The sequence below is a fragment of the Diceros bicornis genome, chromosome 17 (assembly GCF_020826845.1).
Source record: "Diceros bicornis minor isolate mBicDic1 chromosome 17, mDicBic1.mat.cur, whole genome shotgun sequence".
Taxonomy (NCBI): domain Eukaryota; kingdom Metazoa; phylum Chordata; class Mammalia; order Perissodactyla; family Rhinocerotidae; genus Diceros; species Diceros bicornis.
In genome coordinates, this window is record NC_080756.1 from 32,117,979 (window position 1) to 32,381,254 (window position 263,276).

A 263,276-nucleotide genomic window follows, 5' to 3' on the forward strand; every position below is an offset into this window, starting at 1 on the left:
ACTCTTAGAGGGAGGCGTTGATTAAACAGGGGGTGCAGGTGGGCTGAGGATTTAGTCAAACAGGACTGTGAGCCACTGCTCTCAATGACACCATAGTGTCTGCAGAGGATTCCGGCACAGGAGCGGGAGAGGACAGCCGGGGTGTGCTGTTCTGCCCCTGCATCTTGGATGGAGTACTCTGGCTTCACCTTCCCCACTCTCAGTGCCTGACTCAGGCTGGAACAGGTGGCCCAGCCTAAGCCAGTCAGCACATCCTCGTCCCCCAGGCCACTGTGACTGGTTCAAAAATGGGCACAAGCCCCAAGATGGTCCAGTCGTTGAATCCCAGGACTCACGCTGCAGCTCCCCGGAAGAATCTCTCTCTTCCTCTCATTGAATTTGAACCTAAGAGGCTGTGAGGCTGGAGCTGCCACTTCAACCAAGTACTCAGAGCCTGAGAACAGAACCAGCACACAGAGGAGAGCAGAGTCAGCCAAGAATCAGAGAAGTCTGTTTCTCCTTCACGTTGTATGAGCCCTGAGTCAGGCCACTTCTGAAACCAGTCCTCAATTCCAGGTGCCATTAAATAAGCCCATGTGCCTCAATCCAATTTGAGTTAGTGTCTATCACCGGATACTTAGAGTTCTACGTGAGAGAACTTAACACACTATAGGTGCTCAGAAAGGTTTTGGAATGAATTTATGAATCAAGTATGAGTTTATCCTTAATGTACCATGCAGGCATCCACGCACACTTCAGCCATTCTTGGTAGCTTTCTTCAAGTAAGTTTAAAGAGCTTCATGTGGGGCCGGCCTGGTGGCTTAGCAGGTAAGTGCATGCGCTCCTCTACTGGCAGCCCGGGTTCGGATCCTGGGCGTGCACCCACGCACGCTTCTCCGGCCATGCTGAGGCCGCGTCCCGCATACAGCAACTAGAAGGATGTGCAACTATGACGTACAACTATCTACTGGGGTTTTGGGGAAGAAAAAAGGAGGAGGATTGGCAATAGATGTTAGCTCAGAGCCGGTCTTCCTCAGCAAAAAGAGGAGGATTAGCACAGATGTTAGCTCAGGGCTGATCTCCTTCACACACACACACAAAAAAATAGCTTCATGTGTTTAAATTCAAAGTAGATGAATGGTAGGTATTATTTTTGTTTGAAGATGAGCAGAGCTTGAAGGAGGGGGAACAAGAAAGAAGAAGGAAGCAAACTAGAGATGATGAGGATAAGAAAACTGGTAGAGGACTTCCAAATGAGAGGTCACATTCTCAGAAGGGAGGCCAAAGTGAAATCCCCTCCAAAGGTAGATGCTATTGCTCTGCCTGCAATGAAGAAACTCAGAAATAGTACAGATAACAGGGCCCTTCTAAGGCTTGCTCCTTACAAAACATAGACTTTTTAAGACACTGCAAATTGTATAAACTGGTTCAATCCTGTTAGAAATGCTTTTGCCAGCATTTGGGGAAAAAGTTTTTATCTTTTGACCTATGTTTCAAATACCTATTCCTAGGTAACTAACTACTGCAAAACTTAGTGGCTACTGCAACCATTGATTTTGCATGCGGTTTTGTGGGTAAGGAATTTGGGAAGGGCTCTGATGGGTGGTTTGTCCGCCTGGCTTCCTGTGGGGCAGCAAGGTCTGGATGATGCACTTCCAAGGTGGCTTCTTTGCGTACATGTCTGATGTTCCTGGGCTTTTCTTGCTCAGACCCCAGGGCTCCGTCATGTGGCTTGGGCTTCTCATAGTATGGTGGTCTCAGGATAGTTGCTCTTTCTAGAGGCAGGAAATAGGTGTTACCAGGCCAATTAAAGGCCACACCTAAAACAGGTGTAGCATCACTATAGCCATCTTCTATTGGTCCACCAGAAAACAAAAAAAAAACTTTTAGAAGTAATAAACGAATATGGTAAAGTTACAGGATACAAAATCAACATACAAAAATCAGTTGCATTTCTATACACTAACAACGAAGTAGCAGAAAGAGAAATTAAGAATACCATCCCATTTACAATTACAACAAAAAGAATAAAATACCTAGGAATAAACTTAACCAAAGAGGTGAAAGATCTGTACACCGAAAACTATAAAACATTGCTGAAAGAAATTGAAGAAGACACAAAGAAATGGAAAGATATTCCGCGCTCTTGGATTGGAAGAATTAACATAGTTAAGATGTCCATACTTCCTAAAGCCATCTATAGATTCAATGCAATCCCTATCAAAGCTCCAACAACATTTTTCACAGAAATAGAACAAAGAATCCTAAAATTTATATGGAACAACAAAAGACCCCGAATAGCTAAAGGAATCCTGAGAAAAAAGAACAAAGCTGGAGGTATCATACTCCCTGATTTCAAAATATACTACAAAGCTATAGTAACCAAAACAGCATGGTACTGGCACAAAAACAGACACACAGATCAATGGAATAGAATCGAAAGCCCAGAAATAAACCCACACATCTATGGACAGCTAATCTTGACAAAGGAGCCAAGAACATACAATGGAGAAAAGAAAGTCTCTTCAACAAATGGTGTTGGGAACACTTGATAGCCACATGCAAAAAAATGAAAGTAGACCCTTACCTTACACCATACACAAAAAGTAACTCCAAATGGATTAAAGACTTGAATGTAAGACCTGAAACTATGAAACTTCTAGAAGAAAACATAGGCAGTACACTCTTCAACATTGGTCTTAGCAACATATTTTCAAGCACCATGTCTGACCGGGCAAGAGAAACAATAGAAAAAATAAACAAATGGGACTACATCAAACTAAAAAGCTTCTGCACAGCAAAGGAAACCATCAACAAAACGAAAAGACAACCTAACAATTGGGAGAAGATATTTGCAAACCATACATCTGATAAGGGCTTAATCTCCAAAATATATAAAGAACTCATGCATCTCAACAACAATAAACTACCAACCCAATTAAAAAATGGGCAAAAGACCTGAACAGACATTTCTCCAAAGAAGATATACAGATGGCCAACAGACACATGAAAATATGTTCAAAATCATTAACTATCAGGGAAATGCAAATCAAAACTACAATGAGATATCACTTCATGCCCGTCAGAATGGCTATAATTAACAAGACAGGAAACAACATGTTTGGAGAGGATGTGGAGAGAAGGGGACTCTCATACACTGCTGGTGGGAATGTAAACTGGTGCAGCCACTATGGAAAACAGTATGGAGATTCCTCAAAAAATCAAAGATAGAACTACCATATGATCCAGCTATTCCACTGCTGGGTATTTATCCAAAGAACTTGAAAACACCAATGCATAAAGATACATGCACCCCTGTGTTCATTGCAGCATTATTCACAGTAGCCAAGACTTGGAAGCAACCTAAGTGCCCATCAAGGGACGACGAATGGATAAAGAAGATGTGGTATATATACACAATGGAATACTACTCAGCCATAAGAAATGATGAAATCCAGGCATTTGTGACAACATGGATGGGCATTGAGGGTATTATGCAAAGTGAAATAAGTCAGAGGGAGAAGGTCAAATACCGTATGATTTCCTTCATCAAGTAGTAGATAATAACAGCAATAAACACATAGAGACAGAGATTGGATTGGTGGTTAGCAGAGGGGAAGGGGGGAGGGAAGAGGGCGAAAGGGATAATTCGGCACATGTGTGTGGTGACAGGTTGTAATCAGTATTTGGGTGGTGAACATGATGTAATCTATGCAGAAATAGAAGTATAATGATGTACACCTGAAATTTATACAATGTTATAAACCAATGTTACTGCAATAAACAAAAAATTAAAAAAATAAATAAAAAATAAAATAAAAAAAGAACTGGAAAAAAGGAAAAAAAAAAAAAGCAATCAGAGCCAGCCCAAGTTCAAGGGGGCGTGTCAAGGTCATGTTGCAGAACAATAGGGCTGGGAGATATTGTTGTGGCCATCTTGAGAACATTTAGTCTGCCACAACATAATCTTTTTCTTAGGAATTTATTGCATGGAAAAAATGCCAAAGGAGGTATAAGAACGGAGAAGTTCACCACAACTTTTGTAGCAAAAAAAAAAAAAGTGGAAACAACCTACACGTAGACTAATAGATAAATGACTAAGTAAGTGATCACACACCAACGAACAGGAATGTGAAGCCATAATAATTAGGATTACGAAACATGAACAAATGTTTCTATAAAAGGAGGAAAAGTAAAATTAAAAAGCATGGTATGATGATAATTATGTGAAAACCTGCATGCATCTGGATAAAGTCTGGAAGGAGATGTGTAGAAATGAAGATAATTGCATTGAGGTGGTAAGATTAAGCGTGCCTTCCATTTTCCCCTTTATTGTTATAGCTTCACAAAAAATGGAAATTAGAAGAAGAGAAGAGAATTAAAGCTTTAATTGTCAGTGCTCAGTACTTGGCAGGTACGTGTACTGAAGAAGCACAGGGAAGACAAAGGGAACCCACAGTCCTCCCCATAATTCACTCAGAGTCAGACAAACTGCCAGGTCAGAGGATCCACAGATACTCTCATTTATAATTAACCTGCTGCTTTGACCTTTCATCTTCGGAATGCTGATTGTCATAGAAGCAATAATTATTATATTATTCTCGCTATGTTCCGACGGCTGTTCATGGTAGAGCACTGAAAACACTTTAAAAAGCTACTATGACACATAAACATACGGTGATATTTTAATCTTTTTCATAATGAATCCATCTTTTCCAGGGTTTTTAAAATTGTCAGTAGCAATCTGGTCTGGGAATTTATCCTGGAATGCTCTGGTGAGAACTGGATTAACTCTAGGCCCCCCGTTCACAAACTGTTTGCCTGGGGACTCTGTGTTTTGTAGATGAAGAGGCTATGGAGTCTGGAATAGTCCTATGCCAATCAAACTGCAAGAGAAATTCCTGGATTGGCCCTGAATTTAACCTGAGTCCCAGACACCAGCTCTCCTAGGACTATGACACCCACAGCTATGGGTGACCTTCAACCCTTTACAATCAAACCGACATTGCTTTCAATATTATCTTAACTTGCCTGTCATTACTGTGTCTTTTAAAGGACTTGTTAAAAGAGTTATTAAGTAAAGTGAAAGAAAGTGCGATAAAGTTCAAAGTCTTAAGAAATTCTGATTAAATAATTGCAAAAACAAATTTTAAAAAAGAACTATCTGATTAGTCAGAATGATCACTAGTTGTGTTTATATAGTTAATGATTGGAGAAAACCTGGAGGAGAGAAGGGTTTAGTTTAGGTCCCGGTGAATTTTATCATGATTTAGTTCAACTGCCTCTTGGCAAGTTAAAAAAAAAAAAGCCTATCTACTGGTCGATAAATGCAATTACTGATGCTGTTAGAATTAACATTTCAGTATTCTTTTTTTCCTGCAATTGGTGCTTTATTTAACAAAGGCTTACCTACCAATCACTATGTGGCATTATCCTGTACTTTACAGATATTAACTAACTTAGTTCTCAATAATTCATAATGTAGGTACCATTATCACCATTCTCATTCCACAGATGAGGAGACTGAGACACGAAGAGGTTAAGAAACTTGTGCAAGATCACCAGCTAGTAAGCAGTCCAGCCAGGACTAGAACCCAGGCAGTCAGGCTCCAGAGCCCTGTACTTAACTACCATGCTATGCTGCCCGGGTCAGAATTCCATTTTAACAAATATAGCTGCAAAGAGTCTATAATAAAATTTTTCTATATCTAGGTGTATGCTTTTTGATCAAGTTGCAGCAAAGACTTCTATACTCAAAATAATTAATAAGTTTTCTCTTACTCCTGTTCATACAACTCTACATTAGGAAAGATGCTATAATTTGCAATACAGACGAAACCTTTAGAGAATTTCCTCCCTCTCCAGCTACCAAATAGTCATAATAACAATAGATAAAACAACAGAGCCTTTGCATGGTGTGCTTGTCAATTTCATTGGTTACCTCCCCACCCACTCCCATGTAACACTCCTCTTGATATTCATGATTCTGTGTAGTCCCAAGCTGGCCTTGTTGGCTCTATTACCCAACAGAATTTGGCAGAAGTGATGCTATGCTAGTTCCAGCCTTAAGTCTTGAAAGGACAATAGTTTCTACTTTTTGCTTTTGGGAGCCCTGAGTTGCCATGTGAGAAATCTGACTCTCTTGCTGTAGAAACCACAGGCAGAGGCCATGTGAGAGAGAGGGGGAGGCCCAGCTGAGCCCAGCCCCTAGTCAATCTGCCAGCTGATTGCAGCTACACAAGTGACCACGGGCAAGACCAACAGAAAAATCAGTCAGCTGAGCCCAGCCAAGCTAAAATGTTGTTGTTTTAAATCACTGAGTTTGGGGATAGTTTGTTACGCAGCAACAGATAACTGAAACACTAGGTGCCTTTGCCTTTTCTTATGCACTCATTCCCAAATATTTATTGAATCTCTGCTGTGTGCCCATTCTTACCAGTAAGTAAATGATGTAAGTACTCTGAATAAAATACAGCCAGATAAAGGGGTAAAGAGCAATTGGTGGGAGTGGTGATATTAGACGGGGACGTCAAGGAAGGCCCTTCTAAGAAGGTTAATTTCAAGTAGAGATCTGAATGATTAGAAGGATCAACCACACAAAGATTAGGAGGAAGCAAGTTCCAGACACAGGGCACAAGTTAAAGGGCTCTGAGGTGGGAGGGGCTTGGCGTGCTTGAAAAGCAGAAGGCCAGGACTAGACCATAGTGAGTGAGGGGTAGCGTGGTGAGGAGACGCAGTCAAAGATGTAGGCAGGGACTAGACCATGTTTGGGTGGAGTCTGGAGTTTATTCTATGTGCAATGGGAAACCGTCGGAGGGTTTTACACAATGGAGTGAGATGCTCTAATGTGAGCTCTTAAAAAGATGGCTCTGGCAGCTGTGTGGAATAAAAACCACAGGGAACCGGGGCGGATCAGGGAAATCCCTTAGGCAACTCTCAAAATAGTCCAGACAGTCAGTGAGAGTGGTTCAGACAAGGGAAGTGGTTCTCAAAGTGTGGTCTTGACGGTTTGGTGGTTCCTCAAAAATTAAACATCGAGTTGCTGTATGATCTAGCAGTTCTCCTCCTAGGTATATACCTAAGAGAGTTGAAAACATATGTCCACACAAAAACTTGTACACTACTGTTCATAGCAGCATTATTGATAGTAGCCAAAAAGTGGAAACAACCCAAATGTCCAGTGCCTGATGAAAACATAAAATGTGATATATCCATACAATGGAATATTATTCAGCCGTAAACTAATGAAGTATGGATATATGCTACAAGATGAACATTGAAAATATTATGCTAAGTAAAAGAAGCCAGACAGAAAAGACTATATATCACATGATTCAGTTTTTATGAAGCATCCAGAATTGGCAAATCCATAGAATAAGAAAGTAGATTAGTGGTTACCGGGTGCTGGTATGAGGGGGAATGGGTAATGACTGCTAATGGAATGATGAAATGTTCTGGAATTAGATAATGGTGATTGTTGCACAACTTTGTGAATATACTGAAAACCATCAAACTGTATATCTTTAAAAAATGAAGTTTACGGGATGTAAATTTTATCTCAATTCTAAAAATTTGTTAAAAAGCGTGTTCTGGGGACCCCTGGGGAATCCCTGAGACATACTAGTGCATCTGCAAGGTCAAAACTATTTTCATAATAACACCAAGACATTATTTGCTTTTCTTATTCTCATTCTTTCATGATTATACAGCAGGGTTTTCCAGAGGCTCCATGACACGCGATATTGCAGTAGATTGAATGCAGAAGCAGATATGAAAATCCAACCTTTTTTTTTTTTAAGCCAGATGTTAAAGAGATTGGAAAAAAAACAAAAGTAAAGCAATGCTACTCTTCTCACTAAATTTTTTGGGAAGATATGGCTACTTTAATATATATATATATATATAATTTATATTAACATTTTTGAACTTATTGTTTTTTAAAGAATAAATAAATATTTTAAACTTGTTTCAGTTCTGATTTCTAACACTAATGATAAATATTAATATAACTCACATAAACAAAGGTCTTTGGAGCCCACAATAGTTCCCAAGAGTGTAAAGGGATCCTTAAACCAGAGTTTGAGGACGGCTGATCTAGGATGATAGTGATGGAGGTGGCACAAAGTGGTTGGATTTAAGATATGTTTGAAGGTAGACCCCATTGTTGGGGGTTAGATGTTAGTGGTAAGAGAAGCAAAAGAATCAAGAATGACTTCTGGTTTCGGGCCTAAGCAAATGTGAATGGTGGTGCTGTGAGCGGAAACGGGGAGAACTCTGTGAGGAGGAGATTTGGTAGAGAAAATCGAGATCTGTAGTGGAAATTTAGACATTTGGACATTGAAGCCTGATCTCGTTTAATCCTCCCACCAATCTGATGAATTAGATATTATTATCATTATCTCCATTTTACAGATGAAGACGATGTGACTTAGAGTTTGCCCAGAATGCAGGAGATGGATCCTGATCTGGACCAGGTCTGACTCTGAAGTCCACACTTATCTCAGTAGCCCTAGTTAAATTCACCTAAACTCCAAACAAGAGGAAATAATGAAGGGACTTGGGTAAAAGTGATACTTAAAATATGTAACGACCAGTTTGATACCCTGTGGTGGCCACAGCTCCCACAAGTAGCCACAGAAGGTTCTCTGTGGAATGGCAGGCTGGCAGACCAGGGTGAGGGAGACCAAATGGGCAGTAAGCATCACCCACTAGGGTGCCAGCAGAGCTGCCTACCAGAGCCCAGGCCTGCTCTAACGCAGGGCCAGAGAAGCCAGGGATGGGGTTGAGGGGAGAAAGGAGGGTGGACGTGCTAGAGTAGTAGTTCTCACCTTTTAAGAAAAATTTTAATATTTTAATACTGAGTGCAATAGTAGCAGCATAGACCAGCTGAAAGTCAGCCATGGCGTTAGGCAAGAGGATGCCAAAATATTTCTCCTTCCATTCTGGACTCGGAGAAATTATGTTTAAAAGTGGAGAGGTGGGATTTCAGTTTTGTTCTCTTTCTTGTCTGCAAACAGTCGACTTGCTCCATTTCTAGTCCTTGGGTAAAATCAATCAACCAACCAATCTGTCAAATATAGGAATGAGATTTATAAGATATATTCATTTTAACATAGTTTCAGCCCCACAAAACAATACATGGAAATACTTAAACTCAAAAATTCAGATTCCTGTAAAGTTCAATCTGAAAAAGTTTTATGTTACTACTAAATGGTATGTAAACTAGGTGACTATCAGTAAGATTTTTAATGTTGCTGACTGTATATTATTTGATATTAAGGTGTTCATTTTTTTAAGTTTGAAAATGGCATTATAATTGTGGTTTTAAAAAAATAGCCTTGGGGCTGGCCCCATGGCCTAGTGGTTAAGTTTGGCATGCTCTGCTTCAGCGGCCTGGGTCGGTTCCTGGGCGTGGACTTACACCACTCCTCAGCAGCCATGTTGTGGCAGCGACCCACATACAAAATGGAGGAAGATTGGCAACAGATGTTAGCTCAGGGCAAATCTCTTTCAGCAAAAAAAAAAAAAAAAAGAGTCTTAATCTCTTAGATATATATACTACAGTATTTTCTGGTGAAATGATATCAGACAGTTGATTTTAAATAACCTAGTGTGGTGGGGGTGGGGGACAGTAGGGTTATAAATGAAACAAGATTGGCCATATGTTGATAAATGTTGAATCCCAGTACTAGATACATGGGAACTCATCGTTCTATTTTTTCTACTTTGTGTGTGTTTGGAAATTTCCATAACAAAATTTTAAGAAAAGAGTTCAACATTTATCCAATATTTGAAGACTATGGCTCTGTTCAAAAAGGGACACACAGTGTACAAGACTGTAAATTGTTTTCTATATTTCGCTTGCTATAGGGTTATTTTTTCTTTTTTTTTAACAATGTATTTTGTTATTTGCCCATTTTATTTTACTATTATGTCTATAACTAAAGACATATATTCGTTGGATATAACTAAGGTCCTTTGCAAATCTAAATCGTGAGCTGAGAGAGTATATATGAGGTATTTTTTTCCAGTTTTATTGAGATATAATTGACATTCATCACTATAAGTTTAAGGTGTACAGCATAATGGTTTGACATACGTATATTGTGAAATGATAACTGCAATGAGTTTAGTTAGCATCCATCATCTCATATAGGTACAATAAAAAGAAAAAGGAAAAAAAATTTTTTTCCTTGTGATGAGAACTCTTAGGATTTACTCAACAATTTTCCTGTGTATCATACAGCAATGTTAACTATAGTCGTCGTGTCGTACATTACATCCCTGGTACTATTTATCTTGTAACTGGAGGTTTGTACGTTTTGACCATCTTCCTCCTATTTCTCCTCCCCTCCCCACACCCCTCCTCTAGTAACCACAAATCTGATCTCTTTTCCTGAGTTTAGATTTTTTTTTTCAGATTCCACTATAAGTGAGATCATACAGTATTTGTCTTTCTCTGTCTGACTTATTTCACTTAGCATAATGCCCTCAAGATCCATCCACGTTGTTACAAATAGCAGGATTTCCTCCTTTTTAATGGCTAAATAATATTACATTGTGTGTGTATGTATGTGTGTGTGTGTATATGTATATATTATATATATATTACAACTTCTTCATCCATTTATCCATCAATGGATGCTTAGGTTGTTTCCACTTCTTCACTATTGTAAATAATGCTGCTATGAACATGGAGGTGCAGATATCTTTCTGAGTTCGTGTTTTTGTTTCCTGTGGATATATTCCCAGAAGTGGAATTGCTGGATCATATGGTAGTTCTATTTTTAATTTTTTTTTTTTGTGAGGAAGATTAGCCCTCAGCTGACATCTGTTGCCAATCCTCCTCTTTTTGCTGAGGAAGATTGGCCCTGGGCTAACATCCATGCCCATCTTCCTCTACTTTATATGGGACGCCACCATAGCATGGCTTGATAAGTGGTACGTAGGTCTGTGCCTGGGATTCAAACCTAGGAGCCCTGGGCAGCCGAAGCGGGGCATGTGAACTTAACCACTTCGCCACTGGGCCGGCCCCTATTTTTAATTTTTTGCAAATTCTCCATACTGTTTTCCATAGTGGCTGCACCAATTTACATTCACACCGACAGTGTATGAGTGTTCCCTTTTCTGCACATCCTCACCAACATGTGTTATATCTTGTCTTTTTGGTAATGGCCATTCTTACAGGTGTGAGGTGATACCTCATTGTGGTTTTGATTGGTTTTAGTTTGCATTTCCCTAATGACTAGTGATGTTGAGCATCTTTTCATGTACCTGTTGGCCATTTGTATATCTTCTTTGGAAAAATTCTATTCAGGTCATTTGCCCATTTTTTAACTGGATTATTTTTAACTGGATATTCACATGTAAAAGAATGAAACTAGACCCTTATCAGATATATGGTTTGCAGAGTTTTTTCCCCATTCTGTAGGTTGTCTTTTCATTTTGTTGATAGTTTTTTTTTTTTTTTCGTGAGGAGATCAGCCCTGAGCTAACATCCGCCAATCCTCCTGTTTTTTTTTTTGCTGAGGAAGACGGCCCTGGGCTAACATCGGTGGCCATCTTCCTCCACTTTACATGGGACGCCGCCACAGCATGGCTTACCAAGCAGTGCGTCGGTGCGCGACCGGGATCCGAACCAGAGAACCCCGGGCCGCCGCAGCGGAGCACGCGCACCCGACCGCCAGTTTCTTTTGTTGTGCAGAAGCTTTTTAGTTTGATGTAGTCCCACATGTTTCTTTTTGCTTTTGTTGCTTGTGCTCTTTCTCATATCCAAAAAATCATTGCCAAGACCCATGTCAAGGAGCTTTTTCCTCATGTTTTCTCCTAGAAGTTTCACGGTCTCAGATCCTATATTTAAGTCTTTAATCCATTTTAAGTTAATTTTTGTGAATGGTGTGAGATAAGGGTCTAGTTTCATTCTTTTACATGTGAATATCCAATTTTCCCAGCACCATTTATTGAAGAGACTGTCTTTTCTCCATTGAGTACTCTTGGCTCCCTTGTCAAATATTAGTTGACCCTATACTCTTGGGTCTATTTCTGGGTTCTCAATTCTGTTCCGTTTATCTCTTTGTCTGTTTTTACGCCAGGACTATACTGTTTTCATTACTATAGCTTTACAGGATAGCTTGAAATTAGGAAATGTGATGCCTCCCACTTTGTTCTTTCTCAGGGTTGCTGTGGCTTGTTGGGGTCTTTGTGGTTTCATATAAATTTTAGGATTGTTTTTTCCACTTCTGTAAAAAGTGCCATTGGAATCTTGATAGAGATTGCATTGAATCTATAGATGGCTTTTGGTAGTGTTGACATTTTAACAATATTAATTCTTCTAATCCATGAACACGGGATATCGTTCCATTTATTTGAGTCTTCTTTGATTTCTTTCATCAATGTCTTGTAGTTTTCAGAATAGAGATCTTTCACCTCCTTGGTTAAGTTTTTTCCTCAGTATTTCTTTGTTTTTGATGGTATTATAAATGGGATCATTTTCTTTATTTCTTTTTCAGATAATTGGTTGTTAGGGTTGTTTTTTCTTGAAAGGATTTTGTGAAATTGTACATTTCAAGATGAATATAAAAAGTAGTGTGTATTTATCTATAACCCCTTTATAGTAGCTTCTGGGTGCCTCCCATACACTTCCAATTATAGCAATAAGAGTAAATAATTCCCCCTAATTTGGTCTCAACGCTCAACTGCTGTCATATTAATTGCTACCTTCGCGTAGCTACTGCCTGCCTGAAGCCAGTGATAACATTTTAAAATACTACATTACCAGACAAGACAGACGTTTTAGTGTCTAAATTCAGATATTAACTTAGCAAGCTTTCTATTTTTCAGTAAATATTTTTAGGGTTAAAAATTTTTAATTCTGTTGTTGACTTAGTTCTTTAATATAAACTGGCCATACCTATTATAAACTTTGCCTTAGAGGAGTCTTCAGAACTCACTTTTTACCCAACAATGTTGAAAAGGTGGCTTCACAATATTTTAACATTTCTAGCTATAAATTATATGGTGTGTGTGATATATATATATTCCTAAATAAGATATTCTTAACTCTTTTCACTGTTTCCCCTTCCCCCATGTGAGGACATAGGAATGTGGCTGTCTGTAAACCAGGAAAAGGGCTTTCAGCAGACACCCAATCTGTTGGCACCTTGATCGTGGACTTCCCAGCCTTTAGAACTGTGAGAAATAAATTTCTATTGTTTAAGCCACCAAGTCTATGGTAATTTGTTATAGCAGCCCGAACTAAGACAAATAGTTTGATGTTTTATAAGCCTAGATAGTCAACAATTTTGTGAAGTGATAAAGAGTTAAGCAAAGTTTAGTCTACTAAACTTAAGGACAGAGCGGCTAAATATAGTGAGTTGAAGTTATTTTATCCATCTCAACCCTTGAAGAAATGGGAGTATAAATTTGAAATGCTTGTTTCATGCTCCTAGCTCTTCACTACTAGATAATGCTCTTTCCTACTCTTAGTTAATAACTTGCATATCTAAAATTAAGCCTCTGTGTTGCCTTGGATTCTGTTACTTTAAATAGGCACCCACCAGATTATAATTTTTACTTGTTTGAAGATTGTTGGAGTCTGATATTAATTTTTTTCCTGCCAAAAAAATCACAATGGGCAAGCTGGAAGTCAGAAACAATAATCCGGGATAGTACAATTAAATTGGCTTTTCTCCCGGCATCTTTCTTGCTGCCTTTAATTATTGTTGGAGTCTGAAGTTCAAGGAAATAGTCATAGAAGAAGAATTCTTAAAAACAGAGAGACAGAGAGAGACTCCATGGTTTTCCTAAAACAGAATAGGTACTTTCCACATTGTATTCCAAAAACTATTATGTAAGCTAAAATTGCTCCCTAGAAATGATGCCTATGGAGGGGCTATAAGCTTAGAGGATGACAGTTGCTTAGAAGCAAGCTAAGGTGAATAAACATCCTGAAATTTCTCCCTAAGATCTCAAGCCTAATTCAATGATGGGATTATGTCTGAATTGCTAAGCTTAAAATAATTGCCTCATGAATAGTCGTATTGATTATGACTGAAAAGCACAGAGGATCTGCATTCTATTTTTAGTTTAAATGAACGTTCTTTGTTGAGGAAGATGAGGGATGCATTTAGTCAATCAATTTTCTGAAAGAATAAACTGTGTGATGTGTGGATGTGAGGAAAGAAAAAATAGTTCCTGACCTCCAGAATCTCTCAGCTGCACAAATTGGAAAGAAAAGATTTATATACCTGAATTAATTAATATTACAGTACTAAATTGTGTGGGACTAACTACAAATGCCTCTGAACTCCGAGTGGGAGAGAATAGATGAGTGCGATTTCTGTGATATAAAGGAGGCGTTAGAAATTGTATGTGAAGTCTGAAACTGAGAACTCAGGTTCAAATTCCAGCAGATGCTAAGAGTCTAAGATGCTGAGTCCAAAATATACCCAGATCAAGATTGGTAGTTTTATTTAGTTGGCTATCCAATTCAGTGCTTTCAACCATAAGGTTTATAGATGAAATTGAGAAAGATTACAAATTTATAACATGAAATCGAGTTCATCACTGAATATCCAAATTAAATGTTTTTTGTTTTTATTTTTTTTATTTTTATTTTTTTGCTGGGAAAGATTCGCCCTGAGCTAACATCTATTGCCAATCTTCCTTTCTCTTTTTTTTTTTTTCCCTCCACAAAGCTCCAGTACATACTTGTATATTCTAGTTGTAAGTCCTTCTAGTTCCTCTATGTGAGCCGCCACCACAGCACGGCTACTGACAGATGGGTGGTGTGGTTCCACACCCGGGAACCCAATACTGCCAAAGTGGAGCACACAAAACTTTAATCACTAGGCAATGGGGCTGCTTTCAAATGAAATGTTGTTGATGATTAAAAATTATGCATACATAAACATATACATTTTGCTTCATTTCAATATTTATAGTTACTTATATTCTTGAGACTATTTTGGATTTATATACGTGCGGCACAATATATCTGTAGGACTTTTACTTGTTGACTTATTCCTAGAACACTGCCTGGCATATAGCAGGCACACAATAAGAATTGTTGAGTAATAAATGATCATGCATGCATATATACATATATGTAGATATGAATATATATATAGTCATTTGAATTAGTCTCAAGAATGTCAATACAGTCTCAAGAGTCAATAAAATAGTTACAAGTTTGATTATTTATGTAAGAATAACCATGACTCACAATGTTGACAATCTTTTCTCACAGAAAAATATACATACTTAAAAAAGAAAGGTTTTGAACTACAAAAAGCAATAGATGCCTGTTGTAAAAATTTTCAACAGTACAGAAATAGGAAAGATGATAAGTGGGAGCCTTTCATATTTTTTTAAGCACAAACATATGTGTATGGTTTATTTTTAACACAAACAATAGAGCCACACCATATATTTTTCTTTCTTGATTTTTCCATTCAACCACATATTAGATAATTTTTTTCCATCAGTGCAGCCTCCTTCTTAGCATTACATTGTACAGATATACGAGAATTTATATAACCACTTCCTCTTGGTAGAAATAGATTGTCTCCACTTTTTTAATACCATGAACAATGTTTCAGGGAACATCATTGTACATGTATCCTTTGCTTGTGTATTACTGTAGGAGAGATTCTGAGAAGCAGAACTGATGAATCAAAAGGTACAAGTGTTCTAAATTTTGATAGAAAATCTGCATTTTAATCGCTATTCTTATATTCTGATTTTGGTTTAGTGAGAAGGAGCCCAGCCAATCAAGGAAAATGTTTTCTGTAGAAGACTGCTAAGATTTCTTTCTCATCCTATGGGGTCTGATTCCCAGAGGGGAGGCTACCTTAGCTACCTGAGGCTCTAGTGGCATATCACTGTCACCGCCTTAAGAAGAGATAGCTCTGGGATTTTTTCCAGAATAGGGAATTATATATTTCTTTCCTTTTAGATTTAGGATCTAATTTTTTTTTGTTTTTTTTGCTGAGGAAGATTTTCTTAAGCTAACATGTGTGCCAACCTTCCTCTATTTTGTATGTGGGTTGTCCCCACAGCGTGGCAACTGACAGATGAATGGTTTAGGTCTGTACCTGGGAACTGAACGTGGACCACCGATGCCGAGCACGCCGAACTTAACCACTAGGCCACAGGGCTGGCCCCAAGATATAGTGTTTTTTAAGTGGAAGGGATTTTAGAGATCAACTCCTTTATTTTTGAGGGTATACTTTTAGTTGCAAGTAAAAGAAAATAACTCAAACTGGCTGAAACAATAAAAGGAATGTATTGGCTCCCATTGACTGACAAATGGCAGATATTGGGCAGGCTTCCTGAGTGATTTGATCCAGAGGTCATAATGTAATTTGCTTTTCAGAGCTTTTCTTGGCTCTGCCCCATTCTGTATACTGCCTTCATTCTTGGCCTGGCTTTCCCTATAGGGCTACCAGCAATTCTCAGGTCTGTATACTTCCTTATTTACATCCAAGATGAAAGAGGGTGTTTCTTTCTCCAACTATCAAACAGAAGTCCTGAACCTCACACTGATTAGACCAGCTTAGGACAGTTGTCGATCCCTGAATCATTAACTCTTACAAGGGATATATGTTCACAAAGCCTCACTCTAGAGCTAGGAGTAAGGCCAATCCCACCCCAACAATATGAATGCTACACAACGAAGGAGCAAGGGAATGGATTCTGATTAAATAAACACCTCTTAGGGAGGAACTTCCTTTTCTCTTGCCTTATGTTTCCTTACAGAGAGAATTCTACTACTGTAACTCTCTTGGCCCCTCCTTTTTTTTTTTTTTGTGAGGAAGATCAGCCCTGAGCTAACATCCATACCAATCCTCCTCTTTTTGCTGAGGAAGATTGGCCCTGGGCTAACATCCATGCCCATCTTCCTCCCTTTTATATGGGACGCCGCCACAGCATGGTCTAACAAGTGGTGCATCAGTGCTCGCTCGGGATCTGAACCCGGGGCTGCCAGCAGCAGAGCGCCAGCACTTATGCCACGGAGCTGGCCCCCTCTTGGGCCCTCCTTCACCACTTGCTTACTCCTCCCCTGACTGAGGGATAGTAAAGTCTGACATTCATGGTTCTCGTTTCTCCACTGGATGGAGCTAATCTAACCAAAGGTTTCAAGCATCAGAGATTCAGTTGTTTTCTTTCCACCTGGAGCTTATACGGAACAGCAGTACTAGGATAAATGTAGATGCTCTGCAGGCTCAAATACCCCCTCTGTGTGCTGTGCCAGGGTCTGTCCTGGGGAAGAGGAGGTTGGAGGGACAGGGAGTAATGCAGCAAATCTTTTTGTCCACAGATCTAAATTTCTCTCTTCTAATTAGCTTTATCAGTAATAGAGTCCGTATTTTGTTCACCACCTCTCGGTGTCCTATGTCTTCTCAACTGGTTCTGATCTTGGGGGAGAAAGATGTTTATTGACCTTTTAAAACCCAACACTGCACTGTTTTAGGTTCTGGCCTCTTTTGGGCTTTTCCTTCAGATTGATGGAAACACTTGAATATGATTTTCAGGCGTATTCTTGCCCCATTTTCTGCTTCAAATCTAGACGTTCTACCAAATCTTGTCCCTGATTTTTCCTTTTTTTTTTAAATTTTAATATATATATATATATATGTATATATATATATTTTGCTGAGGAAGAATACCCTGAGCTAACAACTGTGCCCACCTTCCTCTATTTTGTATGTGGGATGCTGCCACAGCATGGCTTGATGAGCGGTGCATAGGTCCGCGCCCGGGATCCAGACCTGGGCCACCAAAGCAGACTGTGTGAACTTAACCAGTATGCTGCCGGGCAGGCCCCATCCCTACATTTTCTATTTAGAATTTGTCATTGTGCCGAGGTTATTGGAATTGGGCTCCTATCTTATATGCAAACATCATTCTTCCTCCATGAGCTCTAAATCCTATGTTATCTTGGGTCCAACTTTGGTAAACTACCTAGGTTCCTTTTTCAGACTGGGTCCTTGCCGGTTCCCCTCCATGTTAGTTTCCTTGGGCGGCTGAAACAAATTACCTTGCTGGCTTAAAAGAACAGAAATTTGTTTTTTTAGCTCTGGAGGCCAGAAGGCCAAAATCAAGGTATCGGCAGGGTTGGTTCCTTCTGGAGGCTGTGAGGGAGAATTCATTCCATGGCTCACTCTTACCTTCTGCTGTCTGCAGGTAACTCTTGGCATTTCTTGGCTTGTGGCAACATCACTCCAATATCAGCCTCTATCTTCACATTGCCTTCCCCTCTGTGTGTCACTGAACCTCAAATCTCCCTTTCTCTTATAAGGACACAGCAGTTATTGGATTTGGGGCTCACCCTAAATCCAGAGGATGTCATCTTGAGATCCTTAACTTAATTACTTCTACAGAGACCCTGTTTCCAAATAAGGTTACATTCACAAGTACCAGGGATTAGAACTTGAACATATCTTTTTGGGGGACACAATTCAACACACTACACCTTCTTTACTTCTTAATCCAATTGGAGAAGCTATGACTTGATAGACTTCCTGAGGCTGACTGCTTGGCCAGACTTCTGAATACTACTTGCATTGGATCCTCCCTTCTGCCACCTTTTGCCACAACTAAACCTTATGACCCATTTTGCTGACTGTCTAGACACCGTCTAGAGATTGTAGCCTGCCTAGGATGCCAAGTTTGACTGCCAGACTCAGCCTCGGTTGTTAGCACCAGCATAGACTCAGCTCCCGCCCACCCAACCCAGGGTTTATCATACCTCATTGAGTGGGTCCAGGGCTAGGGTCTGGCATATCCCCACTGGCTCTGTCTGATTATAGTTGGTCATATCCTGCTGTATTCTGAGGGGCTACCAAAAAGCACTGGATCTTGGAATTTTCATTAAGTATTTCAAATATTTGTAATAATATCCAAGCACTGGTTTTCCAATCCCATAACTTCTGCTAAAGGCCAAATAATGAGATATTGTATGTCAAAATATTTAGCTCAATGCCTGGCACTTAGAAACAATACCTTATATGGATTCTATGCTTTCTGTGTGCCAGGCACTCTGATAAGTACTCTATATGTGTTATCTCCTTTGAACTTCACAACAACCCTCTTTTGATCCTTATTGTACAAAAAAGAAAATTAAAGCTTAGTAACATTAAGCAAATTGTTTATAGGTTCTAAAGGAAGAAGTGAGATTTGAACCCAGGCAGTATGACTCTGCAGGCTGTCCCCTTTGCCAGCACGCCAAACTTCCTTAAAATATGCTAGCTCAAAAAATGAATATTGAACAAGACTTTTTGTAAGAATTTGAATCAGTTCTTGTCAATCAACAAAAATGAGTTGAACTTTAGGAACTATGAAGTTTTGAAAAATAGAATGCAATTAAAAATTGATGTATCAACAACAAAAAAACTAACAACCCAATTAAAAAATGGGCAAAAGACCTGAACAGACATTTCTCCAAAGAAGATATACAGATGGCCAACAGGCACATGAAAAGATGTTCAAAATCATTAAGTATCAGGGAAAAAAAAATGTGTGGTGATGGGTTGTAATTAGTATTTGGGTGGTGAACATGATGTAATCTATGCAGAAATAGAAGTATAATGATGTACACCTGAAATTTATACACTGTTATAAACCAATGTTACTGCAATAAACAAAAAATTTAAAAAAAAAGAAAAAAAAAGAAATTGATGTAAATCTTTTGGCTTTTTTTCTTCGTAAATAGATTTTATTGAGGTATAATTTATACATATTAAAATGCACCCATTTTTAAGAGCACAGTTCAATGGTTTTTTAATTGATATAATTGACATATTAATTCAATGGGTTTTGACAAATGTATGCACCTGTGAAATCACCACTACAATCAAGATATAAAATGTTTTCATACTCCAGAAAGTACCCTTGAGCTCTTTTGCAGTCAGTTCCCCACCTCACCCCACCCCTGGACCCAGGCTGCCACTGATCTGCTTTCTGCCCATTCTAGAACTTCATATAAATGGAATAATAAACTGTGGACTCTTTTGCATCTGGCATCTTTTACTCAGCATATTTTTGACAGTCATCACCTTGTTGCATGTATCAGTAGTTCATTCCTCTTTACTGCTGAGTAGTATTCCATGGTGCAAGTACACAATTTATTTATCCACTCAGCTGGTGATGGACATCTAAGTTACATATCACTCGGGAGACAGAAACCAGTCATTTGAACAGGAAAATTAACATAATTGTTAACTAGTCAAAGGGGGTTAACAACTTAAAGGGGTAAAAGAAGACTCTATGGGATCTAGAAGCAGCAAGTAGAAGGAGAGAGAGTGGAATCTGAAGGAACCAAGCATTAGGAGAGGATGCCCCGCCCCTCACAGGGTTTGATTCAGACCTCTTTGAAGAGTGTAGCCACCACAGGATTGCACAGCCTGCTTGTCAGTGATGAAGAGACTTGCCAAAGGACACAGGCTGGCCCACAGGGGGCCTGCAGTTTCCAGATGATGTCAGCGGCTTGGAGCTGGACTGCAGTACAGCCTGATAGTGGGAAGAATAAGGCCTGAGAGTGGCTGAAACTGGCCAGTGAGGGCTATAGAGGTGAGTGCTACCAGCTGTTAGCACCTGTACTGAATAAAAATATTGGAGGAGGACCAGAACCTAGAAGGGAAGTGCTTTTGTGCTGATATCATCTTCTGGTGTCCCTCCACAATGACAAAGCCGAACATTGTGCCAGCTGGCAGGGGAGAAGTGTTTACAGATTCCAGATCTGCTATCACAAAGTAGGGCAAAGAAGGGTGGATTCAAACCTGAGAGACAATAAATTGATAATTAGTAAGGTTATTTCTTGTTTCGGACTATTATGAATAAAGCTGCTATGAACATTTGTGGGAACAAGTCTTTTCATGGTCATATGTTTCTATTTCTCTTGGGAAATATATAGGAGTAGAATTTGTCTGGACATATGGTCAGTGTATATTTAACTTTATAAGAAACTACCAAACTCTTTTCCAAGTTGTATCATTTTGCATTCCCACCAGCAAATATATACACCTTTCCCAACACTTGGTATTGTCAATCTTTTAAATTTTAGCCATTCTATTGTATATGAAGCAATATTTTTTCATGGTTTTGTCATCCTTGATCCTTTCCATCTCTACCTGTTGAAATAGTGATGTTGGGCATCTTTTCCTGTGCTTATTGGTCATTCATATATTTTCTTTTGTGAAGTGTTTTTTCAACTTTCAAGTGTTTTTAAATTTTGGCCATTTAAAAAATGCGATTGTCTTATTATTGAGTTGTAAGAATTCTTTAAATATTCTGGATAAAAGACCTTTGTCAGACATATGTATTGCAAACATCATAACATTAAGATTTTTTTTTTCTGAGGAAGATTCACCCTGAGCTAACATCTATTGCCAATCTTCTTTTTTTTTTTTTTTTGCTGAGGAAGATTCACCCCTGCTAACATCTGTGCCAATCTTCCTTTATTTTGTATGTGGGTTGCTGCCACAGCATGGCTGACAAGTGGTGTAGGTCCATGCCCAGGATCTGAACCCACAAACCTGGGCCGCCAAAGCAGAGTGTGCTGAACTTAACCACTACGCCACAGGGCTGGCCCCAACATTAAGATTTTTTTGTGTGTGTGAGGAAGATTAGCCCTGAGCTGACATCCAATGCCAATCCTCTTCTTTTTTTTGCTGAGGAAGATTGGCCCTGGGCTAACATCTGTGCCCATCTTCCTCTACTTTATATGGGATGCCGCCACAGCATGGCCTGACAAGTGGTACATTGGTGTGCACCCGGGATCCAAAACTGTGAACCTCGGGCCGCCGCAGTGGAGCGCACACTTAACTGCTATGCCACCAGGCTGGCCCCTCAACATTAAGATTTTTGAACACAAAATATAGTCTATCAACAGTTAAAAAAATAAGTTTATGATATTGTTAATATAGTTTTACAATTGTTTCAATAAGTAGACAGATAAGGTACAATTAGTTTTCATAAGGTTTACATATTTATATTTGTACAGAGACCTTGAAAACACACAGAATTACAGCTTCCCTTCAAGTCTGTGGAATTTAGAATTGGGGGGATGTTTAGAGTGGTCTTTATACCTTTTGGCCAAGGGTAGCCTGAAGGCTTTGCTGATTCTTCCCATTGACATCTCCAGGCCAAATCATACTTACATATATGCTCTTTTGGCTGCATGTGCCAGAATCTCAATTTAAATTAGCTTAAGCAAAAAAGTCAAATTCATGATAACAAGAGAAGATGCTTGCTCCATTTGTCTTCTCTGTTCTGAGTGTCAGGCTCATTCTTCTCTCTCACTGCAGACCATCTTTCTTCACAGAATAGAAACGTGACCGCTGATATCTCCTGCGATTTTCAGCTTGCGACATCGGCCACCTGCAGGGAGACCCCCTCAACTCTCTGGGCCTTAAGTCCAAAACTGCTGGGAAATCGCTCACTGGCCTAGCTTGGGCTGCAAGCCTTCTTCTAGACCAATCCACTGTGTTGGGAGGAGGGAGAGATGTGTGAGTAAAGTTGTATCATACCATCATAGCTCCTGAAAGAACAACTTGGGTGGAATAAGGGGAGGGGATTCTCAGAAGAGGGCAGTCCTGAGAAAACAGTTACATATGAATCTACTATAGTATTACTGAAAAAAAGAGTGAAAGAACAGGACCAGGTGAATAGAAACTAATGTCAGACATTTTATGTGAGGTAAAGGGAGAAAAGAAGGTCTGGAGATTTCATTGAGAAGGTAAAGAAACATTCATGTGAAACTGTAGATACGACAAACTGAGACAATCAGAGTGCTGACAAATGTTATTATGCCTCATTTACTTTCAAACACTTGAGTAAAAAAGAAATAGATGAAATAAAAACGGCAAAATGTTAATATTAAAACAAGGTGATGGGTATACATGTGTTCGTTATTCTGGTCTTTCTGTATATTTGAAAATTTTTCATTATAAGAAGAATAAAATAATCAAATTCCAAAGTGGATCTCTGAAAAGAAGCTGTAAGCAACTTATAGGGGAAGACGAGTCAACTCAAGTAAAGAGATTTCATAGACTTACAGACATTAGAACTAAGAGGGCCTTTAAGATATCGTACAGTCCAGTATTTTAGGCTTTGCTCCTGGTTCTGCCACTAACAATGTGTATTTGGGTACGTCACCAAAATTCTGTGAGAATTAGATTTTTTTTTTTTTTTTGGTGAGGAAGATTCACCCTGAGCTAACATCAGTTACCAATCTTCTTGTATTTTGTATGTGAGCTGCCGTCACAGCATGGCCACTGATAGACAAGTGGTGTAGGTCTGCACCCGGGAACTGAACCCGGGCCGCCAAAGCAGAGCATGCCAAACTTAACCACTAGGCCACCAGGGCTGGCCTGAGACTCAGGTATTTTTATTTGTAAAATGAGGGGGTTGGTTTAGCTGACCTCAAATATTCTGTGTTAAACTCACTCAAAGCTAGCTAAAACTAGCTTTCAGGTATCAGCAAGGTAGATATAAGAGTATAAGAAACTGAGTCAACCCCACTTTCCTGGCATTCAAGGCTTTTCATGTTCTGGTTCCAACTGAACTACTGTCCGCTACACACTTTTTATATCTGGGGCATTTCTTCTGGAAACGTTTTCTTTCCCATCTCTACCTGATGAATCGCTATTCCTCTTGTAAGGCCCATCTCAAATATTACCACTTCTTTCATACTATCTTACTGGAATTCTTTTTTTTTTTTTTTTTTCGGTAAGGAAGATCAGCCCTGAGCTAACATCCATGCCAATCTTCCTCTTTTTGCCGAGGAACACTGGCCCTGGGCTAACATCTGTGCCCACCTTCCTCCACTTTATATGGGATGCCGCCATAGCATGGCCCTACAAGCAGTGCATTGGTGCACGCCCGGGATCTGAACCCGGGCTGCCAGCTGCAGAGCGCGTGCACTTAACCGCTACGCCACAGGGCTGGTCCCCTTACTGGAATTCTTAATAAGATTTGACCTCTCTCACTAAATCCATATCCCTTTTTGAATTTGTCATATGGAATATACCACATTTTACTTTTAATCTATTTTTCATATTTTAATTATTTTGAAAAATATTTTCCTTCCTACTAGACTATAAACTCCTGAAGAACAGGGATCATGTCTTATTTAGTTTCATAGTCTCAAAGCATTAGCACAGTGACTTACATAAAGGAAATTCTTGATAATCTTGGACTCATTGAATAAGGGATAAACAGATTTATGCAAATTGTGAGTCAATTGTTTTTGCTACCAAACTCTTATTGGCATAAACTAACCCTTTTTCTGAAACTATGATGAGGGAATATGATTATTGATTTTCTAAATAACCTTTTGTTGTAATAAAATTTTCCCAGAAAGCTAAAACCCTGGCAGAAGAAAATGTCACTCAAGATTTCCTTTTGTTGGAATTGTGATTACTTGGCATATTTTGTGCTATTTAGAGGTGAAAGTTGGGATTATTGTTCTTAATTCAGGCAGCAAATGCACAAGGAACAACAGCATGGAAGGCAGAACGGAAGGCAATACTCTAAGTACCTGAGCAATGAGCTGCTACCTCTGAAGGACTCGCTGGTAAAACCTCAAATGGAGAGCATGACTTATGCTTGGAGTAGCTGAGCCCTGCCAGGTCTGCCGCCTGTGTGAAGCAGAATAGTGAGGAATTGACTGAGCACTACGAACGTGGTGGCATACGGTGACTCTGACCACTAGTAAAATGTGGTCCAACAAGCGTCTTGGGCTCTGGATAGTTACTTTAACAATCCCTTCTTTCTTGGTCGTGTGTCTGTGTGGATAGCACGGTAGAGGTAAAGAATGGTGTTGATAAGGGTTGTCTTAGCATGGGCAGAGGTATATGATCTCTCTCCTCCTTAAAACAATTTAAATATTTTGGAAGATTTATTTCAAGTCATTTTTGTCCACTAAGCTAATTTATTTCTGTCATTATTTTAGAGGAAAACATGTATGCAATGATATATAGTTAATTCTCGATTATCCTTTCAACTTTGCTTCATTGCAAGCTGAAAGCAGAATATACCTACACAGTGTCATTCTGAAGTGATAATTAGGAACGCGTACCCAGGTATTTTCAAATTAGTGTTTAATTTTGTAATGTGTGACTGTTCTCTTGAAAGCTTTAGGGAAGATTTGAGAGATTTTGTCTATTTTGATGAGATTTACATATCATAATTGAACGCATTCTGTTTGTTTGGGCTTCTTTCTGTTTTTTCACCTAAAAAACATTAATGCAGGGCTTACAAGCTCATAAATCAGTTACTTTTCAAATGAACAAAATGTGACATGTCTCTTGGCAAGCGCAAACTGTAAATTAGTTTTCTATTGTGCTTTGTTTAAATAGTCTAGAATCTAATAAACATTCTGTAAGACGCTACCACCAAAGATAGTCAGGAGAAACACATACCCATACCCTCCTTATTAGTGAAATTATTTTACATATTTCAGTACTCTCTATATAAGGAAAAGCAATAATTGTATAACAGTAAATTAGCATATGTTCGTAAATATGTTACAGATAGTAAAGTTTGTGTACTTTCCTAGTAGCATCAACAACTTACTACTACCTAGAGAACCACTCTTTCATTCATTCAACAAATATAAATTGAGGGGCTAGGTGGGACCAGACTTCTGCTAGATACTAGAAATATGATGAATCAGAGAGCACGACTTCCGCTCTGTGGAGCTTACAATCCAGCTAAGACAGACACAGGAAAAGTCATTATAAGTGTTTTGAAGGAACAGTGCAGGGTGCAATACAAGCTAAACATCAATTACCCAGGCTGTGGCTCATCCTGATTTCTTGATTCTTCTTATATTTCAAAATTGAGGGCCGGCCCTGTGGCTTAGCGGTTAAGTGCTCGCGCTCCGCTACTGGCGGCCCGGGTTCGGATCCCGGGCGGGCACCGATGCACTGCTTCTCTGGCCATGCTGAGGCCATGTCCCACATACAGCAACTAGAAGGATGTGCAACTATGACATACAACTATCTACTGGGGCTTTAGGCGGAGAAAAACAGGAGGAGGATTGGCAATAGATGTTAGCTCAGAGCCGGTCTTCCTCAGCAAAAAGAGGATTAGCATGGATGTTAGCTCAGGGCTGATCTTCCCCACAAAAAAAAAAAAAAACACAAAATTGAAGAGAGAGACAAAGTGAGGATACAAGCTACAGTAAATGATGGTATGCACGCATACATATCTTCCAGGAAGAACACTATTCAGTCAAATAATTGAGGTTCATTCTCCCAGTCCACCTCCCTGTAAGGTTTGCTTGTGTGTCTACTAGTGGTGTTCACCATGCAACCCCCCCCCCCCCCCCCCCCCCCCGCATCCCTTATACCCAAATCGCAAAAGAAGAGAGTAGAGCGTGATGTGGAAGGGATGACAACGTGGAGATGGGATCTCTCCTTTTTCACCTTTCAAAAGAATACGAACTGGTTGGTGATCTTCTTGGAAAGAAGGGAAAATCAGAGGAAAGAGCAGAGTAAGAAAGCCATGGCTTGTGAGCAGCAGAGTTCAGGGTCTAATTCCTGATGCTTTATCAGCCTCCGATTGTACGTGCAGGGAGAGCTGATAATATGAAAAGAGTACACGTCTGGGGAACTGGAGTGCTTTGGCTACTTTACACTGACCTGGAAAATGTCAGGATAAATTACGGAATTGGGGGGTGGTGGTGGGGGTGGAGTGGGGGTGGCGATTGGCAATTGCAGTCCTTTTAGAAGTCTCAACGCTTGTGGATATCGTTTTGTTCCCCCTCACTGTTGAGTTGTCACTGATTCACTGAGGAAGAATGGCTTGTGAATGGGGGTAGGGCTGGGGCAAGGATTCAAGGACCAGGATCTTAAAATCAGATAGGTATCTGCACATGTCACGGTTTAAAAGATGTTGATGGTCCTAACCGTTGTGGGAAATGATCTTAGAGCGAGTGTTAACCTTCCCCAAAGCTATTTTTTTTTTTTTTTTTTTTAAATTAGGATAGGTAGCATCCTCTTTGGAACACAGAAGCCGGCTCTGCAGCTAACCCTCTGGGTGGTTGGCCGAGGCCTGGAGGCGTGTGCGGGGTCGCCCCCGGCGGGCACCGCAGCCCGGGCTGCCGGCCACGAATCCCGCCCGCGCCGGGCGCTCCCTCAGAGCCCGCTGGGCGCGCGCGCGCACGGCTGAGACGCGCGCCCCCGCCACACGCGAGCGCGCGCCCCCGCGCCGGGCCTCGGCGCCCCCGCCCTCCCCGCGCTCCCACAGCCCGAGCGGCGCTCAGCTGACCGGCGGGCGCCAGCCGCGGCGGCGCGGGCCTCTCACGCCGACACTCCCCCTGCGCGCCCCTCCCCCTCCGGGGCCCGGGAGCGGGCCGCACTGGGCGCGAGCCCGCGGCCGCTTCCCTGGCGCCGAGCTCGGAGCGAGGCTGCGGTGACGAGCGGCGGCTGCGCGGCCATGGGCGCGCCGGTGTCGCCCTAGGACGGGCGCGCAGAGACCGCAGCTGGAGCGGCCGCCTCGGCAGCGAGCCTTCTCGAGCGGCGGCCGCGGCGGGAGCAGCGCGGCCGGGATGAGCGGGAGCGGCGCGGCGCCCGGCCCGGGCTCGGGCTCCTCCCCGGCCGCCTGCCGCTTCGCGCACTACTTCGTGCTGTGCGGCATCGATGCGGACAGCGGGCTGGAGCCCGACGAGCTGGCGGGTAAGGCCGGGCTTCGGGGCGCGCGGGGGGCGCGCGGGAGGCAGGGTGCGGGCTCCAGACAGAGTCGGCTCCCGGCGGCGCCCGCTGCCCGGCCGGACGGGCGCTCGGGCGGCGATTTAATGACATTGTTATTTATTCCGCGTGCAGGGTGCGCTGCTGAGCCCGGGCGCCACGCCTCGGCTGGCGCCTGCCGGGGGCTCTCGGCTCCCCGGCGCGGGGTTATTAATAACGGGCGCGGGGGTAGGGGCGGGGGCGGCCCCGAGGGCACGGCCCGCCGGCCCCCTCGCCTGCAGCTGCACGCAGAGGCGGCCCGTGAGTCACTGGCCGCATGGACTCCCGGCCTCGCTGCGAGCCCGTGTGTCCCACCCCCCACCCTCCGCGCCCGGCTGCGAAGTTTAGCCCCGGCACGTGACGCGGCGCTCGGGCCCCCTCCGGGACCCCGGGGCTGCGGGTTCGCGCCCACCGAGGCGGTGGTGGCCCCGCGGGCGAGCGCAGGGCGGGAGGCTAGTTGGACTTCATCCTTGACTGTGCCGCCTCCCGCCTCGGGCGCTGCTATGACGGTCGGGTCACCTTTTGGAATCTGGTCGATTTGGCAGTGTCACGGGAGCTGGCGGGGACCTTAGATCAAGCTCGGGACCCGGCACGACGCTTTGTGGACACTACCTCCACTGTTTCCGAGTTGAAGGAGTTGGATATTTTCCCCTACGTTGGGCGCACCTGGTGTTACTGCCTGGGTCTTCCTGGAGGGGCACCGGTCCCGCCTCTTGACTCCTTTGATGGCGCAGTGCAGGGCCGAGCTGGGGAACCGACGCTGGGAATAGGGGCCGTTAAAGGATGATGGGTGGGGGGAGATGAGTGCGCAGTGTCGAGAGGAGGCGGGGGGAGAAACGACTGGTTGCATTTTTCACGCCTGTCTCTTTCTGCTTGCCTTGGGATCTGAATCTTGATTTTTTTTTTAAGTGAGTGAGACAAGTGACATCTACTGCCTGAACTTTATCTGTGTCAGTGTTAAACACTTAGGTCATAGCCTTTCAGAACAGCTTCTTTTGGACATAGCATTCCTTATTGATTGCACCAATGTGGATTTTTTTTTCTTTTCCGTTTGGGAGGGGGACTAGGAAGAATATATTAAATAATAAATAGTAAACAGAACTGTTCAGCCTTAAATACAGTACCCATCAACCCATGTCTTAGCTAAGTGAGTATCTTTTTATTAAGTCAGTTTCACGGTAAAAAAAACAAACTATAAGTCTAGTTTTAGTTAAAATTTTTTTGGAAAAGAGGAATGAGTACCAGACTTTTCTGTATGTGTTATTATGTAATCATGTTTCTTCAACTAAGATTTCATGTACATATTAAGAATGGCTTTGTTAAGGAATATGAAGTTGAAAACATGTCTGCAGAGGGATTTGGAGAGATTCCTCTTTTGGGATTGGTGGAGGGATTATTTTATTTTTCTAGAATCCCTTCTTCCCTTAACATCCTAAGCATTTGTGGCACCTGGTCACCTGGAGGCCTTCTGTTAGTGGTGACTGATGAAGGAAAAAGGCTGTATTTTTCTCTTCTCCATCTCAAGTCTGTATGCCTAGTAAAGCTAAAACAACACCTATAGGTGTGCCCTGGGACTCTTTAGGCGCAGTGCAAATGCCTTTAACAAAATTAAACAGTAAAAAATTAATTTTTAATGCGTTTTCTGGAAACAAACTGGCTTCTCTTTTTTTTTTTTTTTTTTTTTTTTTTGTGAGGAGATCAGCCCTGAGCTAACATCCGCCAATCCTCCTCTTTTTTCGCTGAGGAAGACGGCCCTGGGCTAACATCTGTGCCTATCTTCCTCCACTTTATATGGGACGCCGCCACAGCATGGCTCACCAAGCAGTGCGTCGGTGCGCGCCCGGGATCCGAACCAGCGAACCCCGGGCCGCCGCAGCGGAGCGCGCGCACTTAACCGCTTGCGCCACCAGGCCGGCCCCCTGGCTTCTCTTTTTGCAATGCTGTGTGAGTATGGGTAATTATTTGAGATTTCTGCTCTTCGTAGTACTTGGTGTCTTGAGGTAACAACCAATTTTGCCTGTTAATATTTTGGTATCATTCATTCATTCAACGGCTTTGAAAGTCTCTGTGGGTTGCAAAGACCTGAGGCAGGAGAGTGCCTAGTTTGTGCAGGTAACAGCAAGGAGGCCACTGTGGCTGGAGCGGAGTTAGGGGGAGAGTAGTAGACATGCTCATAGAGAAAGAGTGGGGGAGATTGTGTAGGGCCTCATAGACAATTGTTAGGCTTTTACTCTGAGATGGGAAACCACTGGACGGTTTCAAGCATTGTAATCAGGAGATCTGATGTACCTTCTAAAATGATCGCTGTGGCTGTGATGTTGATTAGACTATATCAGGGGCAAGGATAGAGCAGACCAGTTAGGAGCCTCTTCCACTATTTGAGGTGAGAGATGTTGGTGGCTTGGACCAAGGCAGTAGCAGTGAAGTGGTGAGAAGCTGGATATATGTATATATTTTTTTGCTTGAGGAAGATTAGCCCTGAGCTAACATCTGTGCTCATCTTCCTCTATTTTGTTTGTGGGACGCTGCCACAGCATGGTTTGATGAGCGGTGTGTAGGTCCGTGCTGGGAATCTGAACTCGTGAACCCTGGGCCGAGGAAGCAGATCCTGGGAACTTAACCACGATGCCGGGCCGGCCCCTGTGATATATTTTGAAGGTAGAGCTAGCAGGACTTGCTGATGAATTAGATATGGTATTCATAGTCAAAGAAAGTGATCAACGATGACTCTTAAGATTTTTGGCCTAAACAATTATAAGCTTCTCTATTTACTGAAATAGGATGACTGATGGAGAAGCAGGCTGGAGAAGATTAGTTCAGTTTTGGACATGTTAAGTTTGAGGTGCCCATTAGACATTCAAATGGAGGTATCAGGTAGGCAGGACATCTCTCAGAGGTCTAAATTTATATTTAGTTATAAATTTACAGTGATGAAATTGGGTGACATTACCCAGAGAGTGAGTGTAGATAGAAAAGAGAAGAGGCTCAAGGATTGAGTCCTGGAGATACTCCAACATTCAGAGGTGGGAGGATGAGGAGGAAACAAGCAAGGAGATTGAGAAGTGTGGCCGGGGAGATGAGAGGAAGGCAAGAGAAGGTAATATCATGTTCCCAACTAACAATCTGCTTGACTGTTTCCGTAGAGGTACATTTGGGGGTCAGGAAACAAGGCCGGTGAGTTAGGCAAATTAGTCAGAAGGTTGTTTCTCTTTTGCTGCATTAATTTCAAAGTTAATGATAGTTAAGTTTCTATTTTACTTTTCTGGAACTGATTTATTTTTATCACACTGTTTCTTAGCAAGTTCTCACCCTGCTTGTAGAAGGTCTTAGTTGACTTCTATTAAACATAAATTCTACCACTTGCTTTATAGACTTGTTCTTACCATATGCGTGTTCGTAGAATTCACACTTTGCAGGTGGTGGGACATTGAAATCAAATTAAGGACACAAACCATATGATGCAGTAACAATTAAATAGACTTAAGACCTTACGATAAAGTTATCAAGCCTTTGGGTTGTTTTTTAGACACTTCTCCCAGTAAAGCCCAGCTTTACCAACAATGGGAAAGACTTCTTTCATCTCAAATAGGTTGTTTAACAGCTGAACATAGTTTAAATATGAATAAAAACATATTTAAAAATGAAAGACCTAGCAATTTTACAGACACACACAGACACAGAGATGTACTGGTATTACCTGTTGTCCTTTCTCTACCACATCTCAGCTGTTGTGCTCTCCTACTCACGTGTATTTTCAATGGCACTTTATCCATAAACAAAAATGTCCTTTAAATGTTAAAGCAGAAATGTTTAAATTTCCTTTAAATGTTAAAGATAAGAAAAAGATTTCCAATTGGATTTTTTATTGCATAAAGAAGAAAGAAGGTGTAAATAGAAGTAAGTTGTTGGAATGAGTTGATGTGAAGGAAGGCAGACATCTTTTTGAACTTTTCTTTTATAGCTCTCATTTCCTCTAAGACCTAGTTGTAGGAACTTAACGTGCCTTGATTTACAGCAATAAATCTCTTAGGCAATGGAATAATGAAGGACATAATTAGACCTTTATTTAAGTAACGAAAATTTGCGAGCCCCTAAGAGGAAAGGATCTTTGCCTCTCTCTTTCATACTACCTTATACATTGTGCACAGTGTTTAATAAGTGAATGAATATAAAATTTACATTTACATAAGTCTACGTAGTATGTGATGACCAGAATATTCTTAAAGCGTTCCCATGGTAGCCTAGATTCAGTCCCGCTGATAGCTGCTCAAGTCTGATGGGTGAGATCCTGCCGCAGGCCTTTGTTTAGATCTCTTCCTTGGTGCCTCTAGCTATTTTTAGCTTTGGTTGTCTTGAGTGTGGTTTCCAGAAGAGCTTAGAGGCAGTGGAGACCATGGTCTAAATTCACATGTAAAATTTAGTGGAGACTGACAAGAGTATTCTGGAAGGGACCTTAGACACCATTTACAGTGAAGAAACCAAGGCCGAGAGATCAAGTGCCCTCTTAGAGATCACGTCTGAGCAGCAGCAGATGCCAGACTCAAGAGCCTGGTTGTTCTAGTACACTGTGCCCCATAGTTACTTTATTTAAGCTCAGAAAACAGCTGAGCTTGACTTGAGTTCAGCAAGCATTTCAGGCTTGCCCTTATTCCAGATGGGATGTCACTGTCAAGACTGTGCTAAAGTATGTCCTTTAGAAACAATGGCCAGGTGTACAGGCTTGGGTGGAGTGGGAGCCGCCCATCTGACCACCATTGGTAGTGCCTCAGTTGTTAGCTTTGTTGACATTCTTGGCCCACAGTAGATTACAGTTGGGAGTTGGGAAGGTCTGGCCTGATAACTGGGGGGCTGGGGAAGGAGTAGTGCAAGGATTAGCTTCCATTCTAATGAGGCCAAAGAAGATTCAAGGTCTAGTTGCTGTGATTTAGTGATAACTTGATTTTAAAATCCCCTGGGAGTCAAACTCTTTATAGTACAAGTGGCCCGATAGTGAGTGCAGCTCGGCTCCTGTGATAACCCCGGAGCTCAGGCTGCTGCTCCGTTTGTTAATGCAGCACATCCAGCGTAGGGAACTCAGAAGACCAGAGAAGGTGAGATGGGAAGGGAGAGGGGAGCAGGGAGGGACATAAGTGTCTTTGAAGGAGGAGAAAATATTAAGAGAAAGGGGAAGAAAGGGGACGGGGAGAGATCCAGGAAGCTGGAGGAGTGCAAGTCATATCTGCTGCTGAGGGTGAGACAGACTGTTCTGAAATTCCTGAGTGTATCCTATGCTGGTCACAGCCGCTCTTGGAGTAATAAAAGTAAATGTTTAGAATACAGTGCGTCGTTTGTCATAATTTCCATGAAGTTCCATATGGAAGAAAACATTTTCCCCTTCTATATTTTACTGAAGGGTAGAGATAGTTCCTACATAAGGTGCTTTAGGAAACAAGTGCCATTTATCCAGATTCTTAACATTTTTGGTTGATAATGACCTAAATTTTGTTTTTGCAGAGCAATAACTCACCATCATACTTTGGATTAATTATTTAATGTTAAATGCTTCTGGTGTGCCAGGTTGTAGAGTATATAGGTGACAGTAACCATTCTGTAAGAATCTACAATGAAATAGTAATAATAAAATAACTAACATTTATTCAGCGCTTTCCACATACCAAGCACTGTGCTTAATGCTTCAGAGTCATTACCTCGTTTAATCCTGATGACAACCTTAGGAGGTGGCACTGTTTTCTCTGTTTTACAGATGAGGCAACTGAGGCTAGATAGTTTAAGTATTTCACCTAGGTTCATCTAAGTGAGACATCTGGATCGAAAGTCTGTCTGACATGACCCATCCATGCCCATAACCACTGCATTTGCTGCCTCCTTAATAACATAATCATACAGATTGTAAAGTCTCCCAGTATACACACCCCACATGGATAACCTTACAATCAAATGAGATTAGATTATAGAAGAGATTTAACTCTTCTATATAGGAAAGATATTAAGAGGGAGACTGCTAATCTTTATCGCCTTTATGATGTGACCTAGCTTGTCTCTTCTTCTGGCCAGCATTGGTAATGTCTCTTGCATACATTCCTTCATTCATTTATAAAAAAATTAGAAGAGCATATATGTGATGTTACTTTTGTTTTTATTAATGGATGTTTATAAATATATTACTATATAAATATAAGGCATTTACTATGTAATTAAAAATACCACTTTCAACTTTTTTAACCTCTTTGCTCTTCTTAGTGGGTTTTATCACCTGTCTTTTCTTAGCATAAATTGTTGCTTGTCCTTAGGTGAGTTGATAGTTTTAAAAGAAGTTCATCCTAAATGATATATAGAACGTGAGGACTGATAAATACCACATATGCATGACCGATAAATACCACACATGAGGACCGATTGAGTAACTATAATTTCAGCCACAAGGAAAGGGAAAAAAATCAATTAGTCTGTGCAGTTCCCTCTACAGGAAAGGTGCAGTTTTTAATAAGCCTTTTGAAATGTTAGTATCAGTTCATGGACTCTCAATTATTATCTATAGGAACTCTCAGGGTCCCCTGTTTGAAATTACTGTATTAGATAATCTCTAGACGTCTGTATTCTAGCAGTATGGATGACACTGCCAGTTCTCCACAAAATAGCCAATGGGATCTTGGAATAATTTTTTTCCACTTAAAATTCTTCAATAGCTTCCTTTGTATTAAGATTCACACTTGTTGCCCTATATTTTAGTTTGTTCGGGCTGCTATAACAGAAGACCATGGAGTAGGTGTCTTATAAACAACAGAAATTTATTTCTCACTGTTCTGGAGGCTGGGAAGTGTAAGATCAAGGTGCTGGCGGGTGTCTGGGGAGGGCCCTCTTCCTGGTTCGTAGATGGCTGTCTTATGTGGGAGTGGTGAGGGTGTTCTCTGGGATCTCTTTTATAAGGGCGCGAATCCCATTCATGAGGGCTTCACCCTCTTAACCTAATCACCCCCCAAAGGGTGAATGACCTCACCCATTGAGGTCTCTGCACAAGTGTTAGCTCCTTAGAGAGGCCTTCTCAGGCCTACCTCCAAATGCCATCACATTGTGGATTAAATTTCAACATGTGAATTTTGGGGAGGACACAGATGTGCAGTCTGTAGCACCCTGGGTTGCAAAGCTCTTCATGATCTGGTCTCTGCCTACCTTTCCAACCTTTTCTGACTGGATCACTCTTTCCAGCTACTTTGGTTTTCTTGCAAGTCCTTAAATACAGCAGGCTTCTTCTTGTCTAATGGGCTGTTCATCTTCTTTTCTCTCCCTGGAATCCTCTCTGCTAGACCAGCATCATCCATTATAAATATAATGTGAGACACATTTGTAATTTTAAATTTTCTAGTAGCCACATTTAAAAAGGTAAAAAGAAACAGGTGATATTCATTTTAATGATATATTTTACTTATGTATCTAGGATATTATTTGAATATATAATCAACATAAAAATTATTACTGAGATATTTAACATTCTTTTTTTCTTACCAAATCTTCAAAATCCAGTGTGTTTTACACTTATAGCACATCTCAGTTTGGACTATCCACATTTCAAATGTTCAGTAGCCACATGTGGCTAGTGGCTACCCTGTTGGAAAGTACAGTCCTACATCTTTGTGAGATTGGCTTCTTCTCATCATTGAGGTCTCTGCACAAGTGTTAGCTCCTTAGAGAGGCCTTCTCAGACCATCCTGTATAAAATCGCGTCCTTCCTACCCCTACCTGCCCCACTCTTGCCAGTCACCTGCTTTATTTTCCTGATAACATTTATTAGTACCTGACAATATACCGTAAATGCATTTGTTTACTTTTATTTTTTAATATCAGTCTTCCCCATTAGATTGTTGGCTCCTAGAAGGCAGGACCTTTGTCTCTAAAGTAGCGATTAAAACAGTGCCTGGGCCATAATAGGGACTCAGATAGGTTGTTTGAGTAAATGAATGAGATAATTTGAAATGGACAAAAATATAACTTTTCCTTTTGTTATGGATAATAAAAGTTAGTATATTTGATTTATGTGTTGGTTTTTAACCTCTAAAATGGAAGCTGGAGTTTTTTTTTTTTTTTTAATGAGAACCTTGAGACTGATGAAAAAGCAAGGAAGTGGATGAATGATTAGATTTTTAAAAAGGTATATATCAGCTTTGTGGAGAGATAGTAAAATTTCTTCTGTCTAGAATATTTGTTAGCCTATTCCTCCCTCTTGAAATAAGCTATGATAAATAAAATTAATACCTTTTTTTTTTTTTTTACACCAGCTTTATGCAAGCAAGTAGGCAGGTACCAGCAAGGCTTTGATTTTTTTTTTTTAAGCAAACAACATGTCATATTGATTTATACAGTAGTGCCAAGTGATGAGCACATAAATGGTGGGTAGTGTTTATGAAGTTTCAGGAAGTGGTTGTACTAGGAGCACTTGTAGCTTCCATTGTGATTTTAGAGGAATGTCTTAGGAAACTGCATTCACAGTTTCCTTCTTCCAGGGTATCCTCATTGGTTTGGAGGCACGGTCAGCCAGGACAGTTCTCTTTGTTTCTATAATTTAGTCCTTTATATATATTTTTTCCATTTATGCCTTGTATAGTGTTCTGTTCCTCCTAAGGCTTGACTTTTAAGATGGCACCATCTAATGACCTTTTAGCCAGAGATTCCCCAAATTTTCAGTATGAGACTCTTTTCCACATTACTTTTCAAACAAAATGCAGAGGTTGTTGGCTGAGTATAAGGAGGTAAGAACTGAGAATTCTAGGAATAAAAGTGAAAGTATTTTATATGCTGCTGAGACAGCACATCATGAGGATAGAACATGGAACAGTTGCTCTCTCAGACATCCCTGTACTTTTCCCAGGAATCCATGACTTTTACTAACTTTAGTCTAAATCAAATATTGTAACTGTTTTAATTAACAAGGACTTCTTGAGTTAATACCCTTTATTTTTCTTTTATAAACTTGTATATATCCCTGGTACAGAAAGCTATTTTTGAAATAATGCTTTCTTTAAATGACTTTCAAAGATGTGCTAGCATCGTTAAGTCAGAAGTAGCTCCGTGAAACCACCTGTATGCGATGAGCTATGAAAGTAGCTAACATTTACTGGGTCATGAACTGTAGTTGGTGATTTACAAACATTGTCTTGAATCCTCACAATAACTTGAAGGTATTACTTTCATCACTTAACAGGTGAGGAGGCTGAGGTTCGGTGAATTGTTGCCCAAAGTCACAGGGACAGTAAAGGCCAAAGCTGGGGTTGCATCCCAGGCTGTCTGACTCCAAAGCGTAGTCTCTTCCGCTGTGCCCTGCTGCCCCTCCAGGTCCTCCAGACCACCTGTCCTCAACTGCTGGGTGGTTGGTCACTCATTAGCGAGCCTGCCATTTGTGAGCTGGGTCACAAGTAATTATTAACAATAGTTGAAATACTGAGGTTGTAAATGATAGAAGCGGAATGGATTCAAGGTCTTCCCTTTAATGATGTCATCTCACTCAGTTCCATTCCTCTGGGCTTTTCCTGCACGGAAGAGAAAGAAGTGGCATTATGTGTCCCATACCAGTAGTTGTGGATCTTGTTAATCTACTGTTACTGAGGAACTGTGAACAGTTTTCATGTATTCATATTCCCTTAGGAATACCACTGCAAAAGTAGTCTATTTGCTTCCCTTCCCTGTAGATTTTTAAAAAGTTTTGTTCCTTAATCTGAGGACACCCATGGGAATATGTTTCTCAGCACTTATACTGATCTAGATTGTTTCTAGATACTTTTCTAGATTATAAAATGTGATGTTGTCTTGCAAAGAGCTTTTAAACTATAGAGTGTAATAAAAATATGAGGCAGAATTACAATTTTAGAGTTGTAGAGTCTTTTTAAGTTCAGCCCTTCTGTGAGGACTGGTGTGCCGAATCCTTAGATACAGCTTGTGGACCTCTAGGTTTTAAACAGTGAAACCAGTTTCAAGATAATTTTAAGTAGTCTGTTTTCTAGATCCCACAAGGCACAGAGGCCTTGTGATGTAAATCCACCTGCTTTGCATCATTTTCTCCTGCCCACGCCAGGAGAGGCCAGGTTTCTTGCCCTTCCCTGTCTTCCTATTTTCTAGTACAACACACTCTTACTGTCGTGTAGTTAACACAAAAAAATATTCTATAGTTTGAGGAACCATTCGTGTAGAAGTGATACATAAATTAAGTTTCCAGTAGTCTTTAGTCCTCAGTACAGCTTGGCACAAGTTTGCTCGTAGACCAGGCTTTTGTACTTTTTTTTTCCTAATCCCTTCTTCCAAGATCACTCCTATTTTCACCTTAGTCCTCGTGAAGCTATCTCCTATTGCTCTTTCCGTTTCTCTTATCTATAAAAACTTGTGGAAAACGAATATTCTTTTAGCAAAAATTTCCAAAAACCTCAGAGTGAAGAAATTCTGATGTCTAACTAAATCCTCCAGTTACCTTCATCCCCAGCAGAAACTGGGAAGAGTTTCTTATTTCCCACAGCCTTTCAGGTTTAATACTTTCTGTTTCTAATATCCCTTCAGTTTCCTTCCTTTTCCTTCTCTCCTGGTCCTTTGAGAAAACAGGGACAAGCTGCAGATCAGCAATATTCTTTCTGTATATTAAATTTATATCTTTTTTCTTCTCTTTTTGCTGTAGATCAGGACTAAAATAGCAAGGAGGTATTGTTTCCCCCCTGGGCAGATGAGACATGAATTGTTTTGAGGGAGAGTGAGCATGTCCTACTCTGGTACAGTTCCCTGACATAAAAGTCCTTCCTGTCAGAAGAATCAGCACCAGCATATCAACTGGAATTCCTTGAGGATGAGATACTGACTTGAATAAGAATTGTTCGAGCAGTAGGAATTTAGGACCCATTCGTTCTAAGTTTAAAGCTTATGGATGATTCACTTTTAGGACCACAGTGTTTTGTTTTATTTTCTAGGTTAATTTCGCTTCACTTTAAAGTTTAACCCTAACCTTTAAGGAAATTTAAGTGGCTAGGGTAACAAGATAACAGATTGTTTAAAAACGTTGCCAGTGTCCTGTCTCAAGTGTATTCTTTTTCTTAATAAATAAACTTTGTCTGGATTTCAAAATATTCTGGCTCAGCTCCAGGAAAAGGAGCTTTCGTACTTGACTTCATTTGCTTTGTGCCATTGTTCACGAGAACAGTGACTGTGATTTCACAGTTTATTAAAACACAAGCATTGGTACCACTGGGGTGATTATGCCAAAATAGGTTATTTTGTTTAGTTGTTCTCACTCCTGTCTGGCAGTGCTTATTTTTCCATTGGCAGCCCTAGTCACAATTTGATTTAAAATAAATACATGAAAACTCTGTGCGCTCAAATGTAAAATCTTGTGTATTCCTCATAGTGGAGGACCGACAGGTCTCATTTGCTGTGAACCACTTCTAAACCCTCTTGCCCCTAGTGGAAGGGGCCAGTGGGGAGAGAGTTAAAGTAGGTGTGTATGGAGGGTGGAAGTTGGTGGAAAACAAAAAATTAAAACCACATCTGTTATTCAAAATCCTCTTTTCCTGATCTCATCCATCTCTCTCTCACACTCTCTTCTACGTGGATCACAGATTTTATGATAAGAGTGTGAGAAATGGTACAGAGATGTCCAGACAATGCCCTAGACTCTGGATCCGCCACAGATGTAATTGCCTGCCAGCGGAGTCATTGTAGTCTCCGCACATATGTTGTGCCTACTGAAAGTTTAACAAAATCGCGTTCACTCTTCCTGGAATGAAATCTTTTCTAAGCAGGAGTAAAAATTTAGCGTTTTCTGAATGTGGCCATAAGGCTAAGAAGTAGACATACTTTTTGAATCATTAGGGGGCAGAGGCCTTGATGTGAAATGTCTGTTGACATGTATGCACATTTAATATTTATTTCTTTGCCCCATTGAACTCTGTTGAATAGACCAGGTGACAGCTTTTATCTGAAAATCAGTCTTTGAGGGACAGCTGAAGTATTGGTGTATGTGTGGGAGAGAGATTGGTGTGTTTTTCAAATATAGGGGAAAGAAAGAGGTAACTTCTTAAATTCCTTGCTCTTAAAAATAAGAAATTCTTTTGTAAAATTCAGATTTGCCTTGGGACTTAAAGGAGAGTGTAAGTAGTTGTATCATTTTAGTAAAGACAACTGAATAGTTTTTAATGTCTTCTGAAATAATGAGATATAGTCTTCTCTCAAGTGTGGGAACTATTTTGCACCCTGTTACCCGACCTCTGCCTTTTGACCCTGCCGCTTTGTGATGAGCTTATGGGCCTGTGAGCTTCTCCTCAGTCAACCCAGGTTTCCTTACACAGCAACAGAAAGCTTTAAGCTTCCTTAAAAGATGTTCTTAGAATTGAGAACATTCAGATTAGTTATGGGCATAAGTTTTGTAAATGTTTTTTTCTTTAAAAAGTCTGGTTTTTCTTAATACTGTCCAAAGTATCTATATATTTTCTAATAGGAACTTTAAAGTTTTGTGGGTGTGTGTATGACTAAATATGTTTGTTTCTTTGGAGTAAAATATCGTGAAGTAATGTTGCTTATTTAGGGAGAGGCTGAAAATTAGACCTTTCCAAGATTAGGGAACTCCAGCGAGACCCAACTGTTTACTCCCTGTTGTTGTCTCTTTAGGTATGAGAAGTTAAAATCTGGATTCAGAGGGTGTCTTGCAAGAGCAGCAAATTGAATATTTTTAGAGAGAATCAATGCTTTAACCTATTTATCTTATGATAAACACTTTCTAGACACCTTACCAGATGCCTAAAATAGAGTAGGAAGAGAATCAGGGACAGACACAAGGAGATGCACTCATTTCGTTTTGCTGCTTGTTAGTTTGTGTAAGAGTTTTTTTGGGGAAAGAGGGTAAAATTAGTTTCAATAAAGGTTTGGGGGTTATCTGTGTATTTTATTGTTGTTTTACACAGTATCTTCAAGTTTATCCAGAACACTGAGCCTTTGCTCTGCTTCAGACATTTTAGTAGGATTTTCTGAGGAATGTCTGTTTTACACACTGGCGGAAGGATTTATACTAATGAAGCTTTAGGGCTTTGGTTTACACGGCACTTCCTGCAACTGAATGTTCCACGAGCAGTGAGGGTAAATACAATTGGTTTGAAATAATAAAAAGCAGTAAGTGCTTTTTAAAAAATTGTGGCTTTTAAATTATAAAAGTAATACATGCTCAGTTTACAAACTGGAGAATACAGGATTGCATTAAAGAAAACAACAATCACCTGTTATCCCAAAGGGGTGGAATTTAAAATAAAAATAGAAGCGCTGATTTCTAGTCACTAATTAGAAGCCAGAGTGACCATTTTCCTGAGATGTTGTGGTTAAATGAGCTGAGCAATAATCCCAGAAGCACAATAGGGTTTATTTTTTTGTCCAAGTCATTGCCACTGATTTAGTGTATGACATCTGTAAAGGCCTCTGTACATAATTATTGATTGAAAGAGTGAATGGGGCGGGGCCGGCCCGGTGGCTTAGTGGTTAAGTGCGCGCGCTCCGCTACTGGCGGCCCGGGTTCGGATTCTGGGCGCGCACCGAGGCACCGCTTCTCCGGCCATGCTGAGGCTGCATCCCACACACAGCAACTAGAAGGATGTGCAACTATGACATACAACTATCTACTGGGGCTTTGGGGAAAAAAAAGGAGGAGGATTGGCAATAGATGTTAGCTCAGAGCCGGTCTTCCTCAGCAAAAAGAGGAGGATTAGCACAGATGTTAGCTCAGGGCTGATCTTCCTCACAAAAAAAGAAAAAAAGAAAGAATGAATGAATAACTAAAATGGCGTTGTCTACCTCAGGTGTTTACTTTGAGGGATAAAAATTAAATCCTTAAAATCCTCAGTACTTGCAACACTTTTTTTTTTTTAACCAAAATCTTCTGTACTATCAGTAATTAAGAGGAAATGAAAGAGTAGCTTTGAATTTCAGGCGTTTAGTGCTAAAATAATCTATTAAATTTTTTTTTCCCCATTATGGAAAAGGAAGAGGAAAGCACTGGTGACAAATGTGATGGGAAGACAGAGGAAAGAGAAGCTAGTAAGCAAAAGAGGTAGTTTAGTAACAAATAAGATAAACTCTTGGTCTCTGTCTTATTGGGAATCCGATTTATTCATAGTCACATAGCAGAAGGGAAGTATGTTTAGATGTATAAGAAACCTTGGATGGAAAATCTGGTTGTCTCTCTTCAGGTTGCTGAGAGAGAATAATATTTTAGGGATGCTGAATCCAGAAACAGCAGCAGCCTGGACACTTGGCCCTCACAGCTCTCTTCCTGTCCCCCATGCAGGGGCCGTGTAAACATGTCATGGCCAGTGCTGGCACTAGCTGCAGAGAATGCAGAGAATGCCCGCAGTTTTCCTTTTCACGTAGTAGAATGTTAAGAACAGGGACAATCTTTTGATCGTCTTGCAGTGTTTTTGCTGTTGGTGCCTTTAGATCCCTTCTATAAATGACTTTCCTCCTAAAACAGACTTACCATAAGTTTCATGTGTTTAAACCAACCAACCAACCAAAGACCTTAAGATACCAAAGAAGGGATATTTGTCATAGTAATTGGAAAAACTTACACAAGGAAAGATGTGCTTCTCTCATTTTCTTTGAACCTGTCAATTTACTGACGTGGATATGACTTTTGTTAGTAATAACAGTGCATTCTAAAATTTTTTTGAGTAAAGAAACGAAACTACTCCTCCACAAAAAAAAATTTTTTGAGAGAGAAAGAGAACTCTAGGCAGTTCTTATCTGGAGAGGTGTTATTTGCATTTTTGTTTCTGTTTAGTTATTTTTTAGGATGGGCTGAATTGAGGTGAATTTTAGTTGCTGTAAGTACTGTGACTGGCATAAGTTTTTGGAGAATGTAACACAATCACAAAATTAAGTAGAAGGGCAAACTGTGGGGGAGTGGGGGGTTGATTTATGCCCAGATCTCTGCTCCTACTTTTTGTTTCTAGAACAAGATGTACACATCACACGCTTACAAGAGATATGTAGACTAGCCTTGTTAAGCATTTCATGGAGTGGGAGATGAGTTGGGAAGAGAGGTTGAATCTAGCTTTTGGAGGATTTTTCTGTCAGTTAGAATGCTTATGGTTATAGGTCAAAGAGGACCTGAGAAAAAAGGAATTTGGCTAGTTCACCCAACACGTTTTTCTGGGGGGGTGGTAGTGTTCAGGTGTAATTTGAGCAGAGCTCTAGCTCCATTTCACTGCGGTTCTTTATGCTCCCTCTATCCCCAGTGCCAGCTTCCTCTTCAGGGCCGCTTCCTTCATGGTAATAAAATGGCGGCAGTAGTTTAGCCTTCGCGTTTGCTTGTTACACCTTCCCTAGAAGAGGTTTAACTTTTCTCCTCTGCTCCTCACTCATGTCCTGAAACAAAAGTGTGGATCTGTGCTGTGATTAGACCACTTTAGGTCACACTTCCCTGAGGCCCGTCCTCAAACCATCAGTGTGGCGAGGAAGATGGGATTAAACTGGCTATGTAGAGACCAGTTTGGGGTGGGAACTGCAGGGCTGTTTCACAGTGGAAGAGGGAGGGAAGTGGCTGCTGGGAGACAACCCACTTGATAGCTAGACTATGTAGAGGGCCCTTTGAAAGACAGAAAAGACTCCCTCTAAGGTTTTGAATAAGGGAATGGCATGCTCGGAGCTATGCTTTAGGAATATCACTCTGGATGAGGGGTGTAGAACGGAACTGGGAAGAGACTAGAAGTGGGGAAACCAAGTAGGAGGTTGTTCTATAAAACAAACTAGAGGGGAAAGGCCCGAATTAGGACAGTGGGAGTAGAGAAGAGAGGACAGCCATAAGAGATAGGATAGACATTAGATGAGTTGAATTGGGTACCTTTATTTTATGTGAGGTTAAAGGAGAGATGAGATGCTCATGACAGATTTTGGGCCCAGGCAACAGGGCTATGATACTGTCATTCATAGAAGGAAGGAACATAAGAGGAGGTAAGTTTCCGAGGATGGATGGTGAGGTCAATTTTGACTTTGTGGTAGTGATGGTACTGGTATGACTTTATTTTCCTTTAGAGCAAGGAGGATTAATACCGCTTTCTCCACATCTTATCATGATAGTAGTGATTAACTATGTTAAAGGATGTGTGTACAAGCAAGTTAGTGGAGCTAAAACTTGAATTCAGAGCTTCAGACCCAGAGTTGTACGTTCTTTCCATAATGTCACACTTACCTCTATTTATAGACATAACCTCTATTTATAGACGTAACTCATGCATTCTTTCTCCCCCTTTCTCCTCCCTCCCTTCCTTTCTTCTTCTTTTAAAGGAACCAAGAATGTGTGCGTGTTAATTTGAATCTGTGTTTTTAAGCATAAAGTATAAAAATACCATAATGAAGAAAAATATAGAAACTGCCCACAATACAAGCTGAAACTTATCTTAGAGGTAGGATAATTCGTTGGGCGTTAATTAGTAAATAATTTACCGTTTTTCTGCAATGCTTCAGTTTGTAGTTAAAATGAACTGTTGTTTTATGGCAGGCTTTAGTAGTGCATTCCGAATGCATCTGCATTCTTCAGTCACGAGGCAGGGAACCATATGCTCTAACATTTTGGAGCTTGTACAGCGAACAGCTATCTAACCAGTGTGGATGTCTGCAGATGCTTGCACTGGGTTCTAGGTATTTCCACCTAGAATGTTCAGGTCATCTGATACTTCTCTAGAACTGTCTATACCAATTGGCTGATAATGTATGCTTAGTGCTTACCATAGAGCCTGGTGGGTTGTAATTGTTCAATAAACATTAGGTATTATCCTCATTAACATAGTTGATTGGATTAAGCCTCGGGCACTTTGATGAGATTTGAGCTGTTGCTGGAACTCGAGTTTAGACATTCAAAGACAGTCCCTGTGATTGTGTCCTTTTTTTTATTGACAGCTAATTTTATCCATTAATTTTTAAATAGATAACACATTCATTTGGTATCATTTTCAGAAAATACAAAAAGATTATGTTAAAAAATATGTCTCGGGGCCGACCTGGTGGGGTAGCGGTTAAGTTCTCTCGCTTTGCTGCAGCTGCCCGGGGTTTGCAGGTTTGGACCCCGGGCGCGGACTGACGCATGGCTTGTCAAGCCATGCTGTGGCGGTGTCCCACATAAAGTAGAGGAAGATGGGCACGGATTTTAGCCCAGGGCCAGTCTTCCTCAGCAAAAAGAGGAGGATTGGCAACAGATGTTAGCTCAGGGCTAATCTTCCCCTCAAAAAAAAAAAAATATATATGTGTCTCATCCCTTTACCCAGCCATCCAGTTCCTTTCCCCAGACAACCATAGTCATCATTTCTTGTGTACCCTTCAAGAGATATTCTCTGTGTTCCATGACATGTTTCTTATTAATCCTAGAATATACTCTTACCTGTTGACTTTGATATATTTCTCTTACCCGTGTTATTGCCTTTTTATCTCACTTTAATAACATTAATAGTAAAGGTATTGCTCAAGTTATATTTTTTATTGTTTATAGCAAGTCAAACACAATCCCTAGTTTGCAGTTGGCAGTCATGTACAGAGATGCTAAATGAATTGCCTAAATTTGCATTGCTAGTGGCAGAATTAGAATCACAAGGAAGGTTCTTTTGGGTCCAAATCCAGGCCCCTTTCACTACAGAGAACTTAACCATTCTCATGTGTAAAAGAGCCCACCTCTTTAATTCGACGGAAAGCAGGGCACTTATACTTAAAAAAGAACAGTAATAAACCCATTGTATGTTAAGTTAAATCACATTCTGACTGAAAACAGGACCAACTTTGGGCTGCTTTACAAATGAGAATTGCAGATTTTGTTGGTTACCCATCTGTTATCTACATGTAATTAACCAAAGGCACCCATATAAGCAAGACATATAAATTGGTCAGAAGGGCTCAACAACATAAATTTAAAAGGACTCAATAGATATAATCCTTTTTTTGATAGATAGTTGACAGACATCCACAAGTGTAACTGCACATGTTGCATTAATAAAAGTTTTACTTAAAAAAGCAAAACTTTATTATCCAAAGAAGTACAGAACACATGTTTTGGTTTAATTAACCTTTTTCTTTGGTAAGATACAGTTCTTCAAATTATGTGACATCACTTTGATTTTATGGAGTCTTGCTATGCTGAGTGGAAGTTTAGATGGATTATGGTGGTAGAGTAGGAAATTATTCAGTGTAGAGTATGTTTTGTCTGCTTAGAAGATTAAAAAAAAAAACAAAACTTTAGTATGGAAAATTTCAAACATACTCAAAAACAGAGAGAATGGTATAGTGAACCCTCATGTGCCCATTAACTAATTTATCAACTCATTCCCGATACTTTTTCATCTTCATCCTCCTCACTCCTTACTCCTTACCTACCACTACAAAATTATTTTGAAAGAAGTTCCAGATTTCATGTCACTTCATCCGTAATATTTTAGAATGTGTCTCTAAAGATAAGGACTTTTATGTACACTTCTAAAAAGTGAGATTTTCTGTTTAATCTTCAGATCCCAGTTACAAACAATTTTTGTATTGAATAAACAATATGACGTCTTAGTCTCATTAACCAAATGCAACAGTTAAATCAAGAACTAAATCTTATGTGTGCTTAACCTTTTTGAAGTTATATTGACATAGATTTTGAGAAAGTAACTAATTATTAAAAGCATCAGTGTTATCCCAGCTTAGAAATTTAGAAATCTTAGAAGGCTCTTTCTTTTAACGCTTTTGTTTATAACTAAGCTTGTCAGTAGGGCTGCTTGATTGTATTAGTTAACTATTGCTGCGGAACAAATTATCCTAAAATTTAGCACTGAAAACAAGTGTTTATTATCTTGCGTGCTTTCTGGGGGTCAAGAATCCAGGAGCAGCTTAGCTGGATGGTTCTGGCTCAGAGTCTCTCTCTCATAAGGTTGCAGTCAAGCTGTTGGCGGGGGGCTGCTGCTGTCCTCTCAGGGCCCAGCCCATCTCTGCTGGAGAATCTGATTCTAAACTCATTTATGTGGTTGTTAGCCGGCTTCTGTTCCTCACCACTTGGGCCTCTCCATAGGCTGCCTCTATGTCCTAATGATGTGGCTGCTGGCTTCCCTCAGAGCAGGTGATCACAGGGAGAGAGTCGGGAGCGGGGAAGGGAGGGGTTGCTGTGATGGAAGCCACAGCTTTCTATAACCTAATCTCAGAAGTGGCATGCCATCATTTCTCCTTTATGCTGTTGGTCACACAGACCAACCCTGGTACGCTGTGAGAGGGAACTCCACAAGGCTCTGAATACCAGGAGGCAGGGATCATTGAGAGCCTTCTTGGAGCCGGGCTACCACACTGACTTTGGCAATCTTTAAGCTTTTAGACTTCAGATTTAGGGTTTATAATCTTCAGCAATGATTTTAAATATAGTATAGCAAAGCTGTAGTAGTGTGCAGGATTTTGAAGCAATCTGTGTTTGAAAGAAATAATACAGATCTACTATTTTAGAGAGGCAGTATTGCAGAGTTTGAGTGTGGCCTCTGAAACCAGACTGCTTTGGGCAGATTACTTAAATTCTCTTTACCTAATAATAGTCTCTAACTCCTCTTGGGATTTGCTGGTCAGATACTTAGAACAGTGCCTGGCACATAGTAGGTGCTCAAATGTTATTTATTATTATTTTTATTGTTGAAAGAACTGGAGAATACAAGTGAACTCAGCTGCTTTTGTATCTGAAATAGAGGGTAGAATATTGGAAGATGGATCTGGAGTGGCAGGCAGGGACCAGTGTCTGGAAAGGATGAGTCTTCACCTCTGACAGCTCAGCAGAGTTGATTTATGTTTATGCTGTTGCTAACCCTTGGCAATTAGTGTTTATTTTAAACTACTTTGTTTAAAAAAGGGTGGTTAGGCTTTTGTAGCACTTCCTTTGTTTCATTTTTGCTTCAGTAATAACACCTGGATTCATGCTTCAGGCTGAAGTACAGGGCAGACAGGTGTTCTTTTGTTTTAAAAAAATTTTTTTAGTAGTCTTACTTTGAAAGAGAAGTGATGGTGCTATTGCTCTTTAAAAAACAAAAGAAAAAGGGAGATGGAAAAAAAAAAGAATGAAAAGGGTGGTGGTGGAAGGGAATTGAAAAGTGCTTGATAAATTATGTAAGGAAGCATTTGGCTTTGGTCAGAAATTTAGTAGTTAGCCAGCTGCAGGCAAACCCATCTGGCACACTTTCTCATTATTCTTCTGAAATATTCATGGGCTCCAACAGTTCCTGCCTTGTTTCCATTAGATCCTCACATATTCTCATCATCTGGTAGCCAATCTGGAGTTGCCCCTGTTTTGTTTCCTTGTGGCTGTGGATGTAATCAATAAAGAATAGACACTCAAAGTTTGTGTATACTCACATTCTCTTGCAAAAGAAGCTGTGGAGCAAATTAAGTAATGTAGAATCTGAGAACAAACAATGGCTAAGGTTATGACCACAGTTCATTATGCTTTAAAGTATCATAGGTCTCTGAATTACGAATCTCTTCTGATCATTAAGCAGTAGCCTTCATTTTCATTAAAGAAATTTTATTTTTGGTGTAGAGAGCATATGGTTAGTAAAGTAAACTTAAAAATTTTATTTCTTAAAGACGTTGGCGTGTTTCCTCGTAATTTCCCAGAGATCTTTTGAAATGATTTAGGACGTAGATCAAGAGAGATCATAAATAATCCTTTTATATTTGAAAATTAACTTTTTTTTTTTTTACCTCAGATCATAGGTACTAGGATTATTAACATTCAAAAAAGAAGTTCTGAAAATTGGTCTTATAAATTCTTCTCAAAGCTCATGAGACTGCTTTGTTATTGAATAGTAACTTGAGATTCACCTAGTTATTCCTACTTTTTTTTTTTTAATCTCAAACTCATTGATATGGGTTCTAATGGAGGGACATCCTGACACTTGGGAGGGGATGTTGATGTCTTAAAAGGGCTGTCTTGTGAGGAGATTGAGAAGCTTAAAGAGCCCACTTACCCAAGTGGCTTTTTTTTTTTTTAATTTTTGTTGTTTTTTTAATTAAATTTTTTTTTTTTACCTTTTGACTTTCTTCACCCATTTCTCCCACCCCCACCCCCTGCCTCTGGCAACCACCAATCTGTTCTCTCTATCTGTGAGCTTGTTGCTTTTTTTTTTTTTAGGTTCCACATATGAGACAGATCATGTGATATTTGTCTTTCTCTGTCTGACTTATTTCATTTAGCATAATGCCCTCGAGGTCCCTTCATGTTACAAATGGCAAGATTTCTTTTTTTTTTTTAATGGCTCAATAATATTCCATTGTATATATGCATACCCTATTTTCTTTATCCATTCATCCAATCAGTGGACACTTAGGTTGTTTCCATATCTTGGCTGTTGCAAATAATGCAGCAGTGAACTTGGGGGTGCGTATATCTTTTCAAGTTAGTGTTTTCATTTTCTTCCGATAAATACCCGGAAGTGGGATTGCTGGTTCATATGGTAGTTCCATTTTTAATTTTTTGAGGAACCTCCATGCGGTTTTTCGAGATGGTTGCACCAATTTACATTCCCACCAGCAGTGCACAAGGGTTCCCTTTTCTCCACATCCTTACCAACACTTATTTCTTGTCTTTTTGACAATAGCTTTTCTAATAGGTGTGAAGTGATAGCTTATTGTGGTTTTGAGTTGCATTTCCCTGATGATTAATGATGTTAAGTGTCTTTTCCTGTACCTTTTGGCCATCTGTATATCTTCTTTGGAAAAATGTCTGTTCAGATCTTCTGCCCATTTTTTAATTGGATTGTTTGTGTTTTTTTTGCCGTTGAGTTGTATGAGTTCTTTATATGTTTTGGATAGTAACCCCTAATCAGATAAATGATTTACAAATATTTTCTCCCATTCAGTAGGTTTCCTTTTCATTTTATTGATGGTTTCCTTTGCTGTGCACAAACTTTTTAGTATGATGTAGTCCCACTTGTTTATTTTTGCTTTTGCTGCTTTTGCTCTTGGTGTCAGATTAAAAAAATCATCGCCAAGACCTATTTCAAGGAGTTTACTGCCTCTGTTTTCTTCTAGGAGTTTTATGGTTTCAGGTCTTACATCCAAGTCTTTAATCCGTTTGAGTTAATTTTTGTGTATGGTGTAAGATAGTGGCTGGTCAGCCATGTGGCTGACCAGTTTTCCCAACACCATTTATTGAAGTGACTGTCCTTTCCCCATTGTATATTCTTGGCTCCTTTGTTGTAAATTAATTGACCATATAAGCATGGATTCATTTCTGGGCTCTCTGTTCTGTTCCATTGATCTATGTGTCTGTTTTTATGCCAGTACTATGCTGCTTTGATTACTATAGCTTTGTAGTATACCTTGAAATTAGGGACTGTGATGCCTCCAGCTTTGTTTCTCAAGATTGCTTTGGCTATTCAGGGTTTTTTCTGGTTTCATACAAATTTTAGGATTATTTGTTCTATTTCTTTGTAAATGCCATTGGAATTTTGATAGGGATTGCATTGAATCTGTAGATTGCTTTGGGTAGTATGCACATTTTAATGGTCTTGATTCTTCCAAACCATGGCACAGAATATCTTTCCATTTATTTGTGTCTTTTTCAATTTCTGTCGTTAATGTCTTATAGTTTTCAATATACAAGTCTTTCACTTCCTTGATTAAATTTATTTCTAGGTATTTTATTCTTTTTGATGTAATTATGAATGGGATTGTTTTCTTAATTTCATTTTCTGATAGTTCATTGTTGTTGTATAGAAACAGAACTGATTTTTGTATATTGATCTTGTATCCTTCAACTTTACTGAATTCATTTATTAGTTCTAACAGTTTTTTGCCAGAGTCTTTAGGTTTTCTATTTATACCTACTTCTTTCAGAAGAAACTTTGCCACTGTTTAGGAATGTCTCCAACGTTCAAATATGATTTTCTTCCGTTATCTCCTTGTTTTTACATGGGAAGAGAACCCTCATATTTTTTTTTAAAGGAGGTTGGCAGTTTGTGTTGATACCAACTGCTGAGATTTTACCTAGTTGAGTGATTAAGATTTTAAGAACAGAGTGGGGTCAGTCTTTCCGTGTTTGTAGGTTAATGTTGTAACAACGGTGTTGAAAAATACGGGCTGTTTTGTGTCACAGATTTGTATGATATGGATTTTACTGTTTAAGTCTAATCTTCCTTTGGTTTCTCTTCTTTTAGCTTTGGCTCCTTTGTCTGCTCTGGTCTTGCAAGATGAGGAAACATAATGGCTTTATTGGGGTCAGTGCTTCCCAGAAACCTGGCTGACTTTAATGGTCAGTAGGACCCATTTGCCACCTTTTAAACAAAGGATTTGAAGGCCTTGCAGGCTGCCCATCTGTCTTAGGAAGCTTTGTGCAGCTAATGTGCAAAAAGAAGTTTTACTTAGAGGCAGAAGGAAGCCTTTTCTATATAAGTATTTAGAATTTGTAAAAAGAAGTTTCTAGGTAAATACTTAAAGTGGTATTTAATTTTGTGCTATATTATGAGTCACCTGATTTTGTTTCCATGTGTTAGGAAGAGATGAGTTGGACAGAATTGGAAGTCTTGTCACTGAAGTAATTAAATTGAAGTTATTACAGAGTGGCTTTTTGAGAGTAGAAAGGAAGAAGCTGAAAATTAGTCAACTAGTTGCTTTTATCTATTACTTTCATTTATTTTATTTTGCTTGTAAAATTGATATCATTACCTAAGTCATATACAGCTACAAGCCATTTATTTAAAATTAAAGTTGTCCTTTAGGGAGTGATTCTGTAGTATAAAATGTGTGTACTCTTTACCTGTGGGTATGCAATTTGCCATTTTTATTTGTCAGGTAGACTTTTGGGCACTAAAGAGGTGGGGCTGGCCATGTGTGTTAACGTTATTTCTATGCGTATCTTTCTGCCCTCTAGACTTGAAGCTACTTGAGCGAAACAGATTAGCATAGCAGTTGTAAAGAGCATGGGTTCTGGAGGTTAAAGTGCCTGAGGTTACATCCCAGCTCTGCTGCTTGCTGGTTTTGCCTCTTAAATTCTCTAAGCATTAGTTTATCATCTCTAAAACAGGGATGTATTTAACTCATAAAGTTTCTGTGTTGATAAATGAGATATTATAGTGTCTGGGGTACATAGGAAACATTCAGTATAACGTCTTACCTCTATGACCCCACAGCACCTAGTACAGTGCCATGCACATAATAGAAGCTCATTGGCCAGCTGTTGAATGGGAAAACTTCCGGAGTATGTAGCCATGGACAATGTAATTGATAAATATATTGAAAAGAAGAAAAAAATGCTCCTGTGTTTGATATTTGTATCTCATTTTGATGCGATCACTACGCTCTTGAGGCCATATCAGCTCATATCGTGGGTCTGACAAATGTTGGGTTCCATACATGTTGGAATAAATTGTTGATTTTTCATTCCCCCTTGAAATGGCAAGTTTTTCTCTTTGTCACTCTAGATTATGTCACTCTACGTCCCTCTGCTAAACAGATTGGAGTTTCAGGTATCCTTTTTAAAAACTGAAACTTTAAATTCAGGAAGTCAGAGGTTGGCTAATCAAATTTCAAAATGATGATGTGATTTTTTTTTTTTAAGCTGAACATCAAGTCTGAGGTAAGCCTCTTTTCTTAGAGACAAAGTGTATATGGAACAGAAATTATTTATTTGCATATACCTGGAATTGGGATATATTTCCTTACTGTTTCTATTTTGCCATGTGTGGATAAGGAAATGCTTTGCGGTGCTTTAAACTGTGTTTTGTTTTGTTTTCCCATGGGACTCTTAGATTAGTGTGTAACAGCCGTATGCTTGTGTGCCTCAGGCCCTCTGAGTGTAGATCCATTCTGGTAACTGATCTCTTTGCTTCATCCTTTGCATATGGAGTTCTCTTTTCAAATCCCTAAATGTGGCTGGGCCCTTGATAAAAGGTTCTAGCTAATCTCTTATTTCATTTTCTCATGGGAATATATTCCCTCTGGATCTAGTACTTTCTTCCACAAAGTCTTTGCTAGGTGAGATAAATTCACCAAGGGTAAGGTTTTTTTTTTTTGGTGGGGAGGGGGCTGGTTGTAATATTAAATAGAGTGGACAGGTTAGGCCCCACTGAAAAGTGATCTTTGAACAAAGACTTGAAGGAAGTTAAGGGAGTTAGTCAGGAGGATATTTGGGATAAGTGCCTTCCAGGCTAAGAGAACAGCAAGAGCAAAGGCCCTCAGTGGGGCCTTGGTGATTGGTGACTTAAAGGAACCCTAAGGAGCCTGGAGGGGTGAACAGGGAGAACAACAGGAGGAGAAGGCAGAAGGGTAACTGAAAGCTAGATTGTGAAGGGTCTTGTATCATTAAAAGGACTTTGGTTTTAACTCTAAGGGAGATGAGGAGTCATTGTAGATTTTGAACAGAGGAGAAGCCTCTGACTTGATTTTAAAAGGATCATTCTGGCAGCTGTATGAAGACTAAATTGTAGGAGTACAAGGGCAGAAACAGGGAGATGTGTTAGAAAGCTTTCAGTAATTTAGGTAAGAGATGATGGCTGCTCAGAACAGATGGTGAAACATGATCAGTTTCTGGATATATTTGGAAGATTGAAGCAATAGGATTTCCCTACCAAATGGTGGGGTGTGAGAGAAAGGGAGGGATCAAGGACGACTCCAAAGGTTTTGACTTGAGCAACTTGAAATATGAAAAATGAGGTTGCTTCAACTTAAATGGGAAGACTGTGGGTTGCACAAGTTGGAGGAGGGGTGGTGTAGATCAGGAATTCACTTTTGGACATGCTGAGTTTGAGATGCCTATTAGATATCTTGGTCGAGTCTGCGGTTAGATGTATGCAGTTAGAAAAGACTGAGCTGGAATTATAAATTATGCATATATTTAAATCTTTGAGACTGGATTAGATCACCAAGGGAGAGAACGTCGAGAGAGAAGGGGAAAAGGGCCAATGATAGCTCATGGAAACTCTAACATTAAGACAGTCATCAGTAAGCACATTTGAAACATTTTAGGGAAAAAATTATGAGTACTTTTACAGGATAGAATAGTAAATAAAGAAGGATGACAGCAGCACTCGGAGTATTTTTCTTCCCCCTTTTCCTTCCCTTATAAAATTCTTTAAAGTTTCCATTTGGTAGTAAACTCAAGATCAGAGTGAACACACACTGACCCCTTTCCTGGTGGATTAACATCTTGTGATTTTGTTCCTGTCAATACTTCCTTGATTAAACTTCAAGTATACAGTTGCCAAACAGATATTAATAAATGCGCTCAGATTCTTGTGTTTCCATTATACTTTCCTTAAACTGAACAATGAAACAAAATATAGGCAGAATATCCTTACTGCTAATAATGTATTAGTACTATAAATTTTGAAAATGACCAGCTATTGGACATAGTAGGGTTTTAACATTTTTTTCTTATGTTTTTACTCCTTGCCTGAGATAATTCTGAAATATTTGTGTTTTATCAACTTTATGGGATGAAGCAGTACATCATAATGAATAATAGGAGGTAGCTGATGTAGCCTATGGAAAAACCTTGCTCATACTTTCAATTAGATTAATGGAGCTGATTCTGACCTATAATATGGCTTAGGAGACCGTGTTCTCCTTTCTTCTCTCTTCTTCCCTTCTGTGTTCCCATTTCTTACGCTTGTCTTTGAATTTGATTTGTTAAGGAAAAGGAACTTATGGAGAGTACCTTGATTTGCCATCAGTTCATTTCCTGTACTAATGGAAGGGTTCAACTAAAAAAGGTTGGAGGATGATTATTTTCCTTTCCCTTAGTAATAAGGATTATCGACCAATACTAGATAGTAGAAAGTTTGCTTTTCATTTTTCACCTTTTTTGTTGCAAATGACATATTTACCATTGAATTAAAGGATATTTGGTGATCAAATAACTGATATTTGAAGGGACAAGTATACTTTTTTTTTCTCTATACAGGTAATGCTTCAACAATGCTGAATAAATTGGCAGTCAAAAGAGGCTTAAATCTCTCCTAATGAGGGATGAAATTGTGTTAGTTGCATTTGTTAATAAAAAATCAATATCAGACTATATTCATGAGGTTTCTAGTTTGAAGAACCACAGAGTTTCAGATACTAAAATAAACTTTCAGTTGCTAAGTGGATGCATAGTCAATTCCTAGTCATTAGATTGATTCGTGTTTGGGTTTTACTACTGTAATTAAGCCAGTCCTTTAGGGGGAGGGAGCAAAGGGGAGTTGATCTAGAGTAGTGTGCAAAATGTGTTTTTCTCCATCAGTGTGAGTATTTTTCTTGTATTATTCATGGAGTAATGGGTTCAGAGAAGTTTTAATAAAATGCCCAGTTTTATTTGCAAGGTCAGAATAAACCTTGTAAATAAAAGCTTGTGACACTTGGGTACAAACTAAAAGACTAGGAAAGGGAGTTATTTGGATCTCCCATCTAAGTTTTAGGAATTCCTGGGGAGACTTTCTCTTGCACCCAGGAGGTCTATACATCTCCATAGATCGAAGAGCTGGGGTTCAGTGTTCTTATTTTGCTGTTTTTTCGGTTTCACTGCAATGATCTTTGATGGGAAAACTGAGAGCTCGTGTCACTTTGAAGCATCACCAGTGCGACTGCCTTTTGTTCCAAGCCCAAGAAAAAGAAAAAAAGGAGGGCGGGGAAGCTCTGTTGCATATTGGTACATCACATATAAGGAAATTTAGAACTGCCCTTGATGAGGAATTACTGAACAGAACAGTGAAACTTTGTGGTCTGTGATATACTTCCATATGACTTTAGAATTGGCTCTTTGTCTGAGTTTGGCGAGAGCTAGATTATCACGAATAGTGAGCTCTTAAGATGACTAGTCTGTGTGGTTGGTTTTGTTTAGGAGTTGGTAGACTTAAGAGCAGCTTCCCCCTGCACTGTTTTTTTTTTTTTGAGGAAGATCAGCCCTGAGCTAACATCCATGCTAATCCTCCTCTTGTTGTTGAGGAAGACTGGCTCTGAGCTAACATCTATTGCCAATCCTCCTCCTTTTTTTTTTTCCCCCCAAAGCCCCAGCAGACAGCTGCATGTCACAGTTGCACATCCTTCCAGTTGCTGTATATGGGACGCGGCCTCAGCATGGCCAGAGAAGCAGTGCGTCGGTGCGCCCAGGATCCGAACCCGGGCCGCCAGCAGCGGAGTGTGCGCACTCAACCGCTAAGCCACGGGGCCAGCCCTACATTATCTTCCCAATAGTAGAACACCACGTACTTTATGATGCACTCTTATTTATTTATTGACTTTCTGTAGGTTCTTCGGTTGTTTTGAATTTTTTATTATAAACAGTATTGCACAGACTTCCTAGTAGGAAAATTTTTGCAGACAATTTTAATTCTTTCTTTTTTTTTTTTAATGTTTTATTTGTTTATTTTTTTCCCCCAAAGCCCCAGTAGAAATCTGTATGTCATAGATGCAAATCCTTCTAGTTGCTGTACGTCGCACGCGGCCTCAGCATGGCCTGAGAAGCGGTGCGCCGGTGCGCGCCCGGGATCGGAACCCGGGCCGCCAGCAGCGGAGCGAGTGCACCCAACCGCTAAGCCACGGGTCCGGCCCTTAATTATTTCTTTAGGTCACATTCCTAAGGGGGAACTACTGGGTCAAGTGGCATGCATGTTTTATTTTTTAATGCATATTGCCAAACTGCCCTCCATAAAGGCTGTACCAGTTTACTCTTTTACCAGTATTCTTAAAGGAATATTATTGGTTTTGACATTTTTTCACCCTCCACTGTTAAGAAAACACATTTTTGTTAAGAATTTTGTTAAGAAAACACACCCCACTGAAAGATGCAGAAACTCTTTATTCTGTAAACAATGGCTTTCTTAATAGTGTTCTGCAAAGCCTCTGAAATTTCAGGTGTCGTAAAGTTCTCTTCTGAAAATTGAGAATGGCCTCTTATGGAAGCCCATAGGACAAAAAAAAATAATTTTGTAAAAACAATTTAGATGCTATAATTAAAGTAATATTTGCCTCTTAAAATAATTTTAATAATCTTAGGTTTCATTCACAATTTTCCTTAAAAAGATCGTAATTTATTTTCTTAGAATTAAGAAAAAAAGGCAGTGCCTTTTTAGTGTAACAAGAAGACTTGGTTATCATTGCTGATGGTACATTTTAACTCATTTCTAAACTGTCTTACTGAAGCCAATTAGAAAATGAGCTTGGCTTTCTGTGCTGTTTATCGATCCTATGCTAAAAGGCCCAAGTTTTCAGCTGCACCCAATAATATATTCTCTGCATAAGGAGACTATAGTACTGACCTTTGAAAAAATACATCACCATTAATTAATTAAATTGGTCCCCTTGAAGGCACTCGTGCTGAAAATGTCTGTCCTTTTTCCGAAAGAAGGAAGAAGTTTGATTAATTTACAGATTTTGCTCCAGCATATAATATAGTATTTGGGAAAATGTCAGCCTCTCTCATGAATTAAAAAACATTATCATATAGTAAATTCTCTTATTTGTTAATTGAATTTTCAGAAGGATGTGAAAGTCCAAAAGGGTCTTGTGATGGGAATCAGGTTTGCTGAGAGGCAGTGTGTCACGTAAGGAAAAAACCTGGTCTCAGAATCAGATCCTCTGGGTTTTACTCCTGTTCGAAGAGTCACTTAACCTCTCTAGGCTTCAGGTTTCTCAACTGGGTGGAGTAGAGTCAGCCATGCTTCGCAGGCTTTAATGAGCAGGCCGGTCACTTGGGGATTTTGTTAAGCTGCAGTCTGGTTCAGTATGTCTGTGCTGGGCCTGAGGTTCTGCATTTTTTTTTTTTTTTTTTTGTGAGGAGGACCAGCCCTGAGCTAACATCCAATGCCAATCCTCCTCTTTTTCCTGAGGAAGACTGGCCCTGGGCTAACATCCATGCCCATCTTCCTCTACTTTATGTGGGACGCTGCCACAGCATGGCTTAACAAGCGGTGCGTCGGTGCCCGCCCGGGATCCGAACCAGTGAACCCCGGGCTGCCGCAGCAGAGCACGGGCACTTAACCGCTTGTGCCACCGGGCCGGCCCCGAGGTTCTGCATTTTTAACAAGCTTCTGGGTAATGCCAGTGCTGCTGGCCCAACTATCACAATTTGAATAGCAAGGAATTAGATGATATCTGTGTTTCCTTCCACCTCTAAAAGTCTGATTCTAACTTAAGCTATTCTAGACATTAATATCTTAACATGTTAAATATTTTTAATATTGCAAGCTTTAAATGAAAGAAGACAAGTATCTTTACAACTTTCAAGTTTGCTAGTGAGAAATTTTTTTCTGATCATGTCTAAGATTTGTTTTCAAATACTGCAGGGGCCAGCCTGGTGGCATAGTGATTAAGTTTGTGCTCTCCCCTTTGGCGGCCCAGGGTTCACGGGTTTGGATCCCTGGTGTGGACCTACACACTGCTCGACAAGCCAAGCTGTGGCGGCATCTTGCATACAAAATAGGAAGATTGGCAACAGATGTTAGCTCAGGGCCAATCATCTTCACCAAAAAGAAAAAAAAAAACAACTCCAGCCCTCCCTTCCTTAAAAAATTGGGAGAGGAGTAGATGAAACAAGAATGACAAAATATTGATAATTGTTGGAGCTAAGTGAAGAGTCCATAGGGATTATTTATACTTTTCCCTTATTCTCTGTCCTTAGTGTATGTTTGAAAATATATTGAAAAAGAAGAAAGGGGCTGGCCCGGTGGTGTAGCGTTAAGTGCGTGCGCTCCACTGCGGCGGCCCGGGGTTTGGATCCCGAGCGCGCATCGATGCACCGCTTGTCAAGCCATGCTGTGGCGGCGTCCCATATAAAAAGTGGAGGATGATGGGCATGGATGTTAGCCCAGGGCCAGTCTTCCTCAGCAAAAGAGGAGGATTGGCAGATGTTAGCTCAGGGCTGATCTTCTCACCAAAAAAAAGAAGAAAAGTAAAACACAAACAAAAAGAAATGTGAATTTGCCAGGGTCACAGACTGAGATTTTATATGTATATAGCTTCAGGCACTGGTTTCTCAGTGCTAACTTGTCTAATAGGAAGCAACGTGGCACTAACCTGAGAGAAACTCTTTGAAGGAAAAAAGCATAATGGCTCATGAAGTACATTTCTTGGAAAGAGAGAAACTCAGAGCTGCCATCCTCCATGTGCGAGTCATAGGCTGTTTGTTTCTGTTAAACATTGCAAATGTGTCTGTGCCAACTAAATTTGAATGTGTTAGTGTGATTGATATTTTTGGAAATTCACTTCACAAACTGTAAACTCAAAATAGATTTTGGTTGCTGTTGTTGAATGTATCAATCAAATATTACCAGATTTTTATAGGACAAAGATACTTAAAATAGGGTACAGGAAGTGCGCATTCAGCAAATGTTTTCCGCTCTTCCAGAGGTCTTTTAGATGTGCTGTTACAATGTTGCTTTTAAATCCGGAGTGATTTTACACTCTGTGCAATAAAAACTTGATTCCCACTAAATGTGTATTTTTCAGGGAGGAGTTGAAACAAATAAAATGGAGAAAGAACATAGCTGAGAGAGCTTGGTTTCGGTAAGGATTTGGGGAAATGGTCAGAAAATGGTTATAGAATGACACTCTTTAGGAAATAACATTTTGAAATGGGATAAACAAATATGCTCTAATATAAAGCTAATTTATCTAGATTGATTATTATATGGGTCATATATGTAGTTTATAATTAGAGAATGATATTTAAAAAGCGCAAATTAATGCCAGATTATTAAAGAAGATGAGAAAATAAAGAAAAAAAATATTTTAGAAGCGTAAACCCCAGCCACAACCATTGTTGATATTTGACTGTATTCCCTTTCACTTTTTAATGTGGTTTTATATAGTTTTCCTCCTACCTTACGTATCCTTTTATCCTATGTTTTCACTGAACATTGTAAAATATGCACTTTTCATTAATATACCTTCTTCTATAAATATTACCTGAGTGAAATAATTCTCTGTTGGGTCTGGGTGAAGACCTTCATGGTCACTGAATGGGTAGTCTAGATGTGTTTTGCTACTTTGATTTATTTTTAGGCTAGGTCCAGGTTGTCTGTTAAGGTGAGTAGAATGGAGATATAGGATGTCATTTTCTGCTGGAGAGATCAAGGCAGTTGCAGAGTCCATTTGATATTTGGGTGAGTTTTGAACTGAATGAGATTCTTATATTCATCCTGGAAAGAATGTAATCCCAGGTTGAACAGAGCCACAGTAGGACCTTTAGTCCAGATCTGGGATAGCTCTGATGCCAGGATTCAGGACTTCGAAGGCTTTTCTTATGGAAGTCACACTTCTTAATCAAACCCCAGAGTGAACCTTTAGGGATGATTGGGATATGATACTGGTGTCAGTCCAGAGAGTTGAAATCTAAGCAAAAATCAGTTTACCATAGTCCTTAAGGACAAAACAAAACAAAATATATATATGCACACACACACGGATTAAGTGAGCTAAAACAGAGTGCTAAGAACAGTTCTTACCACATAGTAAGACTGTAAGTGTTTGGTATTGTGTATAGAACTGAAGAGACTTTAAGTCAAATTTTATATTTAGTGTTAACTGTATTAGGAGTTTTTAGATTCAGGAATGCATGAATGTCTTTGAGCCCTGAATAAACTGAACCAAGTTGAAAGTAATGATTAAGCCTGTTTCTGCCTCTCCTTCCCTTTCGTGTTTTGCCCATTTAACTGAGGACCTTCCTTGGTTTTACCCATTTCTCTAATTTAAAAGCCTTTTTTAGATTCTTGGAGTAAAATGAGAGTTGAATCTTGGCTGATTATTAGAAGCAGGAGGAATTAGCTAATAACCTCTTTGGTAACTGATAGCAGCAACTTAAATTGAAGCCCAAGTGTGTTCCTCTAAGGCTTAGAGCTTTCAGAAGTAAATGTACTTGTTCTGTTAAGGAAATTCTTTGGAGCATGTTCTCATTGGAGAATTTTCATCGTGTCTGAACATGGCTTGAACTTGACAAATTTCCCTTCTTATCGTCAATGTAGTTGTTTTTAAAGGTGTGAAAGTGTGTATTCTATTTTTCAAATTCAATAATTTTTCAATTCTGACACATTCAGTTGGCGGTTTATTTTGATTTCCAGGTCTCTAGCAGTGTTAATTTTCAAACCTGAAAGTTTTAAACTATGTTGAGATCATGGATCCCTTTGAGAATGTAGAAGAATGTTTGAACCTTCTTTCTAGAAAAATGAATGTACATTCAAAATGTTGTATATTTCAGACTTTTCACAAATATCTTGAAACTTATCATTTTCAATATCATATATATTGTTTTAAAAAACTGTTGCTCCTCCTTAGATATATTACTAGTCTATTTCCATTTAGTTAATGTGTCCCATTATATTCAGTTTCATTAAAATTGATCTACAATGCTATAGTGTTTGATTTGTGTAACACAGAAGTTCTAGATCCTCTATTGGAAGCAGTAATAAATTAGAGGAAGGGCAATTGTGCTGAATGGAGGTTTTGGAGGGTGCAGAATTTAAAGCATTGGCCACTGATATGGCAAATATAGCTATACCTGTTTTTATCACTTTATCTTACTTTTTAAAAAATGTAATATAAGAGATTCTTAATAAAAATTGACATAATTTTGTGTTGGGCATTTTTAGAAGGGTATTTTCTTGAGTGATGGTTGTTTAATTCTTTTTGTGGGACTTGGAATGCTATTTTGGAATGCTTATGTGGAATCTTGGTCCTAAGTCCCCCATCTCAGGGATTCTGGACCTGCCCTTTGACTAGCTGTGTGTATTTTAAAATTTGAGGGAGCCAGAAAATTTTCTAAGATCTTTAAGTAGTCTGGGCTTCTTTCAGTGGATGCAGTTTCCTTAAAGAAATGCCAGTTCCATCCAATCTTTGGATGACTGAGGTTATAAAATTTTCTGTAGTTCTTTTCTGCCCTGATGTCCACCACCTTGTGATTTTATAGGTTGCTCTCACCGTCTTCTCCCTTGGTGATCTAGTCCAATGTCATGACTTTAATATGATCCAGTTTTAGCACTCTCCTGATGAATGTTGCTAAATTTATGTCTATAGCCCAGACCTTTCTCCAGAAATCTAGACTTAGATATCTAACTGCCTTCTCAACATCTCCATTTTGAATTATCTTCTCAAAACTAATATATCCCAAACTGGATTCCTGTTATTTCCCATAATAAGTAATTTTCCTCTTCTCAGTTGATACTAAGTCAGTCCATTTCTCAAAAGCCTTGGAGTCATTCCTGATTCCTCTATTTCTCTCACCTTCCACATTTAGTCTATCAGTAATTGTTGCCTCTACCTTCAAAATATATCCAGAATCCAGCTACATCTCACTAACTCCACTGCAAACACCCTGGTCAGAATTACTATCATCTCTTACCCAGATTACAGCTTCCACAGTCTTCTGCTTCTTCCTTTGTCCCTCCCCCCCATAGTCTATACTTTTTAAAAATGTTTTTTCCTGCAAATTCTTATTTTGAAAAATATCAAATATCCTGTAACTGCAACACTAATATCACACCTAAGAAAATTGTTGTTAAATCAGTATCATCTAATGTCTAAGATATGTCTTTTATACCTTTCCCTTCTGTAGTAGGCTGAATAAAAGCCCTCCAAAATATCAGGTCCTAATCCCTGGAACCTAAATGTTACCTTAAATGGAAAAAGTATCTTTGCAGATGTGATTAAATTCAGAATTTTGAATTGGAGAGATTATCCTGGATTATCCTGGTGGACTCTAAATGCTATCACATGTATCCTTATAAGAGAGAGGCAGAGAGATTTCACACACACACACACGCATGCACGCACGCGTGCACTCGGGGAAGTGGTATAAAGAAGGAGGCAGACTGCAGTGATACAGACAACAAGCCAAGGAATACCAGCAGCCGCCAGAAGCGGGAAGAAGCAAGGCGCAGATTTTCCTCTCAAGCCTCCAGAGGGAGTGCGGCCCTGCCCTGCTACCTTGCTTTCAGCCAATGATAGTGACTTCTGACTTACTGGCCTCCAGAACCGAGAGAGAATAAATTTCTGATGTTTTAAGACACACAGTTTGTGTCATAATTTGTCACAGCAGCCATAGGAAACTAATACACACCCCTGTTTATGGTTTCAGTCAAGGTTGTTCATTGTGCTTGGTTGTTATGGCTCTTTAATCTAAAATAGTCCCCCTCACCTTTTTTGTTTTTCGTGACATTGACTGTTAAAGAGTCCTGGCCTGTTTTGTAGAATGTCCCACATTCTGGAATTACCTGATTATCTCATGGTTAGGTTCAAGCTACACATTTGTAGGCAAGAATACCATGTAGGTGATCTTGTGTAACTACCAGAGAGATTCTTTTAAAACATTAAGTCAGAGTACAGCACTCCCCTGCATAGTCTCCACTGACCTGTCTTTTGCTGAGAGGAAAAGGCAAAGTCCTCCTGTGCTCTGCCCCCTGACCTCTCTAGCCGGCTCTCCTCCCCTCACTCACTGTGCTGCCTTTGCCCTGACTGCCCTGCTGCTCCCTCAACAAGCTGGGCACGCGCCCGTCTTAGGGCCTTTGCTCTAGCTGTTCCCGTTGCCTGGAATGCTCTTCCCCCAAATATCCTTGGCCCACACCCTCTTCCCCTTCGTGTCCTCGCTCAGATGTCCTCTTCTCAGTGAGGCCTTTCCATGTGACTGTTGTAAAACTTGCTCCTCCCCTTCCCCACTTGCGATCCCTTACTGTTGTGTTTTTCCTAGCACTTACTACCTTCTCACATAGCACATAACTTAATTATTTATGAAATTTTTTGTCTCCTTCTACTGAAGTAATAAGCACCACAAGGCAAGAATCTTTGTTTTGTTCACAGATTCATCCCGTGATCTTACGTTCCTAGCGTGAAAGAACTTTAGATGGATGTATCCAACTTAGCCTTACTTCACAGTAGAGAGTCTGCTTACAAAAAAACAGCAAAGCATTTCATTTTGAAATAACTTTAGATTTGCAGAAAAGTTTCAAAGACGAAACAGAGTTCCTGTATTACCCTTCTCTCATCTCTCCAGATGTTAACATTCCATATAACTGTGGTACGTTTATCGGAGGAAGAAATTAACATTGGAATAATACTGCTAGCTAAACTACAGACTTTATTTGGATTTCACTAATTTTTCCACTACTGTCCTTTTTCTGTTCCACTGGCCAATCCAGGATAGCACATTGCATTTGGTTATGTCTCTTTAGTGTCCTCTCATCTATGGAGAGACTGATGCCTAAAAAGGCTATAAATCTTCCCCAGGAATGCTACCTTGTGTAAATTGTCACACACTGCAACTTGTGCATTATTTGAGCAAGTGACTATTTCTAAGGGAAAGAAAGATGGTAAAACTCAGGAGCAATAGACTGTGTAGCCACAAAGCATTGCTGAACTTTAGATAAGAAGCTTGTAGGATTTGACATATTTTCTGGGTTAGATGCAGAGGATATCTAGTCCATTCTCTTCTGCCATCAGAACTTCCAGCCCCATCCATGTTATCATTTGCAGAGTGAGTCCTAGAATAACTCTTAACCATTTGTATCTTTTTAATAGATGTTTGACTAAATATATTTAATTTCATTCATGTTATCTGCCTATATCACTCTTTGAGGCTAATTAATTCTGTAGTACAATAAAGATAGGTTAAATACCTATTCTGTTACCTACTCTATGTAATGCACTTCGTTAGGTCTTGGGAAAGTGGATGCAAAGAAGAAAAAGTTTTTCACTATTCAGTAGCTTGGGTTCTAATATCAGCAATATGTAACTCAGTTTAGGGTCTCACCCTGTGGCCTAGTGGTTAAATTTGGTGTGCTCTGCTTTGGTGGCCCGGTTTTGGTTCCCAGGCACGGACCAACACCACTCTTGGCGGCCATGCTGTGGTGGTGACTCACATGCAAAGTAGAGGAAGATTCACACAGGTGTCAGCTTAGGGCGAATCTTCCTCAGCAAAAAAAATAAAAATAAAAATAAAAATAAATATATATAACTCATATGATAACCACTGGTTTGACAGCATAGAGGAAACTATTAATTTTGATGAGAGGAGGTGAGAAATGGGCATTGGAACTTTCCCTTAAAGTATGTGTAGAATTTTTAAAAACAACCTAATTGAGATGTAATTCACATACCCTACACATCCCAAACATATCATTTAATTGAACAGTTTTGGTGGCTTTTAGTATATTCACCAAATTGTGAAAGTATCACCACAGTCAACTTTAGAACATTTTCATCATCCCAAAAAGAAACCCCATACCTATGTTGACTCCCTATTCTCCCCTCTCCTTAGCCCCTGGCAACTACAAATCTGCCTTCTGTCTCTATAGATTTACCTGTTCTGGACATTTCAAACAAATGGAATCATACAATATGTGTCTAACTTGTCATTTAGCATAATATTTTCAAAGTTTATCCGTGTTGTAGTACATATCAGTACTTCATTCCTTTTTATTGCCCAATATTATTCCATTATAAGACTACATTTTATTTTTTCATTCATCAGTTGATGGACATTTGGGTATTTCCACTTTTTGGCTATTATGAATAATACTGCTGTGACTATTTAGGTACAAGCTTTTGTGTGGATATATATTTTCGGTAATCTTGAGTATTGAAATTGGGAGTGGAATTGCTAGGTTGAGGAACTGTCAGGCTATTTTCCAAGACAGCTATACGATTTTACGTTTCCACCAGCAATGTATGAGGATTCCAGTTTCTCCACATCCTAGCCAACATGTGTTACTGTTTTGTTTTGTTTTTTTTTTAATTTTAGTCTAATCCTAGTGCGTGTGAAGTGGCATCTCATTGTGGTTTTGATTTGCATTTCCCTGATGACTAATGATGTTGAGCATCTTCTCATGTGCTGATTGGCGATTTGTATATCTTCTTTTGAGGCACAGAATTTTAATAGATGAAGAAAAGGGAAGCAAAGGGAGCATTTCAGCCTAAGAGAACAGGGACAAAGGCCTGAGAAGCCGTGAGACAATCAATAAAACTAGAGAGTAGGGTCCCCAGATGAAGAGGGTGAGAGAGGACACTGGGAAACTCTTTGGGTCTCTAAGTTTATTTTTTGATGGGTCAGGTCACACTGTCCTCTGCTTATCTTAAGCTTACATTGCTCAGATTTCATGGATATTCCTTCTTTTGTAAATGTCAGAGAGTGTTGTGGCTAGCTCGTTTGATTGATTCATTCAGCCTTAAGTAAAGAATTATTGAGGGCCTGCTTCATTCCAGGCATTCCAGGCTCCCTCAGTGAGGCGGTAAATCAGGGAGCAAAAACAGTTAGGTCCTTGCTTTTCATGGAGCCTCTTTTGCAGTGGGGATGATTTTGTTCCAATAAAAACTGTCTTGTCCGAGGCTGCCTTTATCCCAACGTTTCAGAGTTTGGTAAACAAATCCGGGTCTACTTTGTTCGTGCTGTTGCTCATGTTATTGCTTGGGTTGTTTCCCCTTTCAGTTTTCACCTTTTCAGACTTAAGTCTATGTCTTTAATCACCCCCTACACAGCGGCAGCCTGACACCTCTCTTGGTGTCCTAACTTCTCTTTAGGGGACTGTTGCAGTTGAAGGCTTTTTTCCACTGTAGCCGGTACCAGTTAATCAAAAAGTCTGATAAACTCTGAAGAAAAGTTGCATGCATATTTTAAACATTTTCTCTTAAAACCTACATATATATGTTTCATAAATCTTTTATTTTAGGACCAAGGCTTTTTCTTTGAATAAGGATCTGCTGACTGTAATTTTTTTGTGATGCTTCTTGTATAAACCCCACATGTAATGAATTATCTATGATTTTTAGTTTTTGTTTCTTTACAGTGGAGAGAGAATTTAAAGCCATTTTGAAGAAATCTGAGTGCAAAATCCTTCTAGATTTTTATGATTTTCTACCCTAATCTTCAGTCTTCCTGTATCTAATTGGACAGCAGGGTGTTTTTTAGCAACTTGCCTATAAGTTTATTCAGCTTCATTGTCATAGAAATTACAACTCTCTTCACTATCATATTTTATAGGTTTACTTAATAATTAAATTATGAATTCAGTATCATGTGCAACTGCATAAACGGGTTGGGAATGGCTGTGGAAACAAATTCAAGTAGAGGAAGCAGAAATGATACTGGCCATGAGTATTTTTGGGCTCCTGTGGACACCAGCCATTATGTTTCACAGGAGAAACAGAGCATTAGTTCAGTCCAGGTTATTAGTTACGAAGAGATTGGTTAGGAGAACTTCTGCTGTATATTCCAAGTCAAGTACCCTTCCCCTGTGTTCTAGCACTCTGTAGACACCTCCTTTATAATACTTATTTCACTGCTTTATAGTCGTCTATTTGTTTGTCTTCCTTATGGGATTTCATAGTCTTTGAGGGCAGGAGTATACTCTATTGTTGTTATATTCGTAGTTCCTAGTATATACTTGGCGTATAATTATATATTCACTTTAAAAAATGAATTGACTGCATAACTCAATAATATGATCAGGTTATCAAAAAAAATTTTAGTTGGGCCGGGCCTGGTGGCATAGCGGTTAAATTCGCACTCTCCGCTTTGGTGGCCTGGGGTTCGCCAGTTCGGATCCCGGGTGCGGACCTGCGTGCTGCTTATCAAGCCATGCTGAGGCAGCGTCCCACATAGAAGAGCCATGAAGGGGGGCTGGCCCGGTGGCACAAGCGGTTAAGTGTGTGTGCTCCGCTGCGGTGGCCCGGGGTTCACTGTTTGGGATCCCAGGCGCGCACCGATGCACTGCTTGGCAAGCCATGCTGTGGCGGCGTCCCATATAAAGTGGAGGAAGATGGGCACAGATGTTAGCCCAGGGCCAGTCTTCCTCAGCAAAAAAAGAGGAGGATTGGCAGATGTTAGCACAGGTCTGATCTCCTCACAAAAAAAAAAGAAAAAAAAAAAAGAGCCGTGAAGGACGTACAACTATGATATACAACTATGTATTGGGGCTTTGGGGAGAAAAAAAAAATTAAAAAAAAAAATTTTAGTGTGACTCCTAGGTTGCGTTAGTTGTATGTCATGTTTAGAATAATTCCACTGTATTCAATTGCCTTGAACTAGGGTGACAGATTTTAAGATATGCATTAATTAACTGGAGCACATCCTCTAAAATGTTAATTCTGTGAAACAGAGACCATGTCTGTTTTATTCACTGCTGTATCTCCAGTACCTACAATATAGAATATTAATGCTTGGCAGAGAATAGGTGTTCAGTGTTGTTTTCTTTTTTTTTAATTACTGAATCCAGGGACTAGAGAATAGGATGGTAAAGGTTCTTTATTTACTGTTTTCTTGAGAAATGGTAAAAGAGGAAATTAGTGAATATGTCAACCAATTTTGAAGATTTGAGGCCTGGTCTTGAAGAAGAGAATGTGGACCTCACAAGGTCTAGAGAGCCGAATTGGGACTACAGAGTATGAGTTACAGGAAAGCAGGTTGCTTCTTAAAAATTTTTTTTCTAATGATTGACTGTTTAAAAAGTAGGATATTATTTCACGAGGTCATTGGAACAGAAGTTTAAAGACTTATTTCAGGGATGTAAAAAAATAAATTTTTGTGTGAGATTGGTCTGTCTAGGCAAATTTTAAAATTATCCTAGTCTGGGACCTGTGATGAGTAATCTCTTGTTTCAGTCATCCATAGTATAATATTCTTTATCAGTCATTTGTCATGTAAGTTACATAGGTCTTATGGCCTGAAGAAGAAATAAGAATGGTGTCCTATCTCCCCATTTAATTTTTAAATCTGGTGGAAAGCAGATACTGTATCTTATTATGATAAAAAAATTTTTTAATGGTATTCTTGTGGTCCGGAAATCTTGATGGGTTGGCATTTGATAAATCAGATAGATTTTGAAAAGTTCCAGTTGTCAGCTTCGTTCATTAGTTGTACAGATGGTTGTGTGAATTAATCTGGCATCAGATTGCTGATAGTACGGTAACGTTTGTTGAGTCTGCTGAGTGCAGTAATCATTATACTCCTGCATATTATATGTAATGAATCTGCATATTGTAGTGAATAAATTCTATGAGATATTACTATGAGATAGTACTATAGAAGTCTGGATTTTTGGATCTTCGCTGCCTCACCTCTTTCAGCAGAGTATCTTATTCATATAAGCTATTCAGTAAATATTTGTTAAAAGGCTGGAAAAATCTCTTGAGTCCTTAAAAAACCAATCACCCATTTGAGGAATTATTTTTTGTTTTACAAAAAGTTTATGAACAAAAGTATTGAGGTTCAGATATCAAGGTTATTAAACTATGTTGTTAATTTATTCTTGTTATGTCAACAGGGCTTAATTAATAATGCTCTATTCGTTTACCCTAAGCTTCTCATATATAGCTATAAAAATAATTTTCCTCTTTGCCTAACTTCTGAAAAACTCACTTGCTCATGTACTTCCTCTGCTTTCCTCAGGTGGACCTCTTCCAGTTTTTCCATGGTAACATTTGTGGGGCGTTCCTTTTTGAGCTGTGCCCATTCCCTTGATGTCTACAATATCACCTTTTTTGTAGATGCACATGTATGTAGCCAAAGGAACAATTCTGTGTTTTCTAAAAGGCCTAGAGAGCATATACCGGGTACCTCTCCTGTTTCCCTTCGTGTTGGTTTTTATTTTTAGTTTTTGGTGAGGAAGATTGGCCCTGAGCTAACATTCATTGCCAATCTTCCTCTTTTTTTTTTTTTTGCTGAGGAAGATTGGCCCTGAGCTAATATTCATTGCCAATCTTCCTCTTTTTTTTTGCTGAGGAAGATTAGCCTTGAGCTAAAATCTGTGCCCATCTTCCTCTGTTTGGTATATGGGATGCCGCCGCAGCATGGCTTGATGAGCGGCTCATAGGTCTGCGCCCAGGATCTGAACCTGCGAACCCCAGGCCTCCGAAGCGGAGCGTGCGAACTCAACTACTACATCACCGGGCTGGCCCCTCGTGTTGGTTATTTTGATGAATTACTGGAAGATAGTGGTTCCAGCTGAAAGAACTGCAGATTAGTTCTTAAACTTCATATGAAATCTTTTGTTTGGCTTCTTTCATTCAAAAAAAAGTCACTAAGATTCATCCATGTTGTTGTGTTCATCAAGTAGTTTATTACTTTTTATTACTGAGTTGTGTTCCATTGAATGAATATACTACAATTTGTGTATCCTTTTGTTTTTTGGTTGACATTTGTTTCCAGTTTTTTGGTGTTATGAGCAAAGCTGCCATTCTTGTACAAACCATTTTGTGGATATATGCTTTCCTAGGAGTAGAATTGTAGGTGTATGGGTTAGGTATATGTTTAATTTTATAAGAATCTGCCCAACAGTTTTCTAAAGTGGTTTTACCATTTTACACTCCTACCAAGAATATATGAGTTGGTACATATCCTCACGAACACTTGGTATTGGTATTGTCTTTTTAATTTTAATCGTTCTAGTGGGTGTGAGGTGGTGTCTCATTGTGGTTTTAATTTGTATTTTACCTAATGACTGATGATGTTGGGCACCTTTTCGTTTGCTTATTGACTGTATATATCATATTTATTCTCTTGTTCAGGTCTTTTGTCCATTACAAAAGTCTTTTTTATTATTGATTTATAGGAATTCTTTAAATATTCTGGTGGCAAATGCTCTGTCAGATATAAGGACTTTTGGTTTTGAAAATTAGAGAAATATTCAATTTAGAGGTTTTGAGATTCTTTGGGGATCAAACTGATTGGTCCTTTTATTATTGGCAGAAATTCAATTCCAATTCTAAATCCAGGGTTCTAGAAGAAAATTGGTTAGGGGAATGTGGGATTTATCAGTTATTTATTGCTGTGTAACAGACTATTCCATAGTGGCTTAAATCACCAGTAATTTATTATTTCTTACAGTTATCTGGATCGGCTAGGCAGTTCTTCTGGTGTCCACTGGGGTCACTAATGTGGCTAGGTGTCTGAGACAGCTTCTCTGACTTGCCTTGGGTGGCTGTAACGGCTGGGGGCCAGGTGGGCCTCTCCTCCCTTCTCCATGTCACCTCAGTATTTTTCAGTGGTTTAGCTCAAGTTTCTTTACATGGTGGCTGGATTCTAAGAGAGAAAAAACAGGACCTGCCAGGACTTTTAAGGGCAAGGCTTAGAACTGGCACAGTGACAGTTCTGTCACATTCTGCCAGTTAAAGCAAGTCACAGGACCAGCCCAGACTTGAGGGGAGGAAAAATAGATCTCTCCTTTTGATAGAAAAGGCAGCACGCACATACCAGGAAAGGGATGAATTTTTGGTGGCCATTTTTTGTGACATTTTACGACAAGGGAATGGATGCTTAGAATTTTCTAATAAAAGATAATTTCGTTAAAAATATGATAATTTATAAGTTATTCCTATGTTTATTGCTAAGCATCTTTCCAACTCTTTTTATTCCGTGCATTTGTTTATCCCTTACCGCATACATTCTGCCACCACTGTTTCTAAGAGATGATTCAAAATTGGAGATAAAAAAAAAAGTCTCAGTAGTTTTCACTTAAAAGACAACAAGGAGGCTTACTGAGCTATTACAGATGTTAATTAGGATTCATTTCCTTTAATATGCTAGAAAGAATGTTATGATGCCACTTTACTGATGAACAAAATGAGCTTAATCACATCCTGGGAGCTAAGTATTCTGACATTATAATCTCTTCTCTCAGAGCCCATCACAGCAGTCTTAGGATTCGTGATCCATTCCTGGGCAACATTATAGGACCAAGTGTGTCCTGTACCCACAGTAAAGGAAAATATGACGGCCTTGGTAATCCTGCAGCATTTTTCTCGTCATATACTTTTTCATTTTTAAAAACTGAGGTAAAAATTCATATAACATAAAGTTAACCATTGACCATTTTAAAGTGTACAATTTAGTGGCATTTAGTACATTCACAATGTTGTGTAACTCCTCGTGTACTTTTTTAAATTTTTTTATTGATGTCATAATAGTTTATAGCATTGTGAGATTCCAGTTGTACATTATTATTTGTCAGTCACCATATAAATGCGCCCCTTCACCCCTTGTGCCCACCCCCCAACTCCCTTCCCCCTGGTGACCACCAAACTCTTCTCTCTGTTAGTTTATATTCCACATACCTCATATACTTTTTAAAGGAAGAGTTTATTTTCAGAGAAATAAAGAACAACACAGTTATGGCAAAACTGACTAATAAGATGTCCAAGCATTAACTCAAAAATAACGTTTCTTTGGTGGAGTGGTGTAAGGGATATGCCGCCTTACACCGGGGCCACTGTATTCCCACGTAAGTGTGTGTCTACTCAGCTGTAGGATGGCCTAAGCCATCTCCTTCTCGGCTCCTGCCAGCCTCCTAAATCCTCCAAAATTGCAAGAATAGATCGATTTTCTCTTACCTTCCTTCTTCTTCTAGGGATGGTAAGCATCCTCAGGGAATCTACCAAATTGGTCCCCTATATCCCAAGGTGTGGGAGTTTCATAGACCCATTCTAGACCCAAGAACAGCCCTTTCCCTGGAATTAGGGGCTGTGGGCATTCAGTAGCCTCTCTTGGTCCTTTTCCATGCCTGCAGAATGACTGACACACAAATTGTCTTAAGGGCTGATGGCTCTTTCAATGAATTGGAAGTTGCATGCTGCATGCAGGCCCTGTCCCCTAAAAACGGAAAGGTATTTAGAGATTTTTTGTCATTGGTGCTTCACCGGGATCAGGTAAGAACTGAATTTTCAGATGTAGTAAGTTATTAGAGATTTAATGATGTTTTTAAGAATTTTGCTATACTCTCCCTCACACACCTACAACAGACTCAAGAATTAACTACCACCTCCCTTGACCTAAAAAAATGTGGAAGGATGGGAGGAGGGAGGAAGCATCAGTGAGGAAAAAGAAATATTCTGTCCAGAAGACTCAATCATTCCAACATCCATCTTAATGATTAGAGTGGGTTAGAATAGAACAAGAACTAGCATGAATAGAATGGAAGCAAGAGGATTAAAGAGAAAAATAACCTCCTTAGATAGATAATAGTATCCCAGTGATTTTTTTTTTAACAAGATGTTGGAAAAGCAGTGCTGATAATCATGGGACAGCCTAAGAATAATGTTAGCAACCTTACTAATTTAAAATTCCATACCAGTCATAACTTCTTTGATATTTCCCTCATCTGTGAAATGGAGATGTGCCCAAATCCCAGAGGAAGGTGCATTTAGGACTGCAGAGAACAGCAAATTTCAGTTCCCAATATGGCCATGGTTTCCTCAGAAATTTCCAAAGGTAATTTGAGTCTGGTTTTAGCCTAACGTGATTGTATTAGAGCCAAACTCTCATAAAATTGGACTCCACGGCACAATGTGATGGATCCTGTGAAAGGGAGTTTGGAGGAGTGCATCTGACCTTCCCTGGTGGGAAATGGGGAAAGTTTCAGTGAGAACGTAGCGCTGAACTCAGAGCAGATGTTTGCTAAATTAGCAGGGGTTGACGAGAGGATGTCTGAAATTGAAGGAACATGTTTGTAAGGGCAGAAAGGTAAGAATATGACAGCACGTAATTGACTATAGCTGTAGTAAGCAGAACTGGAGAGGTAGTCAGTGGCTGAGTATAAGTTTTATACTGCAAGCTAAGGAATTTGGATTTTTATGCAGGATTTTATGCAGGGGATTGTAATAATCAGATTGGCATATTAGCATATTAAGATCATTTTGGCAGCGCTATAGAGGCTGGATTGACAAGAAGACTGGTTAGGAGTCTACTGGAATAATCTGGGAAAGAGATGGGGAGTACCTGAACTAAGGCAGTCCCTCAGGATGAATTGAAAGAGAAACTGCCTTCAGTCGTCTAAGGCTGTGCTCCTCCGGCTGGGAGCCACTTAGCCACACGTGGCTGTTGAGGACTTGAAACTAGACTGTTCCAAAATGAGATGTGCTGTAGGTGAAAATTACTCACCAGGTTTCCAAGACTTAGTATCTCAGTAAAATTTTTGTATATTGACTACAAGTTGAACCAATCTTTGGATACATTCGGTTAAATATATCATTGCAATTACTTTTTCCTGTTTAAATATATCATTATAATTACTTTTTTTTGTTTCTTTTTGCTATTTTAAAAATGTGAGAACTAGAAAAATTTAAATTACATATGTGGCTCACATTATATTTCTGTTTTTTTTCATTGCTGACTGAATTTATTTCAGTTCAATTACCTGTCTAACTTTTATACTAGTAATACCGGCTCAAGACAAGGTTGACATAAGGGAAGCCGTATTGTAGAAAAGAAAAACTCTATTCTAACTTTGAATGACCTCTGACAAACTAACCCAGCTGGATATGCAGCCTCCAGGAGATCTAACTGCTCTGTAGATTTTACGACCCCTGCTTGTGCATGTACCTCCCAGCTGCGATAAGATGATAACTGCGTTTTTGAGTTCCTTAGGAATATGGTGACCCCTGAACGGAGAGTCTATGCTGATAGCCATCATCAGTGAAAACTGAAAGATCTGGTGTGGCACTCCCAGTCTGTAACACCAGAAGGTCAGCATTCCTAACCCCCTCCCCAATAACACAATGGCCTATATAACTGCTATAAGATTTCGTGCCCCCTTAAGATGGTTCTTTTGGACATGAGTCGGCCATCTCCCCTCTTGCTAGCAAGCTGTAATAATAAAGTCCTTTTTCTCCTACCACCTTGCCTCTTGACTATTGGCATGTCTTGTGACGAGCAGAAGGCCCCGTGTTGGGCAGTAACACTAGCTGTTTGATTAGAAAGTGTTTCATTTTCATTCATAATAGGTATCTGGAAACTATGATAATGTAAAATTGTTTTCATATATTTGGGAAAGAAGGTTGAAAAATTCTTTAGGCCCTTATATCTAATTTTATTAACAAGAGCCTCAACTCAGAATATCTGTAGGAAACTGGCTTTTGCAGATGAGGTCACAATGCATTTTGAAATCCGTAAGTTGAATAATGTTTATTCACTCTTCTGCAAATAAATTATTTATGTAACGAAAGTTCCCAAGCTGGTACATGGATAAGATTGGATTAGAGAAAATGTTTACTTGATAAATATTTTTTGAGACTTTTTAGGTGTCGTCTAAACACTCTAAAAATTTTTTTTTGCTGTGTTCCAGTTGACAAAGCCCAAGAAATGCCTGCACAGGTAATGAGCACTCCTAGCAAATAGGAATGGCTTCTCTGTCAAAAACTCTGCCTACTAATGGGTACAGGGTTTCTTTTTGGGGAGATGAAAATGTTTTAAAATTAGGTAGTGGTGATGATTGCACAATTCTGTGAATATGCTAAAAACCACTGCATTGTGTACTTCAAAAGGGTGAAAGTTAGGGTATATGAAATATATCTCAATAAAGCTTTTATAAAAAAACTTCATTGTACATGCACATCTGTTGCAGTTACTGTCTTACTAGTCATATAATAAAAATTTTGTGAGCAGGCACACAAAAAACAACCATATGTTCAGGAATTACTGTGATCAGACAAAATGGACTGACCCTTTTTGGCTCCTGTACCAGCCCCACAGATCTGGTGGTATTTAGGGAAGCCTAGTGGCCTTCTTTGATGGGTACTTGTGAAGTTATTATTAAACAGTGTGTATCTAGCTAATGGAATTGAAAGATGGATTGAGTGTGCTTCATTCTCATTCAAGTTCTAGTACAAAATGAGTGTCATACACTGAAAGGTGTAGACTGAATCCAGCAGTTAAGAAGAAAAAAAATACTCCAATATTTGATCATTTGATGTTGAGGAATTTATTCTTTAACAAAGTTTTTAGACAAAGTTAGAGTCGTTTCTGTCTACTCTGGCTCTTGTTAGGCACATCTCCTGTTGTCTTGTACCTCAGGTTCATCCTGTAGAAAACCACGCCGTCTAACTCACTAGATACCCAAAGAGAAGCCGTGCAGTGTTTTCAACCACAGAGAGCGGCAAAGGACGCATTTCTTTCTTTCCCATTTGCTACCGTCTGAAGGAAGTAACATTTTCTGGTTGGTCACCAAGCACCCAACATCCCAGAAAGAAAGAACTACAGCAAATTTGGTGCCTTTGGTGCATCTCTTTTCTCCCCATATCCTCTTTCCAAGTCATTTCCACAGAAGTGCCAAGGCATAGAAGAGAAGCTGGGCCCCAGTTTCACTGTCACGGGCAGAACTCCTCACTTAGATTCTTACCCAGCTGCTGCATTTGTCCTAATCCCTTTCCTAACAGCCTTGTCACCGCGGCCTTGCTCCAGGGCTGCTTTCAGCAACCTTTCTGACACAGGTTTAGTGCTGATTTAGTCCCCAGACAGTTCTAGGGCAGGGCTCCCTGCCAGGATGAGGAATGAACAAAATTGGTTTGCACACAGGCCAGCTGCAGTTGCCGCAGCTACAGTCTGTCACATGCGGACCATTTTCTTGTTTACCAAGATAAGGTTAAATTAGCACAGCATGAAGCAAAACAGATAAAGAAAGAAAGAACAGAAAACTAGCTATGCTGGTTGAGGATGATGCAGTTAGTGTGGGATTCAGGTGATTTTAAGTTAGGTTGAGAAGAGAAGGTAGTATACAGTTCTAAAGGCTTGATTAAAAGCTGCTTGAAAGATTTGCTTGCTATAAATGGGGGAGGTGGGTACATGGACTGCGTAATCTTTTAAATCTTATTCAAGTCTAGTGTGTTATAAATAATTCGTTTATGCAGTGTTGTTTTTGGAAATATTTGAATCAGATCTGATGTGTTTATAGAGCGATCTCTGGTGGGGGACGTGCAGTCTAGATGAGGAGGTAAGATGAGCTATGTAACGAGAGAGCCAGAACCTAAGAGGTAGGTCTCTGATTTCCAGAGCTTCAGTTTACCAGGCTCCCTTTCCCTTCCTCTCATCTCTCTGCACTGCTCCCATTGCAGAGCCTGCCCACAGATCCTCTCTTGGGAACGCAGGCTTCTCACCCCAACAGTGCAAGGCTGAGCTGAGGAAGAAGGGCCCTCCAGAGCCTGTAGGGGCAGAGTAATTAGCTGAGGGTAAGAAGGAGAGGTGTAGGAAGGGAAAAGGGGAAAGAAAAGGCAAATACAGAGAAGAGAGTGAGAGAGAAAGACACCGTGAAGGACGAACCCCATGCAATGATTCCCTGAAGTCGCATCTGACTCCCTGGGCCCATGTGCTTCATCTCCCAGCCCTTCATCAGCTGGGGATTCAAGACTTCTGAGCTTTTATCTCTGTCCCCGTTTCCCTTCTGACCTTCGCAGATCCCTGTCCTGGGTCATTTAAAAGCACCCCTGCTGGGGGCCGGCCCAGAGGCATAGTGGTTAAGTTCACATGCTCTGCTTCTGTGGCCCAGGGTTCGCAGGTTCGGATCCTGGGCACAGACCTACACACCGCTCATCAAGCCATGCTGTGGCGGCCTCCCACATACAAAATAGAGGAAGATTGGTACAGATGTTAGCTCAGGAACATTCTTCCTCAAGAAAAAGGACAATTGGCAGCAGATGTTAGCTCAGGGCCGGACCAATCTTCCTCAGTTAAAAAAAAAAAAACAAAACAAACAAAAACAAAACAAAACACCCCTGCTAGTTTAGGGCTAGGGAGATAGGGAGATGTAACTACCTTATAACACTGTTCCTATGGGAAATGAATTCTCTTACAGAGCAACCTCTGAATATAACTATTAATGAAACTAAGGCTATTAACGTAAACTGCAGCTTGTGTGGTTAGGGAGAGCCTTCCTTTTACCAAGTGTGCGCTTCCCATTCAGGACTGCACTGTACTGTTCACTGCCCTTTGCCTTGGCTGAGATAGTTTTACCTTATGTCTCAGGACCAAGACAGCAACAGCAGTATGGAATCAGGACACAGAGCAGTGTAGTCAGAGGCTACTGTAAGCTCAAGCTGGAGGGAACTCATAGCAGAAATGAAGATCTGCCTACATTAGATATAAAGTGGGTATGGTTTAGAGAAAAGAGGAGTCACTGTGGGCTGTAGTCGGGTGGTTTATACAGGTAGGATTTAAGCTGAGCTCTGGAAGATAGGGTGGGCAGAGGGAGGACAGGCTGATGTTCTGAGCTCCAGGTCTAAAGGGTCAGGGAGGGACACAAAGGGGACTTTTATTCTATCTCTAAAGTTTTATTTCTGTTTTAAAAAATTGTGAAGCAAATACAGCAGCATGTTAACATTTGTTGAATTTTGGTGGAAGACACCTACACACAGGTGTTCATTATTTCCGTTCTACTTTCTATATGTTTGAAATATTTTTTTAATTATAAAAAGGAAAATAAATAGCCTTAAAGCCGAGCAGCACAAGAGACAAAGAACTTAAATAATATACAAATCAATAGCCAGTTCATAAGTAGGCAAATAGTAACGGTAGTCACTTATTTTATCAGGGTCTTGAAGGAACACACAAATGGTTTCTTTTTCTGCAGCCAAAGAACTGAAAAGTGACTAAAATCATTCATAATGAAAGATCAAATTAATGAAGAGTAGAAAAAATAAATAACAGGCCAAAGCTTCTTCATGGCTTGGGTTTAACTTCTTTTAGACATGAGATATACTAACACAGAAAACATGTCATACATCATTAGAGGAAATGAATATAAATAAATGACATAGTTACTGTCATCAAAAGGAGCAAGTTCAGGAATACTGCACAAGAAATAAAGGTAACCCAGGGCCGGCCCCGTTGTGTAGTGGTTAAGTTCGGTGCATTCCGCTTTGGCAGCCCAAGTTTGTGGGTTCGGATCCCAGGCACGGACCTACACCACTCATCAGCCAAGCTGTGGCAGCGATCCACATACAAAGTAGAGGAAGGTTGGCACAGATGTTAGCTCAGGGCTAATCTTCCTCAAGCAAAAAATGAGGAAGATTGGCAACAGATGTTAGCTCAAGGCTAATCTTCCTCAGCAAAAAAAAAAAAAAAAAAAGAAAGAAAGAGTAATCTGTACACCTAGTTTTCACACCCATACATCTATGTAGAAAATAAACAGAAGAATTATTTTTCTGAAAGAGTGGCTTTAATGCGTATATTTAAATTCTTTAAAAATATATTGTATAGCCTCTCTTTTGTGATATAATTGTCTCTGTTCATCAGCTTGAATTATTGCTTTCCCAAGAATTTCTTCTGTAAACACTAAGAGAAGAAGCATTACTAATAATTTTTCTATATTCCAAATATACCTGGTTAAGCTCATAGCAAGAAATGCTTATGAGCGTATGTTATTTGTTGGTTGGCAATACAGAATTTTGAACAGTCTATTCACCACCAATAATATTGTGTTCCTAGCGAATAAATAAGTTTCATCTTGGTGCAAAAAGTATTTATTTGTATGTGACATAGTTTTTCTAAATCACAGTCTACGGATTATTTATTGTAATTGAATCAAGTTCAAGTTTGTTAGATTTTCGTTCATTAGTACAAAATGGAAAAGCCTTTAAAACTCATCTTAAAAGCACCTCATACCCATTAGGATGGCTACTACCAAAAGACAGAAAACTAATTTTGGTAAGGATGTGGAGAAATTGAAACCTTTGTACACCATTGGTTGGAATGTAAAATGGTACAGTTGCTGTGGAAAACAGTATGGCAGTTCCTCAAAAAATTAAAAATAGAATTACCTTATGATCCAGCAATTCCACTTCAGAGTATACACCCAGAAGAATTGAAAGCAGAGTCTTGAAGAGAGATTTGTATACCCATGTTTATAGCAGCATTATTCAAGCAACCCAAGTGTCCACTGATGGATGAATGGATAAGTAGTTGTGGTTTGTATATACAGTGGAATATTATTCAGCTTTAAAAAGGAAAGAAATTCTTCAAGATGCTATAACATGGATAAACTTTAAGAATATTATGCTAAGTGAAATAAGCCAGTCACAAAGAGACCTGTATGATTCTACTTGTATGAAGTACTCAGAATAATTAGAATCATAGAGACAGTAGAACGGTGGTTGCTAGGGGCTAAGTAGGTGGAAGGAATGGGAAGTTATTGTTTAATGGGTATAGAGTTTCAATTTTCCAAGATGTAAAGAATTGTGGTGATGGTTGCACATTATGAATATATTGACTACTGCTGAATTGTACACTTAAAAATGGTTAAGGGGCCAGCCCTGTGGCCTGGTGGTTCAGTTTGACATGCTCTGCTTCAGCAGCCGGGTTCACAGGTTTGGATCCCGGGTGTGGACCTACACCACATGTCAGCCATGCTGTGGCAGCGACCCACACACAAAAGAGAGGAAGATTGGCATAGATTTTAGCTCAGGGCGAATCTTCCTCAGCAAAAAATAAATAAATAAAAATGGTTAAGATGGTAAATTTTATGTTATGTCTTTTACTACAATAAAAATATTGAAAAAAAAATTCATCCTAAAAGAATTTGACTTAGCATATTCTCTCACAGAAGTACAATTTAACAAACATTTATGGCAATAAAATTTGTTCACCAAATAAGTTTATCTACAAAATTATAAGTATTTGGAATTGTCATACAGGAGCACCAAATTCATAATGCAGCTTCCCTGGTTATTTCTCAGCTATTTCTATATAATATTGTGAAAGAAGCAAACACTTTCACAATAATAGTAACAGTAATTTTAATTTATAATTTCAGTATAATTATAATCACAAATCTTAAGTTCTTAATGACCTTCATATTACTATACAACTTTTATTCTAGAATTTGTACAAACAAGATAAAAATCTGTACACAAAGTCAGTAGCAATCCCATGTTCATAATTATTCATTTACTTGGTAAATGGTCCTTGAATTCTTGTTGTACTAGACACTGTGTGGGCCCTGGGGATTCAGTAGTGAATAAGATACAACTCTTACCCTCATAGAGCTGCAGGCTTTTCCAGAAGAAATGACTATAATAGCTTAGCTCTGAAGGGTGGCCAAGAATTTGCAGGTGGGATGGGGGCGACAATACTGGAAGAAATATTTGTAGCAAACAGAATAGCATGTGTAAAAGTCGGCTAATTTGAGAGAGTATTGTACATATGGTGAACAGCTAGAATTTCTACATGCTGGAGTACAGAATACAAAGGATAAGGAAAATCCTGCAGAAAAGGTTAAGACAGAAGGAGTCAGATGGTGTAAAATTTTGAAGCTATGTTAAGGAATTTGAGACTTATCCTTAGGATAAAGAAGCATTATTGAAAGGTTTTGAAGGGGGGTAACATTGGATTTGTGTTTAGAAAGATTTCTTGGCTGCATCGTGGTGTAGGAGTTGGTGGGGTGTTAGCCTGGAGGCAGTTAGAACAGTGATGACATTTGTAATAATTCAGATGAGAGACGACATTGAATCGGACTAGAGCAGTGGCAGTGGGATGGAGAGAATTGGACAGATTTAAGAAAAATAGGAGGTTAAATCAGTAGGATAAAGTGATTGATTAGATGTGGGGAGTTGCAGGGAAAGAGGAGTCAAGGGTGACTCCAGCCGTCCGACTTGAGCCGCTGAGTGAATGGTCGTACTCACTGAGCTAAAGAAATTACCAGGTAGGGCTTTGGAAGTGAGTCTCTCTTTGGTCTCTAAGAACTCTTCCTATTGTGACTCCAAGAATGTGTGATTCTTGACTAAGAAAGCTTATTCTGTATCCTGCAGATTAGACCATTTTTACTGCCACTTATGTAAAAGTGGGAAGTAAATGTCATTCCTGAGGTGTCCATGTCCCTGGTTACTCACAGACTTCAAAATAATAGTTAAGATTCATTGTTAGAGCTCATTAGTTTATTTGTTAAAGTAGAGAGAATATTGTTTTCTGTATAATTTTATCTAGTTACATATATAACTAAGTTATATTAACTCTTTATAGTCAGTATAGTCGTGTTAGATGACTCAAAAAATAGCTGTAATGACGACAGAGCCACTGTTTTCAAGGATGACAACATAAATATAATATCTAAATAAATTAGTAAAAGTTAAAAGTAAACATTTAACAACTCTCATTTATTGCCAGTGGGAATGCAAAATAGTACAGCCATGTTGGAAGACAGTGTGATAGTTTCTTACAAAACTAAACATACTTTACTATACAATCCATCAATCACACTCCTTGGTATTTATTCAGAAGAATTAAAAACTTATAGATACACAAAAACCTATACACAGATGTTTCTAGCAGCTTTATTCATAATTGCCAAAATTTGGAGGCAACCAAGATGCCCTTCGATAGGTGAATGGATAGATAAACCATGGTACATCCATACACTGCTAAAGAGAGATGAGCTACTAAGCCACAAAAGGGCATGGAGGAACCTTAAATGCGTATTACTGAGTGAAAGAAGCCAACCTGAAAAGGCTACATACTGTGTGATTCCAGCTGTATGACTTTCTGGAAAAGGCAAAACTATGGAGACAGTAAAAAGATCAGTGATTGCCAGAGGTTAGAGGAAAGAGGGATGAATAAGCAGAGCACAGAAGATTTTGAGGGCAGTGAAACTATTCTGTATCATACTGTAATGGTAGATACATGTCATTACACATTTGTCAAAACCCCTAGAATGTACATCACCAAGAGTGAGCCCTATTGTAAACTATGACTTTGGGTGATGTTGATTTGTGGATCATCTTTTATTCAGGGTTACCTTCTATATTCAGGAACACACGCACAAATTTTTTTTTTCTGGCTTTTACAATATTTGTTAGAAATACTGCTTTTGTTGTCTTACATTAGTAACTATAAGGCATTTCTTCAAACCACATATCAGTACCGAATAATAGATTCATGTTACTAAAGAGTTTGGGTCTATTTTCTTTTTTAATGAAAAATTGATGCAAGCAAATGGAGAACTGACTCTGTAAGTCAAGAATGCTATTAGGCATGCTTGCTGCCATGTTCACTTTTTCTAACATTTGGAGGAGGATTTTGAAAATAACCTATATAGTATTTACTATTTTTATAACATAACCTCACTCATCATTGCCATTTTCCTTTCTGGAAAACACTGAAAGACTAAGTAGTTTACCCAAGGTCACATACGGCGTAGTCATTCTATATTTATGCTCCAGACACAGCTAAGAGTCATTCTGCACGTTACGAGAATATTTAATCCTCTTTATTACGGAAAGCACTTTGTATGCTAGAAGGGATTTCTTTCATTCCATTTTATTTTCCTCAGCCTTTTTCAAGAGAGGGGAGAGTCAATCCAGGTTTTGACCTGGATGAGTGTTGGTATCACTGACATGAGGAATAGAGGAAGAAGAGGTAGTCTGGAAGACATATAAGGAGTTCAGTTCAGGATACTTTGAGTTGTAACAGCTTGTGGTAAAGATTTCCAGTAGGCACTTGGAAATGCTGACCTGGAGAGAAGAGTGATCAGGCTAGAGATAATATATTTGGAAGTCATTAATGTAAGTGGTGGTGTAAGCTGCTGGAGTCTGTAGCGTAAGAAAAAATGAGCAAAGACAGAACCCAGTGGAACACAAATATATAGGGAGCAGTAGAAGAAGAGAAACCTATGGCGGTAACTGACAGCAAGCTCCTTTGATAACTGCCCAGTCTATAAGAATTGGTTACCAACTTGGATAGGGGCAGCTGAACTTTCTCACCCCAAATCTTGTTACCAAGATTCACCTTCCACTTGGGGATCTCACCAATCAATGCTGCTTGTACTGTGTTAGTCTTAGGGAGTATAGCTGTCTCTTTACTATGCTGACGTCTCTTATTTCTTACCGCTGAGATAAGTAAGACTTCACCAAATACTTAGAGATAACAGAAGGAAATCATAAATGGAAAGTAACATAACCAGTTTAGGAAAATATCTACGTGTGGTTGCTTTCATTGCTCGTAGAATGAGTTGGTCCTTTGGGGCTCTTAAGAGTTGTGTTCTTTCTCAGGTAGAAGATTGCCTCCTTGCTGATACCAGGATCTGCCTCCACATGGCAGAGATTCTTTTTCTCCCACAAGCGAAGAGAGTTGTTAAGCATATCTGGACTGCTTGTAGTCTAGGCTCAAGGGAATGAGGTCTAGAGAGAGGAAAGAGTTCCTTCTTCTTATCACTCTAAGTTCCATCTTCCATGTTTTCTTTTTATGTCATAAGATGTATTTTCCCAAGATGATCAAGAATGGGAATGTCCACCTTCTTCAAGGGAGACAATACCCTTTACCCACAAGGGGATGACCTTGCTCTGTGGACTCACATGGATAACCATCTCAGAATACATTTGTCCAACAAAGGAATAAGATAAACACATACTACAGCAGGGAGACTTTTGCAATGATCATTGAGATAAAAGAACTTGGAGAGGTTAATGTCACAGAACACAAGGGAGCAAGGAGATTCAAGTGTCAAACACTATAGAAAGGCCAAGGAGAGTGAGAGCCGAAAATGGTCTTTAGATTTTTTGATTAAATTTGAAAGTTATTGAATACAGGAAAAGAATTAAACATTTATCTTGCCTTCCTATACAAAATGAACCCCTGGGTCTTGAAATAGAATGCTTGACGTTATGTGCCTTGTGATGGAAGTACACAACCACCCCTGTGAGGTAATCTTGCCAAAAAAAATTAAACCTGATCAAGCCTCTAGATCAGTGCTGTACAGTAGAACTTTTTTGTGATGATGGAAATGTTCTTTCATCCGCTGTCCAATACAGTAGCTACTAGAAATGTGTCTTATGCAGCTGAGGAACTGAATTTTAAATTTTATTTAATTTTAATTAATTAAAATTTACATAGCCACACGTTAATGGCTACTTTATTGAACAGTGTAACTCGAGATTACCAATTAGAAGACAGGAGCATGTTAAACCATAGTATAAAAATACAATCAACAAAATCCACACTGTGGGAAATTCCATCAAGTTCTTCAACAAAGAAACCCCAGGAGGAAAAAAAAGAGACATAGAAGGGAAACCTAAAAGAGACTTAAAGACATATCAACAAGTCACAATATGACTTTATTTGGGTCCTGATACAAACAAAAATAATTATGACATTTATGAAATAATTGGAAATGTGAATAATGGCTGGATGTTTGATATTAGGGAATTATCATTTATTTTTTAGGTGTCATAATGGTATTGTGGTTGTCTTACAAAAGGAGGAGAGTGAGTCATTACCTTTTAGAGAGACATTGAAATATTTACTTTCTCTCTTCTGAAGCTAGACTTATATTTACTAAGCTTATCATTAATGACCTATTTTCTTTTGGCGTTAATTAAAAAAGTTTTTTATATGGAGAATTTTGAACACATACAGAAGTAGATAGAGTAGTACAATGAACCCCTATATACCCATCGTCCAGCTTCAAAAATTATCAGCTCAAGACCAATCTTGTTTCTTCTACACCCTTGTATTATTTTTTAAGCAAATTTCAGACATCGTATAATTTTATTTGAAATATTTCAATATATATCTCCAGAAAAGAAGGCCTCTCTGTTTTTACATTACCCCAATACAATGATCAAACCTAAAAAATTTAAATAATTCTTTAATATCATTAGATTTCTACTTAATGTTCAAATTCTTACTTCAAAAATTTATAGTTTACATCTAAATAACCAAACATAAACGAATCTATGAATAAACCAAGTTATATAATACATTTTACGTTCATAAACCAACAATGTAAACAGCGCTGCATAAAGTTACTAATTGTGAAAAGAAGAATTGCATAAACCTTTGTGAAAATTATGAATTCAGCCAAAAATAAAGTAAGGTAACATTGCATTTGTCAAATTGGCAAATCCCTTTGTAAAGATATTTGGAATGTAATGGGAAAGCTTTTTAAGAAATAAATAAGATATTAGGGTAGAAACTACTCTAAAGTCTCTATAAAGCTCTTTAGTTTAGACAACTTGAATCATAGAGTTCATGAATAATGAAGGTATAGTGTAGGCAAGAAAATGGGATAAAGTGAATAAACCTCAAATGTAATTTTCCTTGAGTATTGCTGAAAGACCATAGTGAAAACAGACTTCCTAGGGAATAGAAAATATTTTTTTTCCTTCAAAATGCCCTCCTAGGGCCGGCCCCGTGGCTTAGTGGTTAAGTGCGTGTGCTCCGCTCCTGGTGGCCCGGGTTCAGATCCCGGACACCCACCGACGCACTGCTTTTCCCGCCATGCTGAGGTGGCGTCCCACATACAGCAACTAGAAGGATGTGCAACCATGACATACAACTATCTACTGGGGCTTTGGGGAAAAAAAGGAGGAGGATTGCCAATAGATGTTAGCTCAGAGCCCGTCTTCCTCAGCAAAAAGAGGAGGATTAGCCTGGATGTTAGCTCAGGGCTGATCTTCCTCACACACACACAAAAAAACAAAAAAATAAATAAAATAAAATGCCCTTCTATATAATAAAACATAAAGTGTTTAGTATTTGAAAGATTTCAGACCATCGAAAATAAACAATTCTGAGAAATACCAGAATTCCTCAGAAATATGTACTCAGCTTTTGTCTCCATCTGGGATGGATGAGATTTATGAAATCTTTCCAAATGTGGGCAGTGTAGGGTAAAGTTATTTGCATTAAGGGTTTAACCTATTTTGCAACTACATTTGTACACAAAACTTATAAAACCAGCAGTTAATAAGTCTGTAAAAATATTCCTGGCATCTTTTCTCCAAAGATCTCAACAGAGACGCTAAAAACTGTATCTCCCATTGCCCTCCAGGTTGAGAATTGAGAAATATGTAGAGGCAGGCTGGGAGAGTGGAGGGGAAAGGTGGAGTCATAATACGAGGCAACCACTGAAAATATTTTTATTACAAGGAACAAATACTTCACAAAATATTGTTATAAAGAAGTTTAAAAATTTATTTATAAACTAGTATTATCAACCTTACCCTATTTCTGAGTATTTAGGTAAAAAGTTAAAAAAAGGTTAATCTCTGAGGGGCCTAGAAACAATGACACCGCAGTAGAAATGAGCATATTTTGCTCCCAGATCTTGGTTTCTAATACCATTCTCCAATTAAAGGATTGAAGGATCCCTGGAGAAATGGCTTAATCTAGAAATGGGGCAGGAAATATAGAAGACGAGTTTGGAGCATCCTTTGGTGCCAGAAATTAAGGAAGTGCCAAAAACAAAAGCAAAAACACAACATATAGGTAGGGGCAGGTCAAGGGGCACAGGAGCCAAATGGAAGAGTTCCCAGTGGGCAAAGCTGAAACAATTTGAGCAACAAAATAAAAGTATATTGGATTATGACCCAAAATACAAAATAAGTATCCATGAGTCCGTACTGATGTAAATAAATGATTGAATAAATTAATAAATGGGGGAGGAGAGACAAATCTCCCTTGCAGAAGAATTTCAAATAAAATTTATGTAGATACTCCACCCTCAAGGGCATAGAGCACAGCTCTCCACTCCTTAAATGTGGGCCGGGTATAGTGACTTCCTTCTAAATACTATAGTATGGGAAAGGGAAGGAAAAAGAGGAACTTGACAGTGGAGAAACCTGATAGACAGTATCTCAGCCAGGTGATCAAGGTGAACGTCAGCAGTGATGAGTCATGTTGGTAGTCTGTATCTTTGATGTGGTATGATGAAAATACCACTATGGTCTTCCTCCCCAAAATGCATAACCGCAGTCTAATCACTAGAAAAACATCAGACAGATCCCATTTGAGGAACTTTCCATAAAATAGCAGATCAGTACTCATCAAAACTGTCAGTGTCATCTAAAATAAGGAAAGTCTGAGAAACTGTCACAGCCAAGAAGAGCTTAGGGAGACATGATGACATTTGTGTAATGTGGTATCCTGAATAGGATTCTGGAACAGAAAAAGGACCTTTGGTAAAAACTTAGGAAATCTGAATAAAGTATAGACTTTAGTTAATAATAGTATATCAATACTGCTTCATTAATTGTAACAAGTGTACTATTCTTTTTTTTTTTTTTTTTGTGAGGAAGATCAGCCCTGAGCTAACATCCGTGCTAATCCTCCTCTTTTTTCTGCTGAGGAAGACCGGCTCTGAGCTAACATCTATTGCCAATCCTCCTCCTTTTGTTCCCCCAAAGCCCCAGTAGATAGTTGTATGTCATAGTTATACATCCTTCTAGTTGCTGGATGTGGGACGCGGCCTCAGCATGGCCGGAGAAGCGGTGCGTTGGTGCACGCCCGGGATCCGAACCCGGGCCGCCAGTAGCGGAGCTCGCACACTTAACCGCTAAGCCACGGGGCCAGCCCATAAGTGTACTATTCTAATGTAAGAAGTTACTAATAGGGGAAACTGGAGGGTATATGGGAACTTTCTGTACTGTCTTCTCAATTTTTCTGTAAATCTGAAACCATTCAGAAAACTAAAGTTGACTTTGAAAAAAAAAGTTAGCCATGAAATCTAGGATTCAAAGCAAAGAATAATAAAATTCGGACCATGTGACACCACAGTGAGTATACAATACAATAATAATATCCTTATGTTCTTATGTTTGAAGTAAGGTAGGTATCAGATTTTAATTTACAAGTCAATAGAAATTGGAAAAGAATAAAATGTTCTAAAAAAATGAGCTAATTGTATTTTTTTACTTAAATTACATTTCAGTTTATATAGTCAAAGTTTTGAAATGAATCATTTTCACAGCTACCAGTACTTTGAATAAGTAAGCCTTACAAATTCTGGAGTATGTAACTCAGACCTAAGAGTATATTTCCATTCATTTACCCATTTATTCAAAAAACACTGAACATATGTTATGTACCAGACACAGTATTAAGTAGGTGCTGAGGATGTAAGGATGAATAATGTGTTGAAGAGCTTAAGTCTAAAGGAGGAGATAGAGTTTAAAACAGTTTTAATGCAATATGGTAAATGGATAGCAATATGAATAGCAATTATGAGGACAGAGTTCCAAGAACTTCACAGTTCTGTTTTCTTTGGAAAAATAAAAAAGGCATTATATTTGCGCATTATGTGCCAACCAAGAAAAGAAGAGAAATGCTGTGTCCTGAACATATCAAGGGAAATTTTTATTTTAACACATCGACAGGTACATATTTAGTACAATGTTTGTACAACAGTGGTTCATTTAAAAATTAAGCTCATGGAATTTAAAAAATATTGGACCACAAAAATTATCTGTTCTAATTTGTAGATTTTATATTGTGTTATGGAAGAAACTCTTTACTCTTCCTGTACATGTCAAGAAAGGTTTCCCAGAGGAGGTCTCATCTGAGTAGAATCTTAAAGACCGGTGGGAGCCCAGTAGGCAGATAAGGAGGGAGAGGTTTGCTAGGCAGAATTCTAAAACTGTCCCCCCAGGATTTCTGTCTCCTGGTTATTCAGTCTAACACCAATCTAGGTACTGCTGTGAAGGAACTTTACAGATGTAATTAAGGTTACTAATTAGCTGACCATAAAATAGAGTGGCTTGGATTATCCATGTGGGCTCAATGTAATCGCACGAGTCCCAAAAAGCGGAAACTCAGACTGGGCAGAAGAGATTTGACAGAAAGACAGTCAGAGGATTCAAGTGTGAGAAAGGTTCATTGTGCCACTGCCGGTTCTGAGATGTAGGGGCCAAATGCAGGGACCAGAGAGAGGTCTTGGGTGCTAAGGGCAGCCCAGCTGACAGCCGGCAAGGGAACAGGGACCTTAGCCCTGTAACCGCAAGGAACTGAGTTCTGCCAACCACCAGGATGAACTTGGAAGGGCTTCTTCCGCAGAGCCTCCAGAAAGGAATGCAGCTCTGACAACGGGATGATTCTGATATTGTGAGACCTGCAGCAAAGGAACCAGCTGAACCACACTGTGCCCAGACTTCTGACCCACAGAAACTGTGAGATAATAAATGTGGGTGTTTTAAGTTGCCAAGTTTGTTGTAATTTATTAAGGGGGAAACAGAAAACTAATAAGGAGGGGAAGGACATTCCAGACACAAGAAGCCTTGCAAAAAGGACTCCTAGCACACTGGAGGTAAAGGGAACTGCAAGTCATTTGACATGGCTCTAGTGCAGGGTGTGGGGGACGTAGGGGGGGAGTGTCGGATTGGAGCTGGACACGTAGGTCAGGGCTAGATCACAGTAGTCCTCAAGTGCCATCCAAGCAATCTAGAATCTAGGTGACAGGGGACTGAATTTAGGAGATTGGCATCTTAATACACTTTGATTTTCCTGAAGAGATAGCATTAATTCCCTCATCTCCTTCAAGTCCTTGCTCAAACATCACCTGTCAATGAGACCCACCCTCACCTCCCTGTTTAATATTGCAGCCTGTGCTCTGCACTGCCCTTCTCACCCTACTCTTATTTTTTTTAACTTTCCATTACACTTTTTGTCTTCCAACATATCTCCTCCTAAAATGTAAACTCCACGAGGAAAAGAATTTTTTGCCTTTTTGTTTACTGTTTGTTACAGTTATTTATTGTTGCATAAGAAACCACCCAAAAATGTTAGCTTAAAAGAACAGTCATTTATTTTGCTCCCAGATCTTCACTTTGGTCAGAGTCTGGTGCCATGCTTCATATTGCATCATCCAAGTGGCTTGGCTGAGGCTAGAGGACACACATTCTTTTTTTTTTTTTTTTTGTGAGGAAGATCAGCCCTGAGCTAACATCCATGCTAATCCTCCTCTTTTTGCTGAGGAAGACCGGCCCTGAGCTATCATCTATTGCCAATCTTCCTTGTTTTTTTTTTCCCTTTTTCTCCCCAAAGCCCCAATAGATAGTTGTATGTCATATTGCACATCCTTCTAGTTGCTGTATGTGGGACACCGCCTCAGCATGGCCGGACAAGCAGTGCGTCGGTGCGCACCCGGGATCTGAACCCAGAGTGCCAGTAGTGGAGCGCACGCACTTAACCGCTAAGCCACGGAGCCAGCCCCCAGAGGACACACTTTCAGGTGGCTCACTCCCATGACTGGCAAGCTGTTGCTCACTGTTGGCAGGGACCTCAGCTGAGGCTGAGGGCTGGGGCTCACAGTTTCTGTCCCTATGGGCTTGACCAGAGGTTACTTGGGCTTTCTCAAGCATTGTGGCTACATTCTAAGGACATGAGTCCCAAGAGAACAAGGTGGAAAACATTTTTTATAATTTAGCCTTGGAAGCCACAGCCTCACTTCTACTGTACTGTTATGTTTGAGGCAGTCACAAGGCCTTTCCAGGGGACATGGACTCAACCTCCTGATGGAATTTCAGAAAAGCAAGTAGGACAGGAGATATTGTTGTCGTCATCTTTGGAAAATACAGTCTGCTGTTGTGTTATATCCCAAGAACCTAGAATTGTGCCTTGGCTCATAGAGCTCCATAAATACTTGTTGAGTGAGAGAAGAGGGGGAGGAGGAGAGAAGGGAGGCGAGAGAAGAGGAAGAGAGCGAGATCCGAATTAGAAGTGGAGTACTATGTACAGTGTATGGCAGAGAGACTAGTTAGCAAGCTGCAGCAATATTCTGAGCCTGGCTTGAGGTTCAGAATTAACAAAGTGGCAGTGAAAATGGAAAGGAAAGGCTGATTTGGAGGTTAATAAGGCAGTATAAATTGCAAAATTTAGCGACTATTTGAAAATGGAAGGAAAGAAGGGTCCAGGTGAAGGAAGGGGAAGAAATCTAAAATCTAAATCTAGAAATCTTGAGACTCCCAGTCAGTCAAGTATCCCAGCTATGTACCAGATAGTCTGAGTGCTAAAAATAGTGAATATGAATCCCTTTTTGATAGAATTACTTTTAGTGTTGAGTTAACCCATCTTCAGGGATGAATAAGTAGTTAGTACTACTTCGATAACTACCTGAATTTTGGCATTGTTAACAGAGGAAGAGCCTTGGGGGAGAAGATGAGTTCAATTTTGAAAGTGTTGAAGCTGCTGGTAATGAGACACCGAGTGGAGATTCTTGGTGGGTAGTAGGAATTATGAATTGAAACTCAGGGCTAGAGATCACCTTGAGATTTTTCTTCTATGTTTTTTTTTTTTTTTTTTTTTTTTTTGTGAGGAGATCAGCCCTGAGCTAACATCCGCCAATCCTCCTCTTTTTTTGCTGAGGAAGACGGCCCTGGGCTAACATCGGTGCCTATCTTCCTCCACTTTATATGGGACGCCACCACAGCATGGCTTACCAAGCAGTACTTCGGTGCGCGCCCGGGATCCGAACCAGCGAACCCCGGGCCGCCGCAGCGGAGCGCGCGCACTTAACCGCTTGCGCCACCGGGCCGGCCCCTCTTCTATGTTTTTTTGATGGAGGGAAGAAGGAAGACTTTGTTTTTCCTATACAGAAGAGGAAGATTTTACTCCCTCCCTCCCTCCCATTTTTATCTTTCTTAGCTGTTTTGTTTTAGGTTAATTTTGAAAACTTCGGAAAGTGGTTAAAATGGCGTTTTTTCCCTCTCTACCAAAGGTGAATTGATTTTTTTCTTTCTTTCGTTAATGTGCTAGACAGTAGCTTTGGGAATTAGAGTCTTTTGTAGAAATGGTAAGGTCTTGGTCATCTTATAGGTCACATTGTCCTCCTCCTAATGTCTATGCACCATGATTTCACGGGTCTGTCCTGTACCTCAATACCATTTAAAAACCTGGAGTCTAGTTAGTTTATTGTAAAGCCCGAGTGTTGTAGCTAACATTCAGCATATTAGAGGAGGGGCCTGAAAGGTCTTTGGATAAAAGTGCACAGTGATGCAGAGAGACTCAGAGGCTGTTTTTGCTTAGCAAAAATCACATCAGCAGAGCATTCTAGCTACCAACAGCTTCAGGTAATTGTTAGAATAATAATGTTTCTTTTTACTTCTTATAAGAAGATTCTCTTTCCCAGTGACTCTTGTTAGTAACATTGTTTTGCCCTACTTTGCTCAGGTTAGAATTTCATAGACCATGAGGAGCATTAGTAAAACAGATATAACCCCTTTCCTACCTTGTAATTTATATCTTTCCTTTAGAGAAATTTGTTGATTTCTTATGCAGAATTTTTTTTTGAGGAGGTTAGGAGGAAGAAAGTGGTATTCTTGTGTATGTCAATTGGTATCCCTTTGTAAACTAAACTGAGTTACTTGTGTGTCTGACTCCTTATAAATTTTTTTGGTGAGTGCTAAAATCATCTGTCTCTACAGTGGAGGTTAAGGGATACACAAAACATAAAATGGGGTAGGGGGGGTGAGTAAAAGTGTAGGGCTTTTAGTATAAGGTTGAACTTGAGACCATCAACTTAATATAGATTGCTATATACATAGGTTATTATATGTGAACCTCATGGTAACCACAAACCAAAAACCTATAATAAATACACAAAAAATAAAGAGAAAGGAACTCAAACATAACACTAAAGAAAGTCATCATATCCACAAGGGAAGAGAGCAAGAGAAGAAGAAAGGAACAGAGAAGAACTCTAAAAATCCAGAAAGAAAGTAACAAAATGACAATAAGTACCTACCTATCAATAGTTAACTTTAAATGTAAATCGACTAAATGCTCCAATCAAGACATAGGGTGGCTGAATGGATAAAAAAGCAAGACCCATATATATGCTGCTTACAAGCAACACACTTCAGACCTAAAGACACTCACAGACTGAAAGTGAAGGAATGGAAAAAGATATTCCATGTAAAAGGAAATGAAAAGAAAGTTGGGGTAGCAATATTTATATCAGACAAATAGACTTTAAAACAAAAACTGTAACAAGAGACAAAGAAGGGCATTACATAATGGTAAAGGGAACAGTCCATCAAGAGGAGGTACACTTGTAAATATCTTTGTGCCCAACCTAGGAGCACCTAAATATATAAAGGAAATAGTAACAGACATAAAAGGAGAAATTGACAGTAACACAATAATAGTAGGGGATGTTAAAACCCCACTTACATCAATGGATAGATCATCCAGACAGAAGATCAATAAGGAAACATTGGCCTTAAATGACATATTAGACCAGATGGACTTAATAGATATATACAGAACATTCTACCCAAAAACTGCAGATTATTTTCTAATGCATATGGAACAGTCTCTGGGATAGTTCACATATTAGGCCACAAAACAAGTCTCAATAAGTTGAAGAAGATTGAAATAATATCAGGTATCTTTTACAACCACAATGGTAAAAAACTAGAAATCAACTACAAGAAGAAAAGTAGAAAAATCACAGATATATGGGAATTAAACAAAATGCTACTGAACAACTATTGGGTCAACGAAGAAATCAAAAGAGAAATCAAAAAATACCTGGAGACAAATGAAAATATGACATACCAGAATCTATGGAATACAGTGAAAGCGGTACTAAGAGGGAAGTTTATAGCAATACAGGCCTACGTTAAAAAGCAAGAAAAATCTCCAATAAACAATATAATGTTACACCTAAAGGAACTAGAAAAAGAAGAATAAACAAAGCCCCAAATCAGTAGAAGGAAGGAAATAATAAAAATCAGAGTGGATAGAGACTAAAACACAATAGAAAAGATAAATGAAAGTAAAAGCTGGTTCTTTGAAGAGATAAACAAAATTGACAGACCTTTAGCTAGACTTACTAAGAAAAAAAGAGAGAAGGCTCAAGTAAAGTCAGAAATGAAAGAGAGGAAATTACAACAGATACTACAGAAATACAAAGGATTATAAGAGAATCCTGTGAAAAGCTATATGCCAACAAATTGGATAACCTAGAAGAAATGGGTAAATTCTTAGAATTATACAACCTTCCAAAACTGAATCAAGAAGAAATAGAGAATCTGAACAGACTGATCACAAGTAAGGAGATCGAAACGGTAATCAAAAACCCCCCAAAAAATAAAAGTCCAGGACCAGATAGCTTCCCTGGTGAATTCTACCAAACATTCAAAGAAGATTTAATACTTATTCTCAAACTCTTCCAAAAAATTGAAGAGGAGGGGACGTTTCCTAACTCATTTCATGAGGCCTACATTACCCTGATACCAAAACCAGACAAGGAAAACACAAAATAAGAAAATTACAGGCCAATATCGCTGATGAACATAGATGCAAAATTCCTCAACAAAATGTTAGTAAATCGAGTACAACAATACATTAAAAGGATCATAAGCCACAATCAGGTGGGATTTATTCCAGGGATGCAAGGATGGTTCAACATCTGCATATCAGTCAATGTGATACACCACATCAACAAAATGAAGAATAAAAATCACATGATCATCTCAATAGATGCACAGAAAGCATTCAGCAAGATTCAACATCCATTTATGATAAAAACTCTGAATAAAATGGGTATAAAAGGAAATTACCTCAACATAATAAAGGCCATATATGACAGACCCACAGCTGACATCATACTCACGGTGAAAAACTGAAAGCTATCCCTCTAAGAATAGGAACAAAACAAGGACGCCCACTTTCACCACTCATATTTAACATAGTATTAGAAGTCCTGGCCAGAGCAAGTAAGCAAGAAAAAGAAATAAAAGTGATCCAGATTGGAAAGGAGGAAGTAAAACTGTCACTATTTGCAGACGACATGATTTTATATATAGAAAACCCTAGAGAATCCACCAAAAAACTATTAGAAATATTGAATACAGAAATATTGAATACAGTAAAGTTTCAGGGTACAAAAATCCACATAGAAAAATCAGTTGCATTTCTATACACTAACAGTGAAATAGCAGAAAAAGAAATCAAGAATACAATCCCATTTACAGTCTCAACAAAAAGAATGAAATACCTAGGAATAAATTTAACCAAAGAGGTGAAAGACCTGTACACCGAAAACTGTAAAACATTGTTGAGAGAAATCAAAGAAGACACAAAGAAGTGGAAGGATATTCTGTGCTCATGGATTGGAAGAGTTAACATAGTTAAAATGTCCATACTTCCTAAAGCAATCTACAGATTCAGTACAATCCCTATCAAAGTCCCAACAACAGTTTTCACAGAAATAGAACAAAGAATCCTAAAATGTATATGGAACAACAAAAGACCTTGAATAACTAAAGCAATCCTAAGAAAAAAGAACAAAAGTGGAGGCATCACACTCCCCATTTCAAAGTATACTGCAAAGCTATAGTAATCAAAACAGCATGGTACTGGCAGAAAAACAGACACAGGGATCAATGGAACAGAATTGAGAGCCCAGAAATAAACCGATATATTTATGGACAGCTAATTTATTTTATTTATTTTTTTTGCTGAGGAAGATTCACGCTGAGCTAACATCTATTGCCAATCTTCCTCTTTTTTTTTCTGTATGTGAGCCACTGCCACAGATTGGCCACTGACAGATGAGTGGTGTAGGTCCATACCTGGGAACTGAACCTGGGCCGCCGAAGCAGAGTGTGCTGAACCTAACCACCAGGCCACCAGGGCTGGCCTGAACAGCTAATTTTTGACAAAGGAGCCAAGAAGGTACAATGGAGAAAGGAAAGTCTCTTTGATAAATGGTGTTGGGAAAACTGGACAGCCACATGCAAAAGAATGAAACTAGACCACTATCTTACACTATACACAAAAATAACCCAAAATGGATTAAAGACCTGAATGTAAGACTGGAAATCATAAAACTCCTATAAGAAAACATAGACAGTACACTCTTTAACATTGGTCTTAGCAATTTCTTTTTGAATATGCCTTTTCAGGCAAGGGAAACAAAAGAAACAATAAACAAATGGGACTACATCAAACTTAAAAGCTTCTGCATGGCAAAAGAAGCCATCAACAAAACAAAAAGACAACCTACCAATTGGGAGAAGATATTTGCAAATCATATATCTGATAAGGGGTTAATATCCAAAATATATAAAGAACTCATACAACTCAACAACAATAAAAAACAAACAACATGGTTTAAAAATGGGCAGAGGATCTGAACAGACATTTTTCCAAAGAAGATATACAAGTGGCCAACAGGCACATGAAAAGATGTTCAACATCACTAATTATTAAGGAAATGCAAATCAAAACCCAATGAGATATCACCTCACTCCTGTCAGAATGGCTATCATTAAAAAGACAAGAAATAACAAGTGTTGGAGAGGATGTGGAGAAAAGGGGAATCCTCATACACTGCTGGTGGGAATGCAAAGTGGTGCAGCCATTAGGGAAAACAGTATGGAGATTGCTCAAAAAATTAAGAATAGAACTACCATGTGGTCTTTATGCAAAGAACACAAAAACACTAACTTGAAGAGCTATTTGCACCCCTATGTTCATTGTAGCATTTTTCACAATGGCCAAGACTTGAAAACAACCTAAGTGCCTATTTTTTTTTTTAATAATTTTATTTATTTTTCCCCCCAAAGCCCCAGTAGATAGTTGTATGTCATAGATACACATCCTTCTAGTTGCTGTATGTGGGACACGGCCTCAGCATGGCCAGAGAAGTGGTGTGTCGGTGTGCACCCGGGATCCGAACCCGGGCTGCCAGCAGCGGAGCGCGCGCACTTAACCGCTAAGCCATGGGGCTGGCCCACTAAGTGGCTATTGACGGATGAATGGATAAAGATGATGTGGTATATGTACACAATGGAATACTACTCAGCCATAAAAAAGAAAATCTTGCCATTTGCGGCAACATGGATGGACCTTGAGGATATTGTACTAAGTGAAATGTCAGACAGCGAAAGCCAAATACTATATTATTTTACTCATCTGTGGAAGATAAAACAGCAACAAACAAACAAACACATAGATACAGAGAAAAGATTGGTGGTTACCAGAGGGGAAGGAGGGTGGGAGGAATGCAAAAGGGGTAAAGGGAGACATTTGTTCGGTGACAGATGGCAACTAGACTTTTGGTGGTGAACACGATGTAGTCTGTACAGAAGTCAAAATATGATGATGTACACCTGAAATTTATACAATGTTATAAACCAACGTTACCTCAATTAAAAAAATTTTTTTTTGGAGAGAATATTGGCAGCAAAAAGTAATGAATAGAAATGGAGGCAAAGGTCTCTTTAGTTCTGTGCAAATAACTGCTTCTTTGAGTCATGCAGCAGAAAAATTTCAGTTTGAGTCATCTTAGAACTCTAGCTCTATAGTATTACTTGTCAGCTATAAATGTTTTAACAGTAGATGACTTTCTTTTGTTCCTGAAGTCAAAGGGTGGCTCTCCTGGAGTCTCTTTGGCAGAGAATAAGTCTTTTAGCAATAGGGAAAGATTTGTTTTATATTGTATAATAAAATGCAACATGAATAATAACATTAATATGCTTTCCCAGAAATACATTGGATAAAAATTCTCATAGAAGATAGATATCTAATAATACTACTAATAATGCATTGTTATAGTAATAAAATAATCTGTAATTTATATATTGGAGGAAACCTTTGCTCGAAGAAATTTTGATTTGCCCTAGGCTACTAGACCCCAGGGTGTTCAACCAGCACTAGAACCTTGTTTTCTTGGGTATAATTTTTATTTGAAAATCTCTTATGTATTCTTCAGAATAATAATAATAAAATTATAAAATAAATTTACTAAGCACTCGTGAACACATGGTACTTATGTGATGATTAACCTGAAAATTATGGACCCTTTCCTCTTAGAGAGTTTCATGATATCAGTTACAATACTTCAATGACTTTCTGAAGTTTTTTTCTTGTTTCATATTTTGTTACGAAAGGGATAGTATGACAAGCATGGGTTAGGAGCAAAGCGCTTTGTTTATTCCTCGTTATTGGAGGACTCTAGGTCCTGGATTCATTGTTAAGATTATTTTTGCAAGTAAATAGTCTACTGTTGTGTTGTGCTTGGTGGTAGGATCCACAGTGCCTAATAAGAATTTGTCTGGTCTTTGTCCTGAGTTCCTAGCACTGAACTTCTAGAACCCTGGGAATTTCCTGAGTAATAGGAGTGTTATCCTAATGAGGTAACTAATGATGGGCCCCTAGGTAACTTCAGGGTAGGGTCTGGTTACCAGAAGGACTTTGAACCAACCTGGCCTCTGGGGAGGGAAGGGGCTTGGAGATTGAGTCCAGTCGCATGGCCAGTGATTGATCAATCATGCCATGGAGCCTCAATAAAACCTCTGTAGACATCAAAGCTTAGTTAGGGCTTCCTGGTTGATAAACACATTATTGTGTGTATGGGGAGTGGGGAGAGTGACACCTCTCCTGATTCCACAAGGAGAGAGCATGAAAGTTCTGCATTCCCTCCCAGACCTCACCCTGTGTGTATCTTCATTTGTCTGGTCCTTCTGATTTGTATCCCTTGCGATAAAACTGTAATCATCAGTGTAGCGCTTTCCTGAGTTCTGTGAGTTGTTCTAGTAAATTATCAAACATGAGGGGGTTGTGGGAACCCCCAAATGTATAGGCAGTCTGTGAGACATGCAGGTGGCCTGGGGACCTCTGAAGTCAGGCCAGTCTTATTGGGGACCTTGCCCTTTTACAGGTGACATCTGCGCTAGCTCCAGGTGGTTAGTGATAGAATTAAACTGCAGTACCTCCAGTTGGGGTTGAAACAGAATAGCTGTGTTGTGTGCTCTTTTGGTTTCTCCTGAATAAACTTCAGTAATTGAATTGTATTTAGTGTTAGCTAAATACGGTATGGCTCTTTAATTTTGATGGAATCAAGAAGGAAGTATATTGTGAATCTCTTAGAACTTCAAAACTTACAGGATTGATGTTGATGTACTTTTATTAAGATCTTAATCAAGATAAACTTTTAAGATTACCAGGATTCAGGTTTCTTTATTGATGAACACTCTTCAGTAGGGTCTATGAATTTTCAGAGATCCTTTCAGCTTCTTTTGCTTGATGCTCTTCATGGCCAGCAGCCTGCACCTGCAAGATCTCCAGCTGGATTTAGAGTTGTGTATTTAGAAAGGCTAGCAGGCCCATCATGGGTTAAAACCTGTTTAATTAGTAGCTTAGTAGTGGGTGGTTGGCTTCTTCTATGAAAGGTAGAGAGCATCCATAAAAAAATGGACAAATTCTGTCCCATACTTGAAGAACTATACTCGTCATGTATTTGAAAACGGTAATAGGCAATGTAGAGAGTTACTAAGGAAGAGAAGGCACAATATAGTCAGGGATTAGCATTATAGTCAGAAGGTCAAAACTAACATAAAAACTCAGGCTAACCCAGAGACATATAAATAGCTAATTGCTGTAACAACAACCCCAAACTATCAATGTCTTGAGACAATAAAAGTTTATTTTTCATTCGTGTTTAGTCTAATGTAGGCCCAGGGGAGGAGGGACTCTATTTTGCAGAGACGTTCAGTGACCCAAGTTTCTTCCATTGTGTGACCTTCCCATCTTTAAGGCTTCATTACCATTTGCATTTAGCTGATGGATGGCAGGAAAAAAACCAGATTGTGTGCCTCAACCTGGAGGTAACACACTTCACTTCTGCTCACATTTCATTGGCAAGAACTAGTCATTTGGCCCCCACCCAGATGCAAGGATGCTGGGAAGGAGAGGAGAATGTGAATGTTGGTGAGCACCTGCCCACTGTCACAGATCGGGAATCAGTGATAGCTGTACACTGGTGCTAAGATAGTTGGCGTGGCTTATCCCGGTGAGAATGGTTTGGCACCGTTTCAGGGAGTGCCAGAGGGAGAAAAGATTCGTTGGAGAGAATGCAGTTCCTAGCGGGTTCAGTGTCACGTATAAAGTCTTACAAGGATCAAGTAGATAAGCTGTGTGCTGGGGATAGGAAGCATGGTTCCTTGGGGAGTACAACCTGTATCAGCCATAATATAGTATGGAATGGGCGGAGTCAGCTCTCTGTGGTTGAGTTAGGAAGGCAAGGCAGGAGGCTGAGGGATCCTCAGAGGACTGTACGGATCATATCTGGAGCGTCAGTCAATATGGTGCACAGTGTCGGCACACTGGAAATATTGCTTAAATGAATTAATATCTTCTATCTTGAAAAAAAAAAAAAACTTTTTGCTCGACCCCATATTCTCCTCCAGTATTATCCATTTTTCGTCTTTCCAGCAAAACTCTTCAGAAGAGTTATTTGTACTCTCTCCGTCCACTTCCTCTCTTTGCATTCTTCCTTGGAACAACTCCAGACAGGCTTTCACCCCTAGCACTCCACAGAAATCTCTTTGTCAAGGTCACAGTGACTTTCACGTTGTCAAGTCCCTCCTTGTTGAAAGGTTTTCTTTACATGGCTTTTATGATGCCTGTGCTTCTGGTGTTTCTCTCACCTCACAGCTGCTTTTTCTCACCTGTTTGCAAGTTCCTTGTCCTCTTCCAACCTCTTAGTGTTCTGTGAGTCCCCTAGGGCTGTGACCTGGCCTGCCTCTCTTCATGTACATTTGTTTCCTAGTGATCTTATCCGGCCTTGTGACATTAGATACCATCTACTTGATATTGACCCCTGAATTTCTCTCACTTTTCCCCTGAATTTTAAATTCATATATCTAAATGCTTACTGAAAAATTTCACTTGGATGTCTAATAGACATCTCAGACTTAACATATCCAAAACTGAATTCTTTATTCCAGCCCTCTGACCCCCGTGGCCCCCCCAAAAAACTCCCTCCTTCTCCATTTTTCCTTGTTTCAGTAAATAGCTGCACTGTTCCTCCAGGTGCTCAGACCAGAAACCGTGGTATTGTGATATCCTTCTTGACTACTCCTTTCTCTCACATCTAATCTGTCAGCAAATCATATCTTTTATGCCTTTAATATATATTTAGAATCTTATCACTCTCACCAGCTTAACACTATTTCCCCAATCCATGCCACCATCATCTCTTGCCTAGATTATTCCAGAAGCCTCCTAACTGGTCTCTTTGTTTCCAGTCTTATCCACTACAGTCTATTCTCTCAGCTGCCAGGGTGGCCCTTTTAAAACAAAGTGACTTCTCAGTTTGAAACGCTCCAGTTGCTTCTCATGATACTTCACATAAAATCTAACGTCCTCACCACGGCCTACAAGGCCCTGTTTTTTTGTTTTTTGGTTTTTTTTTGTGTGTGAGGAAGATCAGCCCTGAGCTAACATCCATGCCAATCCTCCTCTTTTTGCTGAGGAGGAATGGCCCTGGGCTAACATCCGTGCCCATCTTCCTCCACTTTATATGGGACGCCGCCACAGCATGGCCTGACAAGTGGTGCATTGGTGCGTGCCCAGGATCTGAACCCCGGGCCGCCAGCAGCGGAGCACATGCACTTAACCCGGCTATGCCACCCGGCCCCCTACAAGGCCCTGTTTTATCTGGCTCCTGGTTACCTCTCTGACGTCATCTTCCGCCGCCTCACTTAAGTGCATCGATGTACTGGCCTTGCTGCATCTCAGCCATGACAAGCTCACTTCTGCCTCAGGGATTCTGTCCTTGCTATTTCCCCTGCCTGAAATACTCTTTGCTGAGATGACCTCAGACATGGAATTGAGAGCAGACTCTGGAGTCAGACTGCTTAGATTTGAATTTCTAGTTGTCTGACCTTGCCCAAGTTATTTAACCTTTTTCTGCCTCAGTTTCTACACCTGTAAAACGAGAATAATAGGAAGACCTACTTCATGAGTAATTGTGATGACAAAATGAGTTAATATATGTAGGGCAGTTAGAATAACACCTGCCCTGTAGTAAGCCCTGTGTGTTAACTGTGATGATGATTATTGCTTTATCAGGTCTCTACTTATATGTCACCTGCTCAGAGATGATTTAAATAGTGGTAAAGCCATCAGAATGAATAATGAATATGCAGCCTCCTAGGGGGATCTGCTTCCAAGAGGACAGCTTACTGTGATGTAGAGACAGCCCATGTACAGTAACTGTTTCTCTGCGAATGTCGCAGAAGTGCCTCTTCGTTTTAGGTACTAACCTGTATCCCACCCTACCCGCTTTGTTCCTTCCCTAGTCAGTCTCTCTTGTAGGACCCACTGCTGCCCAGTATTCTCTCTCCCAACTCCAGCTCATCGCAATTCAGGCTGGATCTTTGGAGACAGACAGTTGGGGGCCTAGGGGGGTAGACATTGGAAGAAGAGTTACCTCACCACCACACCCTCCCTTTCTATTGGCCTCAGCCTGGATTTCATAGGCAGCATCCATACTTCTCCATTGCCTCTCCTCACCTTTATCAGAATACTGGGGAAGATTTATTGACTCTGAATATTCTGTCCACCATTTATTACCTCTGTCTGGGTGTGAGTGCACGTGTTTTAACTTTCCCTTTAGAGAGAAAAGGAACAAAATGAAAAAAGGGACAGGGCAGAAGAGATTACCTTTTTTAACTTCCTGTCTGTTTTCATTGTTCCCATCAGCAAAATTTCTTTAAAGCATCTAGACTTTTGTGGTATCCTTCAGGGACAGGAGGATAGGGGAATATTATGGTGCTTGGCCATTTTCTGTGGAGAAATACCCTGGTCAGACATAGGCTATGGTGGAAATGGATAATGAGAGAGGGAACTCACTGGGGCTCTAGGCATGGGAAGGTTCGGAGAGGGAATGAATGAAGAAATACGCAACAGGGCCACTCAGGCTGAGAAATAGCTCCACGGTTCACAAATCGCACCAATCCCTCTGTACTTGCAACCCCGTGCACAGACTGTAGAAATCCTCACCAGTGGCTTGGAGCTGAAAGTAGGGTCCCTACTCCCAGTGCCAGTTGAGAGGAAGCATGGAGCCACTAAAAGCCCAGATCTCATGCTCCCAGCCACAGTGAGAAGAGGTATGTTCTTGGTATTTTAACATCATCTACAAACGTAGTAGACTTTTTGTATTATGACGTATTTCAGATACTTTATGAGAGGTAAGAAATGTTTGGAACTCAATCCTTCCAGAACTTCCCATATACATTCTGGTATGTTAAGTAAAAATATTAGTTACATTTCTTTTTTAGTTATACGTGATCTTTTTAAATACAGTCATGTGTCACTTAATGATAGGACACATTCTGAGAAATGCGATGTTAGGTGATTTCGTCTTTGTGTGAACATCGTAGAGTGTACTTACACAAATCTAGATGGTATAGCCTACTACACACCTAGGCTATGTCATATAGCCTATTGCTCCTAGGCTACAAACCTGTACAGCATGTTACTGTACTGAATACTATAGGCAATTGTAACACAATGGTATTTGTGTATCTAAACATAGAAAAGGTACAGTAAAAATACACTAGAAAAGATAAAAAATGGTACACACCTATATAGGGCATTTACCATGGATGGAGTTTGCAGGACTGGAAGTTGCTCTGGGTGAGTGACTGAGTGAGTGGTGAGTGAATATGAAGGCCTAGGACATTAGTGTACACGACTGTAGACTTTATAAACATTGTACACTTAGGCTACACTAAATTTTTAAAACTTTTTAACTCTTTCAAAAAGTTTTGAATAACACTTAGCTTAAAACAAACACACTGTACAAAAATATTCTTTTTTTATATTATCATTCTATAAGCTTTTTCTATTTAAATATTTTTTTTTTACATTTTTTTGTTAAAAACTAAGACACAAACACATCAGCCTAGGCCTACACAGGGTCAGGATCCTCACTATCACTGTCTTCCACCTCTACACCTTGTCCCATGGAAGGACTTCAGGGGCAGTAACGTGTGGAGCTGTCTGTCATCTCCTATGATAGCAGTGCCTTCTTCTGGAATACCTCCTGAAGGACCTGAAGGTTTGTTTACACCAGCATCACCACAGACACATGAGTGATATGTTGGACTATTTATAACGGCTACGACCTCACTAGATGATAGGAATTTTTCAGCTGCATTGTGGGACCACCATCTTTATATGCTGTCCGTCGTTGACTGAAACGTTATGTGGCACATGACTGTATGTGCTATAAAGTAGACTTTGAAATTCAAATTTGGTCTAATAGTGATTCACATTATAGCTTTGCGTGAAGCAGATGCACTTATTTCACTGGAAATTCTCTGAATTATTTAAACCGTAGTGAATTGAACTTTGGTAATCTGGAGGCAATGATAAAATAATTGAACCTCTAAATCTATTAAAGTGATTTTTGCTTATGTACAATTCTCTGTGTAACTGGTCAGAGTAAATTGACCTGGAATAGCTTTCATACTTTTTCTCTGATAAAACTAGAAACAAGGGCTATATGAAATAATTGGAACTATTGGTAAATATTCCTAGTAATACCCTGAACGCAGCCAAATTTCCACCTTAATCAGGGCAGAATAGGTTTTAGATATGAGTTAAGAGAATTGTTAGACTAGTTAGTGGATTAGTTTCCCTACTTCGTGTCTCATTTTTGTGAGAGTGATATTCAGGGTCAGTTGTAAAGTTCATGCTTGCTTTTCCAAATGGGGAGGTTTTTGTGTCATGGTCTACTGCTGCTCTACTCTGCTACCACTCCTGTAAACTAGAGAGGAAATACTTGTGGTATATACCTAATGAATGAAGTCTGCTTCTCGAATTCTTTCATGCTAGTCCCAGTTGTCACAATTGTTTGCCTCCGGGAGTGTGCAGTGTCCTGGAGGAGTGTGCTGACTTGTGTGCCCACTGGGGCACCCTCACCTGGGGCCTTGCACACTGGATGTAGGTGTGTAGGCTGTTCAGAGGTCTGTTTGGCGCCATTTATCTGTGATGAGCGAGATGTCGGTTCACAGTCCTGGCTGTCCCTAAAGATCCAGATAACTTCCTTGGTGATTTCAGGGCACCCTTCGTCATTTATAATGAATCAGTTCCTTTATTCCTTCATTTCAGGAGTTCCACAGGCAACTTTCCCAGCCTTTTGTTTTCGTTGTTGTTTTTGTGGATGGAGGGCATAGAAAGTTTCTCACAATGTCTGTGGGTAAATAGCCCCCGAGAGTAGAGAAGCTCAGCCTTTGCTACTCTCCTGGGATCACTCAAACCTTTGAGGTGTGGATAGGAAGGTTTCCTGGCCATTAGAACCCTACATTATCAGTATCTGAGTCTTTAAAGGAAAGACTGACATCTCCTTAAAGATGTCTGAAAGTTGTAGACATCTGGGTAACCCATAAAAGACATCCAGAAGTTTTAACAGTCTTCAAAGCTGCTAAGTTACAGAGCTCTAGTGTGAATTTATTAAAAACCTATGTCCTCATCATAGTAAACTTTCCTCCAAGAGTTGGCACTTCCTAGTTAATAGTGCTTAAGAGGATAGTTGATTAAATGGAATCTCAGTGCAGAGCAAACTTCAGCTTATGTTTGCATAGTGATTTACAAAAGGTAGACTACTTATAAGATTGGATATAATATATGCTTTTGTCCTTAGGTAGTGAAATGTAATTTTTAAAATACACTTGATTTTTAGAGCGGTTTTACGTTTACAGAAAAATTGAGAAGATAATACAGAGTTCTCATATACCCGCCATCCCATCCACACACAGTTTTCCATCATTAACATCTTATAGTAGTATGATACATGTGTTACAATTAATGAATCAATATTGATACATTATTGTTAACTAAAGTCTGTACTCCATTCAGATTTCGTTAGTGTTTACTTAATGTCCTTTCTCTGTTGGAGGATCCCATCCGATATACCACATTACATTCAGTTGTCATGTCTCCTTAGGCTCCTCTTGGCTGTGAGTTTCTCAGACTTTCCTTGTTTTTGATGACCTTGACAGTTTTGGCGGGTCTTCGCCAGGTATATTGTAGGTTGCTGCTCTTGGAATTTGTCTGATTTTCTCCTGATTAGACTAGAGTTATAGGATCGTACAGTAAGACTGTTTAGCCTTGTAAGAAACTGCCCAACTGTCAGCCAAAGTGGCTGTACCATTTTGCATTCCCACCAGCAATTTTTGAGATTTCTGTCACTTCACATACTTGTCAGTATTTGGTATAGTGAGTGTTTTGGACTTCAGTCATTCTGATAGGTATGCAGAGGTTGGGATGTAATGTTTCAAGTTGGTCATTTAGTCTTACTATCTTATTTTATTATATCTGACTGTAGAAACATTTCTCCTGATATTTCTCTTCAAATTAGCATAAGAAAAGAGTATGTGTGCTTTTTCCCATGTGAATAACTGTTACAGATGTTTAAATAGCATTTCACTTATTACATTAAAGTACAATTACCTGTTCTCTTTGCTTTCTTATTACTAATAGTTTATAAGCTACATACTATCGGTGTTAAGCTACATTCCATTGATGTTAATGTCTCACGCTTAATTGCTTTTGTTTAATTTTTTATTCTCATTTTCCATTCTTCAAAGTCATTTTTGCTTTTTTGTTTATTTGTGTTTCTTTGTTCATAAAGCTTTTTGTTTCTGTTACATTATGTAGTTTTGTACCAATGGCTAGAAGCAGATCGTCATGGCAAGAGCCAGGATGCTGCAAATACGACTTCAGGTAAAAATAAAAATAAAAGTTGAGGTGTTAGAAATCATTATTTTAATTCACCCCAAGCCCATCATAATTATTTCTTTATTCATTTTTGCTTGGGCAGAAAAATCGGTATTATTTGGTATTTCTGTTCTCTCATCTGCATCTTAATTTTCATAAAGACCTCATTTGCTTCAAGTCTTCAAAAAATTATTCACTAGTCTTTCAGCTGTCTTGGCAGATATGTCCTATTTTCTTAGGAGGAAAGGCTTAATTGCGGCTTAATAGGAGGTTACTTGGCAGTATTACTTGGAATTAAGTCTACATGTAGTTGTAGTGGGGGATAGTAATATTTGCACAAATTTATAATCCTTGTTCATTTCAGGATAATGTTTAAAAGGTGGATTTTAAGTTAAATAAAGACTGCTTATGTATAATTTTCATTTCCTTGGAATCCAAATTCTTAGACTGATTCATTTCTCCTGCTAAGTCCTAGCAGGAAATTCTAAGTTAGAGGTTTATAAAACATAGGTTCAAAATGAGATGAGTAGGTTGTTCCCCCATCTCACGTCTCCAAAAGGCATCTGGAAGGTTGTCTTCTTTGGCTGGTAGCAGCTGCATCTACTCATTCTAAATCCTTAACAGTGTTATCAGAATTTCTACATAGTTGGTTCTTCCTCCAGTTTCCTTCAAAGTGTTTGCCAAGACAGCTGTATATATGGCAATGATCTTGCCTATTGCCCCCGCTTTGGCAGTCTAATAAGAAGTGGTGGTGGTGGTGGTAGTTCTGTTTTTTCATTTGTGTTTCTGTTTCATGGATGTTTTGTTTCTGTGAAAATCTTTCTCTCCAGAAGTAGTTTTCCTTCTCTCTCTTCTGGTTGATTCATTGTGCCTCAAGAGGGTGTGGTGGTCCTTAGTTAACAGAACAATTATATTGAAAATGGCACTGTCATGACTTTTCTGATTTATCTCCTGTCCCATTAATAACTTGATTTATGAATGAACCTAATGTTACTATTTTAACCAAACTCAGGCAGGAATTCATTAAAAGGTAAGTGTTGCAAGGAGTTATATCCTGCTTTATGTAGTGTTTCTTCTGCCCCTGCAGTGTTTCGTATTTTATTTTACGTTTATGGATGATAAAAATAAGCATTTCTGGTATTTGAGGGTGCACTGACGAGAGAGAGCGTTTCTTGATGGCTATTATCTGAGGATATCTTGTTGCTGTGTCAATAGCGCAGTCAGCAGCATAGATCTTTAGAACCAGGAGGGAAGTTTTGTTTTGTTTTTTCTCTGACTTGAAGTGAAAAGTAACCTTTTTTTTTTTAAATGAAGTGAATAATCTAAAACTTCTTAATGTTTGCATGAGAATCTAGTATCAGCTTAAAGATATCATTTACCCTTTCTAAAATCAATCATCCTTGACTGTTTTTTTCAGACACATTGACACTTTCACATTTTTCCATTGACTTTTTGATGTTTACATACCTTAGAAGCATGATGCAAAAATTGATAAACTTTCCTTAGGGACACCTTTGACAGTTTTTCTTCTAGAAGTGGAAGCTCTCTATCTCTTAGAAGATGGAAATATGGGGTAGAAAGATAGAGAGATGAAGTGCTTGCCTGAATAAGTAAGAGGAGTCCAAAGGAAAATGATCATTAGCCAAGGGCTTAAATTAGAAACCGTAAATTATTTGCTGCAGCAGATCTGTTTAAATTATGTGCCTTTATTCAAAAAAGCTCCTCTATATTTTATATTGCCGTCTCCAATAAAATTTTAGAGTGTGACTTTTCCCTCCTTCTGTCATCTGTTAATTTTGCACTAAAAGGTGTTTTAGTCTTCATCTTTTCATATTTTTACCAAAAATGGAAACTGAGTCTAACTAGATGTCCAAGTATGACTCATGAATTGCTTTATGATATTTTTACGTGTACAAATACTGGTAAGTGGCATTTGTCTTTTGATATGACAGCTCATGTTTTGCACTGAATTAGAACTTAAAAAGTAGAAAAAACCCAGGAGATTTTTATGTAGGAGACAATGATATTGCTCCAAGGTCTTCTAATTCCCCAATCTCAGCTTTTTGACTTTGAGAATTTAAGATCCATCCACATTAAAATATTTTATGAAACTTAGTATTTGGGGGTAACAGGTCTAATGGGAGTTAATTTTTGGTCAAGGAGATAAAGAACTGAGCTGACAGCTGTTATTGAATTTTCTTATATTTAATAGTTAAAGTATAGCCTGCTTTTATCTTTCTAGAATTTTGGCAGGTGATGAATTTGGCTTGGAATAGCTTGTTTCTTTTCAGAGGTTAGTGTGTTTACTGTGTTCTGTCTGCTAAACTAGACAACTCAGTAATGATGTTTCTAATTCTGTTACTTGTAAAAACCTGGAAACGCGGTCACATTTATCAGAGATTTTTGTGGAAACTCAAGCAAAATTGCCCCCTTTGAGCACTGCAGCATTGAGTCTATCCATGTACAAAATTTCAGGATCCTAAAAAGTATGATTAGCTTAATTCAAGATGTTTCTTCAGTGAATTAAATGTTTCCAAATAGATTTTTTTATCACCACATAGTGAAATGAGGACAACAATTAGGTTACAGCAAGGACTGTTTTAGCATATCTTGATTTTTAGTATCAGTGTCTAGCCAGGATTTTAAAATTCAGATTCTGAAGTTTTAAGTGCAGATCTCTTATTAACATTTCCTTTTCAGTTGTCCATTGAGAACTTTACAACTCAGACTGTTAGAGGTAGAAATTGAATCAGATTTCAACATTATCAGTCAGTATATCCACAAAATAAAAATGACTATGACATGCTTTTGAAAAAAATTCAGATATTAACTAATTATTAATTATTTGTTGTAGGTGAAAATTTTGACCAGAGTCCTTTGAGAAGAACATTCAAATCCAAAGTTCTGGCCCACTATCCTCAGAATATAGAATGGAACCCTTTTGATCAAGATGCAGTGAACATGGTAGGTATTTTTCTTTTCCTCTTTAGCCTGCTTTTTATTTTATTAAGATGACACTAGTGACTATATTTTGAATGTCTACATTATTTCATTTAATTTAACCCTTTAAATAAACAATTCTGTAAGATAATCTTATCCTCATTTTGCAGATGTGGAAAATGAAGCTCAGAGAAGTTAAGGAACTTGCCTAGGGTCCCCAAGGCTAATAAGTGTACACAACAGACCCTCAAAGCCCGTTTTCTTTTCCTACTTTTAAGCTGTGCTGTGAGTGTGTATTAATTAATACTTAGATGCGTTGATAAGCAGTGATATTACTTTGTTTGCCTGGAGAGGAGCCTGATAGAAGGAGCATGGTTATGGTTTTCATATTTCAAGGAATGTTGTATGATGGGCCTGTAACTTATCATATTTGCAAGTAAAGAGGGAAAGGACCTTCAATGTGTCATTTAGACATTAGTAGGAATTTGTTTATAAGGAATTTGAATTAATGTAATGAGTTACCAATGGTGATTATGAGTCCCTTTGGAGACTCTTAGAAATATAGTAGGTCATAGTTTTCAGATCATTTAGGTAGGGTCCTACTTAGAAGCCTGGATAATATTTTGGATCTCCATGAACTTTGTGATTATAAAAATCAGGGAGCCCCAAAGTGAGCAAATCAGAGATCAGGCACCATAGGCACAAAATGATTAAATGTGAACAGAGACACTGAAAGGTGTAGTTCTTTTTGAGTATTTTAAAGGTATAGCTGAAAGACCCCTGTATGAGGTAATCCCATGAGGGAAGGAAATTAATTTTTAGTAGATGCCTGCCAGTTACTTCATGTATGTTACTTCACATACATGCTTACATGTGCCCAGTGAGGATTCTTATTCATATTTTGCAGGGGTTAGGTTACTTGCCCAGAGTTAGGCAGGGAGTCTCAGAGATTAAATCCAGATAATTGTTACTCTCTAGCTCACTTTTTTCCCACCTTGCATGCTGCCTCCCTTAAAGAAAAACTATGTAACTTAGTTTTGACCTGCACCAAAATGATATGGGTCACATTGGACCCTTTGTGGTATTTGTGTATCACAGTAAACCCTTTCCAGTCCGGGCTTGCTCCAAGGAGGCAGTGGCATGGTACTTTTTCTAAGGACAAATGCCTAAGGCACTTGGCACTTTGACTTTGAATTTTTGCAGAGCGCAGTATAGTTATTTCTCTAAACTGTTACCCAATATCAAAATAATGGGAGATGCCATTTTGCTGGAAGTTAATGCTGTGGGGCCTAGCCTAATCTTTGGTGAAGACAGCACTAGAGATATTAAGTAGAACACAACTGTTAGTTATATTTATGAGACTTGGAGGGGCACAGACAAGCTTCTGACTAAAATAGTCAACAAACAGCAGTGATAAAAAATAATTTTATCAGCTGCTTATGCCAGCAGATTAATGGAAGGATATTAAAGAAAGAGTGTCTAAATGAAGCAATGGAAAAATGGATAAGAATGTAAATAGATTATAACCCTACATCTTCCTAACTTAGTAAGATATTTCAAAGTATAAGTTATTCTGTGAGAAATCAGAATGGTGTCCAAAACTAGGTTCTTACTACATTATGAATCCACAGTCATTTGGAACAAAATGCCACACTTGATGTGTTTTCTTTCTTTTAATCATTTGAATGGATTAATAGTGAGATATCTGTGATGGCTTTTGCCTCTCTCTGCAAAACGTTCATCTTTAAAGTAATTATCAGATTCCTTGATCTGTCTTTGATATTTTCTTTACCCCTGGCCTCTGAGGTTATTTTATGTAAGCAGTGAAAGTGTCCCTCTGAAGAATAAAACATAGGCTTGTGTTTTGATGGTTAAGCACCACACAGCATTTTGTTTATTACTGCAAATCAAAAAGGATTTGCTGGCACTCCTTTAAAATCTGAAAAGCATCCCATTAAACTAGTCTGCATTTGGGTCACAGATTTACTGCCCTTAATTTCCTCTTTGATTTATTAGTAAGTTCATTTGTATGAAGCTATAATTTATTCCCACCTAAAGGTATAAAGCTTTGTTCTTGCTGTTAGCAAAATCCCACTCCAGCGAGTCCTCGCCTTCTGTAGTATCAGTCATTCCTCTAACAACCCAAGTGGTGCTTTGAATAAGAGTCATTAATTTCACACAGAAATTAAGTACCCCAAAGCATTGAACTTTGTTATGTAAAATTCCATGTATATGAGTGCAGTGCAAATGTAATAGAAAGTAGATATAAGTGACAGGCAAAATTGTTTCTGAATTAATTGCTTTTTGTGTCTCTTTTGGTTGCTGATTCAGAAATTTTTATGGAAAGAGAAAAAACAGAAGTATCATAAAACAGAGAGAACAATACAACAATCATTTACCTACCACCCAGAACTAACACATGTCAACATTGACAAATTTGCTTCAGATCCATACCTTTCTCTTAAATGAAACACAGCATTGCAAGCAGAGATGAAGTTTCACTGCCTGTCCCCCCCTTTTCAGATCTCTTGGAGATAATCTGCTTATTGGCATTTATAACTGTTTATGTAATGATCTAGTAGATAGATCTTACCCTTATGAATGGAGTAAACCCAGGAATTGTTAGGAAGAAAATATGGTCAGTACCTTTTTAAGCAAGTTACATGAAATATAAAGATTCTATTTTGTATTTATGCCCTAAATGAAACATCTGATATATGATATTTCAGGTAGTAAAATAGTAATAACTATTATAAAGCTCTTTATAATCTATAAAGCTCTAAGTTTACAGTTTACTATTTACTTTGATCACAAAGAAGGGTGGAGTGGAATGATGAGCAAAGATTAAAGGGTAAAAGGTTGGCTGAAAAAAACCTATTCACATGCCTGTCTTGCAAGAGTCAAAGGAAAAAGGGCATTATGTACTTTTTACAGACTCAGCAAGTACTTGAATTTGAAATGGATAACTCTTAGTTACATTAATAGGTTTGACATTAAAAAGAAAGTAAGCCCTCATTTTGACCCAAGTTTAAGTTCACGTCTCACAAGAAAATCATGGAAATGGGGCTCTAATCCAGCCATTACTGGGGAAGCCCACTTGTTTTCTTAACATCGCAGTTAGAGCATTTCACTGGCAGCTGAAACTCAGTATGTCCAAACCTGAATTCACAATCTTCTCACCAACCTTGGTCGGTGAATGGGACAAACCATCTACCTAGCTGCCTAAACCAAAAATCTAGCATCATCCTTGCAAGTTCTCACTTTCTCACCCTCTCCTGTAGACAGTCAGTTGTCCGGCTGCTTCTCTGTCTCTACGTACCAACCTCACTCCAGAACACCAAGCTCTCTTACCTGGACTCCTGCAGTAACTGTCTAACTGGCTTCCTACTCCTTCCTGCTTCACACTTTAGCTTCCGCTTACACTGTCACTTCTCTCTGAAAGGCTCTTCCACTTCTTGTTTACCCTTCAGATTTCATTTTAAACATGATTTTCTCAGAGAAGCCATCCTTGACCACCACCTTCCACCATCCTTCCAACATTCAGTCAGGTCCCCTTAGGTTCTCTTAGCGCCTTGTACCTTTTTGTAGCACTATCGCAATTGCAATTAATTAATTATGCAGCTAGTTGTCAGCTCTGTGTCTCCTGCTATAACATAAGCACCATTAGGACAGGAACATTCTCTTATTCATTGTTGTATCCTTAGCTTTGCACATAGTAGAGGTTCAGATCTGTGAATAAATGAAGGAATATTTGCTTGCTTACAATAATTCCCTTCCCTGTCCCTGTCTATTCAGGTGTCACCTCCACTGCAAAGCCATCTCTTAAGCAGGAGTGAGGTGCTCTCTCATCTCTATTCCTATAGCATCTTGAACACACTCCCCAGCAGCACTGATCACATTGTTTTGTAACCGTTGGTTTATACGTTTGTCTTTTCTATTAGACTGTGAGCTCCCTGAAGTAAGGGATTATTTTCATATTTGTCTTTTGAGTTACCAAGATCTAATGCAATATGTGACATAAAATAAATGTTTATTAAAAGAAGAAAGGAGAAAGATAGAGATGGAAGGAGGGGCAAACTGACCAACTCTTTGAGAGTTTTCTGAAAAATTTCTGCTTTATTTGTGTAATAAGAGAAGGGGCATGGGAGTCAGAACTGTAGAAAATGGAAAAAGGAATCATTAAAATTCTAGCTGAACTGCCTGAAAGAGTCCAGAGAGATAATACGGACATTTGGTCACTCAAACCAGGAGAGAAACACAGCACGTGAGCCCACTTTGGCTTAACTAATCTGATTACCAGTGGTGATCTGGTCAACAATGACAACTCTAAATTTTTAGTTGTTCTGTTGTGGGAGAGTAGGGTGGGGAGGGGATATTGCTAGTGAACAGCAATCTTAGGGGATAACAAGAGGTTGTTGAATGCCATGGTGAGCAAATCTTGATTTATATCATCTCAGGTTTTCTGAAAAATATACCTGACAATTCATACAACGATTCTCACTTTTAAAAATGAAAAAAGCAATAGCATTTTCCAATTCATGGTTTCCAGGTTAGAAATATAATTTTTACTTTTTTTGATTTGTAGGAAGAGAATTTAAGAATCTTACATCTGTTATCTGTAGCATAGAAAGTCATTCTTCAATTTGAGCAGAACTTTTGGCAAGCTTTCCCTGTAAATGTTAGAATGCGTGCTCAAGATAGCTACAAACCAGTAAGGGAATATTTGGCAGCTGTTCAAAACCAGTTCGAGCTGTAATTTTGTGGTTTATGATGTCAGGAAAGCCTATCAATTAAATTAAATCTGTATGTTGACTTTGGAGGTCACTATGTTTCTGAATTGTCTACTTGATGTAAAAAGAGAAGTACAGACTGAATCAAGAGATGAGGTAAATCTGATCCTGTACTCCCAACTGTTGTTTTTGTTTGTTTTCTTGTTCATCATTTATTCATCGAATACTTATGTACCATGCACTATGCTAAACAAGTTTGAGCTTAGCTTAGAGCAAGAGTAATTCAAATCATCCTTCCTACAATTTTTATTGACTACAGTAAATGTGTCACATGAGTTTTCATTCATACTATCAGCAGAGGATCTCACTGACTTGTTATGATGTGAGCAGCCTTAATGTGAAGGCATAAGTATGAAAAGATCCTGCCGTGGCCTTTCCTTATAAACTTATTCCTAAGATTAGGAATAAGCAATTTTTTCCTCTAGCAAATCCGGGTATTCTTGTGTTTACCTAAGTCTATATTTTATTCTACCCAAATATACACAGTAATTTAATTCTTGGCAACATATATGAAAATAAGTAAAGCTCCCTTGGTTCTTTCCAATTCTCATATTCAGTGAGATGAAATATAAAGACATTTCCAGTGGTATACTAATGCTGAACTTCACAGTTTTTGCTTTTTATCCTTATCAATAATCACCATTTAGTATGGCCCCAAATACTATATTGTTTTATGTGTGGTACTCTTGACTGTTTAAGCTTATTACCCAGTCCTTGAGTGGTTTGCAATCTAGAGATCAAACAAAATTAGAGAAACTAGTAATGTGTGTCAATATACAGTGTACATATGTATAAGGTGGTGCAACATTTTAATTGCTTCCTTCAATAAAGACTTTTTAGAGGAGAGGTGACATGTTAATGGCGTTTATAGGATGAAAACACTATTTTTTATGGAAAGGTAAAGGAAGGCCTCTTTAAGGTGTTATTTATGTGCAGGCTTACAGGAAGTAAAGGAGTGTTTCCGTTATCTCTTGCTGCATAACAAACCATCCCAATACTACTTAAGTGGCTTAAAACGTGGGTTGGCAGGTTTTTTCCACAAAAGGCCAGATAGTAAATAGTTGAGGCATTGTGGGCCATAGAGTTTCTGTCACAGTTAGTCAACTCTGCTGTAGAAGTGCAAAAACAGCCATAGACAATGCTTACATGGATGAGCGTGATTGTGTTCCAATAAAATTTTGTTTACAAAAACAAGTGGCAGATTGAGTTTGACCTAAGGGCTGTAGTTTGTTGCCTCTTGATTTAAAACAACACAATCATTATTTTGCTTACAAATCTGCAGTTTGAGTAGAGTTTGGCAGGGCAGCCCCTCTCTGCTGTACTGGAAGTCAGTTGGGGTGATTTGAAGGCTGGGGACTGGGAATCATCTGAGGCTCATTCACTCACAGGTGTGTCTCCTGGGCTAGGAACATAGCTGGGGCTCCCTCTCTCTCTATGCAGTCTCTCCATGTGGTCTCTCTAGCATGACAGCTTCGAGTTAGCCCAACTTCTTATATGTTAGATCAGGGCTCCAGGGTACGTGACCAGAGAGAGAAAGGTGGAAGCTGTATTGCGTTTTTTAGTCTTGCCTCAAAAGTCACTCAGTGTCACTTGCCACCTCCATTGCATTTTACTTGACTAGAGGGGGGTGGGCAAAACCATGGCCCTCAGGCAAATCCAGCTGACTGCTTATTTTATAAATAAAGTTTTATTGGAACAAAGTCATGCCCATTCCTTTTATGTTGTCAGTGGCTGCTTTCACGCTACAGTGGTAGAGTTTAGTAGTTGTGACAAAGACTGTATGGCCTGCAGAGCCTAAAATATTTATTATCTGGCTCTTTACAGAGCCAGAACAAGTTTGTGAGTCCCTGGTTTTGGCACTTTCAGCAGCCCAGCCAGGCTCTTGATGGGAGAATGGCAAGGTTCTGGAAGAGCATGTGGAACCAGAAATTTTTTTGGAATCATTTTTAGAAAACACAGTTCTTCACAGGGAATGAACCAGGTGGATACCTAGGGGAAGATCGTTCTAACCAGAGGGAACAGCATATTTTGTCAAGAGCCTGCTAGGTGTGTTCACAGAACAGCAATGTGGCCAGTGTTGAGGAGCAGAGAAGGTGAGCTAGAGGGTACTGGGAGATGAAGGCCGAGAAGTTGCTGGGACCAGGTCTTTGTAGGGCCTTATGTGTGAGGATTTTGGCTTTCAGTGAGACGAGAGACCACTGGAGGGTTTTGAGAAGAGTGACAAGATCTAACATTTTTTAAGGATCATTGTGGCTACTATGTGGGACAAGGGCAAAAGCAGGGAGACTGGTTAGCAAGATATTAAATAGTCATCTAGGCAGAAGAAGAATGTGGCTTAGATTAGAATAGTAAGAGTAAAGATAGAAGTAATTCCTTTCTGAGTGTGTATATATATATATTTGTGTGTGTGTGTGGAAGATTAGCCCCGAGCTAACATCTGTTGCCAATCCTTCTCCTTTTGCTGAGGAAGATTGGCCCTGGGCTAACATCCATGCCCATCTTCCTCTACTTTATATGTGGGACGCCTGCCACAGCATGGCTTGATAAGCAGTGTGTAGGTCCATGCCCGGGATCTGAACCAGCGAACCCTCAGCCGAACCCTGAGCCGCAGAAGTGGACTATGCTAATTTAACCACTACACTACCGGGCCGGCCCATCTGAATATATTTTTGAAAATAGAACTGATGCTATTTGTTGATGGATTGGATAATGGGATGAGAAAGAAAGAGAGAAGTCAAAGATGACTCCAAGGCCCTGAGGCGTTCCTGCTGCCTCCTTGGAACCCCTTTGAAAACCACTGCTCTTCAATGCAGAAAGGTTGATGTGCTCAGAGGCACATCTGATTCTGTCTCCCCTCTGCTAAAAACCCCTCAGAGGCTTCCCATTGTCCTTCTCAGACTTCTAACATGACTCACCAAGGCCCTTCCTGACCCAGCCGCTAATTATTTGTCTTGCATTCTCTCGTCTCCGCCCACCTTGCATTCTGTTCCCCACGGGTTTCACTTCTTCAAACCCTCATGTATCCTCTCTCTCTTGTCATCTTCTCACTAAGCCATACTCATCTTCAAGTTTTGGCCTGCCTTCATTTTTTTTCTGGTAGCTCCCTCTTTTTTCATTTATGTCCTGCTGCTGTTTTTCCATAGCAGCCTATATTTACCCTATTTTAGCATTTCCCATACTTTATGATTTTTTTTTTTTTTGGTGAGGAGGACTAGCCCTGAGCTAACATCCGATGCCAATCCTCCCCTTTTTTTTCTTGAGGAAGAGTGGCCCTGAGCTAACATCCGTGCCCATCTTCCTCTACTTTATATTGGGATGCTGCCGCAGGGTGGCCTACCAAGTGACGCATCAGTGCGCGCCGAGGATCTGAACCTGGGAACCCCGGGCCGCCGCAGCAGAGCGCATGCACTTAACCGCTTGTGCCACCGGGCCGGCCCCCACTGTATGATTTTTTAATCCTCTGTCATCCTTGCTGGACTGGGTGCTCCAGAGGAGCAAAGACCGTGTCTGTCTTTCTCACCGTGGTATCACCATCGCGGGGCCCAGCTCATCAAGGCACTTAATAAATGTTTGCTGACAGTTTGAATGAAGGACATATAACTTTTAAGGTGAATTGTGTTTTCTTGGTAATGTGAGAATTTGGGAGAACTTCTAAATTTTACACCAGATCGATTATTAAATCTGAAAAAAAAAGTGCAATGTAATAATGCGTGGTAGATTATTTCTATGCAGAAAGCATGTTGTTATACAAAAGTAGAAAGGAATATATAAAAATTAATAATTATTACGTTAGGATAGTTGAATTACAAGTTCTGTTTCCCTTAGTATATTTCACATTTTCTTTAATTTGTTTTATTTATTTCATTTGAAATGTTTTGAAGGATCAATTCTAATTTCTTAGGCATAGTATCTCAAATATAGCATACTGTTCAAAATAGCGAAAATGATACTGTTTTTATGATTCTTTTTTTCCGTTTATCAAATGAGCCTTCACCTATTTCCCTATGCCTCTGACACATTATCATCATTCCTCCAAAAATAGTACTTAAATATTAAATCTTTGTGAAGTGTCCTTGCTTATTTTGTCTTCACGTCACTCGTGTAGCGTTTGTTGTAGGTCAAGAACCTGAGGCGGAGTTACATGACTTACTGAAGGTCACAAGCCTGGATAGAGGTTCACAAACATTTTTTCCTGGTTTGAAGTTACTTATGTACTGCATTCTGATGCTTTTTCCCCCTTCCTCCACAGTTGTGCATGCCTAAAGGGCTATCTTTCAGAACACAAACTGACAATAAAGACCCGCAGTTCCACTCATTTATAATTACCCGGGAAGATGGTTCTCGCACCTACGGTTTTGTTCTCACTTTCTATGAAGAAGTTACGAGTAAACAGATCTGCACAGCCATGCAGACGCTCTACCAGATGCACAACGCAGAGCATTACAGCAGCGTGTACGCCTCGTCCTCCTGCAGCATGGACTCGCTGGCAAGCAGCATTGACGAGGCAGATACAACTTCCCTTTTGAAACTCCAGCGCTACAACTCCTATGACATCAGCAGAGACACCCTGTATGTTTCAAAAAGTATATGTTTGATCACACCGCTGCCTTTCATGCAGGCCTGCAAGAAATTCCTCATCCAGCTTCACAAGGCGGTTACCTCACAGCAGCCACCCCCCTTGCCCCTCGAGAGCTACATCCACAATATTCTCTATGAGGTACCCCTTCCACCTCCAGGGAGATCACTGAAATTTTATGGTGTTTATGAACCCGTCATCTGCCAGAGGCCTGGGCCCAACGAACTCCCTCTCTCTGATTACCCTCTTCGAGAGGCCTTCGAGCTCCTGGGATTGGAGAATCTGGTGCAGGTGTTCACCTGTGTTCTTCTCGAGATGCAGATCCTTCTCTACTCACAAGGTAGGTCTTCTCGAGAGTTTTAAGTCTCCCTCAAACCAGTACTTATGCTACCAACTACTGTATTTCCATGGGGTATATTATTAGAACCAAATAATTAAAGGTCAGAAGTCTTTTTTTGTGTAAAAGGAACAGGTTTAGGTAAGACCAGAGCTGAGGAGTTATTTCTCTTTAGAGTGGCAGTGGCTGTAGAGGAAAACAGGAAGGAATATGTAAGCATTAACTTGGCTGACTTGAGTGTATTTATTTTTTAATGGAAATAACCCCTTTTTTTCCTGATAATACATAATAATCATAAAAGAAACATATTTCCTTTTCATAATGAAAGTGAGAAAATCATGTTACTACCAGAACATGTAGACTTCTCATTTTTGACAGATTAGTAAAAGTTCACATCAAAATTCAGCTGAGGGGCCGGCCTGGTGGTGTAGTGGCTAAGTGTGCACGCTCCACTTTGGCCCGGGATTTGCAGGTTCAGATCCCAGTGCGCACTGACGCGCTGCTTGTCAAGCCGTGCTGTGGCAGCGTCCCACATAAAATAGAGGAAGGTGGGCATGGATGTTAGCACAGGGCCAATCTTTCTCAGCAAAAAGAGGAGGATTGGCATCGGATGTTAGCTCAGGGCTAATCTTCCTGAAAAAAAAAAAAAAAAACTCAGCTGACGTTGGAAGGGGATAAATGAAGTTGTTGACTCTGCAGCTTCCTAAGGCAATCAACGTTGGACCTTAGCCTGCAGGTGATTTCACGTGGTAAGAGAATCGGTGCAGGCGAGAAACAGACACCGCTCTCCTCCATCTAACAGTTCCACCAAAATTAGGGAGATTTTTATTTTGTTTTGTTTTGTTTATAATCCCAGAAGGAAGTTATCTTCATGATATATTTTATTCAAAGTTCTCCCAACACATACTTAAGAAACTAACAAAATTTGGGTTTTATTTTACCAGTGGCTTTATGATGACTAATGTTGAGGCCTAGACCAGAGTACTGGTTTCAATCTGAATATGAATTTGCAGAGGAAATAGAGATGTTGTGTCTTACTGGGGATAGTGAATTGAAGGAAAATATAAAATGGTACCTGTGCGGGGGCTGGCCCTGTGGCTTAGCGGTTAAGTGCGCGCGCTCCGCTATTGGTGACCCGGGTTCGGATCCCAGGCACACACTGATGCACCGCTTCTCCGGCCATGCTGAGGCTGCGTCCCACATACAGCAACTAGAAGGATGTGCAACTATGACATACAACTATCTATTAGGGCCTGGGGGAGAAAAAGGAGGAGGATTGGCAATAGATGTTAGCTCAGGGCCGGTCTTCCTCAGCAAAAAGAGGAGGATTGGCACGGATGTTAGCTCAGGGCTGATCTCCCTCACAAACAAAAAAAATAAAATAAAAATAAAATAAAATGATACCTGTGCATTGATGGGTCCTTTGAAAAATGTAGCACAAATATTTGGCTTAGCATTTTGCTAACTTGTATTTAGGCTGGCAGAATTACAGTGCAATTTCCTGACTGCTGCTGTCAAGCTTATTTTACCACTTTCCTTTTTTTCTTTTCTATTTTAAATTATAAGTGAGGCTGAGCCAAGTAGGCTATATTTGTACTTCCCCATCTTGTGTGTGTGTTGACACTATTTGTGTGTTGACAGTCCTTCACGAGGTTGTATTTTCTTCAGTTTATCCTACATAATGTTCTCTGATAATGTGTTCCAGTGTCTCAATTTTGTTGTCAGGAAGTTCTTCGCTAATGGGCAATCTAATAAATTCTTTCCTTTTCCCCTGTTCTTACTTTTTTCTTAGTGCTCCTCGTTACCTGCAGGTTGCCCTTTTGTATCTGAAAGATTTAACTTTAAGTAATTATCTCTTGGTTAAGATGTGATGCTCTCACCACTGCGACCCAGGTTCGTTTTCCGGTCAGGGAACTGCACCCCCCATCTGTTGGTTGTCATTCTGTGGCAGCTGCATGTGGCTGTGATGCTGAAAGCTATGCCACCAGTATTTCGAATACCAGCAGGGTCACCCATGGTGCAGAGGTGTCAGCAGAGCTTCCAGACTAAGACAGACTAGGAAGAAGGACCTCACCCACTTCCAAAAAAATTGGCCATGAAAACCCCATAAATAGCCCCGGAAGGTGAGAGGGTGGTGCAGAAAGACCGGGCAGGGTTCAGCGCTGCTGCACACAGGGTCACTAGGAGTCAGAATCGATTTGATGGCACTAGCCAAAAAAAAAACAATGCTCTCTTCCTTTTTATTTCTTCCTTTCTTTTTTTCCCTGAAAGGGATAGGGATTGGAGAGTTGGTAGAAGGGGCGGGGGCTTGGAGCTTAATACCCTCAGGTATATTAGCTCATTAGGAAAAAGAATTTTAGATTTTAGATTTACAAAAGATCTTCAAGGTCATTTAGTTCCGTTTCCTAATGTTCTACCTAGAGAAGCAGTTTGGGCTAGAAAGAATATTGGTTTTTCAAGTTGTAACAATCCTGAGTTCAAATCTCTGCTCTGTCAGTGACTAACTGTAACCATGGACAAGTTACACAATCTTCCTGAGTGTCAGTCAGTTTACCTTTATGGGGATAACAGGTTTGTTGGTTTCTTTCACTCTTATTATGAAGGTTAAATAAGAAAACCTGTACAAAATATTTCGGGCAGAACTGGCTGACTGAATGATAACCAGTGTTGTAGTAATAATTCTTAATTTTATTAGTCCTACATAATCCTCAATAAATTATGTGTATCTTAAGTTGTGAGGGCCAACATATTACTGCATTTAAAGTATAACTTTGTTAAATAGTCAAGGCATTTGATTCTGGGTTGAGAACCTAATAAATGTTGTCTTATACTGAAAGTCATGGTTTTTTTTAGAAAAAACTTTCCATTATCACACTTCCTATTTTAAATAGCACTGTACGTCTCACTGCTTACGATCTGTCCTGAGCTCTCTTTCTGCTGTTTGATTAACTCATCCCATCTGGTTTATGGAGTCTGTTGAAAGTTATAGTTGATTAATATCTGCCTGTTTATTTCAGTTTCAAAGGAAGAAAAATGAGTATTCATGAGCATGTTTTTGTACTCAAATGAGTATTTTTTGGTAACTTGGTCCTATGTCGGCAACAAGAGTGAATTCTGTGATTATAGAACTGTATATGCATATATATTTTTAAAGTGTCATGCAAAAAAGATTCTCATGCAGTAATTTTGTAACCATCACTGAAATCATTCTGCGTTAGGAATTGTACTATAAAAATGCCTTGTACGTTTTGGGTTTTTTCCCCTACGTTTAATCTTCTCAACAATGAGTTAGTACTGTTATCTGTGTTTCATTAAGGAAGAAATTGAGCCTCAGGGAAGCTAAGTAACCTGCCCAACATCACACAGCTGTTAGGTGACGTGGTGGAGCTAAGAATGGGGCTCAGATCTGTCTTTCTCCAGAGCACTTAATCACCATGTTAACTGTATTGGGCACTGCACTTAACCTTTCCTTATCTCTCAATATTTATTTTTAAATTATAAACTCACTCTGCAGGTCTATTGTAAAGGTACCATGCTAAATAATTATAGAGTGTAAAATGAAAGCTCTGTGTAAATGCAAATTCTAACATTGACAATGTCTCTCCCATTAGAGAAAGACATTTCATTTAAATGAATGAAATAAAAGAGTCATTATGTTGATTTGTGTTCTGGTGCCCTCCTTCATTCTTCCTGACTGTGTTAAGGGGTTTTTAATAACGTCTGCTACTTCATTTCTTGTTCACTGATAAAGCTATGCCGTAAAATTTAAAAACATTGCAAGTGCTGAACAATTACCATGAAAACCCAAAATGAATCAAAGTAGGTGGATTTCAGTGATGAAGATGTCCTTCTAGACTGATTTGAAATTCTGGTCCACCGCCCATTTAAACAGATTCCATCTGTTATTTAGAAAGCATGTACATCACAGTCACTTTGCAGTGGTAACTAGCTAGAAATTTTAAGTAGAGAACGCACCCAGGAGATAAAGGCTCTTTTCTAGGACCCATATCAGAAAAGAGCACTTTCTTCTGTAGCTTGGGAATACCTGGGGCAAGACAGTGGGAAGATTGGGGTATGATCCTCTTTTCAAAGGAATAGTGGAGGAATAAAATATAGGGGAATTTAAACACCACTGTGTGCCTTTTGATACCAATAATTAAAGTCTCAGGAACATTTTTGGGCCTTGCTTATTACTTCCTTTGACTCTTCACAATGGAAATAAGCAGTTGCCACAGCCCACTCTGCACTGCCTGCCTGTGTGCCTTCACAGTACTCCCCCACTCCCTCTGGTAAATTGTGCATGGATTAACCTTGTCAGAAAGTAGAAGCTACGTAACGTTTTCTTGAAAAAGTTGGAAGCCTTCTAATCACAAACTGCTAGTCATGCTCAACTGAACATCATAGCTTATTGGTTATGGAGTTTATAAATCATAAAAGCAAACTTGATATTTTGATGGCAGAAAGTGGTTCTCATGACCTGTATCCTAAAAGCAGTAGAATTTGACCTGCTATGACCAATATTTTTATACTATTAGCTTTATTTTGTGACAAACAGAATATTAAGACATTTTTCCAAATGATTTTTTGTTTTATATTCAAGAACCTAATCCTTTGTCAATTATACGTGTAGCACATATCTCCTTCCAATTTGTGGTTCTTAATTTTCTTTTAGGGGTCTTTAGATGAATTAAGATACTCTTAATATTCATGAATTCCAGTTTACCAATCTTTTAACTTGTGACTCACCTTATCTGTTCTTTTTAAGAAATCTTCTAAGATCATAACAATAGTCTACATTTTTTTCTAAATGTTTTGAAGTTACATTTAGCATTTTAGGCCTTAGTCTGTAAGAAATTGATTTTTGTTTATCTTGTAAGGAAGAGATCAAATTTAATATTTTAGAAATATCTGTAACTAGTTATCCTAGTACTAGTTATTGAATAGACCATTCTTCCTCCCTCTGATCTACAGTACCACTTCTGTCATATATAAGTTCCTATATATGAAGGTGTATTTCTCGGCTTTCAGTTTATTCTGCCAATCTTTCTGTCCCTGTACTAAATCACGCTGTTGTAATTACTGTAGCTTTCAAGTAAGCTTGGAATCTGATAGACAGTTCTCTTATTGGAATTGCATTGAATCCAATTTTGGGACAATTTTAAAATATTGAGTCTCTCCCATGAAAATGATATCTCTCTCCATTTATGTGTCTTCTTTGATGTCTCCTAGTAAAATTTTATAATAGTAAAGTAGATAATAATGTGCAAATAATGACAGTTTTGTTTCTTCTATTCCATTTTTGTTACCTTTATTTCTTTTTCTTGCCTTATAATCCTTATTAGCCTCTCCGGTACGGTATAGAATGGAATTGATAGTAGCAAGCATCCTTCTCTCTTTCCCGATTTTAAAAAGAATGTTTTTATTGTTTCACTACTATGTATAGCATTTGCTGTAGTGTTTTTGGTAAATAACCTTGTACCGGGTTAAAGAAATTTTCTTTTATTCCTAGTTTGTTCCAAGTTTTTGAAAATCATGGATGTATGTTGTATTTTATTGAACGCTCTTTCTTTTTTTTTTTTTAAAGATTTTATTTATTTATTTTTTTCCCCTTAAAGCCCCAGTAGGTAGTTGTATGTCATAGCTGCACATCCTTCTAGTTGCTGTATGTGGGACGCGGCCTCAGCGTGGCCGGAGAAGCGGTGAGTCGGTGCGCACCCGGGATGCGAACCCGGGCCGCCAGCAGCGGAGCGCGCGCACTTAACCGCTAGGCCACGGGGCCAGCCCTTGAACGCTCTTTCTTCATCAAGTAAGGTGAACATGTTTTTCTCCTTGTAATCATTTAGTAAGGTGAAAAATCTACATTCCACCCTTATATTCATGAGATAAGCTTGACTTCGTCATGATGTATTATTACCTTTATAATATATAGCTTGATTTATTTTGCTAATATTTTGATTAGAATTTTAACATCTGTGTCTTTTAATGACTTGGCTACTAATTTTCATTTCTTGTACTGTCTTGCCTGGTTTTTGATATTAAGGTTATTCTAGCTTCAGAGAATAAGTTGGAAAGTATTCCATTTTTCTCTGGAAGATAAAGTGGAGAAGAGTTTATTTGAAGTTGTAATTATTTTCTGTAAACTGGTTTTGTTGGGAAGATGTTAAGTACCAATTCAGTGTCTTGAATGGTTTATTTAGGTTTTTTATTTCTCCTCCCTTTTCCCCTCCTCCTTCATCATTATTATCCTGATCCTCGTAATCGTTGTCAACAAGAACAACAGGCAACAAAGACCAAACGTTTTTTATTATACCACACTCTACCCCCTGGTCTTTGACCACGGATCCCTTATAGCAAAAGGATCCTAACAGTTAAAAAGATGCTGGCACACTAGTCCCATTCAGTCATTAACGGTTAGTTCAGACCATCATCCTACTGTATGAAACTGTCTTCCAGGGCAGGGCCATTGAAGTTTGCAGGCTTCCATTTGATCTTGTCAGGTTTCAAAAGCAGTTAGTGGTCTCAGCAATATATGGCTTCACCATTTTAAGGCATCTGATATAATTGAGCTAAAAGACATGGTCACCTCTTGCTCTGAGCCTCTTTCAAGGTATTATTGTAATATTGGGTTCCCCTTATTACATAACTCTTTTATTCATTCCTTTACCCTCAGCTACTATTTCTCCTCCTTTCCATTTATACCCAAACTTTTCCACCTTTGGAAGAGACATTAGGTTCAGCCACAGTGCTGGTTTAGATTGCAGCAATACTAGTCTAACACGTACCTCCCCCCCTCAGTCCACACCCATTCATATAAGGGTAAGGTTACACAAGTATAGAACTAGTAGGCTGTTTTTACCACTAGGCAGTACATCTGCATTCATTGTTAATCTCAGTTTTGCCAGATTGACTGAAGGCATAACCCATTCCATCAGGCTCTTAGGAATTCTGACATAAAGGTTTAAAAATAGAGTTACAGTTTCTTGCTTTGGAATTATTACTGCTCTGACACTTGTAGTTGTAGTCCTGGTCCTGCATCAGGTAGGAAAGAGAAAGTTGAGGCGATGTGGGGAAGAAAATAAAAAGTTGTCATACCAGCATCCTTCCCTCCTGGGAAGAATTGTAGTCATACCAGCATCCACCTCTATCATCTTTTCCTCAGATCCACCAGAAGAAGAGAGGAATCTATTTAGTGGGGACCGTCCTTTAGGGCCCCTCATGTTAAGTGTGAGCACACACTCGCGAAGGCTTTTATCTCCACCCATTTTAGACAGCAAATGTTTCAACAGCCTATTCCTATTCTCTGTTGAACCATTACTCTGAAGATGATAAGCAACATGTCCATTTGTTGTGATATCTCTTTGCCCACTATTAGACACTATGTGCTCTGAAGTGTGTCCCTTGATCTGAAGAAATGTAACTCGGCAGCCCAAATTGGTAGAGTATCTTCTGTTCCAGTTCTCTGATAGTATTTTAAGCATTTGCATCTACCACCGCGTATGCAAAGCCCAGTTCGGAGTAAGTGTCTATTCCTGGTAGGACCCATTTATAGCACCCCCAGGGCTACTGGCATTGATCCAGTGTAATCCACTTGCCAGCTGTGTGCAGGGCTTCCCACCCCCCTCCCCAGCCCACGGGGAATCTTCCCCATAGCCATCTGCAGCTTCTGTCTCTCTTTTTGGCGGACAAAACAGTTCTTGCTGGCATTTTGTGTCTCAGACAGTGTAGGAGGCATATGTCTAGATTCAGCCCATCTCTGCATTGCTGCAGTCCCCCTAATGTCTACTCATTTCATGGGCCCAGGTGGCCACTCCAAGGGAGTGCACCAAAAGGTCCACTTGGTGGTTCCGATCATTTCCCGAACCTAGAAGGGGGTTCTCCTAATGGGCATCAACATGTCCTACTTTAACGTGCCCCATAAATTCCCAGAGTGATTTACATAGGGCCACGCCTTATACAGGCATCCTTTGAATAGCCCAGTTTTCCATTGCCCGTGAATTAGTAAAAACCCAAACATATGGGCTTTTTACCATTGTTCAGTTCTTCCATCACTGATAGGGAAACAGCGTGCAAGTCAGCCCACTGAGCTGACCTGTTTTACCTTCTTCGATTAGTGTGGTGGCCTTCCAAACAGGATGTCGTCCATTCACTGTGGAACTGTCTTCCGTAAACCAGACAGCTCTTTGTTGGTCAGTTGGGAGGGGTTATAGGGCACTGTCCAAGTAATGATAGAATCTGACGGCTGCTCGCTCAGTTCCAGAGTCAGTCCTGTGGGAAAAGAGGCTCCTGGTTCTATTTCCTCCTTGCATTCTCCTCGTAACAAGATCCTGTATAAACAGGTTCCATTTTATTATGGAACTCTTCTGAGTGTTGCCTTCCCCGTTAGAGTGTTTTTCCAACATCACCCAAGACATCATGAGTATTTCAGGTTTCAAAATTATTTTATGTCTTTCAGTCATAGGGGCAGGTTAGATTAATGTCCAATAGTAAGCTAGTAGTTGCCTCTCAAATGGGAATTCTCTAGTCTAACATCCCAATAGTTGTCTCTGGGAGGTGTTCACAGGCTTTTGCCATAATCCCCAGTCTGTGCTCCACCAGGGTGATTGTATAGAGTTGGTCCCTACTAGCACTCCAGCTTCTTTTCTACTGTGGGCTCGGGCAGTCTTATTCCTGTTTAGTATGACCAATTAATTTTGCTTGAAGGGCAATTTACATGCCTTCTGTTTTAATGTTCTATTGTTACCACGCAAAACTGGGATTCTCTTGACCAATGTGCATTAAAAAAAACAATTATTATGGCATCAGCTTTTAGGAAAAGAAATCAGCTTTATTCTGCAAGATCAGTCTGCAGGGAGACAAGGTGTACCCTCAGGTCTGTCTCCCCGATTCAAGATTTGGGGGGACATTTAAGAGGTTAGGGAGAACGGGCTGGCACACAGAAACGCTGGCACGACAGGTTTTGATTGGTGGGCTTCGAGCATTTATGGTAGGGTTTTAAACATTTATGGCAAGGTGGGGAAGGAATTTTAACACCAACTCTTCCTGACTTCTGGTAAGAGTCGACTTTTAAGTTCTGGTCATGTCCTGGTCCTTTGGTTCTGTGGGGAGGAGATTTGCGCGGTCCTTTCGGGTCAAGATTTCTTCTTCTGCACATGCTCTGACTATGTGACTTTGCAAATTTTCTGAAAGACAATTCTTAATCACCCTTGATAAGAGGTAGGGTCTGTCGAACTGGCTCTAAATGGGCCCGTGATTATACTATCAGTCTAATTGTAGCCTGCGTTAAGACTTCACCAACGGTTTTTGAAAGTACCACAGTGTGTGAGGTTCCCATGTAAAGGAGTCCCGGAAACTTCTCTTCTCCACCCCCTGACCATTCTACCTGCTCTGTGCATTAGGCTTTGGGATCCCAGCAGGGGGTCAAGCCAAGAGACCCTGGCTCTTTTGTCATTCTTTGTCTTGATTAATCTGCCTGCCTCTTGGCCCAGGCGATTCCAGGTCTGGTTTCTCATTACAGTCTTTGCCTTCCCTGTGTTTTAAATTTCTTCAAACTGGGGTAAATAGACTCAACTTGTTTAGGGCCCTTTAATGTAGGGGGACCAGCAGGGATCCCTTTTGTTACCACACAAAGGGCACGATCTGCTCGCAGAGAGACAAAAGCCAATCGTCAAGAGGCAAGATGGTGGAAAAGAAAGGGCAGTTTGTTACAGCTTGCTAGCAAGAGGGAAGATGGCCTACTAATGTCTGAAAGAACCATCTTCAGGGGGTACAAAATGTTACAGCAGTTATATAGGCCGGTGGATTATAGCGGGGAGGGGGCTAGGAATGTTGATTCTCGGGTGTTACAGACTGGGAGTCGCCACACCGTATCTTTCAGTTTTTGTTGATGATGGCTATCAGCATACACTCTGTGTTCGGGGGTCATCACATTCCTAAGGAACTCAAAAGAACAAAGTCATCTTATCGCAGCTGGGAGGTACATGCACAAGCAGGGGTGGTAAAATCTACAAAGCAGTTGGATCTCCTGGAGGGTGCATATCCAGCTGGGGTAGTTTGTCAGAGGTCGTTCTAAGTTACAATAGGGTTTCTTTTCTACAATGGCTTCACTCATGTCAACCTTGTCTTGATCTGGTATCACTTTGGTCTAGGATCTTCCAATCCTAGATAACACTGTATTAAGACCTTTGTTTCAGCCCCAGCAATGTCTGTCTTCTTCATCCCATTTCTTAATAACCATCTAAAGATTTCTGCCCTGCTGGGATGAGTCCCCTGACACTACCCTTCTTTTTCCTCTTTGTTTGCTCCTATCAGTATTTGCTTTATTCACCCCATTTCTCAATAACTATTTAAAATTTTCCACCCTGCTAGGAGGAGTCCCTAGACTCTCCCCTCTGCCTCTCTGAATTTTTTTGTTAATTAACCTAATGTTTTTATTAGCATCTGTAAGATTCGTGAGGAGAAGCTGAGACAGCAGATTTGCTAAGGCTTCTCTGACTGTTGGATTTTTGTGGCAGTAAGGTTACATGAGGGGCCCATGCCAAAGGGGCCCATGGTATTTACCATGACCTGGGTAACGGGCATGTTCAGTGGGTGAATATCCCAATTATCATAAAGCCCATTCCACACAGCTTGTATATGAATCATGTCAACTGCTTCATCTGGGGTATTCCACATGGCACTTATAGGGGGAGTGGGGCAGTCCCCCTTCTCAGGGTAAATAGACTTTACAGTCGCTTTTATCCAGTCTACCAGGCTGGCTGTTCCCTTGGGAATAACCTGCTGTGTGTCTGGTTCATGGATAGCCATCTGTGACTGTACCATAGGTAACTGTGGGTCCTGCATCAACCCAAACATATTCTTCCACTCTGCAGCATTAAAAACAAAGAGACTGCTCCTAAATTACTCTCAGTCCATTTTAGTAAAGATTTTCAGGAAGCTGGTGACACTGATCTATAGAATTAGACAGCTCCTTCACACTATACTCCCTGGTTTTAGTAGTTTCTTGGTTTTGCGCCCCCTACCCCTGACATGGACTTTGGTGACCAGAGATCTTAGAGGTGGTTTTTGTTGTCCCTGCGTAATTTTTCTTCTTGAGGGCAGCTTTGAAGCTAGTTGGCGGAAGCTCAGATTGACCAGTATCTGAGCTCGGTCCGGCATCAAAGTCTGACCCAGCACTCTCCTTTAATTTCATTTTGACTATCATAGATAACAATAACCAAGGGATGGTATATTTCACTTTTTTCTTATTGGTTTGCATTTCTCTAGGCATCCAGTGAAACAACTCACTGGGAGTTGGATCCATCTATAAATTCCATTGGTAACTTTCACCTTCAGTAATTTATCTCGGCATAGCTGCTGCTCCATACCATGGTTGACCATATGGCCACCCAGGAATCAAAGGCTCCTCATCTCCTGCTCTTTTCATCCTTTCTCTTCCCAAACCACATGCTTCCGTGACCCTGGGCCATTCTAGCGAATCCCACATTTTCTGACACTAAATGAGAACTTCTTTCCTCCCTGACACCAATCAGTTCTGACACCAACAATTCATTTCTGACACCAGCTACCTAGAGTTAACATCAGATTCTACAGGTTTAAGGCTTCGGTCCCATAAGACTGCCCTCACCTCAGACACCAGCCGCGAATAGGGGACCCAGGCCACCCACATTTCTGCCCAGCCAACTACAAATTCAGGGGTTTTCACAGCCCCCTTTGAGGTTTCATAATTTGCTAGAATGACTCACAGAATTCAGGAAAGCACTTTACTTACTGTCATCAGCTTAGAGAACAGCCATATGGAAGAGAGGCATAGGAGAAGGTGTGGGGGCAGAGCTTCCATGCCCTCTCCAGGCATACCACCCTCCCAGCACCTCGGTGTGTTGACCCACCCAGAAGCTCCTCTGTATCTTCTTGAATCAGTGTTTGTTCATTTCTGTTTTCTCTACGAATAATTTTGTTAAGCTTTTAGTTTATTGGCATAAACTCTTAGTAATATTTCCTTATCTTCTTAATCTCTGCTATATCGAGTTTTGTCCTCCTTTTCATTCCTAATACTACTTATTTGTGCCTTCTCTCTTTTTCCCTTGGTTATTTTTACCTAAAGTGGGTCAATTATATTACTCTTTTTTTTTTTTTTTTTTTTTTTTTTTTTTTTTTTTTTTTTTTTTTTTGTGAGGAGATCAGCCCTGAGCTAACATCCGCCAATCCTCCTCTTTTTTTGCTGAGGAAGACGGCCCTGGGCTAACATCTGTGCCTATCTTCCTCCACTTTATATGGGACGCCGCCACAGCATGGCTTACCAAGCAGTGCGTCGGTGCGCGCCCGGGATCCGAACCAGCGAACCCCGGGCCGCCGCAGCGGAGCGCGCGCACCCAACCGCCTGCGCCACCGGGCCAGCCCCATATTACTCTTTTTAAAGAACTAACTTTTACCTTTGTTGGTACTCTCTATTGTATCTTTGTTTTCTGTTTTATTAATTTCTGGTTTTGTTTTTTACTTCCTTGGGGCTCATTATTTTACACCCACCCCACCCCCAAATATTTGCATCTTAAGGCATTTGAGTCTTGTGTTAGCTGCATCCCACAGGTCTTAGTATCTGGTATTTTCATTATTCAACTCTTAAGAATTTTTACATTTTCATTTATTTTGACCATTTGTCTTGCTTTTCTCCCTCTTTTTTTTTCTTTTTTGCCTTCTTTTGAAATAATTGAAATGTTTTTTCTCATTGTAGTTTTTTTCCATTTAATTAGTGTAGATGCTATATGCTGTTTCTCTTTCTTAATGGTAAATTTTGAGATTTTTAACATGAACACTTAATTTTATTAATCATAATCTTTAAAATACAGATACTGGGGGCCAGCCCTGCGGCGTAGTGGTTAGGTTTGTGTGCTCCGCTTCGGCGGCCCAGGGTTTGAGGGTTCAGATCCTGGGCATGGACCTACACACTGCTCATCAAGCCATGTTGTGGCAAGTGTCCCATATACAAAATAGAGGAGGATTGGCAACAGATGTTAGCTCAGGACCAATCTTCCTCACCAAAAACAAAACCAGATACTGTAAAATGCTTTGACTCCAGTCACCCCTATCATGGCTTACTCATTATAGTTGTTCAGAATTTTGATAATCCTTCAAATTAATAATTTTTATTTTATACACTTTGTTTAAATTTACCCCTAATTGCCATTTTTTGAAAATTCACATTCCATTTCGTATCTTAGATATTTCTTCTGGGATCAGTCTCCTTCTTCCTAAAGTGTATCCTTAGAAGTTCCGTAAGTGAGGTGGCATTCCCTCTTAGACTTTGTTCATCTGAAAATGTTTTTATTCTGTCCTTGTTTTTGAAAGATGGTTTCATTGGATATTCAATTCTAGGTTAAAAGTTTTTTTTCCTCTCTGCGCACTTTGAGAATAATATTCTACTATCTTCTGGTTTCTAGTGTAGCTATTGGGAAGGTGTCTATCACAGTCACTCTGTCATTCCTTGGCCAGAAGTCAACTCTGGCTATATGTAAGATTTTCTGTTTGTCTTTCGTGTCCTGTATTTTGACTGTGATTTATCTAGATGAGGATTTCTTTATTTGTCCCGCTTGTGATTCATTGTGTTTCATGAAATCTAGGGTTTAATGTCTTTCACTAGTGTTGGAAAATTTTCACTCATCTTTCTAAATATTACTTCCATCAGTCTTTTTTCTTTTTTATCCTCCTGAAACTCTAATTAAACATGTTGATCTGTCTCACTCAATCTTCCATATCTCTCAATCTCTTTTTCTATCTTTTTGTCTCTGTGCTACCCTCTGGGTGATTTTTCTATGTCTGTCTCCCAGTTTATTAATTCTCTTTTTACTTGTGTCTAATCCATATTTGATCCTTCCTTTGACATTTTAATTTCACTGGCCCTATAAACAGTCTTACTCCTTAATTCTTTCTTTAATTTCCTTAAACCTGTTAAACATAAATATTTTATGTTCTTTCTCAGATAAATTCAGTATCTGATGGGTTGAGGATTGAGGGTTTATTCCTCCAGGAAGGGTTTGTATTTTCTTTCACTGGGCATTGGAGTTCACTGGTGACATAGGTTTACTTTAAATTAAAATTCTCACCTTAGTGTTTCTTTGGGCCATACAGATAGCATGAGTCTGGGACCCAAACATACCTGAAAGCTGGCCAGTAGATAGGAATTCTCGGGGAGGCCTTTTTCCCCTTCCTCCCAGAGCCAGGGCCAAGACAGACATCTTTCCTTGGCAGTACTGGTTTTTTTCTTGTGTTGTTTTGTCTTTGTTTTTCTTTTCTTGATCTCCTTTCCCTGAGGTTTTTACCCTTTTTGGGTCCTAGCTTTGTGCAAGAGGATCTACTGTCTGAATCCCAGCCCTTCTTGGACTTTGTCCTCCAAGACGCACAGAAATAAAACCGAAGCTCTGGGCCACCTTGGATCAGGAAACACCCCAAAGACAGCCGGACACTTCAGCTTTACCACACTGGACTCTTGCTCCCATTTTGTTCCTGGCCTCCTCTTATTTTTCACAAATGTAATTATTCATGTATTGGGGTGTTTTAAAATTATTTTATTTAGCATTTTTAGTTTAGTTTAGGAGTTGTAGTCAACCACGCTGCCATAAATAGAAGTGCTTAAAAAAGATCACTGAACTAAAATTAAAATAGAACAGATTGATTGTGGCAGTTATTATAGAATATGACAACTGCTAGGCATAATAATTTAACTATTAATAATATAAATTAGGAAAATAATCCAGATCTGTTTTCTGTTTTACCAACAATTACTAATTATATTTAACCTACATTAAATAATTTAACTACATAGTATGTGCATAGATACTTTATTTTGTTTTTGTTTTAACCTCTGTTGAAGCAGTAAGAGAGAGTACTTTTCACAGGTCCTCATGGGTATTAGAAAATTATATTTTGGGCCAGCCCTGGTGGCCTAGTGGTTAAGTTTGGCGCATTCCACTTCAGCGGCCTGGGTTTGGTTCCCGGGTGCGGACCTCCATCACTCATCTGTTAGTGGCCATGCTGTTGTGGTGGCTCACATACAAAAAGAGGAAGATTGGCAATAGGTGTTAGCTCAGGACAAATCTTCCTCAGCAAAAAAATAAAAAAAGAAAAGAAAATTATACTTCTATGAGTTTATAGATATGTTTATATTTAGAGAGAGCTATATTTTTCTTGGTGTTTTTTTTATTGTGAAATTTTTGTTGTACATTATTGTTTGTCAGTCACCATATAAATGCATCCCTCCACCCCTTGTGCCCACCTCCCACCCCCCTTGCCCCTGGTAACCACCAAACAGTTCTGTCTGTCCGTGTGTTGGTTTATCTTCCACATATGAGTAAAATCATGCAGTGTTTGTCTTTCTCTTTCTGGCTTATTTCACTTAACATAATACCCTCCAGGTCCATCCATATTGTTGCAAATGGCACGATTTTGTCTTTTTTTTATAGCTGAGTAGTATTCCATGATATATATATACACCACATCTTTATCCAGTCATCAGTTGAGGGACACTTAGGTTGCTTCCATGTCTTGGCTATAGTGAATAATGCTGCAGTGAACATAGGGGTGCATAAGCCTCTTTGGATTGTTGATTTCAGGTTCATTGGGTAGATACCCAGTAGTGGGATAGCTGGAGCTATATTTTTATTTTAAATAGTTTTCTTTAAAAATGCCTCATGTTGGGCCAGCCCCGGTGGCCTAGTAGTTAAGTTTAGTGCGCCCCACTTCGGTGGCCCAGGTTCAGTTCCTGGACGCAGACCTACACCACTCATCAGTGGCCATGCTGTGGTGGCGGCTCACATATGAGAAAATAGAGGAATATTGGCAACAGACATTAGCTCAGGGCAAATCTTCCTCAGCAAAAAAAAAAAAAAAAAAAAAAAAAAAGCCTCATGTTAATCCATTGCTGATGATTTTTTGGAGGCTCTACAGAATGTCATAGCTAACTGTTGTGATTAATGTACTTGTTACTCTTAAAATTCTGAATTAAACAAGAACCTTTAATATAGAAAACAATTCTTAGTGAGTCCTTATTTCACTACCTATTTTGCAAGCCCTATTTGACTTTGAAACACATGTATACTTTTTTAAAAAGTCATCTCAGGTCAAATAAAAAGTCTTTTTCAAGTCAAATTAGAATTATGTATTCTCATAGTTTATCTTTTTTTTATGGATTCCATTGCCCACAAATTATCTCCATATAGATTAGTTCAGCAAGTTTTTTAAATTGTGGTAAAAAAACACGTGACATAAAATTGACCATCTTAGCTATTTCTTAGTGAAGAGTTTAGTCACATTAATATATTCACATTGTTGTGCAACCAGTCTCCAGAACTTTTTTAATCTTGCAAAACTGAAACTCTGTACCCATTAAACAATAACTCTACATTTCCCCCTCCTCCCAGCCCCTAACAACCACCATTCTATTTCTTGTTTCTGTGAATTGACTACTTTAGATACCTCATATAAGTGGAATCAAATAGTATTTGTCTTTTAGTGACTGGCTTATTTCACTTAGCATAATGTCCTCAGGGTTCATGCATGTTGTAGCATGTGTCAGAATTTCCTTCCTTTTTAAGGTTTACTAATATTCTGTTGTATGTATACTTCACATTTTGTTTATCCATTCATCCAGCGATCGACACTTGGGCTGCTTCCACCTTTCGCTACTGTGAATAATGCTGCTATAAACATAGATGTGCAAATATCTCTTCAACACTCTCCTTTCAGTTCTTTTGGACATATACCCAGAAGTGAAATTTCTGCAAGTTTTTGATACTTAGCTACTTCCTGCTGCTGCCAAACACACTTTGGTTTTCCATGTTAATAAGATAGGTCTGCTTTTAAAGCTCCAGTATATGCTGTTACATAACTGGCCATAATTCTTTCAACCAGATTTCTTTTGTTAGATATTTAGGACATTACAAATAGTTTACTGTTATAAATGATACTTTATACATAAGCATCCATGTATGTATGTTTTTGTATGTTTATGTGGTAAATTCCTAGAATTGGGAATGCTGAGTCAAATGATCTGTATATTTTTATGCTTTTGATAAATATTGCCAAATAGAAAGCTCTAGCAATTTATACTGCCATAAAGGAATGTATAGGAATACCCTTTCCTCCACACATTTACTGTGGTTTTCTTTTTCAGTCTTTGTCAATCTGAAAAGCATAATGTAGCTCACTTTTCACCCATCACTGAGGGTGAATTTTTTTGCGTGTGTGTGTGAGGAAGATTAGCCCTCAGCTAACATCCAATGCCAATCCTCTTCTTTTTGCTGAGGAAGACTGGCCCCGGGCTGACATCCGTGCCCATGTTCCTCTACTTTATATGGGACACCGCTACAGCAAGGTTTGACAAGCAGTGCATCGGTGTGCGCCCGGGATCCGAACCTTCGAACCCTGTGGCCACGGCAGCGGAGCATGCTCAGCTCACTTAACCGCTACGCCACCGGGCCGGCCTTGAGGGTGATTTTTTTTTTATCTTAATTTGCATTTGTACTTTGCCTTTTATGACGTTTTCATGAACTTTAGGCAGTGTTTTTTTGGTCACGATAAAGTTTAGTATGAAAACAGGTTGGTGTGAGGACGTGGGGATGGACAAGTACGTTTAGGTTGGGTAGGTCAGATGAAGTAGTGCAGCTTCTTCCCATTGATGACATACTTGCTGAGGGCACGCGTCAAGTTCTCTGTCGTTAGAGTACTTACAGTCCTTGCCCCTGCTTCGAGAGCTGCCAGAGACTGTGCCCTTTATTTTGCAGTACTTTAAGGCATCATTGGCAATATCCGAGATGAATTTGTGGAGCTCAGGAGATGAGCTGAATTATGCCTGGGTGCAAGGTCTCGAAGCCAGCATGGTTCAGGTAGTAACCAGTCACTGCCCCTGGGGTCATCGGTGTGTGTAATCTTGCAGCTGCATCAGGACGTCCCCTGGAGGTGTGCTGGACACCACCAGCCTCACACTTCATTGGCAGTGCTTCGCAGTACATAAATCCCATTAGATGTGGCCTTTTTCTGGGGCACTGTGCCACCAGCCAACAGTGGAGCTGCTGTGCCACTTAGCCAGCTCCCCAGCCTGTGGTACAGTCCCATACCCCCAACCTCAGCCCCAGCCCAGGCCCCTCAGCTGTCCCTGTGGGCCTGAACTTGTTCTCCACAGTGATGCTGGTGGACTGGGGCCAAGCCCAGGGGATGAGATGGCAGAAGCCAGGAACATCTCAGGGTCTGTGCCTAAGCCACTGCTAGGCAAATTTTTGACAGTATGTTTTATTATATAACATGGTCAAGCATAATTTTTTTAACGTTGAAATAGTTTCATTTTACATGCCTTAGATGTTAACATATTAATTTTTCAATACATGTTTATTGACCACTGACTATTGTAGTGGGCCATATACCAAATGCTACAAATTATGAGATTTAAAAATACAGTCATTGCTCTCCAGCAGATGATGGTGCAGTAGGGAAGAGAGACACAGAAAGAGTTAATTATAATAGGATTTTAATAGTTTTAGTGAGATGAATAATTGCTGTGATGGAAATAAAGACTGGGTACTGTGGAAGCATGTGAAAGAGGCTCCAGTGCTGATAAGAAGTGTTTAGGGAAGGCTTTCCAAAGGAACCGTTGCCTAAGGAAAAAGTGGAACTTAGCCAGGCAGTGCAAGGGAGAGGGACATTCTGGGCAGAGGAGAAGGGGATACAGAATCACAGGGACCTGTGAAAACATGTCACATTCAGTAAGTGAATTGCAAGCAGATGATTTGACTGCATATGGGGTAGTAAGAAATGAGGCAGGAAAGGGGCCAAATCATGAAGAGCCTCATATGCCATGCTGAGGCATGTCTTAAATATGAAAATAAATTCTTTTACACATTCATCACTTTGAGTATCAAAGAAATAATAAATTTTCCCAAAATATTTAAATTAAACGTGTAAAGAAGAAAACTCTACCTTTTATTTCTTGATTCAGTTAAAAAGAATTGTCTTGTTTCTACTAAGTAATTGCATTATTAAAAAGTGTGTGTCATTTCAACCCATCTTGAAGAGAACACAGAGCTAGAAAGAGGAGTAGACATAGAACACCCACAAGTGGGTGGAATTGTGGTGAAGGAAAAATAGACCATGTAAATCAGTCTTTCAGTGTCTAGTAGAAGAAGGGAAAATGTATAATTTATTTTTACTTCCCATGTGAAAGTTTTCTATAATCAAAGCAAGAATATAGCCCAAGGTGCTAGTTGCCATCACTTAAAGTGTTTGTGTTTTCTATTGTTACCTCACAAAAATGAGGTTCTCCTACCTGAGGCACATAAACAAGCCAATTAATTATGGCATCAGCTTTTGGGGGACAAATCAACTTTATTCTGTGAGATCAATCTACAGGGAGACAGGGAGCATGTGACCTGGGATCTATCTCTCCGATTCAGGATTTGGGGTGAAATTTAAGAGGTTAGGGAGAACAGGCTGGCACATAGAAACACTGGCGGGACAGGGTTTTTTTGTTTTATAATTAATTAATTAATTAATTTTTTTGTGAGGCAGATCAGCCCTGAGTTAACATCCACACCAATCCTCCTCTTTTTACTGAGGAAGACTGGCCCTGGGCTAACATCTGTGCCCATCTTCCTCCACTTTATGTGGGATACCACCACAGCATGGCCTGACAAGCGGTGCATGGGTGCGTGCCCAGGATCTGAACCCCGGGCCGCCAGCAGCGGAGCACGCGCACTTAACCGGTAGGCCACGGGGCCGGCCCCAGGACAGGTTTTTGTTTTTTTGTTTTAATAATTTTATTTATTTATTTTTTCCCCCAAAGCCCCAGTAGATAGTTGTATGTCATAGCTGCACATCCTTCTAGTTGCTGTAGGTGGGACGCGGCCTCAGCGTGGCTGGAGAAGTGGTGCGTTGGTGCGCGCCTGGAATCCGAACCCGGGCCGCCAGCAGCGGAGCACACGCACTTAACCACTAAGCCACGGGGCCAGGACAGGTTTTGATTGTGCATTTATGGAAAGATTCTAAAGACTTATAAGGTTCTAAACATTTATGATGAGATTCTAAACATTTATGATGAGGTTTTAAACATTTATGGTAAGGTGGGGAAGGAATTTTAACACTGGATCTTCCTGAATGATGGACCCCCTCACTTCTGACAAGAGTCTGGCTTTTAAGTTCCAATCATGTCCTGGTCCTTTGGTTCCATGGGGAGGAGAATCTTTGGTTCTGAGGTCATTTCAGGTCAAGATTTCTTCTTGGGCATGTGCGCTGGCTACATCACTTTGCAAATTTTCTGAAAGGCAATTCTTAATCATTCTGTTGATAAGATGGGGTCAGTTGAACTGGTCCTGGAGGGCCTGCAGTTACACTATGAGACTGAACATTTTTCCCATCAACAGTAAATAAAATAGCCAAGATGTTAGGGATTTGGTTTGACTGCTTAAAACTCTCTGCCTTTCAGCCTAGGTCCAATCAGGAGACAGATTTAATGTAATATGAAGAATTATTAAGCAATACAGGGAAAGTAACTATAAAGACATGAAGAAAACTCTAAAGGGTACCCTAGGAAGGACAAACTTGAAAGGGGGGCCCACTTCCCAAGGCTGAGATTCTCATACCTCATTGAAGAAAGTATGGCTGCAGCTCATTGGATGGTGGAGAAGGTAAATGGGTTGCCTGGGCCAGAGCTGATCCTCAGTTACCGGGCAAGCAGAAAACAAACCTCCTAGGCACAAGTGAGCTGTGGCTGGTGAGCGGGCGCACAGAAGTTGTCAGGGCACCACCATGGTGTGAGAGCTGAGTGTGCAGTATCCATGTTAGGAGGTTCCATGGGAAGGTAACCACTGGCCCAGTTGCTGCGACTGCTCACACTGGGCATGTGGCTGGGGAAATGTACCACCAGGTGTCCTCACATATCCACACCACTAATGGACCATGTAACAGGAGCAAGAACAAACAAAACACTGGATATTGCACACCTGGAAGAGAAACCCCTTCTTCCTTCAGTGTCTCTCCAGTGCCCTCTACTGGCAAAGCTTAACATATGCTTACTGTAAAAGAAAATGCTTCCAGTTCACTCCATTATCATAGACTGTGTACTGAGTGAATTTGGAGCTGAGAGGCAATAAATAGATAACGGGCACAGGATCTGACTGTTTAAATCTCCGAGCATTTCACCTGTGTCTGGCTTATAATTGAGAAAAAAATGCAGCCCCTGGCATCCGGGAACTGATCTGACTCTCACAGCTGGGCCTCACTGTTATTGCAGACTGATCTGGTGCTCACAACTAAGCTGTGTTGTTCTGCTATAGAACATAAACAGTCTCTCAGGAACATCCACTACAAGCAAGGTCACTGTGCAACCCACAGAATACCAAACCTCCTCCTCTCTTGCTAAATTGGTAACTGCTACTTCACTTCCCTCACCAGTTACAGCTTTATCCCCACTTTAGTCTGCCATCCCTACAGATCAGATTTATTGCGATACCCAGGAGAGAAGTGCCCTGGTTTCTGAGAGCGTCCAATCCAGAGCAAAGCTCCACTTCCTTAGACCCTCCCCCAAATCATCCAAACCAAGCCCCAATCCTACAGTAGGTTGTCTCCAAACCCTCCTACCAGGGCACCCCATAGTACCCACACTGTGTGTTCTCCCTCTCCAGTGAGTCATCAACCCAATTGTTCAAATCCAGGTGTGTTCCCGGGGTTTCTGACTGAAGAGCATTGACAGAGTAAATGATTACTGAGTACTTCTTAACAAAATGAATCTTCTCACTCCTCCTTTTCCTTTAAAAAATTATTCTTCAGTAAGGTGTTTAGAAGTTGGAGGTAAGGGATTGGAGGAGGAATATCCCCCTACTTTAAATTATTTAAGGACTATTAAGTAGTTTTTTTCCTCCCATTTAGTATGGTAGAAAATATAATTCTTTTTTTAAACCTAGATCTTAGGTTTTTTTTTTTTAAGAAGCTAGCTGAGTTAGAAATGTTGACCTTTTATTAAGGAAGTGATTGTCTTAGAAAATGAATTTATAATTAACAGTACCCCCCCCAAAGAAACAAACCCTGATAATAGTTTTTCTGTAACTATTTTTATGACAATAAAACTCCATGGAAACCCACAGTAAAACTAATAGCAATTTTTAAAAAAAGTTAGCCAGTATAGACAAGAACAGTCAAGTTGTTTTTCTAATAGCCCATCTACCTGGGACATATTGTACATTTTGAATACAGTCAAATCATAAAATACTTAAATGAAGTGAATATGAAGTTATGTTTTTCTTTCTCTTACTTTTCAATGAGCTCTGTTCTCCTCAAACTTGAGGAGTGACATGTGGAATATGCCTTCCTGGTGGGGCACATTGCACTTTCCATTCTCTAGTCACTTCCAAAAAGCTGTGGAAGCTTCTTGAGAGTCCTTTCCTACTCTGAAGGACCTTAGAAAACTTGCATTATGTTTCACCATTAAAATCTCTACATTTAATATAGACGAGGAAAAATTGTTAAAATATGATATTTGTTTCTAAACAGTAGTTCTAATCCCTATAAGGTCTACTTATGCATAGTTAGAATGAGTTACTTGGTAACAATTCTCTGTATAATGAACAATATCCATGGCTTAGTAAATGGATATTTGAATTTTCTTTATAAACTGCCTGGGCGTGCACAGAATTAACTGAATATATGAATATCCAGGAAGTGTGATTTTTGAGTGAATAGTTTCTCTTCTGAGTAGTTAGCATTTTCTCCTATTGAAAAATTAGTGGTTCTTTAGTCTCATGTGGACAAAATCTAATCAAGTGTGTTTAAATTATGGATAGCCAGCAAAATTATATAGTGTTATCCCACTAATTCATTTATTTATTCAAAAATATTTTTTGGCATCTGTTATATGCCAGATACTGTGCTAAGTGCTGAGGTTACAAAAATAAAAAAGACTCCAATCCTTGATTGAAATAGATGGCCACAGAAGAGAATCCTAAGGACGTTTCCCTAGATTTGGTCTTTTTATAAGTACTTATCTGCATGCCTTCCTACTCCTTTTTGTATGTGTGTTTTGTTAGGACTCTCTATTGCAATAAGAAGAGAAAAGTATAACATTCAGTAGCGTCAGTAAATTTTGGTCAGCACTGGCCGTGAACTAGGCCCTGTGCTTTGTGGGCAAAATGAGATAAAACAGATACCACTCGGCCCTCAAGGAGCCCACAGTGGAGGAGAAAGCCGATGGGGCAAGCGCCATAATGGAGTCTTGTCATAGTGCAGAGCTTCAGGTGGTTCTGACTACACCATGGTTTCCAGTGGGGCATTCAGCAGATTTCAGGTCAGCACTCCATCAACCCCCACCCTCGTGATGAAAGACCCTTGTCTCCTACAGCTCAGACATCTACCTGATCACTGGCAGAGTGGTAAGTAGCTGATCCTCTGATCTCCTTTGACCACACCTCTCACCCCGCCCCACCCCTTGCCTCCCTGTCTTCACAGAATACCAGCCATCTCAGCCCAGATTCTCTGGGCCTCAGCTGGTGTGTGTGTGTGTGTGTGTGTGTGTGTCCTGGTATCCTCTGTTGACACAAATAATCCGTAATCAATCTATAAATCAAAATTGAGGTGAGTTTATTATGAGCCAGATCTGATGTCTAGCCCTTCCCCAAGGAAAGAAGGGCACCAAAGAAGTAGGGTGTACAGAGTGATTACAAAGAGCATACCTCACATATGATAGGAATGTCCCTTTTACAGTAGTCACGAGATTGCTTTGCTGGTACAGCAAATGAGTGAACACAGCAGGTCAGTGGTCACAAGGTGAGTGGTCACAAGGTCACAAGCAGGTCAGTAATTAGTCCTTACTTTAGGGAGATATGCTTATCCTGAAAGAAATGCTGATATGGGGGAGGTTACATCTCTATCTTTAGGGGCCTCATTCTTGTCTTTGGAACATAGTAAATATTTAAAGCAGATGTTCAGTGCATGCTCAAGGAGCCACGTCAGGCCCTTGTGGAAAGACAAGGTCAGGCCAGTTAGTTTTATTTATTTATTTATTTATTTATTTTTTAAGATTTTATTTATTTATTTTTTCCCACCAAAGCCCCAGTAGATAGTTGTATGTCATAGCTGCACAACCTTCTAGTTGCTGTATGTGGGACGCGGCTTCAGCATGGCTGGAGAAGCGGTGCGTCGGTGCGCGCCCGGGATCCGAACCCGGGCCGCCAGCAGCGGAGCGCGCGCACTTAACTGCTAAGCCACGGGGCCGGCCCCTGGGCCAGTTAGTTTTAAACCAAATGGCTTCCTCGTATACTCCAATATATCCTGTTGCTTTCCATTTATTTATCACTTCATATCCCCACCTCAGGTAATTGGGTCAAAATAGCTCTTTGAGTTCATATGACTGACCCCACCCCTCAGGCCACCTGGTATTTGTTTTTTAGAATTCCTGTAAACAGGTTTACACCTAAAATTTAAGTTTTAATAATGAATCAAATATGAAAATTTTTAAGTGCACTTGGGCTATGGATGGCTGATGATTCATTACCAAAATCTCATTATAGGCTATTAAAGGTAGTCATTTACAAATTATAAAACAATACAAGAAGATTCTTTAAATGGAAAACTTGCCTTTTTTGCCTCGTCACGTGTTCTTTGAGTTGATGTGACCCAAATAGCATCTGATCATTTTCTTTAACCTTTCTTAAAAGACTCTTCCAAAGTCTTACTCCCTCAGGTTTTACTGTATTTGTGCACAGTGAATTCTGTGACAGGATTGTTACAATTCCACAATATCCCTTCTCTCCAATTCTCAAATCCAAAAAAATTCTGAAAACCAAACATTCTTTTTGTAGCTCATTTATTGGCAAAGCCAAACCTGAACCAAAGTGACCCTATTTAAATTCTTTGGTTATCTGCCCTACTGGGACACTCATATAGTTTGCTGCAGAAATATTACTGTGTTTGATTACAGAGTGCTGCCCTAGATATTTCATGTATACAGTGTATGCACAATATTACCTTTCTGAATTAAAAAATAATAATAGTAATCAATTCTGAAACAGCTCTGCCTCCAAGGATTTAAGTAGGGATGAGAGACATACGTATGTATAACGCATCCATGGCAGAGTGGTTTAAGAAGGCACTTTATATGTAATTGTGTGAGGTGATGGGTGTTAACTAAACTTATTGTGGTAGTCATTTTGCAATATATACATATATCAAATCATCATGTTTTACCCCTAAAAAATACAATGTTATATGTCAATTATAGCTCAATGAAACGGAAGAAAAAGAGGGCACTTAACTATTGTAGACAGTTTTTAGTTTTGACAAATTAGTTCATGTAAACGAAACACAGTGACAAAAAACAACCTTTAATTTTCTGGTAACTTTCACTTTGTCCCTAGATTTGGTGGTTCTGTCATTGGGGGTTAAAGCATAGGAAGTGTGACTATGAATGTACATATCTATTGATTTCTTGTACCCACAAAATAAAGGCTAAGATAAATACAATCAAGATAAATATAGGCTATAGCTGTGATGATATATACAAGAAACAAAGCTTCTGAATTGGGGATTGTATAGATATGCCTGTATACAAAAAGTGATCAGTAGCGATGTTCTTATACGTTTTCAATGGGAGAGGTGCCAAGAGCAATTTTATTAGTTCTCATTTCCTCTGCGTTTAAGAGAATGTAAATTCACACACCAGTGATTTCAGAAGCAATAGGTATGCTGATGTTTCCCACCTACCCATACCCCTTAAAACCATTCAAGTGAAACCATTTAACTCTTTAATTATGGTGGGGTAGAACTGGCCTGTTTTCTGCATGGTCATAAAGAAACATTTTATTTATTTACTTATAACAATTAGCATAACAATTATGCTTAACAATTAAGTGAAACCATTTAACTCTTTAATTATGGTGGGGTAGAACTGGCCTGTTTTCTGCATGGTCATAAAGAAACATTTTATTTATTTACTTATAACAATTAGCATAACAATTTTTTCTGGAAATTGATATTTTCAGGCTTAATGCAGTGATTGTGTTTTTACTTGGACTCTTCTCCATTTTTCCTTGTTCTGTGCAGATTATCAACGCCTGATGACCGTGGCGGAAGGCATCACCACGCTTTTGTTCCCATTTCAGTGGCAGCATGTTTACGTGCCCATCCTCCCTGCTTCTCTGCTACATTTTCTTGATGCTCCTGTCCCTTATCTGATGGGCCTTCAGTCAAAAGAAGGAACTGACCGTTCTAAACTAGAACTTCCTCAAGAGGTAAAACTTACAACGAACGATGAAGCATTTGCTGTTTGTTGATTTAGGTCAAGGCTACTTTTGTTCAATAGCATTGTCTTTGTCCAAACTGTGTCTCTGACTGTTCTGATTCTCCCAAGTAGGTCTAGGGCAGAGCCTGCGCCATAGAATGCAGATCCTGACTCCTGGTGGTTACCCTGACCTAGTCGCCAATTAAATGTGGTTCAAAACAGGACAATGGCAAATTTTCACAGCTGTAAATTTGTAAAGATGGAGCAATAGTAGTATTCTCTAGTTGCTTTATTATTCTAATAACATTTCATTTCTTTTCCTCCATTTATGTTATAAATTTTGTATTTAAACGATACAGTCCAATTTTAACATCCTTTAAAATCATTGTATTAATTGAGGTGAATTTAATTCTTGACCTCCATCTAATGAAAAGTAACATCCTTCAGCAAGCTAGGGATGATGGAAATAGCAAATACTTCAGTATTCTTTGTTTTAAGACCTTAGGTTAGTTGTCAACTTTTTCTAGATGTCAGCGTGGCTAGGTGGCCGAGATAAAAATTTTAACCGCTAGTTTTTAGGTCACCTTAAGGTTACGAGGCTTTCTTTGTATTGTATTTTCTAATGTTAAGAAAATAAACAGGAATTCTTGAAAGCATTTTGAATCTAATTTTTAGCAGTTGTTAATAGTGCTCAGAATTACAGTTGTAAAGCCTTGGAAATGGAATATTGATGAGAGTGCCATGGCCTATTAAAAAACATAAAATGGTTAATTACATTACATTATTAGCTATTTAATTAGCACCTTTCTTAATAAAATCTTTCATGCTGTGTTTCACTTTTACTTATTCTTATTTCTCATGGAGATTCTCATTTTAGTAAGTGAATTTAAAATAACACACTAAGCCACAGCCATTATAGCCAGTAACGATTCCTGTAATCATCCATTGCTTACTTTATTCTAATGAGTGTTTCCCTACCAAAATTAACATTTTTGTTCAGGAGGAAATAGCTTGATTCAGATCGTATAGAGCACACATGCAAACCGTCTTGTTCTTTTTGAGCTTGTGTGTCCCTGTTATCCCTCTTTTTTCTATTACTTGAACTCTCTTGTTTTCTCTTCTACTAAATTAATCTAAGTATCTTCTTGGTTCAAAGAAGTAAATCCTTTAAATTTTCAAGGAAAAAGAAATAGACTAGCCGAATGCATTTTGTTTTAAAGACTTTAAACAGTGACATGTTTTAGTTTCTTGTTGAATATTTGGTCTGTTTGTATGTGAATCAAATGATATTTTATAAGACCATTTGTTTAGGTGTGTAACTGTTATCTTTCCAGTTTTGCATGAGTAGTAATGGTTGAGAATTTTTAAATGCCATCTTGATGTATTTGTAGTTGGGAAATCTTGCTGTCTCTGTGCATATCCTCTGACTCTAAAGATGAACTTAAAAATTTTGAAAGCTCTAGCAATAATGTCTCTGATTTCCTAATTTTCCATTCACTGAATCAACACTATTTAATAAATATACATACCCATCTATTCATAGAGTAGAATAATATGAAATAACCTGAATCAAGTGTGACAATAGCAGTGCTTCTGTATAGAAAGTATAGATTAGTACAGTGCTGTTTTAGAAGAAAAGCCTTAACAGTATATCACCTTGCTCTGGTATCATTTTACAATGAGATGAAATAATGTATTTCACGTAATTTGGGGGAGGAAGTGGGTATAAAAATAGCCATTTTAAAAAGTGGCTTAAATACACTTACTAGTAATACTCACCACCCCGCTTTCCCTGAAAACTGTAAAATAAAATAATATCTAAAAATAGTGACAGGGCTTCTTAAAATAGTTGTGAAAATGATAAGTTTATGAAATGATTATTTTAAGAAGGTATGATTTTAACTGTTAGCTAACTAATGTAACTAAATGACTTATAATTAACCACCCACTCGCTTTCCCCATGATTCCAAAATGATAGGCACAGGTAACCATTTGTTAAATTGCTTTTTGGAGGGTGGAGTGGGGAGAGTGATGGTGGAAAGATATAGCACTGAGAATTAATTGCATAGAATAGTACCTCACTTTCTACCATTCTTGCTCATCTTCACAGTAAATGGTGGACAAAAAAATCAAGAGAGAAACGGAAACAGAATTGCTTTTGCCACCTTTCTTTTTGCCATGTCTTGCCCTGAGATTCTATGGGAATGGTTTAAATGTTTTCCTCTGGCTTACCCTTATGCCAGCTTAAGGCCATTGAGAAATTAGATCCCTTACTAAGCATGGACAGAGCTGCCCTAGCCTCACGTTCCTGGATACTTCTTCCTCCTGCCTACATTTTTAGGGTTCCACAAAATGACCATCTCCTTGAGCCTTATTTATTCATTCAGCAAAGTGTTGTCCCTTATACTACTAGTGTAGGATACACTGGGAGACATCAAGATAAATAAGAGTTGATTTCTGCTTTCCAAAATAAGTCATTTACAAATATTAATAACACAAGGTAAAAAAAATAAGTTAGAAAAAACTATCTGGAAACAAACGAAAATGATAACATGCCATATCAAACCATATGGGACGCAGCAAAAGCGGTCCTGAGAGGGAAACTCATAGCGATACAAGCCCACCTTAACAAACAAGAAAAAGCCCTAATAGGCAACCTCAAATTACACCTAACAGAACTAGAAAAAGAAGAACAAACAAAGCCCAAAGCCAGCAGAAGGAGAGAAATAATAAAAATCAGAGCAGAAATAAATGATATTGAGACCAAAAAAACAGTAGAAAGGATTAATGAAACAAAGAGTTGGTTCTTCGAGAAGATAAACAAAATAGACAAACCCTTAGCCAGGCTAACTAAGAAAAAAAGAGAAAAGGCTCAAGTAAATAAAATTAGAAATGAAAGAGGAGAAATTACAACGGATACCATGGAAATACAGAGGATTATAAGAGAATACTATGAGAAATTATATGCCAACAAATTGGACAATCTAGAAGAAATGGATAAATTCTTAGACTTATACAACCTCCCAAAATTGAACCAAGAAGAAATGGAGAATCTGAATAGACCAATCACAAGTAAAGAGATTGAAATAGTAATCAAAAACCTCCCAAAAAATAAAAGTCCAGGACCAGATGGCTTCTCCAGTGAATTTTACCAAACATTCAAAGAAGATTTAATACCCATCCTCCTCAAACTATTCCAAAAAATAGAGGAAGATGGAACACTTCCTGAATCATTCTACGAGGCCAACATCACCCTGATACCGAAACCAGACAAAGACAATACAAAGAAAGAAAATTACAGGCCAATATCGCTGATGAACATTGATGCAAAAATCCTCAACAAAATATTGGCAAACCGAATACAACAATATATCAAAAAGATCATACACCATGATCAAGTGGGATTTATACCAGAGACGCAGGGATGGTTCAACATCCGCAAATCAATCAACGTGATACATCACATCAACAAAACAAAGAATAAAAACCACATGATCATCTCAATAGACGCAGAGAAGGCATTTGACAAGATACAACATCCATTTATGATAAAAACTCTCAATAAATTGGGAATAGAAGGAAAGTACCTCAACATAATAAAGGCCATATATGACAAACCCACAGCTAACATCATACTCAACGGGGAAAGACTGAAAGCCATTCCTCTGAGAACAGGAACGAGGCAGGGCTGCCCACTCTCACCACTCCTGTTCAACATAGTACTGGAGGTTTTGGCCAGAGCAATTAGGCAAGAAAAAGGAATAAAAGGAATCCAAATAGGTAACGAAGAAGTGAAACTCTCACTATTTGCAGATGACATGATTGTATATATAGAAAACCCTAAAGAATCTGTTGGAAAACTGTTAGAAACAATCAACAACTACAGCAAAGTTGCAGGGTACAAAATCAATCTACAAAAATCAGTTGCATTTCTATATGCTAATAATGAACTAACAGAAAGAGAGCTCAAAAAGATAATACCATTTACAATTGCACCAAAAAGAATAAAATACCTAGGAATAAATCTTACCAAGGAGGTGAAGGACCTATACAATGAGAACTACAAGACATTATTGAGGGAAATCTACGATGACATAAAGAAATGGAAAGATATCCCATGCACGTGGATTGGAAGAATAAACATAGTTAAAATGTCTATATTACCTAAAGCAATCTACAGATTCAATGCAATCCCAATCAGAATCCCAATGACATTCTTCACAGAAATAGAAAAAAGAATACTAAAATTTATATGGGGCAACAAAAGACCCCGAATAGCTAAAGAAATCCTAAAGAAAAAGAACAAAGCAGGAGGCATCACAATTCCTGACTTCAAAACATACTACAAAGCAATAGTAATCAAAACAGCATGGTACTAGTACAAAAACAGACACACAGATCAATGGAACAGAATTGAAAGCCCAGGAATAAAACCACACATATACGGACAGCTAATTTTCGACAAAGGTGCTAAGGACATGCAATGGAGAAAGGAAAGTCTCTTCAATAAATGGTGTTGGGAAAACTGGACATCCACATGCAAAAGAATGAAAGTGGACCATGTGCTATCGCCATACACAAAAATTAACTCAAAATGGATCAAAGACCTGAAGGTGAGACCTGAAACTATAAAACTCATAGAAGAAAATATAGGCAACACACTATTTGACATTGGGTTTAAAGGAATCTTTTCGGATGACATGCCTACCCAGACTAGGGAAACTAAAGAAAAAATAAACAAGTGGGACTTTATCAGACTAAAGAGCTTTTATAAGACAAATGAAATCAGAATCAAGATGAACAAACAACCAACCAGCTGGGAGAGAATATTTGCAAAACATACATCTGACAAGGGGTTGATCTCCATAATATATAAAGAACTCACACAATTGAACAACAAAAAAACAAACCACCCGATCAAAAAATGGGCAGAGGAAATGAACAGACACTTCTCCAAGGAAGATATACAGATGGCCAATAGGCACATGAAAAGATGCTCAACATCACTAATCATCAGGGAAATGCAAATCAAAACAACACTAAGATACCACCTCACGCCCGTTAGAATGGCTATAATCACCAAGACAAAAAACAACAAATGTTGGAGAGGATGTGGAGAAACAGGAACCCTCATACACAGCTGGTGGGAATGCAAATTGGTGCAGCCTCTATGGAAAACGGTATGGAGATTCCTCAAAGAATTAAAAATAGAGATGCCCTATGATCCAGCCATCCCACTACTGGGAATCTATCCAACGCACCTGAAATCAACAATCCAAAGAGGCTTATGCACCCCTATGTTCATTGCAGCATTATTCACCATAGCCAAGAAGTGGAAGCAACCTAAGTGTCCCTCGACTGACGATTGGATTAAGAAAATGTGGTATATATATACAATGGAATACTACTCAGCCATAAAAAAAGACAAAATCGTCCCATTTGCAACAACATGGATGGGCCTGGAGCGTATTATGTTAAGTGAAATAAGCCAGAAAGAGAAAGACAAACACTGTATGATCTCACTCATATGTGGAATATAAACCAACACATGGACAGAGAAAACTGGACTGTGGTTACCCGGGAAGTGGGGGTGGGGGGTGGGCACAAGGGGTGAAGGGAGTCATATATGGGGTGAAGGACAAACAAAAATGTACAACCCAAAATCTCACAATGTTAGAAACCATTAAAATATCAATAAAAATGTAAAAAAAAAAAAAAAAAAATAAGTTAGAGGAATGAATGAACTAAGAATATATACAGAGAAAATCAATATGCCTTTAAGATAGGGACGTAGGAAGGCTTCATGGCAGAAGAGAGAAGTCAGCTTCGGGTCTTTGCTCCCTTACGAGGGAATGTTGTTTTTAATTGGAAGTAATTACATGTCATGAAGGCTTCTGGGCAGTGTTGATCAGTAAAAATATAGAAATATTTAGTCCTAAAACAACATAAAATTGGATGTTGAGTATGTTTTTCATTGTGTATGTAATACTTCTTGAGCTGTTCTTATAGAATTTTTTAAATTTAATGGTGTTAGAAGTGAGAAAGTGACTTATCAGGATATCCTATGGTATGGAATTCTTGTTTGTTTTAGAAAAAGGGCTCTTTGGTTTTTCTTCGATAACTTTTTATAACACAAGTTCATATTTCCTGTTTCTGCTTTGTGATAATCAAAGCCCCAACTTGGGCCCTGCTAAGCAGACATGGAGGATAGGAGAGACTCGTGGGAACGTGCAGACAGGCCCCAGCTGTGGTGCTGGAACACCCACCTTGCCAGACGCTTTCAGCTCAGCAGCGATTACCTGAGCATAACAAGCTTTAAAATGTCCCCAAATGTATCATTTTCTCTTTTCATAGGAGAAGGAGAGGGATAGAAAAGGATAGCAGGAAGGCATTAATGAAGGAGACAGTACAAAGTGTAAGTGGTGGGAGGTTGCTGGTTAACATTTAGATTAGCAAGTTGAAATTTTTTTCTTCCATTTTTAAAGATTGGATTATGGTGACCTACTTTCTCCCTTTAAGCGTTTCAATATATCCTGCTTTCTAGTGAGACTGTAGAAACATATAAAGATGTGGATTTATAGAAAACTGTAGACAGCACTACTGTCTTCAGCAAGATGTGACTTCAGCTCTTACTTTATTTAGAGAAAACTTTTGACATTGGAGATGAGGAAAAATGGAGAGAAAAAAATTCCTTAAGCCACTAGGCTGTTTGAGGATGCATATCTGGAATAGGTGTCAGGAAGTCACCTACCTTCTTGGGCCTCAATTTCTTCATCTGCAGAATTAAAGGGTTGCATTCAAGGGTTACTTCGGGCTTGAAGAATCATTATTGATTCTCTGTTTTGGGATGGGGGAAAATCTTGAGTTTTTATAGAGCTTAATTTGGAGCTTTACTGCCCTTCTTGCTCATCAGCATCTAGCATGAAGAGCAGGGATCAGAAGAGAAAAACAGAGACCCCACTGTTTACTCTCCTCTTCTCACCTTACCTTGGAATTCAAGATCAGAAGACAGTATAAATTCTCTCCTTGCTGACCTGGGGGTTGGGAGTGGGAGAGGGAGAGACCAGGAAACACGAGGTGTGAAGCTTCCTATTCTGTTTATTGACTTGCACCCCATGCCCTATGTTCAGCCACTAATGCAGTCAGGATCAGTTTTATTGATGGGCTACACCTTCGACCCCCTTCCTACCCAGTCTAGGAGCACAGTCTTCCTTTACACTGACAGCCTTGTTCTGATTAAGAGGGTATGAACAATAAAGGTAAAATACAGTTTTGAAGTCTGCTATAATCAAGTACCTGAGGAGTAATCAGAATTTTATGCAGGTACTTGCCCTCTTGAATTTTGCATATCTATTTGGGAAATATTTAAAAGTCTTTTTATTCAAAATCTAGAGTGTAAGCAAACTCAAAAAAATATTTCCTCTGGTTTCTATTTCCTCTCTTCCTTAACTCAAAAATATCTCCCGGGGCCGGCCCCATGGCTTAGCGGTTAACTGTGCCCTGGCGGCCCGGGTTGGGATCCTGGGCGCGCACTGACGCACCGCTTCTCTGGCCATGCTGAGGCCACGTCCCACATACAGCAACTAGAAGGATGTGCAACTATGACATACAACTATCTACTGGGGCTTCGGGGGGAAAAAAAAAAAGGAGGAGGATTGGCAACAGATCTTAGCTCAGAGCCAGTCTTCCTCAGCAAAAAGAGGAGGATTAGCATGGATGTTAGCTCAGGGCTGATCTTCCTCACAAAAAAAAAAAAAATCTCCCAAGACAACTCTTAATTATCCAAAGATTAATCATTTATAGTTCTCTAAGCATTTGCCTCCACTACCTCTCTCTGCCTCCTGCTGTCTAACGACTCCTAAAATGGTTTTGCTGTCCAAGAGGTTGAAGTTAATTTTGGATAAAATGAAAATTTGTGGATTTTCTGTGAATTGGATTGCTCCTTGCCAATTTCTTCCCATTTTGGGGTACTACAGCTGCTAAATTTTAGCAATTATTGTTAATTCTAAATTACAAATGGTGTTAGAGCAGTGGAATGGCATAGAAAGTACAGGCTCATTCAGTGAAAATTTTACCCACTGCCTTCTAATTGTGAGGTACTGTAAGCCTGTGTACCTTTACCACTGTAGAAAGGCCTAATGGATGCCATATGTGACTGAATCATGTCAACATTATAATAAATAGATAAGACCCAAAGAAAATTATTCATGTAGTAAATGTGGTATAAAAATACTCACATAATGAAAAATGCTCGCAACAGAGATTTATTTTAAAGAATAAAAAATTCTTAACCTTGAGGAATCATCTCATTTTTCACTAGGAGAATTTATAGGACTATTACATAGGTTAACATAAAAGGCAGTGTAATCTATGATGTTGTTTATAATAGTTGCCAAGAATATTTTAGAGCATAAAATTCCTGTATTTTAAAACCTTTGTATTTCTTTTTTCTTTTTCAGGCTAATTTGTGTTTCGTGGATATTGACAACCATTTTATTGAGTTGCCTGAAGAATTTCCACAGTTCCCCAATAAAGTGGATTTTATCCAGGAACTCTCTGAGGTTCTTCTTCAATTTGGGATTCCTCCTGAGGGCAGCCTACATTGCAGTGAGAGTGCCACCAAACTGAAGAATCTGGTTCTGAAAGACTTGGTCAATGACAAGAAGAATGGCAACATCTCCGCTAATAACATCAGCATGTACGAGTTACTCAAGGGCAATGAAACCATAGCTCGCCTCCAGGCTCTGGCCAAGCGGACCGGTGTGACCGTGGAAAAAATGGACCTCTCTGCCCCTCTGGGTGAAAAAGAAAAGGATGTAAAATTACAATGTGAAGAGGCAGAACTAAGGGACTACCAACTCAATGTCCAGCTCCGAGAGGTCTTTGCTAACCGGTTTACACAGATGTTTGCAGATTACGAAGCGTTTGTGATTCAGACTGCCCAGGACATGGAATCCTGGCTGACCAACCGGGAACAGATGCAGAACTTTGACAAAGTAAAAAGATCCATAGCTTCCCTTCTTATGGTTCTTAGTGGCCATATTGTTGATTTTGTCAACTTTTTTAAACTCAGATTTTTCCTCTCTCTCTTCCCATTAAGAACTTTTCTTTACCAGTATTTTACACTAGAGGAAATAATTTCACAGGAAAGCAAATCATCTAGCTCATTAAGCTAGTCATTGAAATGTGTTAAATTGCCTTTACCCTCATTTTTGAATTTTCTGTACTTAGAAAATGCTTGAATTATAGAAACTCTTAAATTTCACAGGTTTTTCAGATCTGGTAATACTATCTGACCTTGTAAAAGTTTTATTTACTCTTATTTTAGGATCAAGTCTAGTTCAGTGGGGCTTATTCCTTTTCTAATAAATCCTTATACTTTGTCTTCAACCTAAAGTGCAGTCACAACTTGTCCAGGTAGAGGTAACAAACAGTTTAGTTTCAGAAGCCAAATTTTTAACTGATTCTTGGATCAAAAGACAGAAAGAGTGAATAAATTAGGTTTTATGACTGTAAGTCTGAGGCTCTGTTCCAGTTTTTGGAAAGGGAAGATAGAAAGAAAAGCTGATGGCTATGTCAAGAAAATCTGGCAGAAGAATATACTCTATAGTAAACCTTGGAAGAAGCTTTGTCTGATTGTCCTGCTGAAGTTGAAGCTTCTATATAAGGTTTACTATAGAGTATTCTGCCAGATTTTCTTGACATAGCCATCAGATTTTTTTTTTTTTCAGGCAAAGCACTTAGGGTTGGGCACTAACTCTTTTGAGTCACCAGCGTATAGTTCATTCCTCTGCCTCTGGTTGCTGAGGCATGATATTGCTGTTAGATTGAATTATGGCTTTTCGCTAAATGGTGTCTTTGCGTCATGAAAGACCGCTCAAAGGGACTAATACATTCTAAGAGACTAATCTACAATCTTGGAGCATCTGACAAATAAGTATTAATAAAAAATTTTTCCAAAGGTAGGTAGTATAAAAGATTATTTTATGATTTCATCAGATATTTTTTCAGATGGAGGATATAAACTATGTTGAACCATTAAGTTCCAATGCACGTTATATTTGAGAAAAACTTCTTTAATAAATTAAGAAGACTTCCCTTTTCCAAATGTATTCCTGCTCTTAGGTTCCTTTCTCATTAAGCTTGACCATTTTTCCACGTTTTTTCCTGTCCAACTTGAAACTAATCTCTGTATACTCGTGATTTATCCTTGCGGCAATTCAAATTCTTATCTAAATTGAGCACTGGTACTTTCTTCCTTCCTAATCTTTATGTAGCTTCAAACTATAAATGGAATTCTTTTTGTATAACCCCTAGAGGAATGAAAGTTTCGTGTTGGATTCCGGAAGGCTTGTAGTCATCTCGTTTTTCACTAGGAAAATTTACAGGACTATCACATAGTAGTCCTGCAAGCCAAGTCTTTGCTGACCTTAGAGGTTGTAGTCCAGGAAGGTCTGAGTATGAAAAGCCAGACATTTGGCCCATTTTAAAAAAAGGTTGTTTGCTTCGTAAAAAGTAAAATTGATGTTTATCTGTAAAATACCTTTTGAAGAAGTGAGCTGATTTCTAGAGACTACCAAGAGCCTCTCTCTGGCAATTTGCATTTATGTAATTACATCTAAACTATGGAGGCACTTAATTGAGTTTGGGTTTCTCAGAAAACTTTGGGAAGTTTTTAAAAGGCTTCCTAAATTTCACAATGAAAAATAAATATGCTAGAAAGAAGCTGGTGAGTATTAAGGAGAGTAACCTTATGTCAGAACTTACCCTTCCACCTCTCCCCTTCTGGCTTCTGCCACACTGCATCTACTCCACAGAAGGAAAAGCAAAACCAACCCAGCAGCTGAAATAGTAATTCACTTCCAAGTTACAGCTAGTACCAAACTGCGGCTAGAATTCCTGTACACACATGGACCTGAGGAACCACAGGAAAAAAATCAACACTTTGAGATAGGAACTGATTACCATTTACTGAGCCATCCCGTGCAGCAGACAAGCTGGTAACAGGAACGGGCGGCTGGTTGTACATGTTTTCCAAAGGCTTGGCTTGCTCCAGATGGTTTTTCAGGCTATGCTTTTTTTAGTTGTTAAGGCCCAGACTATTCTGTCAGCACAGGTCTGGAAGGAGTTTAATCTTGAATTAACACTCATCCATCAGTCTCTAACAGAGTTGTGGCCTAAAAAACATCCACTTTAAAAAAGAACAAAAAGATTTCACCCGTAAGCACAAATTCCACGTTGGTTTTTTTTAAGGTTCTTACTCATGTATATATCATTATTGTATCCGTTAATCACCTCATTGCCTTATGACCTGGAGGTATCTTGCATAGGCTAGGAATAGAAAGCAGAAATTACAGCCAGCTGGGGAAAGGGGTCAAATTTAATGGTAAGTGAAGAGGATGATTGACGATGTGTAGCAACTGATCACCATCTTTCATTAATGGTGCTCTCTTTTCTGCATAATGGTCGTGAGGATCAAAATGTAAATCAATTTTGAAAGGTGGGATCGGTGCTAAAGACTGAGGTGACCTAAATTCCATGAATTTAGAAGAAAGGAAGGAAAGTGAATTTTTAAGGATTTTTGAATTTCAAGTGTCAGTTTTGTGTGTTATAAGGTTAAAGAAGAGTGACCTTCGCAACAGATAATTTTCAGATTTATCGTGTAATATTGAGATGGTCTCTTTGCAATAATAATTTTCTAATCATCTGATTACAGGCTTCGTTTCTGTCTGACCAGCCTGAGCCTTACCTGCCATTTCTTTCACGGTTCATTGAAACACAGATGTTTGCCACCTTTATTGATAATAAAATTATGTCTCAGTGGGAAGAGAAGGATCCTTTGCTTCGGGTCTTTGACTCCCGGATTGAGAAGATAAGACTGTATAATGTAAGGGCACCCACCTTGAGGACGTCTATATATCAGAAATGCAGCACTTTAAAAGAAGCAGGTACAATTGCCATGCCTTTTTAAATTAACTTAAAATCCATGATCATTTCTTTTTTACACACTGTTGGCCTTATAAACCGCAAAATTAATTTTCAGTTTTAGACTTCAAGGTTAATCCTTATACTGTATCAAGAGATGCTTTCTGTAGTTTTGTTTCCTTCTGTTTCTGTGAGTTTATGTCCATCCTCTTCCTACTTGACATTCCTCTTCTGTTAGAATAGGAAAAACGATAACAAATTGAATGGAGTATAACTACGAAGTTGTTATGATTTTTGTCTCTCTTTATTGCCTTAATGGAAAAAAAAGTTAATTTGTATCTTGCTGCTTATGTTGCTATTTTACTTCTCATCTCTTGTCTCTTTATCCAAGAAAAGGTAAGTATTAAATTAAAAATAGTAAATCTGAGATGCTACCTGATTTACATAATTAAAACAGTATATTTACTTTAGTGGTGCCATTAATTATAATAGCTTCATTTATTGAAATTAAATCTCTGGATTCTTGAATTCAAATTAGAGATTCCCCAACCCTGACACCAGTTTTTCCCTCAGAGAATTATGAGTCTTGTCCAGTCTTGTCTGGAAGTGGAATATAGTCCATTCAATAAATAATCATATTAGCAGTCAATATTTACTGAGTACTTATTAAGTGCTGGACATTGAGATGCATTTTTGCATTTGATCTTAACCATGAGGGGGTATAGACACATTACTTTTGTATCATAACTATTGTCATTTTCAGTTGAGAAAACTGAGAGGTTAAATACCTTGCTTGTGATTGCATAGCTAGTGATGGGTGGAGCCGTGATTTGAACCCAGGTTTGACTGATTCTAGCACCTGAAGCCTTACTACCATGTTAGCTGTTCATTCAATAAAGAAACAAGTAAAATTACCAATCCACACAATTTTATAATTTGTACCTAGTTCCTAACTCGTTCTTTCCCAAATAAACTGATATTTATCACCTGAGTGCCCCCTCCTTTTCTTTCTTTCCCTTCAAATGTAGGAGTTATTCAAAAGCAATTTTTCCTCTGGAGAAAAAGGTGGCAGTGAATGCGGAATTTCTTTGGTCTGCCTCTCTTGCTTGCCTTTCTCACTTTATTTAAATAGATCAAAGTCACAGGAGTGGTGATGCTGTAGTTGTAGCATATTTAAGGAAAGAAGTATGTAAATGATGTCTTTTATGTAACCTCAGAGGTCTCTCTGATAACTCACTGAAGCATCATCCTGTTGTATTCCCACTTATGAGAGTAGATCCTTGGAGCCCCTTCAAGGAGTGGCAGTTAACTCTGTGTTTCTGGAAACTGAGGAAGTAGAAAGAATGAAATTGTCTATGCCTGTTCAGAGAATGGTATGACTTTCAGTGCTTTAATAGCCATATGAATAGTATAATGCCTTGTTGAACAAATTTCATTCCTCCCTTCCTGACAAAATGGAGCTAAACACTGATTCTTTTATTTGTGTGCTTCCGGAAAATATTTTCAATTAAAGTAGATTTTCTTTCAGCCTCTCAAAGAATTTGATACTCCCACCATCATCACAGGAGTTATATAATACTCTTGAAAATGTACCATTATAGATTTAACATATATGAAAATGAGATTTGGCTAAAGCAATAGTCTCCTAGGAGCTTAATGTATCAAAGACTTTTTTAAGAAGTAAAAAGAGACAGCTGGCTGTGACTATGTGTACCACTCAAAAATGATGCAGTTCTTTCTTTTATCTGGTCAAATTGTCTTTTGCCCTCCCCCAACAAAAGCTGTAGAGATTGGGATTTTGTTGTCAACCTTGGATTTTTATTGTGTATTTTTTTTGTCTTTTCTTGTTTTGTTTTTGTTTTGCCTCTAACTAAAAAGAATTCTAATTTGCAGGTGAACTCTTTAAGCAGAGGCTATCTGCTGTTGACATTGTGGCACCAGAACCTCATGATTTCTGTGCAGAAAGACAAGAAGTTGATAGTAATGCAGAGTTTTCTTTTTCCTCACCAATCACAGAAAATGAATACTGACACAAACCCTTGAGTATAACAACAGGCCCATGACCTCTCAAAGCAGGCATTTAATAATTTCTGAATGTTCAGTTATTCACTGTAATTACTGAAAAGTAACATTGCATTATGCTCCTTATGGCAATCTTAAATGTAAACCCTAGAATAATTCATTGTGAAGTACGATTTTTGTTTTTAAAAAGTGTCCTAACTAAAGGAGTATAACTCAATATCAGAAAGATTTCTCTGCCATTTTAAACCCAACGGAAAAACTGAAGCTGACTTTTCCTTTTTTCCTTTCGTGAGGACAGAAGTACTCATTGACAAAGATGGAATTTTGTACTATTTCATGGAACATAAAGTTGGCAGGGACTTCAGAGAATTCCGTGCCATGAATCTAAGCCTTATTTTGCCTAAGCCATCTATTAATTGTGTTTCACAAATATTAGGAAGCATTGAGAGTATAGATAGGGTTGTGGAGAGCCAGGGGGCATCGTTAAAAATTAAATATCATTTCACATTAAAACGTGACATCCTTTTGCCCAGCATAGAACATATGGTCTGTGTTTCAAGAGAAGTTACAAGTTACACATTAAAAATAAAATGAAATTTGAAAAAGTATTGGATAAATTCATATGGGTTATGAAGAAAAATTAGGGAAGTTGAAAGTAGATATCCAACATTTTGAAGTTTGAGTCATAGAGGGTAGTAGTGACTTCCACAAGGCTTCCCTTAATGCTGTTCTCAAACACAAACAGCTGGCTTGGGTGGTGCACTGGCCTCACGCAAGATGGTATTAAGCATATTCTTTTGATGAGAGTAGCGTGTGTCAGGGACAGACCCCTCCCCTCCCCAAAAAATTTTTTTTAGACTATGTATGGGGAATTGCCAGCAGTATTCAATCTGCTGATGTGTCAAGGGGCAAAATCAACTGATTCTATGAAACATTTATAAAAATTTTCTTTTACTTGTCTTAAATCCCAAGATTAGCAGTTCCCATGCTGTGTTCTGTTTATCACACAACCACAATTACTGCTTGTCCTCCTCTCTTAGTAATTTCTAGGCAAAGGATCAGAGACGTAGTCTTGATTGTCAAATATTACACTTTCTCCTGAAAATTCAGTTGATGAAAACATTTAAGATCAGATTTTTTTTACCAGAGAAATATTTCAGTGTTTCTTGGGTCTTTGAGACATCCTCCTAACTTTAAGTAGTTTTAAAACTAGAAAGGTTGAGTAATTCCTATCTTTTAAGTTTGGCCTGTTTTATTCTTTAAAAGGCCAGTTTCTTATCCTCTGGACATTTTTTAAATGCCTGCTTATTTTATTTTTGTCTCTACCCCTCTTGATCTAATAAGCACTCCTGAATGACTCCTACTAATGAGAATGTGACTGTTGCTAAAAGTGAGGTAATAAACTTCACACGGTTCCTTGTTTTTGCAAATGAAGAACCACGAATATTTAGTGGCTCTTTGTACAGAGAAATAAAGTAATAATATAAGGCCACTGTGCTTGCTTTTTCCTTCCCTTTACTTGTCATTCAGCTAAGCAAAGTATTTTATTTGCCATCAGTTTCTTTAGTGTTATACTTAGAACCATATTTTCATTAAGAACATTGAATTTCCCACTTAAGGGAAACTGTTTCAAAACTGAATTATAGATTTTTCAACCTCACTGCCCTGCTTTTGACAAAGGCAGAAAATACCATGGAAATTAATCATCCAATATTTACTTAAAATTAACCTTTTTATGCTTACACTATACTGATTTCTGAAGAGCTTTTGTAGAAATCTATTTCAGAGTGTCAGAAAGATTGAGTTCCTTATAGGTGCATGAGTGGAGGAAGCATTATTTTTTAAGGTTTAGCCAATGAAATGTCTCTAATTTGTTATAAATTTAATTTATAGCCCAGTCAATTGAGCAGCGACTGATGAAAATGGATCACACTGCAATCCACCCACATCTACTTGATATGAAAATTGGTCAAGGCAAATATGAGCAAGGATTCTTTCCAAAGTTACAGTCCGATGTCTTGGCAACAGGACCAACTAATAACAAGTAAGCACATTCTTTGAGTAGTTGGTTGAAGGAATGAATGAAGGGTGCGATGCTCTGCAACTCTAATGGGGCAATGTTTAACCATTAAACATCTTATATGATTACTGTTTTCAAAGACCAAATTAATCCATATGAAATATGAATTGATACTCTGAGTATCTGACTTTGAATTCCATCATGTAAAAAAATCCAAAAACTAGGGATTTTTTTCTCTTTTAAGTAATGTACTCTTGGGAATAGCTTCACTTTAAATAACTGTGTTTAAATATTATGCTAATACTGTCTAATGGAATTAGAAAAGTTCTACTTTTCACTATCTGTATTAGTTTCGTAGGACTGCTTTAACAAAGTGCTATGAACTCGATGGCTTAAAACAACAGAAATTTATTCTTTCACAGTTCTGGAACCTGGAAGTCCAAAATCAAGGTATTGGCAGGGCCATGTTCCCTTGAGGCCTCTAGGGGAGGATCATTCCTTGCCTCTTCCAACTTCTGGTAGCCTCAGGCATTCTTTGGCCTGTAGTAGCATAACTCCAGTCTGTGTCTCGGTCTTCACATGGCTGTCTTCTCTCTGTGTCTGTGTCCAAATTCCCCTCTTCTTGTAAGGACACCGGTCATGTTGAATTAGGGCCCATCCTAATGACCTCATCGATTACATCTGCAAAGACCTTATTTCCGTATAAGGTCACATTCACAGGTATTGCGGTTAAGACTTCAACATATCTTTTTGCAGGACACAATTCAACCCATAACACTATCTTTTTCACTTTTTAAGTATCGAGTACAAAAACTACAAAACAACCAAAAATAAAGATAAACTCTATCATTTTTTATGGTAGATGATTCCATTCAGAAAATATCTGAATATGGTTAGAAATGAAAACAGTTATTTGGGTTTAGGAGAGTTCTTGATTTTAGGTGAATACAAGTGTTCTATTAACAAATGAGTAATAAAGAAGGGTTTTACAAGAAAGGATGCGAAGGAGGGTATTAATGGGGAGTATGGTAAGATGGAAAGAAAGAGCGTTGAGTTGGAAATCAGCAATTCTGGAATTTAGTTCATAACCGCTCACTGGCTTAGGAACCTTGGACAAGTTGGAATTGCTTGCCTCTTTTCTCATCTGAAAATACCCTAACATTCTACAACATATGTGATCTCATTAAAGAGGATCAGAGAAAGAAAGGGAAAAGAAGCCAGGCAGTGGTGAAGAAATGGGATAGCAGACTGAAGTAAAAACTGGGTACACAAAATAGAAGTGGCATTAAGCTGCCTGAATTTTCAGAAGGCAAGTAGAGAATCAGTGAGGGGAATAAAAGGTGGAATTATGGCTTTTGACCTAAATGGCCCAAAATAAATAAGTATAAATAATATGAAGGTTCTTAAAAGCTGGCTTAAAAGCTGGCTTATGATGGTTTTATCTTTCAGATGATCTGCTTAACTGTATGTTGCGGTATTTTTGGTACTTACCTCTTTATTTCCCAAGGTGCTTTAAATAAAGCAGTGATGAATATTTCCCAGTTTTGTGGCTGAGATCTGTAAGAGGATGGAGATTTATAATGATAAATACTAGAGTCTGAAAGGAAAGGAAGTGGCAATATATACAGTTAATTTGCAGAGTTTTACCCTCCCTTGAAAAGCTGTCCCTGCTTTCATAAACACTGAACTTAAAAATGTGCTAAGAGTGTTGTATTGACCATTGAGGGAGTCAAACTTTCCAGATCATGGTACTAGGTACATTGTTCTGTTTTTCAGAAGTGGATAAGAATTTTCCATCAGAAACAGGTTAGTCATCAGATTATTCATTTTTTTCTTATGTTTGTAAAGTATCCTAATTGTTTGAAGCATTTTGATAGAAGTAAACTATTAATTTTGGTAGTTTTTGTTTCCTTTTTTTTTTTAATAATTTTATTTATTTATTTTTTTTTCCCCCCAAAGCCCCAGTAGATAGTTGTATGTCATAGTTGCACATCCTTCTAGTTGCTGTATGTGGGACGCAGCCTCAGCATGGCCGGAGAAGCGGTATGTCGGTGCGCACCCGGGATCCGAACCCCGGGCCTCCAGCAGCAGAGCGTGCGCACTTAACCGCTAAGCCACCGGGCCGGCCCTTGTTTCCTTTTCATAGCGTTAGATTGCTCATTCATTCCTTTGGCAAATATTTATGGAATCTCTGCTGAATGTGAGGCACTGTCTTGTTCACTGGGATTTTAGCAATGAACAAAACAACAAAAATCCCTTCTTTCAAGACTGAGGAAACAAACAGTAAAGAAACTTAATATGTAAAAGAAGTAACCTGTCAGATAGCGATGAGATTTGTGATGAAAAATAAAACAGGGGAGGGAAGTAGGGAGTGCTTAGGAGGGAAGATTTCAATGTTGGAATCCTACTGCAATATTTTCTTGCTTTTGATCTTATATATAATCTCAAGCTTTCCCGTTTCCACACTGAGCCCCAAGCACTACGTTTTCATGTAGATTGTAGTCTGAAAGAGAAAATAGCTCAGAACTAATTGCAGGGCAAAGGAATTTATAACCATGCCTGTGTAAATGGGTGATCAACTGTTAGAGAGAATTTAATATGCTGCTTACAAGGCAAAAGCAAATAAGCAATCTTTAGTGTTTCAGAGAGTGTAATCATCTTTGGTAAAATTATGCTTAGTAAATGAGGTTTAATAATGCAAAGAATAAATTACTTAACAAGACCAAGAATGTGTGGACTTCATAGTAATTTTCTTAAGCAGATGCTTGTTTCCCTGTTTTGAAAATAAAATTAAATTGGGCATTTTGTCCCACAGAGTATGTAGTGAGATGCTGGTTATAATATGTAAGTTAATATTTGTCCTTTACCTAAAGCCTTTTCCACTTTTGCCATTTAGATTCTACTTCTTCCCTTTATTTATTATATAAATTCATTAGCTGGTGTTTATATTCTCTTCCATATTTTTACTATTTATTTGAACCACCCTACCCAGTAACCCTAATTTTTTAAATCCCTGAACAAATTTTACTATTTTACACTGACTTTTTTTGCTACAGGGCTGTTTCTAGGTCCTCCATGTCAAAGATCTATACCCAGGTCTTTGTATGTTTTTTTTGTTACTTACCTTTTACTCTTCCCCTTTATTTGTTATATAAGTTTATCAGCTGGTGTTTATATTCTGCTTCAGAGTTGTTAAAGAAAAAAAAATACAAAACTTGTTGAAGATGCTAAGACTGACTTTATTCAAGGGGGGCGATGGTAATAGGTGTAGTTCCATAGTGTTGGGGTTTGCAGCGGGGGAGAGAGATTGGACTCAGCTCTGAATACATGGTGGGTAGGTAGGAATTTATAGCCAAGGAGCAGAACGGAGTCAGTGGATGGAAAATTACTAAGGGGAAACATCAGGGGTAAGGGGGCTTCTGACTAAACCGACCTAACAGGATTCTTACTGAAGGCAGGCCAAGGTAATTAGACATCCCCTGGGGGATGGTGGCAGATGAGCAAGCCAATCAGATATATATGAGCATGATCATGTATGTACCTTGAGGAGGGGGGACGTTCCTGCTAGACTGACTTAGCAGAGTTCTTGGTAAAACTGGGTTTTACAAGGAAGTGCACAGGTAGGCCTGGAAGGTTCAGGAGCCTGACTGACTAAAGTTTGGTCAAGCAGAAAACTTTGGTCAGTGTCTTAATATGTTTTTTCATGGATCATCCTTTTCAGTTACCCCAATTCTCTGTGGATCCTTTTTTTTTTTTTTTTTGTAAGGAAGATTGGCGCTGAGCGAACATTTGTTACCAATCTTTCCCTTTTTGCTTGAGGAAGATTGTCCCTGAGCTAACATCTGTGCCACTCTTCCTCTGTTTTGTACGTGGGACGCCTCCACAGCATGGCTTGATGAGCGGTGTAGGTCTGCACCTGGGATCCGAATCTGCTGAGTGTGTGAACTTAACCACTACGCCACCGGGCCGGCCCCTCTTTGTATCCTTTTTACAGTCTTACACTGATCCTTTGCTGTAGGGACATTTCCAAGGATTCCACTTCAACGATCTATCACTAGATCTTTGTACATTTTTTTCCTGATATAAACCTATTCCTTTTTTTTTATTAAAACTATTTTAAGAGGGGCTACCTTCCTTGCTACCATTTTTATCATAATTATTCAATGTTCCTCTAAATAGCAGACTAAAATGAGGTGATTCAGAAGCTTGAAACCAAAGACATGCATAAATTATTTAAAAAGCAACAAAGGAAGCAACATTGCTCATTTTAAGCTTTTTGTAAATTAGATACTTTATTAATGAAAAAACTAAAAATAATAAATTGTCTAGTAATGCAATATAACTTTTCCTGAATGGCAAAAGTGTTAATTCATTTTTTAAATTCTGTGTAGCTCTGTGCTGTCAAGGATATACTCAAGAGTAAATATTCTTAGAATAGTGTGATGAATACATAGTCATGGGGGTGACAGATCAAGATCTAAGAAATTTTTTAAAATAGTTTGATTTAAAATAATATATGCTCATTAGAAAATTTAGAATATTGGAAAGTGGTAGGGTAAATTTCCCCCCCCCCCCAAAGCCCCAGTAGATAGTTGTATGTCATAGCTGCACAGCCTTCTAGGTGCTGTATGTGGGACACGGCCTCATCGTGGCCGGAGAAGCGGTGCGTCAGTGCTCGCCTGGGATCCGAACCCGGGCCGCCAGCAACAGAGCATGCGCGCTTAACCGCTAAGCCACGGGGCCGGCCCGGTAGGGTAAATTTTAAAACTACCCGTAACACCATCACCATGAGATGTTAATATTTGGTGTCAAGCTCTTCCAGGGCCTGGATCCTGGTGTGTGTGCACATGCGCGTGTTCACACTTTTTTTTTTTTTTTTTACAAAATAAGAATATTGCTTATACAATGCTATATCTTGCTTTTTTATTCATTATTGTATCACGAGCACTCCCTCATATTACTAATGTTCCTAGGAACTTGATTTTTTTAATGACTATATGATATCTCATTGTATAGCACCCCCTACTGTTGAACGTTTAGGTTGTTTTGAGGACATTTACTAGATTCTGAGTAACTGTTGGTTGTAAGATCTGCTGTTAACTCAAAAGCTCTTTGGAAAAATTGTGCATTCATCATGCTTTTGGAGTGAAAGACACACCCTAACTTCAGGAACATTTAAAAGCCAAAATGTGAGTCTTGGAATAAAGGAAACACAGAATTTGTCATTGAATATATGCTGTGATGAAAGTCTGTAAACCTAAATGTTAGACTGCCTCTGCAATTATTTATGTAGAGTTATTTATAGAAGGGGCAGGTGATGGAGTAGACTCTGCCAGTAAAATGGCTGACAGACATGATACCAGCCCTTCAAAATTTTATAATAGAGAGGATTTTATAGAAAATAGAAGTAACTATCACACACTGTCGTAGATACTGCTGTTGGGAAGTACAAGAGGGTAGCTAATTTAGATTTGGAGAAATCATAGAACACTTCCTATGTGGACCTCTAAGCTATCTGAAAGATGAATAGAAGTTGAGAGAAAATTTCATGGACAGAGGCTCAAAGGTGAGAGCACTTATCCCATTGGAAACACTGAGGTAGCTGAAAACAGCTGGAGTTTTAAGATAGGAGTGATCAGCAGTACTGAACATAGCAGAGAGTCTGAGTAAGCTAAGAATTGAATAATAGCCATTGGATATGGCAGTTAGTGGTATCACTGGCTTCATCAAGAGCATTTTCATGGGAAGAAGGTAATTTGAGATGAACTGAAGATCCGGAGGTAAATGAGTAGAGGCCTTACATCTAAACTTTTCTTTTTAAGAATTTTTACATGAGAAGAGTGAAGAAAGAGATTTAAACATAACTGTGGGTCAAGAGAGAGACCAGCATGCTTGTAACCTGAAGGGAAATGTTCAATAGAGAAAAAAAAATTGGAGATACAGCAAAGGAGGTGACTAATGGAGCATGTTGAAAAAGGCAAGAGAGAATAGGGAATACAGGTGGAAGAAATAGTTTTGAGCCGTGGCCGATATATTTTATACTTCAGGATGAGAATAAAGATGAGGTGTCTGTGTGTATGCATTGAAGTAGAGGGCAGGGGGGAGGAGGTAAGAGTGGGTCATCAGTTGAGTGGAGGCACTTGAGGGTAAAGTGAAAGGTTTGGAATAGTCTTTGAGGGGAATTGGGAAGAGTGATAAAGGGCAGGTAAAGTGATTCATGCGTAGTCATGAGAGAAATCAACTAATCTACATGGATATAAGAATAGGGAAGTGAGAGAGTAGTGTTCATCCAGGATTTGGGGCTCTTTTGGGCAAGTAAGGTGGAAAGGAGAGGATCATTACAGAGAAGTTACTGAGCATTTTTAACCTCAGTTTTGAAAAAATATTGATTGTGGTAATGGTCGTACATCTCTATGAATATACTAAAAACCATTGAATTATATGCTTTCAATGTGTGAATTGTATGGTATTTAAATTATATCTCAATAAAGGTGTTATATATTAAAAAAAGAATTGATTGAAAAATAAGTACAGTCATGAGTCACTTAATGACGGGGACACGTTCTGAGAAATGCGTCTTTCGGCAATTTTTGTCATCGTGTGAACATCACAGAGTGTGCTTACACAAACCTAGGTGGTATAGCCTATTACACGCCTAGGCTGTATGGTGCTAATCTGATGGGACCACAGTCACATACACAGTCCGTTGTTGACTGAAACGTCATTATGTGGCGCATGACTGTATTGTCAGTCTTTGTTTTGAACAGTTCCTTCTTTCTATCTTAAAGATAAGTGGCCACGTTTTTTTGGTTTGGTTGGTTGTTTAACCTACACCTTCTATTTTTTTAGTCGCTGGGTAAGTCGGAGTGCCACCACGCAGCGCAGGAAAGACCGCCTTCGCCAGCATTCCGAGCACATTGGACTGGACAACGACTTGAGGGAGGTATGTGGGCTGCCTTGATGTGAGAGCCATGAGCTAGGCCTTTTCAGCCCAGTAGGTGTCCTTCTCTAGGTTCTTTCACATTCTTCTAAAAAATGTTTCAGTTATATTTTAAAATAGTAATTCTTTTGTATTGACTTACAGCAGAAAACATGTTTTTTTCTATTTTTGTAATTTTAATACATCTAAAATAAGGCTCTAAAACAAGTCTCCTTGTATACCACATCAAGTAAAGCCTAGGTTTAGGATAAATTTTTGGTCAGTGTGTCTCCTGTAGGGAGAAAAATTTACAAGATTGTGTAGACATTTCTAAGTTTCGAGCATAATTTAAACTTAGTAAGTAAAAATGTATTTGCCTGTGCTTTGTCCTTGGCTTGCTGACACCATTTTTAAAAGTGTTTTTAAATTAAGATCTTTATACTTTATTTGTACTACTTGAGAATAAAACTGCAGTTACACATATGAATAATTATAAGTAAGTTTTGATTATTTCTTGTGATCAAAAGAAGAATGCAGAAAAAGAAGATCTGTTAACTATTTTCTAAACTCAAATATGTAGAAATAAAGCAGGAAACATCATTCCAAATATATATTGGTTTTTGTTGATGTGTTCATACGTACATGATTTTAAACATTTTCTTGAGAACGGAAGCATAACTTGTCTAGTGCTTTTCTTCATGCTGCTGTATTTTCTTCTGTCCCCTTTCTTTTGCTGTGACTTTATCATATGCATGCTTGTTTTGCTTGTCTCTTTCTCCCTTTTTTCTTTTTTGCTTTTCTGTCATTGGCACTTCTCCATCCTCTTAGCCTTCCGGGGAACTTTTGGTTCAGAACTCCATGGCATTCTGGGAGTGGGATCAGGGTCCACCTCCTCCTGCACGACTTCCTAAAAAATCCTTCTCTGAGTACTGCCTGGTATGTTCTTTGCCCGAAAGTGCTTTGCAGATGTTCCTGAATCTTGTCTTTGGTGTTCCTTGAATTACTCACATGCGTGAGTGCACATAGTTCTAGAATGCCTCACATCACCCTGTGGCGTGAACTCTCAGCCTCTCCATTTTGCTCTTCACTTCCTCGTGTGTTTGGTACCTTTTTTGTGTGTGTGTGAGGAAGATCAGCCCTGAGCTAACATCCGATGCCAGTCCTCCTCTTTTTTGCTGAGGAAGATTGGCCCTGGGCTAACATCCGTGCCCATCTTCCTCTACTTTATATGGGACGCCCCCACAGCATGGCCTGACAAGCGGTGCGTCAGTGCACGCCTGGGATCCGAACCTGCGAACTCTCGGGCAGCCAAAGCGGAGTGCACACACTTAATTGCTATGCCACTGAGCCGGCCCCCATTTGGTACCTTTTCATGGTGGTGTGTGTTAACACGAGTAATTCTATACTGTTGCCAAGTAAAACTGATCATTCAGATCCCTGATCAATGGGATTTGGTGGGGGGTTGGGAGGGACCAGATATAGCAAATTGTTTTTCTTCCAAATGGGAAATATATTAAATATTTAAACTCCCTTTTATTTAAGCATTTTGCAGAAGTGCGGAAGTGATTCATTTTCAAACAGCTTTTTTTTTTTGCTAGGTTTTATCTCCACAGCGTTTTAATTTATCCTTCCTGGTCTGTATTTTATGTGATCAGAAAATCAGGTCATCAATATAGAATCTTTGTGCTAAGAGGAATCTTGTCCAACCTGGCATGATTTAACTAAAGTCTAACAGACTTGCCCAAAGTTGAATGGACACACAAAGGCAAAGCTGGGCCTACAGCCCAGGACACCTGACTTCCAGACCAGTACTCTTCCCAGTAACCCTTCACGGCAGGTCAGACTAAACAGCTACTCACCTGAGAGCAAGAATAACTTAGCACTCTTGGTTGTATTTTTTTTCCATTATGACATATTAGCATAAATTTACTTAACTTTACAATGGTCTTCTCTTCACAAACTCAGTGCCAGTTAGAGGGACAAGGTGTTTATTAGAAAATTCAGGGTGAGCCTGTCCTAGAGAGAAGTTAGTTCAGTGTTTTTTGAATAATAGGACAGATTTTCATAGGTAGTTCCTAATGGTTTGTTGCTTTTGGCTTTGACAGAAATGAAGAGCATAGTAGAAATCTCAGAAGAAATCTGGGGTTACTTCCCTCTGTAGTGAAGTGGACGTTATTGTAAAAATATTCCTTGGGAAAGATTTCTCTTTCTTCTCCATTTTTCACCTTAAAATACACCTTTTCCTCCAACTGCCCCAAAGAAAATCACGTTTTTATCATTACTTGTCTACTGTAAAGGCACTGCTCTGTTTTTGCCATAGCAGGGGCGGCCTCACTTCCTCCTGTGAGGAAGGGCCTCATGCCACCCCTGTCCTTGCTGTGCGTGTCCATGGAATGTTGCTCGTTCTGTGACTCCAGCAGAGATGCTCAGAAGGAGACTTCACATGTGGCTCCCTGGAGTTCACTGTTGGCTAATAACCATACCTGCCCGACATGTGCTGGGGGCTTGGTAAATACAGCCACTCAAAGGACAGCCCCATTGTTTTCATCTGTAAAATAGAACATAAACTTTAAACAGTACTGAATTTTTATCCATTTATTGACTTTTAAAAATCTAATTATTCATATATTTCAGAAAAAAGAAAAATGCCAGAGGCTTCTTCCTAGCCTCTTGCCTGACCGTGTTCCTCACTCTTTTTCTTCTACCCAGTGTGTTTCTTCCTAAGCCAAATTTGATACTTAACTCTTCGTGAGAATTGAGTCTTGTAGTAGCTTTCTCTGCGTTTGCACAAGTCCTAAAGGTGGAGGAATTAAGGCTAGGGTAGATGCAGAACCCTTTTCACAAATTCACTAGTTAACGTTTTTACAACCTTTTGTCTCTGATTTGTAATATTCCAGATAACGTTAGTACCACCTGAAATGATCGGAAATGCAGGTATTATAATTCTCTACAATCCCTGCCTTATATCTCAGGTTGGTTTTTCTAAAACATTTCATTTCCTGCTTTTATTTATTTGAAAACCTTCAGGATGTTTCGATAGACCTTGTTACACTTAATTTTCCTGGTGGTGATAGTTGTCTCTCATTCTCACTTTTTCCTCTTTCTTTGACCTTCTAAAAAAGACTTGAAGCAGAAAGAAGTAAACACAAGTGTTATGAGAACTAAATGTTTGCAGAGTTCATTTGATTTTTAAATCTGTCCTTGAAATGATTGCGCTGGAAAGGAAACAGATTATTTTGTTAACGCTGCCTTTTGTCAGGAGGATTGGGAGGTAGCAGGTAAACTGATCAGGTGAATCTCTAATCAATGATATTTTGAAAAAATTTGTACCAGATTTAGCAGATTAGTTTTCTTCCAAAGGGAAAATATATTCAATGTACAAACTTCCTTTTATTTCAAGAATGCAAAGGATTTTACACATCTTCTCTTATAATACCAAATTCTTCCCTTAACATAGTAAAGATAGATTTCACATATGTGTCTGTGGGAGGATGTGCTGGCTTGCAATCTCTCTCTCTTCCCAACAAACTGCTAGTTTTACTATATGATTTAGAGCAGTTATTCTCTAAATATGATCCTAAGACACTTGGACTTTTTGGAGATTCTGCCCTGTGGTCCTGATGCAAACATAAGGTATCTGGATGAGCTTTTGTATGTGGCGTAGAAAGGAGAGAGAAAGCTGATATCCTATGCTAATCATGTGTAGTGATTTTTTTTTCCTGGGAATTCACTAACCAAAGCTCAAGAGCAGTGGACTGGGTTTGTCTGGTACTCCCTCAGCCATCACTGACTTTGAAAGTGTTTCCACTTGTTCCACAATGTTTCCACTTTCTCTTGGAGCAAGGCAAAGGAGGGCTATAGCAAACATGTTACAGACACCAGAGGCCTCCTGCATATGGAGCGCATGATAGTTTTCAGAGTGATCTCATAGCCTTTCTTCTGAGGTAGGTGGGCATGTTTTATGCCCGTTTTACAAATAAGAAAATATGCCCAAGGTCATAAAATTCGCTGCAACCAGATTCTAGAGCCCCTGATTTTACTGTTTTGCCTTGATTAGAGCACAGTGTAGGGTTGGCAAGCACTTGGGTTGCCTAAGAGGCTGGAAATGTGTAAGTCTCTGATCTGCAGGGAGAGGAGAGGAGGAAACCAGTGATCTGAGAATCCCTAGATTCCTGCAGAACCTTGGCTTTGTAATCCAGGCGCCTGCATTTTGTCATTTCAGCCATGATCCTGACTAATCACAGCCTTGGGTGTTCCCCATAAAAAGACTAAACTAGATGAAATTCCATCTTGTTTTGAATGAGTTTTAACATGATGGGGTTTCTGTCACCCTCATTTTCACAGGGTTAACAGTTGAGGGGGGAGTATGAACGTCTCTGCCTTTTGATGCACTAAAACTTGAATTGCTGTTGCACGTATACACTTAAGACCTTTTTTTGCATCTTGTTGTTCCTGCACTTGTTTGTGTAAGGTTAAGTAGGTCAGAAGAATGTCTGATGTTTATGCATTAAAAATACTCTTTAATTTTTAGAAATATATGCAAGAGGCACGAAGTTTAGGAAAAAACCTGAGGCAACCCAAATTGTCAGACCTCTCTCCCGCAGTGATTGCACAAACCAACTGTAAATTTGTGGAAGGCTTATTAAAAGAATGTAGAATGAAGGTACGTATTACTCACTGATGCGGGACAGTGTGCATCCATGTTGACTCCGTGTGTGAGGCTAAGATGAGCTGAGTCAGCTCCCGTATTTGAGCCTGTAGCTTCCCTAGAGGAGAACTGGTACTGGGGCATAAACCTCACGTGCTCTTTACTCGGGTCGTGAACCTCCATGTGTTCTCCATTGCCCACAGAATCAATGACATGGGGGCCCCACACGGTTTTTCTCACCTTTTCAGCCATTGCTGTCTTTCTCTCCAACACAAACAGATATTAAGCCAGTCACAAGTTGTGTCGGGGATATTAGCATCTTATGTGAAAGACAACAGGTTTTTTGTGTCTGTCTGTATGTGCACCTATGTAGAACCTTATCCTTGCCCATACATGTGTATATATACCCATAAGGAAGAAGACCTTAGCTGTGTGTATTACACACTAGTCTCCTGTCTGATATCTGTGTTTATTGGAGGTAGCAATACAAATTGACAGACATCATTTTAAGCAGTATCTTCATTCATTTATTTGACAATCATTTCTTGAGTACCTTCACTGCGTATTCAATAAATGCACTATTTTCAGCATCAGCATACAGTGTTGAATCAGACAGACAAGGTCCCTGCCTGAAGGAACCAGATTCTCTCTTACTTTACATTTTATAAGAGCTGCTAAGACTGCTATAAATTAACTTATTTGAGACTGATTTCCATTTCCTTTCCATTTTCTGGTGTATACTCATGAGCAGAGACTTGATAAAAGAGGAAAAGAAGAAGGGAAAAAAGAGGCCTGATTCACTTACAAGTTGGAGAGTTCTGAAAAAACTGAAAGCTGCCCATTTATATTGCGGTTTTTGCTTAAGTGCAATCAAAAGTGCAAGTATCTTTAGAATGCTAGGATGCGGGGGCAGTGGAGAGCGAGTTGTGGTGACAGGATGGGGTTTCAGAGTCTGACAGTACATTTTTTAGGTCTAGTGTAATTCCTCAGTATTACTCATGTTAGTGATGTGAATATTGTACATAAACATTTATTTGGGGATCCTTTAAAATAGTATCATAGTCTCTCTTTAGTGACCCTCTATTTCTCTGACAAAATAGTAAAAGTACAGATGATATTATTCCAGTTAGTTGACCACAGAGATTAAGACACTTTACCCAAGATGATTAAAAATCTGCAATTAGAAATATAGTGAAGGGAACCCAGGTCTCCTGATTCAGTAATTGACTTGTTGGTGTTTGGCCTCACTGGTGGGGTAACACTTGTGACCACACATGATGTTTTCAGACAAAGCGCATGTTGGTGGAGAAGATGGGACATGAAGCAGTGGAACTGGGCCATGGAGAAGCAAACATAACTGGCTTGGAGGAGAACACCTTGATCGCCAGCCTCTGTGACCTGCTGGAAAGGATATGGAGCCACGGCCTGCAGGTTAAGCAGGTAACAGCCTCAGGGGGTCTTGGTGACATGGCCGGGTAGGAGCCCTGTTAAGAAGTGTAACAGAGAGAGAAAGATATCATAAAAATTAAAAGATATATTTGTTTGTCACAGGATGACTAGAAATATACCACAAGCATTTTAATTCCAGGAAAGGAAAATATAACCCATGATTAGAAGGCGATTTGGGGCTCTTTCCTGGTAAACAGGAAAGGGTAAAACAGCACATTCACTGCAGAGGCTGTATCCCCTGTGGATTCCATTAAGTGTCTGCTTTCGTCACTGTCCAGGAAACAAATCTGTGAGCCAGAATTAACAGTTCTTTACCATTGTAAGTTATCTAGTTATTCAGGGTGGAAAAAGTCAAATGGTTTCTTTGCTTTGGTCCCTCTAGTCTCCCTTTCTGATTTTTTTCTGTTGTGTCATGTTTCTTTCTTCCTCCCCTTTTCTCTTTCTGTTCTTGCCCCAGTTTTCTTCCCTTGCTGCCATTGCATACATCCAAACATATTTTGCATGTGGATGTACGCAAATACATTCTGTGCTGCTAGAACCTTTTAATTCCCTGGTTATTACCGTGGCCAGGGTAGAGAGCCCTAATTACGTACGACTCAATAACAAGTGAGCTGAAGTCAGATATCTCCGTGCCTGCACTTCTGGCCTTTGCTCAGCCGCCCTTCCCCGGACTCTTGGCAGTCGCTCACTGAGAACAGTGAGGCGAAGGACAACCCTCATTACACATGGAGTGAGATGCTCAGAATGTCACACAGCTAGGACTGGGTGAGCTTGGGTCTTCCAGCTTCAGAATGGCCATTTCAATGTGAATGGTTTTGATGAGAAATTATTCTTTGATGGATTACTCCTTATAAAATGAAAGAATGTATATATGTACCTTCTATTTTTCAGGGGAAGTCGGCTTTGTGGTCACATTTAATTCAATTTCAGGACAGAGAAGAGAAACAAGAGCACCTTGCAGAATCACCAGGTGAGAGTTCATTGGCTTGATTATTTCTACAGCCATGGCAGCATTGGACCATGTGACGAATGAATCCCGTATGGCTCTGTCTCTACTTCTCTCTCTCAAACTGAAACTTACCCCATCTTGCCAGTAGTGGGGTAAAGTAGAAGGAGCAATATTATTGACTAGCTGTGAGACCTGGGAAAAATCACTTGACCTTTCTGATCTTCAGCTTCCTCATCCACAAAGATAAGGAAAATAGTACTAGCTATACCGAGACTGTAATGTTGATCCAATAAAATAATGTGTGAAAACCCCTAATGGATTATAAAGGATCACACAGGTATACTTTACTCTCACCAGTATTAGGGTGTAGTATATACTGATTTTTTTCGTTTTATAACCGTCATTAATAATCTTTCAGAGGAAAAATGTGTATATGTCTCAAAAATCTTCAGGAATCAGATTTCTTCAGTTTATAACAAGACATCTCATGTTAGAAGTGTCATAATTCTTTAGCTAATTAGAGTTCTGTAGGGTTCCTAGATGCTCTCCCTACCGTGTATTTTTCGCACAAGGAGCTAGCTTTTCTTTATATAAAATAACCATCTATTTCACAAAAAGTAGAACTAACAGTGGAAAGCTAATAGAGATAAAATGTTTTTTGTTTTTTTGTGTGTGTGTGAGGAAGATCAGCCCTGAGCTAACATCTGCCAATCCTCCTCTTTTTGCTGAGGAAGACTGGCCCTGGGCTAACATCCGTGCCCATCTTCCTCCACTTTATATGAGACGCTGCCACAGCATGGCTTGACAGGCGTGCATCGGTGCACTCCCAGCATCCGAACCGGCGAACCCCGGGCCGCCACAGCAGAGCACGTGCACTTAACCGCTTACACCACCAGGCCGGCCCCAAGATAAAATGTTTTATACTGAATCACCTATTTAGAAATCCATAACCTAAAATTATGGATTATTTTAGACATTCAGAAATGTAAGAAAGAAAAAATTCTACCTTTAAAAACTCAAAAGCCAACCACTAGCTTAAGAAATAAAGCATTGCAAATTATGATTGAAGCTCCCTGTTTCCATTCCCCTCACTGCCTCTAGAGGGCAATACTACCCTGAATGTGGTGTTTATTGTTGGAAACCTAGTTTTTAAATGTATCCAATGAGACAGCTAGAAATATGATTTGGATACTATATTGCCCTGGAGTCCCTCTAAACAGAATGTCAAGGTTCTGATGTCCCAAGATGTAACTATAGTTACAGAGATTGAAATCAAGTTTACAAGCATTCTCTGGTGTCCATCTCCTTTGCCCCCTTTTTTGTTGAAAAAGTAAAAACACATTGGCATGTGCCCTGAAACTGTCTCTGACACTTACCTATGTTCAGAGAAAGTTTAACTGTTCAGACTATAAAACCATAACCAAGGTAGTTTACTCTAATTAGGAAAAATAAATTCCTAGGAAGAAATAGCCATTTATAGGATGAAATGTTGGAAAGTCAAGTTAAGGCAGGGAGGTAGACGCATTTGACTCTTGTGCCAAATGAGGTATGTAAGAATATCCAGCTGGGGGCCAGCCCCGTGGCATAGCGGTTAAGTGTGTGCACTCCACTGCTGGCAGCCCGGGTTTGGATCCCGGGTGTGCACTGACGCACTGCTTGTCAGGCCATGCTGTGGCAGTGTCCCGTATAAAGTGGAGGAAGATAGGCACAGATGTTAGCCCCGGGCCAGTCTTCCTCAGCAAAAAAAAAAAAAAAAAAAAGAATTGGCATGGGTGTTAGCTCAGGGCCGATCTTCCTCACAAAAAAAAAAAAAATGTCCAGCTGTTAGAGTGAGCAGCTGCCGGGAAACACCGGCAGCTTCATGGTTTTGGATGGTCAAATGTTGGGTGGTTGAGCTGGAGACCAGAGACCTAGCTGTTTGCAGTGACCTTCAATCAGTCAGTAGTAGGACCAACAAAACTCTGAAGTTGAGGCTAAGAAGTATCAACTATGTCAAAGCCTCATGCAATCACTACTTGTGCTGAGCTGTCAAGCGTTGATGAAGGGCTAGTGATGTAAGAATGAACACAAGCTAAATGTTTTACTGATCCTAAGTAGGATTAATATAAGCTATGTAGCTTTGGAAATCAAATTTATTGTCTGTTTGGAGGAGTGGATTTTATAAATATTGCTCTAACACTTCTGGTGATTCGGCCCATGAAGAGTACGACTTAAAAATATGACAGTGTGAAATATATATAAAAACATCAGTTTTATAATAAAATGTTTCATTTTTGAGAAACAATGTGTTCTAATTACACAGAAATTAGCAGTTCATTGACTTTTCTTTTCCAGATTTAACTGGGTGTTTTTTTTTTCCAAAAAATACTTTTTGTTTGCCAACTGTTAAGCTTCCTAATTAATGGCAGTAAACAGTCTGCATTTTCATACTGAGGAAAGATCCTCCAAGAAATTCACAGTAGGTTTGAACACTGCTCTTATTAGCATTGACCCAGGATAAGAACAGATGATAAATCATTACTTTTCCTTCAGAAGCAGCACTAAATAGGAATCAGACATTTTAAGGGTTGCAGAAGAATGGAAAATGTCCGTCTTAGCAAGAGGACCATAGCAGATAGACTATCTTAATTTTTTTTAATAGACTTTATTTTTTAGAGCAGTTTTAGGTTCATGGCAATATTGAGCAGACAGTACAGAGATTTCCCATATACCCCCTCCCCCCTACATGCATAGCCTTCCACATTACCAGCATCCCCCACGAGAGTGGTACGTTTCTTAAAATTGATGGACCTACATTGGTATGTCATCACCCAAAGTCCATAGTTTACATTAGGGTTCACTGTTAGTGTTGTATATACTGTGGGTTTGGGCAAATGTACAGTGACATAAATACACCATTATAGTATCATATAGAGTAGTTTCACTGCCCTGATAATCTCTGTGCTCTGCCTTTTCGTCCCTCCCTCTTCCCTAACCCCTGGCAACCACTGATGTTTTTACTGTCTCCATAGTTTTGCCTTATCCAGAATGTCATATAGTTGGAGTCATATAGTATGTAGCCTTTTCAGATGGGCTTTTTTCACTTAGTAATATGTATTTAAGTTTCCTCCGTGTCTTTTCAGACTGTGTTAATTTTGACCTAGTCAAATTCTGACCAAGTCACTGCACCGGTAGTTTGAAGTCCTATTTCAGAGAAAGGATCTCAGAATGCACTTAATCCTAGAGAGAGGACTGTTCTTCACATATCACCCAAAAGCACATGCCTTTAAAAATGTTGGCCAGCTTAGACATAGGTGTTGTTCTTGAACTTGAATCCTCAGACAAAATTCCACTCAACTTTAAATGGAGTTTTAAGTTAATTAGCCAGAGGTGGGATAGGATGCAGAAGGGAGTGGAAATACTGCTTCTAAATGGTTATGCTGGATCTAGCCCAAGAATTTTGAGTCACTCTTCAATCATCTTATCTTCATCAAAAGTTTTCTATTAATTACTTACCTGCCTATAGACTATAGATGGTTCTATAAAGGAAAGATTTCACACAGAAGCTAAATTAAAGCTCAATTTCATTTTATTTTATTTATTGAGGACTTAAACTTTGTGCCGGGCACTATTCTCAGTGCTTTACATCTATTTGAATAAGGTAGGTACTGTTACTGTCTGCAGTTTGCACATGAGGAAACAGACCATAGAGCCGTTGAGTGACACGCCCAAAGTCAGCCAGCTGTTAAGTTCTCTGCAGGCTTTGAGAAAGCCGTGTTCTTAACCATTCAGCTCTGCTGCTCTCAGTCTCAAGTGATGAATAGGCTATGAACAAGGAGAAAGATACACATGTGTTAAAGGATGAGCTAACGACTTTAACAAATTGCACGGAGACATGAAAAAGTATATCGTTTGTCTAAGAACATTGATCAGTGAAGAGTGGCTAGAATATAGGTTTCCAAAATAGGATTCCCAGAACATGCTGAGGCCTGTGAATGCTCTTATTGTGCATGCTACTGCCTTTTGAAATGTCAGACTCCTCACTTATTAAATCTCTCACCTGTTCTCTGCTCCCAGAGGCATGATTCCTTCTTATTGCCATGTCTCTCTCTAGCCAAGTTGCTGATTCTGGTTTCAGCTCCCTTCTCCTGCCTCGTGATCTTTTTTCTCTCTCTTCTCAACTTATTTCTTACTACTCCTGTGGCCATTTTTCATGCTGTCTGATCATCTGGAGTGTAGAGGCGTTCTCCAAGGTATTTCCTTCTGTCCCCCAAAATTGAGATGTGCTTCCATTAATAACACACTTAAGTGGTGATAGTCTCAGACGGGAAGACAAACATAGCATATTCTCTGCAAGGCTCTGGAACAATTTCCTTGGTGTCTGTTATCTCCTGGGTGTCAAGATGAACCAGTGTTTTCACTGACCCATTGAAAACTCCCTCCAAAACTGCCATGACAAATGGCCTGTTTATCACCACTGTATGGAAGGCCCTCAAAAGTACGCCTGTAGGTTGGCCTGGACACATTCTCTTTGTCCTGGCAGCCCCATCAGTGCTCACTTATACCTGCCAAGTACCAACCCAGCCTCTTTTACTGAGTGCCGAAAACAGGCAGATCCTAATCCACCAAAATGTTCCCTATCTTCCTTCAGTGCCAGCTTCGTATATGTTTAGGCGTTCTGATATTGTATCCTAGCCCCCCAAAGCAGAATGGATCTAAAAACTGAGAAAATGCAGGTTTAATATACGGCAAAAGCCCACATCCTAAATTCTGATTTTATCCATGTATTTGCTAAGTGTGATGTTGCAATTTAGTTTTCATTTACAGATGGGAAAATGGAAATAAAGAAAGGGCACAAAACTCCATGGCATCTCATTTAAAGTGAGATTGAACGCTCCCACTACAATACATTGGCCAATAATTGATTGCTTAGCCATTGCTGTATAAGAGAATGATCTTTCCTTCTTTTATAAACATTAGCTATTCAGGCTTCTTCAGGGAATGACTCATGGACGTTATACTTCTAAATGTCCATTTAGATTACTCTCTTTGCGTGATATACGTACTGTAGTTCGGATTCTGAACTTTGAAGTAGCAACTTATCAGACTAGAGAACCCACACTCTTAGATTTTCCTTTTTAAACATTCTTGCAGAGTATAGGGAAATTGTATGATTACAATTCATGAACCCAGAGTGATTCACGTCCTTAGTAGCTTAATTTATAGACATTGCTTTCATGTAATTATGCAGAGCTGTTAGAATGAATAACTTTAGAAAATGACTGGCCGCTTATGGCCAAAATTTGCACACATTACATTATTTGCTAAGTGGGCTATTATGATTCATTTTAAATTTCCACATGCAACCCTCGATTAACTAGAAAGAAAATAGCTAGTTTACTGTATTAATAAAGTAGCAACATTCAGAGAAAAGAATTTGAGCTTTTCTGTTGTCTTTAAAATTTGTTCTTATCAAAGTAATTTCAAAGTATTTATTTATAGAATGTGAATTATGTAGATTTTTTTAAGTCCTTACTGTTATTTTTCTAATACTTTGCTGATATTTTTCTACATAGTTGCCCTGGGACCAGAAAGAAGAAAATCTGACTCAGGAATTATGTTGCCAACTCTCAGGGTCTCTCTTATCCAAGACATGAGGTATTTGTTATATGTGCTAGCACATTCTGATAACTTTGAAATATTTATGGCTTTCACTTAAACTGCTCAAATAATTATGGCTATGTGTATTTTTTGCTTATGTGTTCTGAAGAAAACATTTTTTATAATCTTGTTTATTTTACTTTTATACTATTATATATTTCCCGACATTAAATCCAAAGGGAAAATGCAGCTGAGAAGAGTTTTGAAGCATCCTTAAATTATTTTACAATTTCTTTTGTTCAGTTTTTTAAAATGTTAAATACCTGCTGCCCACAGATACAGACCAAAAAATCTGCAAATAATGACAAGTTACTTGGCAGAAAAATTGCTCTCAGGTAGATTTAGTTTGAAACAAAGGCAAATCTGAGAATTATCACTTGCAATTATTGGTCTTACAAATCATTAGAAGGCATCAACATACTTAGAATAGATTTATTGAATGAGGAAGGCAGAGGCTTTTTTCTTTTAAACATTTTGGGTACAATACTTAGTCAACTCTTAAAATATGTGGGTTTAAAGTGAATGTTATATAACATTTGTAACACTTGAGACTTGTCTTTTATGGTGTGGTTTATTAATATTACTTATTGATGTTTATTTGATTTGTCAGATACTTGCAACTGAAAAGCATAACTTTTATGAGTGGCAACATAGTATAGTGGTACCACATCCTGGCTTTACAACTTACCAGCTGTGTGACCCTAGGCAACTTTCATAACTCTTCTGTGCCTCGGTTTTCCCATCTCTCAAATAGAGATAAAAATGGTTCTCTTTCTCATAGGATTATTATGAGAATTAAATGAGTCAGTCCATTACTGTTAAAAGTTTCGAGAAGTGCTTGGCTCATAGTATGAGGTCAGTAAATGTTGGTTTTTGTTATCTGAATCAATTTACATATTTATATCATTATTCCTTGGTAGGTGAAATGTAGTTGTCTTCATATGGCTTATGATTCTTTTGCTGGTCAGCGTGTGAGGAATAGTTGTAACTATGAGTGGAAAATGATCCCGCCTCTCTTAACGGAAACATAAAACCACACGTGTCCTGCAGTGATTTTACAGAAGCCATCACTTAAGGGTGATGGTTGTTGAAAGCTTTGCAGCTGTGACCTCAGGGGCCAAACTTCTGAAACCTAATTAGGAAATGGACACTTCTCATAAGGCTACCTTGCTCTTTCCAGTTTCCTGCTTATTTACTTTTATCTCCTTCGTGTTGTTGGATTTTTTTGGGGAGAGGTGTCCTGCTTAGATATACTCCCTTCACTTTGTAAGAGGCGGTACAGCATGCTGCTTGAGACCTTGGGCTCTGGAACCAGCCTATAAGGGTTGCTGTTTCAGCTCTGCCACTCACTAGCTCTGTAGCCTGGGGCAGTTGCTTATACTCCCAGTTTTCTTACCTGTAAAATGGGATAAAAATAGTGTTTCTCTGGGGCCGGCCCGGTGGCATAAAGGTTAAGTTTGTGCACTCTGCTGCAGTGGCCCGGGGTTCGCAGGTTCGGATCCTGGGCGCGTACCGACGCACCGCTTGTCAAGCCATGCTGTGGTGGCCTCCCATATAAAGTAGAGGAAGATGGGCACAGATCTTAGCCCAGGGCCAATCTTCCTCAGCGAAAAGAGGAGGGTTAGCATTGGATGTTAGCTCAGAGCTGGTCTTCCTCACAAAAAAACAAACCAAAAAAATAGTGTTTCTCTCAAAATGTTGGTGTAAAGATTCAATGAGTTAATAAATGTGAAGCACCCAAAATAGATTTGGAAATAAGTGTATGTATACTAACTCATGCATACACATACATCTGTATTTATTTCTGTTCTATCTTTGTATGTGTATGTATATATTTTTACACACACACACACAATTTTTTTCGAACCGTGAATTCATAGTGGTATCTCTGATTCCAGTTCAGTACCACAGGGATCATTCTAGCCTTCCCCTTATTTGTAATTTCTTTCTCCAGCCATGAGAAACCTGGCTGTCATTATCTACAATGTGTTTACTTATTTGTGCAACCCTCGTATACACATAAGGTAGTTTCAGAATTGCTAACCCATATCCCTGTAAGAAACAAGTTTACTGACTAAGCATAGTCTTGTGAACAGCTCTGGCTTTCTTTGTCAATTAGCCTTTCAGTATCCAGTCAAAAACTGTTTTCCAAAACTTAGATTAGTTCTTTTTTTCCTCCACTCCCTTCAGTGGTTATATTATTCATTTATAGTACAGTTAGGTTCATTTGTTAGTTTGTATTTTGGGTTCTCCCCACATCCTGGTTGTTGATTGGTTGGTTGAATTTATATACAGAAGAATTCACTCTTTCTTGGTGTGTAGTTCTAAATATTTTCACAAATGCACAATCACATTACAGAACAGTTTCGTTTTTTATTTTTTTTTGTTTGTTTATTGCAGTAACATTGGTTTATAACATTGTATAAATTTCAGGTGTACATCATTATACTTCTATTTCTGCATAGATTACATCATGTTCACCACCCAAATACTAATTACAACCCATCACCACACACATGTGCCAAATTATCCCTTTCGCCCTCCTCCCTCCCCCCTTCCCCTCTGGTAACCATCAATCCAATCTCTGTCTCTATGTGTTTGTTTATTGTTGTTATTATCTACTACTTGATGAAGGAAATCATACGGTATTTGACCTTCTCCCTCTGACTTATTTCACTTTGCATAATACCCTCAGTGTCCATCCATGTTGTCACAAATGGCTGGATTTCATCGTTTCTTATGGCTGAGTAGTATTCCATTGTGTATATATACACCACATCTTCTTTATCCATTCGTCCCTTGATGGGCACTTAGGTTGCTTCCAAGTCTTGGCTATTGTGAATAACGCTGCAGTGAACACAGTGGTGCACGTATCTTTATGCATTGATGTTTTCAAGTTCTTTGGATAAATACCCAGCAGTGGAATAGCTGGATCACATGGTAGTTCTATCCTTGATTTTTTGAGGAATCTCCATACTGTTTTCCATAGTGGCTGCACCAGTTTGCACTCCCACCAGCAGTGTATGAGAGTTCCCTTCTCTCCACATCCTCTCCAACACATGTTGTTTCCTGTCTTGTTAATTATAGCCATTCTGACGGGCGTGAGGTGATATCTCATTGTAGTTTTGATTTGCATTTCCCTGATAGTTAATGATGTTGAACATCTTTTCATGTGTCTGTTGGCCATCTGTATATCTTCTTTGGAGAAATGTCTGTTCAGGTCTTTTGCCCATTTTTTAATTGGGTTGTTAGTTTTTTTGTTGTTGAGATGCATGAGTTCTTTATATATTTTGGAGATTAACCCCTTATCAGATGTATGGCTTGCAAATATCTTCTCCCAATTGTTAGGTTGTCTTTTCGTTTTGTTGATGGTTTCCTTTGCTGTGCAGAACCTTTTTAGTTTGATGTAGTCCCATTTGTTTATTTTTTCTATCGTTTCTCTTGCCCAGTCAGACATGGTGCTTGAAAATACATTGCTAAGACCGATGTCAAAAAGCGTACTGCCTATGTTTTCTTCTAGAAGTTTCATAGTTTCAGGTCTTACATTCAAGTCTTTAATCCATTTGGAGTTAATTTTTGTGTATGGTGTAAGGTAAGGGTCTACTTTCATTTTTTTGCATGTGGCTATCCAGTTTTCCCAACACCATTTGTTGAAGAGACTTTCTTTTCTCGATTGTATGTTCTTGGCTCCTTTGTCAAAGATTAACTGTCCATAGATGTGTGGGTTTATGTCTGGGCTTTCGATTCTATTCCATTGATCTGTGTGTCTGTTTTTGTGCCAGTACCATGCTGTTTTGGTTACTATAGCTTTGTAGTATATTTTGAAATCAGGGAATGTGATACCTCCAGCTTTGTTCTTTTTTCTCAGGATTCCTTTAGCTATTCGGGGTCTTTTGTTGTTCCATATAAATTTTAGGATTTTTTGTTCTATTTCTGTGAAAAATGTTGTTGGAACTTTGATAGGGATTGCATTGAATCTATAGATTGCTTTAGGAAGTATGGACATCTTAACTATGTTAATTCTTCCAATCCAAGAGCACGGAGTATCTTTCCATTTCTTTGTGTCTTCTTCAATTTCTTTCAGCAATGTTTTATAGTTTTCAGTGTACAGATCTTTCACCTCTTTGGTTAAGTTTATTCCTAGATATTTTATTCTTTTTGTTGCAATTGTAAATGGGATGGTATTCTTAATTTCTCTTTGTGCTACTTCGTTGTTAGTGTATAGAAATGCAACTGATTTTTGTATGTTGACTTTGTATCCTGCAACTTTACCATATTCGTTTATTACTTCTAAAAGTTTTCTGGTGGATTCTTTAGGGTTTTCTATATAAAATCATGTCATCTGCAAATAGTGAGAATTTCACTTCTTCCTTTCCAATATGGATCCCTTTTATTTCTTTTTCTTGCCTGATTGCTCTGGCTGGGACTTCCAGTACTATGTTAAATAGGAGTGGTGAGAGTGGGCATCCTTGTCTGGTTCCTGTTCTTAGAGAGATAGCTTTCAGTTTTTCACCATTGAGGATGATATTAGGTGTGGGTTTGTCATATATGGCCTTTATTATGTTGAGGTACTTTCCTTCTATACCCATTTTATTCAGAGTTTTTATCATAAATGGATGCTGTATCTTGTCAAATGCTTTCTCTGCATCTATTGAGATGATCCTGTGATTTTTATTCTTCATTTTATTAATGTGGTGTATTACGTTGATTGATTTGCGAATGTTGAACCATCCCTGCATGCCTGGAATAAATCCCACTTGATCATGGTGTATAATCTTTTTAACGTATTGTTGTATGCGATTTGCTAGTATTTTGTTGAGGATTTTTGCATCGATGTTCATCACTGATATTGGCCTGTAATTTTCTTTTTGTGTGTTGTCCTTGTCTGGTTTTGGTATCAGGGTAATGTCGGCTTCGTAGAATAAGTTAGGGAGCTTCCCCCCCTCCTCAATTTTTTGGAAGAGTTTGAGAAGGATAGGTATTAAGTCTTCTTTGAATGTTTGGTAGAATTCACCAGGGAAGCCGTCTGGTCCTGGACTTTTATTTTTGGGGAGATTTTTGATTACTGTTTCGATCTCCTTACTGGTGATTGGTCTATTCAAATTCTCTACTTCTTGTTGTTCCAGTTTTGGAAAGTTGTATGATTCTGAGAATTTATCCATTTCTTCCAGATTGTCGAATTGGTTGGCATATAGCTTTTCATAGTATTCTCTTATAATCTTTTGTATTTCTGAGGTGTCTGTTGTAATTTCTCCTCTTTCATTTCTGATTTTACTTATTTGTGCCTTCTCTCTTTTTTTCTTGGTGAGTCTAGCTAAAGGTTTGTCAATTTTGTTGATCTTTTCAAAGAACCAGCTCTTGGTTTTATTAACTTTTTCTATTGTTTTTTTAGTCTCTATTTCATTTATTGCTGCTCTGATTTTTATTATTTCCTTTCTTCTACTGATTTTGGGCTTTGTTTGTTCTTCTTTTTCCAGTTTCTTTAGGTGCATTGTTAGATTGTTTATTTGAGATTTTTCTTGTTTGTTGAGATAGGCCTGTATTGCTATAAACTTCCCTCTTAGAACTGCTTTTGCTGTATCCCGTAAATTCTGGCATGTCGTATTTTCATTTTCATTTGTCTCCACGTCTTTTTGATTTCTTCTTTGATTTCTTCATTGACCCAGTCATTGTTCAGTAACATTTTGTTTAATCTCCACATATTTTTGGCCTTTCTGATTTTCTTCCTATAATTGATTTCCAGTTTCATACCGTTGTGGTCAGAAAAGATGCTTGGTATTATTTCAATCTTCTTAAATTTATGGAGACTCGTTTTGTGGCCTAATATGTGATCAATCCTGGAGAATGTTCCATGTGCATTTGAAAAGAACGTGTATTCTTCAGTTTTTGGATGGAAGGCTCTGTATATATCTACTAGGTCCATCTGTTCTAGTGTGTCATTTAAGGCCAATGTTTCCTTATTGATCTTCTGTTTGGATGATCTATCCGTTGGTGTAAGTGGTGTGTCCAAGTCCCCTACTATTATTGTGTTACTGTCTATTTCTCTTTTTATGTCTGTTAATAATTGCTTTATATATTTAGGTGCACCTACATTGGGTGTGTAGATATTTACAAGTGTTATATCCTCTTGTTGGATTGTTCCCTTGATCATTATGTAATGCCCTTCTTTGTCTCTTTTTACCGTTTTTGTTTTAAAGTCTATTTTGTCTGATATAAGTACTGCTACCCCAGCTTTCTTTTCATTGCAATTTGCGTGGAGTATCTTTTTCCATCCCTTCACTTTCAGTTTGTGAGTGTCTTTAGGTCTGAAGTGTGTCTCTTGTATGCAGCATATATATGGGTCTTGGTGTTTTATCCAATCAGCCACCCTATGCCTTTTAATTGGGGCATTTAGTCCATTGACATTTAAAGTAACTATTGATAAGTATGTACTTACTGCCATTTTTTAACATTTTTTCTCAGTGTTTTAGTAGTCCTTCTCTGTTCCTTTCTCCTTCTATACAGAATTGATGGTGTCTTTAGTTTGACCTCTGTCTGAAAGCTCTACTCTTTAACTCCCCTCCTCCCTCATTTTATGTTTTTGATATCATATCTAACCTCTTTTTTGTGCATTTGTATCCATTGCCCTCTTATCCTGGAAATAGATAATTTTTCCTATTTGTGGTCTTCTCTTTTCCCCTTAAATCAGTCCCTTTAACATTTCTTGTAGCACTGGTTTCTTGGTGACAAACTCCTTTAATTTTTGCTTGTCTGGGAAATTTTTGATCTCTCCTTCCATTTTGAATGATAATCTTGCTGAGTAGAGTATTCTTGGCTGTAAGTTTTTTCCTTTTAGCACTTTAAATATATCATGCCACTCTCTTCTAGCCTGTAAGTTTTCTGCTGAGAAGTCAGCTGATAGCCTTATGGGATTTCCTTTGTATGTAACTTGTCTTTCTCTGGCAGCTTTTAGGATTCTCTCTTTATCTTTAATTCTAGACATTTTGATTATGACGTGTCTTGGTGTGGGCCTCTTTGGGTTTATCTTGTTTGGGGCTCTCTGTGCTTCCTCTACCTGGATGTCTGCTTCCTTCCTTAGGTTAGGGAAGTTTTCATCTATTATTTCTTGAAATAGATTCTCTGCCCCTTTGTCTCTTTCTTCTCCTTCCAGGACACCTATAACACGGATGTTAGTGCGCTTGATGTTGTCCCAGAGGTCCCTTAGACTGTCCTCACTCTTTTTAATTCTTTTCTCTTTTACCTGTTCAGCTTGGGTAATTTCTTCTAGTCTTTCATCCAGCTCGCAGATTCGTTCTTCTGTATCCTATACTCTACTTTTGAGTCCCTCTAGCCAATTTTTCATTTCCAGTATCATATTCTTCATTTCTGATTGGTTCTTTTTTATATGTTCCATTTCTTTGTTGACATTCTCACTGAGTTCATCTGTTCTTCTCTCCACATCAGTGAGCATCCTTAACACTCTTAGTTTGAACTCTCTGTCAGGTAGGTTGCTCATTTCTGTTTCACTTAGTTCCTTTTCTGGAGTTGTCCTGTTCCCTTACTTGGAATGTATTCCTTTGCCTCCTCATTTTGCCTCTTTCCCTGTGCTTGTGTCTACCTATTAGGTAGGTCAGCTACGTCTTCTGCTCTTGGATAGGTGACCTTATGCAAGTGATGCCTTAGGAGTCCTGCAGTGTGCTTGCCTCAGTTCTCAATGTTCCAGGGGTGACCCTTATGTGGGCTATGTGTGTCCTTCTGTTGTGGCCTGTTTGCTCTCCCTGTATGTGCCCAGGTAGGCCGAGTTATGCTCCTCGCCAGCAGTTGTAATGCTCAGCTGTTTGTAGTTGTTGTGGGCCCTTCAGTCTCTTTATCAGGTATGGGGAGCCCCAGCACAGTTGGCTGCAAGTTCTAATACCACATTTGTGTTGCAGTATTTCTTTTAAGTGAGTAGGCCCCCAGTGTGGCAGGTTATTAGGCTCAGGGGCTTACAATTGCTATAAGCCTCCAGCCTTTAGGTCTCTTGTCAGCTCTCTGAGGATTGCAGCTGGATGGGGCTGGCCTCAGGCACAGGAGCACCCAATTGTTTCAGACTTGGGAAGGTGGGGCAAACCCCCTATGTGGGTCTTTGAGAAACACAAGTCTTCTGCAGCTGACAAGCCCTGCCACCCACAGGTCCACACACACAGTCAACACAGTCCTGCCCCGTGTGTGCGCCCTGACCTCCGGACGTCGACCCAGTCTCTCCACGGCGGGAGCCCCACACTCTCCACCCACTCCTTGTGCACGCCCTGCCCCACTGAAGTCAGCTCAGTTGCCAGGCTACAGAGAATCCAGTCACCAATCTATGCAGGCCCACAAATTGCCTGAGGGCTAGTTGCTGGGTGGGGCCAGTCTCTAGGGTGGGCTGCCCGCCCTGGCTGAGCTGGATTAAATCACTGCTCTAGTGGGTGGGGCAGACCTGGGCTAGCAGGCCCCAGGGAGAACTCCAATGGCGTCTCTGTCAGCTCGCCCACACCAGGCCACAACAATGGCCGCTGCCAATGTCCCAGTCCCTGGAGAGGTCTCACCTCTCACTGAGATGCACTCAGGGCCTATCAGGTGAGTCTCTTTTCACCAAAGCACTATGCACCTTTCTTTCTGGTGATTTTAGGATGCTTTCTGAAACGGGTGAGTTTGCGTGCGGGCCTTTTAAGAGCCGGTTTTAGTTTCTTTGTGAACCAGGTTTTCTGGGGGTACTCCCCAATGTTTTAGTAGCAGGCAAAGTTAGATATTATGCCGCTGGTCTCGATTGTGCTGGGTCCACAAAATGCCCACAGCGGGGGTGCTCCCCGGCTCAGCGCCCCACGCCTCCAGGGAGGCTGCGTACCTGTGGGCTGCTCCCGGGCGGCTGCGAAGCTGGCGGCTTGTGAAGGTGACGTTTTTTCTCTCCAGAAGGGAGCCTCTGCCTCTTCTACCTCAATCAGGGTTGTCCCTTGTTGCAGGAGTTCCTCTTATCCAGTTTTCAGTTTTGTCTCAGGGGTAATTTTTCCACGAATAGTTGTGAATTGGCTGTGTCCGCGGGAGGAGGTGAGTTCAGAGTCTGCCTACACCGCCATCTTGACTCCCTACACAGAACAGTTTCTTCATCCCACAAATTCCTTTGTGCTACTACTTTTGAGTCAGCCCCTCTACCAATTTCCTAACCCTGGCAATCACTGATATATTTCCAAGCTGTTTCCACTGAGAGGGGCTAGGAGTAGTAATACCCCGGTAACAGTGAGCACACCTAGCGCCCACATATTGGTTTCTAAATACCATTTTCCAATGGAAGGGACCAGGGCTCCCTAGAGAAGTGATTGATTGCAGGGCTGGGGAAGGGAAAATATAGGATAAGCCTAGTGCGTCTTTGGTGCCAGCAAGTAAGGAAGTACTCAGAAAAGTATAGGATCATGTAATAAAGACACAGGACCCAGCCTGAAAGAGCTGCCAATTTGAGCAACATAATAAATAACAGTAGTATTGGAGCATAATGCATAGAATAAAATAAATATCCATGATTCTATTCTGATATAAATAACTAAATAAATGGGAGTGATGGTACAGCTCTTTTTCACAGAAGCATTCCAATTAATAAATGTAGAAGAATGAAGTAGAAAAATTAGTGGTTGAAAGTTTAAGGTGAAACCAGGATATATGCGTAGTCTCAAAGTATCCTTCCCTAAGAATTTGTTAATTACAAAGGAAAAAATAGTAACTTTATAGTGGAGAAACCCAGCAGACACTATCTTAACCAAGTGATCGAGGTTAACATCACTAGTAATAAGACATCACATCATGGACCCTCTGATATGACACACTGAGAAGAGTACATCACTTCTGCAAGATTCTTGCCTTAATGCATAACTTCAATCTAACCATGAGAAAACATCAGAAAAATAAAATTTGAGGGGCATTCTACAAAATAATTGACCAGTACTCTTTTCAAAAGTGTCAAGGTCATAAAAGACAAGGAAGGGCTGAGGAACTATTATGAATTGGGGGACACCAAGGATATGACAACCAAATGCAATATTGGATTGTGGATTAGATCCTGGTGAATTCAGTCTGTAGTTCAGTTAATAGTATTGTACCAATGTTAGTCTTAGGTTGGTTATGTAAGACATCGACATTAGGGGAAACTGTGTATGCAGGAACTCTCTGTACTTTTTTTTTTTTTTTTAAAGATTTTATTTATTTATTTTTTCCCCCCAAAGCCCCAGTAGATAGTTGTATGTCATAGCTGCACATCCTTCTAGTTGCTGTATGTGAGACGCGGCCTCAGCATGGCCGGAGAAGCGGTGCGTTGGTGCTCGCCCGGGATCCGAACCCGGGCCACCAGTGGCGGAGCGTGCGCACTTAACCGCTAAGCCACGGGACCGGCCCTCTCTGTACTTCTTTTGCAACATTTTTGTAAGTCAGATTATTTCAAAATAAAACATATATTTATATTCTTTGTTTGGTTTAAAACCAAGCCTGGTACAAAGTAAATGTATAAGGGCTATTGTTATTATAGATATGCAGAGGCAGATAGCTTACCATTATCTAGGGGTACAATTCTTGGTACAGTTGCTGGTCTCCTGTTGAATGTTAGATCAATGAGCTGTGACCTCTCTAGTCTAAGCCCCTAAAATTTCTCACCTGGGTTACATCATGGTCCCCATGTTTCAGTGCTGTGCTCCTGTAATTCATTCTCCCCACTGGTAAGATGGTGATCTTGGAGTCAAGTCCAAACCACTTGCCCTGGCTGGCAGGGCCCTACTTGATCTGACCCCTGTCCAAGTGCAGCATTATTTCCCATCACTCTCCCTCTGACTGCTTCTTTGTTTCCTGCAGCGTGCCAAACTTGTTTCCTGCCCTGGGGCCTCTTTCTACCCGTTCCCTTCACCTGGTAGATTCCCTCTGATCCCCACTCCTATAGAGTCTCCACAGGCCAGGCTACTTCGTATCATTTGAATCTTAGTTCGAATGTCACTTCTTCCAAGAAGCCGTCCCTGGCTGTATGGTCTAAAGCAGCCACCCCGTCACTCTTTCAAATTCCCCTATTTTAATTCTCTGCATAGCTCTCATTTGTCTGTTTTTCTAAGGCTATTTGTAAACTTCATGAGAGAAGGGCATCTGTCTGACATGTGAAACTGTTAAATTGCTAATAAGTCTTAACAGAGTCTATCACATAATTACTCAGTTAATATTTGTTAAATGAAAGATTTGTTGTGTTTTAAGCTCTGTGAGTGTGAGCGAGAGAATGTGTGTGCGTGTGTGTGTGTATCTAACATTTTTACAGATATCCTTACATGATTCACCTGGCCAAACTGCTGTGGAATTGTATTGGTTACAGTTTTCAAGATTTAGAAAGGTGATGATTGCTGAGGTATCTTTTCCTCATCAGTGTAAGATGTAGAGTGTAGAAGAAACTTGAGGAGTCATATTGCTCAGCTTCTTCTCTTTATAGATGTGGAAACTCAGGCCCAGACAGGTTAAGTCTAAGACTGTAAAGCCAATTAACAGCAGAAATGAAACTAGAACTAAGGTTTGCTGACTATAGTTCAGGTCTCTTTCTAACTAGACGCAAGTTCTCAGCCTTTGCCGTGTCGCCAAAAAATGCCAGCTGTGACTGGGCACAAACAAGTTGGCAGTAGTGTACGAGTGCATATCTTGGATAATCTGTATTTGTTCAGGACGCTCAACTGAAAAATTGATGTCCTGTGACTTCTCACTTAAGGGGCACTTTGGCTTTCAATTTTCAGACTTTGTCTTATAAAAAAATCTGAAAGAGACCCCTGAGTATCCTAAAGTGATGTTTTGGCCAAATAATAGATGCTTTTAATAAAACTTGATTGGTTGATTGCTTTCAAAAAGTGTTTAGTAAGGCGGAAGGGCACTGTGTGGAAAAGACAAGCTGACTTCCCAGAGTTTTTCCCTAACATTTTATTAGAAAAAATTTTAAACATATAGAAAAGTCAAAAGTGAACACATCCCTATACTCACCACCTAGAGTCTACCATTAACATCTTTCTATGCCTTTTTTAAAAATTGTGGTAAAAAATATATATATGTATATAACATAAAATTTACCATTTTAACCATTTTTATGTGTGCAGTCAGTGGCATTAGTCCATTCGCATTGTTGTGCAACCATCACCATTATCCACCTCCGGAATTTTTTTCTGATCCCAAACTGAAACTCTATATCTATTAAATAATAGCTCCCCATTTTCCCTACCCACCACCCCCCCCCCCCGCAGCCCCTGGTAACCATGATTCTATTTTCTATGTCTATGAATTTGACTATTCTAGGTACCTTATATAAGTGGAATTGTGCCTTTTGCATCTGGTGTATTTCACTTAGCATAATATTTTTGAAGTCCATCCGTTTTATAGCACGTATCAGATTTTCCTTCGTTTTTAAGGTTGAATAATATTCCATCGTATGCATATACCACATTTTGTTTATTCAGTCATCCATCGATGGACATTTGGGTTGTTTCCACACTTTTGACTGTCGTGAATGGTACTGCTATAAACATGAGTGTACAAGTTTCTGTTTGAGTCCCTGCTTTCATTTCTTTTGAGGATGTACCCCAAAGTGGAATTGCTTGATCCTATGGTAATTCTATGTTTAATTTTTTGAGGAACCACCATACTGTTTTCCACAGTGGCTGTACTATTTTACATTCCCGCAAGCAGTACACAAGGGTTCCAGTTTCTCAGCATCCTCACCAACACTTGTTATTTTCTGTTTTTTTGACAATGGCCGTCCTAATGTGTGTGACTTCCGAGTTTCTTATGGCCTGCATAGCAGCACCCTTTCTAGGTCTTCACAGACCGTGTGCTAGTCTTCAGCTTCATAAGCTTAGAAACCAAATCACTAGTAAACCAAAATGTAATCAGACTTTAAGATGCTGACTCCTGCTAACCAAGAGACTTTTACTTCAAATACCTAAGAAAGATGGAAAAATAATGGGTTGGATTTGGGTCATTTATCATTTCCCTAACCAGATGACTTGATACTCTTTCACTGATAATGGGTAGGCTCTGCCTGGAAGCCAGATTAAAATCGGAAGGCTGCTTGCTGTCCTCAGAGCAGAGACGTGGAAGCTTGATCATCCAGCTCCAAGCGAGTGATCCTCATGTTCGTGGGACTGATGTCATCTCAGGAAAGCCATGCAGAAACACTGCCCATGGGTGTCTCTCCCTTTTCTGTACTTCATTCTGCCTCTTTAAGATGGCTTTTTAGATACTGTTGTTCTTATTCATGATATGTTTACTGTAGAGTATAACTCTCGGTGGACAGGTTGATTTCCCTGTTTCCAAGTTCTTGGCAGGTACTTCATTGTCCCTAATCACTACCTAGATAGTTGATGTGGATGTTTTTCCTTAAAGAAAAACACCCCATATATAATATTTATAATTTTTTTGCTAAGAAAGATTTGCCCTGAGCTAACATCTGTTGCCAGTCTTCCTTTTTTTCTTTTTTCCCCAAAGCCCCAGTAAAAAAAATAGTTTGTGTATTCTAGTTGTAGGTCCTTCTGGTTCTTCTATATGAGCCACCACAGCATGGCTACTGACAGACGAGTGGTGTGGTTCCACGCCCAGGAACCAAACCCAGGCCACCAAAGTGGTGAGAGCACTGAACTTTAACCGCTAGGCCATCAGGGCTGGCTCCCAAGTAGTATTTTAAACTTAGATTTCTTTCAATCTGGACAATTAAAGAAAAACCTTATTTTCTAAGGATTAGGGAGCAGACCCCTCCAAGTCTGTGTTCTCTGTTGGGCACATGCCTCTGCCAGTGCCTCCTGTCTTCCTGAGTTTATCTCCTGAGACAAAGACATTGGCAGTTTAGGGACTCTGAGTTCTCATGGTGTCAAGAGTCTTGCACCAGGTTGCTTAGCAGCTGGCAGGAGTCCAGGACAGACACGTCTAAAGGCTGTCCTCTTTGTCTTGGTAACTCAGACGACTCCCCAAGACCTTTAGAGATGCCAAACTGTTAGTTATAGAATGATTTTTTTGTTCCAAAGGGAAAGGCTGGGGACAGTTAATAATTGTACAGATTATTTACATATAAAAGAGGAGTATTATCATGGTATTACCATTATTACTGATTTCTTTCTAGAGTAGCCATGCACATATCATCTAGCTACTCAAAGAGACTTTTATTCTTAGTGACATTAATACATTAAATGTATTTAATGATGAGGGGCATAGTAGAACATTGCATGATCTAGGAGATTGTGAGTACTATAATTCAAGTATAGATTTTCTGGATATGTAAACAAATGAACAGAATGTCTGAGTAAATCCTGGAAATATTCTGTTTACATATAAAGATGGGAATAAATTACTTGAGGGTAAATTGGCTAGTCACTTTATCTTTTTATAAATAATGTGTGCATATGTGCTTATAAGCACCTGACTTTATTCTGCACTAAAATTAAGTAGTCATGATTGATTTTGTTACCCCTGGGAAGGACTTGGAGGAGTTTTTATGACTGTACAGAATGTGAACTTAAACTAAAATTGGCTAATTCCTTGATTTCTCTAAATATTTATTAGGGTTTCATTCGTGATACATTGAAATAAGCAGCAGTTTTGGACTCAGGAAATGTGGATTCAAATTTAGGTGCTGCCACTCTTAGAAATCATTTGGTTTTAGGGAACAGAGCCCATTCAAACTAGCTTCAGCCAAAAAAGAGGGACTTACTGGAGATATATGAGGGTATCTTCCAGAATCCCAGAACAAGAACTGTGCCTGAGTTGGAAACAGCCTTGTCACAGGTTACTCTTTTGGTCTCACTAGAAGCAAGTCATCTCTGCCTCCCCCTTGCCCTCCCCTCCTTTTCTGCTTTATTGTGCACACGCTCACCCAGCCTTGACTTTAACACCCTTTCTTATTTTAAGTGTCCAAGAAAAACTAACTTGGTTTTCCAGTGTACTAATTCCCAGTTTCTGGGAGAAAATCTGATTGGCTCAACTTAGAACAGGCATGTGCCTCTTATCCAGTCAATTCTTGCTGAGGGATTAGGAGCCTGGGGTCTAGGTCCGGATGGTACCTAGGGCTGTGTTTTCTGGGTCTCCAGAAGGAGAGCTTCTCCAAGAATGTGAGTGCCACGAAGAAGTGACTGGTAGAAAATGGGTGGCATCTCTAGAATAATGCTTGTTATCTCTGTGAACTTGGGTGGCTCACTTAGTCTCAGTTTTCTCATCTTTAAAGTGAAATAATGATGATCTCTCGCTAGTCATTGTGACTATCAGATAAGACAAAGTATAAAAAAACTTCTCTAAATTAGAAAACTTTGTACCAAGGTTAGAAACAAATCAGGTAAATAAGTTAATTAAACTGTACCATGTGCGCTTTTCTCTGAATTAACAGGATCTATTTTGGAAGTAATACTTGTATAATGTTACACTGAATGCCATTATAATTACCTATAATAAATTATTCCAATTAAAAACAGATTCACGGGCTGGCCTGGTGGCCTAGTGGCTAAGTTCACGCACTCCACTTCGGCAGCATGGGGTTTGCAGGTTCAGATCTCAGCCACAGACCTACACACTGCTCATCAAGCCATGCTTTGGCGGCATCCCACATAAAACAGAGGAAGATGGGCACAGATGTTAGCTCAGGGCCAATCTTCCTCACCCCAAAATAAAAAAATAACAGATTCAAATGGTATAACTACACAGAAAAACCTTTTTTTTTTTTTTTGTGAGGAAGATCAGCCCTGAGCTAATATCTATTGCCAATCCTCCTCCTTTTTTCCCCTTTTTCTCCCCAAAGCCCCAGTGGATAGTTGTATGTCATAGCTGCACATCCTTCTGGTTGCTGTATGTGGGACGCGGCCTCAGCATGGCCGGACAAGCAGTGTATCTGTGCGCGCCCAGGATCCGAACCTGGGCCGCCAGTAGCGGAGCGCGCACACTTAACTGCTAAGCCACAGGGCCGGCCTCTCAGAAAAACTTTTAACAGATTTGGATTCAAGTTTAATAACACAACACGTAGAAATTGTTTTAAAGCATAAAATTAGATATAGATTTACAACACAGCAGAGTTTTTTGAGCTCCTAACATGGTTTAGGCCCTATAGGATACAAAGAAGGATGCATGACTGCTAAGAAGTATTGGGCTCCTTGTCCTCAGGGAGCTTTTGTCAAACTGAGAAAAGTGTATACCAAGAGAAAATGATAGAAGTAATAGGCAGTGCATGATAAATGCAAATTAGACTGCAGAATTTCATAAATTGGAGAGGCCATTGAAGGCTGTCATGGTCAAGGAGAGCTTTCTAGAAGAAGCTGGAATTTCAGACATGAGTAGAATCAAATAGGGAAGCTGGACGAGAGTAAGTCCTTCGGGTAATGGGATGCAAAGCCATGCAAGTCAACTACCCAGAATGAAATTTTTTGTATTAGGAAGATATTTTGAGTCTGAGGGTAGTAGGCCTTGAATGCAAGCCTGAGCAGTTCAGGCTATATCCTGTGAGCTTTTGAAGGTATGGAACAAAGGAATTACATTAAGGAGGCAATATTTGAGGCAGAATACTTGCCCTGGTGCCAGTGAACAAGATGGGTTTGAGAAGAGTCTGGTGGCCTCATCTCCAGACTCCCATGCCTCCTTCCAAAAAAACTAGTACAAATGCTTTTATGATGGGAATGCTGATTATCACCTAAATAAAACAGGTTTCACTTTATGTATTCCAATCCTTCCCATTTTCCTTAAACGTAGATTGTTTTTTAAATTATAATTATTTTCCATTTTGTCATTCTTCACCTACCTAATGTCTCCAGATACTTGTTTGAGGCCAACATAAAACTAATTTCAGTAGATTTTACTGTTTTATAATAGGAAGAATACTTAGGATAAGATTACACAACATATGTACTTATCAAACCTCATATAAATTCATTTTCAGTGAATACACTTTGAATCAACTTGGTCTTCCTGGGTCATGGGAGCTCTAACCTGACACTGCACTCACGGGGGTACCTTGTAAATACTGTTGAACTTTCAGTGGTAAATGCCTGAGCATTTCCCCCTTGTTTTAGTCAGCTGTGTCATCATTTGGGAAATGTCAGTAGGGTTGAGGAACAGCCAGTGCTGTTCTATAGGCTCATATTGGACGTGCCAGCTTGGGTTGTCAAGTGCCCCATCACTGCCACCACCACTAGTATGAACCAACTTTCTCCACTTGTGACCATGTATAATGGTATTAGCACTTTAAAGATAAAATGTCTGTCATAATTTCTGAAAAAAATTCTCAGAGATCAGGTGAGGTTGGCTAAGCCCCACAAAAATGACAACAGAATTTTCTTTCTTCTTCTCATTCTGACTTGTTTTTAAGCCACCCCTTTGGTTTGTCTATGTGATGTGATATAGTGCTTTACGTCTTGTTTATCAAGAGTGTTTGATCATATATCAGCATTGAGGATTGAGGGCCTAAATCTTCAGATCCAGGGATTGGGAGGGAGGGAAGGAAAATGGGAAAGAGGAAGAAAAAAAGAAAGAGAAAGATTATGTGTGTGTTTGGCAAGGAGGATACTCACTATTCTGAATGCTTAGAATCATTAGGGAAAAGGGTTCATTGCAATATTTATTACAGTTAGGATGAGTCATTCTAGAACAAAAAAAATGAAAGAAGGAGATGATGGGTCACAATCACAAAGACTTCAGTGACTCACCGTGGTGGCTTTACAATTACCCCGTCCCTTAGGCTTGCCCTTCCTGCCCAACCCTTCTTCCTCCTTAGGAGGAAAATCATTTAGGAGAATAAATTCAGTCCCTCGGGGTATAGCATTGACTTCTACACAGAATACTAACTTATACATCTGTGTAACATTCAATTGGGGTTTGACCACACGGTTTTTTTGTGGCCACAAAATTTTCCAAGTCTTGCAAATTTTTAAGAATTTTGAATTTTTCAGCACAGACAGCTTGTCTCCTAATGCCATAGAAAGTAAGATTTCATATTTTCCATATGTTGTCCTGGGCCGCTTGAGAAATAATTCAGTGGATTGAAGTTGTGCCAAATATTTGGTTAAACTATAGAACAATTATTTGGAATAAAAACTTGACTATTCAGCCTGTTTTATTACTTTTATTTTCCTGAGGGTCAGGAATAACCAAGTGCAAGTTCACAGTCTCTATGGGGCGGAAACAAGAACATAATAAAAACCTGAAAGTGGAAATAGCATTAAATGCTTTATCTTAGGATATTGTCTGTGTGCTTGTGTTGTAGTGGTAATTCTGACGTGGGACTAAATTCGTGATTCAGATGGAACCTTTGAAGGGTTAATCAACGTCAATTGTGTATTACCTGTTGCTTCTTCCAAGTGTAAAAGAAGTTTTCTGTGCAAAGTCCTGTAACCCTTTAGTTCTTTTCCAGTTCAGGGTTATCCTTGGGATTTACATCTTTGCTGTTGCTGCTATTCTTTAGGCATATTCAAAACATGAGTGAGATCAAGACTGATGTGGGACGGGCTCGGGCGTGGATCAGGCTGTCTCTGGAGAAGAAGCTGCTGTCCCAGCATCTCAAGCAGTTGCTCTCTAACCAGCCGCTCACCAAGTAAGAGACTGCCTCTGGAGGCGTTTGTGTTTCTTTCACCTGTGTGCTTGCAAAGCAAATTGCATGAGCTGCCAAACTGGCTTCTTCAGCATCGATTGCTGATTCCTGTGCACATGCATGCTTCCTTTCGAACAGGCATATGCTTCAGAAACTCTGTCTTGATGTCATATTTGGTTATATCTGGGAGAGCGCAAATTTCACAGCCATTGGCCAGGTTTCTCCACTCTAATCAGAAAAAAAGCTCAGTAGTCCCCACAGACTGACAGTGACATCCAAAAGATACGTTGAATTTGTGTCAACTTTTTGTCATATTGTAAAGATCTCAGCAAAACCTGGAGTAGCAAAAAAAAAACAACTTCACAGTAAAGGACTTCTTCTGAGAGTCCTGTCAATGCTTACATTCAATAGTTTAGAGCCAGGAAACCCATCAAGTGCATTGTTAGTTAATTGTTAACTGTTTTGATAGTTTCGCTTTCCTGGATGAAATGCATCATCCGGATAATATGTACCTTAGAGCTAATGTGAAGGCTGAGGACTTTGGGTTGTCTAGAGCAAAAGTATGCAAAGAATTCAACAAAGACCTCAAACGTGACGGTGTTGGAATCCCATCTTGGTAACCCAATTCTTTCCATAGTTTTGCGTTTGTACACATCACAGTTGGATTACTTACCCCCTGGAGCATTTTAGGATGTCTTAATGTCCAAAGAATAGGTTTGATAAAGAATGCAATGTGAAATATAGCTTGTGAACCTGACCTTGTTCTCTCAAAACTGGCTGTGCCTCCCACCCCTCCCGGCCCATTGTAAGTCATTGATGCCCATTGTGGCCCAAGTACAAAGAAGAAAATGATAATCTGGTCCGGCCCCGTGGCTTGGCGGTTAAGTGCGCGCGCTGTGCTGCCGGCGGCCTGGGTTCGGATCCCGGGTGCGCACCGACGCACCGCTCCTCTGGCCATGCTGAGGCCGCGTCCCACATACGGCAACTAGAAGGATGTGCAGCTATGACAGACAATTATCTGCTGGGGCTTTGGGGGAAAAATAAATAAATAAAATCTTTAAAAAAAAAAAAAAAGAAAATGATAATCTTTTAAAATCCTACTACATAAAAGTGAATACTATTTCACTGTTTTCTTCTGTACTTTCTTCTGTGCATTTTCTTGTTAAGATTATACTATATTTGCAATTCAGTATCCTTTGTTTAACTTAACATTTTATCATAAACAATTTGCTATATCATAAGCGTGTAAGCTCTGAGTCTGAATGCCTGTGTTCAGATACTGCCTTAACTATTCACTATGTGAATGGCCTTTGACAAGATACTTAACTACTCTGTATCTCTGTTTTTCCCATCTATAAAAGGAGGATGCTAATAGACCTACTTCATAGGATGGTCATGAGGATTAAATATATTAATAACTAAAAAATACTTGGAAAAACACTTAAATATAAGTACTTAATAAAAAGTTACTTATTATTTTTAGGAGTAGTAGTTTTGTTATTTTTAAAACTCTTCCTAAACTTTTTTTTTTTTCTGCTGAGGAAGATTTGCCCTGAGCTAACATCTGTTGCCAATCTTCCTCTTTTTCTTTTTGCTTAAGGAAGATTAGTCCTGAGCTAACATCTGTGCCAATCTTCCTCTATTTTGTATGTGGGTTGCTGCCACAACATGGCTGACAAGTGGTGTAGGTCTGCACCCGGGATCTGAACCTGCAAACCCAGGCCGCCAAAGCAGAGCCCGTGGAACTTTAACCACTAGGCCATGGGGCTGGACCCCCTAACTTTATTTTTAATAGGTGTACCATGATATATTTTTACTTTTACAAATACTATTTTAGTAGACAGTTGAGTAAATTTTTGCCCACATTTCATATTGTATTCTTAGGACTGAGTCCTAAAAGTAAAATTAATGAGTCAAAAGGTATGACTGGTTTAAAATAATTTTTACCAACAAATTGCTTTCCTAAATTTTCAGTCCCACTGTCTATGGGAATAGCTGTTCATTTGCCCCACCCCTTATCAGCACTGGCCATCACTTTTAAATCTTTATTAGTTTGATAGACAAAATGGATTCATGGGGTTTTTTTTTTCCTTTAATTACTAACTAGGTTTAAAATGTATTATTAATTGTTTATATGTCCATTTTTGTGAATTGTCTGTTCTTTCCAGATTAAAGTTTCTACCCATAGCTTGTCTAAGCTTCCTTATTTTTAAAGGAAGACATAATGAAAAATATACTCTACTATTATTTTGTTCTTGTCTTATCCTTTCCTAGGAAACTTTATAAGCGTTATGCTTTTCTACGTTGTGAAGAAGAAAGAGAGCAGTTTCTTTACCATCTTCTTTCCCTCAATGCTGTGGACTATTTCTGCTTCACCAGCGTGTTCACCACTATCAGTAAGTCTGGAGAATTGACCCTTAAGTGAAGAGTTGCTTGGGTAACTAATAGAATAAGAGTTTGTTTATTTTTTTAATTTGGTGAGGAAGATTGGCTCTGCTCTAGTACCTGTTGCCAATCCTCCTCTTTTTGCTTGAGGAAGATTGGCCCTGAGCTAGCATCTGTGCCCATCTTCCTCTATTTTGTATGTGGGACATACCTACCACAGCATGGCTTGATAAGCAGTGTAGATCTGCGCCCAGGATCGGAACCCGTAAACCTGAGCCACTGAAGCAGAGCGCACCAAACTTAACCACTAGGCCACCGTGCCGGCCCAAGAGTTTATATTTTTAAAAATGGGACATACTATAGTACAGTGAGATAGACACCGTGAAGCACCTCCCAGATCTCCATTAGGAATGAAGGTTATGCCCCAGCTGCTGAGAGTCCTGCCAGAAGACAGCCTTCAGCTGTCAGCTCCAGGGCCGAGTGCTCACCAAAGAAAACTACCTTACCCAGGGTGATCCTTCCCAGCGGGGCCAGCCAGCATCCTATGACTTGTCAATGGCCTGTCCCAGAACCCACCATGGGATCAGCTGAGGACTTCATTGTGACTGCATCACAGCTCAGCTCCCTCAACTAATCCTGCTTCCTTCCTCACATGCTGATCCCAGAAGCAACATTCTGCATGCTAATTTCTGACTCAAAGTCTGCTTCCCAGGAAACCCAATCTGCAATAGGAAATGGGATGGATGTGAAAAGGAATGTTTTATTAAACAAATATCCCAGTATCTTATCTGAAACACATAAATTCAAAGAATCAGTATATGGTAATATTAAACTTATATAACTGAACATCATTAAACTTTGATGATTCAGAAAGACTTCAGGATCTTGCTAGACATTGTAGGTCTGTAGAGGGAGGAAATGCTGATTAGAGAGGTGTTTTCGATGAGCTGAATTACAGCATTTATTCTATTCACCGTTACTAATTCTTATTTGCAGTGGGTCCCCTTCCCTACTTGGAGAATTTTTACTTGTACCAGTTTGGAGTTGTGTTCAACAGCTGCAAGGATCAGAAACTTGGAAAACAGTGGTTTAAACAAATTGACAGTTTTACTTTTCTTACATAATGAGAAGTCTCGTGGTAGGCAGTCCAAAGTGCCATCATGGACCCAGGCTCTTTGTCTCTCTCCTCCTAGACAGTCCTCAGTATGTGCTCATCAACCTCATGATCACGAGGTGGCTGTTCTCAGTCTACCTTTCAGCAGGAAGAGGGATGGAATACCAAGGAGGAGTGGTCAGAATCTGTGCTAGAAAAACATAATTTTCCAAGAAATCCCAATAAACATCACTAACATTTCACTGGCCAGAATTATGTAGGTTTTGGCTTTTCTAGTTTCTGGTAGAGGCAGACAAGGAAAAATGGAGTTGGAATGGTTATTAGGCCAACTTATAATATCTGTCAGGCTACTATTAGTTTATTAGGTTACTGCAGATAGAAGAAGCTAAGATGTTTTTTTTGTGTGTGTGTGAGGGAGATCAGCCCTAAGCTAACATCCTTGCTAATCCTCCTCTTTTTGCTGAGGAAGACCGGCTCTGAGCTGACATCTATTGCCAATCCTCCTCCTTTTTTCCCCCAAAGCCCCAGTAGATAGTTGTATGTCATAGCTGCACATCCTTCCAGTTGCTGTATGTGGGACACGGCCTCAGCATGGCCGGAGAAGCGGTGCGTCGGTGCACGCCCGGGATCCAAACCCGGGCCGCCAGTAGCGGAGCGCGCACACTTAACCACTAAGCCACGGGGCCGGCCCAAAGCTAAGATGTTATAAACAGTTTTGAAAGAGAAGAAATAGCAGCAGAGGCAGTTAGGGCTCCTAAGATCCTCCTTATGTCTGCAGATTTCTCTTCATCTGCATTAACTCTTTCAGGTTGAGGAATTGAGATACTTCATGAAAGAAATATTCTGAGTTTAATAATATTACTGTTTTTATACTTTATGAAATTACTGTTGTGCATCTGTGGGCCCTTTGCAGCCGCAGAACTGCTGGCCCTAAACAGGCCTTTTTCTGCAGCTTTTCTAATCTTGTCAATGAAAGAAATGAGAGAAGCCTCTGGTACCTAAAATAGAGTCTTGCACTAACCTCTTCTGCTTTCAGTTTAAAAAACCATTTGATTCTGGTGATTATTAAACCATGAAAGTATGGCCTTTCCTCTTGACATTTTCCTTTCCTTCAGCCAAAATAAAAAGACAGAAAGAAAGGTTATTCACCCAACATTAAAGAAAGTCGTTTATATAAAATTAGGGAATTGAACCATTTATCCTATTCATTTTCCTCATCTAAGAGCACAGTGAACCACAAGCTCATAACATAGGGCTGTATCTGGGCACCTTGTTCAGTAAATATTTTTCATCCTACGGTCAGTTCTTTCAAGGAGGGCTTCTGATACCCCTCTTGTGAATGAATGAACAGAAATCCAGAGAATACCAGCAGAAAATATTGATTCTACCCTGCTTAAAAAAAAAAAAAAAAAGAATATGGCTCCTAAGGATAAAATTCCCTAATGTGTTTGAGCCATCCCCATTTTTTAAAGGAAAATGGAGGGAGTGTGTAATGTCTAACTTGACCATGTTTCTACATTTGAGCAAAAGACAGTGACAGGACAGTGACATCTAGTGGTGTGCCTTTGAAGGGCCTTCGGAAGGAAGAGGTTTCACACGGATCTCTTTCCATATCTTGGTTTTTTCCCTGGGGTTCTTCTTGCACATGAGTCACCTTAATAGCTTTCCAAGTTGTAGTTTATAACTTTATGTTACGTCCAGAATGGAAGTGCCGTTGTTTGTTATTCTTGGCTTGCGTATTGAGCTGTAAAATTGGGATGGGAAAGTAGTGAAGTGCAGTGCTTTAAAGCTTTGCCCAAGAAAATCAGCAACAAGGAGATGCTATCCAAGAAGTCATCCTCCCCCTTTTTCATGGGAAACCATACCAGTAACCATGCTCATTTGTACTCGATTTGGGGACAAAATTAATAAAAACATTAAAGCAATGAAAATACTGTGTAGCACAGTCAATGTTCATGTCTTCAGGTATTCTGGTGCTGCCTGAGATTGTTTGTAAACGTAGTGGTGATGTATATCACCATGGTGTTATGCTTGCCATGCATGCATGGTGATGTATATGCTGTGGAAACCACCACAGGTATTGGGACTTGTGGCTTATAAACTGGACCTCAGCTTTCTCAACTGGGAGGCGTTATGATCTCATCTTTTTGTTTAAGTACATCTTGGGAGATCATAAAAAGCAAATTATCTGTGAAAGCCAACAGAGTTCTTAATATATGCTTGTTTTGTCTTCAGGAGAATTTTAATTGTGATTTTTAATTAATGTCAGCGTTTCTCTTTCAGTGATTCCATATAGGTCAGTGATCATCCCAATCAAAAAGCTGAGCAATGCGATCATCACCTCGAACCCTTGGATCTGTGTGTCCGGAGAGCTGGGAGACACGGGAGTCATGCAGATTCCCAAAAACCTCCTCGAAATGACTTTTGAGGTAGGTTCAGCTCATACCTTTCTTAGCAGAAAGTGTCATACGTAGTTCCACAGAAGGATTCCAGTTTCACTTTTTCATTTTTTCTTGAATCAAATAATATAAAGCAATACTCAAGTGTGCAGAATCGTTTTTGTGATTCTATACCTCAAGTTGTCTGAAACACTTAGGCTAACTGGTTTTGTATTTTAATTGTTAAGCTTTGTTCTTCTACTTGTAATGGTGGACTTTTCGGCTTTCCAGGTCCCGTCCCATGGTTCCCAGTGCCTGGCACAGAACCTGGCAAGTAGGGAACGTTCAAGTAAATGCTTTCCCCACAGTGGTTCTCTTCCTTACTGTGAAATGCTCCCTGCCTGAACCTGGCCGAAAGGACAAAAAGGCAGGAGAGCTGACATCCATGCTTATGGCTTGTAAACCACATGGTGACATTTATAAAGTGGTTTTGTAGAAATACCTTCCAGTATTGTAGTCAGTTTTCAGTCTCACCTGGTGAAGTATTCCCATATGTTTGAGCCCACGTGCAGGTTGATCTTGCCTGCAGGAAGAAGACAAACACCTGCTCTTGTTTCAGGAGGGACGTGGTACTAACTGAGGGTCCTGTTCTCGTGTTCCTTGGGGTCTAGGAATAGCACTTTCCACTCAGAGTCATAACACCCCCAAGAGCCCATTTTGGCCCTGTCTATCCAGTAGGCTCACAGCCATCTGTGTATAAAAGATTAAACCCTTGCCTTTTCTTTGACTACCAAGTATGAAACATAAACTGCATCATAAGTCCCATCACTGCTGTTTCCAAACTCTCTGACGTCTGCCTGCTTCTTTCCGTCTCTGCTGCCACAACTAATTCAAGATGCCATCCTCCCTCACCGGGATCACTGTAAGGCCTTCTCACTGTGATACGAAGAAATCTAGGGCTTTAAGAGCTCATAGCTCTGATGTTCCCAACCATACATAGTCAGTTGGGGCCTGTGATCTTTTATCAGAATTTAAAAGTCAGAATTTAATTGATATTTATTTTTACTATTCCTATTACCATTGCTTCTTTTGTACTTTTCTCCAAAGGGCCAGGAAGGATGTTGATAACTGTGCTTTTTTTTTTTTTTTACAATAGCTTCAAAGACTTCTAATAGGTGAGATTTGAGGTCAGTTCTTTCTTAGTATTTTATTAGAAACAGAAAAATAGTCGTGTCGGTGATTTTTTTATATCTGTAGTTGTTTTTCTGACCTCTCTGTAACTGAATCTAAATAGTATCCTTTTCCCACTTCCCGAAATTCTTCTCATCCCTCAAGGCGCAGACCACTGTCTCTGTGATGTTTCTGGGCCCCAGTTAGAAATAATCATTCCTTTGGCAGTGTTCTCCTGGCACTTGTTTATGTCTCTGGTCTAGCACCTTGTGCAGACCCCCTCATTTGATAGTTAATGTCCACATGTCTCCTGTCTCATTAGATGGGATATATTAGATGTGACCATATTTCTCTAGTGCATAGCAGAACACATTGTGCAGGCTGGGTCCTCTGCAGTTGTTCAACTAGATGGAACCGAAGTGCCATTGCTAAAGCTGAGAGGTAGCGAGATGGGACCGGGTGCTGAATAACCTATGGTCCTGTCCCCACAGTGCCAGAACTTGGGGAAGCTGACAACTGTTCAGATTGGTCACGATAACTCGGGACTGTTAGCCAAATGGCTAGTGGATTGTGTCATGGTCAGAAATGAAATCACAGGACATGCATACAGGTAAGTAAATGTCCTCAGAAGTCAGCATCCTTTGTTGAGACTTTAGACAGGAAAAGGTTTACAAGTTGTTTTCTTTCTAAAGCTTTTCCACTGCCTTCTGAATTTTAGTTTAGTTATTTGGGTTGTTTTGTTTTTGTCTATGTGATACAAAATTTTATTTTGTTAGAAAATTGCCCAAAAAAATACTTTAAAATTTAAAAAATACTTAAAAATACTTTAAAAAATACTGTGTTTGCTGTTAATGCTTAGTCCACAAATGTTGAAAAAGATTGGTGTGAAAATCTTAAAATAATTTCAATAAGAGAAAAGGCTCTTCAGGCTCTGTTAGTCACAGCCAGCACTCCTCTGTGGGAACATTGTTCTCTTTTCTCCTGTAACTTAACTCCCACATTAACTTTTAGCTTGAAAATATTTTTGTCAAAACTAACCACAGAATTTTAATATAGACTAAGTATGAGAAAATAGTAAAGAATTACTTTAAGTTGATTGAGTGTAATAACAATTTATGGCTATGTAAGAGACAATGTCTTTACTTTTCAGAGATTCATCCTGGAGGGTTTTTAGGAGTAAAATGTCCTGATATGTGTAATTTACTTTAAATATTTCAACAAAAAATGAAAATGAAGCAGATGGAAAAATGTTATGTCTAGATGATAAAAATGAGCGTCTCTTATACTGTTCTACTTTTCTATACATTTGAAATTTTTCATAATTAAAAAAACAACCCACAAGCACTAAAATGATGGGCTTCACCCATGGTGTCATTTAAAAAATTCTGATTAAAATTAGTAAAATATTGGTGATTCATAAGTTTTTTTCTGTCTTACCAGGTTCCCATGTGGGCGGTGGCTGGGGAAAGGCATTGATGATGGAAGCCTGGAGAGAATTCTTATTGGAGAATTGATGGCATCAGCGGCAGATGAGGATCTGGTAAAGCAGTGTCGGACTCCACCCCAGCAGAAATCACCCACCACGGCTAGGAGACTAAGCATCACTTCGCTGACAGGAAAAACGACCAGTAAGTAGTTGATTTTTTTTTATTTTCCACTGTCTCTTGAATGGTGCAGGCCTCATGCGGCCACTTCACAGAAAACTGTTGCATTAATGAATTGTGGTAAGGAGATTAAAAAGAAGAAAGCTGAGGAAAATTAATTTGAGAGAAGGGACTTTAAAAGGGGGGAGAGAATAAAGGGGAAAAAATAAGGCTAGACATTAACAAATAATTAAAAGCCTGAAGAATTGAGATGTTAAAATCCGATAAAAACTGCATGCTCTGTTTTAATTAAGCTATGGAAATATGAATAAATAATATGTTACCTGAAGCTTAAAGGAGGAATGAGGACAGTTATATGTTACAGTACTCCCGGATAGCCACATCCAGCTATCCAGAGCCCCGTATTCTAAGAGGAATTCTAAAAATTCCTCTCCCCACCTCCCAACTTCCTACAGAAGTGATAAAACAAAATAGTATGAAAGAGTGAGTTCTATGGATAGGATACTGTGTTCATATGCCATTTTTAATAGTATAATAAACTTTTAATTTATACTATTATGGGCTTTAGTAGGCTAAATAATGTCTCCCAAGAATATCAGATCCGGGCCAGCCCCGTAGCTTAGCGCTTAAGTACGCGCGCTCCGCTACTGGTGGCCCAGATTGGAATCTCTGGCGCGCACCGACGCACCGCTTCTCTGGCCATGCTGAGGCCGCGTCCCACATACAGCAACTAGAAGGATGTGCAGCTATGACATACAACTATCTACTGGGGCTTTGGGGAAGAAAAAAGGAGGAGGATTGGCAATAGATGTTAGCTCAGAGCCGGTCTTCCTCAGCAAAAAGAGGAGGATTAGCACGGATGTTAGCTCAGGGCTGATCTTCCTTGCAAAAAAAATAAATAAATAAAAATAAACTTCCTCCCACTCCTTTAAAAAAAAAAAAAGAATATCAGATCCTAATCCCTAGCATCTGTAAGTGTTACTTTATTTGGAAAAAGGATATTTGCAAATAAATGTGATTAAGTTAAGGATCTTGGGATGGGGAGATTATCCTGGATTATCTGGGTGGGCCCTAAATGCAATCACACATATTCTTAGAGGGAGGCAGAGGGAGATTAGACACACAGAGGAGAAGACAGTATAAAGATGGAGGCAGTAGTTGGAGTGATGCAGCCCCCAGAATCTTCAAGAGGCAAGGAGCAGATTCTTCCAGAGAGCCTCCAGAGGGAGTGTGGCCCTGCCGACTTGATTTCTGCCCGGTGATACTGATTGCTGACTCCTGGCTTCCAGGACTGTGAGATAATAAATTTCTGTTGTTTTAAGTCACCAGGTTTGTGGTAATCTACTACTTGAGTCACAGAAAACTAATACAGAGGCAATATGACTTAGTAAAAAATGACAGAAGTTTCTCAGTGAATTGATTGTATTTCAGCTATAGACAGTAACCATAAGTAGAATAACAAAGGTACCTAAAAGGTCCCTAGTTTGCTAACAAAACAGTTTCCTTAGATATTAGTCCCTATCCATTTGTTAGCACATCTTGATATATTAACTACTAGAATGGTACAGCCCAAAATCCACCACATTTTTTCTCAAATTATTCCCCTGATTCATAATTCCTTTCTGCCCTCAGAAGTAAACTTCACACCACACATTCACTAGAATAGCTAAAATTAAAAAAACTGATAATACTAAATATTGGTGAGGATGGAGAGCAGTGGAATGCTCATACATTGCTAGTAGGAATGCAAAAGGAAAAAGAGTTGTGCAGTTTCTTTTATACATATACTTGGCTGCGCTTGACCAACAGTCCCACTCCTGGAAATTTACCCAAGAGAAGTGAAGACATATATCTACACTGAGATTTGTACTCAGATATTCATAGAAGCTTTATTCATAAGAGCCAAAATGGAAACAACCCAAATATCCACCAGCTGATGAATGGATAAGCAGAGTGTGGTCTATCTATTCAGTGGGATATTATTCAGCACTATATAAAAATGAACAAACTACTGATAACACTGACAACATGGATGAATCTCAAAAGCATTATGCTAAGTGAAAGAAACCAAACACAAAGGACTAGATACTCTATGATTCCATTTGTATTAAATTCTGTAATAATAAAATTCTGTAATAATGATAGAAAGCAGATCACCAGTGGCCAGGAGTTGAGCTGGAAGGGGATTGACTGAAAAGGGTTACAGAGGAACTTTTTAGGTTGCTGGAAATTTTCTGTAGTATGACTGTGGTGGTGGTGACATGACTGCACATCTGTCAAAGCTCATCAAATTGCACACTTAAAATTGGTAAATTTATTGTATGTAATATCTTAATTATGCTGATTTAAAATTAAAAAGTAGGGGCCAGGAGCCAGCCTGGTGGCACAAGCGGTTAGGTGCGCGCACTCCACTGCGGCGGCCCGGGGTTCACCGGTTCGGATCCCAGGCGCACACTGACACACTGCTTGGCAAGCCATGCTATGGCGGTGTCCCATATAAAGTGGAGGAAGATGGGCACGGATGTTAGCCCAGGGCCAGTATTCCTCAGCAAAAAAAACAGGAGGATTAGCAGATGTTAGCACAGGGCTGATCTCCTCACACACACACAACAACAACAACAACAAAAAAGTAGGGGCCGGCCCGGTGCCGTAGTGATTAAGTGTGCACGCTCCTCTTCGGTGGCCTGAGGTTGGGATCCTGGGCGCGCACCGACGCACCGCTTGTCAAGCCATGCTGCGGTGGCATCCCATTTCAAGTAGAGAAAGATGGGCACGGATGTTAGCCCAGGGCCAATCTTCCTCAGCAAAAAAGAGGAGGATTGGCATCAGATGTTAGCTCAGAGCTGATCTTCCTCACACACCCCAAAAAAAATTAAAAAGTAGATTTTAGCTCAGTCCATTCAAAATATTACAACTTCTGAATCAGTCCAGTTTTGTGGGGTGTTACTGTTTTGAGAGGCCTTATCCCCCACTTTTGGTCCTATTTTCTTTCCTTACTCAATAAGCAGAGAATTTTAAATAACCTGAAACTCAGAGATGAGTAACTTCGTATTTTCTCACAATGTGTTCAAGGTGATATTTAAAGAACGAGAAGTTTTAAATCGGTTTAAAAATACTACTGATTGGTACAGGGCACTTTTGGAACGAATAAAAGCTTTCAAAGTAGATCTTCATGTTTAAAAGAGAAAATATTCAGAGAAAGGTAAAAATAAAAAAATTACTAGGAGCTGAAGAGGCCACAGTATTATTCCTTCAATCATAAGAGGTTTCCATTTTAACAATTTTTAGGCATTCGTGTAGAAAAAACTTACTTGAATTTTACCTGAAGAATGTTTTATGCAAGAAATCCTCCAGCAGTATCAATTCAGAGATTCTTAAACACTGGAATATATAGTTTGTCTTTTATAGTGTGATATGTAAATTAGATTTAATAGTTAATCACCACAAGAAAATACCAAATACTTAATTTTTCTCTTATTACCTACTTCTATCCCTGGATGAAGCCTGTTGACCACCTGTTTTTTTAAACCATTCTTGGGGTTTGGGAGGCAAAGGCGGTTTAGATCCCACTTGAGCAGCCCACCAAGCTCTCTCTCAGGAACAGGACCTAGACGAGCGAGTGCTGGCTGGCAGAATGAAGCAGTGCCCAGACAGACTGACTAGCCTGAAAGGGAGGCAGTTCTGGCTTCGGGCAGGGTGCTCCAGTGTACCTGCGTCTTTCCTTTAATTTAAACACAACAGCAAAAACACACATTCCAGGCTAGCCGTTCAGAGCTTCCGAAGCCTTGACCCATGCCCACTGCGGAACTCAGAGGGAGGTAGGATAAGGGGTACCTGAGGAATGATGCTGTGGGTCTTCCCACCTCACTCCGCAGTTCTGGGGACTTGCTAGCACTTTGTGACAGGCACCATGCCAGATGGTTTACACCTAATATCTCATTCACTTTCCCCAGTGACCCATGAGGTGGGTATTTTCCCTCTTTTAGGTTAAGGAAACTCAAACTCGGAGGAAGTTAGGCATTTGACCAAGGTTATAGATTGCAGGTGGCAAGGCTGGGATTTGAATCCAGGGGTTTCTTGGACTCTTTTCCATTACGCCAAGATGCCTCCCACTTGGCCAAACTGGCCCGAGGCAACTTTCATGGAGCCCTGACAAGCCAGGCTGCTCTGGTGAAGTGTTTCCTGCATAGGTGGAGACAGTTGATATCCCATCGTACTTTGGTTTATTTCCCTTCCGTGAGAATTCAGCCCACTGTTCATTATTTTTCAGAACCCAATGCTGGACAGATCCAAGAAGGCATTGGAGAAGCAGTGAACAATATTGTCAAACATTTTCACAAACCTGAAAAAGAGGTATGATGGGCTGTAGAACTGAATATAGTAGGATTTTAAAGCCACTTTCCTACATGATACATAAGGCAATAGAGGGTGCATTAATTTTCATTTGTAAACTCTCTAGTAGCTTCAAAAACATGCTTCATAGCTACCCTCAGCACTTGTTTCTCTAGTGTTTTTCTTAAACGTAGATGCAGCAGATTATTCTTGGGCCCTGTGTGTTGTGCTCCACAGAGAGGAAGCCTCACTGTGTTGCTGTGTGGGGAAAGTGGCCTGGTTGCAGCCCTCGAACAAGTCTTCCACCATGGGTTCAAATCCGCCCGCATCTTTCACAAGAACGTCTTCATCTGGGACTTCATAGGTAAATTAAAGAGGATGGATGTTATTATAAGGGCACTGAAATATTTCTTAGAAAACTCAAAGACCCAGGAATTGGCGTGAATAAGAGTTAGTGATGAGAGTATGTTTTTAAAAATCAATATTAAATAAGCACTATCTTCGCTTTTCATTCAGTCAACAAATATTTACAGTGTCCACAATATTCCAAACACTATTCTGGATGCTCAAGATATACATCAAGATATAAGTAAACAGAACACAAAAATTCCTGTGGTGGACAATCATTCATTCTGGTGGGGGCAGGAGGACAAACAATACACAAAAACATAACAAATATGCAATTTGTCTAGTATGTTAGAAGGTGATTGTTGATCTGGAAGAACATAGAGCAAGGGAAAAGGAAGCAGTGTGGAGTACTCTTTTAAAGGGGACAGTTGTAGGCATTGTTGACAAGGTACATTTGAGCAGACTTTGAGGATGTGAGGAAGGAGCCGTGTGAATATCTGGAAGAAGCACACTCCAGCTGAGAGAACTCTGGGGCCAAGGCCCTAAGGTGGGAGTGTGCTTGGTCTTTCATAAAATAGCAAGGAGATCAGTGTGACTGGAGCAGAGTGAGGGAGAGAGAGAGGAGGGGAATATTGGGGGAGGGGGGCGTTTACTGCCAGAGCAAGGTTGTGTGGGGCCTTCTGGGCCATTGGGAGGACTTTGGTCTTTAACCTCATTGGGAGGCTTGGAGCTAAGGAGTGACATGATATGACTTATGTTTTAAAAGGATTACTCTAGCTCCATGCTGTCCAATATGGTAACCATTAGCCACTTGTGGCTACTTAAATTTAAATGGATTTAATTTAAATTAAATTTAAAATTCACTTCCTTAGTCACACCAGCCCTGCTAGTGGCTACTGAATTAGACCTTGCAGACACAGAACATTTCCATCATCACAGCAAGTTCTATTGGAATGTGTGCTCTAGCTTGCTAAGCTTTGTAATCTTCACTTTGGTATGCAGTTCTTCTAGAATTCCCAGTTTCTTTAAAGGGATGATAAATCATTTTGTGTTTTGTAAATAACGCCTAGATGAAGTTGATTTCATCCAACTTAGAATTTTTAGACAAAGAAAGGAAAATTGACAGAGCTGGGCCCCCAGGAGTGATTTTTTTTTTCTTTTGGAATGCCTAGAATCTGACTGCTCCTGCTTCTGATTTGTGTATACATATCTCTTCCTCAGATTTACTGAATCAGTTCCATTTCAAAGATTTTGTTGCAAAATGTTAAAGCCAGCTGTTCAATAACTAGAACAGAGGGCACCATCCCAAGGGTGACATGTCTTTGCTACTTATTCCTAAAAGGTTCCAGTCTTAACAGAGAAGTCCATTTTTATTTATTTATTTATTTTTTTTTTGCCAATTTCCGTTTCTTGAAGGTATTCTAAAGAGAGTAAACTTCATAGCTGTCTGGAATGCAGTCTAGATTAGAAAATAGACTCCTGGGAGCATGTTATTCCACCATGAAACATGGACCTCTACAATTCATTGTAAACCAATGATAAAGTAACGATTTTGGTTTCAAGACTGGCTATAATGCAAAGCATTGTTAGTGTTTCTAGAATAAACTAAGTGATTAATCTTTCTGCATATAAAATATTGGTATCTATTGTGATATGATTCTGACTTCCTTCTCCAGAGAAAGCGGTTGCTTATTTTGAAACCACTGACCAGATTCTAGACAATGAAGATGATGTCCTTATTCAGAAATCATCCTGCAAAACCTTCTGCCACTATGTAAATGCTATTAATACTGCACCCAGGAACATTGGAAAGGACGGCAAATTCCAGATATTAGTTTGCCTTGGAACACGGTATAAAGCCAGTTCTTGACTTTCCCTGTCTTTGTTACGTGTTGAACAAGAGTCCAGAAAGAGTTATATCAGATTGTGCCTCTCCCAAAGTTCTCCCATGGGTTTCTTTCATTCCAAGTTTTATGATGTGACTACTGTTTATTGTGTACTGGCTATATGTTGGGCACTAGGCTAAGTACTTTAAGTACATTATCTCATTTAATCCTCCTATGACCACCACCACCACTATGTGAAGTAGCAACCAGTATCCCCATCGTGAAGGCACAGGTAAGTTAACAAACCTTCCCAAGGTCACACAGCTAGAAAGAGGCAGAGCCAAGATTCATACCCAGTCTTACTCCAGAGCCCAAGCTCTCAACCATTATACTATACTGGCTCCAAAGGTAGGTAGTAGGTAATAAGTAGGTTGGTAAATGATTAGACGCATAAACACGTGTATACTTACTATGTAGAGCGTGTATAGTGTGTATACACACCGTGTTGCTCTAAATTTAATAACATTGTGGAATTCTCACTCTATAAATAATTATTGCTATATAAAGTCTTCTCTTTAAGACTATTTCCTACCCCTGTGTTTTTTAAAAGTGACACATAGGAGTTATACAATCCATTAATTTAGAAATAGCTCTTGGAATTTTAAGAAATGAAACACAAGCCTATAGAAGATTTTTTTTTTAAGTTATCTGTGCAATATTTGTTTTCTTCTAAACCCCTAGAGCCCTGACAAGAGATTCAGGATGGCCTAGTTATGGCTGCCCTTTGTTATGAAAGGCATATTGAGGGATGCTCAATAAGGAGATCTTAGGACTTAGTGACAGATAACTAATATCAGAGTTTAATCAGGAAACACTGAAGATTGAGATTTTGTCCTTCTGGAACAGCTGGTTTAAGTTCTGTATTTCTTCTTAATAAAAGGGGCCCAATTTCAGCTGTGCTTTTAAAGTTCCTTTTGAACATGATTCTTATCTCCATTTATCTCTTTACTGTTCTGATTTATTAGACCAATGCAACCCATCTTTTGGTTATAAAATCTACTTAATGTTTTTCTGCTTTGATTTTGTTCCTTACCTTGTTATGTTGTATAAGTGGAAAAAAAATTGCAAATCCCTACTATTTGATGTAGTCTTTCTTCCCAAAAGGTCAATATACTCTGTCATGCCTTGCCGCAGATGTCTCAGTAACATCCTTGTAAAAAAGAAATACAAAATGACATTCTGTCTCTCTTTAAGAGTGGTAAAATCAGAATAGAGAATTTCTTTAATGTGCATAAATCCTTATGGCCAATTTGTCCAGACCTACTTTTAGAATCTGTTGGGTTTTCTCATTAGCTTACACTGTCTCATTACTGTATCTTTTTAACCAGTAAACATCCAGCTTCTTGACTCTCTGCTGACCGCAGAGCTTGGCTAGGTTTTGCCCCGTCCAGCCCCACGCCTTCCCGTTGAGGCTCGGTGTGTGCACTGTTGTGCTGTGAGGTCAGCAGTGCTCAGGACTTGTCTCTGTTTGGGTCTGTAGGGATCGCCTGCTCCCACAGTGGATTCCACTGTTGGCCGAGTGTCCTGCCATCACCCGGATGTATGAGGAAAGCGCCCTCCTGCGCGACCGCATGACTGTCAACTCCCTCATCCGCATTCTGCAGACCATTCAGGACTTCACCATAGTCTTAGAAGGATCGCTCATCAAAGGAGTGGATGTGTAACCCAGCTGGCTAGACACTCTCAGTCCAGACCCCTCGCTTCTGAACGTTCCCAGCTCTGGGCACCGATTTGGACTTGTCTGACGAGGCAGTGAGTCACTGCAGGGGGCAACACGCCGGATCCCCAGACTGAACAATCCTCACGTGCCAGACAAGGCAAAATGTTGTATTGTAGTTCATTTGAACCCGGAATTTAGTATAAAATAGAGTATTTTCATGTGTTAGATGTGTGTAAATATACTATCTTCTTTAAGAAATTATATTACTCTAATAAGATACTTTTCTTAGATTGAATATTCCCGTGACTTAAGTAGCTGAAAAGCGCCAGGATTGGTGGGGGAGAGTGGTGCTAGTCAGGAAGAAGCCAGGAAACCTGTAAATACAGTGCAACCTAGTCGGGCCTTTTTTCCCTCCAGGTATCGCAGCAGAACCCAGAACGCATTGTTTTGCCGTAGCCATCCATCCTTCCATCCTGGTGTCTGATCCTTTGTATTGTGAATGTAAACAGCTTTACCTACTGTACAAGATAGTTCTCACTGTATCTTTTAAGTTACAAATGGTTTCATACAATTGAATTGAGTCACTTTTCCAGTCCTGAGAAAAATTTTTTCCGTCGGCACAAGATGAAGATATAATTCAAATATTTTAAATACTGGACCCCAGGAGCTTGGCTGAACTGGAAAAAGAACACACAAAGCCCTGAGAAGTTGTTAAATTGTGGGATTATAACTTCTTTACACTTTGGAAAGATTAGCCTAGACTAACTTCATTCTTGGCATTTTTATTCTTGTTACTGGAGGTACTTTGGGGAAATGTGAATTTCAAAGGGTTGGCCTCATAGTCATAAGAACTGCAAACAGCAGTTTGATTCTGTACTTTTAGTTTAGCCATCTAAAAGCGGTCCCTTACCTCTGAAGGATAACCACAAGCCCCGTCTTTGTTAGGTCCCAGCCACCCCTCCCCTCGCCCTGGGCCCATCCCCCTCTCAGGAAATGGAAGGAATGTCTAAGAAGGAGGAGGGCTGTGTGTGGCTTGGAATGTTTTTGTGAAAGTATTTGTTGACCATGATAATGCAAATAACAGAAGGAGAGAGAAAGAATGAACCCTTTCTGGGTGGTTCAGGGCAAGCTTTATGTTCCTTTGTAAGAAGGGGTAATAAGGTAAAACGAGTGACCCACAGAAGGTAAAAGCCGGTGCAGCCCAGGCTGGCAAAATGAAAGCAGAACAAGAGGCGACAGTCTTGAAAGACCAAACGTTGTGAGTAACTTTCCAGTTTGGTGTTTTAGAAGGAAGTTATTGTGGTATCAGCTAGTTACATGAAGCCTTCATCCTATGGTAGGCCCTGTAACTCGAATTAGGCATGTGCACGTTGTTAGCAGTGAAGCTGCCTCAGCCGGGCTCAGGTTTTATTGCCTGTTGTGGCTGAGAAGCAAAGCCCGGCCTCTCAGGAGCCTTGTGCATGCGGAGGGTCCTAGGCTGTAGCCAACAGTGTTGTTTCCCTTATTTCCTGGAGGAAGAAACCAATGCAACAAGTGCCTCCCTCCCTTCATCGAGCACTGTATTCAGCCGGGCAGCCCAGCCGCATCCCCTTTAATACGTAATATGTGACTTAGTACTTGAGGAGGAAAGGGGCAGGCGAAGGCCGCATTTAGAAACCCACGGAAAGGGTTTAAGAAGATGGTTCTGGGTGACCTGGGTAGACCAGAGGTTTGTTTGCTGAGGCTAAAGTGTGTCCACAGTGGTGTAGCTATGCCAGGGACATGGAAAGTCTCTTATGAGAAACATCCAGAACCTGTTTCACACCAGCCTCCAACTGTGTTTCGGTGATCAGAAACCGTAGAATGAGCCAATCCAGGGTTTTGTTCTTATTACCTTTTCCATAAGGCCATGCGTCTGACACAATCTGGGCAACCAGAGAGATGACTTCGGATGGCACGCTAGAATCAAGTCCTCTAGTCCAGCCTTCTCATTTTATAGACGGGAACACTTGAGGATCAGAGAGATGAAATACTTACCCCTACAGCTGCTCAATGACAACACAGGGTCTAGAATTTCATGTTTTTTATTACACCAGGCTGCGTGAGACTGACCCCCAACGCATTCATATTAATAGTCTCTCTACCCTTGGATCTTTATTCGTCTACCTATACAAGTAGGAAATAAGGATTAATATTCATGTATAATAATCATTTATAAGGATTATTCATGTTAACAAATTGTTCTCAAGTTTTGAGAATTACATGTTATAAAAACTGGGAGCAAAATTGGATTTGTGACTGTGAATAAAACCATTATTTTAAAAAGTAATACCCCCCAAAAAAGAGTTATACCTAAAGTTTCATCCCGCTTTGTGTAGTATGACTATAACAGTGAAATGACCAATTTCAAAGAAAGAATCACGCCAGAACTGAGACATCCTCTATAACGCTGGGCCCTTTGAAGTGGTCACCGTGGGAGCCCATGTACTTATTCCAGTGATGCAGCCAGCGCTCCTAACATGTGGGGACCTCCTGGTGAGCTGCTGGGGTGGCCTGCAGCCCATGCTTTTGAATATTACCAGTGATGGTAAGTCTTGGCCTTTCAGAAGAAATTGAATATTTGGAAATAACAAAAAGTCCTTAGGATCCAAATCGATGAATAAAAAGGATGTTCAAGCAGATTTTGGGGTCATATAAGAAACACAATTCTAAAGAAATAAGAGTTCTTATGAGCCTTATAACTGTCTCTGAGACAATACCAAAAGAGTTCGAGTAGGACAGTAGCAGAATCCTTAGAATAAATGTACATAGCCTTCCAAGCTGACTTGTGGAAGGACCTTACCCATTTAGAGGTATCCTTTCGGCTATGTTAATTTTTAAAATTAGTATATTGCTTTATGATCACCTCAAAGGTAAATAAAAATCAATTTTGTAATTGACTGCTTTCCTCAAAATAAATTAAAAATAATGCCTGGAACCATAATTAGTATTTTCACATAATAATAGCTTAAGAAGAAATTGTTTTAAAACTAAATTGCCAAAAATATTACCGCTTGAAACATTTATTTTCCAAGTGTTTTCAAATGTCCTGAAACTCATGATCTCAGCCTTTGAGACACAGTGGCATTACACTGACGTTGGTATTATGTATAAGACCCTATTATGTATAATGACCCTGTTGGGACTCATTAGCCCCTTAAAATGACTGAGGCTCAATGTAGGGTAGTATAAAGTGGGGTTCTGGGTGGGGAAAAACAGGCTACTGAGAACAAAAGTGAGCCCTCCCAACCCTTCCCATCCTCTTTTCCCCTTGGGGGGTGGGGAGGTTGGTATAAGAAAACTAAAACTTGCAAAAGTTTGTGATTTCTCTCTAAAATTTATTTTAAATGTTTCACACATTTTTGTACCTTTTGTAACCCCGTGGTGTTTACTTTAACATGGCTTTTTTAAAAATCATTTTAATGAACTTCTGTCACGCTATATGAATGATATAGGGGAAATACTGAATTGCCCGTATTTCCTTTTTTGGCAATAAAGCACTGTTGTATGTAAATCAAGTGAAGAAGGGGTGGAGACCATACATAACAGTTTGTGTGTAGAGTATGTTGACCCCTCTAAGATATTTTGAAACAAGGCAATAGACAAGGACCTCAGATCCCCAGGGAAATATTTATTTGACAGCATTGGGTGTGTAGCTCTTAATAATGAAATATCTTCTTTCTGCTAAGAATTATGATTTTTCAGTAGATTTGCATTTCGAGAACTGTGAGTATTTTCTCTGTGAGGTTTACAGAAACTAATCTATTGCTTTTCACCATGTTGAAAGGACAATCTGAACCTTCGCTATTTACGTTTCAGTATTAACGCACCTTCGCTGATTGAGAATGGAGTCTTGAGCTCTTCTCTACTCTTATAAACTGAATCCTATTTCCCAGTCATCTATGTCTTTTGAAGTCCCTGTTTCTTATATAAGTATTTCTTATATTACCATTCAATATAAAAAGAAGACAGAAACAAATAATGAACTACCAGGTCCTATTCCTATTAAAATACATTTATAAATCTCCTGAATCAAACTGATTTCCAAGCTTTTTGAAGGGAGTGCTGATGGAGTGTGATCAGAAGAATCCAAGGAGAGCCTCGTCCTCCCAGATCTTACTAGAGCTGATCATCCTCTCGAGGACAAAATAAAGATTGGCTCCAGAAAGGTATCACCTTGAGCAATTAATGCCAGAGTGGAAAAAGATCATCCAAAAATTGCTCCTCATTTGATGGAATCCAGGGTATCCTTGGGTTCTGTGGGAGGGCATCACGCTTGATCCAGTTACCTGAATGTGTGTATGTGGCTCCAGTCTTCATTCCAAACCCCAAAGCATGCTGGGAGTAGGGAGGTATGGTTGGGAGTTCCTGTTGTCAATCAAATGAGGGTGTTAAACGTATAGAAAAAAATCCTCTATGTTACACTTGAACCATGTATAAATATACCCTGTGTATCTTTTTTAAAAATGAGCATTTCTCCATTTAAATTATATTGTTTTTCTTTGTATTGTTAACAAAATGCATCAGAACTGGATTTTTTTTTCCTCACCTGAACATAATATAAAATTTAAAGAGTATTGTGATATCAAGCACTTTAACATACATATCAGAGAAACTGACGTGGGTTTTTCAGGTTTTGGAGTACATTTAAATATGACTTTTCATGCTTTGTTCTTTACAAATAAAACTGTGGGGTTGATAACTTTGTTTTGCTTCGTTATTTTAGAATCGTAATACTGAGTGGTTCAGAGGGCTAGTGACTTCAGAGAGTAGAGAGAGAAAACCAAAACCATTATGCAGTAAAAATACAGCCTGCTGGGCAAGTGGTTATTTAGAAGGGGTGAAAAAAAAAAAGAAAATTGAACCCTACCTCGCACCATGTGGAAAAATCAGTTCTTGGCTTAACAACCTAAACGTAAAAGGCAAAACAAAATTTTTAGAAGAAAATATAGAATGTATTTATGAACTTGGGAAAAAGAAGTATTTCTTAAGACACTCAAAAATAACTAGCATTATAGTCCATAGTAAAAACAGAAGGGAAAGATTCATTGTTTACCCAGTATATGTTAAGCATTGCTTTAGGTTATGGGCATACAGTAGTTTAAATACACACCCACATCAAATTCCTGCTCTCATGGAATTTATATTCTAATGGAGGAGTTACACAATAAACATGATAAGTAATACATACAGTAGTTAGATAATAACAAGCAAGGAGGAGGGATCAAAGGTATGGCTAGGGCTGCTTAGAGATGGACTGTAATTGTAAGTGGTTAGCCAGGGAAGGCCTCGCTGAAATGGAGTTGCCTTTAACTGAAATTGGAAAAAGTGTAGGAGAAATAAGTTTGCAGGAGGAACATCAAGAGCTTACTTTTGGATGTAAGTTTGGAGTGCCCGTTAGACATCCACGTAGAGATGCTGAGGAGGCAGTTGCATTTACGGATTGGGAGTTCAGAGGAGAACAATGGTGTATTCATCAGGGTCCAATCAAGAGACAGAAACCACATAACAATATGAACGGGTAGTTTAATGTAAAGAACTGTGTATTAGAGTTCTCCAGAGAAACAGAACCAACAGGATTTGTATGTACATATATAGAGAAAGATTTATTTTAAGGAATTGGCTCACAATTGTGGAGGCTTGGTAAATCCAAAATCTACAGGGTAGGCTGGCAGGCTGGAGACCCAGGGAAGAGTTGCAGTTCAAGTCCAAGGCAATCTGCTGGCAGAATTCCTTCTTGCTCAGAGGAGGTCAGTCTTTGTTCTGTTAAGGCCTTCAACTGATTGAATGAGGCCTACCCACATTATGGAGGGCAATCTGCTTTACTGTAAATCCACCAATATAAATATTAATCTCATCCAAAAAACACCTTCACAGAAACATCCAGAATAATGTTTGACCGAATATCTGGGCACCAGCCAAGTCAACACATAAAATGAACCACCACAAACGAAAGAAATTGGAATAGTGGAGGATTTGCTCCTAAGCAATAAAAAAAAAAACTGAAAAATACTAGAATCACGTATATAAGGAGCAGCCAATAACTCTAGGGCTGAGGCAAGGCAAAACTAAAAGAGCCCCCTGCCCCTCAGGCTGAGAGCCAGACTTTATTAAAGAGGGCACACCCGTGGCCCACTGGATGGCAAAGAAGTTGACAGATGCTGCACCAGTCACGCTCATTTGGAATCTGTCCACAGGTGCCAGGGAGGCATCCATGGGGAGGTGCCATATCCCAGAACTTGGTGGGAAGCAATCCATGGGGGGGGGGGGGGGTTGCTATACCAGTAAAACTCACTGCAGAGCCACCTGAGGGGTTGCCGTGTGAGGTTAGCTGCTGATGCCCCAAGAGCGAGGAGCTGCACGCTGCAGGAGCCTGCAGAGGGGGGCACAGCAGAACCAGGAAGAGACACTCCCTCATCCAGTGCCTCTCCAGTGAATTCTATTGACAAAGGTTAACATTGTGCCACCTGGCGAAGGAGAAATGTGTATAAGAGAGTCTCACTCCATTGTTGCAGAGCAGGCAATGAAAGGTAGATCTGGAGCTGAGAGGCAAGAGATTGATAAACGCCCAGAACAATTTAGTTCCTTACATTCAGTTAAGCAGGAAACGAAGGAAATAGGAAAATGCGGGAGGAAAAGATGAGAAGATAGAGCACATGTCTCCAAACTTGATGAGGCAATGGTTTAGAGCAGACATTGCCATGTTCATTTGAACTTGGTCCAGATGTATACACTTTTCATCACTACCCTTTAAAATATTAATTTTAATAAAAAACACTGACTAGTTGTAGTTACTAAGGTTAGGAGGCTTTTGCACGCTAAAGGAAAGAAGACCACAGTGGAAGCAATTAAGGCAATGGAAAATGTTGGGTACTGGGTATATTTTGAAGCTAAAGCCGGAGAATTTCCTGATTGGTTGAACGTGGGGAATGAGTGAAAGAAGAGCAAGAAATGACTGAGGGGGCCGGCCCCGTGGCTTAGCGGTTAAGTGCGAGTGCTCCAGTACTGGCGGCCCGGGTTCAGATCCCAGGCGCGCACCAACGCACCACTTCTCCGGCCATGCTGAGGCCGTGTCCCACATACAGCAACTAGAAGGATGTGCAACTATGACATACAACTATCTACTGGGGCTTTGGGGAAAAAAAAGGAGGTGGATTGGCAATAGATGTTAGTTCAGAGCCAGTCTTCCTCAGCAAAAAGAGGAGGATTAGCATGGATGTTAGCTCAGGGCTGATCTTCCTCACCAAAAAAAAAAGAAAAAAGAAAGAAATGACTGAAGATTTTGACCTGAACAACTGGAAGGATGAAGCTAAAATTTCCATTGAATGAGATGAGTAAGGATGTGGGGAGAACAGGCTCTGGAGGTAGTTCAGTTTTGGACATGTTAAATTTCAAATACTGATGAGATATCCAAGTGGAAATGGTGAACCAGAAATTGAATGTCTGAGTCTAGATTTTGTGAGCAATTGGACTTCAGACGTAAATTTGGGAGTCGCCAGCATATATAGATGGAATGTAACGTCATAAAACTGGATGAGAACACAAAGGAAGGGAGTTATTAATCTCCCAAAGCATTAATTTTTATTGCACAATATAGATGTGGCATGATTTATTGTTTGACTTTAGATTACTCCCAGTTTTTCAGTATTCTCCTCAATGCTATCATGAAAAACATCTAGATAGCTCCCAATGGTTCACTAGCCTGAACAATGCTATAATGAATACCTCCTTGCTTTGTGAGAAATTACCATTTTTGTAGGTCAAAGGCAAATGTCAACAACTCCATAGATTCAACCTAATATTTTTAATAATTCTTTATCCTGACGTGCTATACTTTGATTAAAATAGATACTTTAACCTAGTTAAAATCTCTGGGCTGCAAAGCCTAAGAATGAATCTCCCTAGTTAGAGCCAATGTGTGAGCCAGATATTCCCTATCCTCCAAAATAACATAATCCCAAGGTCTATCTTTTTGTGTGTATGTGTGAGGAAGATTGGCCCTGAGCTAACATCTGCCAATCCTCCTCTTTTTTTTGCTGAGGAAGACTGGCCCTGGGCTAACATCCATGCCCATCTTCCTCTACTTTATGTGGGATGCCACCACAGCATGGCTTACCAAGCGGTGCGTCGGTGTGCGCCCGGGATCCGAACCGGCGAACCCCAGGCCACCACAGCCGAGTGGTGCGCACTTAACCACTCGCACCACCGGGCTGGCCCCCCAAGGTCTATAATTTACCTACCCATCACTTGTGTTCTTAAATGCCCCAAAACTTTTCCTTGACTTCTCACATCCTATTCAAAAATAACAGAGCTTCCGAATATATGAACCAAAATCCGATGGAATCAATGAGAAATAGACAGTCTCAATTATAGTAGGATAAGCACTCCTTTCTCAATAACTGATAGAGTAAACAGTAGGGAAATCAGTAGGGACATAGAGGACTTGTCAACACTATCAACCAACTTGACCTAATTGATATTTATAGAATACTTTATCCAACCACAGCAGAATACAAATTCTTTCCAAGTACACAAAGAACATTTACCAACATTGATCATATTTGGGGCCATAAAACAAGTCTCAATAAATTTTATTTTATTTTATTATTTTTTAATTTTCTTTTGCTGAGGAAGATTCACCCTGAGCTAACATCTGTTGCCAACCTTCCTCTACTTTATATGCGAGCTGCCGTCACAGCATGGCCACTGATAGGTGACTGGTGTAGGTTGGTGCCCAGAAACCAAACCCAGGACACCAAAGCAGAGCATACCAAACTTAACCATTAGTCCACTGGGTCTGGCCTTCAATAAATTTTAAAAGATTCAAATCACGCAAAGTATGTTCTTTGGCCACGAGTGTCAAAAAATGAATCAAGGGCCGGCCCTGTGGCTTAGCGGTTAAGTGCAAGCGCTCCGCTGCTGGCGGCCGGGTTCGGATCCCGGGCACGCACCGACGCACTGCTTCTCCAGCCATGCTGAGGCTGCATCCCACATACAGCAACTAGAAGGCTGTGCAACCATGACATACAACTATCTACTGGGGCTTTGGGGAAAAAAATAAATAAATAAAAATTATAAAAAAAAAAAAAATGAATCAAAAGTGAAAGCAGAAAGTATTTTGAACTGAATGGAAACAAAGCATACCAAAATTTGTGAGATTCATCTAAAGCAGCTCTTAAAGAGAAATTAATAGCACTAAACACCTGTGTTAGAAAACAAAGTCTCAAATCAATGACCTACACTTCTATCATAAGAAACTAAAAAAAAAGGCAGAAAATAATAAAGATTAAATCAGAAATCAATGAAATAGAAAGCAGAAAAAAAAAGAAAATCAATGAAAGTAGACGGTGATCCTTTGAGAAATCAATGAAATTGATAAACCTCTAGCCAGACTGATTAGAGAAAAAAAGAAACAAAACACAAATTGCCAATATCAGGAATGAGAGAGGTGACTTAAATGCAGATATTAAAAGAATAATAAGGAAATACTATGAACAACATTTTGGCGATAAATTTTACAACTTAGATGAAATGCATAAGTTTCTTAAAGATGTCAAGTATCATCGCTTCTCGGCCTTTTGGCTAAGATCAAGTGTAAAGATGTCAAGTATCAAAGCTCACTTAAGAAAAAATAGATAACCTGAATAGCCTATTAAAGAAATTGAATTTGTTATTCAATTTAAATTGAATAGTTAACCTTCTAAGAAAGAAAACTCCAGGCCCAGATAACTTTACCGGTGAATCCTGTCAAAAGTTAAGGAAGAAATAATGAAAATTCTACATAAACTCTTCCAGAAAATTTATGAAGAAATATGCGTTAGTTTGCTAGGGCTGCCATAATAACGTACCACAGACTGGGTGGCTTAAACAACAGAAATTTATTGTCTCACAGTTCTGGAGCCTAGAAGTCTGTGATCAAGGTGTCAGCAGGGTTGGTTTCTTCTGAGGCCTCTCTCCTTGGCTTGTAGATGGCTGCCTTCTCTCTGTTTCTTCATATGGTCTTCCTTCTGTGCATATGTGTGTCCTAATTTCCTCTTCTTATAAGGACACCAGTCATATTGGATTAGGGCCCATCCAATGACCTCATTTTAACTTAATTACCTCTTTAAAGACCTTATCTCCAAATACAGTCACATTTTGAGGTACTGTGGGGTTAGGACTTCAACATATGAGTTTTGAGAGGACACAATTTAGTCCATAACAAAGTAATACTTCCCAACTCATTCCATGAGCCAGCATTACCCTAATACCAATACCAGACAAAGAAATTACAAGAAAAGAAAAATACAGACCAACAACTCTCATGAACATAGATGTAAAAATTCTTAATAAAATCTTATCAATTCAAATCCAGTGATAAAAATGATATGTCATGACTAATTGGGGCTTATCAAGGAAAGCAAGGTTGGTTTAACATTCAAAAATCAAAAATTAAGCAATATAATTTACACATTTATAGACTAAAAAATAAAAGCAAGTAATATGCTCATCTCAATAGATGCCAAAAATTTTTGACAAATTCTAACATTCATTCATGATTTAGGAAAAAACAGCTCATCAAACTTCCTCATCTCAGATATACTGTGTTCATGAATCAGAAAATGCTAAAGAGCATCTACAAAAACCTACAGCTAACACCATACTTAATGGAGAAAGACTAAGCACTTCCCCCATAAGATCAAGAACAAGGTAGGACCCGGCCCAGTGGCCTAGTGGTTAAGTTCAGCATGCTCCACTTCGGAGCCTGGGTACGGTTCCTGGGCACAGACCCACACCACTTCTCAGCGGCCATGCTGTGGCCGTGACCCACATACAAAATAGAGGAAGACAGGCAACAGATGTTAGCTCAGGGTGAATCTTGCTCAGCAAAAAAAAAGATCAAGAGCAAGGCAAGGATACCCACTCTTAACACTTCTATTTAACATTGTACTAGAGTTTCTAGCCAGTACAATATGACAAGAAAAAGGCATCAAGATCGGAAAGGAAGAAGTAAAATTGTCTTTATTCACGGATGACATGATTGTCAATGTAGGAAATCCTAGAGAATTTACTAAAAAGTTACTAAAACTAATAAGTGAGTTTAGCAAGGTAGCAGGATACAAACTCAATGTACAAAAACCAGTTGTATTTCTATATGCAATAACATTACAAATCTGAAATACCTGGAGATGAGTTTGACAAAAAATGTTAAAGACCTGCTCACTGAAAACCACTGAGGCGAATTAAAGAAGTTCTAAATACACGGAGAAATACAGTGTGTTCCATAGGTCAGAAGATTCAATATTATTAAGATGTCAATTCTCCCCAAATTGATCTACAGAGTCAATGCAATCCCATTCAAAATCCCAGCAGTCTTTTTTGTAGAACTTAACAAACTGATTCTAAAATTTATATGGAAATGCAACGGACCTAGAAGAGGCTAAATAACTTTGAAAAAGAGAAGCAAACTTGGAGGACTTATACTCCCTGATTTCAATACTTATAATAAAGCTACAGTAATTAATACAGTGTGGAGAAATTGAGGTAAATCTAGACAAATAGATCAATTGAACAGAATAGAGAGTCTGGTAATAGATCCACACATGTATGGTCAATTGCTTCAACAAAGTTGCGAGGGCAAATACAGCAAAAAGGATATTCTTTTCAGTGAAGGGTTCTGGAACAACTGACTAGCCATATGCAAAAGAAATGAAGTTTGAGCCACACCTCGCGCCATATACAAGAATTAACTGAAAATGAATCATAGACATAAATGTAAATCCTAAAATTATAAAACTTTAAAAGAAAACACAGGGTAAATGACCTTGGGTTAAACAAACGTTTCTTAGCTATGACAACAAAAGATACAGTCCAGGGCCGGCCAGTGGCGGAAGCGGTTAAATGTGCGTGCTCTGCTGCGGCGGACCGGGGTTCGCCAGTTCAGATCCCGGGTGCGCACCGACGCACCGCTTCTCCAGCCATGCTGAGGCCGCGTCCCACATACAGCAACTAGAAGGATGTGCAGCTATGACGTACAACAATCTACTGGGGCTTTGGGGGGAAAAATAAATAAATAAAAAAATCTAAAAAAAAAAACAAACCATTTGTGATATACCCATACAATGGAACACTACTCAGCAATAAAAGGAGTAAACTATTGATACACACAACTACATAGATGAATCTCAAAATAATTATTCTGAATAAAAAAAGCCAGGCAAAAAACGAATACATACTATAGGATTCCACTTGTATGAAATCAAACAAAACATGCAAATAATCTGTAGTGACATAAGACAAATCAGTTGTTGCTTGGAGGTGGGGGCGGGGGAGGGTGGGATGACAAAGAGGCACAAGGAAACTTCGAGCGTGACCGATATGTACATAATCTTGATTGTGGTAATAGTTTCATGGGTATATACTCATCAAATCTTACCAAAATTGCACACCTTAAATATGAAAAGTTTGTTGAATGTCAGTGATACCTCAATAAAGTTTCTAAAAATCTAATTGAAAAGCTGAGAATACATATATTGTAATTAAAATGAAAAAAAAGAGAGAAAACCCAATAACTTAATTTACCAACTATTCCCTTCCACCTCATTCTATGGGCTTCTTAGTACCATCACCTGTTTATCCACAAGCACTGAGGAATCTTAAGATGTTGGACACTCTATGCCAAAGGTTAGAAGCAGGTCAGGTCAACCTAGATGAACCCAACAAGTGCCTAATGTGAAGATGAACCCAACAAGTGCCTAATGTGAAGAAACACACCCGACGCACACCCCATCATACACTCCTGCAAAGTAAAGCCGACCTGCATTTTAATTTTATTTATTTTTTCCCCAAAGCCCCAGTAGATAGTTGTATGTCATGGTTGCACATCCTTCCAGTTGCTGTATGTGGGATGTGGCTTCAGCATGGCCGGAGAAGCAGTGCGTCAGTGCGCGCCTGGGATCTGAACCCAGGCCACCAGCAGCACAGTGCACGCACTTAACTGCTAAGCCACAGGGCCAGCCCCTGACCTGCATTTTAGCTTCCAGGTTTCCACATGGCATACTAATATGACTCTTTTTTTTTTTTTTTGAGGAAGATCAGCCCTGAGCTAACATGCATGCTAATCCTCCTCTTTTTGCTGAGGAAGACCGGCTCTGAGCTAACATCTATTGCCAATCCTCCTCCTTTTTTTCCCCCCAAAGCCCCAGTAGATAGCTGTATGTCATAGCTGCACATCCTTCTAGTTGCTGTATGTGGGACGCGGCCTCAGCATGGCCAGAGAAGCCGTGCGTCGGTGTGCGCCCGGGATCCGAACCCGGGTCGCCAGCAGCGGAGCGCCAGGTCTTAACCGCTAAGCCACGGACCGGCCCCTAATATGACTCTTTAAACGCTTCTCCTTAAAATCCTTGCCTGGCTGTGTCCGTTAATCCTTAACTATTATATCAGATCCTACCCAGTCCTAACCAAGCCCCTCCCCATTCAAAGACCTGCCTAAGATCCGTCTTCAAAACCTCAGTAAACATCCAAACTGCGCCCTCTGCCCTCTGATAGGCTGCTAAGACTCGTCAAGGTAATGCTCTTCCTTCCCGTGTAAGCAATAAACAGACTGTTGTGATGATAATTCAGGAAGCCAGGATTCAACATTAGTGATGGTTCATATTTCTTCTGAATTATTTTAGTAATCTTTGCCCATTTCTTCTGTTTTAATGTGCATTTTTGGTTTTAATTTGTAGTTTAACATTTTTAAGCTATTCTGCCTGCTTTATACGATGTAAATATTTTCTCACTTTCTTTTTAATTTTTGGTGTTTTTGGTTGCACAGAAATTTTTAGTTTTCAATTGTTTAAAGTCATTATCCATTCCTTAAAAAAAAAAAAATACAGTTTCCAGTGTTATACTGCCAGGGTTCCGATCCCTACTGCTTTCCAGCTGAGGCCCCGTGTTTATACTCAGCTCTCTGTGGGCCCGGGTTCCTCATCTGTCACTCCAGGGGAAGGGAAGCCCCACGAAAAGAGGCGTTTTTGACTATTTTGTTAGCCTCTGTATCCCCAGCTCTGGTTACAGTGCCCATACATAGTAAGCACTAAACAAATATTTACTAAATGAATGAATCTGCAAAGCCAGAACAATCATCTTAATTACCTCGTAGGGTTGTTACAGGAATTAACGAATCCTTGTAAATTTTAATCTAGAACAATCCGTGGCACACAGTAAGAGCACAAGAAATGTTAGCCCCCTCCCCCCTCCAAGTAAAATCCTGCGTCTGTGTGAGGTCTTACCTGAATACCTTCCCTGCGGCTGTTAGGTTAAGTCCTTCCCTCTTTCCTCCGCCCTCCTCCCCCTCCCCCAGGATTTGCACCACTGTCCCCTTTAGAACCACTCACTTGTCACTTTAAGTTCTTAACCTTTGGGCAGCTGGAAGCCCCTTTGAGAATCCAAGGAAAGCTAGGAACACTTTCCCCAGAAAAGTGCACCTATGTGCACACACACACACTTTTCTGTACAATTTCAGGGAGCTCCTAGAACTCTGACACTAACCTGCCTTTTTAGATTCCTAAATTAAACGGATATTAATGTCAAAGAGTCCTTACGGCTTCGGAGCAACAAACCTCAACAGATCTCGGGAAGTTCCCAGAGCGGACCTTTACTGCAAAGGTCAGAGTCCAAACTGGGCGTCGAGATCTGAGCTCGTCTGAGATGCAAATTGCTCTCTCCCTGTCGGTGAGAGAGTGGTATTGTTCCTTCCTGGCTGCATTTTCAGAGCCGGCCCTTCACCCTGCCGAGGGTGGACGGCGTGGGGCACCGTGGGGAGGAGGGCCGGGAGGAAGGCGGTTTCTAAAAGGAAGCAGGGAGCTCCATTCTAAGATCGTTTATAAACTTGGGCAACCCCGCTAACCTACGTGTTGTGATTTATCTCAGTCTCCCAGATGGTACTCCACAAACCCTTCCCACCATAGTGAAGCTGTTCCGGGCTTCTGCAGCAGGAAGGAGGAATAAAATGGGAGACTGTCCCACTGCCCTTTCAGAAAAAGAGGAGGCCTGCCCAGAATAAAAGTGAAGAGCCCTGGGCCTGGCAATCAGCTGGGTGACTCCCTATAAATTCTGTAACCTCCCAGAAGCCCCCATTCTGCCCTGAGAAGAATGGGACTAGCAGAATGGACCTCATTCTTTCATTGTGAGAAAGTGAGGTAACTGGAAATCACCTTTGCACCTGGAAGCACCCAATAATTGTTAGCTGTTATTTATTAATATTAAATAGCAACTCGAAGGGAAGACGTGGCCTGCTTACCCAAGCGGGCTGTGGGCCTGGAGTCTGCTAAGAGGGAGGAAAAGCTGGGTGCAGGGAGAGGCCTGGGACCGAGCCTGTGGGACCTCCCAGCCTCCTCGGGACCCACAGGCCTGTCTTCTGGTACTTTTATCCTCCTTCTATCTAGATGGTCCCTGTGTTTCTTGCGGCCTGGAACTCCCCACAGCGGAAATGCACAGGTCCTCAAGGGTTCACGGCCTCCCCCTCCCTTTAGCCGAGAGATAAGATTCCCTCATCTCTGGATGCTTCTGTCCCAGAGCCAAAAATTATTGGACTCAAAGAACCTGAAAGATTGGTCCAGCCCTTTCTTTCATTATTCTGATTAGAAACAGCCCCAGAGCTGACATGATTTGCCCCAAGTCGTGCAACTTCCTGGAACTAGAAACCAATCGGACGACTTCCATGTTGGTGTTCTTTCCGCTGTTATCAGGTTACCCCAGAGCCTTAGGATCTGCTTTTGAAAAGCAAAGGCGAGGTCGACCAGGGAGAGCCACTGAAGGAAAAATTATTCGGATTCGGTAACTGCTTTTGGCAGGGGATGAGAGAGTGGGGGTGATACAGTGTGTAACCTGCTTCCCCCCCAAGACATAATGTGAACAATTTTTAAATTGCTTTAGGAGATCATGAATTTTAGTAAGTGCACCTTCCAGGGGTTTGGGAACTCACCTGTTTTGTTTACCCAGCCAAGGGCCTAATGCAGAGCAGGGCCTTAATAAATATGTGCCCCATGGATGACTGCGTGCTGGGTGCAGCCCATTCCGTCGTAGAGATGTGGGAGGATTGGCGGAGCCAAGCCCCACCTGGGAGGCACGTAAGTCCTTTCCAGTTTTTCTCAATTATGGCTTTGCAACGAATATCCTTTGTTCATAAATCCTTGACTGCATCTCTTGATTATTTCCTTAGGATATTTTCCTAGAAGTGGGATTACTGGGTTGAAGGGTATGCACATATTTAAGGCTCTTGATTCAGAACCCCTCCAGCAGTGCAAGAATGAGTCAGCTTCCCAGCACGCCGGCCAAAACTGGGTGTTATCAGGCTTCGTTTTTACTTTTTGCCCTCTTGATAGAAGAGAAACGATACTTTATTTGCATCTCTTTGTGGACTAATTAGATTGAGATTGAACTAATTTTAAGAAAACACTCTAAGGAGCCCAGAGAAATCCTGTGTGGGGCAGGAGACTGGTAAAACCAGGCACATTCTGCCCAGTGAGGTGAAACCAAAGGGCACCTATTGTTTGGAGCCATTTGACCTGAAGATGTAAACATCTGAGCTTTGCTAGAGAGACTTCCCCTGAGCCAGGAAGCTGGGGCTGTGGCTAACTAGCTGTCCTGTGTTTGTAATTTTCATTCCCTGATGAGGAGTAAATGTTATAAAACAAATGAAAAACCTGTGTACGTATCTTTAAGGACGGCAAGAAAAGGTAGAAATGGGAAAACTATTTCAACTTAAAGTCCCGGAGAAAGGGGAAGGATGGCTGGAGAACTTTGAATGATGTTTGCAGAAGAAGGGAGGTAAGTCCCTGGGGGTCTGCTGCCAGCCTGAAGGGGGCTGGGAGAGGGAGGGAGTGAGCAGGAGGCCTGCCGGGGGGCTCTGCAGACTTCGTCCTGGAAAGGCTGCTCCGTGGTTGTGGAGCTTACAAGGCCAGGGGTCCCCGAGGACCCGGAAGGGGCTTTTAATGGACTTGTGAGGATCAAAATTAAACTACCAGAGACAAAGGAGAGTGGTATGAAGTGGAAAGAGCGGTGCAGCTCAGGCTGCGCTCTAGGAGTGGGGAGAAGGTCGTTGTCCCTGAGAAGAGGTGATGGTGAGCTGGAGAGCTTTTCATCGTCAGTGAAGACATACCACCCAGTCAGAGCTGGGAACTGTCCCTCTGCTCTTCAGACACCCACCATCCCTAGGAGGATAACTGATTTACAAATATTTATAGACAATTTTATTTGCTAATCTAGCTCTCATTTACTCTCAACTAAATTTATAGTCCTAATTACAGTCATCAGCATTTTCTTGATAATAAACATACAGGTTGTGTTTTATAGTTTTTTAACTGTGGGGGAGTTTATTTTCTTGATTGCCTTAAATTTCCTACTAAAATCTGAAATTTAACCATCAGCTTCTAACAGCTTAGCAATCTATGAATTTCTGCCCCTTTATTTCTTCTAAAAGAGGTTAAGCCAAATATGAATCTGTAGCTCTTAGAGGTTTAAATGAGCGATTTCAAAACCTTATCACACTTCAAAATCACTTGGCTGCTGTAGAAAAATTTATAGTTTTCCCTGCCTCCCTCTTGGGAGACTAATTTTATAGGGAAATATCCTGGAAGTGGTATTTTTGAAAAGTTTCCCAGGTGATTCTCTCTCTCTCTTTTTTTTTTTTTTTGAGGAAGGTTGGCCCTGAGCTAATATCTGTTGCCAATCTTCTTCTTTTTTCCCCTTTTTCTCCCCAAAGCCCCAGTAGATAGTTGTATGTCATAGTTGTAGATCCTTCTAGTTGCTCTATGTGGGATGCCACCTCAGCCTAGCTTGATGAGCAGTGCGTTGGTCCGCGCCCAGGAACTGAACGGGTGAACCCTGGGGCGCCGAAGCGGAGTGCACGAACTTAACCACTACACCACGCCACTGGGCCGGCCCACCAGGTGATTCTTAAGTGGCTGCTACAAAGACCAACTTTGGGGAAGTGCTGTCTGAAGGCTAATCTCTTTGGTCTTTTAATGGAATTTGGAATTAGCAATTTTAACTTCTAAAGTATTAAATAATGCTTTGCATTTCTGGAATACATTCCTTTTTACCTCCTGCCCCATCCACTCTGTGCTTCAACTCACTAGGCTCTTCAGTCTTTACCTCACATTTGATGCTCTTGTCTCACTACCCACTGGTTTCCCATGATTCCTGGTTTTCTTTGGCCACACATTTTGGGCTTCCTTTTGTGAATGACAATTGGCCTTTCTCCCTATACGTTGAAAATGCTGTTGCTGTTCAGGGTGTCCTGGAAACTCAGGGAGACTGACCCTGAGCCATATTATCCACTCTCACCATTGGCATCTGGGTGCTTATGATTCTCAAATCTGCAGCTCTCACGATTTCTCTGGGAAGCTCTCCAGATCCCCACATTTCAACTGCCTACTGAGCATGTACTCTTGGATGTCCCATAAGGCACCTCAAACCCAACATTTCTCCAATATTAAGTTCCTAGCCACGTTTGTCCTCTGTGTTTCATATCTCAGAGAAAGGTTCTACTAAGTTGTTCAAGCCAGAAGCCTGGGGGCAACCCATTCATTCATTTAAAACACTGGGGATACCAGAGTCTACAAAATAAGAATCCTTGCCCTTGTTGAGTTTATATTCTAGGAGGGGAAGACAGACAGTAGACAATCAGTCCCTATATCCAATGGATTCAAACTTCTTAATATCTCTAGACTCCATTCTGTCTCTCCAGTCACAACCTTAATTCAAAATCCCCCAGTGGCCTCCCTCTTTCTCCCTCCAACCCATTCGCCCCATAGCAGTGTAATCTTTCTAAAGCCAAATATTAAATTTTAGCCTCCAGCTTTAAGCTCTCCATCCCTCCAAAACAAAGTCCACCTTCACAAATCTGGGTTACAAAGTTTTATGCCCTCTGGGCGCTGCTGGCCTCTCCACCACACAATTCCACCCCTGTGACCCACTCTACTCAGCAGCACTGAATTACAGCTGTGGCTCACTGCACCTGCCTTCCCAACTCACTCCCCCGCTCCTGCCTGGCTGACTCCCATTCACTCTGCAGGTCTCAGCGTGGACACTGTGACAGGCAGCCTCTATGATGGCCCCCATTGATCCCTGCCTCCCAGTATTCATGTCTTTGAGTGTGAACTGGATTTCCTGATGTGATTCTGAAGAACAGAATACGGCAGAAATGATGAGATGTCACTCCTGACGTTAGGGTCCGTGAAGACTGTGGCTTCTTTCTTGGGGCTCACTCTCTCTCACTTGCTTGCTCTGTGGTAAGCCAGCTGCCATGTTTGAACTGCCCTGTAACGAGGTCCGTGGCAGAGGGAGGTCTCCAGCCAACAGCTGTGAAGAACCCAATCCTTCTATTACTTATTTATTTATTTAATTTTTATTTATTTATTTATTTTCCCCCCAAAGCCCCAGTAGATAGTTGTATGTCATAGCTGCACATCCTTCTAGTTGCTGTATGTGGGACGCGGCCTCAGCCTCGCTGGACAAGCGTTACGTCGGTGCGCGCCCGGGATCCGAACCCGGGCCGCCAGCGGCGGAGCTCACACACTTAACTGCTAATCCACGGGGCCAGCCTGAACCCAATCCTTCTAGCAGCCGTGTGAGTGAGCTTGGAACCGGGTCCTCTCCCAGCTGAGCCTTTAGATGAGATGGCAGCCTCAGGCGACAACATAACTGCAATGTCATGAAAAACCTTCAGCCAGGAGGCACCCAGCTAAGCCACACCTGGATTCCTGACCCAAAGAAACCGTGAGATAATAAACATTTGTTGTTTTAAGTGGCTATGTTTTTGTTGATTTGTTACATAGAAATAGATAACCAAGAACACCTCTGGACCTCTGCCCCTCCTCCACACCAGATTCAGTGCCCTCTGAATTCTAGAGCCAATGGTGTTCCCACCTGTCATCCCAGTACTTGGCCCTTAGTATTATAATTAGGGATTCGTCCATATCTCTGCCCCAAGACTGCAGGCTCTGTAGGGAAAAGAAGGAAGGGAGGGAAGAAAGTCATGACTTTCCTTCTCAAGACTCCGAATCCCTCCTCTGCTTTGGCGCCCCTTTGTACACCCACTGTGTCCACAGCAGATTGCCCTGGAGCACAGCTGCAACCCCAGGAAGAGGCTCAGGCCAGCCGGAGCCAAGCCGCCCTGCCCTCACCTCCCATTACACACACACCCTTGTGCACACACGTGCCAATGGGGGCATGTAGGTACACACTCAGACACTGTGGGCCCACTGCCCTTGACTCCAGAAGAGAGTGGGTGGAGTCACTCCTTGCTCCTTTCACACTCACCCTCAGGCTACACTTTTGTGGGTTTTCTGAATGAAAGGTGGGTACTGAGCCTTCGCCTGCAAACCGCCCAGTTCCTCCACCTTTATTTCTAGCCAACCGATCTGTTCCAGGAAGTCACAGTTGTGAGTCCCCTGCAAAAAAAAAAAAAAGCCCAAAGTGCTTCTTGCTGCTTTCATTTTCTAGTTACTCAACCCACAGGCCATTCACTGTCTCTGACCTAACCCTGAGATCTGAATAAGGGGCCGCCTCTGGGTTCCCGGAGTGCCCAGTGGCGCCTCGGGGCAGGTAACAGCACTGTCCCGCGGGCTCTGGTTCACTCTCCTGCCCTTTGCTACATGGAGGGCAGCGCCCTTGTCCTGGTGGCCCGTCTGTTACCCTGTGCCGGCTGTAAACTACAACGGTGGCAACTTCCCCAGTCTCCCCCTACACACCCCGCCCCCACCCCTGCAGCCAATCTGCCCACATGCCTATTGTGCCCAAGCAGGATGAATGAATGTTTGAGAGACACACCCAGATGTGAACACACCTCTGTCTATTTAAGAAAAAAAGCTTCCAAATAACATCGCAGCCTCTGGCATGTGCTTCTGCCCTCTCTGCCCTACTCACCGGTTTTCCTTCTGGCCTTTTCTCCTGCAATTGCTTTCTGCTCAGCTGCTCACTGTTGCTGAGAAGGTTCTTGCCGACAGCTGTGCTCTAGACGTGTAGTGGTGCGATCATGGGAAGGACATGGATTTGAGGGCAGCGGATCTGCTTTCAAATTTGAGTTCTGCCATTTAGGATGTTTGACACTGGTGTTACCTGGCCATCCGGCCTCATCCTCTGATTGGGTCTGCTAATAAGCTGTTTCCCCTGGTTGTTCCGAGATTAAATTAAATAAACCACGAATATGACAATGCATGGCACATAAGAAGAGTAAGTGTTCCCTTACTTATTATTCTTACTTCAATAATTGCTTCCTGGTATGTGTTTTAAAAGGAGCTTAACAATCCTTGTAATTTTTCCTTGGAAATATGTTAAGCAAAAGAAGATTTTTGATGGCTAGTTGACAAAGTGCCACATTAGGTTTTTTGTGGCAGGAGATGGGGTAGGAGGAGGTTGAAGGTGATGTTAGGGGGCCACTGTTTTACTGGGTTTTGATCTGACTTGCACCTCTGCTGTTCCGGGGCAATGCTGTGGAAACCAGCTGCTCAAATGCCCCAGGAATGGATGTGCCTGAACCTGCCGCTGACTCCCAGGTGGTGAGGTGTTTTCGTCTTTGTATTCAGGTCTCTGTGCCTCTGCAGGGGCCCTGTCACAGATGAAAGGGAAGCGTCCACATCACTGAGCGCACACAAATGCACCCAAAATGCAAAGGCTGACCTGCTGCATCCACTCTGCCGTCATCAGCAGGTACACAGACTCTTAGGACCCACATATGCCATTCAACTTCCAGATCAACAAACATCTGTCTTCAAAACTTAAGTGCGTCCAACTTTCTTTTCATTGCCCAGAGTAGACATGGTGGGTAGGATATCAAAGCACAGATTTCAGTGGTCTTTTCAAATCAGTCCAGTTTATAGCCTAGCGTGTGCTAGTGCCTGACTTTATGTGTAAGCAGAAAAGGAGCCTGGTGGCGTAGCGGTTACGTGCGCACGCTCTGCTTTGGCGTGAACCTGGGGTTCGCAGGTTTGGATCCCGGGCGTGCACTGAGGCACCGCTTGTCAAGCCATGCTGTGGCAGCGTCCCATATAAAGTGGAGGAAGATGGGCAGGGATGTTAGCCCAGGGCCAATCTTCCTCAGCAAAAAAGAAAAAGGAGGATTGGCAACACATGTTAGCTCAGGGCTGATCTTCCTCACACACAAAAAAAGAGCAGCTCAAAATTTGAGTTCTGAAATCTACATACTACCTCCTTGATAATGTAACCAGGAAGGAGAAGGATAAAAAGATATTTGGAGCCTGTCCCGTGGCTTAGCGGTTAAGTGCGCACGCTCCGCTGCTGGCGGCCCGGGTTCAGATCCCGGATGCGCACCGACGCACCGCTTCTCCCGCCATGCTGAGGCCGCATCCCACATACGGCAAATAGAATGATGTGCAGCTATGACGTACAACTATCTACTGGGGCTTTGGGGGGAAAATAAGTAAATAAATAAAATTATTAAAAAAAAAAAAAGATATTTGGATGATGGGAGAGGTAGTTTGGCATTTTGTGTATCTAAAGTCAGCACTTCAAATAATACTCCAAAGGAGCATCCACTTTCAGCCGGTCTCTAGTAACGATGTCTGAACTTGCCCTCCACCAGAGCCACTTAGAGTTGTTTGCCATTTCAAATGATAAATACTAGTCGTCACGTACAATAATTGGTGAGGCACTTAAAGAAAGCAAAATAAAGATGTCAGGGAAGGAGGATGACAGGGTTTGACAGATTATTCAGTCGGGACTCGTTCCTTTATTTAGGTCATAATTCAAGGTTCTCAGCAGATCCCCTAACCCCTATTTTGCTATTTTGGAGGTGATCAGTCAGGCTCACAGTGGGAGCTAACAGTAACCAAACTCCTAAGAGACTGATGTGCAAGCCAGCAGCCAATTTGTAGCTTTACAGTGAGAAATATAATGTCAAGAGAACCAGATGGTCAGCACAGGCTCCCTTATGGGAATCGGTGTGAGGGACTGGGAAGGCACCAGTTAAACAAGGAGAACAGAAGTCAGAGACCAGGAGTTCTAAGGTCAGGATCTTAGAGGTAGAAAAGCTCTTCATTATGGTGAAAAGTGAAAATTCAGGCTACAAAACTGTAGGTACAATGTAACCCCAGCTCTGTTTCAAGATAAAAATAAACCTGAGAAAACATATATCATAATGATGACACCAATTATAATCTCTGGATAATGGCATTATGAGAAATTTTTATTTTTCTTATTTCCACTTAAAAAATTTTCCACGAAATCATTATGAGTTCCTTTTGAGGAAAGAAAATAAAGGATAAATTAAATGTCCGACATTAGTGACTTTGTTAAATAAGTCATGAAAATCTACACGGAATGCCATGAGGTCATTAAAAATCATGTTGTAGAAGAGTTTTTAATGCCTGGGGAAGTGACAGTTAATATTTACGAGGTGTCCACTCTGCGGTAGGCACCATGCTAAGTGCTTTCTGTGTCTGAACTGATTTCATCCTGTACCAAGCCCACAAGGTGGGAGACCTAAGGCGGAGAAACATTAAGAAATTCGCCCAAAGTCACACAGCTGACCCCAAGTTCAGTTTCCTTTGCTATAAAATGAATTTCCTTCCCGACATTAGCTCATCAGGTTGATATGCAAATTAAACATGAATCTAAAGAAAATAACCCGGTATCCAGAATGGGGGTCAGCAAACTTGAGCCCACAGGCCAAATCCAGGCCCGCTACCTGTTTTTATATGGCCTTCGAGCTAAGAAATATTTTCACGTTTTCATTTTATTTATTTATTTATTTATTTATTTATTTATTTATTTATTTATTCTTTTTTTAAAGATTTTATTTATTTATTTATTTTTCCCCCCAAAGCCCCAGTAGATAGTTGTATGTCATAGCCACACATCCTTCTAGTTGCTGTATGTGGGATGCAGCCTCAGCATGGCCGGAGAAGCAGTGCGTCGGTGCACGCCCGGGATCCGAACCCCGGCCGCCAGCAGCGGAGCGCACGCACTCTTAACCACTAAGCAACAGGGCCGGCCCTCACGTTTTTAAATAGTTGAAAAAAGTCAAAAGGAGAATAATATTTTGTGACATGTGAAAATTATATGGAATTCAAATGTGTGTCCAAAAATAAAGTTTTATTGGAACGCTGTCTCACTCGTGTGTTTATGTGTTGCCTGTGTATGCTTCTCAGCTTTTTGGGGATGAGTAGTTGCGATAGCATATGAACTGCAAAGCTTAAAATATTTACTATCTGACTCTTTATAGAAAAAATTTGCCAATGCCCCAGTTGAGGTCTCCATTGATGATAACAGTTATATGAAGAAAGACTTTTATTAATCAGTTAAAGGAGCAGTCTCCAACCTTGGCCACACTTCAGAATCACTGCACCCCATAACCTGTTCCCCTTCACAATCGCGGCTTATCCTGTAGCAAAAGTGGTAGAAAGTGTATATTTTCAAGTGCATACTGTCTGATAAGTTCATGTTTACATATATATCTTATTTAATTTCCACAATAGTCCTATGACAGTGGTTTTATGACTCTAGTTTTACTGATGAGGAAACTGAGGCCCATAAAACTTAGGTAATCTGCTGAAAAATTAGACAGTTTAGGAAGTGGCAGTAATAACAGTTTTTTGGAGTGGGTTCAGCGAGTAATCTTACATACGTGCTGCCTCCCTGCGCCTCCCTGTCTGTGTCACATGCTTTGTTTATTCTACTGTCTATGACCCTTGGTCACTTCCTGTTTGGGGTGGGCACCCCAATCCCACGCAGAAGTCAAACATAAATCCCACATCTACCAAGACGAGTAGCTAATCCTCTGGTTGATTACGATTTATTAACAGGTGAAAGCTAACCTCATTACTCTTTTCACTCCTAGGTAATGTTTTAGTCCCAGTATATTTTGACTCTATTCTTCTGGAACCTCCATTACTGGTTTTGTTGCAGGACCCTGTTGGTGGACATTCTCAGTGGGAGGAGACTGCACGAGGGCAGGTTGAGGGGAATTTCTATTTGGACAGGTGTGGCTTCATTCAAGTCACACTATGCAGACTTTCACCTTTCCAGGGAGCACTTGTATAATCCTGTATGTGTTCATTTTTACAAAGTGAAAAATGTTTTTTCTTTTGTACTTTTGCATTTGGGTGCCTCGTGCTGGCTGGTAATGCCAACTTGTAACAAATGAAAGACCCATAGAAAATGTTAAATTCATTTTCTTTTTTTTTTTTTGGTGACAAGATCAGCCCTGTGCTAACATCTGCCAATCCTCCTCCCTTTTTGCTGAGGAAGACTGGCTCTGGGCTAACATCTGTGCCCATCTTCCTCCACTTTACATGGGACGCCGCCACAGCATGGCTTGCCAAGCAGTGCGTCGGAGCGCGCCCTGGATCTGAACCGGCGAACCCCGGGCCACTGCAGCTGAGCGCGCGCACTTAACCTCTTGCACCACGGGGCAGGCCCCGGAAAATCTTAAATTCAACTGTACAGTGTTAATTTACACCAAGCTTATTAGTAAACTTTGGTGCTATTTTTCCTTTTTTCATGTCTTTTGTCTCTATTTTCGTAGTCCTTTTTAGACTGTGACTTCAATTCAGTCTTTTCCCTTCTGGGCACATTTAATTTCTCCTGCATTGAGCCCATCCCAGTGTGACCGCTCAGAAGCCAGGGCAGGCCAAGGGGAAAAGAGCCTTGGGTTCATTTTCGAGCACTGACTTTGAAGCAATGGCTTCCAGTGGCTAGGCTTGCAGGAGGTGTGCACAATACCTCTGGGGGTCCAGACCCAGTCAAAGAGCCTTAAAGACCCAATGGAAAGTGTCTTGCAAAGCTGCTGCTTTCCGGGAATAGCAAGTTTTAAACAGTAAACGACTGTCAAGAAACTCATTAGGAAAAGTATATTTTACCTCCTTTTCTGTCATCGTTATAACAGAAGATTCAATCTAGTTTAATTTATTCAGCCAGGTGCCTGTGGAAGCTGCCTCGTTTGTTTGGCTTTGTTTTCACTAAATCCCTTGTCAACTGTGTTCCGAGCGTCAGTGAGCTAATCCTTCGCCTTTGTCAGATCCATGGTAGACAAAGGCCGCTAACACAGAGTCCCCACAATGAGAACGGCAGAGGATCTATTAATGTGTCAGTTGCTTGTGAATTATGGCCAAGATATTTGCCCAACATATGGCACGAGGTTATCACGTTGTAAAAGCAACTCATTTGAAGCCAAGCACCCATGCACGCCTACAGGCACTCATAGCTACTTAGTGGTATAAAATCACTATGCCCAAGGACAAGTATTCTTGGGAATTTGAAGCAACCACTAAATAACAGTAGAACGAATCTGTGGGGAGGATTTTACTTTCTGTAGGATAAAAATAAATTAGAGATAAAATAAAATCAGAGCAGCTTTCAGGGATAAAGTGGAAAAACAGCCACATTTAGTTCTAATCCTCGAATAAGACTGAGGGGCGTGGTCCATGGGCAGGAAAGAGTTCTCTGACCAGGGTCTGTTTTATCCACCAGGACATTTCAGTGGAAAGGGACAATGGGATGTCGTGGAGATGTGTCACCTGGCCTTCCTAGATATCCCCCAGACAGGCCCAGGAAGTTTGGCTGTCACCTTTGCAGATTCAGAGTCTTAAATTAATTAGCAGCCCAAACAAGACTCAGATACTGACTCACTAACAAAGCTCAAAGATAGGAATGTATGAAGTAGAATGCCAAATTATTCATTTCCAATGACAAATGTAACTGCCCAACTGAAGAGATACTGAGTCACCATAATCAAAGAATTCCCTCCCTGTGGTAAGAGAGGCCCATTGCAGTGTGTTCCTGCGTTAGCCAAAGCTTACACTGGCTGTGTGCCTTGGGGGACCATGGTTACTGGGTAGGGAGGAGAGAAATGGGCAGAGTGGAGCAGATACAATGGTGATGGCAGCAGTGTCTCCTTCCAGACTCCTGGACTAGGTTTGAACCCCCACAGGGAGTGAGGTATAATCAGAAGTTGCTCAGAAGGTATAGGGAGGTCTTATGAGAAACTGTATGTGATTCTGAGCCCAAGAGACAAAAGGCCATTCCTACTTGGGAAAGGGGCCCTATATTAGTTTTCTAGGGCTGCTATAACAAAGTACCACAAACTGGTGGACTTAAAACAATAGAAATTTATTCTCTCTCAATTCTGGAGGCTAGAAGTTTCAAATCAAGGCATCAACAGGGTTGGTTCCTTATGGGGACTCCGAGGGAGAATCTGTGCCATGACTTTCTCCTAGCTTCTGGTGACAATTGGCAGTCCTTGTTGTTCCTTAGCTTATAGATGCGTCCCTCCAATCTCTGCCTCTATCCTCACATGGTGTTCTCCATGATAAATATTCTCTCCTTGGGGGCTGGCCCTGTGGCGTAGTGATTAAGTGCGCGTGCTCCGCTGCTGGTGGCCTGGGCTCGGATCCCAGGCACACATCGATGCACCGCTTGTCAGGCCGTGCTGTGGCGGCGTCCCATATAAAGTGGAGGAAGATGGGCACAGATGTTAGCCCAGGGCCAGTCTTCCTCAGCAAAAAAAGGGGAGGATTGGCATGGATGTTAGCTTAGGGCTGATCTTCCTCACAAAAAAAAAAAAAAAAAAGATCCTCTCCTTGACCAAACTCTAGTCAGGCTCCTCTGAACTGTCCTCTCAACTAGGCCTCAACTTTTGGAGTTCTATATCCTTCTTTGCGTCACCCAATTTTAGCCAGAGTCACCCACCCTCAATATCTGATCATACTTGATATCTGATTGGGTTTGTCACCTTCCACCATGCCCCAGGTGATGTCTGATCACCCCAACCTGCCTTCAGCAAGAATCCTGTTAGGTTAGTTTAGCGAGAAATCCTTCCTTACCTCTGATGTTTCCTCTGGGTAATTTTCTATCCACTGGCCCCCACCCTGCTCCCTGGCTATAAATTCCCACTTTTCCTTGCTGTGTTTGAAATCAAGCCCAATCTGTCTTCCCCACTGCAAAACCCTATGGCAGTGATCCCTACACCTATCATGATAGTACCTCTGAATAAAATCTGCCTTAGTGTTGTTTAACCAGTGCCATGAATAATTTTTTCTTATAAGGACACTAGTTATATGAGATTAATGGCCCACGCTACTCTGATGTGACCCCACCTTAACTAATTACATCTGCAATGATCTTATTTCCAAATAAGGTCACATTCTGAGGTATTGGGAGTTAGGACTTCAACATATCTTTTTGGGGGACACAATTCAACCCATAACAGGCAGCCTCACTATTTATGCATAAAATAGTAGCATAGTAGACATTCTAATGTTACCTCATACACTTTATCCCCTCTTCCAACTGTCACCTCGCTCTTCCCCTCCTTTGGGAAACTATTCTCTGCCACTCCAAACCTGGGATGCCACATCCCTGGCCACACAGAACTGAGATATCACCCAAGCAGGACATGTGGCTTCCTGTCTGGGATGTGGGACCTGGGCATGAAACCCTGGACCTGTTGCAGCTGTGTCCCCAAATACATGGAGAGAACTTGTCTGCAGTAAGACAAAAGGAAGCCAACAGGAGGAGAGGAGCTGAGCTGAGGGGCAGAGAACCAGAGCCGGATGGCTTAGAGGATCCTGCTTCCAGCTTTCCCTGGCCCTTGCAGGGTCGCGAGACCTGATCAGGCCTCTTTTGTGCTCGAACTTATTTGAATTGGGTTCTTTTGCTTGGAGGGAAGAGTCCTGGGAGATACATGCAGCATAGTGAAGACAAAAGAGACAGAGTATTAAGTGGATCCTTGAGGCTTACCCATTTGGGAAAGCCCTGAGAAGAGCCCCTTGGGAAGTATAACATCCTCCACCAGGGGCTGGGTGGAGAAGAGAAGTGGACCCTGACGAATACTTGGGGCCACACTGGGGGCTGAGGCATGTGGCTCTGCAAGTGACAAATCAGCAATTTTGGTGTTAAATTTCAGCTGAACTTGATTATGCCCCCATGGGTCCTGAAGCTGTTTGAATTAGAAATGAGAAGGCAAATGATCAAAAGACTGGTTGGCGAGCCTAGAATCCAAGCAAGGGGGATCTACACGAGCTGTGTGACTTAAATATTTACTTCAGGCTCTGATGTCTGTTTTCACAGTAGAATATGCCTATCAGGAGGATATTAATTTACTTGTCATTCAACAAATATTTATTAAGTGCCTATTATGTCCCAGGCACTTTAGTAAGGAAGAGTATAGGGCGGTACACAAAAGACATGTGATTTCTGCTCCCATGGAGCTTTCAGTCTATGGGGAAAAAAGATATTCAACAAATAAATATACTAGTAAATGTGTAATTACAAATTATAGGAAAGATTATGAAGGAGAAGTTATGAGAAAGAATTATGAGGGACCTATTTTGGCTTGGAAGGTTAAGAAAGGCCTCTCTGAGGAGAGAATATTGAGACTTGAAAGTGAGTAAAAGTTGGCCAGGCAACAAGTGCCTGGGGGAGGGGAATGATAAAGCAAAGTAAGAGAAGGGAAGAGAATTCCAAGCAAAGGAAATAGTGTATGCAAAGGCCCTGTGGCCAGAAAGAGCTTGACTAGAAATGAAAGAGAAGCATGCCTGAAGTATCATTAGGGAAGGAAGAGAGTGGCTTAAAAAGAGCCCTATGTAAAGGTTCTAGATTCTAGATTCTATCCTAACTTCAGAGGAAAGCCACTGAAGAATTTTAATTAATGCTCCAAATTACCTTTTAAAAAAGAAAATTAATTGAAGAAGGATGAGAGAGAAAAGAGAGACCAGTTAGGAGGCTATTTGCATTAGTGCAGAGGAGATAAAATGATAGCTTGGACTAGGTGATGGCAGGGAAGTCTGGATTCGAGATACATGTAGGAGGTAGAACTGATAGCGCTAGGCCTGGTGTGGATATGGTAGGTGACGGAGAGGGAGGCATCAAGAATGACTTTCAGGTTATTGGCTTGAGCTTCTGGGAGTTGGTAGTGCCATTAACTGCATTAAGAAATAATGAAGAAGGATAGTCCAAAGAGAAGAGAAAAAAAGATCAAAGAGTGATTTCAGCCTTAACATGTTAGGTATAAGATGTCCTTTAGGGCCGGCCCGGTGGCTTAGCGGTTAAGTATGCGCGCTCTGCTGCTGGCGGCCCGGGTTCGGATCCTGGGCGCGCACCAACGTACTGCTTCTCCAGCCATGCTGAGGCCGCGTCCCACATACAGCAACTAGAAGGATGTGCAACTATGACATACAACTATCTACTGGGGTTTTGGGGGAAAAAATAAATAAAATTATTAAAAAAACAAAAAGATCTCCTTTAGGACTTCCAAGTGGAGACATTAACTACTAGCTGGATATGTGAGTCTCATGACACATGAATGATCTGGGCTGGTGGTACAAATCCGTGCATCATCGGAAAAAAACAATAGAAATGGATGAGACTGCCTAAGAAGACGGCCTGAGATGGGAAGAACTCCTTACACTTAGTTCTTGAGTATAAGCCAATGTGTTAACAAAGGAAACCGAAAAGGTACAGCCAGGCAGGTGGCAGAAAAACCAAGAGTGTTGTGTCACGGATTCCAAAAAGGGAGCATTACACGGAACCACTGGTCACATGCATCAATTGCCGAGAAGTCCAGCAGGATGAGGATTGAAACGTGTTTACTGGTTTTGGCAAACAGAAGGGCTTTTGATGGACTCCTCGAGTTTCCTCAATGGAGCAGTGGGGGTAAGCTACACTGGAATGCGCTGAAGAATGAACGGGAGGTGGGCAATGGAGTCGGGAACTACAGACAATGCTTTCAGAACCTCTGTTTACGATGGGGAGCAGAGAAATGGGACAGTATCTAAAAAGGGAATGTGGGGTCTGGAGGGGTTGGATTTGAAGATGGGAGATAGCAGAGCATATCTGAATGCAAATGGGAATAATCTTAACGGAGCAAGAGGATAAAGATATACGGGAAGTACTAGACAGGATCCTGGAAGAGGCTTGAGCGGACACGCTGTCCTCTGGACAGGGCTAACGTGGGCAGTGTCTGCCTCCAGCTTCACTCTGCGCTTGTTGCTTACCAGCAACCTTCCCTCCTCACCCGACTCCTTCTGGTTGACAGAAGAATGCTGCATTTACATTCATGTCCTTCATTTTCTTCGTTTAAACTGTGAGCCAAAGTCTTTAAAGGTGACAGTATATCTTTGTATTCGTTTGACTGCATTTTGATTTTATAGTTCAGTTCTTTGGGAAGTATTTCCATCTTTCTTAGGTACTATACTGATGAGAAATTTTCTGTCCCTGTTACGTATCAACTCTATTCTATGGGCAATTGCATAAGCGGTGTGATTGGAACAACCTGGTAAAACTTATCCTTGCCCCAGTACCAGTACCACTAATAACTAATAATAATTCACTTAAGTATAGGAGTTACCTTTAATAAGCATCTTCATTTCATAGATGTTACCTCTTTTAATCTTCATAGGAATTATGTGAGGTAGGTTTCATTATTATCTTCATTTAGAAATGAAGAAAGTGAGACTAGGAGATGTTAAATGATTTGCAAGTTTACGTAGCCAATAAGTGGCAGATCCTGGGTAGTCTAAACCCAAAATTTCAAGAAAAGCTCTAGTTGGATCTTCACACATGTAGTTTCATGGCCCTTGGGATTGCTGTAGAAGACGAAATAATCACAGACATTCTGACCACACTCCTCATCCATGAGCCTCTAGATCAGGAGAAGGGAGGGGGAATGGAGGCAGAAAAGCACAAATGTAAAGTTAGCTGGGAAAGACACTCATCAGTGCCCTGAATTCATCATTTGGGAATCTTTCACAGATCAACCGTCATTCCACATAATTCAGTTCATGTCCTCACAAGTTAAAATGAGACTGAGAAAAAATCTGATTCCTGTGGACAATCAGACTGGAATCATGCATTTATTAACTGCAATTAACCAGGAACAGGCTTATATTATTACTCTTCTTGTTCCAGCACACAGAGTGGAGGGTAGAATGAAAGTTTCCTGCAACTCTGTTTTCTGAGACTGGTGTTTGAAGTTGGGATGAGACAATGGATATGAAATCCCTTGGAAATGGTACAGCCACGTTGCTGTGTGATGCGTTAGCGGTGATGTCGGAAGGAAACTGGCAGCTCATTGTATTATCCCAGAGCTCAGGACCTGGTGAGCCAGTGACCCCAGCTCCTACCGGGAGGTGATGTAGGCTGCTGTGGCTCCCTTCATTGAATGGTCCATCCCTCTTCCACCACACCAAGGAGATTAAAATGGAAGATGGACAGCGTCCTTTGGAAGCTGTAAGGAAAGTTCAGAAGCCCAAGTTGATTCTCCCTTGTTTGTACTAAGTAAACAAATGTTTCGGGAACTGTCTACTGCGTGGGGAAGCTGTAGGGACTGCTCCCCACATGCACAGTGATAGACAAGCTGAGAAAAGGCCTCCTTTTCCCAGAACTTTATCGTGTATAAACTAAGTACGTAAAACAAGAGTTTGTAATGCAGCTTAATTAAAGGTCCAGTGTTTGGATTCAAAAGGACCAGGGTACAACCCCAGTTCCATCACTTACTGGCTGTGAGACGTTTCTTTGTTTCTCTCAAGCTCATTTTGCTCAGTGATAAAATGGGTTTGATAACAATGATGCTTAGCTCATAGGGATAGAGCGAAACAGAGAGATAAACTGCCTGGTGCTTTGCATAATAGGGGCCCATATCAAACATTAGTTCCCTCCCTCCCCAACCTCTACCATAGCCATTGGTCTGCGGCTGAAATGTAGGAAAATGGGATCACAGACACCCTGAGGAAAGCATGAGGAATCAGTTGAGGTTTTGAAATGGTTTCTCCAGAGTGGACGAAGTGCTGGTCTGGAGAACTGGGCAGTCGTGGGTGTACTGGAGGCTTGGTGTCCCAGCGGCTGTAGAAAGAGGTGTGCTTGTTTAGTAAGATCTGGACTGGAGGCTATAAAGCTTGTGTCACCAATCATTTCTGACACGTTAAATAAAGTCTGTCATATTGGCTTCTAAGTTCAAAGGTTTTAGTTAACCTTGGAGGGGCAAAAAGCATTTTGCAGCTAGAGTCGCTGCTGGGTTGTATTCTCGTTCCTGAACTCACGTGCTTTTCATTTCTCAGAACCAGTTTATCAAGACTAAAGCCTCTGCCGTTGGCTTGTCTGGAGAAAACAAAGCCATTAATGATAGTTAACATATTAATTGCAGAAAGTGCTTCTTTAAGTTTCTGTTGGCAACAAGTTACCGTCTAACAGAGTAAGTGAAGTGCGTCCAGACTCAATTTAAAACCTGGCCAGGCAGGGTTTTTAATCTTCGTGCTTCAGGTTTTCGTTATTACAGTTGCCAGAACGCCAAGCTTATAATTTACAAGTAGTACCCGGGTGTCATTTAGAAAGAAACCCAAACCTAAAAATAGAAATGAAACTCAGGAAAACACCAACCCAGATAAATAAATCTTACGTCAAATGCAGAAAGCTTGTAAACCTGTGCTCAAGGTTACGCTAATTGCTTAAATTTCAACTGATTAAAGCAAGTGCATTAACTAATCAGCATGGCACTGCCCAGAGGAAAGTGACAACTCTCTCATGTTTCAGAAAATCTTATTACAACATTTCTTGCTTTTTTCTTCTCCTGTCTGACTGATTATTCAATTCTTAGGTAACAGACTGCTCTTTCTGTAACAGCGACGGTAATACTTTTTTTTTTTTTTTTTTTTTGGTGAGGAAGATCAGCCCTGAGCTAACATCCATGCTAATCCTCCTCTTTTTGCTGAGGAAGACCGGCTCTGAGCTAACATCTACTGCCAAGCCTCCTCCTTTTTTTTTTTTTCTCCCCAAAGCCCCAGTAGATAGTTGTATGTCATAGTTGCACATCCTTCTAGTTGCTGTATGCAGCATGGCCGGAGAAGCGGTGCGTCGGTGCATGCCTGGGATCCGAACCCGGGCCACCAGCAGCAGAGTACGCGCACTTAACCGCTAAGCCATGGGGCCGGCCCACGATGGTAATACTTCTATTGGGATTACTTTTACCTAAAGTATTGCATGGATGGGGCCAAGGTCATTGATCATCTCTGTGCAGACCTTTGTTACATGGCTACACACTGCATCCATAACTCCAATCAGTTGTTAGAAATGTGACATTGTTAAGGGTAGAACAAGAGTGAGATGGAAGTTAAGGGTAGGAACAGTAGTACCCACTGTTAAGAGTAGGACAGAAGTGAGATACATTGCCTCCAAGCCTAAAACCTTGGATCTCTTTTTCTCTTTTCCCCATATCCCAGCCAATCACCAAATCCTGCTGTTTTCTTAATTTTTTTTTTTACATTATCCATCCCTCCTTGCCCTCGTGTGATGGTTAACTTTATGTGTCCACTTGGCTAGGCTATAGTACCCAGTTATTCCATCAAACACTAAACTCAGTTTGTGTTGCTGTGAAGGTATCTTGTAGATGTGTTTAACATCTACAATCAGTTGACTTCAAGTGAAAGAGATTATCTTTGATAATGTGGGTGGGCCTTATCCAATCAGTTGAAAGTATAGAGGAGGAAAAACTTTTTCTCTACCCTCTTATATCAAGTGAATGGGAGCTTCAAATTAAACTGACAAAAGATAGATTAACAGGAGGAAAAAAAGCAGTTTATTTACTGGTGCAATGTACATATAGCAGGAGAACTCAGTGATGAGTAACTCAAAGCAGTGGTTAGAATCTTAATAGGTGAAGGGGAGGGGGAGAAAGGCACTAGTGGGAAAACAAATGACTTTTTGGAAAGATAAATGGGTTTTCAGGAGAACAAACAGGAGATATGCAAGTTTGTGATAAAGTTTGTCTAGACAGGTATGAGTAGTCTTTCATCTCCTTCAGGGCCATAAAAAAGCCTCCCCTGTAGAAGGGAATTAGGGTAGGTTTATTCACATTCTCCCTTCTGGGAATAGATCTGCCCTAAAGAGGAATTTATGCCAGCCTTATCTTTCAGGAGTTGCTGCTTTTAGTCAGATAATAGAGCTCTGAGAAGGCTTCTTCTCCATCTGTTGAATCTCAAATATCCTCAGCAGCTAAGATAATCTTTATACCAACTCTGGGGTTCTGAGTGGGTCCCCAAAAAACACTTTAAGGGCAAAAACCAAGGGTTCCTAGAGAGGAAGTAATTCTACCTTAAGACTGCAGTGTCATCTTCTGCCTGAGTTCTGAGTCTCCAGCCTGGTGGCCTACCCTACAAATTTCAGATTTGTCAGCCCGCACAATTTCCTGAGCCAATTCCTTAAAATAAATCTCTTTTATATATGTATCTTCTGTTGGTTCTGTTTCTCTGGAGACCCCTGAAAGATATACATTACCATTAACCCTAATCAAGTGTCTTTTCATCTAATAGTTGTACTATAGGGAACTTAACCAGTCTTCCTATTTAAAGTCCTTCTCTGCTCCAAAATCTTACAAATCAACTTTAAGTTCGTCTTCCTTTGGTTGCTTCCCAAAGCCCACAGGACACAGCCCACTCATTAAGGAAGCCGTCTGGGCCCTCAGCATTTTGGTGCACCCTACCAATTTAGCCTCATTCCCCAGCACTATCTTTTATTCTAACAAACTGGTCTCCTGGTTCCTGAGAATGCTGGGAGCATTGTCATCTTCTCCCTATCTGCATTTTTTATCACCCATTTCCCCATCCCCACATCTTTGCTTAGACATGTCCTACCATTCCTCCAAGGTCCAGCTTTTCTGACAAGCCTTCTTGCTTGTATTAGTTTCTATTGCTGCTGTAACAAATTACCACAGTGGGAGATCAGAATTGGCCACCTCAAAATATGTCTCTTTACCTTGATTATTTTCTCTGAAAGAAACTTTGACACCCCTCGCCGCCCCCCAACAAACACACACTAACTGTCTAAAAGAATTTAACTCCAAGTATGGATAGACTGGGAGGGTCCTTGCTAAGCCCACTCCAAGTAAAAATAGAAGTCATCCTTTGTAAGAGACATTTACATTTATACGGGAAATTTCCATTTGTAAAGGTACCTCCCTCTCTGTACCAGGAAGAAGGCAGGATGAACTCATCTCTAGAAACTTATCAATGTAGTGGGCAACGCTGCATAATAACCTTACTGTGCTTTTCTGGTAATCTCCCATAACTGACTCTTCCCACCCCCAACATCCTCCTTTGTCTTTACCTAAATCTATTTAAGAAGAGAACCTCTGCCATTTTATCAAGTTACCTAGTGGGTCTTTCACATGTATACATGTTATAAAGCTTTGTTTGGTTTTCTCCTGTTATTCTGTATCATGTCATTTTAATTTGTAGCCCAGCCAGAAAGGACCCACAGTGGGTAGAGGATAGTCTTCCTCCCCTTCACCACAAACTTAGTAGCTTAAACAACACAAATTTATTCTCTTAGATTTCTAGAGGTCAGAAGTCAAAAATCAGTTTCACTGGGCTGGTGAAGGTGTCAGCAGGGCTGGTTCCTTCTGGAGGCTCTGAGGGAGAATCCATTAACTCAGTTTTTTCAGCTCCTAGTGGCCACCTAGATTCCTTGGCTTGTGGCCCCTTCCTCCCTCTTCAAATTGTGTCACTCCAATCTCTGCTTTTGTCATTGTTAAATGGCCTTCTCCCTCTCCTAACAGCTACCTCTGCCTCCCTCTTATAAGGACACTTGTGATGATAGGGCCCACCCAGATAATCCAGACTAATCTCTCCATCTCAAAATCCTTAATTTAATCTCATCTACAAAGTCTGTTTTGCCATGTAAGGTAACATTCACAGGTTCTGTACATTAAGATATCTTTGAGAGCCATTATTCAGCCTCCCACATTGCCCTATCTGTCTTACTTCTTTAAGTCCAACCAGCATGGTTAATTGTTTAAATCACTCTCTCTCTAATATCCTCCGTTTCTTTGCATCCATGTCTTCTCTCTCACCTATCCAGTAATCTATTGTCTCTAGAACTCCTGAGTCCTGCTAACGGGGAAAAATTAGGCAACTACAGATCATCATCACTACAAGTTTATGATGTCCAGTCTCAACTAAATCCTCAACCCCCCTCAAAAACCCTTTCATTTATCCTTTGAAAGCACTGTCTCCCATTCCACTCAGCAATGGTTACTTCACTATTCTTCTCAATCTACTTAAGCACTTGACCATCACTCTTAAACAGACTAACTTGCTTCCATTTAATTGAGAAAATCAAGGTCATCAAGCAACAGATATCTGACCTGCTCCAACTCCTAAAAACGTGACTTTATTTTCCACCATGGCTACATCCTCCCTGTGAGTCTTAGAGGATGATATATCCTTCTACTGCTTGAGACCAACTCATCCACCTTTGCTCCCAATTCTACTCCATGTTGTTTTCCCCAGGACCTTACTTTATCAGACATACTCTCTCTTTATCTCCAATTTCTTCCTCTCTACTCACTCTTTCCATTCTTTCAACAAATATTTATTGAGTGCCTACTATGACTCATAAAATGCAACCCTGAGTCTCAGCCTATGAGCACGAAGTTATTCACATACTAAAATATAACAAAACATACAAACAAAAAACTTCCCTTGATCTTCCATCCCTCTCTAGCTTCTACCGTCTCTTTTTTCCTTCCTCAAATCAGATCTTCCTCTCTAAACCTTTTCATTTTCCAGTTTTCTCAACCTCAGTTCTTGTGACCACCATTCAAATGAGAAACACAGGAGTTATTCTAGATTTTCGCTTTTCTTCATATACATTCAGTCAATAACCAAGTACTTGTTTTCCCTCCTTGAAATCTCTCAAATCTGTCCTCTTCTGTTCATTCTTATCAAGTTATGGCCCTTAATGATATTTTGCCTAAACTATAGCATTGTAATCTTAAGCCACCAGCCTGTCTCCAGTCTTATTTCCTTTTAATTCTTTCTCCACACTTCACCTAGAATTAGATACTTAAAAACGTGAATCTAATCATGTCACTCCCCTGCCTAAATGTTTTTAATGGCTCCCATTGACTACAGCCTAAGTCCAAGCTCTTTATTACCACGGCTCATAGGCCCTCCATGACCTGACCAGACTTATGCCTCATAAATCCCAATCATGCACTTGACACTGTAATAATTCTGTGTTCCTTCAACGTGGCATACTTCTTTCTACTTATGGGCTTTTGCTTACGCTGTTCCTGCAGCTTGGAAAGCCCTGCCCATGTTTGTTCACCTGTCAACCTTATTTCCATCCTTCCGGATTCACTCAAGCAGCATTTTCTCCAAGGCTTCTCTGAACACCAGGCTGGGCTAAATACTCCAGCTTTGTGCTCTCTTAGTACCTTGTGTATACTTTATCACGCTATGCTGAAATTATCTGTTTACTTGTCTGTTTCCTTACAAGCTCCTTCAGGGCACAGACCATCCGACCTCATACAACAATAATGGTGAGTATATTTCATTTAATACAGAGCTTATATTACTTTATTTTGTGTATTTGGGTAATTACTTTTTATGTAACTGTTATGTCTCCCTCATGGGGCTAGAAGCCCATTAAGGGTAGGAAGTATATTTTATAACATTGCGTATCCTTACCATATAGCAGATTATGTGCATAAAGTTATTTATTAGTGATTATTATTGTGGACATTATGAAAAACAACTCAAGTATGTGCTTTACTAATTATGGGTCAGCTCTACCATCCCTGTGTAATAAGAGCAGCCCATTTCAGGTCAAATCTAACTACAGCAAATTCCAACAAGACTTCTGAATTCTTATACTGACAGTTAATATAAAAGATTGAGAAAAGTGAAGCATCAGCTAATCTTACACACACACGCACACACACACAGATTTTTTTTGTTGTTATTGTAAAAGTGTCTGGCTAACAGACAGAAATGTCAACAAAAATGGCTCCCTTGATAGGCAATTCCTCAGGTAAGAAACACCATATTTTATGGTGCATATGTAGTCAGTCCTGTTTAACCACATTCCTGATGTGGTCCCCTTAAGTCCCCTTCCCCATCCCAGATAAATTCATCCTTTTTCAAAGCACTGCCAGCATGATCTAGTTTTCTTTTGCTATCTTACAAGTTCAAGAGAATTTGGGGGAGCCCTGGCAAACTCTTTATTCTTCCAATATAGCATAAACATTATGCAGGTGTGATCTGGATAAAATAAAGGTGACTTTCAAAGAAAAAGAAAGAGCAGAGCCATCATAAAAGGGCAGTACATAGCCTGAGGGAAAGACCTAATAAGCCTGTTCTCCTCATTCTTTATGGCTGTTTCTATGTAAATATTTAAGACGTGTTTGAGCACACCTTTGTGCCCCAATTGTTTCACCTTTTACCCTCACAGTCTGCTACCACCCTAGAGCTTATGCCACCTGATCTTCACAGTGTCCCTATCACCCAATCACTTGGACTTTTCTTCCTTTAAAGGCAGCTCTGATTCTACATTTTGATTTACGAAAATCATTAATGATTATGAGTAAGTTAACAAATACTTATTAGGCATCTGCCGTTTGCAAGGCACTATGGAAATTCAAAGATGAATCAGGTCTGGATGAGCATAGCAGTCCTCAATCGTTGGTGAGCATCAGATTTTTAATTATGATTTAAATTAGCTTTTTAAATATGCAATTAACCAGGCATCAGCTTCAGAAATTCTGATTCCCTTGGTCTGTGGCATGAACATATTTTAAAAGTTCACAGATCTGTTGATATCAAAGTCAAACAAAGACATTACAAGAAAAGAAAACTACAGACCAACATCCCTTATGAACATTGATGCAAAAATCCTCAACAAAATTCCAGCAAACAAAATTCAGCAGCATATTAAAAGTATACACCATGACCAAGTGGGATTTATTCCTGGAATGCAAGGATGGTTCAACATACAACCCACCCCCCAAGATGATCAACTCAATTGATGCAGAAAAAGCATTTGATAAAATTCAACACTCTTTTATGATAAAAAACACTCAACAAACCAGGAATAGAAGGAAACTACTTCAACATAATAAATGCCATATATGAAAAATCCACAGTGAACATCATAGTCAGTGGTGAAAGACAGAAAGCTTTTCCTCTAAGGTCAGGAACAAGGCAAGGATGCCCACTTTCATCACTTCCATTCAACATAGCACTGGAAGTCATAGCCAGAGCAAATAGGAAAGAAAAAGAAATTAAAAACTTCCAAATTGGAAAAGAAAAAGGAAAAATACCTCTGTTCACAGATGTAGGGAAGAAGAGATTTCCTTTGACCCTTTTAGGGTCCCTGGCTGCATGTGAAAATTAAATGGATCAAGACAGATTAACAGGAGAAAAGCATACAAATTTATTTTTTATGTGACATGAGAGCTTTTGTAAGGAAATGAAGACCCAAAGAAACAGTTAAATCTGAGTATTTTTATGCTAGGTTTGATGAAGTGTGGACAATTGTGAAGAAATATGATAGGTCAAAGAGTATGAGGTAAGTGTAGTAAACTGAGGGAAACTTAGCAAGGCCTGTTTGTTCAGCTTCTTCTAGGTGTCCTTTTGTCTTTGGAGATAAGGATGCTCTTTTCCTCTGGGTATAGAGAGGGCATCTTTCACATGAGAGTTTTATTACCTGTTCAGGGGAGAAGGGTGGGGGTGGGGGAGATAAGAATGACCTTCCTGCTTCTCCCATTTTCTCAAACTCCTTTAGCTTAAAATATTCAATATGCCAAGGTGCCATATTTTGGGGTAGCGTGTCTTCAGCCTCATCACAGATGATATGATCTTATATGTAGAAAACCCTAAAGATTTCACAAAAACAACTGTTAGAACTACTAAATGAACTCAGCAAAGTAGCAGGATACAAAATCAACCCACAAAAATCAGTTGCATTTCTATACACTAACAATAAGCAATCTGAAAAGGAAATTATGAAAATAATTTCATTTACAATAGCATGAAAAAGAATAAAATACTTAGGAATTAACTTAATCGGTGAAGTGAAAGACTTGTATAATGAAAACTGCAAAACACTGCTGAAAGAAATTAAAGAAGATATAAATAAATGGAAATACATCCCATGTTCATGGATTGGAAGACTTAATATTGTTGAGATGTCAATACTACCCAAAGTGACCTAGAGATTCAATGCAATCCCTACCAAAATCCCAATGATTTTTTTTCAGAAATAGAAAACCCATCCTAAAATTCATATGGAATCACAAAGGGCCCCATATAGCCAAAACAATCTTGTAAAGGAACAAAGCTGGAGGAAACTGTAAAACCCTTAGAAGAAAACATAGGGCAAAAGCTTCATGACATTGGATTTAGCAATGATTTCTCAGATATGACACCAAAAGCACAGGCAACAAAAGAAAAACAGGCAAATTGGACTTCACAAAAATTAAAACATTTTTAGCATCAAAAGACAATATGAAAAGAGTAAACAGGCAACCCAAAGAATGGGAGAAAATATTTGCAAATCATATATCTGATAAGAGTTAATATCCAGAATATACAGGGGACTCATAAAACTGAACAAAAAACCCACAAACAACCCAATTCAAAAATGAGCAAAGGACTTGAAGAGACATTTTTCCAAAGAAGATATACAAATGGTCAATAAGCACGTGAAAAGATGCTCAACATCACTAATCTTCAGGGAAATGCAAATCAAAGCTACAATGAGATACCACTTCACACCAGTTGGAATGGCTACTATCAAAAAGACAGAAAATAACAAATGTTGATGAGGATGTGGAGAAATTGGAACACTTGTGCACTGTTGGTGGGAATGTAAAATGGTATAGTTCCTGTGGAAAATAGTATGGTGATTCCTCAAAAAATTAAAAATAGAATTATCATATGATTCAGCAATTCTGTTTCTGGGTATATGCCCCAAAGAATTGAAAACAGAGTCTCAAAGAGATATTTGTACACCCATGTTCATAGCAGCATTATTCATAATTGCTAAAACTTGGAAGCAACCCAAGTGTCCATCAATGGATGAATGGATAAGAAAAATGTGGTAATATACATACAATGGAATATTATGCAGCCTTAAAAAGGAAGAAAATTCTGATATATGCTACAACATGAATGAACCTTGTGGATACTATGCTAACTGAAATAAACCAGTCACAAAAGGACAAATACCATATGATTCCACTTATATGAGGTACTTAGAGTAGTCAAAATCATAGAGATAAAAAATAGAATGGTGGTTGCCAGGTGCTGGGAGGAGGGGAAAATGAGGAGTTGTTTATTTTTTTTTAATAATTATATTTATTTATTTATTTTTCCCCCAAAGCCCCAGTAGATAGTTGTATGTCATAGCTGCACATCCTTCTAGTCGCTGTATGTGGGACGAGGCCTCAGCATGGCCGGAGAAGCAGTGCGTCGGTGCGTGCCCGGGATCCGAACCCGGGCCACCAGCAGCGGAGCTCACGCACTTAACCGCTAAGCCACGGGGCCGGCCCAGGAGTTGTTGTTTAATAGGTACACAGTTTCAGCTTTACAAGATGAAAAGAGTTATGGAGACGGATGGTGGTGATGGTTGCACAACATTATGAACATATTTAATACCACTGAACTGTACACTTAAAATGGTTAAGATGATAAATTTTATATTAGGTGTGTTTCACCACAAGAAAAAAAAAATTTCACAGGTGATTTTCATGCCTTCCAAGGATTGAAACTATTAGATTTAGCTCTCATTGTCATATAGAGACACAAGGCTGTACACGAATAACTGAAATATAAAGCAGAAATTGATGTGTGTCTTAAGATGCATTGACAAATTGTTAGAAGAGTTGAGAGGAGGAAAATATTACTTCCTGTTTGAGAAATCAAGAAGTCCAACCAGGAGTAAAGCGGAATGAATCTGGAATTTGGACTCAAGAGATCTGGTTTCCTGTCTCACCTCCACCACTTACTATAACACATGTGACACCACATAAGCCTTATAACTGCTAAAGCCCATTTTCTCATGTGTAAATGAGACTCACGTCTATGTCACAGGATTATCGTGAAGGTTTTAAACAACGATCAGAGATAAAACATGTGGAAGCACACAGAATTATGCTAGAGCCAGAGCTGGCAATCAATAAATGATAATTATGGCTGAACCTGAGCTAGCTTTTAAGTTAGGACTTGAAGGATCGGCAGGATTTAAATATTCAGAGATGAGAGGGAAGGGAATTCCACAAGAAAGAAAGAAGAGCTTTCATGGGCTGCATGATTTTATAGCTATTTCTATGCACGTACCACATGAAATATTTCGGAAGCTTTAAAGCCAAACCAGATATGGATCTTGGGTTCCAGAATCTATCAGTTACCTCAGTAATTCATTTGTTAAACTAATACAGACACTTTTTCTTTTAGTAACATTGCTTGCATTCCTATGTGATACATGTGTTTTAATAGGTGTTTTTCTATCTTAAAATATTTTATACTATAAAAGTAATTGATGCTCATAAAAGTTCTGAGAGGAAAAAATTATATGAAATAAAAATCACTCCTCCCACTTTCTCACTTCTATCCTCAGAGGTAACTGAGATTAACACTGTGGTTTGTCTCCTTACAATGACTTTTTATGCATGTACAAACAATGAGATACATATACGAGATATATATAATCATGCGCTGCACAACAACCTTTTCGATCAATGACAGACCTCACATACAAGGGTGGTCCCATAAGATTAGTACCATATAGCCCAGGTATGTAGTAGTCTATACCATCTGGGTTTGCGTAAGTATGTTCTATGATGTTTGCACAATGACAGAATCACGCAAGGACACATTTCTCAGAACGTATCCCTGTCATTAGGCAGTACATGACTGCGTATATATATACATTCTTTTTTGCCCCTCAAATGAAATCATACTTTGCCTACTTTTCTGGAAATTGCTTTTTATCCACTTAATAGCATGTTAATATCTTCCTATGTCAATGTACATAAAGAAACCTCATTCTTTGTAATCGCAGCACAGAATTCCATTTAATCGATGTTCCAACATTTACTTAACCAGTTCCCTATTGATAGGCATTTGGATTATTTCCATTACAAATAATGCTGGAATGAATATCCTTATACACACATCTGTGTGCCCTGTATGAATGTCTTAGGCGAAATTCCTAGAAGTGGAACCAAACAAAAAGTTTTACATTTCAATAGATAATGTTAAATTGGTGTCTTAATGGAATGAATAATTTATACTTCCAATAACAGAGTATGAGAGTTTCTTTTCCTACACGGTCATCAACCCTGGATATTATCAAACAAATTTATTTACAATCAAATCTGGATAAAATGTAGTTGATTCTATTTATAGTAAAAATTATTAATAAAGTTATAAAATTTACAAATAATCTTGTTATAAAGTATGAATAAAGTTCAGCACCTTTCTATATGCTTTTTTTCATTTATATACTTTTTGGTGAATTAACTTTTCGTATTCTTTACCCATATTAAGAAATTATCCCTTGGGGCTGGCCACGTGGCGTAATGGTTAAGTGCACACGCTCCACTGCTGGCAGCCGGGGTTCAGATCCCAGGGCGACCCGACACACCGCTTGTCAGGCCATGCTGTGGGGGCGTCCCACGTAAAGTGAAGGAAGATGGGCACAGATGTTAGCCTAGGGCCAGTCTTCCTCAGCAAAAAGAGGAGGATTGGCATGGATGTTAGCTCAGGGCTGATCTTCCTCACAAAAAATTAAATAAATAAATAAATAAATATTTTAAAAAAAGAAAGAAATTATGCCTTGATTCTGTAAGATTTTTTTCAGTTTGACTTTTTTTCTTTAACTATATGGTAATTTTTCCCCATGTACAAATTTTTAAATTTTATGTAGTTAAATTTATTAATCTTTTAAGTCTTTTGAGTTCCCTGACTCCAGGATTAAAAAGTTATTTGATATAAATTTTTAATTCCATCCTCTAATTGCAACATTCTTTTTAAATAATACTCATGACATGCCAAAAATAGGGAAAGTTTATAAATTTTCTTTTTTGATTATATTACATCAATTATAGTAAAAGTTAACAGGAAGACGTTTTGTTTATATTCAGTTTTCCAAATCAAGAATTTGGACAAGAAATACCTAATCATGTAATATGTGAAATTCATTCTAGCATGACTGGCAGCTCTTCTGATTTGAAGAAATGATGGAAGGTAAAATTTTAAAGAATGCATTTTTTCAGAAATAGTTTCAAAAATCTTGGAGTCCTCTATTCCCTTCCACAAAATCTTATTTTCTAAATTATGAGTTCAAGTGTAGATTATATTTTTGGCATTACAGTAGCATTTTAGTTGTCAACAAATTGAGTACTAATGCCCTTTCCTATTTTCAACAAACCTGAGGTATATTTGCTCATTCTATTCCTGTAAAGAAATTTAAGTTATGTTCATCCGCTAAACCTTGCCTTCTAGGAAGACGTATGCAATATGTTTTACTCTCTGATGATACCATCTTATCTAACCACTGTCACAAATGCAATATGGTACATTGATTATCTCTGTTTCATCTGCTTTACTTTGCATTTCCATTTCTGGAACACTAAAGCACTGCTAGATTCACAATATATCTAGATAAACTATTAATGCTTGTATCATCTAAAACCTTGAAACCAATAACTCTTATTTGCTGATCTATGCCTCAATACTGCATTCTTTTTTTAAAAAATTCATGATAAGAATTCAAATTCTTAAAAATGTATATTAAAATTTTTTTTAATTAACTGTAAGCAAAATATCAAATTCTTCTAGAATCCTGGATATTTTATTCCCAAAGCTCTTAGAAACGGCGACCCAGCATGTTTCTTTGACTTTCCGTTTTATGTGTCTGCTTGTGCACTTGTTCATCTGTTGATGATGTGGCATGCTTGCCTTCAGTAATGAGATGAATAATTAGAACAGTGGATCTTCCGGGAAGTGGATTCCATGGCTGGGGGATCAATTTCTTATTGACATTTAGAAAAATAAATTTTCATAGAAGAAACACATGTTGATTAAACCAATTGTAATCTAATCATAGATTTTTGTCGCTGGGGTACTTTTAGCATGTGACTACTTCCAACTCAAATGTAGGTACTTCCAGATCTGTAGGGCTTAAATCCCGATTTCTCTTGGTCTCCAACACCTTACACTATCTTCTTCCTCAAACAGGATTCATGTATGACATTTATTCAATCAAAGACATGATTCTTCTCCTAGTTGTGCCTTTCCTCACCACCCCAAGTACTTTGGCTGTTTCTATGAATTTGTTCCTGAAGTTGCCACCGGTTCAATCCTCTTTCCATTTTTCAATTCTCCATCTAATCCTGCTGATAATTCAACTTCACTTCCTCAAAGATGCTTTCTCTTACCTCCAGATTAGATCAGATTCCCTTGCCACACATGGTTAGGCTCACACTACTTTTTTTAATTTTATTTCTCACAGTTTTTAATTATATTTGTGTGGTTATTTGGAACGCCTGCCTCCCACATTCCATGAAAGACTGTTTCTGCATTGTTCATCATTTTATTGTCAGAGCCTGGCAATTAGTAGATACTCAAAAGTATTTGTTAAATGAATGAATGAACAAACTCATGTCCAAGTTCAAATCCCATCCTCTCCAAAAAGACTTTCCTAACCTCTCCAGCCACAGTGATAAATCCCTGCCCAAACTTGAGGCACTTATTGTTGGTACCACTCATTTATCCCATGGAATCACAGATCCATAGAGTTCAATAGGAGTTTAGAGGTAGCAAGCTTTATACTGCAAATAACGTAATTCATTGAAATGAAATTCTTGGTTTTATTTTTGTGATACCATCATTAGTGATGGGCAGCTGCATTCTGAAGTATCCTGAACCCTCCTTGGACCATTTGTATGTCTAGAA

At 39.8% G+C, this 263,276-nt stretch overlaps 1 protein-coding gene across 3 annotated transcripts; it reads left to right on the forward strand.

Annotated features, from left to right (window-relative positions):
- Positions 1 to 27,357: 27,357 nt before the first annotated feature.
- On the forward strand, positions 27,358 to 218,204 carry DENND5B (DENN domain containing 5B). 3 transcript variants are annotated; one of them, XM_058558549.1, is made up of 23 exons: positions 27,358 to 27,662; positions 106,597 to 106,662; positions 109,511 to 109,620; positions 118,636 to 119,302; positions 145,367 to 145,554; positions 154,004 to 154,540; positions 157,261 to 157,492; positions 159,363 to 159,449; positions 161,385 to 161,535; positions 168,361 to 168,454; positions 172,962 to 173,093; positions 174,366 to 174,518; positions 175,419 to 175,497; positions 181,032 to 181,113; positions 199,538 to 199,666; positions 201,938 to 202,059; positions 205,446 to 205,591; positions 207,202 to 207,320; positions 208,151 to 208,338; positions 212,585 to 212,667; positions 212,884 to 213,010; positions 214,671 to 214,845; positions 216,361 to 218,204. In XM_058558549.1, exons 1-23 carry the CDS (start codon positions 27,536 to 27,538, stop codon positions 216,542 to 216,544), a joined length of 3,978 nt encoding a protein of 1,325 aa, XP_058414532.1. In that variant the 5' UTR covers positions 27,358 to 27,535; the 3' UTR covers positions 216,545 to 218,204. The 3 variants fall into 3 exon arrangements, with proteins under 3 accessions (XP_058414532.1, XP_058414530.1, XP_058414531.1); XM_058558547.1 differs by lacking the exon at positions 159,363 to 159,449 and having other exon boundaries at positions 27,360 to 27,662; XM_058558548.1 differs by lacking the exons at positions 106,597 to 106,662; positions 159,363 to 159,449 and having other exon boundaries at positions 27,360 to 27,662.
- Positions 218,205 to 263,276: the final 45,072 nt, after the last annotated feature.

Coding starts and splice junctions, on each gene's coding strand:
- DENND5B (XM_058558549.1), top strand. CDS start 27,536: ATGAGCGGGAGCGGCGCGGCGCCCGGCCCGGGCTCGGGCTCCTCCCCG. Junction 27,663..106,596: donor GGAGCCCGACGAGCTGGCGG/GTAAGGCCGGGC, acceptor TACATTATGTAG/TTTTGTACCAATGGCTAGAA. Junction 212,668..212,883: donor TTCACAAACCTGAAAAAGAG/GTATGATGGGCT, acceptor TGTGCTCCACAG/AGAGGAAGCCTCACTGTGTT.